At 41.6% G+C, this 243,793-nt stretch overlaps 2 protein-coding genes across 2 annotated transcripts; one reads left to right on the top strand and one right to left on the bottom strand.

Moving 5' to 3' along the window:
• The first annotated feature begins 349 nt into the window (after positions 1-349).
• ADAMTS14 (ADAM metallopeptidase with thrombospondin type 1 motif 14) lies at positions 350-121,129 on the top strand. The gene is made up of 22 exons (XM_075258166.1): positions 350-924; positions 1,846-2,234; positions 19,612-19,768; positions 20,347-20,543; positions 44,239-44,322; positions 45,595-45,751; positions 67,824-67,929; positions 70,480-70,623; positions 71,401-71,533; positions 72,239-72,352; positions 73,003-73,151; positions 80,765-80,940; positions 81,448-81,581; positions 83,755-83,878; positions 84,064-84,147; positions 86,760-86,923; positions 93,186-93,351; positions 95,250-95,382; positions 110,517-110,724; positions 116,910-117,039; positions 118,536-118,646; positions 120,588-121,129. The coding sequence occupies exons 1-22, from the start codon at positions 840-842 to the stop codon at positions 121,127-121,129; spliced, it is 3,687 nt and encodes a 1,228-aa protein (XP_075114267.1). The 5' UTR covers positions 350-839.
• An 80,600-nt stretch (positions 121,130-201,729) lies between these two features.
• LOC142219094 (uncharacterized) lies at positions 201,730-237,558 on the bottom strand. Its single transcript, XM_075288058.1, has 8 exons — positions 237,270-237,558; positions 226,154-226,881; positions 213,458-213,619; positions 211,877-212,063; positions 209,689-209,837; positions 207,585-207,703; positions 204,323-204,433; positions 201,730-203,869 (listed from the first exon to the last, which is right to left on the bottom strand). The coding sequence occupies exons 1-8, from the start codon at positions 237,316-237,318 to the stop codon at positions 203,851-203,853; spliced, it is 1,524 nt and encodes a 507-aa protein (XP_075144159.1). The 5' UTR covers positions 237,319-237,558; the 3' UTR covers positions 201,730-203,850.
• Between the last annotated feature and the right edge of the window lie 6,235 nt (positions 237,559-243,793).

The following is a 243,793-nucleotide window of genomic DNA, read 5'->3' as shown; positions in this document are numbered from 1 at the left end:
CAGGCAAAATGAAGGAAAAGTTTGAAATACTTTGGAATATATTTGCAAAGTTAGGGAAATTGTTGGGGCTGATCAGCATAACATTTCTACAAAGAGAAATAGAAATCAGTCACCTGAAAAGAAAAGTGGGGAATAAAGTAACATTTTTGTTCAAGTGCCGAAGCATTTTCCTACTGGGAACACTGACCCTATTCTTCACAGTCAAGGTAATGCATGCAGGCTGATTCTGTTTTTACTCCCCCCCCCCCCCCTTCCAAGTTTTCCGGCAAAGTACAGTCTCACATGTGACAGATTTGGGAGACCCCCTCTGTCCAGAGGAGGGACAGAGGGAACCCAGGGTGTGTCTGTTCTACAATGTTACAGATGATGTCAGTATTTGCATCCTCTGGCTGCAGTTGCAATGCACACTGACTATCCAGACCTCCCTCCCTTTTCCACTCTCTTTTTCTCCTCCTCCCTTCTTTCTTTTGCCTTCCTAAATGGATGGGGCTTCTCCTGGATAGGCACAGTTTACAAGGGTCCAAAAAGACTGTATCAAAGCTGCTGTAAGTTTCTCCCCCAGCACTCCAGAGTGTGCCTCTCCTGATCTGTCAATCTGCAGGGCTGCAACAGGAGGAGAACAGATTGTTAAACGCCTGGCTGGCTGGAGAAAATCCTGCAGGATCCTTCTCTCTCTCTCTCCTCTCTCTGAATCTGCAAATGTCCTTCTAACTGATCAAAATAGAGAACATCTAAAGAAGAATAAAGGCCAAGCAAGCTGCACATTTACTGGATACTGTCATCTCAGCTGCTTCTTCTTACCTAGGAAACTATACAAACTCCTCTGCAAGCTTTATCCAATGGATTTTCTTTACATCTATGGGATTGTGTCTTGGTTTTTTACATATTTCTGCTGGCTGACTGTGGGTTCATTTATTTCTAAAGGTAGGATTTTACAATTTTTACATTAAAAGTTTTGCCTGTCCTTTACCAGGGTAGCCTCATAGCTGTGTTAATGCAATGAATGAACAGTTCACATAATATATTTTTACAATTTTTAGACTTTTCAAGTACAGATTTATTTAATCCATCAGATATCTTTAGAATGGTTAAATGCCAAATAAGCCCACCTTGTACTATGCTGACAGATGAGAAAAGCAAGCAGAATGGATTAACTGAGCTACTAGATGTGAAATATCTTTGCCAAATATCTCTGGAAAGGTTTACTTCATTATTTTCTATTATTTCTAACGTTATACTTTATATATTTGCTGGTTTCCATTTAATTCTCATGATGTGCCCGTGTGAATGTATCTAATTTATAGAGAAATGAATACTCTGCATTACCCTGCAAGTCATAGGCCCATGCTAAAGCTCGGACTCCTGCATTGGACATCCAATCCATTTTTTCTTTGTGACTTGTAAATGAATATATGTGAGTTTGTTTTGACAGGTGTCAATAAACTTTCTTCATGCAGATGAGGCTGCAAGTCAAGGCTTTGCTCATTCCCCCCTGGCGGGGAAAGTGTAATAAGAGTATGCAGCTGGGAAAGCTGTAAAATGTTTCTTAGAATACAGGCAAGGGTCGATATTTTACAGCGGTGTTCAGTTTTTTGTGAATGTGTTGCAGCATACAACCATGTTCTGTTTTATAAGGGTCAATATGTTGCCAACAAACGAGCAATGTGTTCCTTTAAAGTATGTCAAAGTAAATGTGTTTGGTGCAAAGATTGGGCTAGTGGTAAAAAAAAAAAAAAGTGTGATCCCAATGTCAACGATGTGATCTCAAGAACCAATAGAATTGCTAACACTCATTTAGGCCACGTTATACCTGAAAACCTCTAAAACTCTTATTTATTCCCATAGACCACTTCTCTGGAAAGCTAAATGAATATGGTGTGGTTGTCCCATTCAGTACAGATCATCTAGGACGATATATTTCCCACGTGGTGTCAGCAACAGGAAGTAGGATGACCTTAAAGCACCCTGGGCAGAGGTTTGCCCGAAGTATTCCTGATCCACCAACAACTCAGTCAGATGATAGGTGCCTGTACTTCAATGTCACGATCTTTGGCAAGCAACTGCATCTACGTTTGAAACCCAATAGAAAGCTGGTTTCTCATGAGGCTACTATTCAGTGGCAGGAGGATTTCCAGGAGGTTTCTCATGACTCTATCCATGCTGATTGCGTATATACGGGAGATATCACAGATATGCCTGGAGGCACGGTGGCTATCAGCAACTGTGATGGACTGGTAAGTCAACTATGAGTACAGTCTTGTGTTCCACAACTTTCCGTATATGTTCATGGGATAGGAATATCTACAACCAAAACCAAAGTGTTGAGATGAAAAGCTGAAAAATGCAGGTACAGTGTTCATGTGTGCCTATAAATATTTTTGGACCATGTTTCAAATGAAAACATTGGTTAATGCATTCCCCATTAATCTTGTGATTCTAAAATAGATACATTTTTATATTTTTAACTTTTCACCAGCAAATCTGCTTCATGGAAGACAGAAATAGTAGTAACATTATTTGATGGATAATTCTGAAACCTCATACTACACTAAACAACTCTAGGGACATAATTTCCTATAGCAGCTAACTGAACTTCATCTGCCGCCAGCTCAACTTGTGCCAAAAATACATTGACTTGTTATTTGCATCTCTGGAAGAGTTATGGGGCTTACATGACATGTCCTATGTATATGACATTCTTGTATTTTCCAGTGCAATTCTCAAAATAGAATATAACTACATTCTAGATAGATGACAAAATAAGCACGTGAAAATCTGTATTGTCATTTCACCTGTTTGTCTGGTGGGCAGGGGCATTGTTTAGGGAGCAATTTGGAGAATGTGCCCCGGCTGCTGGTTATGGGTGATGGTGGTGGTCGGGGTCCCAACAAGACACTTTTATGCATTAAAATTCAGAGTAAAGACCATGAAATGAAACTTTGCTCTGGGGGAAGGAAAGCCTAGCTACAAAGCTACTTGTGGTGGTAATGCCTGAATTTCACATATTATTCTTGGCAGACAAATAGTCTATCAGAAGAGAGGTGAGCACTTGGGATCATATTTGCAATATTGTGTTCCCTATTTATTTGTACAGCTAATTCATGGACCAATATTTCAGATGACCTCATGTAAATTAGCCATGTGCTGTGTTCTCTTCCAGCCTTTGGATTTTGGGCAAGGATCTTGAGCTGAGTAAATGTTGACTTATCTATCCACATCATAAGAGGCATATATATTATTCATATATCCATAAACCAACTGCATTGTTCACTCAGCAACCCAGTGTACCAATCTACTGTACCAACCCATGGCCTCGTGACAATTCAGTTTCAATCTGTAGAAGGAAGCAATATTGATAAATAAATATTAATGGATTGATCATTCCACCCACACAGCCTTACACATTTAACACATATTGTCCATTAGTTATTCCAAGTGGCCATACATGGACAAACAATCTTTGTGTGAACGATCTTTCATAGAAACAAAAATCTTTTGTGTAGGTATGAACAGACAGATTGAAACATGGCCAACTTCTTTCCAGACCAGGATTATGTGCCATCCGCTAAAACGGTTGCTTCTTGTATATTTCAACTAGAAAAATGTTCATAATGGATAACATTGTCTATTTTTATTAACTTTTGGCCTAATGGGTATGGGATCTTATGAACTATAAAGTGTATTAAACCAAAATGAAGCTTGAATGTGTTGGCCAAAAAAAAATTCATAGATGTCAATCCCTGACGTGTATTGACTGTAATCTACCTTAACACTTAACCTTCAAGAATGCTGGATCTTATCAGTTGACAATGGCATGGAGGCAGCTGCTTCCTCTATAAGGACTGTGTGGAAAATATTCAGTGTGATGCAGATACAGTATGCCCATAGGTTCCTAAGATGCCATGGATGCCTGTATGACCTAGGGTAAACCCTGAAGTAGAGAACAATTTGGTTTGCCATTACACATCAATGTATGACATTTAAGATTTTTTTTTCTAGAAAATAGACAACCCCTTTAATCGATGTTCTTCATCTTCTCCAATTATGTTACTGGGTATGATATAAGTAACCAGGTTGTTGTCATGCAACATTTTAAGATTGCATAATAAATACCTATTTAACCTTACTACCACTGGGCAGAACAATGGTTCCAGACTTATTTGGGAATGAGTAAGGTACATCTTCCTAATTATCCCTTGGTCTAAGGCACAGTTATTGAGTTTGTGAGTCTATTTACCTGTATTTCTATAAATACTGTATATTCATGCAGATATTAAGCTATGGATATTCCTACAGACTAGCCAAGTCTTTTAGAGGATTGTATGTCGACTTGTATCTAGATTCTTTCTGTTCTTATGGCATTGAGTTTCATTACAACACTTCTGGGGGTAAGCATTAGAGATGAGAACATTTTTCAAAAATTTGATTCGGCCGGTTCGCCAAACTTTCCAAAACAATTCGATTCAAATTAATTTGTGGCGAATCGCGTTAAATAACAAATATTTCCGGGCTACTGAGAGCCTGTATAGTGGTGAAATAACACTGTACCCCAGTTGTTTAAATTACACAGGTATGATCTATTGCAAACTTGCAATGAGGAGCAGTATAATGGCAGGCAGTGCAGCAAGGTGTAGTAGGATTGTTCCTATTAACCAGGCTGTAAACACCCCAAATGAATCCTGTTCTGCTTCAATACTCTGTATAAATTCCTCCCTATCCTTTCCCTACACTTCTAATGTTCTTTCCCTGAACTTTGATTGAGCAAAATATTAGTTTTCAAGTCTTTCTACCACTTTCGCTAGCGCCTGCTGAAGTGTTTCCCTGCACTAAGTACACTGAAAATGACTGAATCCAACATGGCGGACGATATTTATGGGGCTGTGATATCAGAGGGCTGGCTGGCTGCTGATTGGCTGCACACATGTCATTGTGGTTGATTCAGAGTTCCCACAGTTCCTTGCTCCATGTCCTAACATGTGCAGCAGCCATTTTAGAAAAAAATGTGACTCGTTACCATGAAGTGTGAGGAAATCTGGATTTGATGCGAATATTTCCTGAAATTTGGATCAAATTCCATTTTGTCCGCTTTGATTCGCTCGTCTCTAGTAAACATGTAATTTCCAGGAATCTAAAGCATCTTAGGAGGCCAGTATACGGTGACCATTGACCATAGCACTCCTTTAAGGGATGGAAGGCTTTTCAACTAACTCGTTGAATCCCTTGAATTTGACAGAGGAAAGTTTAGCCAAATTCCATTTGTCAGAATGTGGAACAATCAGTCTGTCGTACAATTTCCCACGCTTCACACTGCAAGTTCTATAAACTAGGAAAAATATGACAGAGGCATTGACCATAAGAACAGTAGCTTTATATCATGTCAAAACGACTGCCTCAATCTACACACTAGTGCTCTTTTAACAAGACCCTTCACTAAGTTATTACATAGATAGGTATGCAGAAGTGTTAAAGGGGATCTGCCCCTATAACTAATATGTCTGATTTGGTAAAGAATTATATTTTTCATGTCACTTTGGCTCTTGTTTTTCTCTACATTGTACTGCTCCTCTGCTATTTCTCCTAGAAATGTGTGAGTAATTTGATAAGTGGGTGTTACCATTTTCCTTATCAAAGGGGTGTGTCTCCACTGATTGGAAACAGAATGTGTAGGGACACCCCCACCCACATGGTGACATCCAGGTGTCTGTCTATTCAGAACTTTCTGGAAGGAATAAGAATGGAATGACACAACACAAAGTTATTAGAAAAGAGAATAACTTGCAGAAGCGCAGTTTTTGTTGGCTACCGCAGAAATGCCGTTGAAGAAAAAAAAAAAAAAAACATTGCATTTTACAGTATCAGCAAAGTGAATGTGGTTTTGGTTAATCCTGTTCTCCGGAAGGGAGCTAACATCTCATCCATTTGGTCATATGGCCAGCCCAATTCAATTGATTGTGGGTTGATTCCAGAAGATCAGCTGCTGTCTTATGGTGCTGGTATAAAAGTTCTCACTTGTGGCAATATGTTCCAAAATGATTGCAAATAAAATAGGTGTATAAAACAACAATTATATCATAGTTAGGAAAAAGGGAAAAATGGAAAAGTTATACTCAGCCCTCCTGCAGTAGCCCTTCAATATTTCTTTGAAGTCCGATATCCACCATGTATCTGCGAACTTGCCCGGATGAAAAACTCCCTCGGTACGGAGTTGAATGACAAAAGTAAGTGTGGAGGAATCATCCAGCAACGAAACCAGGATATGACTTTGAGAAAGGATAGACATATCCGAAACGCGTCAGTCTGACGCAAGCTTTTTTATTCCTTGTAGACTGCATGCTTTATTTTTTGATATATTTTTTACGAACATGAAATAAAGAAAGGAATTGATTTCATATCCTGGTTTCGTTGCTGGATGATTCCTCCACACTTACCTTTGTATAAAACAACAATACATTCTCCATCCACAGTGAATTTCAAAATTGCATTCATAAAGATAGAGCTGTAGAGAGCACAGAATTTGTGGCTGTACCCGAGTCTTATGGAGGACTTTTCACCACCTCCACCAATTTAAGCTCTTAGCATTTGGTAATACGCACCGCTCCACTTATTTCAGCACAGTGGAATTTTTGTTCCCCACCATTCCTGAGCAACAACCACAGGTAATGTTGATGTCTGATGTGCTATTTAATCTCTGTAATGTCAAGAGGGTGGTGTCAGGCTGGGGGTGTGATTCAGAGCTCCAATCAGAGGCAGCCAATGTCAGAACTCAGAATCACACCCCTTACCTGCTCCTGCCTGACACTGCCCTCCTACAAGTACAGAGTCTAAATAGCATATCAGGCACCAAAAGTGGGTGTGCTCAAGAGAAAATTCCATCTGAACCAGAATCAATGTAGAAGTAACTAGTAAATGATATCAACAGCCAGACTTTGTTGGAGGTGGTGAAAGGTCCTCTTTAAAGGAGCCCAAATTTTGGGCCCAAGAGTCTCAAGTTATACATCACTTGTAAGAATGCACTAGCAGGATAAAAATATATAAATTCAAGCAAGTATAGAATTTTTATGATGATAGATACTATAAAGGGATTAGGTCATGTTAAACAAGCAGTCTAGCCTGAAGGCAGCTTGTTACACAGCAAGAGAAGCTCAGCAGATTAATATATAATGCTATGGGAAAAAATCAGCATACCTTGTATTTAATTAATAGAAATTTGTATATTGTGGTCTTAAAGGCCTAGTGGGCATTCCTAATATGTAAGGGCAAGTTTGTATGTTTCTAAACATGTTTATGCAGGGCAGACTATCAGTTACTGACTATGAGCATCCACTGGACTCCTAAACCAGAACTCACAGGGACTTCAATCATTCAATTGTTTTGTTCAATCATTTACAAATTGTCTTGAATCTTTTCTCACAAAGCTGCTCAACTTCTCCTGCTCAATATTTTTTTTTTTTTTTTACGCTTAAACGGGTTTTATTAAAGATTTTTCAAAATAATACAGAACAAACAACAAACATGAAGTCGAGCAATAATGAAAGAACATAACAGTCCGCGGACAGGGAGGCCAAAAAGACCCCCCTCCGCACAAGTCAAATACAGCCCAACGAGAAAGGGAAAAAGGGAAAAGGAATAGACAAGAAACAAACAAACAAACACAAGATGAAGACTAAAAGAACCACAACGGAAGCAAAAGAAGAAAAGAAGAAAAGGAGAAGAAAACAGACGGCCATGTCACACTCAAGCAAAGGCAGAAGAGAAGGCAGACGACTCCTGGAACATAACCCAGGGACGCCAACGAAGTTCAAACTTGGAATAGTCAGGGGAATCTTCCGCCACCAAGGTCTCCATCCGCTGAATAAGAAGGAACTCCTGGAGGAACTCAATCAAGGAGGGAGGGGTAGGGCTGCGCCAGTGTCTGGGGATGACGGTCCTGGCGGCCACGAGAAAGTGCCCCAGGAGGTCCCTCTTAATCTCCGACAGCTTACCAGGGATAACCGACAGAAGTGCCAGCTGGGGAGAGACAGTCACCGAGCGCCCACTGACCCTGGAATACAAAGAAAACACCGCGTCCCAAAAGGGGCGCAGAACGTCACAGTCCCACCATATGTGCAACATAGTACCCCTAGCGGAGCCACAGCGCCAACATAAGTCCGGAACAGCGGGAAAAATCCTATGGAGAAGCACTGGACACCTATACCACCGGGACAGAATCTTATAATTCCTCTCCTGAGCACTACAAGGGAGGGCCAGCTTGTGAGAGAGCAAAAAGGACCGGTCCCAATCCGCAGATGACAACTTCTCCTGCTCAATATTTTTTTTTTTTTTTTTACAGAAAGTCAGTGGTCATATTTGCGTGCTCAGTGGATGCTGCTGTTCTATCGCTAAGCTACACAAAACTCACAGACATTCTGCTAAGTAAAGAAGCCCATAGTACAACATTATCTATTGACACCTAATCTACCATTGGAAGCTGTGAGCTCATAATTCACAATCCCACACATTGTCTGGAGTGGTGTAAACTACACTATCCTCAACCTCTGGAAAATAGGAATAGTATCCTAAGGAATGATTAGTGATGTTGCACCATCTGGTCATCAAACAGATGGTTCTGGGATCGGTATATACTAGTGGAATGCTTTATGTCTGAATTTACTAAGATGACGTTTGGTGGAGAAGAAATAATGGCTGGTCCGGTTTTTATAGTTTGTCTGAGCTACTTGCTCCAATAAAGTAAAAGTATATCATAAAGATGAGATTGTATTTAACTTTATGAAAACAGATTTGGAAAACTCTTTGCTCTATAACCATGACAGTACATGAAGCAATTAAGAGGTTAATAATTTGCCAAATCTGGTGTGAAAGAACTTAACTGGCCAGTACAGCCCTGACCTCGAAACCAAAGACTTTTGGGATTCATTGGAATCTTGACTGTGAGCCAAGTTTTATCACATAACCTCAGGCTTGAACCTTCAATAACGCTCTTGTAGGTGAATGAACAGAATTCTGGTAGCCATGTTTGAAAATCTAGTGAAACGTCTGCATAACTCATGGAGGCTGGAATAGCAGTAAAAGGGGCACCAAATCTATATTAAATACTATATTTTTTGCAATATATATTGCAAAGAGATGTTTAATGGGGAATTAATGAATGGAAGGTTTGGTTGTCCAATGTTGTGGTGATTGTGCATACAGTGATCGCTGCTCGAGCCACATACAGTCTAGTGTTAGAAAAGGCACAGTGTAAGAAAAGCAACATTTGTCAGCATCTACTGTATGTGTATGTATTACCAAATGTTTAATTCTGTCCAAATGTTTAATTCTGTACAGATTTTTCAATGCACCCAGCAGGGTGAATACATAGTTTACTACTGTTGCAGTCAGGAAGAAATTGCATAGTGTATGTCCCATAGAGCTTACTATCATGGACTTAACTGATGGTCTATGGCAGGGGTCCTCAAACTGCGGCCTGAGGGCCACATGCAGCCCGCCAAGCACTTTGTCTGGCCCCGCCGACAACGCCGGCAGGCGTGCATTTATAATGAAGCTCCTGGGGAGCTCGGGCCAGGCCATGGAGTGCACTTCACTTTAAATTTGGAGGGCATCGCTCCCGATGTCTGTGCGACCTGCTCTGCCTCTGGCCCACTGTTTAAAAAGTTTGAGGACCCCTGGTCTATGGTATTGTTAAGGCTCTGTAAACATTGGTAGTGATTTACTATTTCCTTTCACCAGAAAACGGACATAGATGGGAATAGTTGTGGCACATCTTTAGCGCACAACCACTATTTGTGGCAAACCCTCCTCCTACTTTGGAAAAGAAAACCACAAGGAGAGCAAAGTGGGCTGGGGTGGAAGCACCTTTGGTTGACAGATTTACTATGCCAAAAAACTGGTTTGCGTTATATAGGAAATCTATGCCAGTTCTTGACTGGTTTAGATTTCAGGGAATGCATCTGAATTATTATCTGACTGGTAGTATACATTGACAGTATTCATGAACTTATAATTCCTACATTTACCACTTTATGGTATATATCAACCATTGACTCCCATTGTTTTAAAAATAAAAAAGTTACACCGCAGAGCAGACTATGCTTTCCCAATGAGAAATATTATGCCTAAGAATAGCGGCCCAATATATAATGACATTCTCATGGCATACTTGTGGTGAAGTATATGCTCAGATGTAGTTAGTATCCTGTATATTTTTAAGTGAGCAATGACTCTAGGAGAATCCTTTTAGTGTCAACAGAGATAGCAAGTGAGTCTGTCAGCATGTGATATTATTTTGACTTGGCACTATTAAATCTATATTCACTATATGAAATGGTAGTTACAGTGACCTGAATCTATATATGTGCTCTACTGGTACAGGTGGGCATACAGGTATATAAAGCAGGGGAAGTGAATACTATTATTTCATAAAAATGGCACTTATTAAGAGAGTAACTATATCAAACATGAATTGTACAGTCAGGTCTTGAAGTGGTTGGAAAAACAGTAAACCTAAGGACAGGGGTGAACCTAGGGTTTCTGCCGCCTGAGGTCAGAAAGCCTCCTCCCCCCTGGAGGAGGGGGTGGGGCCGAGCGGAGGGAGCGGGACGGTGCAGAGCAGGGGGCGGGACCGAGCGGAGGGGGCGGGGCCAAGCGGAGCGAGCGTCGTTAGCAGGCAGAGAGCAGGTCCTCTCCCTGCCTGCGTGAGGGGCGGCCGCTGGAGCAGCGCTGCATCCACAGGGCCGCCCCAATCCACCGCTCGGTGACGCTAAGCCAGTCCAGGACAGCAAAAATGCCGCCCTACCCCGGAGCCCCGGCATAGCGCCGCCTGAAGCGGTCGCTTCAGGTCGCCTCATGGGAGGTGCGGCGCTGCCTAAGGATCAGAGTGAGGGGCGCTCACACTTGTGCCCGTGTTCACCCACCGGGTCTCCATCCTATTTCCCGGGGAGACTGCATGAGGGACGGCTTCCCTGCGGTCAGTTTTAAAACCCATTCATTTGAATGGGTTTTTAAAGCAAACTGCCAGTGTCCGTATGCGGCCACTCCGCGGAGAGGCCACATATGGACACTGTGTACGTCACCTTTCACTGCCACAAAACCACAGCAAGTATTGTAAATACTGTAGTTCGGCTACATCATGTAATAGCATCCTTATGTTCTTATAAAGTCACAGAAATTAAGCAATGGCCTGAAGGATGTATACTACAGCAGTCAGGATCAACAGGAGCAGGCTGGCTCAACCATAACTGATTGGCCATAATAGAAGATGGTGAATCTAATTCCATCTAAGTCAATCAAAGTCCATCTAATATGAAGCTTACATATGCTTTATTAAAGGGAATCTGTCACCAAATTGTCTAGGTTTTAAAGCAAATTTTTATGTTAAACATACTTCATGAATTCAACAAGTTCAAAATGGGGAGGAATTGGAGAAAAATTGCATTTGTGTGACTTTCTTATTGGCTTCATTTTACGGCATTCACTGTGCAGCGAAAATGACATTTCACATGTATTCTATGAGTTGGTTTGATTCTGGGGATACCAAATACTGCATGGACTGAAGAAGTGAGACACAATACAGACAGCGACACAAAACAGAAACTGTAGCAAGGAGGGAATTTGCACACAGGGGAGAGTGGAGAAGGGAACAAGAGCAGGTAGATGAAGCATGGAAAATATGGTTTGTCCACATATTTACAAGGATGAGGAGTGACACAAGGAGCAGCAAGTAAAATAAAGCTAAGCAATGGGTGTACAAGGGAACAGTGAGTATTTAGCACTGCTGAGAATTACATTTTTGGAGGCTGGATAACCCATTTTAATATCTGCTCAGTCTGGGCTTAGGAGTCCAGTGTACAGTCCTATCAGTGACTGGCAGCCTTCCCCTGTATGAGTGTGCATCCAGCAATAGCTGTCAGGACTCCAAAGCTGAGAACAAGCCAAAGATATAAATGAACAAATTATACTTGTACTTTATCACAAAACTATATACAATCCTGCTCAACAAATCCTATTTCAGAACATGTTAAACATTGCCATTTTATGGTGACAACTGAAAATGAAATATTCAAAGATCTAGAGATTAGTAATTGAGTGCCTGGCTGCTTGTGCTAGAGCTATCTCTTAGGTGCCCTTCCACTGATTCCAGTGCCATTGGAATTTTTGTCCCTAACCCAATAGACTCTCACTAGAGTCTCTAATATTAAGTGGGTGGTGTCAGACAGGAACAGTTCTTTACTTTTTGATAGTTAAATACAACAGTACATCAATAATTATTGACAATAGTAGCAAGCAGTTCTCTGGGCCCTCAATGACAGACACTGTGCTTCTGCGGCTGTGCCGGATGTGTCGACTGCCCCCTAGAACCAATGTCACCGCTAAACAGGAGAGCACTGTGAGAGAGCAACACACGTGTTCTCCCGTAAAACAACTCTTAGGTGCAGCTCTGTTCCTCTTATAAAGTGCTAACACATTATCTGGTTTCCAAAAACCTCACAAAATATGACTTTTGCAATGATTTACAACAGCCAAAGTGACACACATTAAACAGTACATCTCACAGAGCCATATATTAAAATAGTATGATATGCAACACAATCTGAGTAAAGAGTAAGCCAAGCTATGTCACACTGTGCTGAGGCCATTCCTTGGACAAACTGCATGTGCAAACAGCAGCTGAATCCCTCTACAGCCTATCCATGGGACTGCTTGTGTGGACCAAATGGAGACAAGGCATGTCTTTAAGGTGTCTATCCTGCAACAACTCTGTTTTCACTAGTATAACTTCCAGAGGCTACACTAAAACCTATACCTCTATCTGCCTGTATATACCTCCATTATTTAACTACATGAACCTTGACCCTGTCAAGGAAATAAAATTAATAGTAGAAATGAATAATAGACATTTATTGTCAGGGAGTCTTAGATCACGTGCATATAAAGTAATAACATGGTATCCTTTGTCTACATTTTTCATGACTCAGGGACATATAGATGTCATCAGAGGTGACATTTCAAACATATATGCCCCAATTTCAAATTTGTAATTGGACCCCCCTACTTACCTTGTGTCATTAAGTACAGTGGTATATTTGATGTGGCAGAGGGACCTTTGGAGTCCCCTCAGGGTCCAGATCACCCACTGTAGCAACAGCTAACACTGCACCTCCTATGGTTACATAGGACATCATACAGATGATTCACATGTATAGGAACCCTTCTATGAACCAAACTGGAACAAAGAGCAACTTTCACTTTAGAGGAGTGGGCCCATCCATATTCATTTTGCTGGAGAACATACAGTAACTGTTAATGTGGCAGAGGTACTTCTCTTACCATTAAGGTGGTCATACAGCTTAGATACATTGATGGTGCTTCCAAGGAACCTTTTCACGGATGCAGCCATACACATTTTATTCCATATTGATTGTTGCAGTCATTTGTACATTTTCACTGACTCTGAGTGCAGGACAAACAATATTTATGAGAGAATTCTGTAAAAAAAAATAAAAAATTAAATTTATATATATATATATATATATATATATATATATATATATATATATATATATATATATATGAATGAAATAAGCAGCCAACCACCAGGTACCAATAGCAGTGGCTTATCTCCAGGGCAAAAAAAAGTATCTTGTCCCCTTTCACCTCACTAGAGTCAGCCACTATCTCTGAATCTGTCATGTTTGACTGATTTTTCTTTGTATGGGAGTCTTAAAGAGTTAGGGTCCCCTGAATCAAACTGTGTTTTCCCCTTGTGAATCAGTGCCTGCAATATTGCTGTTTTTGTCAGTATGCCATTGAGCTCTTTGGAGCAGGAGAGTGTGGCTGCTTACCTCTTTGAAACAATGGCAACACCCTTATTGCGCCAAATTTTTGATTCAGGTGACCCTAACCAATCTACAGGGTTGCATTAATATGCTTGGTTCTGGTGGCAGACTCCCTTTAAGAATGAAAGTATATATGAAGGCCAACTTCTATCCAGACGATGATGGAGTGTCACTGGTAGGCACCAGTCATTTGCTGTGAAATTTCACCCAACATACGTTCATTATGGTTGAAATCATCCACTTTCATCACCTCCATGCTAATATGTATGGGCACCTTAAATGTGAACTTGACCTAAAATAATCATATCCACCAAAGTGTCACATTACAGTACTTGAGAGTTATATGTGCCATTTTTGCCATTTTTTAGTAGTTTTTTTTTTTTTTTTTTACTTATGTACCTTTTATCTGTCTTCTCAGATGGTTTTCTATGCAAAGGAGAGGGGAGAGATAGATTCAGCAGGCATTCTAGTGGTATAAAAAGAAGATGACCCTTGCCACTGTAGTGTTGGGGAAAGTAATAAGGTAACATTTAATTTCTGTTTTTAACATACTGTTAACTAGTCTTTGTAAGTGTCTTTACATGGGAGGAATCACTTCTAAAGTACTCGGGTTTAGGGAAACATTTCAACTCCATTCCATAGTATTTAGGGGAAAGTCAGATTACAATTATTTTTTTTTTTTTTTTAGTTATGATGTAAAATATTTTGTGGTTATTTTGATCCATCACCATTGAAGGTTCTGTAGACATTACATGTCACATTCACAAGCAAAATAGTAAAACTATATATAGGTATTTCCAGAACGTAATAAGACAACCAGATCCAAAAACACTTTTAAAACAAGTAAATAATATTTGCAAGTATTAAAGAAAATAGTACAGAAGGAAATAGCTGTCATTGAAGAGCTCTACATGATCATATTGGTGAAGCCAAGTGTGAATAATTACGTGATTGATGGAGTTTTTCCATGGACAATCCGGATTTCACTTATGTTTATACTTAACTTGCTACTCTTGTAATAGAAATTCATTTTATTCTTTTATAATTACTTCCAGAATATAATATAATTTATTGGCACATAAACATGAAACCAGTTACTTACAATGACTGCTTTACTGACTTACAGTAAAACCCTAACTCTACAGTGATAGTGACAATAGAGAATTGCCATAATATAACAGTATAACACCAGAAAAAAAAATAATGTAATTTTTGTATTGGGACAGTTTTAATTTGCTATATGGATAGCAAACATGGTGTCGTCTGCAGGGAGTTTGTATGCTCTCCCCTTGTTTGCATGGGATCCACATTCTCTGGTTACTACCTACGTTTTGAGGGTAAATTTCAGATGATGTTGGTCTTAATGTATGAGTTTAGGTGGTAAGGAAATACAATTGTAAATGGTGAGGGATATGCCATACAACAGTGTTATATAAGCAACAGGAAAATAATATCTTCAGCTACAAATATGAGCTGCGAAATGCAGTGTTGTGGCCATTTTAATGGACCTGGTATGTCAGAGTAGAAGCTACTCTTACACTGAACCTCCATTGTGGCTCATAGAAAGGGATCCTAAACAAGGAACATATCTCAGTGATCATGTCCATATACCTAATAGGGCAATAGGGCACCTTAACAGACACATTTGGTCTTATCAATTAATCCTTCTCCGGAGGGCTCCGCCTTACTCATGGCATAATTGTTCATTTTTAGATTGTTTTCATCCATCTTGTCGCTTGGTTGCCCTCCTCCTTATTTACCAAATGTAGTCAACTATGCTTATTAATAAAGATACAAAAGAAGGGAATACTGCATATTGCATCAAAACAATTGGACTATAAGGACCATGGGCACAGTGCTGGATAAACAAGGGCAGGTAGAGCCTGCTGTGACTCTTTCTGTGCAGCACCTCCAGGTGATCAGCCCAGTCTAGTTTATTAGGACACCCAGATACTTATATGTCCTTATAGATGACCATTTCCCAAACCTCATGCCTTAAAGTAACTATTAAGAGCACCCCTTTGACTCCTAAAGGGTTATTCCCATTTTATACCGTTTTGGTATGTGACTAGTATATGCAACCACTTTATGATGAGTCACTTGAAAGGACCAAAGCAAACTCAAAGTCTGGATTTTCAAAAATGAGGGACTGCACTCCACCACGGATATTTCCAATATGGGAACTCTATGTACTAACACATAACGCGTTTTAGCGTAACCACCTCTTTCTCAAGTGTACAAGTAGTCAACAGAGCACTGTCTCAGAGTCAGAGCTGTTGACTACTTGTTCACTTGAGAAAGGGGTGGTTACCTTGAAATACGTTGTGTGTTAGTAAATAAAGTTCACATCTTGGAAATAGCTGTGGTGGAGTGCAGTCCCTCGTCTTTCAAAACCCAGGCTGTGGGTTTGCTTTGGTCCTTTCAAGTGCATCATTTTACACCTTGGGGGTGATGGTATCTTGCTGCTGGAATCTGCCCAGAGAGGAACCCTCTGTTAAGTGGTTCCATTGTGATATAAAGTGGTTGTGACTGGCTTTCACAACCTCTTAATGTGAGATTATTTCCTAATTCACTTATTTATGCCTTCTGTATTGACAGTTTTACACTATGTTCCGTCTGGTTCTGTTTCTTTGTTTTATTTCAGCTACTTTATGATTAGTGGGTGTCCAATCTCTGGAACCTTCATTGCTCCTAAAAACAGAAGGGGCTGTAGAGCTAAATCTGTTCTCTGCACCAAGGGTGGACAAGGTGTCGCTGTGCTGGTAGGCACCACAGCACTGAAATGGGAAAGTGTACCTTTCATTCTCAGGACTGGTGATGTACTAGAGGTTGGATCAAAACCAGTTTTATAACATATCCTGGCAACATGTCATAACTTTACCAGACAAGAATATCTGTTTAAAACCAGGTTAAACGTGGCAAAATTTGCAGCTGATTCTAACTCAAAATCATCTCATTCAAGCCAACCATGTCTGGAGCTAAAGTGTGTAAACCCATGTCAGAAAGCTCTGCTTAGGCTTTGCACCATAGGATCCACCAAGCCAAAATTATGAGAGGAATCTGGTGCAGAAGATTGGTGGAATTTGCAAAGAAATATGAGAAATAGTCTAGTATCGTGACCATAATCTTCCTCTGTAACTTTTCTACAAAGTCAAGCTGTTATATAGAGGCGGGGGGGCGGACTGTAGTATTACTTGGCACAAAGCAGAACTGAGAGTAAATAAGCGCGCACACTGTCCCTGTTTGAATCTGTAATGATCCTTGTAATCGTACTTGTGGTGTAAAGACACTTATGCTGTGTTCACACATCAGTATGCCATCAGTCCGTTTGAATTCAGTTTGACACTTCAAAACGGACTGATGCACATACTGATTGTATACTGACACCTTTTTATGCTGATAGCAAACGTTCTCCATCCCCTAGAGGACAGATAAGGGGATTAAAAGTAGCAATTGTAAATAAAGTAAAGATAAGGAGATATAATAAATGTCCTTATGTCCTCCTTATCTCTACTCTGTTTACAATTGCTACTTTTAATCCCTTTATCCCCAAACTCCTATGGCACTCTGTTTGCACCGTTGCCAAAGTCTTAGGCCAGGTTCACATCTGCGTTCGGTACTGCGGTAGGGAAGTCCACTTTAAAGGGGCTCTATCAACAAAATTATGCTGTATGAGCCCCACATATGCGTTAATAGCCTTTAAAAAGGCTGTTCAGGTACCGCTAATGTGATTTTATCCCCCCCCCTGTTTAAACCCCCCCCCCCTAAAAACATATATGTAAATTATACTTATCGTGCACCCTGGGTGGTGATGCACTGTCTGACGTCATCTTCTGGCACGCCTTCCTCTTCTTTCTTCTTCTTTTGGCGATGCCTTCCAGTCCTGGCTCTTCCCCACCTTGATCTTCCTCTTCATCTGGCGGGCTTGGCTCAAATCCGGCGCGTGCGCAGTATCGCTCCCTCCAGAGCACTACTGCGCATACTCCAGCTCCATTTTTCCCAATGGCAGTTCGCGAGCGTAGTTTTAAGGGGAACTGAGCATACTGAGTACCCCTTAGAACTATGCGAGCATCCTGCACAGTACAGTACGCATGCACAGTACACTCGCGAACTGCCATTGGGAAAAATGGCGCCGGAGTGTGTGCGAGAGCGATACTGCGCACGCGCCGTATTTGAACCAATCCCGCTGGAAGAAGAGGACGATGAAGCCGGGGAAGTGCCAGGACCGGAGGGCGTCGTCGAAAGAAGAAGAAAGAAGAGGAAGGTGTGCCAGAAGATGATGTCGAACCGTGCATCACTGCCCAGCGTGCACGATAAGTATAATTTCACATATATGTTTTTATGGTTTTATTTTAAAACCAGGGGGGAGTTAAAATAAGATTAGCATATTCACGCATATGTGGGGCTCATACAGCATCATTTTGCTGATAGAGCCCCTTTAAGTACTTTTCTCTACACATGATTCATGCGGACACCGTGTGGAAAACACACAGACCCCCATTATAGTCTATGAGGTTCCTGTGGTTTCATTGCTCACCGCTTTTTAATGCTTTTGGTATTGCATTCGGGGGTCCCCAAGTGGACTCCCCAAACAGAATACCGAACACAGATGTGAACCAGCCCTGAGTCCATCTTTAACTCAAATCCATTGTCCCTGTTCTTTTTTTTTTTTTTTAACATTTCTTCAGCAGCTGCGGTGTACTTTGTGGTACTTTTGCCCAGCTGCTGCAAAACAAAATAAAACACACCTCAGCCTTATTTTTTAAAAAGGGCATCCTATATCTATCCTCTTGCCCTTCCTCTGGTATCTATATCTTAATCTTACAATGCAGTTATATGTTATTACACAGTTCGTAATGATTTATACTTTGTTGCTCTTTTCAATAGACTACAAACCATCCAGCAAACACATGGTCTGAAATCTGTAACAGCAGACCTAAGACATTGTGCGTCTTGGCTGCATCCTTGTTAGCTAACAGCAGCTATTTAAAGCCCCAGAGCACTTCAGGAGATTTTTGCTTTAATGCAGACCATCTGAAACATGTGCGAGGTTCATATAGGACTGCAGCCTGTGCTTTAAGAAGTTTATAGTTCTGTGGAATATGCCAAATGGAGGAATTTCACAGGTGTGTTATTATCGCTGTGCGTGAGACAAGTTGACAGAGAATTTTAGGCACATTTTTATAGCAAAATTATACAAGTCTTAACGTTTACCAATCTTTTTTTCAGACCATAAAACATTTTCTTTTGCTGTTGTTTTGCGAGTGCAACTCTTTATAAATAAGGAATACGTGGCACTCTTAAAGGGTTTGTCTGAGATTAGAAAAACATGGCTACTTTCTTTCAGAAACACTCTTGTCCATGTGTCACACAGTGGTAAAGAAGGCTCAAAAATAAAATCTTAATCCGTTAAAGTTCATTTCTAGTGAATATAAATGTTTGTAGTTAGTTGTATAGTTGGTGCTGAGGATCCCGGGGCCCTTTGGACTCGGGGCCCCTGGGTATTTGCCCAGTTTGCCCCCCCCCCCCTCTTCCTAACGCTGGCCCTGGCTGTATGGTAATATAATAGTGTTAGTATCATCTTATCGAGGGCAAAATAATACTGTGTGATGTCTTAGTTGTATTATAATAGTATCTTTCCAGCAAGGTAGTCACAGGTTTATAATCAATGCTGAGTACCTGGTAAGGAATCCTACATGTTGTAGTAGAATTTTATGTTTTTCATAGATTTTTGCTAAAGAACTACTTAGAGACATTTTTTTTTTTTTTTTAATTCCAGGCTGGAATGATAAGAACGGACAGCAGTGAGTTCTTTATTGAGCCTTTAGAAAGGGGACGGCAGGAAGATGAAGAGAATGGTCGTGCTCATGTGGTCTACAGGAGATCTGCCATTCAACACAATAAAACTGGAAATCATGGGGAGATGCACAATGAAGGTACCTAAAAAGTAACTATGTACTCCAACTTTATATTAGTCACCCCTGATAGTATTAGAGTGGTCTTTCTTCATTAATTCTCATTTCCACAATTGAATATACTGTACTTTAAAACAGTTTATGTTTGTACAAGGTTAAAGCTTATTACATCCACCCTTAAAATTTAAGATAACTCTTGGTTAATAGGGGAATATACATTGATGGGCTTCTTATTGTTTTCTGTTAATATATAATGATGATGTATCCAATTAATGATCAATGTGGGGTCCAACCCGCCCCCAGTATGCAGCAGATGGCTGAAAAATAGTCTGTGGCACTTTAAATAGAACCCCTTCCCCTGTAATACCCACCCAGACAAAATGTCTCATCTGTACAAATGCTGTTCCTTATATTGAACCTCAGATCCTTTTCTTAGGAGTATAACTACTGACATTTACTAAAATCATATTAAGGCTCTTAGGTGTTAGCAATCAAATTCATCCCTCGGAAATGCACCTTTGAGTTTGCAGTAAAGTACAATATATTTGTGTGACACCTATATGGTACCATGACAGGTAATCATTCCTATTTATTTTTAGTGACAAAGAGTGAAGTTGGCAATCTCCCTTTTGCACTGGATTCAATACAGGATAAGCTGTGGGACAACGAACGCAAAAAGCGCCATGCTAAGAAGGATGACTACAACATAGAGGTGCTCCTTGCAGTGGATGACTCTGTTGTGCGCTTCCATGGAAAAGAGCATGTGCAGAACTACGTCCTCACCCTTATGAACATAGTGAGGTTTTTGAAAAATTCTTTGGTTCTTGGAATTTTTGGTTTAGCTTATCTGTTATGTAGAATGTGTACCAGATTTTTTTCTTTGTAAATGATAGTCAATATCTGTTCAAAGTCAGTTGAGTTGCCGCCTGTTTCCTGTATTATCTGACAGCGGTTCATGAAATTGTAAGCAACTTCATTAAGTACAATATGAACTGCTAACAGCAATGAGGCCAAAGTCACCCAGTGGTCCAGAAAACATGCAAGTAGTGCTTACAATTTATTTCCTCCATAACACATGGCTGTATAGATATACAGAGTATAAAGCCATACTTGATACATACGCTACTTTGGTGGAGTGTTACAGAGCAGAGGAAAGGTATTCCTGTAACAAAAATGTACCCTTATGCCTACACACGATTGGGTGGGGGGGGGGGGTGTCAAAAGTTCATCATGGGGCCCCACCGTTCCTAGTTACACCACTGGTCTGAGTCATTCATCACCAGCAAAAAACTAAAATTTGAGTGGTATCCCCACATTCAACTCACTATAATCAACACCATGAAACCTGTCTGAGACTGGGAACAATGTAGTCACATAAATGTCACCTTCTGGGATCCTCATAACAGAGAGCCTTTACTAGAGCTTTTAAAACAACATGTACATAGTCGTTCTGATGAACTTTGGGCAGAAACAGGCCCTCATGATAGCAATGGACCAAGACAGGTCTCTTGTGTTGTTGCCTGTGGTGAGCTGGATATGGGCACTTAAAGTTTTGTGTTTTCCAGTGAGGAATGACTTAGAGACCAATTCTATGTGCAGAGTGGATGTGGACAAATACCCCAATTGCCAGGGTGCACCTGTACTTCCATTGGAAGCCATAGTAACTGTATAGGTGTAGCCGGGCAATTAGTGGGTGCCTGTGATCCATTGTGCACTAAATGCCAGGTTGCATGTGTACTTGCTATTGTTTCAACTGGACCACTGCATCTGGGCAATTTGCGGATAGGACTGGACTGCCCATGTATTGAGTTGGTATAGTAAAAGATGTATTAATTACTCTCTGTGACTTGTTACGAGCAAAGCACCGCATCCAACAAAAACACAATGACAGGAATAAGTCATAAGTGGCATTCAAACAATCTTTATGTTAACGCAAAACACCAGCAGCCCAGTATGGAGATGGCATTGACCGTAGTGTGTGTCATTAGCTTCAGACCCCAAACCAAAATGGGCATTCTTGGGGAGTTCCCAAGTGGCCTTTAAAGTTCAGATTTTGGGCCATGAAATGAAGCAAGTTTTGTCAAGATTAGCAGTGAAGGCTACAATGGAAATGGTAACCATGTTTGGGTCTAGGAATAAGAGGGGCGCCATGCTGTAGGAAAGAGAGTAGTAGCTATGCTGTGATCCAGGATGGGTACCATGCTGAGGGTGCCAGTGACTAAGAATGAGAGGGGATCCATGTTAAGGGCCACAATTTAAAGGGATAACCAGCTGAGGGTTAGCAATTAAAGAGGAACCAAGCTGATTTGGATATGAAAATCTGAAGGTCACCAGTGGAGTAAAAAAAAAAAAAGAGTTGAAGTGACCTCTGCACAGTAGCTAGAACATAAAAATATATACATACATTTTGGTTCTTTCTTGATGGATTATTCAGGGGTTTTGGGGGGACTGTACATGCTTGCAGTCTCCATTAAACACCTTAACTTGTACTGTATATTGTATTAGTTTTATCTTTGAGAGGATCATTCCTGCAAAAGTCTTTAATTTTTCTTTGCAAATTTGGGTGATCAGCTCAATAAATATCTCTTATAGGCATATAAATGCACACGCTGGTTTTTTGATAGTGGTACTATAGTGTCTGTTTATAATAGATGTATAGAACTCTCATTTACGTATTTTTTTTATCAACTTAAAGTGAATTTAAAATTTTGAAATTAAAAGCAAATTGATATTCTTGTGATACTGCCAGTAACCTTTTCGGATGCCTGCATTGCTCTGCTTCCCACATTTTTTATAGTTTTACTGGATATGTCAGTTGTAGCATTGATGCTTAGTATTCTAGATGTAATACTTATCTGGGCACCAGATGCTGCCTGTAGAAAAATTCTTTCCGTTCCATTGTCCTTCCTGCGTTTATAATTTTTTTCCTTCTTTTCATACATTTTTTTTATTGCTTGTAATCTTAGATCGTGCATGCACTGAGCAAACTTCCATGTCCAGGAGAAAAAGAAAGCTTAGCGTATTTCTTGTGCTCCTTGATATTGCCTCTGAGAGTCTGCACCCTTACCTCTCCATGCTATTATGGTGTGCTACTACATGGATAACATAGTCAAATCTGATGCCTGAACAATTCCAGGAATGTGTTAATAATGGCTTTTTGAAAGCTTTGAAGCAAATCTGAAAGTTATTTTGAACTATCTACAGAAAAATAGAAATTGCCTCCAACACAAGAGAATGAATGATGTGACAAAGCTTACTTACAGGTGCCAAATATTAGCCCTTCAAGATGTAAATCACATCTCCCCTCCAAGTCCCAATGAAAATGTTTCTGCTTTCAGACAGCCAGATGGGAAGGACGTGGATTAGGATTTTAACTTTGTTGGCTTGTGGGCCACAAAACCAGAAACATTGGCGGAGATGCATCAAAAATGGTGCAAAGTAAAAGTGGGCAACTATTCAGATTCTGGATCAGTGCTTAAATTCTCTAGATGATATAAAAGAAAAAATGTATTTATGAAGTATTCCCATAAGTAGATTTGTTGCAGAAACGTACGACTAGGGCTTGAATGAATCTTTGGATATGCTGTAAAAACAACCCATTCAGATGGAAGGATTTAATATTTTAGATGCAGAAATATTCTTATTGGAATGGTTTGTTTAGTAAAACTATTCATAAAGTGTTACAGGTTTTGTCAAATGACATTAAAATTCTGATAGCTGTCACTTTCTCATGTGTTAGTGTAGTAGTCTGTAGTCAGATTCTGAGCTCCAAATGTCATAGATTTGAACATCATGTAGTATATTTGGCTTCATGAGCTAAAGATACAAGTATTAATGGAATAGTCTATTAATACATGTTAGTAATTAAATAAATATAATTTAAAGAAAATCCAACACATTGAAAATCTACTGTGGTCTGTAGGCAGAATATTATAGAGCAGGAGAAGCATGTTGATATGTTTATATTTGAAACCATTTACTAGTTAGCGGTTCATTTAAGCCTTTGTTCATTCTGGGATTAAGGGTCCGCTAGGCAGGCCTACATAGTGTTTAACAATCAATGCCCAGTGAACTCAATTACTACTTCTAAGCATAGAAAAAGCACAGAAATAAATGGATAAATGATATGCTGAATCTTTTCCCACAAAACTATACTTCAGTCTGCTCAGCCTCTCTTGCTTGACAATGTGATAACTGCACATTGGATCACATTTCCAATGATACAGGTTCCCTTTAAAGTTTTTATTTATTGTCTAAGGCCTGGTTTACATCTGCGTTCAGGTTTCCTTTCTGGGAGTCCGCTTGGGGATGCCCCGAATAGAAACCTATTTGCATAAAAAAAGCAAATATGTAAGAAAACCGGTAGACTCCATAGACTATAATGGGGTCCATGTGGTTTCCGCATGAAAAATGCGGAAAGAAAAGTTCAGCTTGCAGGACTTTTGTCTCTGCATATTTCATGCGGCTAGGGGAACGGAATGGCCTGAATGCAGATATGAATCGGGCCTTAGGTTAAAAATAAAAACTGGCTGCTGTGTTTACCTCTCATTTACTAGTGTATGGATAGTTTTATATTTTGGCTGGAAATCCTCTATACAGTTCCATCTTTGGGTTCCATTTGCTATCCTAACTATACCAAGTAGGAAAATCAGTTTACAATGAAAATCAAAAAGCAGATGAACTGCGGTTGGTGGGGCTATTTCTATTGATAGGGTAGGGGATAAGTTCACAATTGGGGAGTCCTACTAATTCTGATAACAGGGCACAGCTTCTCCCGTCCTATAGGGGTGCAGGAAAAACGTGTGTCCTGCCACTCCGTTCACTCTCTATGGCAGCACAGAAGATAGCTGAGGAAATCATTTACCTATCTCTGGCTCATAATAAAAAAAAATTAGATCTGTCAACAGCAGTTTGTTCAATTAAATGCAAAACAGTTCTACAAGTAATATTGAGGTTTAATAAAACTTGTCCTTCAAAAAGTAAAGTGCTCAGTCCTATGACATGCTGCACTTTCAGCATACGTAGCATCATGGCCTTGGACAAGGCTTACAGTTATATAATAGTAGTAGTACAATTACCACAGACACAAGTTACAGACTCCTTTATTGACTTGGTGAACCAAAGTACGCAGGAAGAGAGAATTATACAATAGTGGAAAACTCTAAACTTTTAGATTTGAAATATGCTACCAATTTTGGAAAAACCTCACTAAGGGAACCTGTACTTTGTGGTCTGAGAAACCCAAGGGGAGAAGAGGGCAAGTTAGAGTTCGCATGGAGAAATGCCTGCCAGCTGTGATAAATCAAGCCTTGAACAAGGCCACACACTTATCTCATTCTATTAGCAAAGGCATAGCCGAACTGCTTAAGACAACTGATATTATCATGACGTGATGAAATTGTTAAAAGGATTGTCCAGCCATGCATTTTATTAAAAAAAAAAAAAAAAAAAAAAACTGTGTTATATACTATAGTAGTAAAAGCAGTAAGCCTCACCTTACCAATGTCCTGCTACCCAAAACTCACTGCTACCCAATCTCCTTCCGATCTCTGTATTCTGGCCAATAGTCTCAGTAGAAATCACACATTTGCAAATCATTCCTGTGTCTAGTAAATAGCTGGAGGTCAGATATAGAGACTGACAGGGGACACAGGAAGTGTTGGAACAGGAGCAATTCAAGATTGATAAAGGATTCTAAGTAATTTGGTAATACATGTTATGTGGCTGAACAAGCTCTTTAATAAAAATGACCGGGATAAAGAGTTAGCCAAAAAAGACATTTCCTGTATAAACTTCTCTACTGCAACCTGATGATTAGTTATCACGAATGAGGGGGGAAAAAAACACCAATCCTTTTGAACAAAGCAAGTGAAATGCTATTTTTATAGTCACATTATTTCCACTGGGTTAAGATGATTAGAACTGACCCATTTTTTCAGATTCTATTTCCCGAAATACTTTTAGTTTATACAGGGTTTACAGATTCCGCCTCAAAGTTGCACCTAATTCCACTCTGAATTGAGATAAAATAATCTTACTGTAGACCAAATATAGGCAGAAATATACTGTGACGATTAATACTATTCATCTGAGCCCTATTAGTCGGGGCAATAATTGAAGCTCTACTTCAGCCTTCTGTTGCGGAGAACTGGAGGGATGGAAGAGGGATTTGAAGCAGAAGCTATTGTTCTATATTAGTGCAATGTATACAAAAATACCTTAGAGAAGTAAAAAATAAAATTGCTTCTATGAGGATTATGGCATATATCCTACTAAGTTTATGTGTTTGGATGTTTGTGTGTTTGGATGTTTGTTCCTCAATCACGCAATAATGGCTGAATGGATTTGCCTGAAATTTGCCACATACATAGATAGGAACCCCGATTAAAACATAGGCTACTTTTTATCCCGGTAAATGACATCCCTAAACGATTGCTATAAAGGAATTTAGGTTCACACAACACTAAAGGACCTCTGATGATGTCATCACAGGTCCTTGAGCCGTTCTCCGATAGGATAAAGCTATGTGGTGGGTGGGGGCTACATGCTAATTTGTGGGCGGAGCTATATAGGATGAGGCTGGACAGTGTGAAAGCTGAAGAAAATGGAGTCTCAATCAGGAGACTACAGAACATGCAGCCTTTGTCTGGGCAAGAGGAGTATATCAGGAGTAGAGTTTCAGTGAGTACGACGGGGAATGTGTTATTCTGCCTCAGCCGTTTGTAACACAGAAGCTGCTCAGACACTCTCACACAGAGTGAAAGAACCCCTGTAATCCAAATTGCTAGATGTAGCAGAGCTGAGACAGTGTGGTAGCAGTTTGTGTGCGTAACACTGGGGCATTTGCTGTTCGGGCTCTGCTGGGGGTAAAGGGCGAACTGTGTTAAAGTTCAGCAGCAGCCATTCAGCCGTGTCTAACACAGACGCGGCTAGGACACTCACACAAGACAACCCCTCTGATCCAAATTGCTACATGTAACAGAGCTGAGGCAGCGCGGTAGCACAGCTTTCTCTGCTCTCCATAGGGATGTACATACAGCTGCATCTGCTGCGCACACGCACAGATGTAGCAAAACCGAGATGCGGACGCAGGCGGATCATTGCCAACCTCATTTCTCTAAATATAAGCGTCTCATCGCCAACAACAACCCGCAGACAAAGTCGCGGGCAGAAGCTAGTAGAGTATATATGGTACTCAATGTAACAGTAAACTGAACTGATGCACTAATAGTATAACCTTTATTCGTTATGACCATCTGCTGCAAGGAAAACCCACTTGCAAAATATAGACAGCAGAAGCTCAACACTTTGGAGGGCCTGCACCATGGAGAAATGCAGACCCTCCTATCTGTACGTACACCAGATGTCAGCGTCAGAACATTATCTGTGTTAGTATCTGAGAGTGAGAATGGAGAGAAATTTGTAAAATTTAATAGAGGATTGCCATTTCTTGTGGTGGGCCAAGAGATTTCCCCATTCTGAGAGTCTCTTGAACATTCCTGGTGAGTGAGTGTGGGATAAAGGTGCATTCATGAGAACAAAACTGAAATGTTGTGTGCACAGACCCTGTATAATAGCACACAGTGTCCCTACAATACATTTTATTATGAGCTCCATGGCCACTCCATGAGACACCATGATATACCTGAGAGGTAATGCATTTTAATGGAGGTAAACCCTCTAAATATAGGCTGCAGTGGAAGATGCCCTTTTTTTTTTTTTACTTACAGTTTATTCTGAAGCATGTAAAAAGATAAGACAAGCTAAGATAATCCGTTAATAGTCCCAGTATGGGGAAACTCAGTGTGTTACAGCAGCATGGATAATACAGTAATATATTACAAGAAAGAACACATACAAGCTCAGAATACCAGATGGAGAAGATACTAGGAGTCATAGCAACCAAAAAGAAAAGAAACACTTCAGAATCATTTAGTTCTCTGTGCGGAGGGATCTTTGCTTAGCCTGATGTTGATTATACAGCCTGACCGCGGTTGGGAGGAAGGACCTTCATTAACGTTCCTTCTCACACTTGGGATGAAGCAGTCGGTCACTGACAGTACTGCCCAGTGCTGCCACGATCTCATTCATGGGATAGGAGTTATTCTTCAGCATCAAGCTCACCACGGACAGTATTCTTCTGTCACCCACCACCGGTATTGGGTCCAGGGGCTCCCTAGGACAGAGCTGGCCCTTCTAACCAGCCTGTCAAGTCTATTTCTGTCCCTAGCTGGTATGCTAGCAGGCCACTCAGAAGAAGATGGCTGATGCTACCTCAGAGTTGAAAAAGGCCCTAAGAAGTGCCTCCTGGACTACAAAGGCCCTCAGCCTCCTGAACAGGTAGAGCCTGCTGTGGCTCTTTCTGTGCAGCTCATCCAGGTGATCAGCCCAGTCCAGCTTTTTATTGAGGAGCACGCCCAGATACTTATAGGTCTTGACTATCTCAATGCCCATCCCCTGGATGTCCACCAGGCACTCCTCCGCTTATTAAAGTCCACCATGATCTCCTTGGTCTTCCCAGCATTAATCTTGAGGTGGTTCTGTGTGGAATGGCTGATGCATGAGGTTGCAGTAGAGAATTATATAGACACTGTATGACACATCGGTACCACACAAATATTAGTGTAACAGTAATGTAGCATAAAAAAGGTAAAGTCGGGTAAATGAATGGAAGTAAGCGGCATTGTCACTCAGTGAGAGTACTTATATTCCTCAGCTAGATTTTTTGGATCTTGGCATATGGTTTTAGTTGGTCGCACTTCAATTTAGATGTGCACATTGGCGGAGAAGGAAATTTCTAAGCACGCTCTGACCAATGTAGAGTAATGGTCTACACACATAAAACTTTCACATGCAATAAAGTGTGTCCTGACATCCCCTTAGAGAGCAGACTATAAGCAGCATTATGGAAACTTATATTTTTATGATGGGGTTGCTCAGAAGTGCTATATTATAGCTTTTCAATAGGATTTTAATGCATTTAACGATTTGTTTTCTTGAGGGCTTTTCTATTTTATTGTTAACTAGCATGTGCCCGCAACTTCGTCTGCGGGTCTGTGTCGGCACTGAGGAGCTGTTATGTAGCCAATCGCTGGTGAAGATGATACACCTGCGTGCGTGTCAGCTCTGTTACATATCTCTGTAACTGCGCTGTATACCCAGGTGTGTACCTGAAGCCCCTAAACTCGCCTCGGGCGCAGCCTCCCTTCCCATGCGCTCCCGCTACGGCCCCATTGCCCCAGCCACCTGTACTCACGTGCAAAAGACCACCACCGCCCCCGCGCCTCCCCCTACCCAGGCAACACCAACCCCTGCACCGGCACCCCCCCCCCTCCAAAACCCCAGTGCCCCACCACCACCACGGCCCCCTGTTCCCAGAGCACCGGCCCCCGCGTGTACCTGTGTGCCTATAGTTGTGACAGTGCAGGGGGCTGCAGCTGCACGCACACTGGGGTACATGACTAAATTGGGCCTTTTAACGTTGTGGTCTGCGGGTGATGTGGAGGAACGTATGGTGCTGACCTGCAGCTCTGTCCCCCCTCACCCTCTCGCTTCCTCCCTCCCCCCGCGTGGGTGCTGTAATTACCGTACTCGGGAGTGCCGATCTTCGCCGCGTGCTTCCAAAGCCAGGCTGCATGTGTGTTCTGGTCCATCCTGCACATGAGCCGCCATGTTCCTCACGCTGCTCTGTGCCGGGCTGCATCCTCCCACACCATCGCGCTCCAATCAGCGAGTGCTTAAAGGGCCTGAGATGACGTCATCTCAGGTCCTCAAAGTTGCTCTGAACCGAATGTCGGTGCTTGCGGTCGTGACGCCCGGCCACTCACTGTGACTGCAAGTAGCCTATATTCTTTTCCTGCCTCCAGTCTATGTGTGCGTGCAATTTGGAGACAATCCATGCGGTGTTTTAGGCATGATTAAGGAACAAACATCCAAACACATAAACTTTCACATTTATAATATTAGTAGGATATTTATTTTGCTTATTTATATAGAACATCATATTCCCCAGATATAATTTTTCTAGAAATTATTGTGTGGTTCATAAAAAAAAACAAAAAACATCTAGTTCAATGAATGTGCTATGAATGAACTTGTGATGTACAATATTAAGGCCCATGTATCGAGTCGCAGCCGAAAAATGCGTTTTTCGCAGAGTTTTTCTCTGTGGACTTTCTGCTTCTATTTTACGTACTGTATATGGAAAATGCCAGCGTTTCCGTAGATATATCTGACATGTTGTGATTTACAAAACTGTGATAGTTTTTGAAATTGCAGCATTTCCGCTGCAGGTATTTTTCTGCAATGTGTGGATGGGATTAGCCAGAATCCCATCCACTTTGACGATACTCTAAAATGCAACATTTTCACAGCATAAGATAATTCTTTAATAGTCCAACCAATGGGAAATTCAGTGTGATACAGCAGCAAGGATAATACAGTAATATATTACAAGAAAGAACACATACAAGCTCAGAATAGCAGATAGAAAATATACTAGGAGTCCTAGCAACTAAAAAGAAAAGAAAGACTTCAGGATCATTTAGTTTTCTATGCGGAGTGATCTCCGCTTAGCCTGATGTAGATTGTACAACATGACCGAGGTTTGGAGGAAGGACCTCCGATAACACTCCTTCTCACACTTGGGGTGAAGCAGTCGGTCACTGACAGTACTGCCCAGTACTCTCAAGGTCTCATACATGGGATGGGAGTTGTTCTCCAGCACGGAGCTCACCACGGACAGTATATGACCCAGCCTAAAATGGTCTTTTGCATCTTTTGCGTCTTTACTGTTCTTGCATATATTTTATGTTGCTTTTGGAACCTTTCGTTAAACAGTGGGGCCTGTATTAGTGGCATTTCTTTAAGGATATTATGTTAAATAATAGCATGGGATCACATGGTTTATGATTATAGCGGGTTAGTCACCAAAGTGCAAAAGTTGAAAGCTGCAAGACTTGCAGAGAAGGACTGCAGCAAAAAGTACCTGATTTGGAGTGGTTATTGCCATGGCAGTGTGCAGGAGAACATACTAGAGAATTTCCCTGTGGATATGCAGAGTATTCATACTATGTATGAAGTTAGACTTATTAAGTATTCTGATAAATGTATAAACATGCAGAGATGGAACAGGTGTGTGAACTGCCACTTGTAAATACCTCTCTGCTATGGGGGGGGGGGGGGACGACTTCTTCTATGATGTTCATATAGGCGTCCTAACAATACATAAGTATTGGAGTTGTCTTTATGAAATATCCCCTTTTTATAGTTCAACATAAACGAAGCAGCGGGTCCAGACTCCAACATAAGTTTCAAACAGACAAACAACAGGCCGGGCTATATTCATTAGTTATCCATGAGTCAAAGCTTAAGGGGGACTGGAAAGCTATGCATGAGGTCCATGTTGCATGGAAGGGGTCATGATGCCCATTGTCTCTAGCCTTGATGTGGCTGAGAGCCATGGCCCACATGGATCAGGAGGAAGCCCCTGTAGAGTTCTGCAATTGTGAGATAATTTGTTGGATCATAAAAATGCCATTATAAAATGACAGAGAAAGCCTTTCTTCAAATTGGAAATAGGGCCAAAGAGCAAGGATAAAACCGTCTGTTCTGGGACAGCCAACAAATAGATCTCCTGCTATAGTGAGGACACTGATGGGCATTGTCTACAAATATTCAACATCAACCTCACACTATTGGTACTATTTCTACAAGGGTTTTCACACCCTTTCATTTATCACATCTCTAACTATAGGCATAAAGATTGGGAGTGTGCCATGCGGGTGAGGATGCCATGTAATTGTTGAGAACTGTGGGTTGCCCGTAGTTGACAAATAATAGCCACATAGCAAAGGCAAATCTTGATGTTGTAGTCAGGGTCATCAGGAATGCAGACAAGTCTGGGATGACTTGCTGACCACCAGAACATCCCTCCTATTTGCAGGGGGCCTGGTCCGGTTTTATCTTGAATTTCGATGGGTGGTGGTGGAATGATGTGTCCAAGATGCATTTGCAGATGGTAGGTGTAGTATAACAGTCTAGAAGGCCCATTCCATCATCCAGTTTGACTAGAATGAGGATAGATACTTTCAATATAGGTCTGACATTGTTGTACGTGAAGGATTGTGCTGGTTTATTCAATCAAATGAAGAGATTGGTCAGGTTTAGTGGCATGGTCTTAGGATTGGGTCCCACAGGTTGCTATCATAGCGCACAGCGCCACCTGCGGGTCAGTCTAAGGCTCCATTCACACAGAGTAACGCCAGGCGTCATTTGTGTGTAATTTGTGTGTCTTTTACAGCCGTCATAAAACGTTTACATAGAGTTCTATAGGAAAAGACGGCCGTCATTTACGGCCGTCATTTACGGCCGTCATTGTAATGACAGCCGTAAAAGACGGCCGTAAATGACGCCCGTCTTTTCCTATAGAACTCTATGTAAATGTTTTATGACGGCTGTAAAAGACACACAAATTACACACAAATGACGCCTGGCGTTACTCTGTGTGAATGGAGCCTAACTATCCAGCTTTCACCTTACTGAACATGCTCAGACGTATTGGAGCTGCTCACAAGCTAAGTGCCATTTTCCCCCTACTAAGCATGAGCGGTGAGGTCATGGTCACCGCCCCTATTGGGTGGGGACTTCCCTTTAAATAGTGTGAGCCGACGCCCGCCGGGGGCTCACACTTTGACTAAAATCTCCTCAAAGTCCACGGAGTGAATGGCAGTAGTTTGCAGGGATAGGCTCCAGTACTCAGGCAGGTTTCAGACTAGGCCTCTGTGTGGGGTTCCTCTGCTTCTCCTGAGTGCTGTTAGGTAGGACCTGTAAACCCTGAACTGTTAGGTCTACACCAGGGCTAGGAGCGGTAGACGCCGTTCCAGCTTGTAGATCTGCAGCAGGTATGGTCTCTGAGATAGCCTATGTGTACTGTCTGACTTCATGTATGGCTCCTAGCTGTGTGAGGGAGCATGGGTGTTTGATGGCTCCAAGCTGTGTGCAGGATCATGCAAACTCCCCTGGTAACTCCAAGCTGTGTGCAGGAGAATGTTCTAAACTTCCGTGGTGGCCCCTAGCTGTCACAGGGGTAAGTGTGTGTGTTTGCTGACCTGGGTGGAGTGTTAACCCTAGGCAGCTTTGTTGTGTTTGTTGCACTTTGTTCACATGGAGTGTCACACAGTACCCATTGTTCACATTGAGTTCAGGCTGCAGTGTCTTTGCAGCTGTTCACATTAAGTACCGCACTGCAGTGGGCCTGTGGACCTCGGTGTAGTGTTCTACATCTAAGAGGTTCTGTAGTTTCAAAAAAATATTTATTTATATATATATATATATATATATATATATACACACACACACAGAACCGTAACACATGGTCTTGGATCAGAGAGCAGACAGAGTAAGTATTTCCATTTTTAATACATTTATCCTGATGGGGTGGACCAAAGCTTAAGGTGCATTGTTATGGTCTGAGCTAGAAATGAGCGAATCGATGCTGACGAATTTGATTTCCTCATACTTCGTGGTAATGAATCACATTTTTCCCAAAAATGGCTGCTGCACATGTTAGGACATTGAGCAAGGAACTCTGGGAGTGCGGGATCACCCACAATTCCATGAGTACAGCTAATCAACAGCCAGCCCAGTGATGCCACATCTCTATAAATACCATCTGTCATCAAGTATTTTCCAGTGTACTTACTGCAGGGAGAGACGTCAGCAGACGCTAGGGAAATTGGTAGAAAAGACTTGAAAACTTATATTTTGCTCAAACGAAGTTCAGGGAAAGAGCATTAGAAGTGTAGGGAAAGGATAGGGAGAAATTTATACAGAATATTGAAACAGAACAGGGTTTGTAAGGCTGAGTTCACACTTGAGTTAGTTGGTCAATTTTGGCCCCGTTACTGGCCAAATAAATGAAGTGTGCAGTGGTTCTAAGAGCAACGCTCTGTGCATGTCATACTGACTCACTGTATTGTTTCACTACCACAACAGACTCCCTATGCGTGTTACTGCAAGGAACAGTGTTCTACAATACTATACAGCAGGGGTAGGGAACCTTCGGCTCTCCAGCTGCTGTGAAACTACAACTCCCAGCATGCTCCATTCACTTCCATGGGAGTTCCAAGAACAGCAGAGCAAGTATGCATGCTGGGAGTTGTAGTTTTGCAACAGCTGGAGAGCCGTACGTTCCCTACCCCTGCTATACAGGCTCTCTGCAGCCAGGAAATAGCTGTTTTTTAACAAGATTCGTCGCAAATTAATTTGGATCAAATTATTTGGAAAAATCCCCTCATCTCTAGTCTGAGTTATTAAATGATAATTGAGAGTGAATACCTTACCTGTTCCTGGTTAGCAGGTATATCTACCCCCATAAATATGTTATAAAAAGGGACTATCACTTATAGGGAAATACAATTTTAAAATGGTTAATCTCATGTGTTGGGAGATCTCTAATTTTTGGGCACCCATCTTGAAGTTGCTAAACCTACTGTAGGTGTGAAATGCCTGTAAAAAACGGAAGGGAATAAAATCTAAGGGGAGGACATATAACAACAGATTTTGAGAGAATAACAACATTTAATGGCTTATTTTGCCGGTGGATACTCTAAGGATAGAAGTATTGGCACACAGGGCATTTACCAGGGGCTCCATCAACTACAGATACAGAATGCATGCATGGGGCACCCCTGTTTGGTCTCACTTAATATGTGGAGTAGAAAGGGAGCTGTTGACCCTGACCTTCTCGGTGGTGGCCTAGTAAAGCACCATAATGCAGTGTAACATACAGAAACTAAGGATGATTGCATGAGGGGTCATTGCCAGGAATCCACAGCTTATCAATATCTGCATCCACAGACATGAAGCACACGGGAACCCCGGAGGTGCGTGCCCCCACAATGAGAGATTAGGTTTTAATAGAGTTGGCCCATGCCTTGCATCCTGCACAAGCCGACTTTATCATTTTAAGATGACAAAACATAGAAAAGTAGCATTCTGATGAAATCGGAGGTGATGGGTTGCTTACAGATGATTTACAGATTAGCAGATAATACATTAAAAGACTGGCTCAAAGCAGGAAATGAATAGACTTGGAATAGACTTTGGGATAACTGTTGCAATCTGTCCTGATCCTTTACAAAGAAAAAAAAAAAGAAAGGGAAAGAGACAAGTGTAGTGTGCACATTACCTTATTCTTATCACTGTAATGCAATTTCCTGACCAATCTGTCTAGGTTCAGCTTTTGAAACAGCACAAACATCCCTCTCCTTCATTTCCTAGTAGTTCATTCTGCAGAACTGAAGAACAGGGAACATTTGTTCCCAAAACATTTAGGACCCTGAGGGACTAATGGGGAACAGAGAACTGTGTTTTACATTTTCACTGGCACGTCTCCAGTTACCAATTGTATTCAAGCCTGTGTAAAAGCATGTATTGCGAGCGGATGATTACTCTCGGAGATGTTTTAGGCAAATATTGTTGCTGGTCACTGTTTTTACATCTTGTCTTGCATCTAACTAATATTGTTGCTGTGAGTTTCCATGGCATATCAGAATTTATATAGTGTAGTCTAACAAAGACAGAATTACTCCTGAGTATATTGCGGGATATATTCAGCAGGGAACATTTTCAGCAAACTATAGTGCAATGCAAGTGAATGGTGTTTTAAAAACCTTATTCAAATCATGGAGACGATAAAAATCTGTGCATATTATAAGGTTTGCAGAACTGAGATGCAGTGTGTTTGTATACACTGTCTGCCAATAAGTATTTGGACATCTGTGGTCCGAGCAGCAATTACAGCCTCAGCCCTCCGGGCCATGCTTTCCACAAGTCCTTGTATGACGGCTAGTGGTATTTTATTCCACTTGGCTTGGAGAAGACAGGTAAGTTCTTTCACTGATTTTGGACAGCTACTGGACCCTGTAGTTCAGCGATCCAACTCGTCCCAGAGGTGCTCGATAGGGTTCAAGTCTGGGCTCTGGGCAGGCCAGTCCAGTCAGTTAACCTGGTTGTCACTGGTAGACCAAGCCATGGTAGACCTTGCTACATGACAGCTGACGTTGTCATCCTGGAAGTAACATTGGTCCGACCCATAGAACAGCCATAATGTAGGAAGCACACTGTTATCTATAATAGGGCAATAGGCATTGAGTTTACCAAGAGTCCCAGTCCATACCAGGAGAAACACCCCTAGACCATAATTCCACCTCGGCCTAACTGGGTTTCCAAATACTTATTGGTATAGCAGTATGTTGAATTGCTCTGATCTTGGCCTTTTACCTTGTCAGATGCATCAGTCAGTACCTAAGTGCATATTCTGCTGTAAAAAAAAGTACTAAGTCATATAACAGGGGAGAGGTGGCCTCCTTTGGTAAGCCACCCGATGGGTGTAACAGTAACAGTTATAATATATTAAAAAACAAAACATTACAATTTATTATCAATCTATTCCATTTTTGCATGATTTAGTCCACTATAAACTTGTCCACTTTTTCAGACGAAAAACCCCTTGTGTGAACATAGTCTTAAGGTACATCCAAAGCAAATTCACCACAAACTGTTTTAAAAACTCCACGCCATACCTAATGAAGATTTTACCCTTTGTAAAAATTTACTGTGAAATGCACCGTCTTTCTACAGCAGAATAGAGTATACTGCACCGCCGCAAATCTAAATAAAACACTGAAATAAAATATACAGTAGTATATTATAATTCTCAGTATTTTTACTTCAGCTGCATGACTCTAATATAATGTTGTCTGAAATAATAGTCCCATGGCTTCATCGTCTTATAGGCTTTGGACTTTTGAGCTAGTCTCCTTCTTTCTGTCTTAAGTGCCACCAGTTCCTGCCACCTTAATCAGATTTAAGTATGGAAAATCCCCGTCAGATTTTAACAGCCGGTCAGATTCAATCTGTAACAGTTACGATACGGGATTAGCTTGAGTTAATACTAGTAGATGAGAAGCATAGAACTATTAATATCAACTGGTCATACAACGTCACATACTAGGCTATAAAGTATATTGTACAGTTAGTCCCATATTACTGTGCTTAGTCCAATATTTATCAGTTTACAGAAATGTAGCATCTGTATATGGATCTCATCTTTATATAATGGAAGTGTGATGATGATGTATAAGGACCTACTTCTAATTCCAACTCTTCATTTAGCCAAGCAAGAGGTTTGTAACATAAGAAACATCCTACTGAGCAATATAAAGATTGACTGTCAACTGATATAAAGCTTTTCAAATGTCTATGGTAATTGTTGAAGCAACCTTGTAATTGACCATGGATGACATTGAACGGTTGGTCCATCCAAGAGCATGCGTTTGGAAGGGGCTCAGACTATCAAACTACAGCGTGACTGGGTAGCCGCCATGCTCTTGGAAGGACTAGCTGAGAGCAGGAGGGAGTGTCTTAGACTATCACACAAAGTGTACACAGACTAGTAGGAGAAGCTGGTGACCAATTACAGAAATGAAGAGGGGAATGAGGATTGGTGACATCATACCAGAAGTATTTAAAAGGGAAGAGCACTGAGTATTTAAATTGCTTGTATTTATTGTAAAATTTTTACTGCAAACCAAAGAACCAATTTATAACAACATTTCGAGGCTGGGATTGTCTTGTTGGATCACTCATTTATTGCTTGTGAAATCAATTCAAGATGTTCACTCAGTAAAGTATAAATATTCCTTATAGGAATGGTTACTGATTTTCCTTATGTTGACATTCCACTACGCACAATATCTCATTCTGCAGCTGAGTTCCTAGAGAGATATCCAACATTGTCTATGGAGCCAAGTCTCTCTACCTCTCTATTGACATGTCTGAATATATTAGACTGTGAGTAGTTACGCGTCAAGAGAGTCATTTTTTTGATTTGTGGCGGAATGTCTAAGGATTACTGTCAGGGGACAAGTGCTAGCTACTGAATGATGACTGTGTTTATTAAATGAGGAGAAAGGTTACCATCATTACTATTGGTATATAAGGCTTTGAGATGAGACGTTGACATGTATTGTGTAACCTCTGCTGTTTAGGTAATATGCAGTCTACCAAACCATTTCCTTTATTATGTAAATCATTTTAGAATTACAATGTTTGAAACCTATCATTTATATATTAAGAATAATTTAAAGGGGTTGATTAGAAAAATATGGTGTTGATTGTAGAGAAAAGCAGCTGGGTTTTTCTAATTCCATGTAAACCCTTTAGCTACTCTCTGGTCTAGATTATCTAGAGAACAAAAGTTGGTATTTGTTATAACAAAAGAAATTGAGTAGACATACTTTACTTCTGTGGCATCATCTTAAAGGGGTTTTCCAGTTTCAGCAGATAAATGTTATTCTATTGTTGTTCTATTTTCCAATATACTTTTTGTATAAGTTCCTCAGCTTTGTATTTCTCTGCTTGCTGTCATTCTTTGTTCATTTTCAGTGGCTAAAAACCAGTCCATGGTCATGTGATGGACACACAGGTGCACAGCTTGTTACAGTCACTGCACAGTAATCAGAGTTCCATCTTGTAACAAGCTGTGCATGACCATGGACTGTCATCACATGACTATGGATTCATTTTTATGCACTGGAAGGAAGTAGAATGAACAACAGCAAGCAGAGATCTAGATGACAGTGAGGAAATGATAAATATAGTATACTAGCCTCTGCCCGCGACTTTGTCTGTGGGTTCTTGGTGTCGATGATCCGCCTATATTCAGCAAATTGCCGCCGTCAATGGTTTGGCTGCTCCGGCGTTTCAGCAACTCTCAAGTTGTCCTGCTGCTGAACTTGTTCCTCACACTGTGCCTGTGATTGTTCCAGCATCTCAGCAGCTCGCTGATATAATGAGCTGCCATATAATGAGCGTGTTGTTGGCGTTGATGATTTGTCTGCTCCGGAGTTTCGGCAGCTGTCGAGCTGGCCTGCCGCTGAACTCGTTCTTCGTGATGATGATCCCCCTCAGCTCCTCTTAACCCTTTGGACACTATACATCAGCACTTACGCCTAGCAGTTTATTAGATCCCGTCTGTGCAGCCCAGACTTCCCCCTCCCCCCTCACAGCAGTGTCTGATCGTAGCGTGTGGGGACAGGAAGAAGTCTGCAGCGATGGGATAGTTTCACTCCAGACAAACGTGAGTGTGGATTTTTTTGTAAAATATAATATTTATTACGTATGTGTACATTTGCTTATAATTTGTGTCTTGTATACTGTGTGAATTCTATGTTTGTTATGTTTGAGTATATATGCTGTAATAATGTATATGTGCTAGGATAATGTATATGTGTGAGTATATATGCTATAATGTATATGTGTGAGTATATATGGTATATGGATGACTGTGCAGTTATATATGGTATTATGTATGTGGTATGTGTGAGTATATATGGTATATGGATGACTGTGTAGGTATATATGGTATATGGATGACTGTGTACAGGGTCGGACTGGCCCACCAATGAATCCCCCGGTGGGCCCTGAGCCCCAACTGTTAAGTCCTCATTTTACCAAAGCAGATGTACTGGACAGGGGCCCGATCGGGCTCCTGTCCAATGCATTTGCCTCAACAATCAGCGGCCATTAGCTGATGCTGTATATGGTGTCCTCCCGATATATAGGGAAAGTACATATCGGGAGGATGCCATGTGCTCCTTCAGCATCAGCTAATGGCCGCTTGTAATCCTGCACTTAGCTGCTTTCCTATGAGGACCTGCTGTGCTGCCCAGACTTCCTCCCTCCCCCTCCTCCTCACAGTGAGTCCTCTCACATCGTAGTGTGTGGGGAAGACAGGAAGACATCTGGTTACGATGGTTCACTGCTGGAAAATGTAAGTATATTCTTTTGGTAAAATCTGTATGTTTAATATGTATATATGTGTGCATTTGTGTAAAGTATGTGCCTTGTATATTGTTTGAGTACTGTATGTTTGTATACAGGTAAATGTGAGTATATACAGTATGATATAATAATGTGTATGTGTGAGTGTATGTATATATGTGAGTGTATGTAGTATTCATGTAAGTATATATATGACATATATGGTATGTGAAAGTATATAAATGTATTTGTGTTTATGCTTATAAACACATATGCATTTATATACATTCACATACCATATATGTCATATATATACTTATATGAATGTATGAATACTATATATACTCACATATATACATACACATTATTATAGCATACTGTATATACTCACATATACCTGTATACAAACATACAGGACTCAAACAATAATAATGTATATGTGTGAGTATATATGCTATAATAATCTATATGTGTAATGTGTAATAATCTATATGTGTGAGTATATATGGTATATGTGTAAGACCTGGTTCACATCTGCGTTCGAAAATCCGTTCAGGGAGTCCGAACGCATTCGCAAATGGTGAGCAGGGACAGCATATGGACCCCATAGACTATAATGTGGCCCAACAGTGAGACGCAGCTAAAACAAACACTGTGGGAAAAAAATAGAGGTGAATCACAGTTATTTTTTTTTCTACAGTATTTTTTTTGAGCTTTTGATGCATTTTCCTGCACTTTCTCCCCATATTAATTATATGTGGAAATGCTTGTGATTGCGCAGCTAGAATTCCCCTGCCATAATTTAAGTGCATGTATCTTACAATTTACAGTATCTTCCACATGTTTTTTTTTTGTTCCTGCAATGTGAGGATGCGGTAAATTCATTACATTGTTGTAGATTTTGCTGAGGGTTTCTGAGCCCAAGCCAGTAGATTGAGCAGGAGGTAGAAGTATAAGGGAGCCTTCACACGGAGTTTACGCTCCGTTCCTTTTGAACGTAAACTCATTCAGAGTGAGCGGCGTAAAAAACAGATCCCATTGACTTGAATGGGATGCCAGCATACGCGCGTATCACATTGAAAGCAATAGGTAAAAAAAAGCCCCCCATTGATTTCAATGGGGAGCGCGCGTATGCCGGCACCCAAAGAAATCAATGGGATCTGTCTTAACGCCGCTCAATCTGAATGAGTTTTACATTCAGATTGAGTGGAGCGTTTACTCCGTGTGAAGGCTCCCTAACACAGATCCTTACCTGTATTTTCACAGCCTTAAATATTGATGGCTTATCCGTAGGAAAGATGATCAATAGTAGTGTGACCCCCTGATTGATATTACGCTCATACTGATCAACTGATTGAAGAAAGTGGTGGTTGGACAAACAGTATGAGGACTTCTTTGTGACCAAGATCACACCTATCAGTCACATGGCTTTTCTGCAGCTCAGTCCCATTCAAGGGAATGCAAACAAGCTGCAATACCAAGAGCAGCCTCTTTATAATGCATGGCACTGTTTCTGTTATACAATTAAGAGGCTGCACTGCTGATAAGCTGATCATGTTGCATACCTAATGCTCTGCAATGTATAGTAGTAGCCTGTTCACACCATAGAAACAAACCCACATGACAATTATTGCTGCAAGTTCATCTGAAGGTTTTTAACCTTTGTAAAGAAAGGCAAATAACCAGGGCCAGCTGTCTGAGAATTGCAGCTGTGAGACATGACAAAAAACAGACTTCTTCGGCTGGATTTTGACCTAGGCAGGTCTGTTGCAGGATGTTTGCTGTGGACATGCCACTGTAGACCCAACATGTGGGGCCTTAGCCTTAAAGGTTTATTGCCATCTCATTATATCATGGATTAGATAGAAATAGTCCTGCTTCCATTTCCCTGAGGTGGTCAGAAGTTGTGGAAAAGGCCAGACCCCACTGTTCTACACCATTTCTAGAACTCCCTTAGAGGTGACATTTGCAGTTTAAACAGAGTCAAGTTTCACAACAGTCTGCTCCATCTGTACTTGAATGAGTGCCATTAATTTTCACGAAGCATAACTCTGTTGTGGGAGATTGTTATTTTAGCAGAGATTCTGCAACTATTGGAAGCCCAATCCCATCAATACTATGCTCTGAGCAGAAATAAGAGCATTTTATTATTGCTTATAACTGATATTCTCTCTGGGAAATTGTAACCTGCAGGTGTTTTTCTCATCAAGACACAAAAGGTTGTTTAATTTCAGTTTCTCAAAGGGTAGAGATTCTTGCTGGGAAAGTCTATCAATTCTTATACTAAGCAGATAAGAGGCTGGGCAAATGAACAGTGGTGGGTCTGTTAAAATAATCTGTGTCTTATTTGGCTACATGTTACCATACTTCAGAACTTCAGACCAAATTCTTCACCTTGCATGAGCTAGTTCAAAAAACATTAATAAATGCTACAAAATTCAGTGGATTGTCCTTTTCAGGGTGTATACATATGGCATTTCGCACATATGTATTGTGCAGAGAAAAAACTGATGAGGGGGAAAAAACAGAAACAGTGTTTTCTAGAGGTGGGTATCTTTGGTTAGGTGGATAGCCCAAATTATGTTTCAAGGCTGTATAAAGAGATAGACATTAATATACAAAGAAGACATCCCTAGGTGGCACTAGAAAGACTAGATTAGGGGTCCTCAAACTACAGCCTGCGGGCCACATGCCAAGAACATTCTTCCAGCCCGCCGCATGTGGCCCATGCACCGTCACCCAGATCTCTCACTAACAGGGAATCTGGTACAGGATTCCCCATTAGAGAGCAATCACTACTTTCAGTTGTATGTGCAAATGCAGCCAACACTGACTGCAGAGTGTGACCTCTTCCCCGACGCAGGTGCAAGGTCGTAAGCCATCAGCTCCTGCAGTCAAAAGAAGGACGCCCGGCAGCTCTTCATGGGTAAGTATAAGACTGTGTGTGTGTGTAGGGAGGGCGTATTGAGGAACATATAATACAGTGTGAGGGGTTACTGAGGAGCATATAATACGGGGGGGGGGGGGGGTTGGGGCATACTGAGGAGCATATAATATTGTGTGTTTGTGTGTGGCATACTGAGGAGCATATAATACTGTGGGGGGGTGTACTGAGGAGCACATAATATTGTGTGTTTGTGTGTGGCGTACTGAGGAGCATATAATACTGTGGGGGGAGGTGTACTGAGGAGCACATAATATTGTGTGTGGGGGTGTACTGAGGAGCACATAATATTGTGGGTGGGTGGCGTACTGTGGCGCATATAATACTGTAGGGAACCTGTTGTGGAATGTATAATACTGTGGGGGGAGCTACTGTGGAGTGCATAATCTTACATTTTTTTTAAACTATATTTCGGCCCTCCAATGGTCTGAGGGACAGTGAACTTGGCCCCCTGTTTAAAAAGTTTGAGGTCCCCTGGACTAGGCTATTTTCTTTTTGGAGGAGAGCTAACTGCGCCTATAATTAAAGCTCAGCACTGCAATAGTACAGTGCTGTAATGCCACAGACACATGGGCTGGGACTAGCTGCTAGAGTCAGAAGATACTCAGACTCTGGAAGATTAATCCTCTGGATGTTGTGATCAATAGCGATCACAGCATCCAGGGCATCTGGGGACAAGATCAACAAAATAAAAAAAACAAAAACATCCTGCAATGCACAAAATAGTGTATTTTGATCACCTCACTTTCCACAAAAAATAGTAATAAAAAGGAATCAAAAAGTCATACATACCAAACATTGGTACCAATAAAAAAAAGTGCAACAAATAAATAAATAGCCCTTACTTATGCTAGATTCTCACTAGCGTTCAGGTTTACATACTTTTGGTCTTCTTGGGGACCCAAAAGATATCTATATAACATGCATACATCCTGTGGCTTGCCAAAACCATAATTAGAACACTATGGTATATGGGTTTTCTGGATTTTACATGTATAATAGCAACACCTGTATTATGGACAATCTGAAATAGTCCTTAGGAATATTCCTATTTACAAGCAGATTTATTTGTTACATAATTTTAGACATACACCAGTATAAAGTCTATTCATTTCTTTTTCAGTCCTTTTTATCTTCTAGCTGCTTTCTTCAGGAGCTGGAATAGTTTCTTCCCAACTTCACATGATACTCCACTACATTTTTCCTACTTGCTTCTATTACCCTTCCAGTTAGGCCTCAGCAAAGTTTGCAGAAGTCTGTTAAAACAAGTGGTAAAAAGGGGAAGGACAGAAAGTTTGTATATTTATGTATCTATGGAGACTCTCCAAACAGTCTGTCCTCTGATATATGTTTCTTTATTTGGCGTTAACATCTTTCAAAGCGGCTTCATCCTCCATCCACCAGGAGCACAATTGGAACTATGTTCTAGGAATGAAAAGGCAAAGTCAGTGGGATATGTGATACCTTGATCCAGAAGGAAGGGGATTCCATATTGCTAGCTGTCCTCTGTCTCTTCTTTACAGTTCAGTGGTATTAACACTTTCCATACCAACCCAAAATTCGAGGCTTGATAATATACACAGATTGTATTATATTTAAAACGATAGTAATCCAGGTCAGGTTTACAGGTTCACAATTCAACTTTTTTAGGTTGTATACATTTTTCTATTAATGTATCAGATATGCCCTCCAAGTAATTAAATTGGGTTTTCTGTTTCAGGTAGATGAAATTTACCACGATGAGTCGCTGGGGGTCCATATCAACATAGTATTAGTCCGGATGATCATGGTAGGATACAGGCAGGTAAGCAATCAAGAAATACTGCTTTAATCCAGGTGTTTGTCAGCTAGTCATACAGTACACAAGGAATGTGCACATTACACATTGGAAATCATTTATTGTCTCCAAGTGACAAATGTATGGAATAGTTTTCATCACATGTTAATCTCATTATCAGAGTGTTATTAATCAAATCATTAGCTCAAAGTGGTTCACCAGGACTAGAATACGGAGTTCCACATCCTCTTCTCCTCTTCACATCCATTGGTCACATGGCCTTACTGCAGCTCAGTCCAATTCAAATGAATGGGTCTTAACTTATGATCAAAGTACATGACGTCACTTCCTGAGAAGAGGAAATGGAGCTCAATATTATAGACCTGGACAATCTCTTTAACCCCTGTGCTGTTAAGGAACTTCATTGTAAATGTCAGCACCATAATAACATATACACAATACCTATACCTATTAAAATTGTTACTGTTACACAATAGTATTGTGATAAGTTCTGTATTCATATCTAAAAGGGGTTAACTCTCTTAATATCTGCCATATATGTACAGCAAAAGCTGGAACAGAGTGTATTGGCTGTGTCACACAGCTGACATCTGCCTTTGACAGCCAGCATCAGAGTAAGCTTCAATTCTATCCATGTTACCTTCTACAAGCCTAGTCAATAAAGGCTGACAAGGCAGGTAGCAGCCCAAAATACAATTTGTCCTACCAGCTATATCAACAGAAATGTAAAATAGTGAAAACAGAACAATTAAATGACAGACTGGTAGAGTTGAAAAGGGATTACTGACACATTGAAGGTTATTGTTCCAATTTTGTTTCAAATTAAACTGGGTAACAATATGAAGGTGTTCTGTAAACAACTAGGTACAACCTGGACTGACAACTCCAAATTTTTATAGGACTATAGTACACTGAATGCCTCTGTACAGGGTTTTTCATATTGGATTCAGTATGATTAGTGCAAGAGATGTTGTACTGTTAATATAGTACCATATGGCGCACTATGTGGCAGTACACATGGAGCTACATTGATTCTGTGTAACAATACAGCCTACATGTGCACAAGGCCTAGAACAGCATTGCTTATATACTCTGAAATTCTTGGTTCTAATAAATCTTTTTTTCACTGGTCCTTAAAAAGTAGCCGACTAAAACAGCTGAACAAGCAAACCAAGTACTAACTAATAAAATATAAAGTACTTCCATTCATGAACTATTTATGGTGTTTGCATGGATTCTATAATTTCTGTTGACATTTACTTTTATTTTATTTTTTAGTCTATCAGTCTCATTGAACGTGGAAATCCATCTAGGAGTCTTGAACAAGTGTGTCGCTGGGCCCATTCCCAGCAGCGTTCAGATCCAGATCACGCAGAACACCACGATCATGCTGTGTTTCTCACCAGGCAAGACTTTGGTCCTGCAGGTATGCAAGGTACTGTATATTGTATGATGTTAACCAGGTATGTGCATCAAGCTGGTTGGTACTGACCACAAAAAGGATTTTCTGTCTTCCAGAAGTGAATGCATAGTTTGTAGTACATGATCACTGCCAGTAGTAGTAGTCTTCACATTTTCAACCTAAAGGGGGCTGTATCAGTGGCATAACTAGGAATGGCAGGGCCCCCGTGGCGAACTTTTGACATGGGGCCCCCCTGACTGACGCTGAAGACCCCTACTGAACGCCCCCCCTGCGCATTCCTGCATGCACTATTATGCCCCATAATGGCCCCTGCACACACAATTATTGCCCCATAGTGTCCCCTGCACACACTATTATTACCCCATAGTGGCCCCTGCACACACTATTATTGCCCCATTGTGGACCAACGTGTACAATTATTATACTCTTGAAATCCCTTTAAAGATAAAGGAACATGTAACAAACCACAGCTAAAAAAAACACTGGTCTTCCTCTATGCTTTGCACTCTTGCTTCTCCCATATATAAGTGTATGTAGCATTTTCCCAAGAAAAATTAACATGCTGAATTTTTCCTCAGAATTTTTTATGCAATGTGGGGAGAGAATAAATAAAATTCGATTCACTTTTGCTGGGGCTGTATAACATTTTTTTTTTCTGCTGCATTTCCTAAAAACTCAAATACCCTACATTTCTGTGAACACATTGTGATTCTTCCGGCAGCGGTTTGAACAGAAAGTTCATGGAGTTTTCCTCCGTGGACTTTCTGTGACAATTATATCTATGGGAGGGGCCACACGGTGGCTCAGTGGTTAGCACTGCAGCTTTAGAGCGCTGGAGTCATTGTGAGCTGTATGTGGGGCTCACAATCTTCCAAAAAAAAAAATAAAATATATATGTCTATGGGAAAGCCGATGGCATTCCCGTAGATATAATTGACATGATGCCATTTTCAAAACTGCAACGATTTTGGAAATTGCAGCGTGTCCGCACTGCGATTTTTTCTGCAAAATGGGCATGCGATTTGCATGAATCCTATCCACTTTGCAAGTACTGTACAATGTTGCGATTTTTCCCGCGGCCGCAGCCTAAAAGAGCAGGGAAACTGAATTACATAGGATTTGCCGTCAACTCATTGGTGGCATACAGACATGTGTCTAGTAGTGCATAGTCGTCCTACTGAATATGCTCACATGTTTATAGAAATGTTGAGGATGACAACTGAAGGTCAAAAAGGCATTAAGCTACGTAGTTCAAGAAGTAAATAAGTCATAAGAAACTAAAGCTAAAAAAATAACTTAACATCTTCCCTTCAACAATATATTATTGTAAGCACTTCCCCATCTCACTCTTTTGGTTTGCTTAACCTTTAGCCTTCAAACTGTTGTGTTTGTCTATGGTCAAAAAACATCCCACATTCCAAAAATTGCTTGCTGGGTCAAATGTCATGACTTTATTTGGGCTATTAGGAAAGTTATCACTTGTTTGCCACTTCTGAACACTAACTTCAAAATTGTCTTTGCTTTCAATTTTAATACCATGAACTAGATCAAACACATTGTTTAACCACATAGGATCCACATGGTTTGCACAACAAGCACTGTCCTCTGCAAGGTACTAATGATGACACAGTACCTTATTCAGGGTTAAACAGTTTATAGACAGTACTATATGGTATGAATCTAAAGTCTGAGTTTCTATCAGAGCTAAAAAAAATCAGAATAAAAACATACAGTGTATTTAAATACCATTGCATGTTCGGTTTATAAAGAAGACTTTAAAGATAAGATAAAATAAGATAATCCTTTAATAGTCCCACCTTTGAGAAATTCAGTGTGTTACAGCAGCATGGATAATACAGTAATATATTACAAGAAAGAAGACATATAGCAGATAGAAAAGATACTAGGAGTCATAGCAGCTAAGAAGAAAAGAAGACTGTAGGATCATTAAGTTCTCTTTGCGGAGTGATCTTCGCTTAGCCTGATGTTGATTATACAGCCTGACTGCAGTTGGGAGGAAGGAGTGCTATCACGGTCTCATACATGGGATGGGAGTTGTTCTCCAGCATGAAGCTCACCACGGACAGTATCCTTCTGTCACCCACCCCCTGTACTAGCTCCAGGGAGCCCCCAGGACTGAACTGGCCCGTCTAATCAGCCTATCAAGTCTATTTCTATCCCTGGCTGGTATGCTTCTCCCCCAGCAGGTCACTCTGAAGAATTTGGCTGATACTGCCACAGAGTTGAAAAAGGCCCTAAGAAGTGCCCCTAGACTCCAAAGGCCCTCAGCCTCCTGAGCAGGTAGAGTCTGCTGTGACCTTTTCTGCGCAGCACATCCAGGTGATCAGCCCAGTCCAGCTTATTATGGAGGAGCACTCCCAGGTACTTATAGGTCTTCACTATCTCAATGCCCGTCTTCTGGATGTCCACTGGTTTTGGTGCATATTTCCGCTTACTAAAGTCCACCACAATCTCCTTGCTCTTCCCAGCATTAATCCTGAGGTGGTTCCGCTGACACCATTACACAAAATCCTGGATTAAGTCTCTGTACTCCCTGTCATCTCTGTCTGTGATAAGGCCTACTATTACAGAGTCATCGGAGTACTTTTGCAAGTAACAGCTAGATGAGTTGCACTTAACCCCTTAACGCTAAATCACGTACCTGTACGTCAGGGAATGTGGTTAGTTCCCGCATTCCCACGTACCTGTACGTGATTGAGATTGCACGGGCTCAGAAGCAGAGCGTGTGCGATCTCCACGGGAGGCCGGCTGTATCTGACAGCCAGGCTTCCCCTGTAGCAGCAGGGATGGTGATTGCACCGACCCCTGCTGTTTAACCCTTAAGGTGCCATGATCCATAGTGATCATGGCACCCTAGAGGTTTGGCCGGGCTATAAAGCATGCTGCCGGCAGCATCAGGAGTCTGTGTGAGCTGTAATTTACAGCTACATGCTGCTCCTTAATCCCTCCCCCCCATCGGAGCGAGCTCCGATGGGGGGAGGGTTAACCCCTTGGATGCCAGGACGAGTGCAAACTAGTCTATGCATCTGCATAGCTAGCTACACGTGTATTGCAAGTCTATAGTTCGTATAGAACCAGTGATCCTCTCTGATCACTGGTTCTAGTGTGCTTACAGCACAAATGTAAAAAAGTTTAAAAAATAAAATAAAGTGTGTAAAGCAAACAAACAAAACAAACAGTTACATTTCTTGTAAATCTGGAAAATCGCTGTTACGTTCAAAATAAATTAAAATACAATCAAAAGATGATGCCGATATAAAGCAGAGATATGGGAGATAATATTTATTAATGTATTTGGGTGGTATGACTATCTGCCTGAAAAGCAGAGAATTTCACATTTTGAAAATTGCAATTTTTTCCAAATTTCCATCAAATTTCCTATATTTTTAATAAGTAAATACAAAAATATTGATTAGTGTTTACCACTAACATGAAGTATAATGTGTTACGAGAAAACATTCTCAAAATCACTTGTGTAAGTTAAAGCGTCTCAAAGTTATTGCCATTTCAAGTGACACATGTCAATTTTGAAAAAACAGACCTGGTCCTTAACATACTTTTGAGCTGTGTCCTTAAGGGGTTAAAGTCATCAGTGTACAGTGTGAAAAGGAAAGGGGCAAGAACTGTACCTTGTGATGCCCCCGTACTACAGATCACAGTGCCAGACACACAAACCTGGGCTCTCACCTACTGAGGTAGTTTGTGAGGTAGTCTAGGATCCAGTTGGACAGGTGATGATCAACTCCAGCAAAGCAATGTCCAGCTTGTTTTCTGTAGCCCTGGCTGAATGGTGTTAAAAGCACTGGAGAAATCAAAGAACATTATTCTCACAGTGTTCACTGGTTCCTTCAGGTGAGAAAAAGCTCTGTGTAGAAGGTGGATGATGGCATCATCCATCCCAATGCACGCCCGATAGGCAAACTGGAGGGGGTCCATGGCAGAGCTCACCAGAGGTCGGAGATGTGCCAGGACCAGTCTCTCTAGGAACTTCATCAAGTGGGATGTCAGTGCTACAGGTCTGTAGCCGTTGATATTCATCGGATGAGGAGTCTTTGGAACTGATATCACACAAGATGTTTTCCACAGTTGTGGTACCACTCCCAGCTTCAGGATCATATTGTACATGTGGGTAATAACACCACACAGCTGATCTCTGCACATTTTAAGGACTTTTGCGCAAATGTTATAAGCATTAGAGATGAGCGAACACTGTTCGCTCAAATACATAATCGATCTAATATCAGGCCGTTCGAGGTATTCGATTGGAATCGAACACCACAAGGCAAACGCAGTAAAAATTCGTATCCCCTCCCACCTTTCCTGGTGCTTTTTTTTTTCACCAATAACTGTGCAGGGGAGGTGGGACAGGAACTACAACAACGGAGGCATCGAAAAAAAATCGGAAAAAGTAATTGGCTGGCTAAATCAGGTGACCTCCACTTTAGACGAATGGTGGATTTAACATTCGATTAATTTGAGCTGTGAACTATGTGACTGTGAGATAGGGATAGATCTACAGGCAGAGTTAGCTGGTTCTGCCGGAGGAGGCGGAGTCTAAGATCGGTCCACAGCAGTTTCCATTGTGGTCCGATCTCAGATGTAGCAGCCTATTTCTCCCAGCCTGCCACACTCTTGATCATATCTGATGACAGTCTAAAGGACCGAAACGTTATACTTTTTGATCTTGTGGCCTCTTTATCCATATATGCTTGTCAACCCTATTGTTCATGGCATTATCACTGTTACCATTTGTCCCTAAATAAATTTTCACTCATCACTATACTCAATGTGTGCCGCATTCCAGGGTGTTGGCATCATTTCCTGGGGTGTCATAGTGGACTTGGTGACTCTCCTGAGTCAAATGGTGGGATCCCCTGAAACAAAGTATTTTTCCCCATAGACTATAATGGGGTTTGATATTCGTTCGAATAGTCGAATATTGAGCGGCTATTCGGAACAAATATCGAATATTTTACTGTTCGCTCATCTTTAATAAGCATCTATTAAGAGTAAAAGGTTGTCTTCATCACTGAGCTACAGAATGGCAATGACTACTGTAGAATCCCAATCCTAAATCCCAGTCACAAGGCTGGAGACATAAAGTGGACTTGTTTGTTCTCTTTGCCAATTAACCTTTTAGATTAAAGACCTGTTATATATTTGGCTCTGACAGGAAACTTAGACGCTTCCACAATTAGTAACTTATTTTTGTCTCCTGGCCAAGGGTCTCTCTCTTTTTTTGTAACACTAATGTATTCTTGGCACATGAAGCTGAGATGATCTAACTGTTAAGAATGCCAGTGTTGCACTGGCTCCTGCCCAACTGTGCTACCAGTTTAGTATTTTAGTATTGCATTTGTCTCTTTTTAATCCTCTGACCGCAAGTTAAGAATCATTCACTACAGGTTAACTCCTTGTATACTGATACAAGAAGCAGGAATTCAAGCAGTACTGTTTGCTAGAATACGTTGACCCATAAGCTCTACGGAACATTCTCTAACTTTATTAATTATTTGCATAGTGTAGTCTATACTAGAAGATGTTTTAGTAGAGGTAGAGGAAAAATCCTGTAAATATAAGGATGAATTATCAACCAGAAGCCTATTGCAAATAAAAAAAGGGGAGACTTCTTATTTCGTGAGGAGAAAGATTACATTGCACTTAACCCAGTCAGACATTTTGGAAAAGTGCATTTAGCAAGTTACAAGTGCTATTATTGTTCCTAATAACTTAGTACTACTATGACATTGACAAATATTATTACCTAACATATACTTATTAGTTGATGTAGTGTGTATTACAATTTTATTCTTGAAAATGTATTTAAGGCTCCATACACCTAAGTGAAATCTCAACATAACCTGCCAATTTTGGTGGGCCTAGCCAACTATTTTATATGTATTGGGGTATCCTGACTCTTGGAGGAAGACAGGATCGGGAATATTGGATTCTATCATTCCTGATCTTTTGTTGTCTAAAAGATAAGGTGTCTGGCAGAAGTTTACTTGCTCCTCTACACTGAAAACATATGCATGTTTATCTGTGTGTGACTGTGTATGGGGGAGTTAGAAGGAATAGCTGCTGGCTAAATAAGCATTCATCCAACAGGTATTGAAGGAACACCTTAAGACTTGAGAAAACAGCAGACAGTAGAGAGAGTGGGACATATTTATCAATGCTATTGAACTATACATGATCTAAAACTATGAATCCCATTCGTAGTTTTAGGGCTTGTGCACACGGAATTAACGCAAGCGCATTTTAGCATAATACACATTGTAAGCCGATGGCTGGTCAAGTAATGGAGGGGGTGTACATCTCACCCAGACTACTCAGGTGGGTGAGATGAGAAAACTCTAGGAATGTTTGTTCTCAGCAGACAACTTTCGTCTGCTGACAGTGGGACCTGTCATTCCACCCCCCTCCAGCCCACACTTTGGGGATGTTCCGGCAGCGACTCAGCTGCAGAGAGTCTCCTCGTCAAGGAGGCTTAAGAAGCCAGCTCCAGCAGCAACACTTTGGCAGAGCTTGGCTGGAGAGCTGGCAGAGAGGTCATATTTTTGGAGCTGTGTCCTGAATGATTCTACTGGCTTTTTTTTTTTTTTTTTTTTAGATTTCTGTTATTCTAGGTGAGGTAACCTATTCTATGTTCAGTTAGAGCCTAGCCGGGCAGGGATTTATTTTTGTATTGTTTCCTTTTGTTGCTGCACTACCTTTTTGAGTGAAAATAAAACTCTACCTTTGTTTTGGACTTAAAGAAACTGGACTTGTGTGTCTATGCCACCCCACCTAGAAACCCTAGACCCTGACAACGTGTATAGAATACACGTGTTAAAATAACACTCCCATTGACTTCAATGAAATTCTATACATATGTATTATGCTAAAATGCGCTTGCGTTAACTCCGTGTGCACAAGACCTTAGACACTTATAAATATGTCTAATGGACCTTCATAAGTCTATCTCACTTTTTGAGAAGTCAAAATTCTGGCTCAGTTTTTTTTTTTTTTTGTACCAAAAAAATCTACCCATACACCAAAATTCTCTCTCAATTGAATCTTCAACTGACTTTACAACATATTAAACCTGCTATATCTTGCACAAAAAAATCACTTGAGGCATAATTCACATCTGCGTTCCGTAATCTGTTTGGGGAGTCCGCATGGGGACCCCCCGAACGGACTACCAAATGCATTGGCAAGTGGTGTGTCATGCGGACAGGAAAGTAGATCGTGAAGTACTTTTCTGTCTGCATGTTCCGTGTGGATAACACGTGGAAAGCACACGGACTCCATTATAGTCTATGGGGTCCATGTGTTTTCACTGCACACCGCTTTCCAATGCGTTTGGCAGTCTTTTTGGGGGAGTCCCCATGCGGACTCCCCAAACGGATTACCGAATGCAGATGTAAACCAGGCCTCAGAGCCATATTAGTACTGTTTCGATCTCATAAATGTGTCATAAGATAAGACAATTTTAAATCAAGCCCAATCTGGGGCACATTTGCAAGTGTTGACCCAGTTGTATTTTTATGTTCTTTGTGTTGCACACTGTTCATAAATGTGTTGTAAATGCTGAGCTCCTTACATTCGGGAGTGTATGTAGACAGAAAAGTGTCAGCCCTCTAGTGATATATATGCCCCAATACTATAATTATATAAACATACACACAGATACATACAATAATGTATTAATTTATGACTTAAAACATGGTAATTTCTACAAATCCTTACTAACCACAAAACCTAACAGTACTTTCTTAAACACTTAATTCCATCCTTTGTTCCATCCTCTGTTGCATGCAAGCTACAAGATGAATGATAAGGCCTAACCTGCCTGACCTGAAGAGAATGTGAACTCTAGTACTAGTTATGCCCCTTGATAACTTCTGGTAAATGAAGTGTCTACATACTGCTGAGGGAATTGAGCACAGACACGATAAGCTGCACGCACATGGTAATGTGTCTTGTAAACAATTTACCTCTTCAAAGAGCGACCTCCCTGCTGGATATACTTGAGCTCCAATTTCCAAAAATTAGTGCGTAAGATCTCAGCACTTGTCAGGCACAGACAAAAAGGCACATGAATTTTTCAAAGCACTTTAGTGTACTTTAAGAACAGTATTGGTAAAGACAGCTGCTGGAGGAGAGGTGTCTTGCTAAAATTGGACAGAACAGGCATTTTTGTTTAAAGTTTGATGTTTAGATGTTAATGAGGTCAACGCGGTTTGTACATGTCTCTGCTTGTTAGACTTCAAGGAAATACACTTACTCTAGGACATTACTGAATACTGGGAAAGAGAGGATTTTTTACACTGTGTCATGTTCACTTTTTTCCTTTAATCTTGAATCAAATACTTGGAAATATTACAGAAAGATGGTGTAAAAACTGTGCATATACATACGCACATGGACATAATTGTTGGTACCCCTCGTTTAATGAAAGAAAAACCCACAATGGTAACAGAAATAACTTGAATCTGACAAAAGTAATAATAAATAAAAATTCTATGAAAATGAACAAATGAATGTCAGACATTGCTTTTCAACCATGTTTCAACAGAATACTTTTTAAAAAATAAAAAACTCATGAAACAGTCCTGGACAGAAATTATGGAACCCCTAAAATAATGTGACCAAAGGGAGATGATAAATCTCGGTGTGTCCACTAATTATCATCACAGGTATCTACAGTCTTGTATTCAGTCAGTGGGCCTGTATATAGGGCTACAGATACTGTGCTGTTTGGTGACATGGTGAGTGTGGTGAGTACCACACTCAACATGGACCAGAGGAAGCGAAGGAAAGAGTTGTCTCAGGAGCTTAGAAAGAAAATTACAGACAAGCATGTTAAAGGTAAAGGTTATAGGACCATCTCCAAGCAGCCTGATGTTCCTGACTACAGTTGCACACATTATTCTGAAATTTAAGATCCATGGAATTGTAGCCAACCTCTCTGGACGTGGCCGCAGGAGGAAAACTGATGACAAATCAAAGAGATGGATAATATGAATTGTATCAAAAGAACCCAGAAAAACTTCTAAGGGAGCCTTCACACAGAGTAAACATGCGTGTATTTTTGCAAAATACACATGTAAAAATACACATGTAAAAATAAGACTCCCATTGACTTCAATGGTATTTTTACATGTGTAAAAATACGCCTGTAAAAATACGCCTGTAAAATGTCATTGAAGTCAATGGGAGTCTTATTTTTACATGTGTAGGTCCCCTTCACACTACGGATACGCTGACTGATTCTGAACGTTAAAACACGTTCAGAATCAGCGCTTATAAAGACGGAATGAGCTGAGCGAGCCGTACATGTGAGCGCTTCCCATTCACTTCAATGGGAACGCTTGTAGAGAAAAAAGCAGCCCATTCATTTCAATGGGGAGCGCTCGTATGCCGGTTCCCATTGAGATGAATGGGATCTGCTTGACACGCGCTGATTCTGAACGTGTTTTAACTAGAGATGAGCGAACACTAAAATGTTCGAGGTTCGAAATTCGATTCGAACAGCCGCTCAATGTTCGTGTGTTCGAACGGGTTTCGAACCCCATTATAGTCTATGGGGAACATATACTCGTTAAGGTGGAAACCCAAATCTGTGTCTGGAGGGTCACCAAGTCCACTATGACACCACAGGAAATGATGCCAACACCTCTGGAATGACACTGGAACAGCAGGGGAAGCATGTCTGGGGGCATCTAACACACCAAAGACCCTCTATTACCCCAACATCACAGCCTAACAACTACACACTTTACACACTCAATACCACCTCTCTGACAGTAGGAAAACACCTTGAAACATGTGTATTTGGCACTTGCAGTGAGGAGAGCTTGTCACCAGCAGTGAATTTGGCCCTTGTAGTAAGTTGAGGTTGGCACCAACATTTGTTTTGAAAATCAGGGTGGATTGAGCCTCTAACCAGCAGAGTTTGGGCAAATTCATGGTGGAGGGAGCCTCTAAACACCCCAGTTTCGACAAATTCATGGTGGAGGGAGCCTCTAAAAACCCCAGTTTGGACCAATTCATGGTGGAGGGAGCCTCTAAAACCCCAGTTTGGACCAATTCATGATGGAGGGAGCCTCTAAACAGCCCAGTTTGGGCAAATTCATGGTGGAGGGAGCCTCTAAAAAACCCAGTTTGGACCAATTCATGGTGGAGGGAGCCTCTAAACAGCCCAGTTTGGGCAAATTCATGGTGGAGGGAGCCTCTAAAAACCCCAGTTTGGACCAATTCATGGTGGAGGGAGCCTCTAAAAAACCCAGTTTGGACCAATTCATGGTGGAGAGAGCCTCTAAACAGCCCAGTTTGGGCAAATTCATGGTGGAGGGAGCCTCTAAAAACCCCAGTTTGGACCAATTCATGATGGAGGGAGCCTCTAAACAGCCCAGTTTGGGCAAATTCATGGTGGAGGGAGCCTCTAAAAAACCCAGTTTGGACCAATTCATGGTGGAGGGAGCCTCTAAACAGCCCAGTTTGGGCAAATTCATGGTGGAGGGAGCCTTTAAAAACCCCAGTTTGGACCAATTCATGGTGGAGGGAGCCTCTAAAACCCCAGTTTGGACCAATTCATGATGGAGGGAGCCTCTAAACAGCCCAGTTTGGGCAAATTCATGGTGGAGGGAGCCTCTAAAAAACCCAGTTTGGACCAATTCATGGTGGAGGGAGCCTCTAAACAGCCCAGTTTGGGCAAATTCATGGTGGAGGGAGCCTCTAAAAACCCCAATTTGGACCAATTCATGGTGGAGGGAGCCTCTAAACAGCCCAGTTTGGGCAAATTCATGGTGGAGGGAGCCTCTAAAAACCCCATTTTGGACCAATTCATGGTGGAGGGAGCCTCTAAAAAACCCAGTTTGGACCAATTCATGGTGGAGAGAGCCTCTAAACAGCCCAGTTTGGGCAAATTCATGGTGGAGGGAGCCTCTAAAAACCCCAGTTTGGACCAATTCATGATGGAGGGAGCCTCTAAACAGCCCAGTTTGGGCAAATTCATGGTGGAGGGAGCCTCTAAAAAACCCAGTTTGGACCAATTCATGGTGGAGGGAGCCTCTAAACAGCCCAGTTTGGGCAAATTCATGGTGGAGGGAGCCTCTAAAAAACCCAGTTTGGACCAATTCATGGTGGAGGGAGCCTCTAAACAGCCCAGTTTGGGCAAATTCATGGTGGAGGGAGCCTCTAAAAACCCCAGTTTGGACCAATTCATGGTGGAGGGAGCCTCTAAAACCCCAGTTTGGACCAATTCATGATGGAGGGAGCCTCTAAACAGCCCAGTTTGGGCAAATTCATGGTGGAGGGAGCCTCTAAAAACCCCAGTTTGGACCAATTCATGGTGGAGGGAGCCTCTAAAAAACCCAGTTTGGACCAATTCATGGTGGAGGGAGCCTCTAAACAGCCCAGTTTGGGCAAATTCATGGTGGAGGGAGCCTCTAAAAACCCCAATTTGGACCAATTCATGGTGGAGGGAGCCTCTAAACAGCCCAGTTTGGGCAAAATCATGGTGGAGGGAGCCTCTAAAAACCCCAGTTTGGACCAATTCATGGTGGAGGGAGCCTCTAAAAAACCCAGTTTGGACCAATTCATGGTGGAGAGAGCCTCTAAACAGCCCAGTTTGGGCAAATTCATGGTGGAGGGAGCCTCTAAAAACCCCAGTTTGGACCAATTCATGATGGAGGGAGCCTCTAAACAGCCCAGTTTGGGCAAATTCATGGTGGAGGGAGCCTCTAAAAAACCCAGTTTGGACCAATTCATGGTGGAGGGAGCCTCTAAACAGCCCAGTTTGGGCAAATTCATGGTGGAGGGAGCCTCTAAAAACCCCAGTTTGGACCAATTCATGGTGGAGGGAGCCTCTAAAACCCCAGTTTGGACCAATTCATGATGGAGGGAGCCTCTAAACAGCCCAGTTTGGGCAAATTCATGGTGGAGGGAGCCTCTAAAAAACCCAGTTTGGGCAAATTCATGGTGGAGGGAGCCTCTAAAAAACCCAGTTTGGACCAATTCATGGTGGAGGGAGCCTCTAAACAGCCCAGTTTGGGCAAATTCATGGTGGAGGGAGCCTCTTAAAAACCCAGTTTGGACCAATTCATGGTGGAGGGAGCCTCTAAACAGCCCAGTTTGGGCAAATTCATGGTGGAGGGAGCCTCTAAAAAACCCAGTTTGGACCAATTCATGGTGGAGGGAGCCTCTAAACAGCCCAGTTTGGGCAAATTCATGGTGGAGGGAGCCTCTAAAAACCCCAGTTTGGACCAATTCATGGTGGAGGGAGCCTCTAAAAAACCCAGTTTGGACCAATTCATGGTGGAGAGAGCCTCTAAACAGCCCAGTTTGGGCAAATTCATGGTGGAGGGAGCCTCTAAAAACCCCAGTTTGGACCAATTCATGGTGGAGGGAGCCTCTAAAACCCCAGTTTGGACCAATTCATGATGGAGGGAGCCTCTAAACAGCCCAGTTTGGGCAAATTCATGGTGGAGGGAGCCTCTAAAAAACCCAGTTTGGACCAATTCATGGTGGAGGGAGCCTCTAAAAAACCCAGTTTGGACCAATTCATGGTGGAGGGAGCCTCTAAACAGCCCAGTTTGGGCACATTCATGGTGGAGGGAGCCTCTAACCAGCCCAGTTTGGACCAATTCATGGTGGAGGGAGCCTCTAACCAGCAGAGTTGTGGGAAAGCAGGGTGGAGGGAGCCTCTAACCAGCAGAGTTGGGGGAAATCAGGGTGGAGGGAGCCTCTAACCAGCAGAGTTGGTGGAAATCAGGGTGGAGGGAGCCTCTAACCAGCATAGTTGTGGGAAACCAGGGTGGAGGGAGCCTCTAACCAGCAGAGTTGGGGGAAATCAGGGTGGAGGGAGCCTCTAACCAGCAGAGTTGGTGGAAATCAGGGTGGAGGGAGCCTCTAACCAGCAGAGTTGTGGGAAAGCAGGGTGGAGGGAGCCTCTAACCAGCCAAGTTTTGGGAAATTCATGGTGGAGGGAGCCTCTAAAAAACCCAGTTTGGAACAATTCATGGTGGAGGGAGCCTCTAACCAGCCCAGTTTGGACCAATTAATGGTGGAGGGAGCCTCTAAACAGCCAAGTTTTGGGAAATTCATGGTGGAGGGAGCCTCTAAACAGCCCAGTTTGGGCAAATTCATGGTGGAGGGAGCCTCTAAAACCCCAGTTTGGACCAATTCATGATGGAGGGAGCCTCTAAACAGCCCAGTTTGGACCAATTAATGGTGGAGGGAGCCTCTAAACAGCCAAGTTTTGGGAAATTCATGGTGGAGGGAGCCTCTAACCAGCAGAGTTGGTGGAAATCAGGGTGGAGGGAGCCTCTAACCAGCAGAGTTGTGGGAAAGCAGGGTGGAGGGAGCCTCTAACCAGCAGAGTTGGGGGAAATCAGGGTGGAGGGAGCCTCTAACCAGCAGAGTTGGTGGAAATCAGGGTGGAGGGAGCCTCTAACCAGCAGAGTTGTGGGAAAGCAGGGTGGAGGGAGCCTCTAACCAGCAGAGTTGTGGGAAAGCAGGGTGGAGGGAGCCTCTAACCAGCAGAGTTGTGGGAAAGCAGGGTGGAGGGAGCCTAGTATTAGCAGAATTGTGCAACGCTTATGGTGGATGAGTATGAGGATGCGGAGGAATTGGAGAGGTTGAGTACAGACATGGAGTTTCATGTTGGGGTGCTTTACACAGGTGGGCACAAAAATGAAGGCTCTATCCAGTGGTGGTTCATTTTTATCAATGTGAGCCGGTCGGCACTCTCAGCTGACAGACGGGTGCGCTTGTCAGTGATGATGCCACCGGCTGCACTGAACACCCTCTCAGATAGGATGCTGGCGGCAGGACAGGACAGCACCTCCAAGGCATATAGGGCAAGTTCAAGCCACAGGTCCAACTTCGACACCCAATACGTGTAGGGCGCAGAGGGGTCGGAGAGGACAGGGCTGTGGTCGGAAAGGTATTCCCGCAACATGCGCCTATACTTCTAACGCCTGGTGACACTAGGACCCTCCGTGGCGGCACTTTGGCGAGGGGGTGCCATCAAGGTGTCCCAGACCTTAGACAGTGTGCCCCTCGTTTGTGTGGACCGGTGAGAACTTGGTCGCCTACTGGAGGAACTGCCCTCCCTGCCGCCAACGTCACATGCTGGAAACATCTCCATCATATTCTGCACCAATTGCCTGTGGCAAGCATTGATGCGATTGGCCCTCCCCTCTACCGGAATAAAAGACGAGATGTTGTTTTTATACCGGGGGTCAAGGATAGCAAAGATCCAGTACTGGTTGTCCTCCATGATTTTGACAATACGCTTGTCGGTTGTAAAGCACCCCAACATGAACTCAGCCATGTCTGCCACAGTGTTAGTTGGCATGACTCCTCTGGCCCCACCGGAAAGTTCAATCTCCATTTCCTCCTCATCCTCCATGTCTACCCATCCGCGCTGCAACAATGGGACGATTCGAAGTTGCCCGGAAGCTTCCTGTATCACCATCACATCATCGGACAACTCTTCTTCCTCCTCCTCCTCCTCCTCCTCCTCCTCCTCCATTAAACGCAGTGAAGCGGACAGATGTGTGGACCTACTCTCCAGCTGTGACGGATCGGATGCTATCCCTAACTCCTCTGTGTGATCTGAGTTATCCCTGATGTCAATCAGGGATTCTCTCAGAACACACAAGAGCGGGATTGTAAGGCTCACCATCGCATCCTCAGAGCTCACCCTCCTTGTGGACTCCTCAAAGACCCGTAGGATGTCACAAAGGTCTCTCATCCATGGCCACTCATGGATGTGAAACTGAGGCAGCTGACTTTGTGGCACCCTAGGGTTTTGTAGCTGGTATTCCATCAAAGGTCTCTGCTGCTCAACCACTCTATTCAACATCTGAAACGTTGAGTTCCAGCGTGTGGGGACGTCGCACAAAAGCCGGTGTTGTGGCACATGCAGGCGTTGCTGGAGAGATTTTAAGCTAGCAGCGGCTACTGTCGACTTGCGAAAGTGGGCGCACATGCGCCGCACTTTCACCAGTAGCTCTGGAACATTGGGGTAGCTCTTTAGGAAACGTTGCACCACTAGGTTGAAGACGTGGGCCAGGCATGGAACATGTTGGAGTCCGGCAAGCTCCAGAGCTGCTACCAGGTTCCGGCCGTTATCACAAACGACCATGCCTGGGCCCAGGTGCAGCGGCTCAAACCATATTGCCGTCTCATCGAGGAGGGCATCCCTCACCTTGGAGGCAGTGTGCTGTCTGTCCCCCAAGCTGATCAGCTTCAGCACAGCCTGCTGACGTCTACCAACGCCAGTGCTGCAACGTTTCCAACTCGTAGCTGGGGTCAATCTAACAGCGGAGGAGGAGGCGGTGGCGGAGGAGGAGGCGGTGGCGGAGGAGGAGGAGGTAGAGGAGGAGGAGGAGGGGGGTGTTCTTCTCGTGTCCCTGCCAGGAATGTTAGGCGGGGAGACGAGGTACACCGGGCCAGTTTGGGAAGCAGTCCCAGCCTCAACTACATTCACCCAGTGTGCCGTCAGTGAAATGTAGCGTCCCTGTCCGCATGCACTTGTCCACGCGTCGGTGGTCAAGTGGACCTTTGTGCAAAGCGCAGAACTAAGGGCCCGCCTGATGTTGAGTGACACGTGCTGGTGCAAGGCGGGGACGGCACACCGGGAGAAGTAGTGACGGCTAGGGACGGCATAGCGAGGTGCCGCAGTTGCCATCAGGTCCAGGAAGGCGGGAGTTTCAACAAGCCGGAACGCCAACATCTCCTGGGCCAGCAGTTTAGCGATGTTGGCGTTCAAGGCTTGCGCGTGTGGGTGGTTAGCAGTGTATTTCTGCCGCCGCTCCAATGTCTGAGAGATGGTGGGTTGTTGTAAAGAAGCGCCTGATGGTGCCTTTGATGTGCAGGAGAAGGAGATAAGACAGGAACGGGGAGGATGAGGAAGAAGTCAACAAAGTGGCGGAGGCAGATGAAGTGGTGTCCTGGCTCGTCCTCTGGAGTGCATCGCCAGCACAGGTGGCAGTGGCAGAGGCAGTGGCAGTGGCGTGAACGGCAGGCGGCCTTTGTCCTGCCGTTGCTGCCTGCCACTGATTCCAGTGCTTGGATTCCAAATGACGGCGCATTGAAGTGGTGGGCAGGTTGCTCTTCTCAGAGCCCCTAATCAATTTCGAGAGGCAAATTGTGCAGACAACACTATATCTGTCCTCGGCGCATTCCTTGAAAAAACTCCACACCTTCGAGAAACGTGCCCTCGAGGTGGGAGTTTTTCGGGGCTGGGTACGAACTGGAACATCTTGGGAGATTCCGGGTGTGGCCTGGCTTCGCCTAAGCTGCTGACCTCTGCCTCTGCCTCTAGCTACCCTTTTTGGTGCTGCACCTGCCTCAACATCCACACTACTTTCCCCGCTTGACATCCCCCCTGTCCAGGTCGGGTCAGTGTCCTCATCATCCACCACTTCCTCTTCCAACTCCTGTCTCATCTCCTCCTCCCGCACAATGCGCCGGTCAACTGGATGCCCTGACGGCAACTGCGTCACATCATCGTCGATGAGGGTGGGTTGCTGGTCATCCACCACCAAATCGAACGGAGATGGAGGAGACTCTAGTGTTTGAGCATCTGGACACAGATGCTCCTCTGTTAGGTTCGTGGAATCGTGATGTGGAGGGGCAGGTTGAGGGACAATGAAAGGAGCGGAGAACAGCTCTGGGGAGCAGGGACAGTTGGGGTTATTCTGTGAAGCTTGGGAATTTTGGGAGGAAGGAGGACAAGACTGTTGGGTAATAGGAGGAGAGGAGGCAGAGTCTGACTGGCTGCTGGACAATGTGCTGTAAGCGTTCTCTGACAGCCATTGCAAGACCTGTTCCTGGTTCTCGGGCCTACTAAGGTTTGTACCCTGCAGTTTAGTTAATGTGGCAAGCAACCCTGGCACTGTGAAGTGGCGCAATGCTTGCTGCCCCACAGGAGTAGGCACGGGACGCCCTGTGGCTTCACTGCTACCTTGCTCCCCAGAACCATTCCCCCGACCTCACCCACGGCCTCGTCCACGTCCCTTTCCGGGAGCCTTGCACATTTTGATTTCCCAGTTAGAAACTGGCACTATATACCAGTAGCAAAAATTGTGGGTGCACGTAACCCCAATATATTCTTTGAATTACCAGTCAGAAACTGGCACTATATACCAGTAGCAAGAAATGAGGGTATTTGTAACCCCAATATATTCTTTGAATTCCCAGTCAGACAATGGCACTATATACCAGTAGCAAAAATTGTGGGTGCACGTAACCCCAATATATTCTTTGAATTACCAGTCAGAAACTGGCACTATATGGCAGTAGCAAGAAATGAGGGTATTTATAACGCCAATATATTCTTTGAATTACCAGTCAGAAACTGGCACTATATGGCAGTAGCAAGAAATGAGGGTATTTATAACCCCAATATATTCTTTGAATTACCAGTCAGAAACTGGCACTATATTGCAGTAGCAAGAAATGAGGGTATTTGTAACCCCAATATATTCTTTGAATTCCCAGTCAGACAATGGCACTATATACCAGTAGCAAAAATTGTGGGTGCACGTAACCCCAATATATTCTTTGAATTACCAGTCAGAAACTGGCACTATATGGCAGTAGCAAGAAATGAGGGTATTTATAACCCCAATATATTCTTTAAATTACCAGTCAGAAACTGGCACTATATACCAGTAGCAAGAAATGAGGGTATTTGTAACCCCAATATATTCTTTGAATTCCCAGTCAGACAATGGCACTATATACCAGTAGAAAAAATTGTGGGTGCACGTAACCCCAATATATTCTTTGAATTACCAGTCAGAAACTGGCACTATATGGCAGTAGCAAGAAATGAGGGTATTTATAACCCCAATATATTCTTTGAATTACCAGTCAGAAACTGGCACTATATGGCAGTAGCAAGAAATGAGGGTATTTATAACCCCAATATATTCTTTGAATTACCAGTCAGAAACTGGCACTATATGGCAGTAGCAAAAAATGAGGGTATTTGTAACCCCAATATATTCTTTGAATTACCAGTCAGACAATGGCACTATATACCAGTAGCAAAAATTGTGGGTGCACGTAACCCCAATATATTCTTTGAATTACCAGTCAGAAACTGGCACTATATGGCAGTAGCAAGAAATGAGGGTATTTGTAACCCCAATATATTCTTTGAATTCCCAGTCAGACAATGGCACTATATACCAGTAGCAAAAATTGTGGGTGCACGTAACCCCAATATATTCTTTGAATTACCAGTCAGAAACTGGCACTATATGGCAGTAGCAAGAAATGAGGGTATTTGTAACCCCAATATATTCTTTGAATTCCCAGTCAGACAATGGCACTATATACCAGTAGCAAAAATTGTGGGTGCATGTAACCCCAATATATTCTTTGAATTACCAGTCAGAAACTGGCACTATATGGCAGTAGCAAGAAATGAGGGTATTTGTAACCCCAATATATTCTTTGAATTCCCAGTCAGACAATGGCACTATATACCAGTAGCAAAAATTGTGGGTGCACGTAACCCCAATATATTCTTTGAATTACCAGTCAGAAACTGGCACTATATGGCAGTAGCAAGAAATGAGGGTATTTGTAATTCCAATATATTCTTTGAATTACCAGTCAGAAACTGGCACTATATGGCAGTAGCAAGAAATGAGGGTATTTGTAACCCCAATATATTCTTTGAATTCCCAGTCAGACAATGGCACTATATACCAGTAGCAAAAATTGTGGGCGCACGTAACCCCAATATATTCTTTGAATTACCAGTCAGAAACTGGCACTATATGGCAGTAGCAAGAAATGAGGGTATTTGTAACCCCAATATATTCTTTGAATTCCCAGTCAGACAATGGCACTATATACCAGTAGCAAAAATTGTGGGTGCATGTAACCCCAATATATTCTTTGAATTACCAGTCAGAAACTGGCACTATATGGCAGTAGCAAGAAATGAGGGTATTTGTAACCCCAATATATTCTTTGAATTCCCAGTCAGACAATGGCACTATATACCAGTAGCAAAAATAGTGGGTGTATATAGCCCGAATTCTATTGCTAGGGGACTTGCAGTGTATTTCTGGGGTGAAGGTGGGGGGGCACACCGTTGGAACGGGTATCGGGGGTATATATCGGGTATACGGGAATACACTGTCAGTGTATTCCATTCAGGATCCTGGGAAAGCTGGGTTGCGGCGATTGAGCCCGTCAGTGCCACGTTACACTGACAAGCTTCTCCCTGGAATTTAGCTCTTATAAGAGCTGTTGGTTGTCTTCTCCTTCCTATCCTAGTCTGTCCCTGCCTACCCAGAATCTAAGCCCTAGCTAACTGGACGGAAACCTCCGTCCCCGGTGAATTGCAAGCTCAGAATGACGCGAAGCTGGGCGTCGCTGTTCTTTTAAATTAGAGGTCACATGTTTTCAGCAGCCAATGGGTTTTGCCTACTTTTTTCAACGTCACCGGTGTCGTAGTTCCTGTCCCACCTACCCTGCGCTGTTATTGGAGCAAAAAAGGCGCCAGGGAAGGTGGGAGGGGAATCGAGTAATGGCGCACTTTACCACATGGTGTTCGATTCGAACATGCCGAACAGCCTAATATCCGATCGAACAGGAGTTCGATAGAACACTGTTCGCTCATCTCTAGTTTTAACGTTCAGAATCAGTCAGCGTATCCGTAGTGTGAAGGGGCCCGTATTTTGCAAAAATACACGCGCGTTTACTCCGTGTGAAGCTAAAGGGATTAAAGGTGAACTTCAAGCTCAAGGAACATCAGTGTCAAATCGCACCATGTGTCCTTGTTCGAGCCAAAGTGGACTTCATGGGAGATGACCAAGGAGAACACCATTGTTGAAAACAGATCATAAAAAAGCCAGACTGGAATTTGCCAAACTACATGTTGACAAGGCACAAACCTTCTGGGAGAATGTGTTATCGACAGATGAGACAAAAAACAAACTTTTTGGCAAGGCACATCAGCTCTATGTTCACAGACGGAAAATGAAGCATATCTTGAAAAGAACACTGTCCCTACTGTGAAACATGGAGGAGGCTCTGTTATGTTCTGGTGGCTGCTTTGCTGCATCTGGCACAGGGTGTCTTGAATCTGTGCAGGGTACAATGAAATCTCAAGACTATCAAGAGAGACTAGAGAGAAATGTGCTGCCCAGTGTCAGAAAGCTTGGTCTCAGTTGAAGGTCATGGGTCTTGCAAGAGGACAATGACCCAAAACACACAGCTAAAAACACTCAAGAATGGCTAAGGGGAAAACATTGGACTATTCTGAAGTGGCCTTCTATGAGCCCTGACCTAAATCCTATTGAGCATCTTTAGAAGGAGCTGAAACATGCCGTGTGGAAAAAGCACCCTTTAAACCTGAGACAACTGGAGCAGTATACTCATGAGGATTGGGCCAAAATACCTGCTGAGAGGTGCAGAAGTCTCATTGACAGTTACAGGAATCGTTTGATTGCCTCAAAAGGTTGTGCAACAAAATATTAAGTTAACCATCATTTCTGTCTAGGATTATTTCATGAGTTTTATTTATTTTTAAGCAAAAAGCAATGTCTGACTTTCATTTGTTCATTTTCAAATTATTTTTAATTATTATTACTTTGATCAGATTCAAGTCATTCAGGTTTTTATTTCATTAAACGAGGGGTACCAACAATTTTGTCCATGTTTTTATAGTATCTATATAAAAGCTGGACAATAGATGCTAGATTCCAGTGCTAGATTCCAAGGGAGTCTGTCACCAGACCAGCAAATTCAAATAGTAGGAGTTCAAGGGAATGTATCTTTTTTTTTTTTTTTTTGCTTCCCAATCCATGCCTCTGTTGCTGAGATATTAGCTTTTTTGCCACCAATCTGTTTGCTGCAACAAGGGCATCTAATCAAAGAGCTAAAGTGGGCTTTCCAGTGCACAGCTCCCTTTCCCTCCAATGCAGGGGTGTAATTTGAGGGATGCAGACGGTGCAGTCGCACTGGGGCCCAGGAGCCTTAGGGGGCCCATAAGCACTGGTATCAGTATTGAGATTGCAGCTTCCATCTGGCCAATAAACTAAGGAGACCCACAGATTACCCAAACCACACTAAGAATGATTAATTTTCTTAGCACCCATAACCATCACTATCAAGAATTTGCTGTAGGGATGAGGTAGCCAGACAAAAGATTACACTGGAGCCCACAAGACTTTAGTTACGCCACTGCTCCTATGCCTGACATGTATACTGTTCAGCCTCATCCATCATTGCAGGCAAATATCTCTTTGGTGTAATAAGAGCAGCGATGATGATGCCATCATACCAAAAAGCTCATTAGCATATCAGGAAAAAAAGCTAATAATATTTCAGCAATAAAGGCACGGTAAGCAGAAAAAAATGTTTTTCTATTTTTTGGAACCCCGGCTATCTAATTGTGCTTATAGTTGGATAGGGACTGTTCTGATGACATTCCCTTTATAGGGTTTCTCCAGGAAAGTGTAGGCTGGGGGAGGAGTAAATTTTTTTTAAAAAATAAAGCATACTCACCTTTGGTGTCACACTGATGCCTGGATGCCAGAGGTCATATGATCTCTGAGACCAATCACCAGCTTCAGCAGTTGCTGAAGACAGATTGATGACGTCACTAACATACATCACCGGTTCCTTGCCAGTGACCAATCCACAGCTTTAGTAGTCACATACAGCTGAGGACTTTTGGCATCTAGGCACTGGTGCAGGAGCGGACACCAATGGCTGAAACAGAGCACCAGGAACAGGTGAATATGCTTTATAGTGTTGTGGAAAAGCCGCTTTTTTTGTTGCAGATTTCGTTGCAGTTTTTTTAGCCAAAGCCAGAAGTGGGTTGAACAGAAGGTAGAAGTATAACAACTTCCCATATATTTTTCCCATCACTATTGTAGCCACTCTTGGTTCAAAAAAAAAACTGCAGCAAAATCTGCAGAAAATAAAAAGCAGCTACTCTGCATGATGGGGCCTTATACATAATTTGCTCATTCACTTTAAGGCTATGTGAAAGATGTTGCTTAATATATCATATTCTTTTTATGTACACTAGGTTATGCTCCAGTCACGGGTATGTGCCACCCATTGCGTAGCTGTACCCTTAACCATGAGGATGGCTTTTCTTCTGCATTTGTGGTTGCCCATGAAACGGGTCATGTGTAAGTATACTGGAATCTGCAACGTTTTCTTTATCACATGAAAGAAAGGGAAACAACTACATATATTTCCACAGTTAATACCAACAGCAAAATCTATAGAAATAGAAAGGAGATGTTGTTGGGATGCTGTCCTCCTCAAGACTAAGGAATACTTCTTGATTTCAGTTTTGCACCATGCCGAGTGTCACCGAGTGACAATAGGGAGTCCCGAAGTTGTGATTGCATCTGAGCCCTGGAGCCTGAAGGGGCCGAAAAGGTTATGTCCCATAGTTATTTTGGGTCCCTTACAGCTAATTTTGAGTTGGAACCCACCTCAAAATTTGCTCAAATACTGGATGAAATCAATGGGAGACAATGGCTTCTTTTTTTCTGGACTCTAAGAGGTATCTTGCTCGATCTCGCTGTGGATTCCATAGCTGAATCAACAGCAGAACCCATGGCACAAAACTACAGCTAAATAGCCACATTATTTCTGCACTACTCAGAGAGCAAACTTGGGGCGGAAAGCCAAAGCTCTGTGCCTCTGATTACACAGGGACAAATTTGGACAGGAATCAGAGGTAGAAAATTCCTCTCCAAATTCCGTCTTGTGAATAAAGCCTTAGATGTTTGAATAATGGATGAAAATGGAGTAAGTGCTTCGATCAGTTGTTAATGTTTGGACAATGAACCTTTATAGAATCGCATTATTTTGTCTGTTAACTTTGTGTATTTACCTAGTCCTCCATTTTATAGACATGCCTGTTTACAAGGAATGAACAGAGAACAATGGTTTTTAATGTGAACATATGTGATCAGCGTCAAACCAAAAATGGCTTCATGTTTTTTAAACGATTATATTATTTTTCTCAAGAAATAAGCTGTTTTCAACAATAAGCATCCAAACATCAAAAGCCATTCCTTGTCTTACTTTAACAATGAAAGAATTAAAAGACAAACCAGGCAAACGTGGTTATGACTATGGACAATTCTCTCTTTGTTACTATGGAATTGTATAATTTAAAGCAATTTGACAAAACAGTGGTAAATTATCGGGCACGTTGTAAACCAATGAGGTTATCTGTTATGTCTGTTCATCCTAAGATCAAAGCGTACATGATGACTACATGTGAACAGAATTGCTCTGGCCACCTGGAGCTTATAGTTAGATACATCTTTAGGGAATCAAATTGTTTAATAGTTTGGTAAGCACATTTGTCATAAGCTCGTATTTGTCTCTCTACAAACCACAGTCTATATTACCTTCACGTTGACTTAGACATTAGTTCACTCATAACCACAGAAGATTAGAAGAAAGGTAAAGAACTTCTTGTGTCATTCTCAAAGAACTCTATTTCCTGCGCAACTACCTAAGTTCAGAAGCACTGGTCATAATAAAGATGTGTGATTTTTTTGCACAAAATAGTTTTAAAATAACATCTGAAAAAGTCTGTTATAGGCTAAAGGCCCCACATGGAGAAAAACAGACAAAAAAAAGAAAAAAAATGCTGCGGAAACACAGAGTTTTTTTTAATTGCGTTTTTGCTGAGTTTCCCTCTGCGTACTTTCTGCTCTTATTATACCTATGCAGAAATCAACAGTGTTTCCGCAGGTATAATTGACATGCTGCAATTTTCAAATACACATACGTTTTTCAAAATGCAGCTTTTTCGCTGCAGATTTTTGTCTACAACGTGTGGATGGGATTAGCCAGGATCTGAGCTGCTACTAGACACTTTGGTGGTGGTTTATCTCCACTGACAAATGATTGTCTAACACTGAAATTCAATATACTGATCTTTTTTTCCTCCTGACATCATCTGATGGATAGAGTCTGGAAGTCCCACATAAGGCTGGTCTTACACGACCGTAATGCTTTTACGGTCCGCAAGTTACTGATCAGCAACACTAGTTGCTGATCATCAACTTACACTCCGCAGATGTCCGTGACCTTCCGCACTCGCCCATAGAGTTATATGGGCGAGTCCGTGCAGTGCCGTGAATTGCGGCCATTACGGACATGTTCTAAAAAGTGCGGACCTCGGTTGCGGCCCGACATACCACAGATAAAATATCCGGTGGTGTAAGAGGCCGCATTGAGTATAATGTGTCCGCAATTGAAAACCCTCAATTGCAGACCATTTGCGGACTTAAACTACGGTCGTGTAAGACCAGCCTAAGAGAGACAACTAGCCTCAACAAAAGTTGACAGGTTTCAATGAGTTTGCCTAAAGTGTATGGTGACCTTTACTGTGAACTAAAAGCTATGTGTCCATTCTTATTATTCCTAGTATTTTATTAATACAATGAAACCTGGGCACCAGTCTGTGCAGGGACAATGTCCTTTGACAAAGGGAATGGCATCAACAAGTTCTCAATTTATTAATTCATATTCATGATGAAAAACATAGAAACCCTACAATGCAGAGTTCTAAGAAAAGAAGTTGTAGAATAGTTATTCCATGAAAAATACAAGTATTTAGTTACCAGCACGGGAGGATTGGTGAAAGACCTTCTTCCTGAAATTTATTGAATTGTATCATCATGTTGTTTTTTTCCTTCATTTTATAGGCTAGGTATGGAGCATGATGGTCAGGGGAACCGGTGTGCTGATGAAACCAGTATGGGAAGCATCATGGCTCCATTGGTGCAAGCCGCATTCCATCGTTATCACTGGTCGAGATGCAGTAAGCAAGAACTTAACAGATACATACAGTAAGTTCCTCAAATTCTTTACTAAGAACAAAATCTTCAAAATCTAGTTTTTTTTTTTGTTTATGTAGGAGGAGTGTCTATATTCTTAGAAACGTGATATACCCAAGAGTGTAATCTGAACATCTGTATGTAAAACCTGTGACTAGTGGATGAGTCAGGAGTAACAATGAAGGTCTAGACAGTCTTTTGTAGTGTGGTTGTGCTCTAAATGCAATCGCTGGCTGGAATCTGTCTGTTTCCTTATTGTGTGCTGCACACCTATGCACTTCTATGTGGTCTATATGATCTTTGTTACAGATATTCTAAAGATCAAAATACTTGTGCAAATATCATTAAGTAAAAAAGTAAACGATCATCAACTTTTATGTTCTGTATTTTAGCTTTAATACTATTAACTACAGTAAAGACTACCCACAAGCAACTATCTTGTGCCCCCAAACCCATGAATAAGACAAATGTCAGTTTTTACATTACAACATGCTGATCATTCTTCCCCTGCAATTCAGTTATTGGTGGAGAGTTGAGAGTTCCCCAGCGACAACAAATAGCCGACTTCTTTTGCCAAAAATCAATGGGTGCCCATGACAAATGCCAAGTATTACAACACAACATGCCAATACTTCAAAATCAAATCCATTCAAATGGTTTTAATAGCAAAACATTTCTGAAACCAATCTGCCATGTGTGAACATACTCTTACGTTACCGGCAGGTAACAGACCATGACCAATTTCTGTGCCAATAATTAATGTGCAATCTTCTTCCCTTTCTCTTTTAGTTCCTATGATTGTCTCTTGGATGATCCCTTTGAACATAAGTGGCCAAAGCTCCCAGAATTACCAGGAATCAACTACTCTATGGATGAACAATGCAGATTTGATTTTGGAGTGGGTTATAGGATGTGCACTGCTGTGAGTATCACAAGTTATATATGGAATGCTATAGAAAAAGGACTATGAACTGTAATTCTAGACACTGGTTATGACCAGAAGTGGCACTTTTCGGGGCAAGGGCTTTTCAAGCCATCATGGAGTCTTTTGCATGGAACAGCATACTTAAAAGGACAGTAGTCAGTATGTTCTGGTTATGGGCAAAACTTATATGGGAAAAGATTTAAATCCCTGATCTAAGGATACATGTTCAGATGTTCATGATTTTCCTCCTGGTGAAGAATTTATGCATTTCTTTTTATCATGCCCAACCCATGCTTAATCCAAAAGCCTTTTTCCCTCTTATGGTTTAACCACCACAAATATTGGAATTGAGTCATAAACTGGGAGAGACCAGAAAATGCCATCTCTGAGCAGCAAAGATGACTGTTTTCAGATAGGCAATGGACCACAGTATACACTGGATAACCCTTGACTGTATTTGCTTGACATTGATTTATATATGATTTTGATATCACATAGCCATGTGTCTATAAACTGATTTATTTTCCAAAATAAATTTTTTTTTATGAGAATATGCAATCTTTATTCAATCTTTTTCATAGGACACAATGATACTGAACAGTCTTTTTCTGTTAAATTGAGCTTTTTTTTTGCTGATTAATTGTATAGAAAGACTCTTCCTGTACAGTCAGACTGAAAAGCTGCAAATGTCTGTTCTCACAGTTTAGGACGTTTGACCCTTGCAAGCAGCTGTGGTGCAGTCACCCAGATAATCCTTATTTCTGCAAGACGAAGAAGGGCCCCCCTCTTGACGGAACTGAATGTTCTCCTGGAAAGGTACTTATTCTTAATTATAACATTTGCACAATTTGCTGCTGACCTGAAATATTTTCTGTTTTGTGAGCCTATATCATAAAGAACCTTTCATGCAAAGAGTGGTTATTTCGTTATCTTAAAGGTGTTATCCCAGAATTTTATCATCTATCCATAGGATAGGTCAGAAATGCTTGAAGGTTGGGGGTCTGACAGTTCAAACCCCACTGATAACAGGGTTCTGTAATCCCAAGTGGAGCATGAATGGTTGAGCATGAATATGTCTGTTCCATTCAAAGTCTATAGGACTGACAAGCCTGACAAGGACTGGCTGAGCACTAAGCTATCCCTATAGAATTGTGCAATTAATCCACTGTTCTCCTCAAGAGTTGGAGTACCAAAAGTTGAGACCAACACCTATTATGAATTTATGGCATTAAGATAGGAAAATCCCAATGAGTGTTCTTTGTTCAGTTCCATCATCACATTTAGATCTGTGTACTGTCTGAATAAAGATATGTCATGTGATCACTTATATGAAAAAAATATAACCTTACACATATGTTCTTACTTTTTTGTATGCTGACTATATACTATACATTTTTACATATATACAATAAAGTTATGTTAAAAATGTTCATGAGTAGTTTATTGCATTGTTTTTTGTCTTTTAGTGGTGCTTTAAAGGTCATTGTATCTGGAAAACACCAGAGCAGTCTTACAGTCAGGATGGAGGATGGAGCTCATGGTCGAGATTTGGATCTTGTTCTCGAACATGTGGAGGAGGAGTACGATCCCGTGGTAGACAATGCAACAACCCACCGTAAGAAGCGCATATGTATTTACCTTATAGGTCTTATCCACTTTTAACAACCAATTTTTACACAAAAGTTCCCAGGTGATCTCAAGAACAACCAGTTGTCATTGCAATGGTTTATTTATTTTCCTGCTCATTGCAGATGACTTTTGCTCTGGATAATAAAAGGTATCCCACGTAAATACAGCTCTCTATTACAAGCACATGTCCTGTCTAAAGCATCCAACCCCTTTAATATGAACATGTACATTACTGTACATCAGAAAATTCTTGGAACACGTATGTAATATACATGGAGCATCTCTTTCATCAACATCTCTTTCATGATGTCCATTTTCAAGAGAAATTGAATTGGCAAGAGAGAATAATTTCAATAATATAATAAAACATGTCCCTATGTGCATCTATATGAATCTGGAGGCTTATAAAAGCATAGTAGAGCTTCATAGAGTTCCTTGGATAAGAAGTGTAGCTATAGGGGGTGCAGGAAGAGCAGGATCTACCAAGATCTGGACCCTGAGGATGCCCTAAATTTTCTTCTTGCACATAAAATATACCACTATTCTGAATGACACAAAGTAGGCAGCTTCCATTACAGATGTTTGCACTGGGAACCATCAGCTTCAAGTTACGTCTGGGTGTTTACTATGGGTAGGTACCATATTGACACTTGTAGTGGCCTGTCTTCCGCAATTTTCCAGTTATTACATGTAGTACCTGCTGCAATTGCTGATAAACCAGATTGCTGTCTTGGAAGCTGGAGTCAAGTAGCAGCCTTGTCTAGTTTTCCATAGATCCTGCTAATGTCACCATATACATGAGATGTGTATCAGCCAAGCAGTTCAACATTACAGAATAGGAGAAGAGATAAAGTCACTGACAGACACCTCTGGCTACATCTAATTCGCATGTGAAATCCCACTGCCCAATCCCTATATCCAGCAACATCTGCCATTAGAGTATAGTCAAGAGGACTTTTGGTGAGTTATGCCAACATACATTTAATATGAATAGGCTGCTTTAGTGTAGTGTGCCTCTTTTCCACGCAATTACCGTACTCTAGAGAGCTGTAAAAAAGATAAACTAATTCATTAGAAATGAAATATTTGTCTTATATAAAGCAGTTGTGTGGGTTTCAGAACCAGTTGTAAAATAGCAGATCCCTTTGCAAGAACAGCAGGTCAAAGGGGGTATCCTCTAAAGAAGTGAACCCCTGTGATCTATTTTCAAAGTTGCCCATCTTAAAATTTCTCATTTGACTTTTATTAGCTTTAGGTTTACTGTTAAAGAATACTTTTTGTAGTTATTGGGATTTCGTAGCATAAGAAGATACTAATAGTAGTGAAATATAATGCTTGCACACATATAAATTTCAGGATTTTTACTGAATCCATGTGTCAGATTATGGGAATGAGAGAGAAAAAGCTGCACTAATTGAATGTGGTGAGAGTACCATATTACAATATTCTTCTGGAATGGAAAACCTTGGTAACTTGGAAAGGATGTTCATTTTTCCATATGCACTTTGGAAAAAATTTTGTGCATTTTATATAGTAATGTGTATGGTGAGAAAGTCATATTAATGTCTGGAGTTTAGTGATGTTAAAGTTGAAGTCAGGTAAATATGATTTACAGTTGTGGACACTTTTTCCTTCCTGGAGATAAACTGACTATAGACATGATACATTGATATATAAGAAGGATTAAAGACTAACCCACCTGTCCCAAGTAAAATAAATATGCACACTTGTTTCTTACAATAATTCAGTATACCGTATAGTAAGTGTACAGCAAACGTTGTTACATTTACAATTTTCTTACACTACCAGTTAGTGATGCCCAACTAAGGAAATTCCTCAACTATAAAATTACTTTCGCACATCTGTTTTTCTGATGCTGCAAGGATCAGAACAATGGACATTAAAATTGTCTCAGTGACGGACGCAAACAGAACACTGGGGCTGATTTATCAAGACAAGTGCTTTCCACCCCGGTCTTGACAATCCTGCCCCCTCGTAGTTTGCTCATAATTTATAATGAGGTGCAGGTTTCATCATAAATTATAAAAGTAAAAAAAAAATTTGACCCACAGCAACCGAAGCTCCAGGGGAAAACTTCAATCTGCGTATGGTGTTTGGAGTGACAGATGGATATATGATAGAATCATCCAATGGGATACAATAAATGTATTAGAAAAGGTGGTACAAAGATAACGTGTTTCAAGATGAAAACCTCCTTTTCAAATCAACCATACCTTCTGTCTTTCAGAGACATCTAAGGGTATGTTCACATGGAGTTTTTTGCAGGCGGATTTTGACACGGAATCCGCCTCAAAATCCACCTGCAGAAACGGCTCCCATTCACATCAATGGGAGCCTCTTGCTATTTTTTTGCGCTACCTAGCTAGCAGGAAAAAGAAGCTACATGACCTGTCTTGCCGCTGATTCCACAGCTGAGTCATCTGCAGCATCCGCAGCTGGAGACAAGCTCCTGTTTAGGACCATTCATTCAGGCCTAATCAAGAGTGGGATGTCATGACAGAATACCGATGCGCTGCATCGGCAGCCCGTCCTGGCTAGCTGCGCCAAAAAACCACATGGTGGAAAACTTTTCTGCCATGTGAACGAGCCCTTAGTCACGAAAAAGCAAGCGCAAAAAGCCAAAAAGTACTATTATTATTTATTTTTTTTTAAGAAAACATTTTGAGATTTTGGTTGAATTTCCATAAAATAACTCCTAAATATCACGCGTTTCAAAATGACAAATTCTTTTCTATTTAGTGGCCTGTTCTGTACGGATACACTTTCCCAAACAATGAATGTCATTGTTTTATTGTAGGGTGAATTATTATTTCTACAATGAAAGGTTTGAGCTGTGTATTTCTTTAAGGCATACCAGAATCATTCCAAGGGCATCTGCATAACATATAAACCAACAATTGCTATGCCGCTCTGAGAAGACTTCCAGACAATCCATTGAATTGAAAAATATTTTACTATTTCATTTCTGAAACTGCATTACTCAGCAGGTGCTTACATGCAATTTATGGCTGACAGGCTTATATGTGTAGTTTAGGGACCAGAGCCCTAACTTATAGGCCTAACACTTGTGAGTAATCTTTCAAATTCCAGTTCAGCGAAATGTAAACATATGTTATGCTTCTGGTGGTTCTTTCTTCTCAGCAAAGCCACATCTGTATGCTCTTTTTGTTCTTTCTCCACCGTATTTTCGGATTACATAAACACAGACTTGGCACAAGGCATATAGCAAAACAATAAATTTTCAGAAGTTGTGATTTATTGAAGGCAAATGTTAATATAGCTCAAAGCTATCATTTGCTGTTTCAACTGCTTCTACTTTCTTGCATGTTATTTCTTCTTTTTCTTGTAACCTCTCTCATTTATTCTGCCATACGTCATCACAAGATTTAGCAATCGAGACAACTGAGCCTTGAATATACTTATATTCATAGGTACAGAGAACACAGTATTCTTACTCAAGTTCTTTGTCAAGTTTTATGTTTAGAGGGAGGGGTCGACAATGGATAATAATCATAATCATTTACCTATGTAATAATTTACAGATGTTATCTCAAATAAGTATAAACTAATAGCTGATCTGCAGGAATTGCACTAGCCTATAGATTCTCATGTGTGTAATATGTAATATATAATGTATTTAATATGTAATGTATGTACATATGTAATCCTACTAATATTATAAATGTGAAAATATGGATGTTTGTTAGTCAATCACACAAAAATAGCTGAATTCATTTGAATGAAATTTAGATAGTTTGTAACCTCGATTAAAACAAAGGCTATTTTTTATCTTGGTAAATGACATGGCTTCACGACTTATGAATTTATGTTCACATACTATATTACACTGCTCTTGCAGCATCTTATCTCAGGTTCTGATACAGCCAGGTCTATAAATCTCTCTGTGTAAACACTCAGGTAACCCTCAGTCATTTGTGTACATGCATTTGCATATTATCTGATATGCTCCAGGCAACATGCTGACACGATGGAAACACCTTTAATCCAAATGGTCAGTTTGCCAATTTTAAACATACGAGGTAAAAGAAAATCTAATTTGTCACAAAATTTTAAAACAATGAGAGCTATGAAGGTAGCCAGAGTTCTCTTCAAGCAGAGCTGAGGGGGATTATCGACGCCAACAACACACATTATATGGCGTCCCAGCGAAGAGATTCCGGAACAATCACGGGCACAGTGTGAGGAACAAGTTCAGTGACAGGCCAGCTTGAGAGCTGCGTAAACGCCATAGCATGTGGATCATCAATGCCAGCAACACACTCATTATATGGCGTCCCAGCGAGCTGCTGAGATGCCGGAACAATCACAGGCATGGCATGAGAAACAAGTTCAGCAGCAAGACAGCTTAAGAGCTGCCGAAACGCCAGAGCAGGCAAACTATCGACGGCAGCAATTTGCTGAATATAGGCGCGTCTTCGACGCCAACAATACGCAGATGAAGTCATGGGCAGAGGCTAGTATGTAATATTTCCCATCTACCAATACTTGTCCTTCATACTATAATAAGAGTTGAACATTTTTTCCAATATCAGAATCTGATGTCGTTTGTTCAGAATAAGTTAGGTCGGAATGAAGAGCCCCTGTTGCCCTCAAAAATCTTTCATGACACGCTGGACTGTATATTCAGCACTTTTATTGATAAGACTAAATTAGTAATATCAAAATAATTGACTGTGGGTTTGGATTTTAAACATGACACCCATTGGGACCAGATAGGGTAATATAGCAGATGAATCACCCTTCTTTTTCACAGTGGAGATCTGATGGGTATGCCTGCAATACCTGAGCTACTCCAGATTTGCTCTAGAATGATACAATGTGGGATTGCAGGTTGAATTTCTCCTTTATCTGGTACTAATATATCAGCTCCAGTTACAGGAAAAAAGGAACGTTAATATGCCCCTTCCCAAAAGTTCTATTAAGACCTAAAAAAAAACACGCCACTATCATGCCAATGCCACAGGTTCTAGCTCCACCATTGGTGACACAATAATAATTGTCATCTATGTAAAAAAAAAACAAAAAAAAAAACCTAAAAAAGTGTGAAAAACAGACATGCTTTTTTGTTTATATTTTCTCAGATATTAAAATAAAGAAACATAATAATAAAGCCCCATTTATCTTGAAAAAAAAAAATGCAAAAATTATTTGACTGACCCAAAGGAAAGAAACGCTATAGCCCTTACAACCAAAAAAATAAATAAAAACGTGTCCAGAAAAGTATAAAACTTTATAACAATAACATATTTTTACTTTTCATTTATGTTTGAGTATTTGCACTTGATGCGTGTACTATACAGTAGAAAATGCAGTTAAGGCTAAAGCCCCATGTTGCAAAAACGCAGTGTTTTTTGACACTGTGGAAACGGCGTGGAAAAAAAAAACGCTGCATTTTAAAGTACCTGCAAAGTGAATGAGGTTCTGGCTAATCCCATCCACACATTGCAGAAAAAAATCGGCTGCAGAAAACCTGCGTTTTTGGAAATCTCTGCAGGTCAATTATACTCGTGGAAACATGGGACATTGGCCTAAATTAAAGGGATCTTATCATTAATAAAAAGCACGTAGTTTTTATTATTTGTGCTAATTATGCTCAGGCGTTCCCCCGGTGCTCAGAGCACAGCTTCATCATCACTTCCAGTGCTCATGCTACATTTTATCTGTATCGCCTGCTGTAGGGAAATTTATCAGGCAACGGAAACCTTAGCAGCAGCAGCAGATTATGCAGATGAAACACAGATAAGATCCAAGCAGAAAACAGTGGAGCTAGCAATGCAACTCTGGTTTGAACTAGAATATAATGCCCTGTTCATATCTGCTTTTGTATTTTGTCTGGAAGGAGTTCATATGGAGACCCCCCCCCCCCCCCCAATGTCTTAGGGTTGGTTCACATCTGCCTCTGTATTCCGTCCGGATGGAGTTCGCATGGAGACCCCCCGAACGGAATACAATTGCAAGTGCTGTGCTGTAAAAGCACATGGACCCATTGGACTATAATGGGGTCCTTGTGCTTATCGCATACGTGGCAAGCACACGGACCCCATTACAGACTATGGGGTATGTGCGCTTTTACAGCACAGTGCTTGCAATTGCGTTTGTATTCCATTCGGGGGGGTTTCCATGCGAACTCCATCCGGACGGTATACAGAAGCAGATGCGAACCAACCCTAAGACATGATGTGAACCTATAAAATTAATGCGGTGTTCACACTAGCACCCGCTGTCCGCCCAGGGGTTTCCATCCTAATCCCCGGAGAAACTGCATAGGGGATGGCTTGCCAGCAGTCAGTTTTAAAACCCATTCATTTGAATGGGTTTTTAAAGCAAACCGGTTTTTTTTTGGATGGACACAAAGTTAAAAAAAAAAAAAAAAACGTTTCCAGGTGGAGAGCCTGCATACAGACACTGGCGGTTCGCTTTAAAAACTCATTCAAATGAATGGGTTTTAAAACTGACCGCCGGCAAGCCGTCCCCTATCCAGTTTCTCCAGAGATTAGGATGGAAACAAGGTTTACGGACAAGGGCGCAAATGTAAACGTTCCCTAAAAGTTACAAAGTGACACAAACAATGTTTTTCAAGAAGATATGAGATGTTAAAGGGAGTCTATCACCTTCCTTAACCGCTCCAAGCTGCCACCATAGTGCTGTAGGCACTGTGACATATGAAAAAAAACGTTTTTTTCTTGGCATCCACGGGATTGTGACACATAGTGAAGGAATGATATGGAAGTATGTCACAGCACCTACAGCACTATGGTGGCATCTTGAAGGTGTCAAGGAAGGTGATAGACTCCCTTTAAATGATATTAAGGATGATGTCAAGGGATTATAGAGATTAGGTAAAATAAAGTGAAATGGAAAGTTTTACAAGACTGCTGTTGGGATCACACTGGGATTGATGAATAAATCAAAGTGTAAATTCAGATTGAAGATGTTTAAGATACGATAAATAGGATCAGATTGTTATAATGTATGGTTACTGGTGGAGATATATAGGGATTAATAGAACCTTATATGGTCACATCATAAAGTGATGTGACTGCTGGAGTTACGTTAGTAGTGGATTTATCATATGATTGGTGGGATTAGTTTAGTGGAGGATGTATATTATAGGAATTAGTGAAACCCAATTAGTCATCTCGTTGATGTAATTGCTGGGATTAAGTTTTTAGTAGGATTATCATGTGATTGTTTGGATCGGTGTGAAGGTGGATGTATGGTAAATAGTGGGATAATGTGAAAGTCCAGTTTATAAGGTGGTAGTAAATGAAATAAGATAAAAAGGGGTTAACCAGGCTGAGAAAGCTTATGTATGAGGTATGTGCAGTCCCTTAATTTCAGAATGCAGAAGTGGCACATAGTGTATAGTGTAATATCCGCTTCTATGGAGTCTTTTTTTTTTTTTCTCTAACATTTTTTCCACTATTTATCAAATGTATTAGGAAATTGTTCCTGGATATTTCTAGTGACAAGTAGCTGTGCATGAGAAAGAGATAAGATTCAATACCATCATGACACATAGTAACAAAAAATGTATCTTTATATTGTGTTGTACAGACCAGCATATGGAGGTCGTGAGTGCCCAGGTTCTACCTATGAATATCAGATGTGCAACACTGAAGAATGCCGAGGACCATTTGAGGATTTCAGGGCTCAGCAGTGCTCGCAGCGAAACTCTTACTACACGCACCAGAACACCAAGCACACTTGGCTTCCTTATGAACATAATGATGGTAAGACAACTTTACTATGCTCCACGTAATGAATAATGTATGTTTTCTATTCACATCTGATAATAATTTGATGAAACCAAAGAGAGAAGGAGGACAGAAAGCCAAATGTAAAGCTGGACACAGACATAAGAGAAGGCAGACAGATAAACAATATAATCGTCAGCTCAATCTACTGGGTAAACGTATCTTCATCCTTATGTACAATCTTGACTGCCAGACACTTCTGGAACTGTTCTGGAGGGATGCAATCCAAACTTTATGATCACCATTTACCCCGATGTAAGATCTCAGAGGATAGTCCGGATGTTGTCACAGAAATACAGTTGTTAATTTCTATTATGGAATATAAGGACTATCGGATAATGTAAAAAAAATTGGGAATGTTAAAAAATCAGCCTGTTGCCCATGAGTTCTCCAGAGTATAGTAATAACGGCATGTTATGTTTCCATATTAATCTAATTCTTTGGCTGTTTATATTCTTGACACTGATCTGCTTTCCCCTACAGATGCACAGAAATGTGAGCTTATATGCCAGTCTAAGGAATCAGGAGATGTGGTTTTTATGAATCAGGTGGTTCACGATGGTACCCGCTGTAGCTACAAGGATCCTTATAGTGTTTGTGCCAGAGGAGATTGTGTGGTAAGTGCTCAACCATGCAATCTGCATTAAAGGAGGATGTCTTGTTTAGAAAACCCCATATTCATATACCCTATTAGGGAATCCTGAGCTAATAGAGTGGGTCCAGGATTTAGAACCCATATCTTTCGCCAAGAGCGGAGCATGGTTACATGAAACTATACAGTGTTTCCCATGCTCAGAAGGACCTCGTCTGTCCTGCATTGCACACACAATCCATTGATGCAAAAGGGCACTGGCCCAGATTTACTAATAGTCTAAAGTGTAAACTGAATTATCTCAATTTTACATAGCTTTTTTTTTTTCATTTTGGGGGAATTTAATCCACTGGGCCAATGTGTAATGTTTAAAGTGTTCTGTGCTATTGCTGAGGAGAAACTGAACACTTACTGCCAAGCTTATTCACAGTTTTTTGCAGTGGACGGACACTTTGTGTTCAGTTTATTCTAAAGGACCTTTTCTAACATGTAAGGTTTGTCCTAAGTGAAAAGTTCTTTTAAGTATCAGAAATGCCCATGCCTTTCCCATCTGTGCAACTGCAATGGTTTTTACTTTGGGAACATCTCAGAAGAGGGTTTATTGATCCCCTACAGCTTAATATAAGAACATGATGCATCCAGGAAGTCGAACATCATAGGAGTTGCCTGCACTTATACAGTAGGCTTAAACACTGAAGATCGTTTTATGAATGCCCAGCAACACTGCATGACATTAGACCATCTTTATATGCAAGAATTTCATTAGAGTTACTGATGAATTTCATTAGAGTTACCATTATCTGAGGTAGAAATCTATAATATAAATAGATTTCGTAAGAAATATCCATTTACTGACAATATTATGAGTCATGATGGAGAGATTTTGCCAAGAATACTTGGAGAAGTCCATGGAGAAGTTCCACATTTCCTCTCCCAAACGGGTTGTAGATTTTGAAGCATACTGCATATGTATGTTATATATAGGTATGCACAGTTATATGTTATGCTATGCATATATATATACATATATATATATATATATATATATATATATATATATATATATATATATCTGCATAGTTAAGAAATTTGTCTGCTGTGTTTGTTAAAGCATTATGGAGGATCTGTTTTCTTATGTGACCTCTCTTTGCATACAGAGTTTAAGTTAAAGTGTGTATCTCAAATTAAGGGGACGCCCCCTGAGAAATATTACATTTGTTTTGATAGCTATACTTTATGGTGTTGTTTTAGTCACAGTTGTCATCTTCAGCATGGATGGATAGAAGTGTTACTGTCTCAGGCACTTTTAATTTAATTCATCATTATATCATGCAGATTTTTGTTACACAACCAATTATACAGTTTTTTCTTCTTACCTGAATTTGCTTTATTTTTCAACAATTTTTGATTTTCTGTCAGGATTGGAATATATATATATGCAGCCGGTACCAATCTTGACTGTTTTTTGTCGATTCTGCTGGAAAAAATACAGGTAGAACTGTGATCTTGGTGTCATATCAAAGCTGAAAATCTTAAATACCAGTCAAAAGTTTGGACAAACCTTTTCATTAAGGAAAACAATGACAGAACACAAATTCAAAAGTGATAAACAAAATGTGTTATAATTTATATTCTTCAAAGTAGCACCCTTTTGGTTTGAAGACTCTTCGCATTCTCTCGCTTAGCTTCATGAGGTAGTCACCTAGAGTTACCTGAGGTGCTTGGCACTTAGACTATTTTTCCTTTTTTTTTTTTTTTTTTTTTATCCAACTCATTCCAAAGCACCTTAACTGGATTTAGGTCAGGCAAATATGGAGGCTGCGTCATCTGATGCAGAACTCCATCAAATGGCCTATACATAGCCTGATGGTGTGTTTTGGGTTATTGTCTTGTTGGGAAGGAAAGGATGGTCCTACGAATCAGATGGATGGCATTATGCTGCAGAATGCTGTAGTAGTAGAGATGAGCGAACTGACTCATACCGAGCCAGGTTCGACTCAAATATTCCAAAACTGTTCTTTCATAATTTCTAGGATTTCGGTACCTTTAAATGACTAACAACGGAAAAAATAGAACATTTCTGCAAAATAGAGAAGGCTAAATAAATCAGTCCTTCGAGGACTATTTACACAGGTCCTGCAATAGGTTTCCTTTATCTTTCCGGATTTGCGTTCTTATCTTGTTACTTTATATTACAGCACTTCGGATGTGACAAGGAAATTGGCTCTCTGAAAGAAGATGATAAGTGCGGGGTTTGTGGAGGTGATAATTCTCATTGTCGAACTGTGAAGGGAACTTTAGTGAAATCACCAAAGCAGCCTGGTAGGCAAATTTATTGCAGTTTTTTTTTAATATGTTTGCAATGGCATACAGAAGGTGGTAGGGGTATATGAGCCTAAGGATGACAAGTTTTGTATATTGAAGCGACTTTGTACATTTCCACATTATATACATGTATGGCCATGTTAATCCAGACTGTTAATCTAGTATCTTCATTTATATCGTAGCTGGTGTTTTAAAGATGTTCGAGATTCCAGCAGGAGCCAGGCAAATACAAATAGAAGAGTCAGAAGTGTCTACTAACAATCTTGGTAAGAGGATCCAATGACTTTTCAACTGTCCTTAAATTCTAAATACTTAGGTTAAAAATTGGGGTGATGGATCCGTCTCGATCCCCAAGGATTGTTAACTCAATGGTAACTTCCAAATGGCTCAAGTGGCAGTACTCAGTCACTCTGGTTGTTAAAAAAAAAAAAAAACATACATTGATGGGAGGATAACATGGCTCTTACTACAGTGTTAAATGCTGGTTATATGGCTTTTATTCTATAGTTAAGTTTCAGTTATACTTTAAATGTACCTGATGTCACTAGGACAGTGTTTCTCAACCTTCTCAAACCAAGTGTCTCATATAAAGCAGAACCCAAGAACCCTGAGAAGATGATTACTGTAAGGAATCCCAGCAGACCTCTTTATAAGTTAATGGTATCCATTGGGTGGTATTGGTATCTGTTGCATAATGGATCTCACTCTGTGTCATGGTCATCTACGTATATAGGACACTCCCCCACCTGACAGCATTTGACCCACAATAAGGATGTATTATCTCCAGCAGATCCCAAATTGAATACAGATCGCTCATCAGATCACATAAATAAATATATAGACCCCAAGCCAGTCCCTCCTTTTCTTTTTTGAAGATTCTAGACCAGCGGTTCTCAACCTGTGGGTCGCGACCCCGGCGGGGGTCGAACGACCAAAACACAGGGGTCACCTAAAGCCATCGGAAAATACATATTTCCAATGGCTTTAGCCGCTGAGAAGCTGCGCTGCCTTTGTAGCAGGGTAGATCATAGTGGGGTAAAGGACCTGTGATGACGTCATGACCATGTGATCGGACTCTGTGGGCGGAGCTATTCAGTACAGTGCCGAGTTACACAGAAAGGGAAGGCTGCAGTGAGTGGAGACTGGAAGGTAAGATGGAGGGAGGAGACAGCATGTGTAAGCAAGAGGGGGGAAGGGGATGCAAGCAGTGTGTGAGTATGATAGGAGGGGATGCAGGCTGTGTGTGAGTATGATAGAGGGGTACAGGCTGTGTGTGAGCAAGATGGGGGACATGAATCTGGGGGCAGAGATGGGGGACATGAATCTGGGGGCAGAGATGGGGGACATGAATCTGGGGGCAGAGATGGGGGACATGAATCTGGGGGCAGAGATGGAGGGACATGAATCTGGGGGCAGAGATGGAGGGACATGAAACTGGGGGCAGAGATGGAGGGGACATGAAACTGGGGGCAAAGATGGAGGGGTGACATGAAACTGGGGGCAGAGATGGAGGGGACATGAAACTGGGGGCAGAGATGGAGGGGTGACATGAATCTGGGGGCAGAGATGGAGGGGACATGAATCTGGGGGCAGAGATGGAGGGGACATGAAACTGGGGGCAGAGATGGAGGGGACATGAATCTGGGGCAGAGATGGAGGGGACATGAATCTGGGGCAGAGATGGAGGGGACATGAATCTGGGGCAGAGATGGAGGGGACATGAATCTGGGGCAGAGATGGAGGGGACATGAATTGGGGGCAGAGATGGAGGGGTGACATGAATCTGGGGGCAGAGATGGTGGGGACATGAATCTGGGGGCAGAGATGGAGGGGACATGAAACGGGGCAGATGAAGAGGTTATATGAAACTGGGGGAGAGAGAGGGGGGGACATATAATTTACGGGTGACTGTAGGAGGATTATACTGTGGGAGCATGGGAAAAATTAATGAGAATGGGCGGAGTCAACATAAAAGTGGGCGGAGCCAAACTTGTCACGGCGCGCCGCACAATTTATCCCTCTTTCTACTTTTCAAAAGTTGGGAGGTATGGGTTGTAGAAAAATTAAGGCCCGTTCACACAGGCACAGAGGGGGCAGATTATGGTGCGAAATCCACGTCATAATCCGCCCTCTCACAATGGAGGTCTATTTAGACCGCCAGGCTTGTTTTTTGTGTGATAGGCATGCTGACGCTCACGGGAAAAAAAAGTGGGCTGCCCTTTCTTCAGGTGGATTCCACAGCTTGGTGACCCGTGGCGTCCGCCTGGCGGTAGCAACCTCCCGAGTCATCCCATTAATTTGAGCCGACTCCGGGGGGGGAAGCTGCGACAGTCGTGGCAAGCGTGTTTTTACCCGAGAGTGACGCGGCTCCCCGCGTCACTCTCAGTGCCTAAATCCGCTATAGATCCGATATACCGCCCCCTGTGTGAACTAGCCCTTACAGTTATGAAGTAGCCACCAAAATTATTTTATGGTTTGGGGTCACCGCAACATGAGGAACTGTATTGCGGCGTCAGGGCATTAGAAAGGTTGAGAACCACTGTTCTAGACCAAAATAACTTATTCCATACAGCCCACCTAAACATCATAATGTTTGGAAGGAAGGAATGGAAGGAAGATCACAACACACATTTTTCAAATGAATATTAGGAATCTGGTACATTTTGCACATACTACAGTGCCCACTATGACCATCACCAACTCGCCCGAGAGTGCAGTACCAGTCATACCTTCCCCTAAACACTATAGACACTAGATGACCTTATGGCAGCCCTCATAACAGCTCCCCTTCATCATGAACATGGTACATTTAATGTTACAATCATGGGTGTTATTGTTTATAATTTTCATTTTATCTATTTATGAAATATTTTTACAGCTATTAAAAATCAAGTGAGTGGAAATTTTATTCTGAATATCAAAGGCAAAGATAATAAATCAAGAACTTTTATAGAAATGGGTTTGGAGTGGGAATACACTGCTGAAGATGGAAAGAAAACTGTGAAAACCAGTGGACCATTGCATGAATCCATTGTTGTCTTGGTAAGATACATTTGCTACAATTTGCTGTTAATGTTCAATTTTATGCCCCAGCACAGTACTATTTCTTCACTTTATTACTGATCATGTCCATGTTTACTCTCAATACCTTCTACAAAGTCACACTGGTAAGCATACAGGAGCAGTTTATTAATAAGGTCTTAAAATTAGACATTTTTTCTCATACCACATTGTTGAATATTGCACATAGGTAACTATTAGAAATCCCAAAAAACTTTAACACCTTCCATTCTAGATATCCTACTGTCAGCCTTTGAATGTCAAATATCTAACTCAAACTATTGCCACGCAAAAAGCAGTTAACCCTTTATACATATGACATGTGCGCAAAAATTCTAGTTCAGTTTGAGGGCTCTCAGTCTGATAGGATGCCTCTGTATTATGGTATATTCAAACGTGGCAGAGATTTTGCATATGTCTGAATGAGGTTGTTTCTACAGCATATGCATGGATTTCTACAAGTCCAGATGAATGGGACAATCAATTTTTATTTGTCTTAATGTCAAGTCTTGAGTTATTTCAGTTAGCCACCAACCTAGGGAATGAATTTGCCAAATATATAACTTCAAAAAATCCCGAATTAAAACTCGATTTTATTGATAAATCCTTAAAATTTAAAGGGGTTGTCCCATCACAAGGATCCTATCTATACTGCTTGTTAATGTGGATGTAAGACTTTTCCTAAATACACTGCTTCAGCAAAACTGCTTTGTTTGTCCACTATCTTACTTTATTCAATTCATTGTGGCCACAGCCCTGACTTAGCTGCTCATGAGTCAAGTGATGTATCTGCTGCTCTCAGGGGGAGGGAGGAGGGGCTAAGTGCAGGGAGCGAGCCTGTGTATCTAGCTATTCTATACCATGTGACCTAGCGTCCTGTTATGGCTAACTCAAAAAGTTTTTTGATGACATATTTCGAGCTTTCGGGACTACTATAAAGGTCCCTTCATCAGGATGGTATAACACAATGTCTGAAGGTAGGCATATATATACAGAGAAATGGAGTGTTAGATGCAAAATAGATGGAAAACAGAACATAAACAGTTTTAAAAAAAAACACATATAGGGTGCATGTGCACTACGTAACGCCGGGCGTGTATGAGAGCCGTACACGCCGGCGTTACAGCAGGGCTGCCGAACACTTCCCATTCACTTCAATGGGAGCGCTCGTAAACGCCGCTGTTACGAGCGCTCCCATTGAAGTGAATGGGAAGTGTTCGGCAGTCTGCTGTAATGCCGGCGTGTACGGTTCTCAGACATGCCCGGCGTTACGTAGTGTGCATGCACCCATATATCAGTTCGCAGGAAAGTTCTCTGGGTTTATGGCTTCTTTGATCAGTGACGTGGTGTCTAGTGGTTATAAAAGGCCATAAAACCCTGGGCCCTGTTTAAACCTTGTTGGAGAGTGTTAAAGTTCACCATAAGTTTAAATTCCCATATGAGGCGATCTTTTCTGTCTCTGAAATTCCCCCTTAGTACCAGGATCTTCATATCCTGGGTCATATTATGATTTTGATTACAGAAGTGTTTTGGCACCGGGAGGTCCATTCTTTGCTCTCTAATCGTATGTCTGTGTGAGTTCATCCTCATCCTAAGTGACTGTCCTGTCTCACCTACATACAGGCCCTCAGGACACTTAGTACACAATATCAAATAAACTACATTAGGTGTGCTGCAGGTGAAGTTACCTGGGATCTTGTAGTGTCGATCAGAGTTCAGGATCTTTATTTTGTCCGTAGTCAGTATGTGAGGGCAGGTCTTGCGCCTCTTCTGTCCACATGGAAATGTTCCTTTGTTAGTTGGAGGTGACAGTGAGCTGCTAATAATCATATTCCTGAGGTTTGGTGGCTGTCTGTAACACAGGAGGGGGGGTTCTGGAAATATGGATTTTAGATGGTGGTCTTTTTGCAGTAGTGGATGTAATTTGCGTGTGATTCCTCTCAGCGTCTCCAGGTGGGAGTTATATGTGACAACCAGGGGCACGCGATTGTTCTCCTGTTTGGTATTGTATTTTAATAACTCTGATCTTGGTATTCTGGTGGCCCTGGTGATTTGGTTATCAATTGTTCTTGGATGGTACCCCTGCCTCAAGAATGTGTTTTTGAGGCCCCCAATGTGCTTGTCTCTGTCCACCGGGTCTGAACATACAGCCAAGCCATCAGATACCATCGCATATGTTCAGACCCGGTGGACAGAGACAAGCACATTGGGGGCCTCAAAAACACATTCTTGAGGCAGGGGTACCATCCAAGAACAATTGATAACCAAATCACCAGGGCCACCAGAATACCAAGATCAGAGTTATTAAAATACAATACCAAACAGGAGAACAATCGCGTGCCCCTGGTTGTCACATATAACCCCCACCTGGAGACGCTGAGAGGAATCACACGCAAATTACATCCACTACTGCAAAAAGACCACCATCTAAAATCCATATTTCCAGAACCCCCCCTCCTGTGTTACAGACAGCCACCAAACCTCAGGAATATGATTATTAGCAGCTCACTGTCACCTCCAACTAACAAAGGAACATTTCCATGTGGACAGAAGAGGTGCAAGACCTGCCCTCACATACTGACTACGGACAAAATAAAGATCCCGAACTCTGATCGACACTACAAGATCCCAGGTAACTTCACCTGCAGAACACCTAATGTAGTGTATTTGATATTGTGTACTAAGTGTCCTGAGGGCCTGTATGTAGGTGAGACAGGACAGTCACTTAGGATGAGGATGAACTCACACAGACATACGATTAGAGAGCAAAGAATGGACCTCCCGGTGCCAAAACACTTCTGTAATCAAAATCATAATATGACCCAGGATATGAAGATCCTGGTACTAAGGGGGAATTTCAGAGACAGAAAAGATCGCCTCATATGGGAATTTAAACTTATGGTGAACTTTAACACTCTCCAACAAGGTTTAAACAGGGCCCAGGGTTTTATGGCCTTTTATAACCACTAGACACCACGTCACTGATCAAAGAAGCCATAAACACAGAGAACTTTCCTGCGAACTGATATATATATTTTTTTAAAACAGTTTGTTCTGTTTTCCATCTATTTTGCATCTAACACTCCATTTCTCTGTATATATATGCCTACCTTCAGACATTGTGTTATACCATCCTGATGAAGGGACCTTTATAGTAGTCCCGAAAGCTCGAAATATGTCATCAAAAAACTTTTTGAGTTAGCCATTAAAAAAGGTATCAACTACTGAGGACTTCTCTCAAAAAATTTCTTTCAATAGTTAGTGTGAAAACATTTCTTTTCTATTATTTCAGTTAGCCCACTGAAAACCTCCAGCCATACAGTTGAACAAACAACCAGGACAGTAATAGGTGAAATTTAATAGCCACAGCAAGCATTTGTTAAAGAAAGAAAATATGCCAATGCCAAAAAGGCATTGTAAAAAATATATACATATCAACTATAACTAACTAAATATAATAATATAACATAAATATAAAATATTATAACATCAACGTCAATATCAATATAATTTTTTTTAGTAAATGCTTAGAACATACTAATGCAGATTTGGTTGTAGAATATGATAAAAATAAAATTGAAAATTGTAATATAAGGGCAGAGTAGATGGACCATGGTGGGGGTTTGACCGTCGAGACCATCACCAATCTTGAGACTGGGGGTGTTTTTCCCCCACTATGAGTGCAGCTACATAAAAAATGGCCAAACCCCGATTGACTCAGATGTGCCCCCACTGCCTTTCACTTCAGTTGGAGCTCAGTAAGAAGCTGAGTGCTGCACTTCAGCCATCTCCGGCACTCCTATTGAAGTGAATGGAAGAATGGAGAACATCTGCATTCAAAATGTGTTTGGTTGGTTTTCCCTCGGCTGCATTCACGGCAGGGATAAAAACAATTCCTATACTGACAAACCACATTATTCATAACAAAAATATCACAAGCTACAAAAGCTACAAAATATAGTTGCAATCTGCCCTCAACACCCTACCAACAGGCACATAGTACAAACCAACCATGACTCTAAAAAGGTGACCCCCCTAGGGAGCCCCTCAAACACAGTCAAACCATGTACACTAGACCTTCATGTTCCAGGGGATACATGCTCATGATGTGTTTCCCCTCCCCCACTATACTTCACATCACAAAGTTCAAGGACTTCCCCCACCAGCTGCCGAGATGATCAAGCATAGGGCAAGGCAATCCTATTCAACCAGATTTAAATTTAAACCCTACAGAAAAATGGCAGAAAACAAATGGGACCTCAAACTAAGGGTGGGTGTGCAGAAATGTTACTCCATTGCTAGACCGTGGACAGGGTGGAACATGTGTCAGCCAACTTGACTAAGTCTCCTCTCAACAACCCTCACTTTACTCAAACTATTCCTAACTACATGAGCCATACCCTTCCTTAACCCCATAATGCTTGCCTAATTTTATTGTCCCAGTGGCAGTATGGCTTTCCTTGACTTGGGAAAGTCAAGTTGTCACAGAAATCCTCTTAACTCCACCCAATCACAGTCGCGTTGTTCAATTATTAAAATTACTAAGATAAACCGTCAGACTGGCCAACAGAGGAGCAGGTGAATTTCCCCAATAGACCCCAAACACCAGCAAAAGTGGTGCATGGCACAGTACACTGCACTACATAGAGTTATGTAGCATACTACAGCTCATGCAGTCTATGCTCCCATATAATAAACTAGGTAAACATTTGAAAAACTACCCAGTTTGTTATATATTGATGGATCGGTTAGCTGAGATGACATCTAAGCACAAAGGCAAGGCAACTACTATCCTCCCTCCTGAGTTCCAACTCTTTATTGTCACTATGGGCCCTTTTCACCAACCATCTTGTTAAGAGGGCCCTAGTCTAATGCAAGAGTGAATCAGCATATTCCTGAGGGGGCCAAGGTAAGGGCAACAGGCTAAGGCTGAAAAAAATGTGCGTTTATGCAATTTTAGGAATTCGGGAATAAGAGGCAGGTAATATTTGCAAGTAGCTATATAGTGGGCTCCTAGAATGAATTCTACAGGTTCCTCCCTGGCACCCCGTCTGACATTGATCTGCCCACACCATGATATCCACACCTGTAGCCCAGCTGTTGGTAAAAAACAAAAAAAATATCACTGCAAATGAGTAGCACCCTGGGATCCCAACCTGCCCACGTACATAAACCAAACCTGAATCTTCCAGGAGATGCATACCCACAATACATTACCTATACCACTATTTATCACCAATTTCAAGGACTTTTTCGACAGAGAAAGCAATTGGAAGCCAAATGCAATGGCTTCCACAAAACTATTCACCAAGGAAACTGATCCTTCCACCCTGCCCAAACAGCAAAGAATATAAATTGTCCTAATCTGATCATATTTCCCCAAGGGTGTTCACTCTTTCCTCCTACCTCTGCCAGTTTGTCTGGTATGATACCCATGTTCCAAATGTCCCTCCTAGTCTTTCTCTTCAAAAGCTCACTGTAGCCACAATAGTTAATAGCTCAAGAAGGGTCAGGTTTTTTTTTTTTGTTCCCTGTTTATGCCAGTGAACTGCTAAGTGTAAGTCATCGGAAAGGAGTTATATGTACATGAACATACATGGTATTCTTCAGAAAATTCTCAGAATTTTTCATGGTAATTCTTACATTTTATTTTGATATATGAAGGTTTGCCAAAATGCTGCTCTTAGAAATATACCCAAAGGAACCTGCAAAACACATGAGTTGTTTTCTCTGTATTTGGTTGCAAGTGTATAGACATCTTCCTTCCTAAGTGCCTGAAGCAAATCTGCTTCCATTTATCTGCGGCCTGCTCAATTCTCAAAAATGCCACATTCTTTAACATATGTATAATATGATGTATGTTACATAAGGCATGATCAAAGCAACTCCCTAACATACATGACTTAAAGCAGCTGAATTGATCACTGTATGTTACAAATAAGGGCATTTGTGTATCTATCTCAGACTCTCTAAATTCTACCTGTGGCCCTCCCTGAGGATTTCAAGTAAGTATTTATTTATACAGTAGAAGGGTTGAAGACGGCTGAATGAGACAGTACAGGATGGGTACAGTAGGTTAGTACATGAGAATTCTGCAGCCATCAAGGATTCCTGGAACAGCAACTTTTTGGAAATATGAATTTACAGCTAGTGTCCATTTTTCTTAATCCGCACTTACTCTTTGGTTTCTGTATGCATATTCTTGGAAATTAGCCTATAATGAAGACGTCCTGTTTCCTTCAAGGTTGTGCCCCAGGATGAAGAACTAAAGAGCAGTCTAACATATAAATATATAATTCACGAAGACCTTTTACCAATGATTGGCAACAATAATGTTCTACTGGAGGAGATGGATTCTTATGAATGGGCTTTAAAGAGCTGGTCTCAATGTTCCAAAGCATGTGGCGGAGGTAAGCCAAATACTGTATGTCTATTCTAAGCTTATAGAGAATTACTATTGGAAATTTACATTTCAGTTCTGTTTGATATGGAGGTACTTTTCGATGCACTATATAGAAAGATGAAAAAGGTTACATGGACTGACTTATCTTTTTATATCCATGTGTGGTACTTTTATGGGTGGGGGACACAATTTGGACTATATATATATATATATATATATATATATATATATATATATATATATATATATATATATATATATATGAAACAAAAAGTTATAAAAATGTGATTTTTTTTTTCTTTTTTAAAATCATCTGCATACTTTCTGACACTGAACATGCCATACCACACATAGCATAAAATAATATATTCTATTTTACATACTAATACTTTTCAGATTAAAGAGAATCTATCACTTCCCCAGAGCATATTCACCTGTCACTGTGTTAGAAAACACAATAAACAACATACCTTTTGTGATGTATGTCACTTTTGTAGATTTGGGGAAAAAAAACAACCTTGAAGACTTATGCAAATGAAGCAGTTGGTGCACTGGGGGCCGGCCAGTGCACTGGAGGCCGCTTTTGCAGCTCAACCCAGTACCACCCTTTGCAGTTTGTGCAATCTCATTGCTCCAAAGGCTATAGGCCTGTCCCCAGTGCACCAACTGCCTCATCTACATAAGACTTCAACATTTTTCTCCAAATCTACAAAACCGGTGACAGTTGAATATTCTTGGGAGAGGTAGTAGACTGCCTATAAGGGAAGTGTATTAACAGATCAGATTGGAAAGTCATTCCTTACAGCACTAATAACATGCATGGACAACATCATAGACTACAGACAGAAACAAATACAAACCTTATCAGAACTATAAACCAAATACTCAAATTATATGAAGACAATCTTATTACATTATTCAACCTGATATGGCCAGCATCTTTCATAATCTTATCCTAACTTCTAGAAGGTTGGTGCATTTCCGATCCTGCAATTTCCCATTTTCGAGTGAAATCCACCAGACTCTTCAAGTAAGTAAGGAACTCTCCATGCTCTGCAGAAGTGGGAATCTCAGAGATTGGCCTGGTTCGCATCTGCGTCTGGTATTCCGTTCAGGGAGTCCGCACAGGGACTCCCCGAACAGAATACTGAATGCATTGACAAGCGGTGAGTTTATGAAAGCATATGGCCCCATAGACTATAATGGGGTCCGTATGTTTTCCATGCGGTGTCCGCATGGAACATGCACAGAGAAAAGTACTTAATGAACTACTTTCCTCTACACACGACTCATGCAGACACCACGCGGAAAACACATGGACCCCATTATAGTCTATGGGGTCTGTGTGCTTTCATAAGCTCACCGCTTGTCAATGCATTCGGTATTCCATTCAGGGGGGTCCTCATGTGGATTCCCCAAACGGAATACCGAATGCAGATTTGAACCTGGCCTAACTTTCCTTTACAACTTGTCTGACTGACACGTTATCAAAGTACGGCAAGATGTGGTTGTCATATGACGACCCTTTTAAGTATACATCTAGAGAAAAATTCTGTGTTTATAGTAGCTTAGCTGGAGTTAGCTAAGTTACGTTCTTAAGCTTGGGCTTCCTAACCTTTTGTTCAACAGCAATCTTATGTGTATTGCTACCATTACAGATTGGAAATTCTGTACAATTTTAGATTACAACATTCACTGGCTCTGCTGGATTAATATAGTCTTGAGACTACCAACTCTGGTAAAAGGACAACATGTAGACAATTTTTTAGTTTCCATCAATTCCTCTATATGACTGCATGGACTAGTATCTAAGAAATAAAGGCCAAATAACCTGTAACATGAACAAAATTATATAACATGATAAAAACATTATGCATCCTATAACTTTATTGTTGTAACTTACAGGTATCCAATACACAAAGTATGGATGTCGAAGAAAAAGTGACAGCAGGATGGTTCAACGGACCCTATGCGACAACAACAAAAAGCCAAAGCCTATTCGTAAACGGTGTAACTTGCACGAATGCTCCCAGCCAGGGTATGAACAAGTTAGTAGATTGATACGAAAAGTATTGCTGTCACTGATAGTATCACTTAGCCCATATTGTACACATCGCTTGACAATACTAGAGATTTTTGACATTGATTTGTAAGCAATAGGTGAATCTGGTTATCTAAGAGATCATAAATAGAGATGAGCGAACACTAAAATGTTCGAGGTTCGAAATTCGATTCGAACAGCCGCTCAATGTTCGTGTGTTCGAACGGGTTTCGAACCCCATTATAGTCTATGGGGAACAGATACTCGTTAAGGGGGAAACCCAAATCCGTGTCTGGAGGGTCACCAAGTCCACTATGACACCCCAGGAAATGATGCCAACACCTCTGGAATGACACTGGGACAGCAGGGGAAGCATGTCTGGGGGCATCTAACACACCAAAGACCCTCTATTACCCCAACATCACAGCCTAACAACTACACACTTTACACACTCAATACCACCTCTCTGACAGTAGGAAAACACCTTGAAACATGTGTATTTGGCACTTGCAGTGAGGAGAGCTTGTCACCAGCAGTGAATTTGGCCCTTGTAGTAAGTTGAGGTTGGCACCAACATTTGTTTTGAAAATCAGGGTGGATTGAGCCTCTAACCAGCAGAGTTTGGGCAAATTCATGGTGGAGGGAGCCTCTAAAAACCCCAGTTTGGACCAATTCATGGTGGAGGGAGCCTCTAAAAACCCCAGTTTGGACCAATTCATGATGGAGGGAGCCTCTAAACAGCCCAGTTTGGGCAAATTCATGGTGGAGGGAGCCTCTAAAAACCCCCAGTTTGGACCAATTCATGGTGGAGGGAGCCTCTAAAAACCCCAGTTTGGACCAATTCATGGTGGAGGGAGCCTCTAAACAGCCCAGTTTGGGCAAATTCATGGTGGAGGGAGCCTCTAACCAGCCCAGTTTGGACCAATTAATGGTGGAGGGAGCCTCTAAACAGCCAAGTTTTGGGAAATTCATGGTGGAGGGAGCCCCTAAAAACCCCAGTTTGGACCAATTCATGGTGGAGGGAGCCTCTAAACAGCCCAGTTTGGGCAAATTCATGGTGGAGGGAGCCTCTAACCAGCCCAGTTTGGACCAATTAATGGTGGAGGGAGCCTCTAAACAGCCAAGTTTTGGGAAATTCATGGTGGAGGGAGCCTCTAACCAGCCCAGTTTGGACCAATTCATGGTGGAGGGAGCCTCTAACCAGCCCAGTTTGGGCAAATTCATGGTGGAGGGAGCCTCTAAAAAAACCCAGTTTGGACCAATTAATGGTGGAGGGAGCCTCTAAACAGCCAAGTTTTGGTAAATTCATGGTGGAGGGAGCCTCTAACCAGCCCAGTTTGGACCAATTCATGGTGGAGGGAGCCTCTAAACAGCCCAGTTTGGACCAATTCATGGTGGAGGGAGCCTCTAAACAGCCCAGTTTGGACCAATTAATGGTGGAGGGAGCCTCTAAACAGCCAAGTTTTGGGAAATTCATGGTGGAGGGAGCCTCTAAACAGCCCAGTTTGGGCAAATTCATGGTGGAGGGAGCCTCTAACCAGCCCAGTTTGGACCAATTAATGGTGGAGGGAGCCTCTAAACAGCCAAGTTTTGGGAAATTCATGGTGGAGGGAGCCTCTAACCAGCCCAGTTTGGACCAATTCATGGTGGAGGGAGCCTCTAAAAAACCCAGTTTGGACCAATTCATGGTGGAGGGAGCCTCTAAACAGCCCAGTTTGGGCAAATTCATGGTGGAGGGAGCCTCTAACCAGCCCAGTTTGGACCAATTAATGGTGGAGGGAGCCTCTAAACAGCCAAGTTTGGACCAATTCATGGTGGAGGGAGCCTCTAAAAAACCCAGTTTGGACCAATTCATGGTGGAGGGAGCCTCTAACCAGCCCAGTTTGGGCAAATTCATGGTGGAGGGAGCCTCTAAACAGCCCAGTTTGGGCAAATTCATGGTGGAGGGAGCCTCTAACCAGCCCAGTTTGGACCAATTAATGGTGGAGGGAGCCTCTAAACAGCCAAGTTTTGGGAAATTCATGGTGGAGGGAGCCCCTAAAAACCCCAGTTTGGACCAATTCATGGTGGAGGGAGCCTCTAAACAGCCCAGTTTGGGCAAATTCATGGTGGAGGGAGCCTCTAACCAGCCCAGTTTGGACCAATTAATGGTGGAGGGAGCCTCTAAACAGCCAAGTTTTGGGAAATTCATGGTGGAGGGAGCCTCTAACCAGCCCAGTTTGGACCAATTCATGGTGGAGGGAGCCTCTAAACAGCCAAGTTTTGGGAAATTCATGGTGGAGGGAGCCTCTAACCAGCCCAGTTTGGACCAATTCATGGTGGAGGGAGCCTCTAAAAAACCCAGTTTGGACCAATTCATGGTGGAGGGAGCCTCTAAACAGCCCAGTTTGGGCAAATTCATGGTGGAGGGAGCCTCTAACCAGCCCAGTTTGGACCAATTAATGGTGGAGGGAGCCTCTAAACAGCCAAATTTGGACCAATTCATGGTGGAGGGAGCCTCTAAAAAACCCAGTTTGGACCAATTCATGGTGGAGGGAGCCTCTAACCAGCCCAGTTTGGGCAAATTCATGGTGGAGGGAGCCTCTAACCAGCCCAGTTTGGACCAATTAATGGTGGAGGGAGCCTCTAAACAGCCAAGTTTTGGGAAATTCATGGTGGAGGGAGCCCCTAAAAACCCCAGTTTGGACCAATTCATGGTGGAGGGAGCCTCTAAACAGCCCAGTTTGGGCAAATTCATGGTGGAGGGAGCCTCTAAAAACCCCAGTTTGGACCAATTCATGGTGGAGGGAGCCTCTAAAAAACCCAGTTTGGACCAATTCATGGTGGAGGGAGCCTCTAAACAGCCCAGTTTGGGCAAATTCATGGTGGAGGGAGCCTCTAACCAGCCCAGTTTGGACCAATTAATGGTGGAGGGAGCCTCTAAACAGCCCAGTTTGGGCAAATTCATGGTGGAGGGAGCCTCTAAAAACCCCAGTTTGGACCAATTCATGGTGGAGGGAGCCTCTAAACAGCCCAGTTTGGGCAAATTCATGGTGGAGGGAGCCTCTAACCAGCCCAGTTTGGACCAATTAATGGTGGAGGGAGCCTCTAAACAGCCAAGTTTTGGGAAATTCATGGTGGAGGGAGCCTCTAACCAGCCCAGTTTGGACCAATTCATGGTGGAGGGAGCCTCTAACCAGCCCAGTTTGGGCAAATTCATGGTGGAGGGAGCCTCTAAAAAAACCCAGTTTGGACCAATTAATGGTGGAGGGAGCCTCTAAACAGCCAAGTTTTGGTAAATTCATGGTGGAGGGAGCCTCTAACCAGCCCAGTTTGGACCAATTCATGGTGGAGGGAGCCTCTAAACAGCCCAGTTTGGACCAATTCATGGTGGAGGGAGCCTCTAAACAGCCCAGTTTGGACCAATTAATGGTGGAGGGAGCCTCTAAACAGCCAAGTTTTGGGAAATTCATGGTGGAGGGAGCCTCTAAACAGCCCAGTTTGGGCAAATTCATGGTGGAGGGAGCCTCTAACCAGCCCAGTTTGGACCAATTAATGGTGGAGGGAGCCTCTAAACAGCCAAGTTTTGGGAAATTCATGGTGGAGGGAGCCTCTAACCAGCCCAGTTTGGACCAATTCATGGTGGAGGGAGCCTCTAAAAAACCCAGTTTGGACCAATTCATGGTGGAGGGAGCCTCTAAACAGCCCAGTTTGGGCAAATTCATGGTGGAGGGAGCCTCTAACCAGCCCAGTTTGGACCAATTAATGGTGGAGGGAGCCTCTAAACAGCCAAGTTTGGACCAATTCATGGTGGAGGGAGCCTCTAAAAAACCCAGTTTGGACCAATTCATGGTGGAGGGAGCCTCTAACCAGCCCAGTTTGGGCAAATTCATGGTGGAGGGAGCCTCTAAACAGCCCAGTTTGGGCAAATTCATGGTGGAGGGAGCCTCTAACCAGCCCAGTTTGGACCAATTAATGGTGGAGGGAGCCTCTAAACAGCCAAGTTTTGGGAAATTCATGGTGGAGGGAGCCCCTAAAAACCCCAGTTTGGACCAATTCATGGTGGAGGGAGCCTCTAAACAGCCCAGTTTGGGCAAATTCATGGTGGAGGGAGCCTCTAACCAGCCCAGTTTGGACCAATTAATGGTGGAGGGAGCCTCTAAACAGCCAAGTTTTGGGAAATTCATGGTGGAGGGAGCCTCTAACCAGCCCAGTTTGGACCAATTCATGGTGGAGGGAGCCTCTAAACAGCCAAGTTTTGGGAAATTCATGGTGGAGGGAGCCTCTAACCAGCCCAGTTTGGACCAATTCATGGTGGAGGGAGCCTCTAAAAAACCCAGTTTGGACCAATTCATGGTGGAGGGAGCCTCTAAACAGCCCAGTTTGGGCAAATTCATGGTGGAGGGAGCCTCTAACCAGCCCAGTTTGGACCAATTAATGGTGGAGGGAGCCTCTAAACAGCCAAATTTGGACCAATTCATGGTGGAGGGAGCCTCTAAAAAACCCAGTTTGGACCAATTCATGGTGGAGGGAGCCTCTAACCAGCCCAGTTTGGGCAAATTCATGGTGGAGGGAGCCTCTAACCAGCCCAGTTTGGACCAATTAATGGTGGAGGGAGCCTCTAAACAGCCAAGTTTTGGGAAATTCATGGTGGAGGGAGCCCCTAAAAACCCCAGTTTGGACCAATTCATGGTGGAGGGAGCCTCTAAACAGCCCAGTTTGGGCAAATTCATGGTGGAGGGAGCCTCTAAACAGCCCAGTTTGGGCAAATTCATGGTGGAGGGAGCCTCTAACCAGCCCAGTTTGGACCAATTAATGGTGGAGGGAGCCTCTAAACAGCCAAGTTTTGGGAAATTCATGGTGGAGGGAGCCTCTAACCAGCCCAGTTTGGACCAATTCATGGTGGAGGGAGCCTCTAAAAAACCCAGTTTGGACCAATTAATGGTGGAGGGAGCCTCTAAACAGCCCAGTTTGGGCAAATTCATGGTGGAGGGAGCCTCTAACCAGCCCAGTTTGGACCAATTAATGGTGGAGGGAGCCTCTAAACAGCCAAGTTTGGGCAAATTCATGGTGGAGGGAGTCTCTAACCAGCCCAGTTTGGACCAATTAATGGTGGAGGGAGCCTCTAAACAGCCAAGTTTTGGGAAATTCATGGTGGAGGGAGCCTCTAACCAGCCCAGTTTGGACCAATTCATGGTGGAGGGAGCCTCTAACCAGCCCAGTTTGGGCAAATTCATGGTGGAGGGAGCCTCTAACCAGCAGAGTTGGTGGAAATCAGGGTGGAGGGAGCCTCTAACCAGCAGAGTTGGGGGAAATCAGGGTGGAGGGAGCCTAGTATTAGCAGAATTGTGCAACGCTTATGGTGGATGAGTATGAGGATGCGGAGGAATTGGAGAGGTTGAGTACAGACATGGAGTTTCATGTTGGGGTGCTTTACACAGGTGGGCACAAAAATGACGGCTCTACCCAGTAGTGGTTCATTTTTATCAAAGTGAGCCGGTCGGCACTCTCAGCTGACAGACGGGTGCGCTTGTCAGTGATGATGCCACCGGCTGCACTGAACACCCTCTCAGATAGGACGCTGGCGGCAGGACAGGACAGCACCTCCAAGGCATATAGGGCAAGTTCAAGCCACAGGTCCAACTTCGACACCCAATACGTGTAGGGCGCAGAGGGGTCGGAGAGGACAGGGCTGTGGTCGGAAAGGTATTCCCGCAACATGCGCCTATACTTCTCACGCCTGGTGACACTAGGACCCTCCGTGGCGGCACTTTGGCGAGGGGGTGCCATCAAGGTGTCCCAGACCTTAGACAGTGTGCCCCTCGTTTGTGTGGACCGGTGAGAACTTGGTTGCCTACTGGAGTAACTGCCCTCCCTGCCGCCAACGTCACATGCTGGAAACATCTCCATCATATTCTGCACCAATTGCCTGTGGCAAGCATTGATGCGATTGGCCCTCCCCTCTACCGGAATAAAAGACGAGATGTTGTTTTTATACCGGGGGTCAAGGATAGCAAAGATCCAGTACTGGTTGTCCTCCATGATTTTGACAATACGCTTGTCGGTTGTAAAGCACCCCAACATGAACTCAGCCATGTCTGCCACAGTGTTAGTTGGCATGACTCCTCTGGCCCCACCGGAAAGTTCAATCTCCATTTCCTCCTCATCCTCCATGTCTACCCATCCGCGCTGCAACAATGGGACGATTCGAAGTTGCCCGGAAGCCTCCTGTATCACCATCACATCATCGGACAACTCTTCTTCCTCCTCCTCCTCCTCCTCCTCCATTAAACGCAGTGAAGCGGACAGATGTGTGGACCTACTCTCCAGCTGTGACGGATCGGATGCTATCCCTAACTCCTCTGTGTGATCTGAGTTATCCCTGATGTCAATCAGGGATTCTCTCAGAACACACAAGAGCGGGATTGTAAGGCTCACCATCGCATCCTCAGAGCTCACCCTCCTTGTGGACTCCTCAAAGACCCGTAGGATGTCACAAAGGTCTCTCATCCATGGCCACTCATGGATGTGAAACTGAGGCAGCTGACTTTGTGGCACCCTAGGGTTTTGTAGCTGGTATTCCATCAAAGGTCTCTGCTGCTCAACCACTCTATTCAACATCTGAAACGTTGAGTTCCAGCGTGTGGGGACGTCGCACAAAAGCCGGTGTTGTGGCACATGCAGGCGTTGCTGAAGAGATTTTAAGCTAGCAGCGGCTACTGTCGACTTGCGAAAGTGGGCGCACATGCGCCGCACTTTCACCAGTAGCTCTGGAACATTGGGGTAGCTCTTTAGGAAACGTTGCACCACTAGGTTGAAGACGTGGGCCAGGCATGGAACATGTTGGAGTCCGGCAAGCTCCAGAGCTGCTACCAGGTTCCGGCCGTTATCACAAACGACCATGCCTGGGCCCAGGTGCAGCGGCTCAAACCATATTGCCGTCTCATCGAGGAGGGCATCCCTCACCTCGGAGGCAGTGTGCTGTCTGTCCCCCAAGCTGATCAGCTTCAGCACAGCCTGCTGACGTCTACCAACGCCAGTGCTGCAACGTTTCCAACTCGTAGCTGGGGTCAATCTAACAGCGGAGGAGGAGGCGGTGGCGGAGGAGGAGGCGGTGGCGGAGGAGGAGGCGGTAGAGGAGGAGGAGGAGGGGGGTGTTCTTCTCGTGTCCCTGCCAGGAATGTTAGGCGGGGAGACGAGGTACACCGGGCCAGTTTGGGAAGCAGTCCCAGCCTCAACTACATTCACCCAGTGTGCCGTCAGTGAAATGTAGCGTCCCTGTCCGCATGCACTTGTCCACGCGTCGGTGGTCAAGTGGACCTTTGTGCAAAGCGCGGAACTAAGGGCCCGCCTGATGTTGAGTGACACGTGCTGGTGCAAGGCGGGGACGGCACACCGGGAGAAGTAGTGACGGCTAGGGACGGCATAGCGAGGTGCCGCAGTTGCCATCAGGTCCAGGAAGGCGGGAGTTTCAACAAGCCGGAACGCCAACATCTCCTGGGCCAGCAGTTTAGCGATGTTGGCGTTCAAGGCTTGCGCGTGTGGGTGGTTAGCAGTGTATTTCTGCCGCCGCTCCAATGTCTGAGAGATGGTGGGTTGTTGTAAAGAAGCGCCTGATGGTGCCTTTGATGGTGCAGGAGAAGGAGATAAGACAGGAACAGGGGAGGATGAGGGAGAAGTCAACAAAGTGGCGGAGGCAGATGAAGTGGTGTCCTGGCTCGTCCTCTGGAGTGCATCGCCAGCACAGTCAGCAGTGGCAGAGGCAGTGGCAGAGGCAGTGGCAGTGGCGTGAACGGCAGGCGGCCTTTGTCCTGCCGTTGCTGCCTGCCACTGATTCCAGTGCTTGGATTCCAAATGACGGCGCATTGAAGTGGTGGACAGGTTGCTCTTCTCAGAGCCCCTAATCAATTTCGAGAGGCAAATTGTGCAGACAACACTATATCTGTCCTCGGCGCATTCCTTGAAAAAACTCCACACCTTCGAGAAACGTGCCCTCGAGGTGGGAGTTTTTCGGGGCTGGGTACGAACTGGAACATCTTGGGAGATTCCGGGTGTGGCCTGGCTTCGCCTAAGCTGCTGACCTCTGCCTCTGCCTCTAGCTACCCTTTTTGGTGCTGCACCTGCCTCAACATCCACACTACTTTCCCCGCTTGACATCCCCCCTGTCCAGGTCGGGTCAGTGTCCTCATCATCCACCACTTCCTCTTCCAACTCCTGTCTCATCTCCTCCCGCACAATGCGCCGGTCAACTGGATGCCCTGACGGCAACTGCGTCACATCATCGTCGATGAGGGTGGGTTGCTGGTCATCCACCACCAAATCGAACGGAGATGGAGGAGACTCTAGTGTTTGAGCATCTGGACACAGATGCTCCTCTGTTAGGTTCGTGGAATCGTGACGTGGAGAGGCAGGTTGAGGGACAATGAAAGGAGCGGAGAACAGCTCTGGGGAGCAGGGACAGTTTGGGTTATTGTTCTGTAAAGCTTCGGAATTTTGGGAGGAAGGAAGACAAGACTGTTGGGTAATAGGAGGAGAGGAGGCAGAGTCTGACTGGCTGCTGGACAATGTGCTGTAAGCGTTCTCTGACAGCCATTGCAAGACCTGTTCCTGGTTCTCGGGCCTACTAAGGTTTGTACCCTGCAGTTTAGTTAATGTGGCAAGCAACCCTGGCACTGTGGAGTGGCGCAATGCTTGCTGCCCCACAGGAGTAGGCACGGGACGCCCTGTGGCTTCACTGCTACCTTGCTCCCCAGAACCATTCCCCCGACCTCGCCCACGGCCTCGTCCACGTTCCTTTCCGGGAGCCTTGCGCATTTTGAATTCCTAGTTAGAAATTGGCACTGTATAACAGTAGTAAAAATTGTGGGTGCACGTAACCCCAATATATTCTTTGAATTACCAGTCAGAAACTGGCACTATATGGCAGTAGCAAGAAATGAGGGTATTTGTATTCCCAATATATTCTTTGAATTCCCAGTCAGACAATGGCACTATATACCAGTAGCAAGAAATGAGGGTATTTATAACCCCAATATATTCTTTGAATTCCCAGTCAGACAATGGCACTGTATACCAGTAGTAAAAATTGTGGGTGCACGTAACCCCAATATATTCTTTGAATTACCAGTCAGAAACTGGCACTATATGGCAGTAGCAAGAAATGAGGGTATTTATAACCCCAATATATTCTTTGAATTCCCAGTCAGACAATGGCACTGTATACCAGTAGTAAAAATTGTGGGTGCACGTAACCCCAATATATTCTTTGAATTACCAGTCAGAAACTGGCACTATATGGCAGTAGCAAGAAATGAGGGTATTTGTATTCCCAATATATTCTTTGAATTCCCAGTCAGACAATGGCACTGTATACCAGTAGTAAAAATTGTGGGTGCACGTAACCCCAATATATTCTTTGAATTACCAGTCAGAAACTGGCACTATATGGCAGTAGCAAGAAATGAGGGTATTTATAACCCCAATATATTCTTTGAATTCCCAGTCAGACAATGGCACTGTATACCAGTAGTAAAAATTGTGGGTGCACGTAACCCCAATATATTCTTTGAATTACCAGTCAGAAACTGGCACTATATGGCAGTAGCAAGAAATGAGGGTATTTGTATTCCCAATATATTCTTTGAATTCCCAGTCAGACAATGGCACTGTATACCAGTAGTAAAAATTGTGGGTGCACGTAACCCCAATATATTCTTTGAATTCCCAGTCAGACAATGGCACTATATACCAGTAGCAAGAAATGAGGGTATTTATAACCCCAATATATTCTTTGAATTACCAGTCAGAAACTGGCACTATATGGCAGTAGCAAAAATAGTGGGTGTATATAGCCCCAATTCTATTGCTAGGGGACTTGCAGGGTATTTCTGGGGTGAAGGTGGGGGGGCACACCGTTGGAACGGGTATCGGGGGTATATATCGGGTATACGGGAATACACTGACAGTGTATTCCATTCAGGATCCTGGGAAAGCTGGGTTGCGGCGATTGAGCCCGTCAGTGCCACGTTACACTGACAAGCTTCTCCCTGGAATTGAAGTTATATGTAAGCCCAATATATTCTTTGAATTCCCAGTGAGACAATGGCACCATATGGCAGTAGCAAAAATAGTGGGTGTATATAGCCCCAATCCTATTGCTAGGGGACTTGCAGGGTATTTCTGGGGTGAAGGTGGGGGGGCACACCGTTGGAACGGGTATCGGGGGTATATATCGGGTATACGGGAATACACTGACAGTGTATTCCATTCAGGATCCTGGGAAAGCTGGGTTGCGGCGATTGAGCCCGTCAGTGCCACGTTACACTGACAAGCTTCTCCCTGGAATTTAGCTCTTACAAGAGCTGTTGTGGTTGTCTTCTCCTTCCTATCTAGCCTGTCCCTGCCTACCCAGAATCTAAGCCCTAGCTAACTGGACGGAAACCTCCGTCCCCGGTGAATTGCAAACTCAGAATGACGCGAAGCTGGGCGTCGCTGTTCTTTTAAATTAGAGGTCACATGTTTTCGGCAGCCAATGGGTTTTGCCTACTTTTTTCAACGTCACCGGTGTCGTAGTTCCTGTCCCACCTACCCTGCGCTGTTATTGGAGCAAAAAAGGCGCCAGGGAAGGTGGGAGGGGAATCGAGTAATGGCGCACTTTACCACGCGGTGTTCGATTCGATTCGAACATGCCGAACAGCCTAATATCCGATCGAACATGAGTTCGATAGAACACTGTTCGCTCATCTCTAATCATAAACTTATCCCATCATGTGCATTTTGAAGTAAATCCCTTTCCATTGCTGCTCATCTGTAATCTTTCTAATCTTTGGTTATGTTCAAAAGCATAAAAAGTTATATGTAAATTAAGCTAAGTAGTCAGGAAATGCGGGCAGCAGCATCAGTCTACTCACGCTGTCCACTTATCAATGACATCTCCAGGACATGATTGACATCTCCTTTGTGATATCAGGGAGTGAGGGGACAATGATGGAGATGTCAGTGATGTCCAGGAGGTGTGACGAGACTGAAGCTGCTCACCGCCCACAGCGACAACTTAGGGTAATTTACATAACAGTTAAAAAACAGTTAAAACTTCTCTTTTTGATGAAGTAATGAAATTACTTCATCCTGCACATGATGGGGCCAGTATATGGTTAAAAAAAACAAAACAAAAAAAACATCAGACAGACTCACTTTGCCCCATGTAGACAACCCCCTCTGAGTATGCAGCCACCCTTGTGATTAGCTGTTGACCACAGATCCTGTTGAAATCTTATATCACAAGGGGTAGCTCTGAGTAAAAACCAATTACCCTGCAGTGAAAACAATCATAGGAATGACTGACTATATGATACATGGTGAGGCCTTCTCAGAAGGAGTTATTGTTTTAATGTCTGCTGCATCCATGAAGTTTAAAGGGATTCTACCATTAAAAAACTTTTTTTTCTAGGTAGCACTTCGGAATAGCCTTTAGAAAGGCTATTCGTCTCCTACCTTTGGAAGTGCTCTCCGCCGCGCCGTTCGTTCGAAATACCGGTTTGTACCAGTATGCTAATTATTTCACTCGCAGTGATCCAGCCAAAGAAGGAAGGGGAGGATGCAGAAGAAGACAGAGGCGGCGCTGGAGTCGGTTTTCGAGCAGCAATGGGAAAGCCCCCATCGCATCTCCTGCGCTGGGGGACGCCCCCATCGCTGCGAGAGAACTAATTAGCATACCGGTACAAACCAGTATTTCGAACGAATGGTGCGGCGGAGAGCACTTCCAAAGGTAGGAGACGAATAGCCTTTCTAAAGGCTATTCCGACGTGTTACCTAGAAAAAAAAGTTTTTTTAATGGTAGAATCTCTTTAATGGATTGAAGAGATTGTCCAAAATGAAGCAAAAAAAGAACAAAAAAAACCCAAAACGGAATACCACACCCGCTGTTACTATTGCAGTTCTTCCTTGACTGTCTCTGTACATACTGGTCCCACTCAACACAGAAGTGACACTGCTCAGCCAATTACTGGTCCTACCGAGTCACAGCTATGGCCAGTGATTTGTTCAGGAGTCACATTTCCATAGAAAAAAAAGGGGCAACATGGTGGATCAGTGGCTAGCAATGCAGACTTGCAGCGCTGGAGTCCTGGGTCTGAATCCTGCTAAGGACAAAGCATCTGCAAGGAGTTTGTATGCTTTCCCTGTTTGTGTGGATTTCCTTACATACTCCAAAGATATACTGATAGGGGGAAAATGTACACTGTGAGCCCTATAGAATCAAGAATCAAATAAGCTTTATTGGCACGTCCAAATAGATATTTGGCATTGCCAAAGCTAGTAAAGTGGGTTGGGGGGGAGAGTGGTGGGTATGGGGGAAGGTGCGGTGGGTGATTTGGGGTATAACAGTCCGTGGGGTCTCATCTTCCCCTCAGTTGGTGACAGCTGGACACGTATTGGGCAGCGATCTCCACAGTGGTCTCCTCTTCTCCCAGTAGGATGTAGAGTTTCCTCTTCTCATCCGCAGATGTGAATTCTGGGATGTGGGTAGAGAGTCTTTGGAAGTAGACGGCCCTCACAGCTGAGTATTTGGTGCAGTGTAGCAGGAAATGGGCCTCGTCTTCTAGGGCTTCCTGGTCACAGTGCTGGCACAGTCTGTTCTCCCGTGGCTTGTACGTCTGCCTGTGTCACCCCGTCTCCACCTCCAGGCTGTGGGCACTCAGTCTGTACTGGCTTAGGGTCTGTCTGTGTTTGGGGTGGCGTATTTTCTCCAGGTAGGTGGCCATGGTGTAGTCCCTTTGCAATGACTGGTACATGGTGAGTTTCTTGGAGCTATTTATTGCGCTTCTTCATTCCTCGATGTACCGCTCTTTGTCTCTCTCAATGGCTCCTTTTATTTGCTTGGCAGATGGCTGATGCTAGGTTGGGGGGTGTCGGGTTTGCTCAGGGCTCTGTGGCTCAGCCAGGCTTGGTGGTGGTAAGAGCCAGAGCTGCTGCCCTGTATGTGTGTCCGTGTCCATAATGATAGCACCCTCTTCTGCATGGTGAGCCATAGGGGGAGCCTGCCTAGCTCTGCCCGGCACCCCATGTTGGAGGTGCTGCGATGGATATGAGGAGGTACTTGCATAACTCCAGGTGGAAGGTCTCTGTTGGGCTGGAATCCCACTGCCATAGAGAAGGATTGGAGCGATGACTGCGTGGAATATCTTAAGCCAGACCCTCACCGGTGGTTTGAGGTGGTACAGTTGTCTTCTGATGGCGAAGAAGATTCTGCAGGCTTTTCCTTTCAGGGTTTCTATTGCGGCTTTGAAGCTTCCTGGTTGGTTGAGCTCCAGCCCCAGGTAGGTGTAGTTGTTGGTTTTCTCCAGTGTGGAGCCGTTCAATGTGAATTTTGCGGTGGGGGATTTGTTGTGGCCATTCTTCTGAAATACCATGACTTTGGTCTTCTTCTGGTTGATGGGTAGAGCCCATGTGGTGTTGAATTTTCCCAGCACTGACAGGCTTTCTTGGAGGTCTATCTTGGTTGGGGAGAGGAGTAGGAGGTCATCACCTTACGGTCGCTCAGGGTGAGGCCTGGTGTTGGTGCCATACTGAGTCAAACACCTTCTTAAATTCTACAAAGCAGGCGAATATCTTGCCTCTTCTGGTGTTGTGGACATGGACCCTATAGGGGGCTCACAATCTACATAATAAATAAATAAATATGTAAAAATATTATTATATATATATATATATATATATATATATATATATATATATATATATGTGTGTGTGTGGCGTAACTACCGGGGTAGCAGCTGCTACAGGGCCCGGGACATTACGGGCCTGGCGACAGCTGCTACCGCTGCATTTTTTTTTCTCAATAGGCCTTTACTGGCTAGAGTTACTCCAACTGGTAATGGGCCCTATTTACTTACCGATCCTGGCAGGGACTGGGATCAGTAAGTGACACCACAGGTCCCACAAACACCATTATTATACTCGGGGGTCTTTTCAGACACCTGAGTATAATGATCAGAGGCCCGGGAGAGGTAAGCGAACATAAAAAACTTTACTTACCTTTCCACGCTCTTGGCAGGCTTCGGCCCACTACTGTGAGGGCCCTGATGTCACATGACCGGGGCCTGTGTCCCGGGTCATGTGACGTCTGAACATCAAGAAAGATGACCGACACCACCGAGTACTGCAGTGGAGCCAGGGATAGGTAAGAGTCAGTGGTTTTTTATGTTTGTATGTCCCCCCCCCTTGGGTCTTCAATTACTCTGGGGTCTGAAAAGACCCCAGAGTATAATAATTGTTCATGGGTGGCCCCTGTGTGCAGGGGCCACTATGGGGCATAATACTGTGTGCAGGGGCTACTATGGGGCATAATAGAGTGAGCAGGAATGTGGGCGGGGTCGGTCGTTGGGGTCTTTGGCGTCGGTCAGGGGGGGGCCCATGTCAAAAGTTCGCCACGGGGCCCCGCCATTCCTAGTTATGCCACTGTGTGTGTGTGTATATATATATATATATATATATATATATATATATATATATATATATATATACAGTCCTATGAAAAAAGTTTGGGCACCCCTATTAAACTTAATCATTTTAGTTCTAAATATTTTGGTGTTTGCAACAGCCATTTCAGTTTGATATATCTAATAACTGATGGGCACAGTAATATTTCAGGATTGAAATGAGGTTTATTGTACTAACAGAAAATGTGCAATATGCATTAAACCATGCACCCTTGTTATTATTTTTATAAAAAGTATACATATATTGTAGTTCATTTCATTTATACTTTAGATCATATAGTTAAATTCTTAGAGGGGCTAACACTTTTCTTATTTATTTATTCTGTGACTTGTGGGAAATGCTCATTTACATGCAGTTTTAATGGTCAGCTTTATTTAGGTTACCTCATTGCATCTGGTTATCATCATGGCTTTCTAAAGGTTTGTACAGAAAAGATATTAGACTCACTGACATCTTGTTTTCATCTTACTAAGCTGCTCAAATTAATCACAGAATGACGGGGTCTAAATGCAGAATGATGCATTGCACATTTAGTTATGTCCGGTGGTGCTGTTTTCTAACCTGGTCATATACTGTAAAAGACGGTCCCACAATGATACTCCAAAATTTTAACTGAGTTACAAGAACAAACATTTATTTGTCTTTCCTTGTAGATGGGTAGCAGACGAGTGGGGACCTTGCAGCAAAACATGTGGCAAGCTGGGTGTTCAAACTAGACTAGTCCAATGTATTCAGCATCTGCAAAATGGCACCAATCGCACTGTCCATACAAAATACTGTACTGCTGAACGCCCAGAACCAAGGAGGCCATGCAATCGCATACCATGTCCTGCACAGTGGAGAACAGGGGCCTGGTCACAGGTTAGTACAGTGCCTTGGTCATTGAAAAAGCAGGTTTACTGAGCAAATGAATATTTGGCGAATATAAAAATTACTTTGGTTTCTTTGTTCCTGGAATTATGCATGCTACATTGTGTAGAAGAAAAATAATAGAAATGCAAATATACAATATTCCTTTCAGGTTAACGGAGGCTCCTTCTAAGGCCTGGTTCCCATCTGCGTTCGGGCCATTCCATTTCTCTATCCACATCAAATATGCAGAGACAAAAGTCCTGCAAGCAGCATTTTTCTCTCTTTATTTTTTGTGCGAAAACTGAGCAGAAATCGCACGTATACCATTATAGTCTATGGTGTCTGCTGGTTTCCTAAGGTAACCACTTTTTTATGCGGATAGGTTTCTTTTTTTTTTTTTTTTTTTTAAATGTAGATTGTGAGCCCCACATAGAGCTCACAATGTACATTTTTCCCTATCAGTATGTCTTTGGAATATGGGATAGAAATCCATGCAAACACGGGAAGAACATACAAACTCCTTGCAGATGGTTTTTTGCCCTTGGCGGGATTTGAACACCAGGACTCCAGCGCTGCAAGGCTGCAGTGCTAACCACTGAGCCACCGTGTGGCCCCTTTTTCACGCGGATAGGTTTTTGTTTGGAGTCCCCAAGTGGACTCCCTGAACAGAAACCTGAAAGCAGATGTGAATCGGGCCTAACATTGGTTTACATTACATGAACTATTCTGATGAAAGATGGTAGCAATATGTCCGCCCACATATCTTGGTGGAAAGGAAGGCCAGAGGGAACATCTATCTGGTTCCTGCTTCCCTTCTTTGTGTGTAGGGCTGATCCCGTAGCATGCTTCACTATATAGGATTGTGGCATTTGAAGACAACTCATCATAAACCACATAGGTATGACAGAGGCTGCCCTTTTAAAACTATGACACTATCCAGTTATTGCTGACTCTGTAGGTACACAACCCTGGAACCAGGGGAATAGTAACAACCAGTTCTCACAAGTTTCTAAGAGGAATAATTGAGGAACAGCATAGTTTTGTAAATTCATAGAGAATTGCTATTTCATAGAACACAATTATTTCCTATAACGAACATTTTAGAAGCAATGATCACCCTTCTTAAAGAGGGCCTTTCACCACCCCCAGCAAGTCAAGTTCTTAGTATCTGTTAATAGGTACTGCCCCATGGATTCCATCGCAGTTGGAATTTTTCTCTAGCCCCCACCATTCCTGAGCAATCGTTGCTGTAAATTTTGATGCCTGATATGCTAATTACGCTTTGTACTGTTAGGAGGGCAGTGTCAGGTAACAGTAAGCAACGACGTAATTCAGAACTCATACCTCTTGCCAGCTCCTGCCTGACCCCGACCTCCTGACAGAACAGAGCCTAAATAGCATTATTAGACTATTGGACAGCAATACTACATTGAATGTTCAGGAATGGTGGGAGCTAGAAAAAAAAAATTCTTACTGTGTAAGAATCCGTGGAACAGCAGCTATTAAATGATGAAAAAGAGCTGAACTTAGAGGTGGTGAAAACTAATAATAATAATAATACATTTTATTTATATAGCGCCAACATATTCCGCAGCGCTGTACAATTTATAGGGTTCAGATACAGACATACATAACAAAGAACGTCATTTCACACAATGGGACTGAGGGCCCTGCTCAAAAGAGCTTACAATCTATGAGGTAGAGAGGGTGACACAAGAGGTAGCAGGGGCGGCATTGCTTATACAGTGTTCAGACAATTTTGTGCATTAGGAATTGTGATAGGCTTGTCTGAAAAGATGCGTCTTTAGTTTGCGTTTGAAACTGTAGAAGTTGGGAGTTAATCTGATTGTCCGGGGTAGAGCATTCCAGAGAAGTGGTGCAGCTCGGGAGAAGTCTTGTATACGAGCATGGGAGGTTCTGATAATAGAGGATGTAAGTGTTAGGTCATTGAGTGAGCGGAGAGCACGGGTTGGGCGGTAGACAGAGATGAGGGAAGAAATGTAGGGAGGTGCGGCATTATGGAGAGCCTTGTGGATGAGAGTAATAACTTTATATTTTATTCTATAATGAATAGGCAGCCAATGTAGCGACTGGCACAGACCGGAGGCATCGCTGTAGCGTCTAGCCTGATAGATGAGCCTGGCCGCTGCATTCAGAATAGATTGTAGAGGAGAGAGTTTAGTGAGGGGAAGACCGATTAGTAAGGAATTACAGTAGTCAAGGCGAGAATGAATCAGAGAGACAATAAGTGTCTTTAGTGTATCTCTGGTAAGGAAAGGGCGTATTCTGGAGATGTTTTTGAGGTGGAGGTGACATGAACGTGCGAGTGATTCAATATGAGGGGTGAAGGAAAGGTCTGCGTCAAATATGACCCCAAGGCAGCGGGCATGCTGCCTAGGAGTTATAGTAAGGCCTGAGACTGCAATGGATATATCAGGGACAGATCTGTTAGATGGTGGAAACAGTAGTAGTTCAGTCTTAGAGAGATTTAGTTTCAGATAGAGCGAGGACATGATATTAGAGACAGCAGAGAGACAGTCACTGGTGTTCTGAATGAGTGCAGGGGTGATGTCACGGGAAGATGTGTATAATTGGGTGTCATCAGCATAAAGATGGTACCTGAAGCCAAATCTGGCGATGGTTTGTCCAATGGGGGCTGTGTAGAGAGAAAAGAGCAGGGGGCCGAGGACCGAGCCCTGAGGAACCCCAACAGCAAGGGAAAGAGGGGAGGAAACAGAGCCCGCAAATGATACACTGAAAGTGCGGCCTGAGAGATAAGAGGAGAACCAGGAGAGCGCAGTGTCATTGAGGCCAACTGAGCGGAGCATAGTGAGGAGAAGTTGATGGTCAACAGTGTCAAAAGCTGCAGAGAGGTCCAGAAGAATAAGAAGAGAGAAGTCACCATTGGATTTAGCCTTTAGTAGATCATTAGAGACTTTTGTGAGAGCTGTTTCAGTAGAGTGCAGAGCGCGGAAACCAGATTGTAAGGGGTCAAGCAGAGAGTTAGCAGAGAGATAACGGATTAACCGAGAATAAACCAGGCGTTCCAAAAGTTTAGAGATGAAGGGGAGGTTAGAGACGGGTCGATAGTTAGCAGCACAGGATGGGTCCAGGGAGGGTTTTTTCAGTAGCGGGATTATAACAGCATGCTTGAAGGAGGATGGGAAGATTCCAGAAGAGAGAGAGAGGTTAAATATTTTAGTAAGGTAAGTAGTGACAGCAGGGGACAGAGATTGGAGAAGGTGTGAGGGGAAGGGGTCACTACTGCAGGTTGTGGGGCGAGATGAAGAAAGTAGCTGGGAAACTTCCTCTTCTGTGACAGGTTCAAAAGATGAGAATGGACAGTCATAAGTGCGGCTGGTGAGGGGATCAGTACTATCGTAGGTGTGGGAGTCAATGCCACCTGGGGCTTGGGCAGTAATTTCCTGATGGATCTTATCAATTTTATCATGGAAATACATGGCCAGGTCATCAGCACTAAGGTCTGTGAATGGCGTCTGCACCTTGGGTGTGAGTAAGGAGTGAAAGGTTTCAAAAAGCCTTTTAGGGTTGCTTGAGAGAGAAGAGATGAGGGCGGTGAAATAGTCTTGTTTGGCAAGGTAAAGGGCAGAGCTATATGTTTTAAGCATAAACTTGAAGTGGAGGAAATCTGCAGGTGAGCGTGATTTTCTCCATAGACGTTCGGCACACCTAGAGCAGCGCTGAAGAAATCGTGTCTGTGGCGTGTGCCAGGGCTGATGCCTCCTATGTGGGACTTTACGAGTGGAGGGGGGAGCAACCTCATCCAATGCATTTTTGAGGGTATCATTATAGTGACTGGTGGCCAGATTGGGACAGGAGATTGAAGAGATGGGGGACAGGGAGGACTGTAGAGTATCTGAGAGGTGCTGGGTGTCAATAGCACGCAAGTTCCTATATGTGTGATGGATAGGGGCGTCTTGTGAAGGGGAGAGAGCACTGATGGTGAGAGATAGAAGATTGTGGTCAGAAAGCGGCAGAGAAGAGTTAGAAAATTTAGAGACTGTGAGGAGTCGATGGAAGACTAGATCAATCGTGTTACCGTCTATATGTGTGGCGGAAGAAGAACATTGTGAGAGACCAAGAGAAGTGGTTAATGAGAGAAACTGTGAGGCAGCCGAGGAGTGAGGGGGGGCAATAGGGATGTTAAAGTCACCCATGATGAGGGTAGGAATGTCACTGGATAAAAAGTGGGGAAGCCAAGAAGCAAAGTGGTCCAAAAATTGGTAGGGTGAGCCAGGTGGGCGGTAGATCACAGCTACACGTAAGGAGAGTGGCCGGAAAAGTCTGATAGCATGGACTTCAAATGAGGAGAATGTGAGTGAGGGGACCGGGGGAATGGACTGAAAAATGCACTGTGGGGACAGGAGTAAGCCTACCCCACCACCCTGCCTGTTGTCAGGCCTAGAGGTATGTGAGAATTGTAGGCCACCATGACACAGAGCAGCAGGGGAGGCAGTGTCTGCCTGCTGGATCCAAGTTTCAGTAAAGGCGAGCAGGCCGAGGGATTTACTAAGGAATAAGTCATTAATATATTCTAGTTTGTTACACACTGAGCGGGCGTTCCAGAGAGAGCAGTTAAAGGAGACAGGGGAGAGATGAGGGGAAGGAACACGGTAAATATTCTTTAAGACAGACTCTACTTACCCTGTTTCACCCAAAATAAGTCATCCCCCGAAAGTAAGACATAGCAGAGGTTTCATTGAATTGCCTAATATAAGGCACTCCCGAAAGTAAGACATCCCCCAATAATAATAATCTTTCTGCGTAAAGATTGTATAAAGAAAAACATTGTACCTGGCTGAACACTGTGTGCGATGTTCTGTGTGCACAGGTACGCTGGCTGCGGACGCCGCTACGATATGTTATATCCACTGTTCTTGCTCCTGTAGGATGAGCTGGGAGACGCCTGCTGTGCATACACTAAGCATCGTATGTGGCGGGGAGTCCACTCTTCCAGCTCATCCCACAGCAGCATGAACAATGGATACAACGTACGGTATCACAGCAGCGGCCTTTGCGCAGCAAGCACATCTCAGCGTAGCGCAGTGGTGGCAGCAGCACACAAAAATAAAATAAAACATTCCCTGAAAATAAGACATAGACAAAAATTTAATATAAAGACACTGTCTTATTTTCGGGGAAACACTGTAGGTCTATGGGTGTGGCAAATAGAGATCATCCTATAGTATTTCAGTCCTGGTTGTGCATATAATATATCCTTCCAGTAGATTGTGTTACCCGCTAGTGAAAACTTCCATTTTGAGTACATGTGATATTACTGAATATATTTTTTGTCATTATGGATTCAAACATTTTTTTTTTTTTACATCTATGGAAATGGAAACAAATACAAACCCTAGCTGTACCTATAGAGATGAACAATATGTATTACATGAGCCCCTACCTCTCTCTCATTTGCTCAACCAGAACCCTGCTCTGTATTTACGAGGGGCAAGAACCCTGAAATAGCTCTGTGCAGATCGGTGTTTTATCCTTTTGGAAGAGATTTTCGGGTTTGGATTATATTCCGTCATGTCAAATTTGTGTTGAAATCCAGGCACTGACTTATAGGGAGCTGCCATTCAAAAGGTTGCATTAGAGGGACAATTTTCCTTTTATCATCTAGTTAAACGTATTCGCATATTCTTTTCCACAAGCCTCTCTAGAACTTTCGTACTCCAAGACTAAAGCGGCCATTAATGTTAGTCAAGTCTGCCTATTTTGGTGAAACCAGTCAAAATTCAGCTCCAAGGGGTCATTTGGTTGGCCATTGACTATGTGCCTTGAGTGAGAATACCCCTTCAATGTTTTATCTTACTTTTTATGCAATCGCTGTATGTGAAAGACAGCTACAGATGTGTAATTTCCTCTCTGACGTCAAAGCGGATTTACTACATGTAAGTATATAACAATAAATATTTATTGTAAAAAAAACTATTCTGGCAAAAACAAAGTATACATGTAGCCGTGCTGCTCAACATGTGCTTTTCATTTATAGATGTTTTTTGTATTTATTTATGAGACTCAAGGGAGGTTGTGGTGCATCTGTTGTCTGTTTGTAAGAAACCAGTGACTTGGAAGATACTTCACATCCTGCATTTTCTGAAGGAAATCTCTACACTTCCACAAGCTGTGTTCTTTCTTGATTGATGTTATCTCATTGGCTTTCACAGTGCTCATCAAGTTGCGGCGAGGGCATCCAGCAGCGCCAAGTTGTGTGCAAAGCGAGTGATAACGTTATCGGGCAATGTGATGGCGAAAAGCCTGAAACAATCCAAGTCTGCAAGATGGCACCTTGCCCGGGTACGGTAATAGGATGCTATACTGACATTTGGCACTCATTCACATTGAACCTGTTCAACTTTTTATTTCTAAGTGGAGGTTGTAAAACCACAGTGAAATAGTACATACAGCCTTAATTGCTGAACAACTTTCCTAAATATACATATGGCATATGTATCTAAGAAACAGTGATTTCATAGTTGGAATAATCCCAGACAAAGAGGGTTAAACTGGAGACTTTTAAAGTACTAAAAATTGGCTTGAATTCACAATTCATGTTGAGAGACAATGCAAAGTAGATCAGCAGAGGAAAGACTCTCGGTACTCTCACCACTTTGATGGGGCCATGGTACTCTGCTGAGTACTATATAGCCAGTGCCGAACCTTCAAACTCCTGTAATGGGGTCTGTGCTTAACATTTGCCCTCAAAAACACCAGTGTCCCCTTATATTGTAGAGAACCCTATGAGCCACCTCAGACTTCAGTGCCCCATTGTGACTGCTACATCTGCACCCCTGACTGTAGCCTTTTCAATGGGACTGTCTTTGTAGGTACACACACAATTTACCTGGTAGTCGTGGTGCAGGGCATTGAGGCTTTTTCCTGTTCACTTGATTGCATTGAAGTTGAAATGTTCTGCACCACTGCTACTAAGTAGATCGCATGTAGACCAAATCATATAAACAATGTAGATGCCATAACATTCAGCAGAGTGCTGAAATCCCTTCAAACCATGATCTGTTGGCAAGCTGAGATTCAGACCCCCGGCAATCTGTTATCCTATCAATATTCTGATCCTGGAAGACCACCAATAAAAACAATGCAAAAATGCATTTAATTACCACATCTGAGCAAGCACAAATAACACATTATAACACACATTAAATAATCTGCCGGCCTTCCTTGGAAACTAAACCTAATAAATCTTATTTCCAATTGTTGTACTGTGATTCCAGGCTGTGGAGAAGAGGTCTATAGTGGTTTCCAGTTAGATTATTGGCAGGAAGTGAAGAGAAATGTTTCCAAAATTTACAATGCATGAATATGTACGATTGATATTAGCTTTTTATTTCCTAAACGGCTGATCTCAGATTTATTGGCTCTGTTTTATGCCTATTTGAATAGCCCCACAGTCTGCACATCGGCAGTGGTTCACACCTCTTGCAGTTAGTAGCCGTCTTCCATTTTAATAAGATTATGTACATTTTCATAACATTATTTAGTAGTTAGAGACTGTTCACATGTGCACCATGGCTTACATTACTAACAAAGTTATGGACTGATGGATAACCCCGCTTTCTCCCACAAATACATTTAATTACATATCAGAACCACACAGCAAGACCATTGCTAAACAGGCTGTATCAACATCATGTGAGCTGAGCATTAAGATGTTTAGAAATTGTCTAAAGATACTTGGCCTCTAGCTAAACACTTGTTTGGCATCACTACAGTATTGTGTTCTATGGATGTGCATTCTTCAAAAAAATCTGACATTTATTATTGCTATTTTCCAGGTAAATCTCCAGGACTTACACAACATGCAGAAACCAGCTATTTAAGTACCCCCAAAACACCATGGGCTCCTTCACTAAATTCTCCTAAAAATCCTGTGAATAAAATATCAAGTGAGTATGAAAAAAATCACATGGTATCACATGTGCGTTATGAGAAATACATAGAATTAAATGTTTGCTACGCCACTTCAGACCACTCTCTCCTTGAGCCTGAACTTGACAGTATGCAAGGGACAAGAGGTCACGCACACAATTGCTCTGCCATCAAAGTCTTTTTCTGTTACACCTTGACAGAGAATTTAATGCAATTAAAAATATACAAGTCTACATTCAACAAATCTACAGTCCAGTACATGACAGTACTTCTCCTGAAATAGATGGAGGTTGGAATTTCACACCTACCAAACCACATATCTAAGCCCTGCCCCATCTCACATGTGCTGCCACTAAAGCCCCCCAGAAATGCCCTTTTGAACCTTTTTTTTATTTTATTTTTTATAAGCTGGTGTTTCTTGGTATGTGTTTTGGTTCATTTGGTTTATAACTTTATAAATGGACTCCATTTAAATTCCACTTACTTGGATAGAGTAGCCAAAGTGCTGGTTCATTGACATAATACTTGTACATGTGTTCTAAAAGCAACTTTGCTCCTGGATTTATACAGTTACAGATATGTACTGTATGTGTCTGGGTGTACAGCATATAACAAAGGCAGCCTTTCCAGCTGCTCTGAGGCCCACCAGAATTGGTCAAAGGGAAGTGTAAACTAAACCTATTTCTTTTTCAATGAGATGTGTGAAACCAAAACTCTCTATAGGACTTGGGGACAGGTTGGTGTGAACACAGTATGGGCCCTTTTTCTCACACAAGAAACAGGATAGGGCTGGTGAAAGGTAATAAGTATTAGACTCTCCCGTCCTATAACATATTGGGTCTGACTGTATTAATATGCAAAGGCATATTACTGTACTGTTTTTAGATTTCCTTTAGTTTATGTACTCTCTATCCTGCTTATAGTAAAAGTTGCCACATGAGAGCATAATTAAAATATCCCTGATGTTCCCTGTCGGATATGATTAATACATATATACAAGCTTTACAGCTTGCATATGTGGCATGGTATATCCATTTTAGTTCATTGCAGTCAGAGCTCAGGTTACAATTATGACTACTCAAACACTGCCATCTAGTGTTCATGTTGCTAAATGCATGCACATTTTTTTTTAATGTCATGCAAATGTGAAAAATATGGTGCATCCCTCTCTCTTTACTGATGATATAGTGATCAGAATAAGTAGCATTCAACGTGCAAATCTGAGGCTCACAAAATAGTAATCATATTGTATAAGAATATGTGGCAGCTCCTTACTGAGCAACTGTAACAGGGGAATAGTATCCCACTTCTCTGCAACAGAGATCTCTTTGTGCCAGGTGACTACTTCCTAAGTTGGACCCATTGTTGATAGCAGCTGACCAGGCAGGTGAACTTAAATGACAGAAGAAATAATACATGCACAGAGTAAAAGCATACTCAGGACTTTTCACATTCCAGAACATACAGGTAACAGAGACAAGAGGTAAAATAATTATCTAAAGAAGGCCTTCAGGACAGGTAGAAGTGGTACATATATATAACGGAAGCCCAGGGGCTACAGGCAGCAGATGGACTAACACAAAAGAAGCCTATAACCCAAAAGGTAGTATAGGTATAGAAGCCCAAACATTCATAGCAAAAGCCCAAAGGCCACAGGTAGCAGAAATATATTCGTGACAAAAGCCCAAAGGCCAAACATTCGTACCAGAAGACCCATAGACAACAAATTGCTACCTGTGCCCTAAAGGCTTAACTCTTCTGAGACATACATAAGGCAGACAGAAAAACATGCATCCAAACTAGAGATACTATATACATGGCAGGTAGAAGGACAAATGTGTCCACAGAATTACAGACATAACTCCGGCATCAGACAAATATCAGACAATGCAGAGCGCCAGCGTTTCAACAATATATTCAACATGAAATATTTAACCAAACTATTTTTTCCCCTACAGAAGACTCATGTCAAGGAGACAAATCCATATTCTGTCAGATGGAGGTTTTAGCACGTTACTGCTCTATACCTGGGTACAACAAGCTATGCTGTGAATCCTGCAGTAAGAAGATTCTTCCTACCAGTTTGGCCCCAAGTTCTGAACATGCAGCTCTGGAATTGCGGGCACCTGAAGGTGCCATCCTTCCTAGTCCCATTCCTCCGGTAACCCTTGTTCCAACAGTTGTCTTAACTGAAACCTCAGTAGGTAACAATCCAGTGGATGTGCCATTGCCTGCCCTCGGATCAGAAAAAACACAACAGGACTCAGTGGCCAACAATGTTACCAATGGGTTTTCAATGGTGCAAGACAAAAACAGCTCAGTCACCAATGTAGGAAAGCAACATCCTACAGAAAACAGTGGTGGACTTTCTGAGAACATAGGTATACTGCTCAATAAAACCTCAGTCACTAAACAGAGCAGGGTCGGTACACTGGCAACTTCTGAAGTACTAAGACGAAGAAGGGAAGATACTGAAGAAGAGCACACAGTGGCTACATGATGACCAGGAGGAGCGGGGCAGCCTCATTGGGAACAGACAATTATGTAAAGTAAAAATAGTAAAAAGAGGCCTATTTTACAGCTAGCACTTTTCAGTAATTGAGAAATGACAGCATTTTAATGCTATGATAAAATCCTGGGCCTTTGTTCACATGGGCCTGTATTTTTACCTCACAGTGCAGCGTGAATGCACTTTATGTTGTCATAAGGGTGCTACCAACTGGATTCAGAACACAGAAAGGCTAAGGATTTCTGTCACCTCAGTTCTTCAGGCCAGTGGTCGCTTTTTTTTTTGTTTGTTTTTGTTTGAGCTATGAAGAACTTGAAACCTGGTGCTTTATTTAGTTTCTAATAGGTTTAGAGCCGCCATGGTTGTTTTACGTGTAAGTGGTGCTGTATATTATCCAATCATTTTCTGTACCTCAGCAAAGTTGGGTCAGTTGCAGTGAACTGCAGTGAAACTTGTATTTTAAATGCTCCAGTTTTTTGTGTGATATATATATATATATATATATATATATATATATATATATATATAAATCACACGCTAATATAGTCTGTTGAACTATGTTTACCTGACTCAACAGTGGCTATAGGCATCCACATAACATAATCTATTGCTGCTACTAGATTATTGAAGTAAGAAGACATTGATGGTACCACTGTACTACATAGCCAACAGTCTGAGTATACTCAAGCACACCTTGTATCTTCCCATTTCTATTAGATAGCTCTGTAAAATATAAAGTATAACCTGCCATCAATGAATTTTCAGGTATCTCCATTGGTATTTAGCAGAGAAGTTTCACAATGACGCTGAAGTCAGTGATATTCTGCCGTTTATAGTTCGCTTTGTCAAGGTCTCAGCAATATACGCTATATAGCCTTGATCAAGCCTAACTACTAGTAAAAAGCAAATTCAAGGTGTACATTTCTATGAGGCCATGTAAAGTGAAGCAGCTCTGCGAGACGTATAAACTTGGTTGGGTAAAAATTTAAAGTGGAAATAACCATTTGTGAGTAGATATGGTAGCCCACATATGAAGAACATGTAAGAACTTGTCTTGTACTCTCACATACATGGAGGTTTCCACAGAGGTATAACTTGAAGCTCCTGGTGCCAATGAAGAAGTGTAATATGGCCCCAACCCACCATGTGCCATTTAAAATACTGTTGTCTTCTTACATGACAGAGAATCTATAGGGCCTGCTAAGGCACCAGAGCTAGGTGCAAGCGCTACCTCTTGGTTAGAGCAACCTTACTGTCATCTAATAGCTTTAGGCTAATTTCATGGAACCTATATCTATATCTTTCACACGAATATGGTGAGATAGCCCCCATACAAATGCTTGACCCTTCCATAACTACTACTTCATTCCAGGAAAGAACAATTTCTTAATTTGTTATTATTACAGTAACTTTGTTTGTCCCTGTGGAGGTTCACAACACCCATAAAGAAATGGGCCATCATTCTCCATAGGTCTCCCATTAAAATCTCACAGAATTGTAATGTTTCATGGCAGCTGTGTTTAGATCCTTATCTAACATCAGCTCAACCTGTTAGTTTCTCTAGGACAAGCCAGCTACCTGAAGTGTTTCGGATCCTGTCAGACTCTTCTCCAGAGACAGGAGGTCAGGGAGACAAGAATTGGATTTTAACATACAATTAGGGGAAACAACAATGTTGGAATTTAACACACCCATTCATGTCATTTTCAGGGAGATGACCTGCCATAAAAGGAGTCTGGCAGGGGACTACTGCCTTATTCAGAACATATGCACGATTGACCAAGCCAAACATGCATGTGCGTAGGAGTCAGTAGGGATAGCTATTTCATCAGCGATAGCGTTGAGAAGTTTATAGCCAGATTTCTGTAGATATTCTACAGGTAAACTCTCTCCCTTTGGAATGAGCCAAGTGATGCTTCTATGGGCTGAAATGAGCATCTGTGGAGCTTTAACAGTAACTCTATTCAGGCAAATACATGGCCTCAGAAAAGTCTTCAATGAACTGCTGTTGGTTACTGGTTTATAGGCCTATGGTACGTTGCTCAGTTCAGTGTGTTGCACAGGGTCTTACTTTACTACCTCTGGAACAGAAAGCTTTACAATTTAGAAGGGTGCTATCTATCTAATGGTGTTCCAGACTGAACTTTTAGACAGAAATTTGAATTCTTGAGATATTTTTGGTATACGACTAGACTATTTTGCAATACAAATCCCCAAAATGGTGGGATTTGTTTTTACTGCCTTTGTTCCCTTTTTATTTTTTTTTTGCAAGTATTGAGTGTATCAGTGCATGCGTTAATATATTACCTATTTTAGAGTGCCTTACTCCTTTTTTCTCCCTTTCTTGCCTTTTTATAAGCAACTATTAATTTGCTGAAAAATATATGCACTTCTTAATGGGCAAAGATCAGATTCTCAATCCCTTTCCGCCGATGCTAGAAAACCTCCGCCAGTGGAATGCTTTCTATATCAAACTTTAGTTACAGATTTTCCTGTGTGCGGATTCAGATGTATAATATTTAGAAGTTTAATTGTACAAAGATAAGAAATAATTCTACTGGGCGGGGGTTGCATTAATATGCAAAAATATGTATTAGGATCTCGAGATAGAAAACAAACATTTCCATGACAGATATTCTAGCTGTTTATAGAAAAAAAAATAAAAGCTTTGGGCCTCAGATATAAAACATAGTGTAGACTCCATTCCCATTTAATTTTCCATTTCCAATGCTGTACGGGCAATTTACCATTTTGGATTTATAGTACACAGGAGATGCCTTGGTGAAGAAACTTCTGGCATGTCTGGTATCTAATATACCTAATTTGCTCCTAATGTGCCAAGTACCACTTCTGCAGAACCTGCAAATTGTTGTGTTAAGGTTTCCCTGATGTTCCTTTAAATCTTGTTTGTCAGGTTGATGTAAGCAATATTTGTGCAATTACAGGATTTGCATATTTTTATCTAGTAGCAGTTGTAAATTAATTTAAATTACATCAAACCAAAGCTTAACACTTTTTTTTTTCCCAAAAAACTATTTTCATATCAGTATTATATATTTTTCCTGAGATCTATAATACCTTAGTGTCTGGGTAAATGTAATTTATATAGTAATACAATCACTGTTCTGTGTTGTGTGAACATTGTGTTGACATAAGACATAAGTTTTAATGGTGCTGAGTTTAATACTACATCTTCTACTCATACTCTGGACTTATGAATGAAAACATGTTTAAGGATATTACTGAACAAAATTGGTTGTATTGACAAGAAACAACTACTGTATGTCCTTACAGCTATTTTTTGCCTGACACCTCTATATGCGTCCACATATAGATGTTTCAAGTGTGCATGTTTATTTTAATTGGGACAGGGGGGTGATCTTGGATGGGAACCATCTGCTGTTGAAAGAAAAAAAAAAAAAAAGAGGCTTTATCCAAGATTCGTCTAATGAATAAGGACATTTTTGGTACCCTATGAAATACCGGTACTGATGATGACTTACAATGACATTTTTACACCTTTGATTCAATGTCTGAACAATAGGAGATAACAGTGTTGCTCTCCTATGTCTTGGCAATAGTATTATAATGCTAATATGTAATTATGTAAATCAGATACTTCTACACATCAAACCCAATATTTGCAGCAGACATGTTCACATTTCATCAAAATCTTCCTTGAAAAATCTGGCACTGAGGCTCTGTTCACACTATTGTTGTGAGTTCTGTTTATTAAGGAAGCCTGGATGCAAACACTGACCAAAAATGGACCCAACTGGCTTATAATGGGGTCGCCAAAGTTTTGTTAGCATTAATGTTTATATATATATTGGTCATATATTTTATCCACCAAAGAAGGTATAAAGAACTCTATATTTAGGCCAAACTTGTAATTTAGTCAAGCATGACATTGGAGTTATTTATTGCAATTAAACTGAGTAAAAGACTATTTTATTTTCTATCATCATGCAAGGGCGTGCAGCATTTGGCTGTAACTGCGACACATTGAGTAATCGCTTGGTATTCATGGGTGTATTTGGATGCTTCATATGTATGATGGGTTGCCAAGAAAGAAGTCTTCTCTATATTTGCCCAGTGAAAATTCTTAAAGTCTTAAACTTGTATCCATATATAGAATCTGCCAGATTATAATTTTATGATTTGGGCAGATTTCCTATATTCCTCTACATTGGAATGTGACTCAGTATGACTTATGTAAGTACATGGCTTCCTCCTATAGACTTACCACCATATATGTGTCTTAACCCAAACATGGGCAAGTTCCCCTGCAGTATGCTAAAATGGTGTCCCTGGTAGAAACTCTGAAGGTGCAGCAAAAAAATGTAAACTAAAGAGGAAATAACCGTAGTAATCATGTATGTCCCTGTGGATATTTTCCTTGTTCCCTTTTCTGGAGTGTGTTTTGGTAAATGGAACAAAATAGAGAGATAGAATCTTGGAAAGATCTTCCTAACAGTAGTGTGAGACCGGATTCATGTTGTCATATGCCATAGACTCTCGGGTTGCAAAAACTATTGAAGGAGTTGGCTGGTTATGTATAAATGGCCGCAAAATACACACTGCTATAGATATGGCTGATCTATGTTGCTCTTGGGTGCTCCCTCTGTGACCTCATTCTACAATAGAAGTAAGAAGGCAGTTTTACAACCTTGTATGCAATCGAAGTATGCGCTGCACTAATATGTGTAAACCGTACTGTAAATTACTTAAATGTAAACTGTATGGGCAGGAGCGATCTGATCAACAATGGCTTGTCCATGTACAGTTTACATCGAGCAGTGTGAAAATCCTTTAAACAATATAAACAATATCAGATTGATTTATTATATGAACATTGGTTATAGGCCCAATATTGTCCCAGGGAAAAACAAATGTGACATCCATGGTTGCTATTGGAGGACAAGGCCACAGAGACTGAAGCAGCGAAATAACCTATTAACCTTTGATGCTATTTTTGGCTTTATAAATACTGTGTTTACACATACATTTTCAGCAAACTAACTTTATTGCAAGTTCTCATTCTTTCACATAGTGAAGCAAATGCCATGGTATGTGTACCTGCGTGTATACAAAAATGCTTCCCACTTATCAGCGTATTATTCATTCCTGTGCAGTAGCAATGTCCAGTGTTTTGGATTGTATAGTTTTGTACATACAAGAGTCAGAGTTTTTAATTTGCTATATTTATTGATTTTGATGTTTTTTAAACCTTAACCATGTAAAAAGCTTTTATTTCCCCTCTTTTTTTTTTTTTTTTTTTAAGAAAAGCAAAAAAAATGTCCTATGAATAACTATTGACTGTAATAATATTGATGCTATATAGTTATGTTATGTTTGTATTATTGCTATCAGAATGGATACACCTCATCTCTGGAACAATTCTCAATCACCCCAAATAAAGATCTAGTAACATTTAGTGCACCGGATTCTTTTTTCTCTTCTTTGAACAATAAAGGTGTTACATTGCTCGATCGACTACACGTTACCTGCTTAAATGAGTTTTCTGGCCCCTAGTGAATGTTTAATACTGGTGATGACCTATCTATAGGATAGGTCACAAGTTTCTGATCTGTGGGGGTCTGAAACCCGAATCTTGTACAGATCAACTGTTCTGGCAGCATCCAGGCACAGTAAGCTTCGCTGTAGCTTTGCTTCTTTTTCTTGCTCCCCATCTACTGCAGCTGTCAACTCTATAGCTATGGTATCAGGAACTGCCGTTCCCCTAATTTTACTTTTATAGCAGCAGAGGCTGCCAGAACAGCTGATCTGTTCAGGGTCCCTGTGTCAGACCCACCAGAGACCAGATATTAATGACCTGTGGATAATATTAAACATGCATTAACTAATCTGTTTCCCACCGCAAGAAGGACCATAGTGGAAAAAAGGATTTTATGATCTGGTCTATAAATGTTTATGTGGTTTTTCCTAAATGTGATAAGAAAGGAAAGGGTCAAAAGGACTGTGATCTACTTTACTACTGGAAACAGGAGAGTAGAGAGTTAAAAGTTAGGTACAAGATTATGTCATAGGTTGTATTGACACGACTCAGTTTGTTCAGACTGTATTTCCTAGACTAAACTCAAGTTATGAATATGTCTCACTCCTTCATAGTGAGTTATTATTTAGTCCAGGAGCCATAGACCTTGTTTTTTCCATAACAGTTTTGGAAAAAACCAAACTCTTTAAGGCTAAGGCCCCATGGGCCGTATCCGCAGCACTAAAGTGCTGCGAGAAGAACCGCTGCGTGAACACATTGCGGTTCTTTCTGAAGCGCTTTTAAGAGAAAGTTCACAGTTTTCCCTCTGAGGACTTTCTCTTAACATTATATCTACGGGAAAGCCGCCGGCGTTTCCGTACATATAATTGACATGCTGCGATTTGCAAAGCCGCAATGGCTTTGCAAATCGCACCGTGTCTGCGCTGCAATCTTTTCCACAAAGTGGGGACTTTGCCTGCACTGTACAACGCCGTGATTTTTCCGATTTTACAAATCGCGGTATTTCCGATCCGTGGGCCCCAGCCTAAAGGCTGAGGCCCGACATTGCGGAAATGCAGCTTTTTTTTGTTGCAGATTTTGCTGTGGTTTTTTTTTTCAGCCAAAGCTAGGACTTCCTATATACTTTCCATTCCTTTTGTAGGCATTACTGATTTTTAATTTTTTTTGTTTCATTATAAGAAATTTCAATGAGAATGGATTTGTTATATGACAGGATATCAGTTACAATGTTTGACATTTTGGCAGAATATGATTTGTTTTTTTTGGTGTAATCTGTGGCTTCTATCAGAACCTCTAACACAAATGTAAAACCTGCGTAACGTGCTAATGAAATGAGAGGTGACCCAATATTTCTGCTTGTGAGAGATTCCTTTGTACTGAAGTCACCGTCACCAGTCCAAAGGGTTTGAGCTCTCAACAATGTTCTATGGCCCCTTCAATGTCAGATGAAGCAAGGGTTAAATCTTATATCTTGCAGTCTCTTGTTGTGAGTTAGAACCAGTGTAATGTAATTAGAAAGGTTATATATGCAGGAGTGCAATGGATTTGGCTGGGTAGTCGGTGAGATAGGGTCCCAATCCTTATCATATAATCAAGAAGACCTCACCACGAAACAAAGATTCTTTAGTTTGAATGCTTATTTATTTTTCTTTTTCAAAGGATTCGATAATGCTTGGTGAAAAACTATAAACGTTTTCGGCCTATTTGGCCTTCATCAGACTCTACAAAAGTGAAAAAAATAAAATAAAATGAAACAGTGGAACAAAAGTGAGCTATACACCATTGCATTATGTACAACAATATCATCTAGTGCTGAACAAAGTAGTGTACAAAATATACAAAATATACATCACAATTGCGCTATATCACATAGAGGAAAAACACGATCAGGCCTGATAACACAGGGAGACATATTTCAGCCTGTTGATGGATATAAATGTACATGAAAAAGTAAATCGCCTTTCAGCCGTATGGGTCCTTGGTCACACGAGGTTAAGATATAGATGAGGATAGAGAAAATGTCCCAATTGTACCAAGAGAAAAAAGGTATAACAAAATCCTGATCGTATATACTCCTATGGAGATAAAGAAACAAATTGAGGTGAAGAATGACTAGTAGCACGTACCAATTCAAACTGATGGAGGAGTAGAAGGTGAGTAGAAACAATAAGGTGTTTCAAAGGACCTATAGAAGAATATATATTGTCAAATCAGATAGTACTATGGTGAAATATAGATGATACATGTGTAGAGTGAGGTAATGCCTTACCCTCTGTGGGTTGAGGTAGAGAGTATTGCAGCGCAGTAAAATGTCGTTTAGGTGATACTATAAAGAGATGTATATACATTAATACTGGTATATAATATTTTGAAAAAGAAAGGACCAAATAGGGTTAGCTTACCCTAAAGTGGGGGCTGTAATGCTGAATCCGTAGGGCAAATATTAAATGCTGTAGTAGTTGGAGATAAGCTGTCAATACAATATGGGTAGTGTTAAATATCAGATCCTTTGTAGCTGATGTCAAATGTCACATGCTATATGCTGAGAGCTGTTACCTGTCTCCCTTCCTTCTAGTAGCTGTAGAAGTAGCAGTGTACCCTGGGGATAGAGAGTACAACAATCAGGGTTCCAATATGAATCCCCTGGGGGGTAAGAAGTACCTTGTCATAGTGTCCTGGTGAATGGGAATCCTCCTTACCTCAGGGGGAATGTGAGGTCCGTCCTCATGCATTGGTGGTGTGGTAGCTACTGCGGGCGGTCAGCGCTTTATCTTGCGCTAGACCGGCCCGCAGTGACGTCACGACGCATGTGCGTCATGCGCTGTGACGTCCCGCCCTGCGCACGTATCATTCTATTGAATGACAGTGCAGCCGGACGATGTGTATTGCGGTCACGTGGAGAATCGTTCCCACGTGACCTATCACCATGGAAACCCTCGGCACGCTTGGCAACTTGCAGAGACCTGCGGTCACTCGCTAAATCATTAGCACGTGACCAGTAACCATGGTGCCCGCCCGGCCCATACACAAGAAGTGTTGCTCTGTATGGCCGGGGGAGGAGGAACAGCACCCTGATGAATGAATGAATGTTCTGGGGGAAAGAACAGCTGTTGTACTGTATGAGTGGATGAGAAATGAACAAACTACATGAGGAAGATGATAAATAAGGATAAAAATGGTAAGAGTGCATAGAAGTAAAGCGGGAGAAAAATGAACAGACTACCTGGGGGAAAGAAATAAACCAGGATTGGAAATGGTGAAAGCAAGAGAATCGGGAGTGAAAATGTTAGTACATAAACACAGGAAAAGACCAAGCATTGCAAAGATTCTGCAATGCAAATTGGTGATGGACCAAGGATACCTTACTCTGTGGCGTCACAATAGCTCGTTTATCGGCGATTCTGAAAAAACATATAAAATACGTATTAATGTCAAGAGTCCAAAAATTAGAGAAAAGCAGAGATGTCGTACTCCCTATTCAGTCCCTGGGGTTCCATTGTCTGAAGTGTGTAGATCCAGAACGCTTCTCTGCGTTTTAGGAGGCGTATTCTGTCGCCCCCCCTCCTCGGTGCCTCTACTTGTTCCAAGACTTGGAAGCGTAATTGGGCGATATTGTGGTTTTGACCAATGAAGTGTGCTGGTATGGGAAGATGTAGTAACTGGCAACGAATGTTCGATTTGTGTTGGCGTATGCGGTCTCGCACACGTTGGGTAGTTTCTCCCACGTATGCGAGACCGCATGGGCATTTAATCAGATAGACCACGTACGAGGACTCACATGTATAGTATCCTGACGTCGGAAAAGTGCGTCCTGATAAGGGATGATAAATCTTATCACCTCTGAGTATGTTGGAGCACTGAAGGCAACCTAAACAGGGGAAAGTACCCCTCCTTGGTGTGTCTAGGAAAGTTTGTCTGGATAGTCGCTGGTTGGAACCCAGGTCTGCCTTTACTACGGTGTCACGAATGTTTTTAGGGCGTTTGTAGCATTTTGAAATTCATCTATATTGGGGAATGATCTTTTTAGAGTGTCCCAGTGTTTACGAATTATCCGATGGATTTTATAGTTGAAAGGGTGATACGTATGAATAAAAGGAATCCTTTTGGGTTTTACTCTACTGGTCACTTGTGTACTGCTTGTAGGAAACTCCTCCGGGATGGAAGGAGGATAGCCACGTTCACAAAATTTTAGACGCATCTCTTCCAGTCGGGAAGCGCGTTTTAGTGGGTCCTCTACTATGCAACTAACTCTAGTATATTGTGATTTAGGCAGGGACTTTTTGGTTGCTTCAGGGTGAAAGCTAGAATAATGAAGCAAGCTGTTCCTGTCTGTTTCCTTCACATACAGGTCCGTGGACAGGTTACCTGATCTATCTTTACTCACCAGAGTGTCAAGAAAACTAATGGATTCCTCGCTGTGTGTTAATGTGAACTGAAGTTCAGGGTATATGCTGTTGATATAATCTCTGAAAACCAGTAGGGAATCCAACCCGCCCGTCCATAGACAGAAAATGTCGTCTATAAATCGTCGCCATAGTAGGCAATGTGTTTGAAATTGGGGGAATGGATACACCCACGTCTCCTCGAAGTCTGCCATGTAGGCATTGGCATATGGGGGGGCCACATTGGACCCCATGGCCGTGCCCTGTCTTTGCTTATAGTACGTATCCTGGAAGAGAAAATAATTCTCCTCCAGTACGATCCTAAGGAGGTCCACTGACAACGATACTACCTGTTGGTGTAATGTGGATTTTTCCAATAACCTCCTAGTGGCCTGAATGCCTTTGTTGTGTGTAATTGAGGTATAGAGGCTAACCACATCGAATGTGACTAAGATGGTATCCATAGGTACTGGGCTGTGTGTACGTATGTGGTTAAGGAAATCGGAGGTGTCAAGTAGAAATGATGTTGTACTCTTTGTGAGTGGAGTTAGTATTTTCTCTAAAAAAATGGCCAAGGGTGACAGAATTGAGTCGGTGGAAGCAACTATAGGCCTGCCCGGGGGTTTCTGTAGCCTTTTATGGATTTTTGGAAGAATGTAAAAAACCGGTGTCACAGGGGATGGGTTGAGCAGGAATTGTATGGTTTCATCATCAATTGTACCTAACTGTTTGTGTAACTGTAATGTATTGTCTATTCTTTCCCTGATCTTATTCAGAGGACTCTGCCTCAGGGGCTCATAAACATCCCTGTTGTTTAATTGACTTGAGATTTCTTCCACATAGTCCGTCCTATCCATAATGACTGTGGCGCCCCCCTTATCAGCTGGTTTTATAATGAGGGTTTTATCCTCGGTTATGGATCGTAGAGTTTGTCTCTGGGCTGAAGTTAAATTTGAGACACATGAGAGTCTATTGCCCTCTATTTCTCTACGTAATATGTTCACATCCCTCTGGATCAGAGTGATAGTGGCCTCAACTGCTGGATTGTTCTTAGGTGGTTGAAAAGTACTTTTATTCCTAAGTCCCAGTTATTTAGAAGTGATTAGTCCCGAGTTGTCTGTGACACGTGTCACAGCATTGGTAGGTTGGGTCGAGAAATAGGCCTTCAGACGTAGAGATCTGAAGAACCTGTGAAGGTCCAGATCAGTCTGAAATAAATTGAATTTATATGAGGGGCAAAACGAAAGGCCTTTCTGTAGTAGGTCGATCAGCCCTGGGTCAAGGGTTTTAGAACTGATATTAATCACTAATGACTCTTGACCTACCTGTGAGCGGGTTGGGATGGGCGCTCTGCCTCTGTTCATGCCGCGCTGTCTCGAGTTGCCCCTCCTTGTAGTATTAGCAGACATCGGAGCCCTGTGTTTATGTACTAACATTTTCACTCCCGATTCTCTTGCTTTCACCATTTCCAATCCTGGTTTATTTCTTTCCCCCAGGTAGTCTGTTCATTTTTCTCCCGCTTTACTTCTATGCACTCTTACCATTTTTATCCTTATTTATCATCTTCCTCATGTAGTTTGTTCATTTCTCATCCACTCATACAGTACAACAGCTGTTCTTTCCCCCAGAACATTCATTCATTCATCAGGGTGCTGTTCCTCCTCCCCCGGCCATACAGAGCAACACTTCTTGTGTATGGGCCGGGCGGGCACCATGGTTACTGGTCACGTGCTAATGATTTAGCGAGTGACCGCAGGTCTCTGCAAGTTGCCAAGCGTGCCGAGGGTTTCCATGGTGATAGGTCACGTGGGAACGATTCTCCACGTGACCGCAATACACATCGTCCGGCTGCACTGTCATTCAATAGAATGATACGTGCGCAGGGCGGGACGTCACAGCGCATGACGCACATGCGTCGTGACGTCACTGCGGGCCGGTCTAGCGCAAGATAAAGCGCTGACCGCCCGCAGTAGCTACCACACCACCAATGCATGAGGACGGACCTCACATTCCCCCTGAGGTAAGGAGGATTCCCATTCACCAGGACACTATGACAAGGTACTTCTTACCCCCCAGGGGATTCATATTGGAACCCTGATTGTTGTACTCTCTATCCCCAGGGTACACTGCTACTTCTACAGCTACTAGAAGGAAGGGAGACAGGTAACAGCTCTCAGCATATAGCATGTGACATTTGACATCAGCTACAAAGGATCTGATATTTAACACTACCCATATTGTATTGACAGCTTATCTCCAACTACTACAGCATTTAATATTTGCCCTACGGATTCAGCATTACAGCCCCCACTTTAGGGTAAGCTAACCCTATTTGGTCCTTTCTTTTTCAAAATATTATATACCAGTATTAATGTATATACATCTCTTTATAGTATCACCTAAACGACATTTTACTGCGCTGCAATACTCTCTACCTCAACCCACAGAGGGTAAGGCATTACCTCACTCTACACATGTATCATCTATATTTCACCATAGTACTATCTGATTTGACAATATATATTCTTCTATAGGTCCTTTGAAACACCTTATTGTTTCTACTCACCTTCTACTCCTCCATCAGTTTGAATTGGTACGTGCTACTAGTCATTCTTCACCTCAATTTGTTTCTTTATCTCCATAGGAGTATATACGATCAGGATTTTGTTATACCTTTTTTCTCTTGGTACAATTGGGACATTTTCTCTATCCTCATCTATATCTTAACCTCGTGTGACCAAGGACCCATACGGCTGAAAGGCGATTTACTTTTTCATGTACATCTATATCCATCAACAGGCTGAAATATGTCTCCCTGTGTTATCAGGCCTGATCGTGTTTTTCCTCTATGTGATATAGCGCAATTGTGATGTATATTTTGTATATTTTGTACACTACTTTGTTCAGCACTAGATGATATTGTTGTACATAATGCAATGGTGTATAGCTCACTTTTGTTCCACTGTTTCATTTTATTTTATTTTTTTCACTTTTGTAGAGTCTGATGAAGGCCAAATAGGCCGAAAACGTTTATAGTTTTTCACCAAGCATTATCGAATCCTTTGAAAAAGAAAAATAAATAAGCATTCAAACTAAAGAATCTTTGTTTCGTGGTGAGGTCTTCTTGATTATATTGTAATTAGAAAGGTATTCACCTATTACTTAAGATATTGACAAGATGGACAAATATACATAGTATAAAACCGTGGTGTGCGTGTAGTTGAACTTACTGTCCATATTATGATTTCTATGGTAATTCAGCGAAGTTCAAAATTGACAAGGAGAGTGAGAGAGTCCTAATCTGTGAAATAAACAGAGATATATTTACTAAAAAGGTGGGCAGAGCGGAACAAATTTTTGTTAATCTAAACACTTGTATTACATCCAGATATGAATCACCTTTATTAATAATAATAATCAGCATAATTAAAAAGAAACACATAAAAACACCAAAAAGTAAGAATGTGAAAAGCAAAGGTGTGCTGCATTTGTCTAATTTTTAATGTTTTAACCTAGACAGTTGTCCAGCAGGTGGCAGACTCCTCATTATACTTCAGTAACTTTAAGTAAAGGTTATTTCCAGAACTGCAACATTACAACACAGTTACAGATTTTTACAGATAATCTGCATCTGTATGGAATACACAAGCCCCATCATCTGAAATAAAAACTGCAAACCCAATTATTTCTTCATGTTCATAATGGCTGAGTTTTTTTAGTTTAATAAGACCCACAATGATAGATTATGGAAGGTTATTTAAACATTGCTAGTCAGAGTTATTTTCCAGGCAGATGGCTGCATACGTAGTATTGTAACTACAGGGCTTACACAGAAGATGCAGCAATTTTGATATTGCCAATGCAGTGCATAAATAGCTATTTGACTGTAAAACATTATTACCATAATGATTTTTTCAGTTTCCAAACACAGAATATTACATTGTGAAAAATCTAAATGTGTTAAGCAATGTGCACACAGTTCCGCTTATACAGAGGTACAAAGAATCCCAGCAGCTCCATACTACTAAACCATAGACACTCCACGTACTGCATTTTTTGCATTAGGAGAGGACTTCTCTGTTGTAGGAACATGGCATCTGATGAAACATAATACATAGGCTTAAGATGATATAGTATAGCCAGAGGTATAACTAGTAAAGTCTGAGCCCCATAGCCCCCTTTCCTGCCCCCGCACGGTATACTTTCCCATTTATGCACACTATAATGTCCCAAAGTGGCCTCTAGACAGTATAATATCCCATAGTGGTCCTTTCACAAGTTTAATATCCCATAACAAGCCCTGCACACAGTATATTTTCCACATCGTAGCCTTTCCACACAGTATAATGTCCCATAGTGGCCCCTATGTGTTTGTTGCAAATATTGAAATTTTTTTGGATTCAGCCAAACCCAAAATCTTTGTGGTACAACACTCACAAACTATTAGTATACACTGGGATATTTTCAGATAAAGATAAAAGCCTATGTTACTCACCTCTTCTGGACTCCAGAGCCACTCCCTGCTCTCTTCAATGATGTGCCAGTCTGACCAATGTGAAGTCTGTAACATCACTAAAAAATGGGTGATTTCAGCATCCCCGTTAAAACAACCCCCCCCCCTCTCCTTTGGTCTCTCTTTGGGTCCTCCTCTTCCACCCACATAAAGAGGCACATGCGGGACCTCATATTCACCCGCCTCTGCACTCTATGCAGCCTCTCTAACTCTCCATTCACACTCTCTGACCACAAACTGCTGACATTCTCTGCCCTCTCCTCTGTAATAGAACCCCAGACCCTTAAGTGTACATGCCCCAGCAGAAACCTTAACGTCCGCACACTCCCAGACTTTCTCCTACCATTCACTGACATATCCTCACTCCAGGACTTAGATGCCGCTGCTGCCTTCTATAACACCACCATTACGTCAGCCCTTGACTCTGTGGCTCCCATCACAAATATCAGAGCCTGACCGATTAATAGGCAGCCCTGGCATACCAACCTGACTAAAAAACAGACGTTCCTTGCGGGTTGCAGAATGCTTCTGGAAGAAAAGCCACTCCCAGAAGGACTTCATCAGGTAGAAGAGGCAGTTCTCGCATTCAGGAATGCACTCACCTCTGCAAAGCAGGTCTACTTAACCACAATCATATCTGCCCTATTCCGCATCCCATCCCCAAACATCTCTTCACTACCTTCAACTCCCTCCTCCGTCCTCCTGTGCCCCCTCCGACATCACTTATCTCAGCTGATGACTTTTCCTCTTATTTTAAAAGTAAAATTGACACCATCAGAGACAGTCTCACCCTACACCCCCGGCAACCACTCTAGCCAACTGCTCGATGCTCTTTATCTTTATCCTGTTTCTCCACCGTCACTAAATCCCACCTTACCATATGCACGCTTGACCCGATCCAGTCACATCTCATCCCGAAACTCACTGAAGTCATTACTCCAGCCCTAACCCATCTCTTCAACCTATCCGTAACCAATGGATTCTTCCCGTCTTCCTTCAAACATGTCACCATCACACATATACTTAAGAAACTGCCCCTCAACCCGTCCTCTCCAGCCAACTATTGCCCCATCTCACTGCTCCCATACACCTCAAAACTGCTTGTGCAACACATCCACTCCGAACTATCATTTTATCTCTCACCCAATCTGCTCTTTGGCAGGCTACAGTCAGGCTTCAGACCCTGTAACTCCACAGAAACTGCCCTAACCAAAGTCACTAATGACCTTCTAACTGCCAAAGCCAAGTGTCATTACTCTGTCCTCCTCCTCCTTGACCTCTCCTCTGCCTTTGACACAGTTGACCACTCCCTCTTTTTAGAAACACTCATTCCTTGGCATCTCAGACCTGGCCCTTTCCAGGATCTCCTCATACCTCACCAATCACACATTCAGCGTCTTCCACTCACATTCCACCTCCTCGCCCTGCCCTCTTTCATGTATTTGTCCTCCAAGGCCATGTCCACTCATCTCCATCCGTTCTTCATCTACACCCTCAGCCTGGGCCAACTCATAGAATCTCATGGTTTTTATTAACCTTGGATTCTGACCTATCCTTCACCATCTCCATCAGCCACCTCCATCTCAAGAACATTCATCAAATCCGCTCCTTCCTCACCCCTGAAAGTACAAAGATGCTAGTCCATGCCCTCCCGCTTAATTACTGTAACACCCTTCTCCATAGACTCCCAGTGAATACTCTCGCCCCCTCCAGTCCACCTTAAACAGTGCTACTCTGTTAATACACCTCTCCCTCCTTCTTCATTGGCCACTCCTCTCTGCCAAACTCTTCACTGGCTACTCGTTGCCCAGCGAATAGAGTCCAAGTTACTAATGCTGATATACAAAGCCATCCACAACCTGTCCCCTCCATATATCTCCAACCTAATCTCCCACTACCTGCCTATATGTAACCTCAGATCCTCCAAAGACCTCCTACTCCGCTCTGCTCTCATCCGCTCCTCACACAACCGTCTCCAAGATTTCTCCCGTGCATCCCCCATACTCTGGAACTCCTTACCAAGACACATAAGACTGACCCCCCACAATCACAAGCTTCAAAGGGCCCTGAAGTCTCACCTATTCAGGAAGGCCTACAACATCCAATAACACTATCACCACACCGCCATCTGTACAGCCCAGGGTCGGACTGGGGTGTCTAGGGCCCACCAGTGGAATTGTTTTTAGGGGCCCACCACCACAGGGAAGCTGTCTGTATACCACAAGGGGGCATTACTGCTCAGCGGGGATAACCACAATGCTGGGGTTATTACAGTATATTAGTAAATACGCAGTGATGCTTCCAGCACATTTGTTACAATTAGGCTAAAATTGCCGACATATTTGTGTTCACACTCTGTTTTTTGCTCCAATTTTCCATGTGTCTGGGATATTAATTAGTTACAATGAAGAGGTCATGTGATTGGTATGTGATGGGCATGTACTAGGCACTACCTGGCACATCTATGGTACTGGCAAATTCTAATGTCAAATGGATCTTAAAGAGGTTTTCCCACAATTACCCCTTATTCCCCATCCACAGGGGTTTTTTTTGTATGTGCGGTTTTGAGGGCTGTAACATTTTTCTCGTATGTCTCATTCAACTAATTTTTGCGTCTTTTCTCGGGGACACAGGGCTTTATTTTTATGTTGTTTTTATTTTCAAATGTGTTTTAATTTATTTTTTTTTATATCCGGGAAAATATAAACATAATAGGAGGGAAATTGTGTCTGGTTTTCACTTTATTTATTTATTTATTTTTATTTAATTACACAAAGCGCTACTAAAAAACTTTATAAAATAGTTTTTCCTCTCCGTTACGGTAATATTTATTTTGTATGGTGTTGTCGGGGGTGGGGCTATAACCTTTAATAACGGCATTTTATTAGCGTATTATTTTATTTATTTTTTTTAATTATTTTATTTTCATTTTTTTTTACTTTTTCATTATATTTTATTTTATGTTTTCAGATTGTGTCCCCATAAGGTCATAAGAGACCTTTGGGGACATCTGATCACTTTTTTTTTTTGTTAGGGAGGCTGATTTTCCCTATAACTGAGGCTGCTACATTTAGCCTCAGTTGCAGGAGGAATCCAGCCTCCTGCACACTGTATACACAGCTTAGTGAGCTGATCTGGGTCCTGTAGGATCCAGCAGCTCTTGTAAGACACTGCTCCCAGCGGATCACGTGACCGCCGGGTCAGAGGGCGGCCGCATCATGGTGGCGCCCATAGCCATGTATACAGCGTTCATTGAGCACTGTATACACAGCGATCAAGAAGGCAGGGAAGGGAATAAACCTTCCCTGTCTTCTCTCTGGGAGCTCCAGCTGAAGTTACAGCCGGCTCCCAGCTTCAGCAGCTGTACAATCTCTGTGCAGCTGCTGTGTTCTGACTGGATGTACCTGTCAGAACTAGGCAACCACTTCCCGGACGTTTATACTCTATGGGCGGTCCGGAAGTGGTTAAATAAAATAGTTATTTTTTTTGTGTCGCCGCATTACCAGAGAAATAACATCTTTATTTCCTAGCGCAGCTGCAGGTCGGCTTGTTGTGGTGGAATAAGTCACATAAATAGAACCACTTGGGTGACACTATCCTCCTACTCTTATAGGGAGTCTGTCACCAGGGCATATCATATTAAACCAGCAACACAGTTAGGTAGATCCGGCTCACCTGTCATATTTTGCCTTGGAAATTTCTGCCTCCATTGCTAAGATACTCATTTATTTTATAATATGTAATTGACCAAACTGGAGCACTGAGAGCGGCTCTATTGTTCCAAACTGCTGCCCCCCACATTGCTCTAATACGCTCCCACCTCTCTATGAGTGACAGGGATAGTGATGCTGAAATTTCACCTGGCCCTGTGTGCTCACATTCACACTGGTGGATTAGAGCAGGAGAGGGCCTAGCAGTATACATATATGTATATATATATATGGCTTATATATGGTATAGAAATGTATATATGCTATAATAATGTATATGAGTGAGTGTATGGCTATATATATGAGTATATATAGTATTCATACAGTCATAAGTATATATTTGACATACTGTATATATGGTATATGAATGTATATAAATGTATATATGCTAATATATATATATATATATATATATATATATATATACATACATACATACACACACACACACACACACACACACACACATGCAGTGGCGTAACTAGGAATGGCGGGGCCCCATGGCGAACTTTTGCATGGGGCCCCCCCCCCCATCCCAACTGACGCCGAAGACCTCGAACGACCCCCTCCTCCGCACTCTATTATGTCCCTTAGTAAGCCCAGCACACAGTATTATGTCCCTTACTGGCCCCTGCACACAGTATTATCCCCCATAGTGGCCCCTGCACACAGTATTATCCCCAATAGTGGCCCCTGCACACAGTATTAACCCCAATAGTGGCCCCTGCACACAGTATTATACCCCATAGTGGCCCCTCCACACAGTATTAACCCCAATAGTGGCCCCTGCACACAGTAATAATCCCAATAGTTTCCCCTGCACACAATATTATGTCCCTCTGTAGACACCCATAAACAATTATTATACTCTGGGGTCTTTTCAGACCCCAGAGTATAATAATCGGAGACCCGGGGAATAAGAACATTAAAATAAAACACAGTTGCTTACCTGTTTCCCGGCTCCTATGCTGTCGCCCGCGCTCACGTCCGTCTTTAACAATGTCGGATGTCACATGACCCGGGAAGCATGCTGGGTTCATGTGACGTCAGAAAAAGTAGGACGGAGGCCTGGCAGGATCGCGGAGAGGTAAGTAACAGTTTTTTTTATGTTCCCTTACCTCTCCGGTCCGCCGATCATTATACTCGGGGGTCTGCAAAGACCCCCGAGTATAATGATAGCCTTTGTTGGGCCCGCGGTGTCACTTGCCGATCCCGGCCCAGCCAGGATCGGCAAGTGAATAGGGCCTGTAACAGCCTATTGAAAAAAAAAATGCAGCGGTAGCGGCTGTCACCGGGCCCCCTAATGGCCCGGGCCCTGTGGCAGCCGCCTCCGCTGCCTCTGCGGTAGTTACGCCACTGCACACATGTGTGAGTATATATGAATACATATGTATGAGTGTGTAGGTAACTGTTGCAGTTTTTGGAAATCGCAGCATGTCACTTATACCTACAGAATCACTTACAGTGTCCTTATAGGTTATAATGGAAGCAAAGTCCACAGAGGAAACCTCTGTGGAGTTTCTGCAAAAAGCGCTGCAGGAAAAACTGATGTGTTGCCGTCAGAGTTTTCCCGCAGCGCTTTTTTGCTAAATGGACACTGGTGGCGGACAACGGAGCAACGGGGAAAGGTGAATGCACTTTTTAATTTTTATTTACACCTCCCTCCCAACACATGGGTTGCTCCCATTCCTGGACAAATGCTTAAAGGATTTATCCATCTTGTAATATTGATGGTCTATCCTAAGGACAGACCATCAATATTACATCTGTGATGATACAATAGCCAAGACCTCTGCAGATCAGCTCTTCCAAGACTGCATGGCTACAGGTAATGGTAACATTTCTAGGAGCCGCACTGTTCACTTTCCATACAGTGTTTAGCAGTAGGTTTAGGTAGTGTGTTGTTGCACATCGTATGGCAGGTGAGCAGCATGGCTCCTGACATGTTATTACCTTTATTCGCCCTGTCTCAGTATCGCTGGACTACAGGGGTCCTGGTGGTGGGCCCCTAGAAACAATTCCACTGGTGGGCTCTAGACATTCCAGTCCGACCGTGCTCACCTGGATGTAACACTATCTAACCATTTTGCTGATTTAATATGCTTCACCCTGGTGACAGACTTGAAACCCTATAGGTGCTGCAGTCTCTGTATAAAGAAAACCTGTCAGGTGTATTTTGGACAATAAACCACCTACAGGTCCTTATGGACTGGTATTCATATTGTAACCCTGTCTATATTGAAATATTCAGCTCATAGATGTTGTGTAACCATACCAAATGTCTCAGGTGAAAGGTTTGCACATTAATCCTATAAAATGTAATTATAAGGTATGTTATGAGTCCAATGGCGCACAAGGAGACTGTATAGGGGAGTCCAGGTGTTCTGTATAAGGGACAGTGACAGGAGTGTTTATCCTAGTGAATCTAATGCACAGCTTTCTGTTCAGATGGTTTGGCAGGTGCAGATATTTATGGCAGTAGATTGATATTACATGTTAGTGAATAGGATTTCATGTATTCACACTCACAGCTTCCAAGTGCAGCACAAATATATATGACACTACATGAACACGACATATCTTGTATCACATCTTCTATCCCTTATATATCCTTACACAATATCTTTCTGTTCAAGAGCCAGCCAAGCCAAGAAGACATGGAGCGCCTTCTAGAGGACGAGGAGATCTACGAAGTTCCCCCCATGATGGCAATGACACTGCTGGCCGGATTTACCTACAATGTCACTGTCTTTTATCTGTAGTTGTTACTTAGTCTATATTGTAATATTGAACACATACAACATGCCTTCACTACACGGAATTCAGAAATACAAGAAAACCTCTTTCAGACGACAACACAAAGTGCACTGAAAAGTCGTCTTCTACATTAGGAGATGACCTCAAGAAGTCTGGTTTGAGTAAGGCAGTGGTCTTCTCTAAGAGGTGGTCTTTGAGTACATTTAAAAGGGGTTTCTGGGCAGATTTTTTTTTTTTAAAGAAAGGTCTGTTAGTGCTAGTAATAGGTTAACAAGTACACCCATATACCCTTAGCAGCGTTTGGAGTGATTTCTGGGTGTCTCTGGCAGCTGCTGGCATCCACTGCCTTTGTTTACCGGTGATAGCTTCCTATAGAGCAGCTCCCTGTGTAGCTTCTACACTGGTTCCCTCTCCCTCTCCCCCCCCCCCAACTCTCTCACTCTGTTACACTACAGCTCCCTGTCTCCATAGCTTAGCGATCCCGACTATTACTAGCCCCTTCCACTCTCCCCTGCCTCCCTAACCTAAGATCTCGACCATAACTAGCCCCTCCCCATCTCCCTAGCTTACCTATTCTGCCCACTACATACATTTTTTTTAATTGAAGTAAATTAGAAGTTAGGCAGGGGGAGGGGGTTTAGTTTAGGGGTTAATTCTTAGTTTATCCTGCACAATCCCTTTAATAACCAATAAAACATTATATAATATTATTAGGTTTTGACGACCAGAACTTTATGTGATTGCGGCCATTTTTGCAAATGTAACTCAGGACAAATAAATATAAGAAGTTTTCTTGCAGCATTACCAAGTTTTCATCGCGGTGCACATTGTGAGGAGAGGAATATGTAAGTGACACCAGCGGACACGACACTACACTAGAGACACGTGACCACATTATCATCACAAATAGACAATCTGAGAAGAGGAGTGAAAAAACTATGTAAAACACCACTTTATACATCATATTATACAATCCTACTCTCTAACATATTGTGATGTCATTTACTTCCAATGTGAAAAGCAAAGGGAAATGATGGGTTAAGACTCTGTTTACATTGGAAGTAAATCAACTCGCCAGTGTTTCATGTTATTTTCATGTCTATATTTTTCCAGGCAATGCTCATCAGAATCCAGATCATCGAGAGCTACGCAAGTGATATCATCAAATCAAATCATCACAAGCTGACAGGGATCCCGATGTAATACAGTGACTTGGGCATGTTAGATGCCCCCAGACATGCTTCCCCTGCTGTTCCAGTTGCATTCTAGGGTGTTGGCATCATTTCCTGGGGTGTCATAGTGGACTTGGTGAGACTCCTGAGTCAAAGAGTGGGATCCCCTGAAATGAGCATTTTTTCCCCATAGACTATAATGGGGTTCAATATTCGTTCGAATAGTCGAATATTGAGGGGCTATTCGAAATGAATATTGAATATTTTACTGTTTGTTCATCTCTAATTATAACATATGACATAATATGATATAATATTCATTTTTATTTTCAATATCTGATATTACAGAAAATCTGCTTCCTCCCCACATAAGACAATATCATATAATTGTGTTAGCTATTGTGCTGCATTGTAGCGCTCTATAGAGATTGTTATCCTACACATCCATCACTGCCCACAATGGGGCTCACTATATAATGTCCCTATTCCACACACATGTACAATAGGTTAAGTTTTATAGGAATATCAGTATATTATGGAGTGTAGAGGAAACTCATGTAAAGACCAGGAGAACAGACAAACTCTATGCACATGTTTTACTTGATTGGATTCAGATCCAGAATTCTCTATATTTAATAAGATATTTTATCTCTTTACTTCTCCAAGGATGAAGATGATGAAGATGAAGACTCTGAGGATGGGGTAAGAGCCTTGTAAAGAATAAACTGTAATACATACATATATGACCACAGCCCAGAAGATCTCAGAGTCTATAATTCTTCAGATTCTTCTTATTCTGTGATTCCACATGTTACTGACTGATCACATCCAGATCCTGACACATAACATGTCATTCCATTACACCAGCGATCCTCTATAGAGCAGGATTTTCTCACCATTTCTTATAGATCCACTAGATTACTACACATGGTAATAATATTACATGACACGGAAAACTAACCATTACCTGATCTATTGCAGTGGATCTACGTGAATCCGGACGACGGCCTCAAGACCCCCGAGCAGGACGATGTAAGTGATGTCTCCACATAGTCATATTATATCATAGAGATCCATATTTTATCCTTACACTCATCTGAAATAAAAGGATTTATATTAATTTGTGACTTCAGATGATTTCATCGCTGGTTCCTATAAATAAGATGAAGAGGCTCCTGAAGAAGAGACATCAGAAGAAGAGGCCTCAGAGTCAACTGAAGATGCGGAGGAAGAAGAGACAACAGAAGAAGAGGAGGAGGAAACACCTTGCTGTGCCTTGTCCTGCATCCCAGTGAGACGGATCCTCTGCAGCGTCAGGGCCAGGATCGCCTCCTTCATACGCAGAATTTAGGTAAGTATAGTCACAAAGTCAGATACAGCATAATAATAAGAGTGATAGCGATCATATATGATATAAATTAGACAAGATAGGAATAATTATAAATATAAAATTATAGTAAAAAAAAATCTGAAACACCCCCCACACATAACTAGAATATAGAATATTATTTCAAAATGTGAGTTAAAGGGGTTGTCCAGGAATTGGGACAATGTGTATGGAGGCAGGGCCGCCATCAGGAATTTTGGGGCCCCATACAGCCTAAGTGTCTGGGCCCCCCCCGCCATTTTAATACTACTTTATTTTGCGACATACCAATTCTGTATTACATTTACCTTTATTTAGCAGCTTTACAAGGCCCCAGTTCCCTCTCCGCAGTGCTGCACACCCGATGCCCCAACAATCCCCCTTCCCCCCCGTCCACCTTCTAACATCTTTCCACTGCCCCCTGTACCCATACCTCCCAACTTTTGAAGAACCAAAAGAGGGACAAAATGTGCGGCGCGCTTTGCGCGCCGCGGCAAATTTAGCCCCACCCACCGTTATGTTGACTCCACCCATTATCATTAATTTTTCATGTGCCCGCACACAGTATAATCCTCCTACAGTCACCCGTACATTATATGTCCCCCCTCTATCTCTCCCCCAGCTTCATATACACCCTTCATCTGCCCCCAGTTTCATGTTTCCCACCCAATCTCTGCCCCCAGATTCATGTCCGCCCATCCATTTCTGCCCCCAGTTTCATGTCCCCCCCTCCATCTCTGCCCCCAGTTTCATGTTCCCCCCCACCATCTCTGCCCCCAGTTTCATGTCCCCTCCATCTCTGCCCCCAGATTCATGTCCCCTCCATCTCTGCCCCCATTGTCATGCCGTCCTCTCCATCTCTGCCCCCATATTCATGTCCCCTCCATCTCTGCCCCCATATTCATGTCCCCTCCATCTCTGCCCCCATATTCATGTCCCCTCCATCTCTGCCCCCATATTCATGTCCCTCCATCTCTGCCCCCATTGTCATGCCGTCCTCTCCATCTCTGCCCCCATATTCATGTCCCCTCCATCTCTGCCCCCATTGTCATGCCGTCCTCTCCATCTCTGCCCCCAGTGTCATGCCGTCCTCTCTCTGCCCCCAGTTTCACGTTCCACATTACACTGACTGACTTACCTTCTCCTTCGCTCCCTCGCAGCTCTCTGCGCTCCTCTCTCTCACTGGCGCACAGTTATAGACGAGATGTGACGTCATCACATCGCGTCTACAAGCCAGTAGTGGAGGCGGCGAAGCGAGGAGCTGACACAGGTCAGCTCCTTGCTGCAGCCGCATATGTGTCAGGGAGAGAGGCGCGCAGTGGCGAAGCGAGGAGCTGACCTGTGTCAGCTCCTCGCTTCGCTGCCGCCGCTGCTACTGGCTTGTAGACGCGATGGCTGAAGCGATGAGCTGACCTGTGTCAGCTCCTCGCTTCGCCGGCTACTGGCTTGTAGACGCGATGTGATCACATCGTGTCTACAAGCCAGTAGCAGCGGCGGCGGCGAAGCGAGGAGCTGACACATGTCAGCTCCTCGCTTCAGCTGCATATGTGTCAGGGAGAGAGGCGCGCAGCAGCGAAGCGAGGAGCTGACCTGTGTCAGCTCCTTGCTTCAGCCGCGTATGTCTTCAACTCAGATCTGCGTCCTCTGGATGCAGATCTGAGTTGAAATAGGACATACACAATGACTGCTACGGGCGCCAGGGGGCCGGCACACGGTGGCGGGCCAAAACCGCCCCCCCCCCCCATTTTTCAATTTGGCCGGGCCCCTGACGCCAGTACCAGTAGTACTGCCCTATCGGCGGCCCTGTATGGAGGCCAGAGGAGGTATAACATAAAAATACCCATTCTCCCTATGCCCAGCGATCTGTTATCCACTGCCTGTGTCTGTTCAGTCTTTGCTGGTACCTGGATGCTGTAAGTCCTGTCTCCCATGTGACTGCTGAGATCAATCAGTGGCTTCAGCGGCCTCTGGAGAGGGAACTGGTGACATCACTTACACCATCACCAGTTACTTATCAGCGACTGCTGTGGCTACTGATTGATCTCAGCGGTCACGTGGGAAGCAAGACTTACAGCATCCAGAAAACCAGCAAAGACTGAACAGACACGGGTGGCCGGTGACTGTGTGCCATGGATAGGCGAGGGTGAGGCTTTTCTTTTTTATTTTCCCCCGGCCTTTACAAGAGTTGGTCCAATTCCTAGACAATAGAGTCACTGTAATTTAGATAAACTGATTCCTATTATCAAGTGTCACTGAATGGGGATTGACTTATCCACCAAAGGAATGTAATGTATAAAACTTTACTTTTATTAGATAATCTTAAAACATGTAAACAAGTATTAAAAACATGTCCTACACCATTGCCCGCTGTGCAACGACTAATTAATGAATAAGGAGGAGAAATAGTAGCGCTATGTCCAGTACGCCCTACACAAACACTTTCTCTACCTCCCTAATCCACTATACGATGTGCACCAATTGACCTCACAGATTGAAATAAGAACATGACCAAATATATTGGTACCTTTCCTCCTCTGTTGGTGTGGCGCTAGGCCAGTAGCCTCGGAGGGGTGGGGGAGCATCCCATTGAGCTTTTGCAATATATTTGGTCATGTTCTTATTTCAATCTGTGAGGTCAATTGGTGCACATCGTATATTGGATTAGGGAGGTAGAGAAAGTGTTTGTGTAGGGCGTACTGGACATAGCGCTACTATTTCTCCTCCTTATTCATTAATTAGTCGTTGCACAGCGGGCAATGGTGTAGGACATGTTTTTAATACTTGTTTACATTTATTAGATAATCTTAAAACATGTAAAGTTTTATACATTACATTCCTTTGGTGGATAAGTCAATCCCCTTTCAGTGACACTCAATTCCTAGACAACACCTTTAAGATAACAATAAGTTATAAGTAAAATAATAAAAATAAAAGTTGTAAAAAACTAAAATAGAAATAGACGTAAAATATAAGTATGTGATAAAATTATATCAGCTAGAAATTTTAGGCTAAGACAGAAATAAGGTAATATTATAGGTAGAAAATAGTAAAAAAAAATTAAAAAAAATTGGATATATAGATTAGAATAACAGACATTATATATTAGATAAAATATATACTATAAGAATAAGTGAAATAATACAATATAGTATAAAAATAAAAAAAATATATATAAAAAAATACCGTAAGTGTTTGACAAGTAAGATGATATAAAGATTGATAGTTTAGTGTAAGTGTAGTATCCTATTAATATTATAAATGTGAAATGTTTGTGAGTTTGTGACTTTGGATGTTCGGATGTTTGGCGGTCAATCACGCAAAAACCGCTCCACCGATTTGGCTGAAATTTTCCACAAACATAGTCACTACACTCGATTGCGCAATAGGCTACTTTTTGTCACAATAGCACACATACGTTTTTCCCAGGACCCCCACAAAATCCAAACTCACATCACTATCTCTGCAATCTCACACACTTTGGACCCCGATTTGGCTGAAATTTTCCACAAACATAGTCCCTACACTTAATTGCGCAATAGGCTACTTTTCGTCACAATAGCGCACATAAGTTTTTCCCAGGACCCTTTGGATGTTCGGATGTTTGGCGGTCAATCACGCAAAAACCGCTCCACCGATTTGGCTGAAATTTTCAACAAACATAGTCCCTACACTCGATTGCGCAATAGGCTACTTTTCGTCACAATAGCGCACATACGTTTTTCCCAGGACCCCCACAAAACCCAAACTCACATCACTATCTCTGCAATCTCACACACTTTGGACCATAGCAAGCCACAAAATTCATATTACCCTCTACAGCAGAGGTCAGAAACCCCTGGCACATGTGCCAAGAGTGGCACTCCTGCCATATTTCACTGGCATGCCAGCAGCACAGGACCTGCAAGAGTTAAATGAAGTCTCTGCTAGAGCTGAGGCATAAGGACACTCCCCTTTGAGAGGGGTGCAGGAAACCCAGGGGGTGGAGCTTAATCCCTCAAGTCTCTGCCTGCTATAGTGATAGCTCCTGCCGAAGCTGCTAGCAAACTGAAAGTAAGAAACACACAGCTCCCTTCCTTTACTTCCTATTCTCATTAATGTCAGGCATGGGGTTATTAGTTTAGTGTTAGTAACTCCATGTGCCTCACATTAATAGGAATAAACCCCATCATGTCCCTCATATTAACCCCTGTGTGCCTCATATAAAGATTACTAATATGTGAGACATATGGAAGTGCTAATAAAAGACCTCAGTAATGAAGATACTTAATTATTACCTCCAAGTCTCTCACATATCAGTAACTAGAGATGAGTGAGTACTGTTGGAATCAGCCGATCCGAACAGCACGTTCCATAGAAATGAATGGATGCACCTGGTACTTCCGCTTGGACGTAGCCAGCGCGCTTAACCCCCCGCGTGCCATCTACGTCCATTCATTTCTATGCGAGCGTGCTGTTCGGATCGGCTGATCCCAACAGTACTCGCTCATCTCTATCAGTAACTCTTACACTGGGGTTAATGTGAAGGACATGATGGGGTTAATTGCTATTAATAAGAGGCGCATGGAGTTACTAAACTGTCATGCACAGGGCCAGACTTTATGTTGCTTGCTCAAGAGTATCCTGTGCCCAAAACTTACATGTACTGGCGCAAAATAACAACTCATACAATGTTGTATATCAAAGTATATTAACCTGAAATACTTCTGTCCCAAAGACACTATGTACAGTTTATACCAACACCGTATAGAGGCTGAAATACAAATTACATTCAACACAAAAGTCTCATGTGCTCTCAGAATTACAACAAAAACAAGATACACAGTTACATTTTATATCCCATACCTTATACACAGTACGAAAACCTTACCCGCGCCTGTATATACCCACTTCTACAATCACCGCAGACGAAGTCGCGGGTACCAGATAGTAATAAGATAAGTGTAAAAATACATGTATGGTGGGCCAAGAAAAAGGCGGTTGTATATTGTGTGGGGGCCAAATAAAGGGGGTGTTATATTATATGGGGACCAAATAAGGGCATTTGTCGATCTGCCTATGGGGGGCCTAATTAGGGGGGCCCCATCACAAAACTAAAGATAGCTGGTGGCTATTTTTTTTTGGGGGGAGGGGGTATGACTTTCTATAGTTTGACTCAGGCAGTAAAGAGGCTAGGGTCACCCCTCTCTTTGGATCACACCACTTGGGGCAGGGTTGAAATATGGCATTTATACCAGAGGCAGTTTACGACCCAGCTGGATCCCAACTCCTGTGGGGGGCAACTGGAGGAGGACTGTATACCGTGCGGGCAACTGGAGGTGGACTGTATACTGTGCGGCAACTGGAAAAGGACTGTATACTGGGGGGCAACTGGAGGAGAACTGTATACTGGGGGCAACTGGAAAAGGCACTGTATACTGTGAGGGTAACTGGAGGAGTACTGTATACTGTGGGGAAAACTGGGGGGGGGGGGCTTTGTACTGTGAGAGCAGCTAGAGGGGGCCACTGTACAGGCATTACACTGCGTGGGGGCACAAAGTGACATTGATGGGAATGGGCGGAGCCAAAGTGGAAGTGAGCAGGTCTTACTACACATAAATTGGCTGCTTAGGCCTGGTTCACACCTGCATTCGGTATTCCGTTCGGGGAGTCCACATGAGGACCCCCCAAAGGAATACTGAATGCATTGACAAGCGGTGAGCTTATGGAAGCACACGGATCCCACAGACTATAATGGGGTTCATGTGTTTTCCATCTGGTGTCCGCACGAGTCATGCGGAGAGGAAAGTAGTTCATGAAGTACTTTTCTCTCTGCATGACTTCTGCGGAGACCGCACGGAAAATACACGTATCCCATTATAGTCTATGGGGTCCATGTGCTTCCATAAGCTCAACGCTTGTCAATGTGTTCGGTATTCTGTTCGGTGGTTCGCCATGAGGACTCCCCGAACGGAATACCAAATGCAGGTGTGAACCAGGCCTAAGCAACCAATTTATGTGTAGTAAGACCTGCTCACTTCCACTTTGGATCCGCCCATTCCCATCAATGGACCAAAATTTAATATAAGACACTGTCTTATTTTCGGGGAAACACGGTATGATTGAGACTACCTGTTAATATTACCATATAGTGTGAATTTCACACTCTATTCATTATGTGGATGTATTAGGAACATCACTGTATTTTTCTATCAATTGGTACATTCCTTATTTGTGCAATTATATTGAGACATACGTACAGTGTCATATATATATATATTTTGTGACAATGATACACCACCCGCCCATTTATTAACCTATTGTCTGTCTATTGGTATTTATTCTTCCATTTTTGTATTTTGAATATTTAATAAACTTTGTATTTTTACATCATTTATTGTTATCTTTTCCTGGTTTTGAATCATTTTATTGTTGTGCATAGTTTGGTTTTGGGGCATGCCCTGTACTGAACCGTAGTTGAGGGAGTACACTACAACATGGGTATGATATGATGCCTCCCTAATGATACCATGTTTGTGTTGTTTAGTCTATGGGGAAATAGATCTTGTTGCAGTTCGAGAAAAGTCTTGGAGACGTGAGAAGGATGTTCAGATAACAGAGGATGCAAGTCTAAGGTCATTGGCAGAACAGAGAAGACGTTTAGGTCAGTAAACAGTGACAAGGGAGGAGATATAGGGGGGCAGGGACACAGAGACTGGGTTACACTCAAGTTCAGCGTTTATTTCACTTGAGGTGCATAAACTGCCTTTGCAAAGGCACAAACAAAGAAAACAAAAGCCTTGTCGGCTGAGAAAGTTCACTATACATAAGAAACTGTTCCCTGGCTGCCAGACTCTCGCTCTGGTAACAACCACGGGTGGTACAGTACCTGCTTTGGAGGTCCGGTCTGGACAGGTCAGCTCTGTCAGTGTGCTGCCACACTTCTAGTCTTCACACACAGACTATGATCAGGCCTTAATTACACAGCTGACCTCCCTGGTGTGGGCCCTTACCATACACCCTCTAGCTGGAACTAACGCTGGGTTCACACCTGCGTTCATGTCATGTGCATGGCAGAAGACGGAAACCATAGACCGGGTCCGGCCGTGCGCGGCGGTGAGTGTTTTAGGCTCTCCGCTGCGAAACCGGATTTTTTAATCCGGACACAGAGTACTGCATGTCCGACTCTGTGTCCGGATTATAAAACCCGGTTTCGCGGCGGAGAGCGCAAAACGCTCACTGCCGCTCACGGCCGGACAGCTTTCTCACCCATTCAAATGAATGGGTGAGAAAGTCTCCTGCAGGCTTCCGTCCCCTGCATCTGTTTTATGCAGGAAACGGAAACCTGCAATAAGGACCGATGAACGCAGATGTGAACGAGCCCTTACCTGTGTGTATATATATATATATATATATATATATATATATATATATACACACACACAGAACCAGGATAATGGAAGAATGTACTTGACCCACTACAAGACATGTTGAAAGTGTTTTCCGCTGGTATCTATGTAAAGTGTTATCATAACCAGGACATGAATTTCAATTTGCTTTTTCAGTTTCAGAAATACATGGGAATTAGATTCATATAGTTTGCCCTTCATGTAACCCCACAGATAAAAGTCACACACCATTAGATCTGATGACCGTGGGGGCCACAACCTTTTGCTCGCCATAGGTTCTTCTGCCGTATGAACTCCGCTCAGGAACAGATGTTGTGTATGGAAAGTCACCATGTCTTGGTGAAAGTGACAACACTCCCTTGTGATGTGGTAACCGTGCAGATAATTGCTCAATGTCCATCTATAGGACCCTATTCACATTATCTAAGTCTTTTAGAGCCACAATGGGCATTACCTTGCCATGCACAATGTATGGATCATGAAGTGGCTGCTGGGGTAGATGGTGAGAAGTTTTTCTGTGCCAGTCAAAAGGTGCCACAATTTCTCATACTCCTTTCCTGGAGAGGATTCAGTCACAGGTCCTGTTTTATGCCACTTCCTCACCAAACCTTGTGTACTGCTTACTGCTGGAATGGGAAGGGTCAGAAACTGACCAGCAAAACCAGTCCTGTGTTTCTCTGTATGAGCTTGTGTACAGTATATAATATAAGCCTCCAATATCACACTACAATATTGAATGAAATATGACATGTTGTACTATAGACAACACTACTGTCCTCCACAGTGTGGTAAAACTAGACTGGCAGGGAAGGACAGGACAGGCCTTATCCATCACTGCTGAGGTAAAATGAAAGCTCAGCTCTGATTGGTTGCAAAAAAGGCAAGTCTGATAAGCATCGTCCTGCCCAGAGCACACAAGGGCAACTGGGCTCTGTGTGTCCTGCTGCACCCTGCACTTATATACAATACATAGAGAGATAGATAGATAGATAGATAGATAGATAGATAGATAGATAGATAGATAGATAGATAATATATCATAGATAATGATAGATAATATGTCATAGATAGATTATACACTCACCGGCCACTTTATTAGGTACACCATGCTAGTAACGGGTTGGACCCCCTTTTGCCTTCAGAACTGCCTCAATTCTTCGTGGCATAGATTCAACAAGGTGCTGGAAGCATTCCTCAGAGATTTTGGTCCATATTGACATGATGGCATCACACAGTTGCCGCAGATTTGTCGGCTGCACATCCATGATGCGAATCTCCCGTTCCACCACATCCCAAAGATGCTCTATTGGATTGAGATCTGGTGACTGTGGAGGCCATTGGAGTACAGTGAACTCATTGTCATGTTCAAGAAACCAGTCTGAGATGATTCCAGCTTTATGACATGGCGCATTATCCTGCTGAAAGTAGCCATCAGATGTTGGGTACATTGTGGTCATAAAGGGATGGACATGGTCAGCAACAATACTCAGGTAGGCTTTGGCATTGCAACGATGCTCAATTGGTACCAAGGGGCCCAAAGAGTGCCAAGAAAATATTCCCCACACCATGACACCACCACCACCAGCCTGAACCGTTGATACAAGGCAGGATGGATCCATGCTTTCATGTTGTTGACGCCAAATTCTGACCCTACCATCCGAATGTCGCAGCAGAAATCGAGACTCATCAGACCAGGCAACGTTTTTCCAATCTTCAATTGTCCAATTTCGACGAGCTTGTGCAAATTGTAGCCTCAGTTTCCTGTTCTTAGCTGAAAGGAGTGGCACCCGGTGTGGTCTTCTGCTGCTGTAGCCCATCTGCCTCAAAGTTCGACGTACTGTGCGTTCAGAGATGCTCTTCTGGCTACCTTGGTTGTAACGGGTGGCTATTTGAGTCACTGTTGCCTTTCTATCAGCTCGAACCAGTCTGGCCATTCTCCTCTGACCTCTGGCATCAACAACGCATTTCCGCCCACAGAACTGCCGCTCACTGGATGTTTTTCTTTTTCGGACCATTCTCTGTAAACCCTAGAGATGGTTGTGCGTGAAAATCCCAGTAGATCAGCAGTTTCTGAAATACTCAGACCAGCCCTTCTGGCACCAACAACCATGCCACGTTCAAAGGCACTCAAATCACCTTTCTTCCCCATACTGATGCTTGGTTTGAACTGCAGGAGATTGTCTTGACCATGTCTACATGCCTAAATGCACTGAGTTGCCGCCATGTGATTGGCTGATTAGAAATTAAGTGTTAACGAGCAGTTGGACAGGTGTACCTAATAAAGTGGCCGGTGAGTATATATAATAGATAGATAGATAGATAGATAGATAGATAGATAGATAGATAGATACATTATATATAATAGATAGATAGATTATAGTCATGTTCATGTAAGTGTACAGTTAGGAGCAGCTCTATAGATCTGAGTCTATACAGAAATTAATTTTCCACAGCCATTTTGCATCCCTCTGGAAGCCATTTTCATGAATTCCTCATAGACTTGAGACTATTGAGGGATCTGTGAAAACGGACAAAAGTAGGACATGTTCTGATTTCCAATGGTCCTTCAAATCAAACTGTCAAAAATATGGATTTGTGAATAGCCATATTGAAGTCAATAGTGGAGAACTATTGAACATCGGCGTTTTCAACGCCAGCCTTCATATCTCCGGCTCCGGTGGACGGCGTGCCTCATTTATCACAAAGCGCATGCCTCCTTATATATCAGGCACACCGTGTACAGGGCCGTACACCTGCTCATAGCTGGCAAGGATTTTAGGCATAATTTACACCAGTGGGAAATTGGAGAGCGTGACATAAAAGATTAAAAAGTCCCAAATTTTTGCACAAAAGTCTGACTTGAAATGGATATGCAAGTCATAATAAATTTCCCCCGTGTTCCAAAAACATCTGTGTGACATGGCCATTTTTGACCCTCATGAGAATAAGGCCTAAGGGTTCATTTACATTGGGCTTCAAATTGCACTTTTTGTTTTCTGTGATTTGCAAGCAATTTTTCACTGAAGCTAAAAGGCAAAAACATGGCACAAAAATCCCTGAAACAAGTAAATTCCCATGACAGTAACTATCATCCCCATGATGGACATTTTTTTATTTTTATTTTTTAACAGCGTCTGCATTAATTTCACTGTCGCAAAATGGAGGATATTCAAATGACCAATATTTTGATGGTCCATTATAGTAATATAATAAGATGTTCTATTTTTGTACATTTTCACGGATTCCTCTATACACTGCAATGTATGATGGATTGGTGAAAATGGATGAAAAACAGCCATAAAAAATGGTTGGTTTTTCTGGCCATTTTCACCCTCGGTAGTCTGAACATAGGCTTATGCTGTGATTTGAGTAAGAAGTCTACAGAGGCTTCATCAAACTGAATGTGAAGCTCCCAAGTATCACTTTAAAAAAAAAAAAAAAAGCATCATATTTAAGAAACAAACAAAAAAATGCTCTTCATTTTTCAAACTAAAAAATTGTCAGCCGATATTTCAACATGAAATTAAAAACTAAAGACAGCTAATTCATTGTCGGCTTGGGACATTCATTCTAGGGGCCCACTATACAGCTACATACGGATATTACCTGACACTTTACATATTCCTAAAACGTCACTTAGCCCTTGCTAGATTTTTTCTGCCCTGGGGTCCTGTCAGTAGCCTGCTGTCTGGCTGAAATGCCATACAATGACTATACTGAGATGCTGTACAATGAGTGTCCTGTACCATGACAGCGTTAGGTAATAGGCCAACCTGGCTCAGGGGCCTGTCTGGGAATCAGGGGTGAACCTACCCCTTTTGCCGCCCGAGGCGAACTAGAGAAAGCCGCCCCCCCCAGGGAGGAGCGAAGGGGCGTGGTCGATCGAAGGGGGCGTGGCGGAGCGAAGGGGGCGGGTCTTAGCGTCGTTCGCAGGCAGAGAGCAGGCACGGAGATGACCTGCTCTCTGTTTGAGCGTGAGGGGAGGCTGCTGGAGCAGTGCTGCTCCAGTGGCCTCCCCAAACCACCGCTCGGTGCTAAGCTAGTCCAGGACAGCTTGTCCTGGACTGGCTTAGGTAATCAAAAATGCCGCCCTCCCTGGGGCCCTGACATAGCGCCGCCTGAAGCGCTCACTTCAGGTTGCCTCATGGGAGGTGCGGCGCTGCTGGGAATTCACCTGTTCACCTGTGGAACAGTTCGAGACAAAGCTAATTTCAGACTCAGAACCCATACATAGTCTGGAGCCACATAGGAAACAATCACAGCTAATTAGTTACAATCTTTCTAGTGGCTAACCTGCTGCAATCTACAGTAGCAACATTGCGGATAAGATTTAAACCCACAGCCAGTGGCATAACTAGTAAAGACAGGGCCCCATAGCAAACTTTAGACTGGAGGCTCCCCTGTCCCCCACATGGTATAATATCCCCTTATCTGATTCCACCATACAGTATACTGCCACTTTATTAGCCCCCGATACAATATGTTGCCTTCTTTATTGGCCCAAATACAGCATAATGTCCCCATTACAGACCCCCATACAGTATATTGTTCCCTTACAGGTAACCACACAGTAACGGCCCATGTTACAGGCTCCCATACAGTAAGCTTGAACTGTGGGGGCCCAAAGAGAAACTTGCACTTGAGTCAAAGCAAAAACAAATCGATTTTGGATGTTTTTATTTCGCAGTGGTTTGCAGATGAACACACACATGACAAACAACTTAGAGAATTTCCAGCAGACACATGAATATAATTATTTTAATGTCTCATTGTATCAATCTCCATACACACAAAATCTAAGATTTATCAACACAGATATGTTAGTCATCCTATAGTTTGACTAATTGCAACCTGTTTAACATGGTAGGTAAAAGAAGGAAAAGAGAATTGCATTTAAATTTCTCTTGGTGCCTCAGTTCTTAGGGCCCATTCACACAGCGTAAACGCGCATGTATTTTAGCAAAATACACATGTAAAAAATACGTGTAAAAATAAGACTCCCATTGACATCAATGACATTCTACACGTGTATTTTAACGTGTATTTTTACACGTGTAAAAAAATGTCATTGAAGTCAATGAGAGTCTTATTTTTACATGTGTATTTTGCCAAAATACACTCGCGTTTACTCCGTGTGAATGGGCATAGAATTACTATTACACACAGTAGGAAATTCAAATAAGGACATGTCATGTCAAATGATTTCTTACATTTCTAAATGTATATTGCAGTGCCACAGTAAATGGATCATAAAGAGATATAGGATTTACTAGCCTCTGCCCGTGACTTCGTCTGCATGTTGTTGGACCGCTGCAGTGCACCAGCATCCAGTCGCGAACTCCGCTCCGGATTAGGCCCAAATGAATGGGCCCAGTCCTTTATGAGCATGTTGCTTCTTTTTTTCCGGGAGCCGGAACAAACAACTCCAGGGAAAAAGAACTGATTTCAATGGGAGCCGTCTTTTTGGTCAGGATTTTGAGGTGGATACGGCCTCAAAATCCTGACCCAAAAACCCTGTGTGAACTTACCCTAAGTAGAGGCAAATAGTATGCATGTGTGCCAATGCTGCTAGGTGTGAATAATAATTAGACACATAGTAATCATAGAACAAAATCCCATAGGAGCATAGGACAACATGACCAAATATGTTAAATTACCATACCAAGAAGAAGAGGAACAGCACAACACCCATTTTGGATTTTTGCTTCTAGTCTGGTTGCTACAAGATATACAAGTTAGCCTTAGGGTGCAGGCACACTACGTAACGCCGGGCGTGTATGAGAGCCGTACACGCCGGCGTTACAGCAGGGCTGCCGAACACTTCCCATTCACTTCAATGGGAGCGCTCGTAAACGCCGCTGTTACGAGCGCTCCCATTGAAGTGAATGGGAAGTGTTCGGCAGCCCTGCTGTAACGCCGGCGTGTACGGCTCTCATACACGCCCGGCGTTACGTAGTGTGCATGCACCCTTACTTTGGATTTAACTTGGATTTCTGCTGCCAATTTTCTCTTATCCTAAACTTGCTTCCTTTTGCAGCCCACAAGAGGGAGACAACAGCATACAAAAGTGAGAAGAGGCGTCTGCCAGCTCATGTTTGCACACGCTGTGTGTTTCTGTACTCTTATTGCACAATTTTTCATCTGTAAACTAGCCTAATTTTTGTTTATTTATACTGTGTGTTTGTGTCTATGTGCATGTCCTAGCACCTTTTATGCAATAATTTTGTGTATGTATTATTCATCTTGTCTATGCCATTGTCGTCGACCAATTTTTCTGTCTAGTTGTTCTCTTTGTGTTATGACATTAATAAATTTTGAAATTTTATAAGAATTTTTGTCTATAGTGAGGACTTCCTTTTCTCTTTTCTGTGGTTTATTTATTGTTTGAAGTTTGGGGTACGAACTACAATGGAGCCTATCATTTTGGGTGGACACTTGTCTGTAAAGGACGTGATTTCTACATCACCCATTTGTACCATGTTATCCTCCAGTATGTATATAAATTCTATACTTCTATCTATATACAAGCAATGATATTATATAAGAACATAAACATATTCTTAAAACAAAGCTCAAGATTTATAATTCACCTAGAAATATTAACTACAATAAACTACAAATACAGAAAGCAGGCGGGAACAAACTTAAAGCCTATATTCTCTTTCACCACTAGTGGTCCTCAGAGTCCATTAGCATATACCTGTGTTAGGAATGCTTGTTGTAACACTGAAAGGCCACAAGATGTCCTCAGTCCTTTATTCTTGAGACTCCAATGATTTCCTTCTCCGTTCCAGGTAGAACTGAGAAAAATATGCAAATCTGTTTCCCAAGATGTAAATAGGGAAACAGTGCCTCTGTTTGCTGCCCTCTTGGGGTAGCTCCCTTGAACATCATGCCCGACTTTCCAACAAGCCTTTACTGCAATGATGTGGGATTTTGCCAAGTCAGTATCCCAGAGGGCAGCAAACAGAGTCACTGTTTCCCTATTTACAGCTTGGGGAACCGATTTGCATATTTTTCCCATAATCCACCCAGTGGAGCTAAAATGTCTTTTTGTAAGACTCCACACGTCTGAGAAGGTGGTCTCTCCTTAGGGAGTGACATTATTCCAGTGGCGTAACTAGGAATGGCGGGGCCCCGTGGCGAGCTTTTGACATGGGCCCCACACACAGTATTATGTCCCTTAGTGGCCCCTGCACACAGTATTATGTCCTTTAGAGGCCCCTGCACACAGTATTATGTCCCTTAGTGTCCCCTGCACACAGAATTATGTCCCTTAGAGGCCCCTGCACACAGTATTATACCCCATAGTGGCCCCTACAGGACTAAATACTGTCACGTCACCGCTGACCGCTATACCAGGACAATTGTGGATAAAAAATCTGGTCATGTGCATTACAATTTAGTAACTCCATGTGCCTCATATTAATAGCAGTTAACCCCATCATGTCCCTCACATTAACCCTTGTGTACCTCAAATAAGAGTTACTGATATGTGAGAGACATGGAGGTAATAATAAAGTATCTTCATTACTATTACCCCCATATGTCTCACATATCAGTAACTCTTATGGTGAGGCACACAGGGGTTAATGTGATAGGGTTAATGTGATAGGGTTAACTGCTATTAATATGAGGCACATGGAGTTACTAAAACAAAAGTAATCACCCCAAATGCCTGATATTAATAAGTATAGTAAACCCAGTGTGTACCTGTGTATCTTTAGTTTCGTTTTCATGGAGCAGCTTCGGGGCCCCATGTTGGTGGAAAGTATTCCACCAACAGGGGGCCCCGATCATTATACTCGGGGGTCCGAAAAGACCTCTGAGAATAATGATAGCAGCGGTAGCAGCTGTCACCGGGCCCCTGATGTCCCAGGCCCTGTGGCAGCTGCCTCTGCTGCTATGGTGGTAGTTACGCCACTGCATTATTCCTATAACCTAGTAGAACTGAACCGCTCGCCATTCTCCACAAGAAATACAATGTAATGAGAAACAGCAAAGAGAAGTCAGCAGGAATGTTGAGGAGGGGAATTCACTTTCCATAATAATTTCACTAACTGTATTCAAGCCTTTTGGCTCCCCACAGTCTGTATAATAGTCTGTAGTCTGAATAATAGTCTGTACAATAGTCTGTATATTAGTCTGTACAATACTCTGTAATCTGTAACATAATATATTAAATTATACACACACACTACACATACTTCTTTTCCATCATGTTAGCTTGAATAGAAATAACCGACATTTGTGAGAATTCTGTATCTGGGGGTCCGGCAGGAGAACTAACATCCTTACTACCCTGCAGAGACACAGAGGAGGAGGAAGGAAGAGGGGATAAGGATGCACAAGCAGACAGCGGCAGTGTTAAGTGCAGGGACCTTTACATGCAGATATTAGCTGCTATAATGTAGCGGGGCAAGCCTTCTATATGAGCATTAGATGTCGGGGTCCTGATATTGAACAGTTTCATATTGAGTCCACAATATGAGGTGAAAGCAAGTAGAAGGCTTAGCTGTATAGCTAGAGGTATAACCAGCGGGAAGAGAGCTTGTGATACCCTTGTAAATGTGGGACCTTCAGGGTAGGCTGGTTGCTAGATCAATCAGATGGAGGCAAAGATATGAGCTTTCTGTTGTAGCTTTATTGGTAGCAGTTCACACAATCCAGCAGTATATAAATAAAAATAGCTTTCTTCAGCAAGAAGGTACAAAAATCAAACAACATAAATAGTCCTTACTTCAGGATACAAAGAAGGTAAGTCCCCAAGGTTTTCTCACCAACACTCAAGGTGATTTTTGGGCTTTCTCCTCCAGACACACATGGCAATGTGTACAACAGGTTTCTCCTGCAAGAGACGACTACACCCCCTTCCCTTGCGTAGCCGCAATTCTTTTACAGCTGATCCCTTGGGTCACCTACCAATCCAGGACTGGAGTATAGGCCTGGGTCTACAACAACTCCTATATCCTGGAGCCATACTCCAGCCAATCACCATGTAGATACCAGCAACCTCAGTAGAAGGTACCGGTCATCTACAACTTTTCCATCTGCCTGTCTACACCCTGTATGGACAAAAGAGAACGGGTGCAAAAAAAAAGGTGGACTACAAAAATTATCAAGGGCACTAGAGCAGGAATAGCATATAACATGAAGAACTTAAGGAGGGCCTGTCATATCCTCTGACATTAGTCTTGTTAGATATCTTTGGAAAGCTGCTTTGCCAGTATGTGCCCCGGTGCCAGAGATATCAATGCTATTAGGTACCTATATCCCTGCACTGTCAGAGGGGCAGGTCTTACAGCTCAATGTCATCGCTAGTTCTTCTCCTGGTTATCGGGGGCCCCACTTATGAAATCTTTCCACAGGGCCCACCAATGTGTTAAAACAGCCCTGGTATAAGATCGTAAAAAACTAGGCATGAAAAAAAAACTTGAACTGTTTTTGGGTGGAAACCTATGTAAAGATCCACAAATGATGACAGAGCTTGCAACTCCCCAATTCTTTTGTCAGACGGTATAACCAGCAAAAAAAAGTTTGAAAGTAAGAAATCTGACTTCGAGCTCCTCAAGGGACTCAAAAGGGGCATCAGACATCCCCTTTATAATGGTTGATAAATCCCACTGAGGGAATGGATGAAAAATTGAAGGTCTTACCCTAGAAGCCCCTCTAAGAAACCTTTTTACAAGAGGATCTTGAGATAGTTGTTTTCTCAGGCATGAGGGCAAGGCCAGTATCCAGGGTTCATGAACTAAGGGCTCTAGGCCGTCCTAAATTAAATCTAATATATTTGGAATTGTGGGATTGGAGATAACAATTCCCTTTGCTGCAATCTAGGAAATAAAGATGGTGTGTATCCTGGCATAGATCTGATTGGTAGACTCCGCTCTGGAGAGAGAAATTGTGTTCAGGAAGGCTCCAGAAAGTTCTTTAGACCATAGTAGGCTGTCAGGTTCCAATCATTTTCCAGTCCCCCTTAAGGTTTTTTTTTCAAGTGGAAGACTGGAGAATAGACACCAGACCCCCGATGAGGACTTGGAACCTCCTCCAATACATGATTCTGCAGATATTCCACTACTGATTTTTGAAGATCTTCTTCCGAACTCAGATGAGTTGACTCCAGGACATGCTTCCCACCAACCGGGACTGCAAGACACAACCCACAACCCGGGACTGTCCCTCAGATATGGAATGGTTGGGAGTTATGCACTATGTTGGAGACAACTAGAAGAAGACTCTAGGAGTAGACAGAATAGAAGATACCATGAGATCTCATGTGACACGGCATCATGGCAGCCGGCTATGGAAGAATTCCAGCTATGTGATTAAACCAACCATTCTAAAAACGAGATATTACATAGTGTCCATATAGGTGATAGAATCTAGTATCTACATGTACATCATATAAAAGTCATACAATGTCCATGTAAATAACATCATATAGTCAGGATTATGCGTCATACAGCACAGCGCCAGAAATGATGTCATACAGTGCTCATAATAATATAAAGTGCCCATATACATAGTCATAACCATAAAGTACCATACTAATACTGCCACACTAATAACGCCATACAGTACCATACTAACATTGCCATACAGTAACATACTAATACTCCCATAGAAATACTGCCATACAGTGCCATACTAATACTGCCATATTAATACTGCCATAAAATGACATACTAATACTACATTACACTTCTATACTAATACTTCCATACAGTGCCATAATAATACTGCCAAACAGTACCATACATTACCATACTAATACTGCCATACAGTGCCATAATAAAACTATCATAATAATACTGCCATTCAGTACTATACTTACACTGCCATACAGTACCGTACAAATTCTTCCATACAGTGCCATACTAATACTGCCATACAGACAGTGCCATACTAAAGCTGCCATACAGTACTACTGTATACTAATAATGCCATACAGTGCCATACTAATATTACCATACAGTACCATACTAACACGGCCATATGGTACCATACTAATACTCCCATAGTAATATTGCCATATAGTGCCATGATAATACTGCCATATTATTACTGCCATACAATGACATATTAATACTACCATACACTTCCATACTAATACTGCCATAGAGTGCCATAATAATACTGCCATAAAGTACCATACTAATATTGCCATACCAATAATGCCATACAGTACCATACTAATACTGCCATACCAATATTACCATACAGTGCAACACTAATACTGCCATACAGTACCATAGTAACACTGCGAATACAGTAGCATACTAATACTACCCATAGTAATACTACCATACAGTGCAATACTAATAATGCCATATTAATACTGCCATACTAATACTGCCATACACTTCCATACTAATACTGCCATACAGTGCCATAATACTGCCATAAAATGCCATAATACTGAAATACAGTACCATATTAACACTGTCATACAGTACCATACTAATACTGCCATACAGTTTAATACTAATACTGCCATACAGTGCCATAGTAATACTGTCATATTAATAATGCCATGCTAATATTGACATACACCGTCATACAGTGCCATACTAATCAAGCCATACAGTACCATACTAAAACTGCAATACAGTGCCTTAATAATGCCATACATTACCATAATAATACTGTTATACAGTACCATACTAATACTGCCATTCAGTGCTATACTATTACTGTCATACATTACCATGCATATACTGCCGTACAGTGCCAAACTAACACTGCCATACAGAACCATACTAATACTCCCATAGTAATACTGCCATACTAATAATGACATATTAATACTGCCATACTAATAAATACTACCATACAGTACCATGCTAATACTGCCATACATTGCAATACTAATACTGCCATACAGTGCCATACTAAACCTGATATACAGTACCATACTAATATTGCCATACTAATACAGCCATATAGTGCCATACTAATACTGCCATACAGTGCCATACTAATACTGCCATACAGTGCCATACTAATACTGCCATACAGAGCCATACTAATATTACCATACAGTACCATACTAATACTGCCATACAGTGCCATAGTAATACTGCCTTACAGTACCATACTAATACTGCCATACTGTGCCATAATAAGATTGTCACACAGTACCATACTAATACTCCCATAGTAATACTGCCATACTAATACTACTATACACTTCTATACTAATACAACCATACAGTGCCATAAAATACTGCCAGTGACATACTAATACTGCCATACAGTGCCATGCTAATGCTGCCATACTAATTCTGCCATTCACTACTGTTAAATATTATATATTTACAATATTCTCTAGCAGACATGGGGTTAACACTCTACTGACATCATAGTCTTATATTTTGGGTGCATGGGTGCGGTTAGAGTAGACCATTTTAGAAATCTCCTTACATAGCTACAAGATGGAAGGTAACACCCACTCTCATGAATATAAATGAGTAAGAAATACACATGTCTGGGTCTGTCTTTGGGAAGACCAGGGGAAGACCAGGAGGTCTGTCTTTGGGAACACCAGGGTGGGTGGTCCAGGCAGATGGACATCCATGGACGTCGTAACCAGCCCAAGTCCACCAACCAGATGACAAGCATGAACCAAGCTGTAACTACAAGATATCCAGATGATTTAACTTCTCTGAAGATGTAAGCTATTGACAATTGACTGATATTTGTGTTATTTTGGACATTTTCCCTGTTCCTGTGTTTTCCTTCAAGATATTAATAAACCTCTACACTGATTTATAACAAGCTGACTTCTTCCTATCGTGGATAAGGCCAGGTACGGATATTTAACAGTGGACACAAGTCTCACCGGCAAATACAAGATATTTAACAGTGGCGAGCCAGCACGGTTGGTTTTTTCCTGTTTTTCTTGTTCCGTTCACTTGCAATTAAGGGGGAAGAGAGGAGTATTTTGCAAGTTGTATGAATTGCAAGCTTCAGGAAAACTTTGAAAAAGAACCTATATTGGTGAGATACAGATGACTGTTGCACGTGTTATATGATACGGAAGCCTGTGTGAGGAAAGCCTGTGAGGAAATACAGAAGGACCACAAGTGCCAGACGTACTGAGACGTTCTGATGACAGGGACCAGCTGTTCCAAGGACAAGCTAAAGGTGAAGCTTTCTACAGTGGTGAGTAAAGATTTTACTTTTAAAGTATGGAAAAATTAGAGTCATTGTCTAAGAAATGTAACGTTGAGTTTAAAATTGTGTCTAGTGACAATTTAGCGAGTATATGGCAAGATTTATATACACAATGTGAACAGGCAAATTCTAAGATTGAAAATAGAATTTGTTCTACAAAAGAGAAGCAGGTATTTAGGAATATTGCTTCTTTGGTAAAGATTTTTAATGATGTGGTAACAGAGAAGAAATTACGTAATAGTATGCATAAATCTGTTCAGACAGATAATGAGAAATCTCAATATGTTGACAAAGAGCACCATGTGGCACTAATGGCCATAGATGGTGAGGAACAAATGATACAAGAAACTAAATTGAAATTAAAATCTCAAGAATATTTGATGAGTCTGAGTAAAGCCATTCCCACATATGATGTAAAGATCCATGTGTGTAGAAACTCAGAAATTTTTGAAAGCCATGCAGAGAAATTTGATCTAAATACTGAACAGAGAAATAAACTGTTTAAATTATGGCTTCCTATTGATTTTACAGAACGTTTATCTGCAAAAATGTCTTATGATAATGAGTCAGATGAATGGTTAAAAGACAGTGATGTGGAGAGATTAAAGAAACTAATCTGGTGCACTAGAGGTGACAGCATGCCAACATCTGACATACTGAATGAGATAAAGATTGGCAGAAAAGAATGTACATATGCGTTCATGTCTAAATTTGAAAGGACATACAAAACTGTCATTCAAAAAGTGAACTCTTCATCTATGGTGAAAAGTTTTGTTAAAAAGTTCAAATTCTTGGATGCAGTCACCCTTGCCAGTGCCTCAGATAAGAAGACTTTATTTGAAGCTGCTAGTTTATTGGACATGGCCAGAAGACATCAGAAACATATGTCAAATGTAAACCGAGTATGTCCAAAGCAAAAAGCAAAGCCTATTAAGAGACATCTGTCAAATCAGGTTAAAGTGTCCCCTATTTATAGGAGGGAAAGTGACAAAATCTATGAGAAACGTAGGAAATTACATGTTGCATATAAACCATATGCCATGCAAGAAAATCCACAAATTGAAATTCCATTATTAACTGAAATTAAAGAATTGCAGCCAGCCAAATCTATTGAGTATCTGCAAAAGAATGTATCTGGGAATGTACCAGTTGTCTCCAAAATGTCAGATCTTCCCAGTAACCAAGAGGAATTTGAGCTACCTAATATTTTTAGGAAAAGGGCAAGCTTGGCATTCTCTAATGACCTGGTGGAGTTATTGTGGGATGTGATTGACAGGAAGGTCAGGGGTCGAGTTTAAAAGTATCTCTGATGTAATGACTGTCTATTGAGATTTACTTACGTACTATTTGGCTATGTAAAGAGAAATCCCTTTTATATGAGGAGAAGTCCAATGATCAGGTATAATCCACATTATTATGTGATGATGTTCATAAATAATCCTAATTATGCTATTGTGAATAATACTATGGATCATATCATTATATATATATTTACACACAGGAGGAGAGCCTGATGTGTGGTGAAGACTTTTTGTCATAGCCCACTCTCTGGAAGCAGGGAGAGGAGGAACATGTTATGTACAATATATGAATATATGACATGTATATGAATATATGTACAATATATGAATATGATCAAATAGTATTAGGAATCCATAAAGTTATTAAACTGTCCATTGGTTAAAATCATTATTGTATTAATTAGTTTTTTTGCTAAAGTTTATCTATTTTTTTCTCTTCAGATATAGATATATGGAAAAATGGATCAGTTCAATCAGTGATGTCCATTCATTCATCATTCATTCCTTCTAGCCAAAAGAATGCATGGAGTGTCTAACTATTAATGAGTAAACAAATTAACATGATGTGACTGATAATGCATGATAAAGTGATATAAGTCCTAACTTACCTTAAGCATGTTTGTCAATAGTTTCATGTAAAGTCCATGTTTTTAGGATTTTCAAGTTATAATCCATTTTGTTTAAAGGCATGCAACTAGGCATGGAGTTCTTACAGTGAATCAATGTCCGTTCATGTGGTCAGTTGATTGACAGCAACACATTGTGACCTGTGACCCTGATGGGCTGGTCAGTATAAGTGTTAAGTGTTATGTGTCGAGTCGACTGGTGTATACAACAGATCTGTGACATCACAAATAGGCCTAAGAAAATCAGGATGCATCCAACAAGGAAAAAAGGAAAATATATCCAACAAAGAGACGTCTATTTTCTTTCTACTGTCTATTTTCTTTTTCTACTATTTTCTATTTCTTTCTATTTTTTATCTTATATGATCCTCTATATTAAATTGGGAAATTAGCAAATATATGTGAAATCCATTGAAAGGAACCTCATATGTTTATACCAAGTGTTTAAGTCACATGAGCTGAGGAAAAGGTGACAGCTGCACTAGGGTGAAGGTTATTTTAGTTTGTGAATATTTTGTAGCAAAAGAAGAAGCTTTTGACTAAGATATAGATAGCTTTTCAATATATTTGTTCAAACCTGACAAATAATAAAGGCTTATTGGGGTAATTGGATCATGGGATAATAAATATATTAGGTATGGTGGAAGAATCTAGTTAGCTATAGCCAGTATTGTATTATTGTTTTATTGTATTATTATTGATTATGTATTCTTACATGTACGCACACACTTGCATACACTTATACACATCAACATCTACAAACATTGGGAAAACAAAGATTGGGAAAACAAAGATTGGGAAAAATATGTCTTATATGCAAATAAGATAAGCTAATCATCTTCATGAAAGGAGAAGTATAATATCATCAAAGGATATGGGATATCAAGAGAGATAGTCTCTGGTTTATTCTTTACACTTCTGATTATAGGATGTGACATATTTTGAAAAGTTTATGTTTATATACTTATTTCATATATATGGTATTCACATACAGCCAGTACACAAGAATATATACAGTTAAGTTAAAGACAGTCAAGTATGTTAAGTCTTGTCTCTATTCTTGGTATTGGAGGTATCTGAAAGGTTAAAAAGGTCACAGGAGTCTGTGAAGAGACGAGGTGTTAAGAGGAAACTTTAGGCACATACGTTTTTACGAATAAAGGTTAATATTGTGTCTCAGATAAAGAACACAATGATATTTAATAAATGAATGTTTAAAATAAAATTATTTCTTATTAAAAAGGAAAATAAAGTGACTAAAATGTATGATTAAGTATGATAACACATTCATATAGGAACATATGTTTAGTATAATTGGTGATAAGTTCTAACTAAAGAATAAATATTGTGATTGTCTATAGAATGGTAATTAATAATGAGATCACATTATATTTCAAAGTCATGTTGCAATTTGTCATCACAAGTAAAGTACACATATATATTCATACATATAGATATAAAGATATATGTTGATATATGATGTTTATATAGATTATTGTATCCAAAGTACTATTATCTGATAGTTTGATAAATGTATTGAATATCAATATTTTATAAGTCAAATATAAATACTGATACAATATAAAGAGAAGTATGATATATAAATGAGTGGTATGGTACACTGTGATATTATAGTTTAGTTAATTGCCTAGTTTGGCTTAGCTATTAGGGAAAGAAAACTTTTCTTCAATCAAGTCCAAGATTATGAGAAAGTTTGATATCAAATGTTAATAAAAAGACTTTAACAGTTACAAGAAGAAGATGTGCGGGAAAAGATAACCTGAAGGTATGATGCTATATGCTTAAGCTTATGCCAAGGACTGTGTTTAAAAACTATTACTGGAGTTTGGAACCTTTGATCAGCGGATGATTGGACAGATATAAAGACGTCCTCATCAATGTTTGGTGGAATCCTCTCTATTTCAAGACTTCAAGTTGTTTGGTGAGCAAAAGGGTTGTGAATGATAAAACCCGAATACAGATATTGTGTATCCAAGAGACTGAGATTCCAGGACTGAACCTTACTGACAAGCAGCAGGGATGATGTCAGAATTCACACTTGCCTTGCTTTTGCAGTATTGCTCCAGAAGTGTCACATGATTCTACAGTGACAGGTGGTCAAGGTGATTAGCAAAGGAAACTCCTCTACAGTCTATGTCTTGGTAAAGTGAAACATAACATATGGACTTTGCTGTTATATCAATATCTTCACAATATGAACTTTAATGGACAATGTTATAATATCTGCACAACACGGAGGAAATCTAAAGGACTTTAAGTCAAGAACTACATTTGTGGTAATAAGCCTTCTATTATGACGGAAGAAGAGATGACCAGAAGACCAGACGATGAAAGAAGAGCCTTCATCAGGTGTAGGTTAGATAGTGGATCAAATTGTTTCCATCTTTGATCACAGTTTACCATAACATAACATAACATTTATTAATGTCAAAATGTATTGCAAATTGATGAAATTATTGTTACATGGACAATCAATGAAAATTAAGTTCCAGCAAAGAAGAAAGAAGATATAATCTAATTGTATGAATATTGTCGTATGGTATATCTTGAGAGTTCAAACAGATATTTCACTCTCAAAAGGGGGAAATGTTAAATATTATATATTTACAATATTCTCTAGCAGACATGGGGTTAACACTCTACTGACATCATAGTCTTATATTTTGGGTGCATGGGTGCGGTTAGAGTAGACCATTTTAGAAATCTCCTTACATAGCTACAAGATGGAAGGTAACACCCACTCTCATGAATATAAATGAGTAAGAAATACACATGTCTGGGTCTGTCTTTGGGAAGACCAGGGGAAGACCAGGAGGTCTGTCTTTGGGAACACCAGGGTGGGTGGTCCAGGCAGATGGACATCCATGGACGTCGTAACCAGCCCAAGTCCACCAACCAGATGACAAGCATGAACCAAGCTGTAACTACAAGATATCCAGATGATTTAACTTCTCTGAAGATGTAAGCTATTGACAATTGACTGATATTTGTGTTATTTTGGACATTTTCCCTGTTCCTGTGTTTTCCTTCAAGATATTAATAAACCTCTACACTGATTTATAACAAGCTGACTTCTTCCTATCGTGGATAAGGCCAGGTACGGATATTTAACAGTGGACACAAGTCTCACCGGCAAATACAAGATATTTAACAACTACCATACTAATACTGCCATACAGTACCTTACTAATATTGCCATACTAATACTTCCATGTCGTATTATACTAATACTGCCATACAGTACCATACTAATCCTGCCATACAAAAGCATACTAATATTGCCATACTGGGCCATACTAATACTGCCAAACAGTACCATACGAATACTACCATACAAATACTGCCAAGCAGTACCATATTAATCTTGCCATACTAATATTACATATAGTGCCATACTAATACTGCCAAACAATACCATACGAATATTGCTATTCAGTGCCATACTACCATACAGAACCATACTAATACTGCCATATTAACATTGCCATACAGTGCCATACTAAAACTGACATACAGTGCCATACAAATACTGACATACAGTACCATACTATTATTGCCATAAAGTACCATATTAATACTCCCATAGTAATACTACCATACAGTGCCATACTAATACTGACATATTATTAGTGCCATACTAATACTACCATACAGGACCATAATAATCCTGCCATACAGTACCATGCTAATATTACCATACAGTGCCATACTAATACTGCCATATAGTGCAACACTAATACTGCCATACTAATACTGCCATACATTACCATACTAATACTGCCATAAAGCACCATGCTAACACTGCCTTGCAGTGCCATACTAATACTTCCATAGTAATACTGCCACCTAGTGCCATACTAATTCTGACATACAGTACCATGCTAATATTGCCATACGGTGCCATACTAATATTACAATACAGTGCCATAATAATACTGCCATACAGTACCACACTAATATTCTCATACAGTACCATACTAATACTGCCATAGAGTACCATACTAATAATGCCATACAGTACCACACTAATACTCCCATACAATACTAATACTGCCATACTAATATTGCCATACAGTACCATAATAATACTGCCTTTCAGTACCATACTAATACTACCATACAGTGCCATACTAATACTGCCATACAGAACCACACTAAAACTGCCATACTAATACTGCCCTAAATTGCAATACTAATACGGCCATACAGTACCATACTCACACTGCCATACAGTACCATACTAATACTTCCATAGTAATACTGCCAGACAGTGCCATACTAATACTACTATTCACTTCTATACTAATACTACCATACAGTGCCATAATAATACTGCCATACAGTGACATACTAATGCTGCCATACAGTGACATACTAATGCTGCCATACAGTGCCATGCTAATGCCGCAATACTAATACTGCCGTTCACTACCATACTAATACTGCCATAGAGTACTGTACTAATATTGCCATACAGTGCCATACTAATACTGCCATGTAGTATTAAACTAATACTGCCATACAATACCATACTAATACTGCTATTCAGTGCCATACTAATACTACCATTCAGAACCATACTAATACTGCCATATTAACATTGCCATACAGTGCCATTCTAAAACTGACATACAGTACCATACTATTATTGCCATAAAGTACCATACTAATACTCCCATAGTAATACTACCATACAGTGCCATACTAATACTGACATATTATTAGTGCCATACTAATACTACCATACAGGACCATGCTAATATTACCATACAGTGCAATACTAATACTGCCATATATTACAACACTAATACTGCCATACATTACCATACTAATGCTGCCATACAGCACCATACTAACACTGCCATACTAATACTTCCATAATACTGCCACCCAGTGCCATACTAATACTGATATACAGTACCATACTAATATTGCCATACGGTGCTATACTAATATTGCTATACAGTGCCATACTAATACTGCCGTACAGTGCCATAATAATACTGCCATACAGCACCACACTAATTTTCTCATACAGTACCATACTAATACTGCCATAGAGTACCGTACTAATATTGCCATACAGTGCCATACTAATACTGCCATGTAGTATTAAACTAATACTGCATACAATACCATACTAATACTACCATACAAATACTGCCATGCAGTACCATATTAATACTGCCATACATTGCCATACTAATATTACATATAGTGCCATAATAATACTGCCATACAATACCATACGAATACTGCTATTCAGTGCCATACTAATACTACCATACAGAACCATACTAACACTGCCATACTAATACTTCCATAGTAATACTGCCACCCAGTGCCATACTAATACTGATATACAGTACCATACTAATATTGCCATACGGTGCTATACTAATATTGCTATACAGTGCCATACTAATAATGCCGTACAGTGCCATAATAATACTGCCATACAGCACCACACTAATATTCTCATACAGTACCATACTAATACTGCCATACTAATACTGCCCTAAATTGCGATACTAATACGGCCATACAGTGCCATACTAATACTGCCATACAGTACCATACTAACACTGCCATACAGTACCATACTAATACTGCCATATTAATATTGCCATACTACTACTACTATACACTGCTATACTAATACTACCATACAGTGCCATAATAATACTGCCATACAGTGCCATGCTAATGCTGCCATACTAAAACTGCTATTCACTACCATACTAATACTGCCATAGAGTACCGTACTAATATTGCCATACAGTGCCATACTAATACTGCCATGTAGTATTAAACTAATACTGCATACAATACCATACTAATACTACCATACAAATACTGCCATGCAGTACCATATTGATACTGCCATACATTGCCATACTAATATTACATATAGTGCCATAATAATACTGCCATACAATACCATACGAATACTGCTATTCAGTGCTATACTAATACTACCATACAGAACCATACTAATACTGCCATATTAACATTGCCATACAGTGCCATTCTAAAACTGACATACAGTGCCATACTATTATTGCCATAAAGTACCATACTAATACTCCCATAGTAATACTACCATACAGTGCCATACTAATATTGACATATTATTAATGCCATACAAATACTACCATACAGGACCATAATAATCCTGCCATACAGTACCATGCTAATATTACCATACAGTGCCATACTAATACTGCCATATAGTACAACACTAATACTGCCATACATTTCCATACTAATACTGCCATAAAGCACCATGCTAACACTGCCATACTTACATAGTAATACTGCCATACAGTGCCATACTAATACTGCCATATAGTACAACACTAATACTGCCATACATTTCCATACTAATACTGCCATAAAGCACCATGCTAACACCATACTAATACTTACATAGTAATACTGCCACCCAGTGCCATACTAATACTGACATACAGTACCATGCTAATATTACCATACGGTGCCATACTAATATTACCATACAGTGCCATAATAATACTGCCATACAGTACCACACTAATATTTTCATACAGTACCATGCTAATACTGCCATAGAGTACCATACTAATACTGCCATACAGTACCACACTAATACTCCCATACAATACTAATACTGCCATACTAATACTGCCATACAGTACCATAATAATACTGCCATACAGTACCATACTAATACTTCCATAGTAATACTGCCATACAGTGCCATACTAATACTACTATATACTTCTATACTAATACTACCATACAGTGCCATAATAATACTGCCATACAGTGACATGCTAATGCTGCCATACAGTGCCATGCTAATGCTGCCATACTAATACTGCCATTCACTACCATACTAATACTGCCATAGAATACCGTACTAATATTGCCATACAGTGCCATACTAATACTGCCATGTACTATTAAACTAATACTGCCGTACAATACCATACGAATACTGCCATACAAAATCATACTAATAATGCCAAACAGTACCATACAAATACTGCCATACAAATACTGCCATACAAATACTGCCATACAGTACCATATTAATACTGCCATACATTGCCATACTAATATTACATATAGTGCCATACTAATACTGCCATAGAATACCATACGAATTCTGTCATTCAGTGCCATAATAATACTGCCATACAATACCATACGAATACTGCTATTCAGTGCCATACTAATACTACCATACAGAACCATACTAATACTGCCATATTAACATTGCCATACAGTGCCATTCTAAAACTGACATATAGTGCCATACAAATACCGACATACAGTACCATACTAATACTTCCATAGTAATACAACCATACAGTGCCATACTAATACTGACATATTATTAGTGCCATACTAATACTACCATACAGGACCATAATAATCCTGCCATACAGTACCATGCTAATATTACCATACAGTGCAATACTAATACTGCCATATAGTACAACACTAATACTGACATACTAATACTGCCATAGATTACCATACTAACACTGCCATACTAATACTGCCGTACAGTGCCATAATAGTACTGCCATACAGTACCACACTAATATTCTCATACAGTACCATACTAATACTCCCATAGTTATACTGCCATACAGTACCACACTAATACTCCCATACAATACAATACTAATACTGCCATACTAATTTTGCCATATAGTACCATAATAATACTGCCATACAGTACCATACTAATATTGCCATACAGTACCATACTAATGCTAACATACAGTGCCATACTAATACTGCCATACAGTACCACACTAAAACTGCCATATTAATACTGCCACACTAATACTGACATACACTGTCATACAGTGCCATACTAATACTGCCATACTATTAATGCCATACAGTACCATTCTAAAACTGCAATACAGTGCTATACTATTACTGTCATACAGTACCATACTAAAACTGCCATACAGTATTATACTGCCATTCATTACCATGCTTATACTGCCGTACAGTGCCAAACTAATACTGCCATGCAGTACCATACTAACAATACCATACTAACACTGCCATACAGTACTAATACTCCCATAGTAATACTGCCATACAGTGCCATACTAATAATGACATATTAATACTGCCATACTAATAAATACTACCATACAGTACCATGCTAATACTGCCATACATTGCAATACTAATACTGCCATAATAATACTGCTATACAGTGCCATACTAAACCTAACATACAGTACCATACAAATATTGCCATACTAATACAGCCATACAGTGCCAAACTATTACTGCCATACAGTGTCATACTAATACTGCCATACAGTACTATACTAATACTGCCATACAGAGCCATACTAATATTACCATACAGTGCCATATAGTACCATACTAATACTGACATACAGTGCCATAATACCACTGCCATACGGTACCATATTAATAATGCCATACAGTACCATTCTAATACTGCCATACTGTGCCATAATACTATTGTCACACAGTACCATACTAATTCTCCCATAGTAATACTACCATACAGTGCCATACTAATACTGACATATTATTAGTGCCATAGTAATCCTGCCATACAGTACCATGCTAATATTACCATGCAGTGCAATACTAATACTGCCATATAGTACAACACTAATACTGCCATACTAATACTGCCATACAGTAACATACTAATACTGCCATACAGCACCATACTAACACTGCCATACAGTGCCATACTAATATTTCCATAGTAATACTGCCACCCAGTGCCATAATACTACCATACAGTACCACACTAATATTGTCATACAGTACCATACTAATACTGCCATAGAGTACCATACTAATACTGCCATACAGTACCATACCAATACTCCCATAGTTATACTGCCATACAGTACCACAGTAATACTCCCATACAATACAATACTTATACTGCCATACTAATATTGCCATACAGTACCATAATAATACTGCCATACAGTACCATACTAATATTGCCATACAATACCACACTAAAACTGCCATATTAATACTGCCATAATAATAATACCATACTAAAACTGCAATACAGTGCCTTAATACTGCAATACAGTACCATAATAATACTGTTATACAGTACCATACTAATACTGCCATTCAGTGCTATACTATTACTGTCATACAGTACCATACTAAAACTGCCATACAGTATTATACGAATACTGCAATACATTACCATGCTTATACTGCCGTACAGTGCCAAACTAATACTGCCATACAGTACCATACTTAGGGTGAATTCACACTGAGTAAACGCTAGCTTATTCTGAACGTAAAACACGTTCAGAATAAGCGGCGTCTAAAGCAGCTCCATTCATTTCTATGGGAGCGGGGATACGAGCGCTCCCCATAGAAATGAATGGGCTGCTTCTTTCACTCCGTGCAGTCCCATTGAAGTGAATGGGGAGTGCCGGCGTGTACGCTCCGGCATGAGCAGAGCTTGCCGTATACGCCGGCACTCCCCATTCACTTCAATGGGACTGCACGGAGTGAAAGAAGCAGCCCATTCATTTCTATGGGGAGCGCTCGTATCCCCGCTCCCATAGAAATGAATGGAGCTGCTTTAGACGCCGCTTATTCTGAACATGTTTTACATTCAGAATAAGCTAGCGTTTACTCAGTGTGAATGCACCCTAACACTGCCATACAGTACCATACTAATACTTCCATAGTAATACTGCCATACAGTACCACAGTAATACTCCCATACAATACAATACTTATACTGCCATACTAATACTGCCATACAGTACCATACCAATACTCCCATAGTTATACTGCCATACAGTACCACAGTAATACTCCCATACAATACAATACTTATACTGCCATACTAATATTGCCATACAATACCACACTAAAACTGCCATATTAATACTGCCATAATAATAATACCATACTAAAACTGCAATACAGTGCCTTAATACTGCAATACAGTACCATAATAATACTGTTATACAGTACCATACTAATACTGCCATTCAGTGCTATACTATTACTGTCATACAGTACCATACTAAAACTGCCATACAGTATTATACGAATACTGCAATACATTACCATGCTTATACTGCCGTACAGTGCCAAACTAATACTGCCATACAGTACCATACTAACACTGCCATACAGTACCATACTAATACTTCCATAGTAATACTGCCATACAGTGCCATACTAATAATGACATATTAATACTGCCATACTAATAAATACTACCATACAGTACCATGCTAATACTGCCATACATTGCAATACTAATACTGCCATAATAATACTGCCATACAGTGCCATACTAAGCCTGACATACAGTACCATACGAATATTGCCATACTAATACAGCCATACAGTGCCATGCTAATACTGCCATACAGTACTATACTAATACTGCCATACAGTGCCATATAGTACCATACTAATACTGCCATACAGTGCCATAATACTACTGCCATATGGTACCATACTAATACTGCATACAGTACCATACTAATACTGTCACACAGTACCAGACTAAGTCTCACATAGTAATATTGCCATACAGTGCCATACTATTACTACTATACACTTCTATACTAATACTACCATACAGTGCCATAATACTGCCATACAGTGACATACAGTGCCATGCTAATGCTGCCATGCACTACCATACTAATACAGCCTGACAGTACCATACTAATATTGCCATACAGTACTATACTAATACTGCCATACAAATTCTGCCATACAGTACCATATTAATCATGCCATACATTGCCATACTAATATTACATATAGTGCCATATGAAATTAAAGAAATTTTTTGAGAGAAGTCCTCAGTACTGCGATACAATACCATACAAATACTGTCATTCAGTGCCATACTAATGCTGTCATACAGTAACATTCTAATACTACTATTCAGTGCCATACTAATACTACTATACACTTCTATTCTAATACTACCATACACTGCCATAATAATACTGCCATACAGTGAAATACTAATACTCCCTACAGTGCCATGCTAATGCTGCCATACTAAAACTGCCATTGACTACCATACTAATACTGCCATACAGTACCATGCTAATATTGCCATACAGTGCCATACTATTACTACTATACACTTCTATACTAATACTACCATACAGTACCATACTAATTACTACCATACAGTACCATACTAATACTTACATACAGTGCCATACTAATACTTACATATAGTGCCATACTAATACTTACATAGTCATATTGCCATACAGTGCTATACTAATACTACTATACACTTCCATACTAATACTACTATACACTTCTATACTAATACTACCATACAGTGCCATAATAATACATCCATACAGTGACATACTAATACCGCCATACAGTGCCATGCTAATGCTGCCATTCGCTACTATACTAATACTGCCATACAGTGCCATACTAATACTTCCATGTCGTATTAAACTAATTCTGCCATACAGTACCATACTAATACTGCCATACAAATTCTGCCATACAGTACTATATTAATCATGCCATACATTGCCATACTAATATTACATATAGTGCCATACTAAGGGCTCGTTCACACGGAGTAAACGCATTTACTCCGTGTGAATGAGCCCTTATACTGCAATACAATACCATACGAATACTGTCATTCAGTGCCATACTAATGCTGTCATACAGTATCTTTCTAATACTGCTATTCAGTGCCATACTAATACTACTATACACTTCTATTCTAATAGTACCATACAGTGCCATAATAATACTCCCATACTAATACTCCCTACAGTGCCATATTAATACTGCCATACAGTACCATACTAATACTGGCATAATAATACTGCCATACTAATACAGCTATAATAATACCTGTCATACTAAAACTCACATACACTGCCATACTAATACTGACATACAGTGCCATATTAATACTGCCATACAGTACCATACTAATACTGCCATAATAATACTGCCATACTAATACAGCTATAATAATACCTGTCATACTAAAACTGACATACACTGCCATACTAATACTGACATACAGTGCCATGCTAATGCTGCCATTCGCTACTATACTAATACTGCCATACAGTGCCATACTAATACTTCCATGTCGTATTAAACTAATTCTGCCATACAGTACCATACTAATACTGCCATACAAATTCTGCCATACAGTACTATATTAATCATGCCATACATTGCCATAATAATACTGCCATACAGTACCATACTAAAACTGTTATTCAGTGCCATATTAATACTACCATACAGACCCATACTAATACTGCCATATTAACATTGCCATACAGTGCCATACTAAAACTGACATACATTGCCATACTAATACTGACATACAGTACCATACTAATACTCCCATAGTAATACTACCATACAGTGCCATACTGATACTGACATATTATTACTGCCATACAGTGCCATACTAACACTACCATACAGGACCATAATAATACTGCCATACAGTATTATGCTAATATTACCATACAGTACCATACTAATACTACCATACAGTGCCATACTAATACTGCCATACTGTACTATACAAATATTGCCATACAGTGCCATACTAATACTACCGTACAGTGCCATAATAATACTGCCATACAGTACCACACTAATATTCTCATACAGTACCATACTAATACTGCCATACAGTACCATACCAATACTCCCATAGTTATACTGCCATACAGTACCACACTATAACTCCCATACAATACAATACTAATACTGTCATACTAATCTTGCCATACAGTACCATAATATTAAAACCATACAGTACCATACTAATATTGCCATACAGTACCATACTAATATTACCATACAGTGCCATACTAATACTGCTATACAGTACCATACTAATACTTCTATAGTAATACTGCCATACAGTGCCATAATACTGCCATATTAATACTGCCATACAGTACCACACTAATATTCTCATACAGTACCATACTAATTGCCATACAATACCATACTAATACTATAATACAGTACCACACTAATACTGCCATACTAATACTGCCCTACATTACGATACTAACACTGCCATACAGTACCATACTAATACTTCCATAGTAAACTGCCATACGGTGCCATACTAGTATTACCATACAGTGTTTCAGGGTCTGGGGTTGCTAGGTGGGGTGGCATAGACACACAAGTCCAGTTTCTTTTATTCCAAAACAAAGGTAGAGTTTTATTTTCACTCAAAAAGATGCAGCAACAAAAGGAAACAATACAAAAATAAATCCCTGCCCATCTAGGCTCTAACTAAACATAGAATAGGTTACCTCACCTAGAATAACAGAAATCCAAAAAATGCCAGTAGAATCATTCAGGACACAGTGTTGCTGCTGGAGCTGGCTTCTTAAGCCTCCTTGAGGAGGAGACTCTCAACAGCTGAGTCGCTGCCGGAACATCCCCAAAGTGTGGACTGGAGGGAGGTGGAATGACAGTTCCCACTACCAATCCTACCTGTCATTCCAAAAAATCCAGCCCAATACTGATCATTTACCAAAATGCTCAGTAGACGAAAGTTGTCTGCTGAGAGCAAACATTCCAGGAGTTTTCTCATCTCACCCACCTGAGTAGTCTGGGTGAAATGTACACCCCCTCCATTACCTGACCAACCATTGGCTTACAAGTGCCATACTAATACTGCCGTACAGTGCCATAATAATACTGCCATACAGTACCACACTAATATTCTCATACAGTACCATACTAATACTGCCATACAGTACCATACCAATACTCCCATAGTTATACTGCCATACAGTACCACACTAATACTCCCATACAATACTAATACTGCCATACTAATATTGCCATACACTACCATACTAATATTTCCATACAGTACCATACTAATACTACCATACAGTGCCATACTAATACTGCAATACAGTACCACACTAATACTGCCATACAGTACCATACCAATACTCCCATAGTTATACTGCCATACAGTACCACACTAATACTCCCATACAATACTAATACTGCCATACTAATATTGCCATACACTACCATACTAATATTTCCATACAGTACCATACTAATTCAGCCATACAGTGCCATACTAACACTGCCATACAGTACCATACTAATATTGCCATATTAATACTGCCATACAATGTCATACTAATACTGCCATTCAGTGCTATAATAATTCTGTCATACAGTACTATACTGATACTCCCATACTAATACTGCCATACATACAGTGCCATACTAATACTGCCATACAGTACCATACTAATACTGCCATACAATGCCATACCAATATTACCATACAGTGTATTACTAACACTGCCATACAGTACCATACTAATACTCCCATAGTAATACTGCCGTACAGTGCCATACTAAGGCTACTATATTAATACTGCAATAGAGTGCCATACTAATACTACCATACACTTCCATACTAATACTGCCTTACAGTACCATACTATCACTGCCATACTGCAACATACTAATACTCCCATAGTAATATTGCCATATAGTGCCATACTAATACTGCCATAGTAATACTGCCATACAATGACATATTAATACTACCATACAGTGCCATACTAACTCTGCCATATGGTAACATACTAATTCTAACATAGTAATGTTGCCATACAGTGCCATACTAATACTGCCATACAATGACATATTAATACTACCATACTAATACTGCCACAGAGTGCCATAATAATAATACTGCCATAAATACTATACTAATATTGCCATAGTAATATTGTCAAACTAATATTTACATACAGTACCATACTAATACTGTCATACAGTGCCATAACAGTATTACCATACAGCACCATAGTAACACTGTAAATACAGTACCATACTAATACTACTCATAGTAATACTACCATACAGTGCCATGCTAATAATGCCATACTAATACTGCCATACAGTGTCATACTACCATACACTTCCATACTAATATTGCCATACAGTGTCATAATACTGCCATAAAATGCCATAATAATACTGACATACAGTACCATACTAATACTGTCATACAGTACTATACTAATACTACCATATTAATACTGACATACACTGTCATATAGTATGATAATAATACTGACATATTGCCATACAGTACCATACTAAAACTTCCATACAGTGCAATAATACTGCCATACAGTACCATAATAATACTGCCATAAAGTACCATACTAATACTGCCATTCAATACCATACTAATACTGCCATTCAGTACAATACTAAAACTGTCATACAGTACCTTACTAAAACTGCCGTACAGTATCATACTGCTACTGCCATACAGTACCATAATAACACTGCCATGTAGTATCATACTAATACTGCCATATAGAATCTTAATAATCCTGCCATACTGAGCCATACAGTAACATACTAATACTGCCATACATTACCATACTTATACTGCCGTATAGTATGATATGAATACTGCCATACATTACCATGCTTATACTGCCATACTAATACTGCCATATAGTACCATAGTAAAACTACCATACAGTACCATACTAACACTGCCATATAGTACGATACTAATGCTCCCATAATAATACTGCCATACAGTGCCATACTAATAATGATATATTAATACTGCCATACAGTGCCATACTAATACTACCATGCAGTACCATACTAATACTGCCATACAGTACCATACTAATACTCCCATAGTAATACTGTCATACACTTCCATACTAATACTACTATACACTTCCATACTAATACTACCATACAGTGACGTACTAATACTGCCATATAGTGCCATACTAATAATGACATATTAATACTGCCATACAGTGCCATACTAATACTGCCATACATTGCCATAATAATACTGCCATAATAATACTGCCATACTTTGCCATACTAATACAGCTATAATAATACTGTCATACTAAAACTGACATACACTGCCATACTAATACTGACATACAGTGCCATATTAATACTACCATACAGAACCATACTAATATTGCCATAATAATACAGCCATAGAGTGCCATAATAAAACTTCCATTTATAGCCATACTAATACTGCCATACAGTGCCATACTAATATTACCATACAGTGCCATTCTAACTCTGCCATACAGTACCATACTAATACTGATATACAGTAGTATACTAATACTCCCATAGTAATACTGCCATACAGTGCTATACTTATACTACTATACACTTCCATACTAATATTACCATACAGCTACCATACAGTGACGTACTAATACTGCCATACTAATAATGACATATTAATACTACCATACAGTACCATACTAATACTACCATACATTTCCATACTAATACTGCCATAATAATACTGCCATACATACCCATACTAATACAGCCATAATAATACTGTCATACTAAACTGACATACATTGCCATACTAATACATACATACAGTGCCATATTAATACTGCCATACAGTACCATACTAATACTGCCATAATAATACTGCCATACTAATACAGCTATAATAATACCTGTCATACTAAAACTGACATACACTGCCATACTAATACTGACATACAGTGCCATATTAATACTACCATACAGTACGATACTAATATTTCCATACTAATACAGCCATACAGTGCCATAATAAATCTTCCATTTAGTGCCATACTAATACTGCCATAGTAATATTGCCCTACAGTGCCATTCTAATTCTGCCATACAATACCCTACTAATATTCCAATTGTAATACTGCCATACAGTGCTATACTAATACTACTATACACTTCCATACTAATACTACCATACAGCGCTATAATAATAATGGCATATTAATACTGCTTACAGTTCCATACTAATACTACCATACAGTGACATACTAATACTGCCATACAGTGCCATACTAATGATATATTAATACTGCCATACAGTGCCATATTAATACTACCATACTAATACTGCCATACATACCCATACTAATACAGCCATAATAATACTGTCATATTAAAACTGACATACATTGCCATACTAATTCTTACATACAGTGCCATATTAATACTGCCATACAGTACCATACTAATATTGCCATACTAATACAGCCATACAGTGCCATACTAATATTACCATACAGTGCCATTCTAATTTTGCCATACAGTACCATACTAATACTGCCATACAGTACCATACTAATACTCCCATAGTAATACTGCCATACAGTCCTATACTAATACTACTATATACTTCCATACTAATACTTTCATACAGTGCTATAAAAATAATGACATATTAATACTGCTATGCAGTGCTATACTAATACTACCATACAGTGATGTACTAATACTGCCATACAGTGCCATACTAATAATAACATATTAATTCTGCCATGCAGTGCCATACTAATACTACCATACAATACCATATTAATACTGCCATACTAATATTGCCATACTAATACAGCCATAAAGTGCCATAATAAAACTTCCATTTAGTGTCATACTAATACTGCCATACAGTGCCATACTAATACTACCATACAGTACCATACTAATGCTGCCATACATTGCCATACTAATACAGCCATAATAATACTGTCAACCTAAAACTGACATACAGTGCCATACTAATACTGACATACAGTGCCATATTAATACTGCCATACAGTACCATACTAATATTGCCATACTAATACAGCCATAAAGTGCCATAATAAATCTTCCATTTAGTGCCATACTAATACTGCCATACAGTGCCATACTAATATTACCATACAGTGCCATTCTAATTCTGCCATACAGTACCATTCTAATACTCCCATAGTAATACTGCCATACAGTGCTATACTAATACTACTATACACTTCCATACTTATACTACCATCCAGTGCTATAATAATACTACTACCATACAGTGACATACTAATACTGCCATGCAGTGCCATGCTAATGCTGCCATACTAATACTGCCATTCAGTACCATACTAATACTGCCATACAGTATCATACTAATACCTCCATACAGTATCAAACTAATACTGCCATACAGTACCATACTAATAATGCCATACAAAATCATACTAATACTGCCGGACTGTGCCATACTAATACTGCCAAACAGTACCATAATAATACTGCCATACAGTACCATACTAATACTGCCATACATTTCCATATTAATACTCCTATACATTACCATACTAAAACTGCCATTCAGTGCCATACTAATACTGCCATACAGTACCATAGTAATACTGCCATTCATGGCCATACTAATACTGCCATACAGAACTATACTAATACTGCCATACTAATATTACTATGCAGTGCCATACTAAAACTGACATAAAGTTCCATACTAATACTGCCATACAGTGCCATATTAATATTGCCATAAAGTACCATACTAATACTCCCATAGTAATACTGCCATACTAATCCTGACATATTAATACTGCCATACAGTGCCTTACTAATACTACCATACAGTACCATACTAATCCTGCCATACAGTGCCATAATAATACTGTCATACAGTACCATACTAATACTCCCATAGTAATACTGCCATACAGTACCACACTAATACTCCCATACAATACTAATAATGCCATACTAATATTGCCATACTGTACCATAATACTGCCATACAGTACCATACAAATATTGCCATACAGTACCATACTAATTACTACCATACAGTGCCATACTAATACTGACATACAGTGCCATACTAAAACTGCAATACAGTACCATACTAATACTTCCATAGTCATATTGCCATACAGTGCTATACTAATACTACTATACACTTCCATACTAATACTACCAAACACTTCTATAACAATAATGACATATTAATACTGATATACAGTGCCATACTAATACTGCCATACAGTACCATACTAATACTACCATACACTTCCAGACTATACTGCCATACAGTGCCATAGTAATACTGCCTTACAGTGCCATACTAATACTGCCATATTAATAGTACCATACATTGTATAGCAGTATTAATATGGAAGTGTATGGTAGCACTAGTATGAAACTGCATGGCAGTATTAGTATGACACTATACTACAGAATTAGTATGGTACTGTATGGCAGTATTATTATGGAACTGTATGGCATTATTAGCTTGGAAGTGTTGATAGTTGGTAGTTACTATGGCAGTATTATTATGTAACTGTATGGCAGTATTAGTATGGTACTGTATGGCAGTATTAGTATGGCACAGTATGGCAGTATTAGTATGGTACTGTATGACAGTATTAGTATGGTACTGTATGGCAGTATTACTATGGGAGTATTAGTATGGCACTGTATGACAGTATATTATGGCACTGCATGGCAATATTAGTATGGTCCTGCATGGCAATATTAGTATGGCACAGTTTGGCAGTTTTAATATGAGACTGGCGCCCAGCTCCGTCTTAGCGGCTCCAAATTGTCTGAGCATGCTCAGTGGTCCGAAAGCTGGACTTAGACTCCAGACACCTCACTGCATGACGCCGAGGGTGAGGTTTGGATCGGCTATGCGCTGGACAGGAAGCCTGCGGGACCCCATCCTAACACTCAGCTTACTCACCCCCAGGCCCAAGGGGTAGGACAGAAGGGCTGGAGGCTGGCACCTGGCTGAGATTTGCTACCCCTATCCCCGAGCCTAAGGGGTAGGGCGAAGGGCCTGGAGGCTGGCGCCTGGCTCAATCTCGCCACAATTCCCCCCTCCCAGGGACCCAAGAGGGGTAGGCTGAGAAGGCTGGAGGCGGGTAACTGACTCTGTCTCGCCCTTCCTCCCGGGCCCAAGGGAGGTAGGGTAAACCCCCCCTCCCAGGCCCAATGAGAGCAGGGCGAGGTGGCTGGAGGCTGGTGCCTGGCTCCATCTCGACCCAATCCCAACACCCACAATCCCGAGGGCAGCCCAAGGGGGGGGTAGGGTGAGGGGACTGGAGGCTGGTGTCCGGCTCCATCTCGACCCAATTCCAACACCAGCCCCTCCCAGGGGCGGCACAAGGGGGGGGGTAGGGCGAGGAGGCTGGAGGCTGGCGCCTGGCTCCGTCTCAACCCAATTTCAACACCCGCCTTCCCAGGGGCAACCCAAGGGGGAAAGTACGGCATGGAGGCTGACACCTGGCTCTGTCTCGACCGAATTCCAATTCCCCCCCCCCCCCCCGCTCCCTGGGTTGGCCCAAGAAGGGGGGGTAGGGCGAGGGTGCTGAAGGCTGGCACCTGACTATGTCTCAAGGGCAGCCCAAGGGGGGGGTAGGGCGAGGGGGCTGAAGGCTGGTCTCCGGCTCCCTCTTGACCCAATTTCAACATCTCCCTTCCCAAGGGCGGCCTAAGGGGGGGTAGGGCAAGGGGGCTGGAGGCTGGCACCCAGCTCCCTCTTGACCGAAGTCCAAAACCCCCGCTCCCAGGGGTGGCCCAAGAAGGGGGCGTAGGGCGAGGGTGCTGAAGGCTGGCACCTGACTATGTCTCAACCCAATTCCAACACACACCCCTTTCCCCCTGGGCTGCCCAAGGAAGGGGTAGGGTGAGGGAACTGGAGGCTGGCGCCCGTCTCCGTCTTGACCTAATTCCACCCCACCTCCTGGGGGCGGCCCACGTGGGGGGGTAGAGTGAAGGTGCTGGAGGATGGCGCCCTGCTCCATCTTGACCCAATTCCAACACCTCCCTCTCCTGGTGGTGGCCCAAGTGAGGGGGGGTAGGGCGAGGGGACTGGAGGTTGGCGCCCGACTTCATCTCGACCCAATTCCACCCCCGCCTCCAGGGGCGGCCCAAGGCGGGGGTAGGACAAGGGGGCTGGAGGCTGGCACCTGGCTCAGTTTCGACCCATTTCCAACACCCCTCCCTCCTCCTAGGGATGGCCCAATACTTGAGTAGGAGCAGACTGCGCATGCTCCCTATCCACTGCACAAGCCAGAACAGCTGATTTGTAGAGAATTTAGATGTGAAACCCCCCCAGAGGTCACATACTGTGACCTATCCTGTGGTAGGCCATTGGTATGAAAACTCCATTTGGGGCTGGAAAAACCATAGACCAAAAACATATTATGAATATAGTTTCATGGAAAGAAACATGATTTTCTCCACTAGATGGCAGTAAATATTTGCACAGTTTTCATGCAATTCTGTGGAAAAAATAGTTTGTATAAAATAATCTAGGTTTTAATAAGGCTATATTCACATGTCAGTGTTTTATTTAGTGTTTTGTATCATTGTATGTAAACCAAAATCAGGAGTGAGGTGTATACAGAATATGGTAACAAAGGTGTTCCCATGTTCCATTCTGTTCAGATGTTTGGGAACCTGTGATCTAGAGCGAATGTTGTTTGCTTATTTCCATAGGAATGGAAAGCATGACCAAACTAGGTATGGGGCTCTCTCCTTGAAGGGGTATTCCCATGTACATCATTATTTTTAAATCTGTAAAAGTTGAACATTTTTGCAAATATAAGTAATTAAACATTTTGCAGAGTTTGCAGAGTCCCAGATTGCTTAGCAGCTGTAGCCTCCTTCCTCTCCTCCCGCTTTCTCAAACTGAACATGGAGAAAACGGAGTTCATCAAAGTTAACGGAACCCCACTTTCCCCTGTCCCAACAGGCACGATTACCCGGGACTCCGACCTATTCTTCAAGTCACACGTTCAAACCCTCAACACCTCCTGCCGCCTCCAGCTCAAGAACATCCATCGAATTCGCTCCTTCCTCACCCCTGAAACTACCAAGATGCTCGTCCATGCCCTCATAATCTCCCGCTTAGACTACTGCAACACCCTTCTCCATTAACTCCCAGCAAACACCCACGCCCCCCTCCAGTCCACCTTAAACGGCGTTGCCCGCTTAATTCACCTCACCCCCCGATCTTCATCGGCTGCTCCCCTCTGCCAGTCCCTCCACTGGTTACCCATAGCCCAGCGAATTGAGTTGAAGCTATTAACGTTAACATTCAAAGCAATCCACAACCTGTCCCCTCCATATATCTGAACTAATCTCCTGCTACCTGCCCACACGTAACCTCAGCTCCTCCTACTCCACTCTGCTCTCATCTGCTCCTCACACAACCGCCTCCAAGATTTCTCCCGTGCATCCCCCATACTCTGGAACTCCAAGACACATAAGACTGACCCCCACAATCACAGGATTCAAGAAGGACCTGAAGACTCACCTATTCAGGAAGGCCTACAACCTCCAATAACACTATCACCACACCACCATCTGAACTGTTTCACACCTCTCCTTCTGTCTCTACCCCCTTCCCCCATAGATTGTAAGCCCTCACAGGCAGGGCCCTCTACCCCACCGTGCCAGCAGTGGCAGATCCAGGGTTTACGGGGCCCTGGGCAATTGACTTTGGCGGGGCCCTACTTACCAGGGTGTACTATTAGCTGCATCAGGAGCGCGCATGCAAGGCCAGTGGCATAGAAGTGACATCATCTCGCCGCTGTCTTTGCATATGAAACCCCGCCCACCAATTGACGCAAGAAAACCAGGAAGAAAGAAGAGTTTACAGCAGTGAAGACTAGTGAGTAAGGGACATGGGAATATCCCTTTAAGGGCCTCGCGCTTCTAACCCATACCTCCCAACTTTTAAGACTAGAAACAGGGAATAAAATGTGTGGCAAATTTGGCTCTGCCCACTTTTATGTCGACTCCACCCCTTTCTCATTCATTTTTCATGTGCTCCCATACAGTATAATCCTCCTACAGTCACCCGTAAATTATATGTCCCCCCTCCATCTCTCCTCCAGTTTCATATACACCCTTCATCTGCCCCTAGTTTCATTTCCCCAGTTTCTTGGTACACGAGCAGTAGCTCATATGTTGGGGTTCTATATTCCCCCCCCCCCCCCCCCCTTATGCCGGCAGGACATATTGTTCACACTCTTACATATTATGGCACCATTCTGTGTTTGCTTTTCACATGGTACTTGTGGTTCTCCAGGAAGTGATGTTTTCCCTTCAGCCGAGGCTGAATAAGGGCAGAAGTGACATCACCATGTGCACCAATGCTCCCAGCATCTCATAACACTGACCGCTTCCTTGGCTTTTCGAACTCAGCCGACTACTCTGCCCTCTGCTTGCTACTGTAAGTATGGCACATGCCTGCAGCCATTCCCATCTGTGTATCTGCCAGAAGAGTTTGGAGGTTTTTGTCCTGCGTCTTATAGCCTTTGTTTATCATGCTATATTTACTGTTTTGTCTCATGTATGTTTGCATGTGTATACCTAATGCTTTCTACTTGCTGTGCAGTTACTAAGCATGTGTTTTCTGTGTCTTAGATGTCATCTTCACAAGAAAGCTCCAGGAAAAGGTTCCGTAAAGCAAGACACAGAGTTTGTAATACGTGTGACAGCCATTACCTGATGACTTGCTCTCTGACACATGAGGCCTGTGTATGTCCTGCAGCTCCATTATCCATGGAGGATCCAGGTGGTTTCTTAAAATGGTTAAACAGCAAATATCAGAGGCAGGGCAGGGGTTAAATCTGCATGAGGAACTACAAGAGCCAGAGAGTCCTCCTCTCCTGATGAGAGTATACAGGAGTCAGCTGCACCTATATTCCTCCTCTTTGGCCTCTAATTCAATTCAGTCTGAAGAATATTACTTGATGTCTATAGACAGCCTTAATAAATTACTTACAAGTGTTAAAGTCAAGGTGGAGCCAGATAAAAATGTGCAGTATAAGCCTAAAAGGCAAAGTGTGTTTTATTTTCTGGCCTCCAAGTACAGGTCATTCCCAAGTCACCCAGTGGTGGAGGAATGGATGAGGAGAGACTGGGATAAACCAGATAAGAAAAATGACTCAGAGTCCAGATCAAAACTATTTATAAACTAGATGATTCTGTGACAAAAAGCTGGGACTCAGTCCTCAAGTGGCCATGTTAATCAGAAAGGTTGTATTTCAGCGCTCCAGAAAGAACCAATGGACCATAAAGCTCATTCTCTTATTTATAAAAAAAAAAAAATTCTACTTCTGCAATGGGGGCCTGTAAAACGGCATTAGCCTGTGGCCAGGGCTCTCAGAGTCTGGCTTGTAATACCCCCATTACCCTCTGTCCCAGTGGCCAGGGCTCTCAGAGTTTGGTTCAACCACCTATCATTGTTCCGGTTGGCAGAATCTGTTTGCTTTGGTTTCTGGGTCCCAACAAAAGGCAAAAATGCCAACAGAGCCACATTGGCCAGGTGGATTAGATCAACCATTCAAAAATGTCATCAACTATCGGGCCGACAATACCCTCTTCAGATCACGACTCACTCAACCCATGCCAGGTCTACTTCATGGGCTGAACAAACTTGTAGAGCAGCCACGTGGTCTTCCATCTCAACTTTCATCCAGCATTATATAATTGATGCGTTGGCAGCAGAGGAGGTATCATTTGGCAAAAGAGTGCTGGAGTTGGCACCGTATAACCCTCCCATTTAAAAAGTACTGCTACACAGGTCCATGTGTATTGTGCTGCTGAGGATGACCAGGAAAATGAAATTTAACTCTCCGAAATTTTTATTTCCTGTAGTCCGAGGCAGCACAAGTATCCCTCCCTTTAATAATTTTTTTTTCGCACTATTGCTTGCATCAGAATACACTGTGTCCTACTCTCTGTGCCCTATTTATGCCTGGGGTCTGATAACCCATGTTTATTGTGCTGCCTCGGACTACAGGAAACAAAAATTTTGGTGAGTTAAATTTTCATTTTAATCTAGTTTTATTAGGTGGGAGTCTCAATGTATTAATGTTTTAACAGCAAAATCAATAAAAATTATTTTGAAATTCTCTGACTATAGATTTTGTTGATCTTACACTGACAATCCCTCCTTATATACTGTAGCATTATAAACTGCAACTGCTTTTCTCTACCTGTAGGGGGAGCAACTTGCTTGTCTGTCTGTGTCTAACTCAGGGTAACTTACAGAACAATGGGAGGAGGTTAGATGGGTCTTGTGGATACTAAATAGAGTTTCAAAACCATAACCAAGTAAAATGTTATGTTAATGTCAGAGATCTATCAATGAAGATTAAGTGCTATGAACCATAATTGGAAAATCCATTGTTAGACTACTGTACATCCGCGCAGGACTGAAACACTGGAATTTCTGTGCAGGTAATCCTCAGTATTTTATAGTAGTGGATGAAGTTTTAGAGGGGTTACATAATGAAGATAAAGCTTAATAATGCATTCCCCACACGGAATAAGCTTTATTAATATGTGCAGGTACTCTGCAGCTCCAATGATTAGATTTGCAGAGCACAGCAGTAAAGACTGGAAGTTTGTCTTTCGGAGTTGATTACATTATAGAGAGCCAAAAGCGGCAGGAAAGTTGGGTAAAGACAAGGACTCCTGCTCTTCTGCTGCACACTGCATGGATGTTCATTGGGGTTCCATTTAAGAAAACGTATCCAGTGCAGGGAATGCATTGGTAAACTTTATTTTTCTTTGCATAACCGCTATAGGCCGGGGCCCCACAGGCTGTAAATGTCGCGATTTGCCTGCAGCGGAAACAATGTGTGGCTATAATACAGAATGTCACCTATACCAAAGGGACTAATTCAACTGGAATCCCAGTACTATGTATCAAAATTGCATCACCTACATAACAATGAAGAGTCACCTCTGCTGCGGAGGATAAGTTCATCCGAGTCACTAGCCTCAGAAATCACAGGTTAACAGCAGCTCAGATTAGAGAGCAGGTCAATGCCACACAGAGTTCTAGCAGCAGACACATCTCTACAACAACTGTTAAGAGGAGACTTTGTGTTGCAGGCCTTCATGGTAAAATAGCTGCTAGAAAACCACTACTAAGGACAGGCAACAAGCAGATTCCATCCAGTTTGCGTTTAATTGGACCATCATTTATTTTTCAACAGGACAATGACCCCAAACACCTCCAGGCTGTGTAAGGGCTATTTGACTAAGAAGGAGAGTCATGGGGTGCTACGCCAAATGACCTGGCCTCCACAGTCACCAGACCTGAACCCAATCGAGATGGTATGGGGTGAGCTGGACCGCAGAGTGAAGGCAAAAGGGCTCTGGGAACTCCTTCAAGACTGTTGGAAGACCATTTCAGGTGACTACCTCTTGAAGCTCATCAAGAGAATGCCAAGAGTGAGCAAGGTAGTAATCAAAGCCAAAGGTGGTTACTTTGAAGAACCTAGAATATAAGACATATTTTCAGTTGTTTCACACTTTTTTGTTAAGTATATAATTCCACATGTGTAAATTCATAGTTTTGATGCCTCCAGTGTGAATCTACAATTTTCATCGTCATGAAAATACAGAGAACTCTTTGAATGAGAAGCTGGGTCCAAACTTTTGGTCTGTACTGTGTGTGTATGTATATATATATATACAGTTAGGGCCAGAAATATTTGGACAGTGACACAAGTTTGTTATTTTAGCTGTTTACTAAAACATGTTCAGAAATACAATTATATATATAATATGGGCTGAAAGTGCACACTCCCAGCTGCAATATGAGAGTTTCCACATCCAAATCGGAGAAAGGGTTTAGGAATCATAGCTCTGTAATGCATACCCTCCTCTTTTTCAAGGGACCAAAAGTAATTGGACAATGGACTCTAAGGGCTGCAATTAACTCTGAAGGCGTCTCCCTCGTAAATCTGTAATCAATGAAGTAGTTAAAAGGTCTGGGGTTGATTCCAGGTGTGTGGTTTTGCATTTGGAAGCTGTTGCTGTGACCAGACAACATGCGGTCAAAGGAACTCTCAATTGAGGTGAAGCAGAACATCCTGAGACTGAAAAAAAAGAAAAAATCCATCAGAGAGATAGCAGACATGCTTGGAGTAGCAAAATCAACAGTCGGGTACATTCTAAGAAAAAAGGAATTGACTGGTGAGCTTGGGAACTCGAAAAGGTCTGGGCGTCCACGGATGACAACAGTGGTGGATGATCGCCGCATACTTTCTTTGGTCAAGAAGAACCCGTTCACAACATCAACTGAAGTCCAGAACACTCTCAGTGAAGTAGGTGTATCTGTCTCTAAGTCAACAGTAAAGAGAAGACTCCATGAAAGTAAATACAAAGGGTTCACATCTAGATGCAAACCATTCATCAATTCCAAAAATAGACAGGCCAGAGTTAAATTTGCTGAAAAACACCTCAAGAAGCCAGCTCAGTTCTGGAAAAGTATTCTATGGACAGATGAGACAAAGATCAACCTGTGCCAGAATGATGGGAAGAAAAAAGTTTGGAGAAGAAAGGGAACGGCACATGATCCAAGGCACACCACATCCTCTGTAAAACATGGTGGAGGCAACGTGATGGCATGGGCATGCATGGCTTTCAATGGCACTGGGTCACTTGTGTTTATTGATGACATAACAGCAGACAAGAGTAGCCGGATGAATTCTGAAGTGTACCGGGATATACTTTCAGCCCAGATTCAGCCAAATGCTGCCAAGTTGATCGGACGGCGCTTCATAGTACAGATGGACAATGACCCCAAGCATACAGCCAAAGCTACCCAGGAGTTCATGAGTGCAAAAAAGTGGAACAATCTGCAATGGCCAAGTCAATCACCAGATCTTAACCCAATTGAGCATGCATTTCACTTGCTCAAATCCAGACTTAAGGCGGAAAGACCCACAAACAAGCAAGACCTGAAGGCTGCGGCTGTAAAGGCCTGGCAAAGCATTAAGAAGGAGGAAACCCAGCGTTTGGTGATGTCCATGGGTTCCAGACTTAAGGCAGTGATTGCCTCCAAAGGATTCGCAACAAAATATTGAAAATAAAAATATTTTGTTTGGGTTATGTTTATTTGTCCAATTACTTTTGAGCTCCTAAAATGTGGAGTGTTTGTAAAGAAATGTGTACAATTCCTACATTTTCTATCAGATATTTTTGTTCAACCCTTCAAATTAAACGTTACAATCTGCACTTGAATTCTGTTGTAGAGGTTTCATTTCAAAACCAATGTGGTGGCATGCAGAGCCCAACTCACGAAAATTGTGTCACTGTCCAAATATTTCTGGCCCTAACTGTGTATATATATATATATATATATATATATATATATATATATATATATATATATCCATAGCCGCAGGAATTTGTATCTCGGGGATGCTGCTAGTTCAATCATCAGTCTGACAGTTGGAGCAGACTTTACAGCTGTAATCTACAGGTATAAACTGTATGATATGAATAAAGCCACATTACATTCCATATATGCTTATTTTGTTATTGGGTGTGTATTGCAGGCATTTACGCAACAGAGAATACTGCTGAAAAAAAACAGCACAGAAACTAATGAGTAACAGGACTGGGAGCTTTCACAAGGTTCCCGGAGATCATACTAATGGGACACCGGCCCCGGAGCTTCCTCCAGGTGCCGGTGCTCCACAGCAAAATGGTGGAGCGCCTGTGCTGCTGGTACAATTGTACCTCAAACAGCTTTGACCGATTCGCTAGAGGGGTTAATGCCCCCGATCCAGTGGCCATGCCGATTGCTCGGCTTCCAAGTGGCCGCCATATTTGAACACCATACATCCGACGTATATTTACAGCTGATGTTGGAAAAGGGTTAAGATGCATTTGCTTTTAATTTTGCTCATTACATTTCTATCTTGTCCTGACCTCTGTCTTTTGAAGATTTCCTGGTAAATTTACCCTTTAGGGCCCAGCAGACATTCCCTTCCAGTGATCTTTATAAGACACAGATTTACAAAAATAGCCATCTGTAAACTGAAAACCATTTTACACTTATCTATAACCCATCGGCTCCTGATAGTTTTGTTCTACACTGGAAGTCCATTTAGCTATAGTCCAGTGTACAACCTAAACTTATTTGGCACAGAATAATCTGGGTTTCAGTCAATGTTGTTGTAGTCTTCTGGGAAATCTGACAAAAACAATATTTTGCTGAATTCAATATAACTGAGTAAAGCCTCATGGGAAAAGCTATTTGTTTAGCGCATTTTATTATCTGTGTATCTGGGGCTTAGTTAAAGGGGTGTCTGTTTTGGATAACCCTGCTCCAAATTGTGAGTCTCCCAGAGGGTTCCTGATGCTGGGCTTACTAGATCAGAAGCTGTCATTGGGACAAGATGCATTTTAGCCTGTGTATAACATCAGATTTAGTATTTGGGGAACCAAATCAAGCAAAGGCAAAAGGTCTAAATCGGTGGCATGCGTTCAATAAAGGCAGACTAAACAGATCTCTTAAAGGGGTTGTCCCGATAAGTAAAGTGATAGGGACCTTTCGTGCACTCCATATTCAATCAGACTCCACTCTGAATATAGCCAAACTGTTCTTGCACAGGGGCCCTCACCTATCTCTGCGCACTGCTGACTGCAGCTCTATCAACCCGATAGACATTGGAGAGAATTCAGTCCTAATCGTTTCTGATGACCCCTGAATTGTAACATAAATACTACATTAAAGGGTTAGCATCTGGATTGGTCCTTTATGTTTGCTACACTTACAAAGTTTGGCTTTTCAGGGGCCTTCTTTATGGCAGTTACAGCGCTCTACTGCTCCCCCCTGCTGTGGTCAAGCTTCCCTACATCACCTCTTCCTCTTTCCCCATTTGCAACGGAACACGGCAGGGATGTCCTCTATCCCCCCCCCTCATCTTCACACTCTGTATTGAGCCCCTAGCTTCTAAAATGTACTTTAATTCTGATATTAAGACGGATTTCTGTGCTTGAACGGGACTTTAAAATTAGTCTTTTTGCTGACGACATCCTATCGACTCTCACTAATCCCCACACGTTCACCCCCAATCTCATGTTAACATTGCAAGATTATGGCCACTTCTCTGGGCATAAGGTTAATCCTTCCAAAACAGAAGCTCTACCTTTAAAGATCCCGGACCCAGCCCTCCAGCTTGTGTGTTACAATTATGACTTCCAGTGGAAGACCTATTCCCTCCATTACCTGACTATCCAACTGTCCTCATCCTACACTACCTTATACTCCATCAACTATCCCTTAACTATTCTGTGACCTCTGCTCCCTCCTGGAAAAGGGGTGTACTTTACATATTTCCCCAATAGGGCGGATCACTGCCTCCCTAAACTGCTCTACTTCTTTGACACCTTGACAGTGGCGATTTCCCCTTGTTGTGCCCCTGCCATATACCTGTTTTTTGTCTAAATTCAATAAAAATTACAGTTTATAAAAAAGGGCTTAGGATAGGTCATGAGGGACATTTTACTTAGAACTAGGTATCTATGGGGTACCTATGTAACACTAACATACTAACAACTACGAAGAAGAGCCCTTGCCCTGTAGTCACAATGCTTCCCATGAATGTTTTCTTAGAAAATGCCAAGTGATGTAGGTAAATATAGCCATATGTTGTCACGCATTCTGCACATTAAGGGAATGTAGGTAAGAAGCAATTCCCTAAGACATGCTATATGCTCTCATGTTTTATTAATGTAGCCAGTTAATGTCTAACCTTATTGCTTTGTGGTCCGGTTTACCTATTTTTGCACCTTGCTGGTATATTATTAGCTGATCAAGGTGGTAAAGGCAATTCTGTCTGTCTAATCTTATCAGCTATCTGGATTTTATTGCTGTGGCTACAGACGAGATGAGAAGTTGTGCAGATTCAAGTTATCGATTGAATTTTTAATCTACTGAATCTTTTTTTTCCTTAGACGTTTAGAAGGTTTTACCCAATATTCTCCTCAACTTGGACTTTAGTCAATTACCTTAATATATAGTGTAGTTTCCCGTCAAAGACTGCAGACAGCACTTATGTAATGTGTAGCTGGTAAGCAATAGCAAGGATACATTAAATTAGTGGCAGGATCAGAGCCTTGCCGAGACTCATTTATCTACAAGGGACATTCTTTTTTTATGACTTTTGAAACTGACAAAACCAACAAGCAAATGACCCCTGACCACATACATGCACATATACATATACATTTTTATGGCACCCATTCAGATGAATGGCTGTTCATGTAATACAAGGACAGCTCAAGTTTCGCAGAACTTCTTTTTTGGCTCAGCAGATGAATCCTTAGCAGGGTTCCCAGAAGTTCCTTTCATAAGATCATAACTGGAGAGAGTTTTGTGCTGCTGATGAATTTATATCACAGAGGTTTGTCTAGACTGGATACAATGGACCCCCAGCTGTAGAAATTTTAGGGCAAGATCACACAGTGGATTTTGCATTTACTGCAATGAGGGGCTCCGATGATATGGCCAGATGCTTCTTTTGTCTGTTAGATTATTTTCTCAGCTAGTGGAAAATAAAACGCCTGCCTCCCAATGAAATGATTGGAAGGTGCAATTTTTTGGTGGATTCTGGCACAAAAATTCTGCTATGTGAACTATACATTTATTGTACATTTACTGTACATTTCAAGCTCTCTCATTTTTACGTGTGTGTTTATCATATATACACACAGGTCTCCCCTCCTACTTTACTTGCTTTGGCAATGCCAAATATCTACTCGGACGTGCCAAAAAAGCTTATTTGATCCATCCTCCTGGCCTGCTGTCTGCCTGCTGGACTGAACACCCTGCTTCATCACCTGCATGTTTCTGCCACCTGAACCCATCATCTAAGGGCTCTCCTGCTACAATCAGCTCTGCTTCTTCCATCTCACTGATGCTTCCAACATAACTCAGCTCTGCTCCATCTCTGCTTGCTGCTATTATCATTCATATTGTTGGCATTCACTTCCTCCCTCCTGCCCCTGAACCCTGTTTGCTTCTTCAGCTGCACACCAAACCATCAGCAGCAGCACAGGAGGCTCTCAACCTGTCAGCTGAGTGACCATGGTCAAGATTGGCCGGGGTAAGGCTGGTGACTCTCCGGAACCAATGGACAGGCCACTCCAGTCAGTGGGAATGCAAAAATTCCTTAAAAAACAGCAGACTTCGGGATCTTCTTCTTCTCCAGGGAAGTTGGCACCTGAGGAATCGAGCAGACAGCGTGCAGTGCCACTTGACTCCGACGGGGATGGCTCCTTGCAGGATAATTCCTCGTCATCTATCTCTAAGGGGTATTTAAAAAAGACTTTGTCTCAATCTCTCTCAAATGCTATGGCCCCTGTGCTGAAAGAGCTCACTGCTCTTCGCGAGGACTTTGCTAATGTGACCCACCGGGTGGATAGGCTGGAGACCTGTCAAGGAGAATTGCAGCATGTGGCTTCCTCCGTGTCTGAACGCTTAGATACCCATGCCGCTCACTTTAACTACACTTATTTGGCGCTGGAGGACTTGGATAATCTCTCCCGCTGCAGAAATCTGCGTATACGGGGTCTCCCAGAAACCTACATGCAAGAACAGCTTCCCTCTATTGCAGCCAGTGTCTTCTCCTCATTGGTGAGTGTGGATGTCGCTTCAAAAATGAAGTTGGAAAGGATCCAGAGAGCTGCTCGCCCCAAACCTAGTGCAGAGGCCCCGCCACGGGACGTGGTGTGTGCCCTTTTTTCCCATATGCATACTGTGGATATTCTTTGTGCAGCCAGGGATGCAGCTGATTTATCCTATGAGGGACACTTGCTGAAGCTGTATCAGGACTTGGCACCTTCTACCCTTCAGAAGCGCCGGGTGCTGAAGCCACTTTTGGATTACCTGCGAGCTAAGGGGTTTAACTATGCCTGGTTATTTCCCTTCGGCTTTTCGGTTCCTCACAATGGCAAGAGATTGGTGGTCCGTATGCCTCAGGACTTGGAGCGCCTATGGGGAGCTCTGAACATCCCTCCTATCACTGTTCCCTCTTGGATGCCGGTGCAGGAAGAGGCGCTACAGTTACCGGCGACTTGGCAACTTCCACAGAGTTGCTCTGAATCCCTGGATGCTGCGTCGGCCTCTGCTGAAAGTTGATAGCTCCGTTTGCCATGTTCTTTCCAGATGGTTGCGCGGACTTTACTTGTTTTCATATTGGAGTTTTTTCTGGTTTGCGACTCATTTCATTTTGCTCTTTTCACTCATCCCCCCCCCTCCTCCCCCCTCACTCTTTTTTTACCTTTTCCTTCCTACCCTCCCGTCTGCCTCACCCCCCTCCTTTACCTTTCTCTATTTTCAAATTTTATATTGATATTGTTATTTCTGGCCTCTTTATGCTGAAGCGCATCTTTGCGCTTGGGCCTGGTCCTGACTGTTTTTTGTATACCATGGACAGCTTCTATGGATGGTCATGGTCTTTGGTCTTATGCTCATTTTCTCTGCTGTTCTTTTATTTTGCCTATGGTACTGTTGTTGTTCTCTGTACTTTGAAAAAATTAATAAAGTTTGAATTAAAAAAAAAAAAAAGCTTATTTGATTCTTGATAAAAGATAATTGAATTTACTGCCTCCCCTGCTGATGCCCCAACTATTGATCACATGACCAACTCTGTTGTACCTGCAATAGGAGTACGGTGGAGTCGGCGACATCACCAAGAGCCGAAGCGACAACAGTGGAGGCTGAACACAGCGAATTCCGGCCTCCGGCACTCTGCAAATCTAGTCATCACGGGCCTTGATGACCTAGATGTATTAGGGTGAATTCACACTGAGTAAACGCTAGCTTATTCTGAACGTAAAACACGTTCAGAATAAGCGGCGTCTAAAGCAGCTCCATTCATTTCTATGGGAGCGGGGATACGAGCGCTCCCCATAGAAATGAATGGGCTGCTTCTTTCACTCCGTGCAGTCCCATTGAAGTGAATGGGGAGTGCCGGCGTGTACGCTCCGGCATGAGCAGAGCTTGCCGTACACGCCGGCACTCCCCATTCACTTCAATGGGACTGCACGGAGTGAAAGAAGCAGCCCATTCATTTCTATGGGGAGCGCTCGTATCCCCGCTCCCATAGAAATGAATGGAGCTGCTTTAGACGCCGCTTATTCTGAACGTGTTTTACGTTCAGAATAAGCTAGCGTTTACTCAGTGTGAATGCACCCTTAGTGATCAAGCTTATCTAGTACAGGGAATGCACTGACAACCTTTATTTTCCCTCTGTAAAACCTTTAAAGAGTACCGTTCACTACCTCCAACATGTCCAGCTTTTAACATCAATTAATAGGTTCTTTTCCACAGATTCAACCAGTTGGAATGTCATCTATAGTCCCCACCATTCCTGAGCTGTGCTGTTTGTTTTGGTGCCTGATATGCTATTTAGTCTCTGTACTGTCAAGAGGGCGGTGTTAGGAGGAGCAGACAAGGGGGATGACTCTGAACTCTGACATTGTCTGCCTCTGATTGGAGCTCTGAATAACCCCCCCCCCGCCTGACATTACAGAGCTTACATAGCACATCAGGCACCAAAACTAACTGCGCTGGTTACTTGGGAATGGTGGGGCTAGAGAGAAAATTCCAACTGTGCTGGAATCAGTGGAGCAGCACCTATTGACAGATGCTAAAAACTAGAATTGGTGGAGGTGGTGAAAGGTCCTCTTTGAGCCTGTTTCAGTTGTCAGTCACTGGCTATAAGTAGACATGTTCACTGAGGGTTGCTGAAAGTAGTGACTTGGAATACAAGTATATTATAGTTGCAGAATTTTTCTTTATGCAGCTATTGTTTAGTTACATAATCATATCAGCCATGAAGCTCAGTATAAAATACTATAAACTACAACTCATATGTTTTATATGTAGAGGTTTATTAAACATTTTACATATTTTACAATTTGTAAAAATATAAGTCGATACATTTATAAATATAAAATACTCATAGGATATGCTTGTAGAAATGTAGACACGGAGTAAGAGTTAATTTTATAAAAATTATATGAAATGGAATGTGAGTATGTAACAATGGTATATAAAATACTTCCGAACCAACGAAGTGAGACTATTCACAGAATAATCAGGTTAAACAATCTTTTTGGCCACATAAATAGCCAAAAAGATTAGAAAAGATAAGAAATAGGAATATAGCACTTACATTTTACACTTCAAACAATTGCACTTGTATAACATGCACCTAACTCCCCCAGAGAGATGAATCTGCTACCCAGGACAGTCAGTGGTTTCGTCCATCTACATGTATACCCTCTGTATACTCTGCCCAGCTCATGTCATAGTATAGATCGGAATGACTGGAAAGAAGGAACATCTGTGTCTATCATATGTAAATATTCACCCATATACCTGAGTATGATGCCACAGCAATGCTAGGAGAATATGGATGAACAAGAATATTTATGGTGAAAATAGCAGCTACCATGTAGATAGATTTTTATTAATTTATGCAAGATATCTGGCGGAAAGGATCTGGCTTGATGAAATCCAACATGGTCAAATATTTGTTTTCCTGAAATCTGCTGATGGGGAAGAGTTAGGACATGCCATAGAAACAAGGTTGTATGGGCATCTATGTCCTAACAGATACCTTTAAATGTTTTATATAAAGGAGTCGGCTACCTTATATCAGAATGAGAGAGAGCTGAATAAAGATAGAAGTAACTTACTAATATTTAGTCTTCAGAAGTTCTGCGCCATTTACCTTCTTTCTAAACCGACACCCACATATCATCCCCAGTCATCCCCGCCGCTCCCATCTGCTGATAGATTGGCACGAGACACAAGCCCATCTGTCAGCAACCCTGTCCCATGAACTGCACCTGTGCCAGTTTCCTTCCCGGATGCAGGTCCTGCACGACCAGGAAACTGGCGCAGGCACAACGGATTTCAAAGGTAAGTGCTGACTGATAGGGTTGTGTCATCTCTCCTTACATTGGCAGTATTTTGCAACAAGAGCACTGGGGCTATCTGGGGACAAGATGTAGATGCGTAGGGAAGAAATATATGGTGCGCATGATGTGTATGTTACTTATATCCCCATTACCTGTACTGACTATATTTAACGTAGCCTTCACTTTAATATGTTTGGATAGGTACAGCGTCTATGTTGGCCCTAGAACTCAGTCTGGAAAAGAAAAAGTTAATATGTAAAATAGCTGATATGTTTCATTTAAGTATACAAAAGTATAATGGTAGGAGAACACATCTAATAAATTCCTATATATAACACGTATCAGGGTCAACCTGTATAGAACACTGCCACCTATGTACATGTAATATTTACATCATAAACAATGTACAGTGACATCAATATATAATATATACTAACATTATCAGTGGTTCCAGTCTCTGAAGTTCAATGGTTACATGGTAGGAAGTGTAAAGTGCAGGATTATATTTGAGAAACTCCCTAATATATTATTATTGGATTATGAGCAGTAACTAACCTATATTAAAGCAGAGATATCAGACTGACATGTGAGTCAGCAATGGGCACAAAGATTGCTGTTTATGTCTGCCTGTTGTCTATCTTTGGCTCAGCAGACACACCGCGTCTGTCGGAGAAGCTGTAGGGAATATGAGATGTTTGCGGCCTTGCTGCTCTACTATCTGACTGCACCAGCTCATAAAAGAAGTCATCCTAATAACAAATATATTAGGCAAGAGCTGTATATGAAATGTTACGATGTGCAAATTTACACCGTAAATCTTAATTCTTACCCTTATGAAATACAGTAGGACCACAATACCATCTGGGATTGCTTTTAGTAAAAATAAGATATTATGGACCAAACCAAATGTGATCATAAGGGTTATAGGTAATAAATAGAAAGAGCACTTCAAAGGATCACATATGCAGAATACAGAGCGGGTTGGTTTCATTCACACATAACCATGCTTCCAAAATATCTATAGAACAGGAACTCAGCCTTATAAACTACATAACATACATTTTCAGAACACATTTCCCACATTTCAAAGTCAAACATGCCGATACATTCTATACATCTGTCTTCTATATATTCTTTCTGTGTATTCACATATCATCTTCTTTCCTGCAAAGAGACAAATACATTGAGATTATAATATGCTTATTGCAATCAGATTTACTACTGCAAACAGTGGCATAGCTATAGGGGTACAGACAAAACAATTGCTAGTGGGCCATGCGGCCTCAGGGGGGCCCAAAGGCTTCTTTACAATATAAGAAGATAAAAGTATTATATATAGCAAATGGGGCCATGTTACAGATTTTGCAATGGGGCTCAGTCGTTTCTAGCTATGCCTCTGCCTGCAAATATTTTATTATATTGCCTATAGATCATATACTGCCTTCTATGAGCTCAGCAAACAATTTAGATATCTCTGGTGTCTGTAGCCAGTAATAAACGCACAAAGATCTGAAGGTAGATCTTAAGTAGTAAATAGCTTAAATGAAATTGTATTAGAAATTTGCATAAAAAGTTCATCACTTGTTATTTCCCTAAACCCATGAAGATGGTATTTACCTGTTTAAGACAAATAGACTGGACCAGGCGTTTTCTCGGTTTACATTCTGATCAAACACAATCATGGAGTTTCTGTCTCTTCTCTTTATCTCACCGTGCACAATATCAGGCCTAGGGGGAGAAAGATCATTGTAGGGTAGTACTGTATTTTTTAAGCGTAAAACAACAAGGTGAATGTGAAATGTTATAACAGTAATAATGATAAGTGAATCCACTTGTGTATCAGGACGTGTCAGGGTATCTGGAGGTGCCGGAGACCCAGTGGAAAATATATCTACAGTCATCATTTGTGATTCACATGTACACACATTCCAGTCTTAACCGCACGAACGTAGTCATCCTCTTTTTATATGAATATGAAACTTTGTTTTTAGTTGTACAACATATGAATTTTTAGAGAAATGCTTAAGGTGTCCACAATACACCACACAACTATGGGGTGTCCCACAGACAATGATGGGGTCTTTGTGCTTGTTTGTCCTATGGTGTCTACAGTCTTGTAGTAAATCCAGAAGAGAACAAAGATGTCAATCTCTTTCTCATCTGCTTCATCTTGTGCTAGACACCTGCTAAGGAGAGGGCTAAGACAAGTGTCGGGGATTAATGATTTACAGGACATAGAGAGTAGACTCCTGCTCCAGTCAGTTGTCTTACAACCTGTCACAAGGCAGTGAAGGAGGAGGAAGGGGCATGGCTGAGCTCCTGAGATGCACAAAGAAAAATTCTTTATATATTTCTCAGTAAGGCCCAGTTCACATCTGAGCTAAAAAATGACCCTGTATCTGGTTGTAATACAGGTGTCATTCACAGCTTGGGTAGGACAAACATGTAAATTTGTGAACAGATAAAACACAATATTTTATTTTGGGTACGTAACCGTAAGCAAAATAAGTGTTAAAAACGCTTGTGTGGTGTAGTCATTATAGTTCTGCTATAACGCAGGGTAGTGGTGATGGCTACTGTTGGCCACTTCTTTCCCTGCCAAGCCTGTCTACAAAACAGATATAGAACCCGAGACACGTAGAGGAGAGTAGCCTGATAAATAGGTCAGCTCTAATGCCTCCCCCCTAGTGTCTCAGAACCCTGTTAAAAATGTGCTGCCTAGGAATAAAAATCAGCAGGAACCAAAAAAATATATAAACGGGGAATTAAATATTGCGACTAGGAGACAATCAAAAGGGTAGCCTAAAAACAGGTAAATCTCAGGAGGATATTGTGCAGAGCAGTATAAGTATATGAGTGGTAGGGTCTTGGGCTAGGTGGCACCCCCAATGACAAGGAAAACGCTATCAATACTGTGGGAACACAATTCCTTTCTGCCCCTATGTTAATTCCCTGACACTAAAAACTGCCCAGCTATGACAGCAGCTATTCATCCCTAACCTGAAGGCTCGCTGTCCCTGCGCAGCGCCGTAATGAAACTCAATCTAGTGCCTACTCATAAATAGTTAATTAACCCCTTCCCTACGCATTTCGCCGATCTGCATTTCGGCTAGTCAGGGGTATCGTAGGGTACGTTATGTAGATAAAGAGGTCTAGGTATGCTCCCTAAAGCAGAGGCATCAGGCGGCCACCAGCTAGTGCCACCGCTCTGATGCCCCATGTGGTGCTGAGATGGCGGTCAATATGTTTTATCTGTTCACAAATTTACATGTTTGCCCCAGTTCACATCTGTATTCATTATTCCGTCTGGAGACCCCCGAATGGAATACCAAATTCATTAAAATGCAGTGAGCAATGAAAGCACATGGACCCTATAGACTGTAAGCATTACTTTTCTCTCCGCATGATTCGTGCAAACACCGTGCGGAAAACACACAGACCCCATTAGAGTCAATGGGGTCCGTGTGCTTTCATTGCTCACCGCTTTTTAATGCGTTTGGTAGTCCATTCCCCAAGCGGACTTCCCAAACCGAATAACAAACGCAGATGTTAACCAGGCCTTAACTGTAAAATGAGACATAATAAAACCAAACGAAAAAAGAGGAAGAAAAGATTTATTTTGAAACATTCTCTAATGTGCTTTGAAACATTTTTGAGCATTCTCTATGTTAAGCGTTCTATTAATAATCTGATGAGTTTGCAATAATTACGTTAAAATAATTCCAATGAATTAATATAAACTCAAAAGGGTCAAAAAGTAACTGTTAAAAATGTTTCAACACAAATCTGCGGAAACGCATGGAATATGCTGCCGTCTGGGTTTTCTTTATCTTCAAACAATAGAAGGAAATTCAGAGGTTGACTACAGATGTTAGTGTGACAGTATGGGGTTGTTTGAAGAATATGTATATATAGGTTATTTCCTTTCAGCTCTTGGACAAAAACATCACTTCTTTCTGTTATATGAATTATGGGCACAAAAGGATATCACACACCCAAGAAACACTGAACTGCTAGAAATGTGGAGCTCCATATGTATACTTAGAGTACAATGGTTAGGAGTAAAAAAACAAAAACAAGGAGCTGGAAAACCAATCACAAGGAAGAAGGATCTGTGAGAGCCAACAAGACCAAATACACTGGACGTCAACAGGAATCACGTGAGCAGAGGGATTTTTAGGGTCATTTTTTTCTAATTGAAATCCTACGTATTAGGCTATTCGTGACATGACTATATGCAGAAAATCTTAGCACATCTTTGGAGCGGAGCAGTAATACATGGTACAGTCAGCGCCGCACCTCCCATGAGGCGACCTGAAGCAACCGTTTCAGGCGGCACTACGCCAGGGCCCCGGGGAGGGCGGCATTTTTGCTTACCTAAGCCAGTCCAGAACAAGCTGTCCTGGACTGGCTTAGCGTCACTGTCACCGAGCGGTGGATTGGGGAGGCCCTGTGGACGTAGCGCTGCTCCAGCGGCCTCCCCTCACGCTCAGGCAGAGAGCAGGTCCTCTCCCTGCCTGCTAACGCTGCTCCGCCATGCCCCCCTCTGCTCCGGGAAGGGGGGGGGGGGCAGCTTTCTGTCGTTCGCCTCGGGCGGTGAAAAAGGTAGGTTCACCCCTGGGTACAGTACAAGGACAGGTTTCTGGCACGTTATATAGGAAATCTACACTGGCAAAGAATTCTATTCTGGTGCATGGGCATACATTTCATCTATTAAGAGGCTTCTTGATTCATCTGGAATGCCTGGAAGTACCGTAGTTTACACACCCCACAGGTGTGAAGTGTGACAACCCTTGAACATTTTTTGCGCAATATGTTGGTGGTACATAAACCACAGGCTACAGATAAAGAGATGAGCACAACATGGTATTCAGTTTACCTGTACAGTTGAGGGCAGGATCTCTTTAGTGATGCTGAGGATAATCCCAGTCTATTCTGATTCTTATTTTTGGTTTTCTTAAGAAGATCTCTGACTCTTCCCCATGGATGGAGATCAAGCTAAAAGACAAGAATAGGAACATGACAATATGTACAAATACTGAAGAGAACCCTGATATGTGGCTACTATTCAATAGCGTCCCTATAACTCCTTAAACTAATAATATAATGGTTGAGTAATATTTATACAGAATGTAAGGCCATGAGATCAGACCACACACTTAGAATCAGATTTGATCCAGTTCAATCTTTCCGATGGATAATAAGATGTTAATAAAAACATGCTTTGTTATTTTTGCGTCACACATTCTGATAAAACGTATTTCACCCAGTGCGTAATAATATATTTCGCGCTCTGGAGTAATGTTCTTACTGGAAGCTATTTTCATTTGCTGTATTGGATTTATCCAGTGCTAACAATCGAATCCTGCCAGAGAGGTCATGCAGTGTAGAAAAGCAAATAATGAAGTGCAGGTTTAGGCTTGTAGAGAAATACTGGAGGAATGTCTGAGCATGCAGAAGGGAAGCAGACGCTTTACATTGTCTCAGAAGCATGGCTCCTTTGTGATCACACTTCTAAGAGACAGACTAACACCTGGTACTATCTTCATAGTAATATCCTTACATTCATTATTCTGGCTTCCGACTGCTTGAGGCCAAGGCCCTACTTAGCGAGCAGCAGAAACCTATTGCAGTTTTTCCTGCAGCGATTTTCACAGAGAGTCCATAGAGTTTTTACTCTGCGGACTCTCTTCTTTAGTTATACCTATATTGAAAACACCAGTGTTTCGGTGAGTATAATGGACATGCTACGATTTACAAAAACGCAATGGGTTTGAAATTGCAGCATTTCCGCTGCGCGTAATTCTGCAATATGTGGATGGGATTAGCCAGAATAACATTCACTTTGCAGGGACTGTAAAATGATGCAGTTTTTGCCGTAGCGTTTTAGCTACAGCAAAATCACGGCATTTGTGTTTTTCAGACACAGGGATACCTAATGTGTTTCAGGTGTTTCAGTAATTTCCTCCTTTTATATGTATTCTAGGGAAAGGGGAGAGATTTGAATTTTTTAAATAAATATATATATAACATTTATTTTAATACTATATTTATTAGTCCCCCCATGGGGTCTGATCAATAATGCACTGTATTACAATGCTAATGCATTGCAAAATATCGGCACTTTTATTACAAGCTTAATAGAGCAGCCTATAGTAGAGACAAGCCTGAGAGCTTTCAATGACAATGGATCTTGTTTTGGGTGCTTGCGATCCTCCCCAAAATGGCGGCTGGGAAAAAACTTTGACCGAGGCTTGGGGGCATTAATTCCTGCAATCAGTGCAAGCACTGATTGTGAGTATTAGTGCAGGGTCTTTGCTGTATAATACATATAATATATTTCAATGGACTCTGTACATATGGAGGTATTTTACTCCTGAAGCCTTGCAAAATATATCAACATGCATACAAATTAATAAGACAAAGCACGTACTGCAGTCCACGTAGACTGTGAGGCTCCAAAGAAGCAATGTAAGCTGCAAAGCCTGTACAGATTATATTACTATGTAATATTCTTTAAACAGACAACATAATATAAGCATCCTGGTTCAAGAAATGTATTAAAACCATTTGGGAAAGTCACTTCAAAGTCTATTTATTCAGCTGCATGTTGTTTTATGCAGATGTTTAGTTCGAGCACCAAATGACATTTTATGTATGCACTTAATATAGCTTTCCTTGTTATCATCTGCCAAGTAATGTAAAGGTATTCCAAAACGTAAAATACTGATTTTATTAGCAAGTAGTAGCAAGCCGATAGAAACATCGTAGATATTGTTATATACTTCTAGATCTTCAGCAGTTACACCCTGTTACCTAACTGAGATCTATGGTTGGCAAAACATATTCTTATCAATGTCTTTTATGAGAGTACATGTAGGTGATGAACCTGTATATTAGGTAATATTTTAATAATAAAGGAACAGTAAAGACATATGAGCCAAATACATTACTAATACAAATCAATACAAGAAATAAGATACCTTTTTCATATCTTGCTCGGCTAAGGGGTCATTGTAATTCCTGTCCCACATTGACTTAATGTCTTTGTCGTCACATTTCAATTTAGTAAAGGGTTTCCTTACTCCCAGTATTGATGGACTTCTCCAGCCATCTGTCTGTGCCAGATTTCCTAAAACAAACCATAATGGTAATAGATTACATTTTTGACAATACATGAACATAACTTAAGCAATTTAATTGTATTTATTTTAATTGCATTAGATAGCTGTTTATAGTGGTAAAACTAAAGGAGCAAAGCAGAACATTTGTATTGCACAAGAGACTCAAAGCACAGGGAGTATTGAGGTGTAGGGGAGGTAATGGCTGCCGTACAGGTGCTCATCCCCAACATCCACAAGGGCCAGTTATTTCACAAGAAGCCAATTTACCTATCAGTATATTTTTGCATGTGGGAGGAAACTGGAGTGCCTGGAGGAAACCTACACAAACATGAGGAAAACATTCAAACTCCATGCAGAAGTTGCCCTTGATCTGATTAAAACCCAGGACCCCAGTGCAGTAAGGTAACAGCGCTAACCACTGATGTATGTATCAGTGTACTGCAGTATTAATGTAACAAATGGCAAGTTACAGGCAGGGTTGTATGTACCAAAAAAGTACTGTAGTCTCTGCATGTTTTATGGGACCTGCAGAGTTACTTAGTCTTATATACATATAGCAAAAGCAACATACTAGTGCCTGTCACACATATTTTCATTCGCTCAGTTACAGGGGTATTCCTATCTTATAAATTGTTGGCAAATCCCTTTAAGAACAGTGAAACCCAAGAGTTGGCATTTATCATTCTCTTCATCAGGGAAGAAAACTGTCGGTCAGTTGCATATCTTTGGCATATAGCCCTGATTTGCATCTAAGATGTACCATATCAGTGATTTTTTTTCCCTGCTCACCATTCTTGAAGACTGTGGTCAGAGCGGGACGAGAATCTAGGTGGGCCAGGTCAGGGATGCCTAAACCCATCAGATTTACTATAATTTCGAGTTATACCATAAATCTACGCCAGCCTGTCAGTCACAGGATTTAAGTTTAGGAACCTCCTGAAGTGCATCAGAAATAGGTTGGTGCCATCTAATGATTCAGTTGCAGTTAGTGCCAGTTGGCCAGTGGGAGAATGGATCAAGACTGGTGTAGGAAATTCCAGTTTTAGTAAATTCCCTTTAGTGTTTTTCCCTTGCACAGTGGCAACAGTCCACCTGGCTGTGCAGGAAACTACAGCATAGACTTGTTCAAGTGTATGGGGCCTTGCTACAGTTCCCTGAACAGCTGGGTGACATGAGTGCTGCTGTGCAAGGGAAAAACAATGAAGAGGTGGATGGAGTGTTAAACCTTCACTGTGGCCCATCATTCTTAGGATCAGTGAGGTTCCTAGAGTTTGGAGCCCCAATGATTATAAAGACTAAAGGCCAAACTTTGTAGAAAATATATGTGTTTTTTTTTTTTCTTCTTCCAGATTTTGCTGTTTTTTGGGGGGGGTTTTAAGCCAAAGCTAAGATTGTTTTTAGCAGAAGGGGGATCTATAAGTACTTCTTACATAAATTCTCATTCCTTTTGAAGTTGGCTTTTGCACAAAAAACAGCAAATTCTGCATCAAAACCTTTTTTTTGCCACATGTGGCCTCTGCCTTAGGGCTCATGCACATGACCAATTTATCATGGAATGTAATTGGATGACACTTGGAGTGACATCCGTGTGCTATCCAAGTGCAATCTGTGATGCATTCACGGCTACAGGGCTTTCAGGCTCATTCTGTCCCAAAAACAAGGAGTAGAATAAGGCCTGCTCTATAATTATCTGTGTTATCAGAAAGGAATGGATCTGGAAACCCCATAGACATGAATGCATCATGGAATGTACTCAGATGTCATCCAATTGCTTTCCATGATCAACTCGGCCCCCAACTTGGTCATATTCATGGGCCCTAAATGTGGATGATGATTTGATGAATGTTAGGTTTTCCAAATTATAATCAGGAAGCCTAATGGAGGTGTTGTGTCATATTATATTCTGCACAGGTACCAGCATAACTAACGTATACATCAAGCAACATTCTGCTGTGTTCCGACAATATAAAACTCATCCTCCATACTATTGTTCTCTTGAACTTTATCAGGGTGTGTTAAAACAGACACATTCAGATAAGAAACCAACCTTTGTAGCCAAACTTTTCAGAGTTAACGCCAATTTCTGGGATCATGGAGAGGTCAGATTGGTTTCCACTTAGCACAAACATACTATGCGGCCGGTTCCTCCTTACAGGAAAATGCTTCTTAGATTCCTGGTACGAACTGAGAAAAATATTTGCAGCTCCACAGGAGCAGTGCTGTCCAACGTACTCCTACACAGAGAAGAGAAAGGAGTCATGCAAATGTTACATGTCAAGCCTTCCAGTTAGTGTGGTGATATCATATGCCTACATTGCTGACATTCCAAAACTAAGCCCCATCTAATGGAATTCCTGGATCTCTGACTTACCATTTTCATTATATGTTCTCAGGGTTAAACAGTCTTTGTGATTGATTATTTGATAAATTGACTACTTCACTATGACTTAAAGGCACATTTATGAGGATCACCTGAAGGATGTTTGCATTTCAGGTTCTCTCACTTGTGTGTAACATTATCTGCTTTTTACTTCTAGTAAGTGGCATAATGAAAAACATAGATATATATATATATATATATATATATATATATATATATATATATATATATCTCACACACAGTATTTGTACAAGGGTGTGGAAAAATGCTGCTCGGTAACACTAGGGTTCACTCAGTCTCAGATTTCACTTAATACTAGTGATATAAGAAATCGCTGAAAACCAGCGGACCCCATTATGGTCTATGGGGTCCGCAGGTTTCTGCGTGTAACTGCTTTTTAAGCGGACAGGGTCTTGGTCTTTTGGCCCCCATGCAGGCCTGAAGGACGGAAACCCAAACGATAGAGTGAACTTAGCATATGAATGCTTTCAAAAACAGAGGTGTTGATAGTTTATCCTCATTAAATAAAAAATGAAGTTAATAAAGAAAGGAAAACTGTAAATCCCATCAATATTTGGTGTCACCCTTTGTCTTCTAGGTACGCTTGCGGACAGTTTTTGAAGGAACTCTGTAGGGAAGTTGTTCCAAACATCTTGAAGAACTAAGCGTAGATCTTTTATAGATGTAGGCTTGCCCCAATCCTTCTGTCTCTGAATGATGTTGTGATCAGGGCTCTTTGGGGGCCGTATCATCACTTCTAAAACTCCGCCTTCACTTCACTTCAAATATTGATAAAATTGGAGTTCTCTTTTGTTCAGTCACTTTGCATTTTACACATTAACACTTCTAGTTTTGAAAGCATTCTTACCGTGCAGCATTTATTCTACTTCTGCCTAAAATTTTTACAATTTTACAATGTTGGGTAATATCTTTGTTGAACCCTGATGGCTTTAGATGTCTGGCAATAACCCCAGGGGTAAAAAAAAAACCCAGAGATAAATAAAAAATAAACCTCTTTATTAGGATTTGTAATAGAAATGGTGACAATGCATTATTTCAGCAGAGGGATGTTTGGCTCCTTCCATGGCACCGTAATATAAAAAGCAACATTTTCCATAAGCCCCTATATTGTATAGTTGTACATTGGCTGCATTAATAGTCCCATGCCAATACAAGACAGGACAACACTTTATTCCTCATCTCATTACATTGTACAGGAAGTTATCTAGAGATCTTGATACTTCTTACCTCTTTCATCTGTTTCACTCTATCCTCTTTCTGTAACGTGAATACTTGCTTTTGCAGTTTTAGGTTATGTTCCTGAAGTTGTCCAATTTTTTCTATTAGCTGACAGATATGCTCCAAATATCCAAGACCTGATCCAAGTGCTTTACTTGCTCCCTGGTTGACCTGTAAATGATTTCAGTAACTTGTTACTGAAGACTATATAGAATAGAGGCAGTATCAGAATGTATTCTGTGGCATTATGTTCATCTTGGCTCCTATAGATTTGTTGCAGGTGCTGTTACTTTCTTAAAGGGGTTGGCACATAAATAAGTACTCATAGATCAGACAGAACTTAAGTTTACAAGAAACCATTTAAGAAAAATGAAATGCTGTTTGCTATTTCCATACATACTAGCGTTCTTTTGAGTCCCTCTGAGAATGTCTACCTAATGTGTCCATGTCCGGTGGTCACACATGCTCAGTGCTCACATGCTGGTTTTCTTCCCACACTCCAAAAAGACATACTTAGGGAATTTAGATTGTTAGCCCTACTTGTTATAAATCCAAGAGGACTAATAATAATTTTCTTGTACACAACCAAGAAATTCCATCTAAGATGCAAGTCAGACAATGAGAATTAGCACACAAAAAGAGGCTGAAACCGAACAGATTAGGTCAAGATTCAGAGAGAAAATCTAGATAAGAGCTATGCGCACTAAAATAAGCATGATCTAGGACAGTAAATATTTAAAGGGGTTTTAGGAAGAAAAAAAATATTATTGTTTGTACAATTAGAAGTTTTACAATATTCCAATATACTTTGTATAAATTTCTCACAGTTTTCTAGATCTATTTTCCTCTGTCATTCTAGATTTACATCCAGTGAGTAAAAATCAGTCCCTGGTCATGTGATGTACAGTCCATGGTCATGTGATGGACACACAGGTACACAGTTCGTTACAAGGCAGATGTCTTATTACTGTAACAAGCTGGGCACCTGTGTGTCCATCACAACTTTGGACTGATTTTTATCCATTGGCAGAATGAATGACGAAGTCAAGATCTAAAAAATTGTGAGGAATTGGTATAGAAAGTATATTGGAAAATTGTACAAGTTTTCATTATACACTTGCTGAAGCTGGACAACCCCTTTCAAGTGTGGGTCATTCCCTTCAAGTAATGGCTATTACTTTCCAAAATGAAAAACTCGAACTAACAGCCATTACTGCTCCTATAGAGGTTAACATCACTGAAAGGAAAATCTAAAGAGGAAACCAAAGCATTAATACTTAGCCAAGCAGATTTATCCTTCCACAAATCTCGAACAATTGGAGATAACCCCTATAGGTGCTAAACTGGTTGCTCTCTTGGAAAGTTTTGAAGAATCAGCTGTCACTAAGAAGAGGCCGAAAGGACTCAATAGAAGGAAAACATCAAACCTGGGGGCTTATACATTAATTTTATAGGCTTCTTTTATTCCCAGGTGGAAGTCTACTTTAAGTACGGTCTCTTGTATAATATTACTATTAGCTACCTGTGCTACAACTGATTGACACAAAGGAAGGGACAACCATTCCAGGCCCTTGAGGAATCCAAAAATGTCCTTTTCTGCCCGTCACACTCAACTGAGATTTACAACCAAGGTGGTTCGGAGAGTTACAAGGAAATGAAGGATCTCTGCTTTTAACTAGATAAAGAGTGTTAGAAGGTTACATCAACAAAAGATGTGTAATGATGCATGGCATGACTGACCTCAGGACAGAATTCTGGGAAGAAGTAGATTTACTTCTGTGGGGTGTGCAGCACCTTTAACCTTTCTGATGCTAACAGCTAATAACTCCTAGCCCAAGGGATGTTCCCGATGAAGGTCTAGGAATTGTATATCATATCTTGTTCTATCATGTCTTCATATATGGTTCCATAGCAAAAGGGAAGTCCCAGTGTGCAGGTATCTTGTAGGCTAAATAACTTGGTAAATGTCAATAAAAGTGTGTTTAAGTAAGAAATTTATGGTGGTTCTGCTCATAGCTCTGGAGACTGGAGCCATGTATTCAATCCCATTCACGTATGGATTTTATCCAATAGCTAAAAAAAGAAAACCATACGATTAAAAAGGACCTGTCACCAATTGCAAAGTTTTGGTTGGTTCACATGACCATGTCTGTTTGGAACACATCAGGATGAAAAAAAAAAAAAAAGTGTGGGATGAATTGGAATTTCAATATGCCCTATCATTTGTCTTCAAGTGAGGAAACTCCACATCCTACTGGGAAAAGAGGAGTCCACTGTGGAGATAGCCACCCAATATGTGTCCACCTGCACCAAATGAGGGGAAGATGAGACCCCAAGAACTATTATACCTCAAATCACTAACCCACCCACTACCCCCCCCCCAAAAAAAAATAAAAATAAAAATAAAAATAAATAAAATCGATGGGATCAAATTAAGTCCCGACACTATCACACTACATAAAGTACTTTGATAGAAGGATACAGTGCATGTTGTGAATGGCCACCATCATCTCTGTGACCTACATTAGATTTCAAAGCATTTCTCATTTACGGAGCACACATTCGCTTTTCCTTGCTGCCAATGTCATCACCTTGTAAAAATATCGGGCTGATTTGTGGAAACAAGCTGTGCTCATTTCTTTTACACTCTTCATCTCCCTCTACAAAAGCAGGAAGTCAACTCAAAGCTTTCCCATAACAAACGCAATATTAGGGAAATGCCAAACCAATGACTTTCCGTTCACTTCATTATGTGCGGACCAGTGCGGAGATCAAATGTTCAACAATAATACCACGCAGAGCACATGATGAATGCAGAAGATTTCCAATGAAGTTCCGTTCTGTGTGTGGAAGTATATTGTAATGTTCCTAATTAGAGATGAGCGAACAGTGAAATATTCGAGATTCGACATTCGTTTCGAATAGCCCCTCAATATTCGACTATTCGAATGAATATCGAACCCCATTATAGTCTACGGGGAAAAATGCTTCTTTCAGGGGAAGCCATACTTCGACTTGGCCAGCTCCGGTGTAGCAGAGCTGTGTGCTCAACACTGCTATATCTGAGATCGGACCAGAATGGAGACTGCTGTGGACCGATCTTAGACTCCACCTCCTCTGGCAGAACCAGCGTTGATTGGCCAAATGCTGTACTCTGTATGGCATTCGGCCAATCAACGCTGGTCAATGCAATCCTATGGGAAAAAGTCAGCTCCCGCGTATCGCAAGCTGACAGGGATTCCGACGAGGTAGAGCCCCAAAGAGCTGGGTGAGTAACATTCCCACCTAAATAAAGGTAATCCCTAACTAACCCAGCCTGTACATCTATCCCTGTCTCACAGCCACATAGTTCAGTGTCTCATATGAACCAAATCTGAAATCCACTATTCGTTTAAAGTGGAGGTCACCTGATTTAGCCAGCCAATTACTTATTCTGATTTTTTTTCGATGCCTCCATTGTCGTAGTTCCTGTCCCACTTCCCCTGCACAGTTATTGTTGCAAAAAAAGCACAAGGGAAGGTGGGAGGGGATACAAATTTTTAGTGCGTTTTCCTCGTGGTATTCGATTGTAATCGAATACCTCGAACGGCCTGATATTCGATCCAATAGCAATTCAATCGAACGCCGTTTGCTCATCTCTATTCCTAATTTATCTATCCCACAATTAAGTATCTTCCCTCTTACCTTTATACTGGATACATGTAAAGCAAAGTCCACACCTAAGAAATTTTCCCTGAAATGGTGACTCCCTGAGTTTGTGGCACTAAAGTCATATATTGTTATTTTACAGGTGTCCAACATGGATTTACCGACTGGTTAGATCAAGAAGGCATGCTAGAATCGTGAAGTACAAGGAATCTCCTGGTAGCAGTTTTATGGTCATTCATGTAATGCAAATACAAGTCCACCAGGGCAGATGCCTCTCCTACCAAATGCATCTCCATTCTAGATCAAAGAGTTGGATCCCCATAAAGGGACACCTCTATGTGTTGTTTACAAGTCCTAATAAGACAATCGTTTTAAGGCTAAGGTAGTGAGCTGCAGCCAAAAAGCGTTGTGGGAAAAACCGTGGTCGAAACGCATCATGGCTTTACCCATAGTGTTTTTCACAGAAAATCTGCAGCGTGCTCCTTTCAATTGTATCTATATGGAAAATGCCAGGTATAACTGACATACTGCGATTTACAAAAACACAACCGGTTTTGACATCACAGCCTGTCCACTGTGATTATTTTTCTGCAATGTGTGGATGAGATTAGCCAGAACGCCATCCATTTTTCTGGATTTTACGCTACAGGGGGCTCTGACCTAAAGAAGTATTCAGATAAATAGAAGTTAAAAAACCACACATGCATGTTCAACCTGAAGCTCCATTTATATGGGGTACTCAGACCTAGTGTTTGTGATTGGTGGGGGTCCAAGCAGTCAGCTTCCCAACAGTTGTATAGTTATCCCCTAGAATATGAACATATATCATGGGGATCCACTTCTACATTTAGTAAAGTGGATGTTACACAGGTTATCTTGAAATGAGTTTCATTTAGGTAGTCTACCAGAATATGACCTGACCATTGTCCATATATCCTATAAAGCATTGGGTGTTACTACTCACAGGTCACCAATATATCTTATCTGCTTGTTCCCACATGCCTGACTTCCACCAGGAAAACTGCCTATTGCTACTCTCATCTCCTGAGGACGAGCAGCTGGCAGAACAGATGTACATTTCTGCCTTAGGATAATAAATAGAGATTTCTTTGAAGTGAAATACTACATAGAAAAACAAGACTGGAATTAAAGGATATTATCGTACCCTAGCAAAATAGGCATCACTTTATTACATGAGCGTCATTAAACTGCCCGGTCCATTATCCAGATTACCGACTACTAGGTATCTCCATGGTCCACCTTACGCTTATCTAAGCAGAACACTACAAGGGGAGATGAGGCCAATCCTGTGGTTACTTTCCATCGTGTTATATTGCTGAACCTGCTAAAGTATCTGATAAATTATTAGCCAAAGGTTCGTAGATGTAGATGGATGCTCAGAAGTAAATCATACACAGCTAAGAAAAGTGCCATGAAAATTTCTGGTGGGATATGAAACAATCACATCTCCTGTTGAATGTAAAACGATCATAAGGGTTAAAGGGGTTACCTATGTCAGACATTTATGGCATATCCACAGTCATGCACGGCCACCTCGCCATTTACAGCAGCCTCAAGACAAGGGGAGATCTAAACACCATTCTTGAGATAACTGTGGGACCTGCATATAGAAACCATTTATAGCACACCCTTTGGATAGGCCATAAATATCTAAGATGCAAATAACCTTTTAACCTAAAGACCTGAATCTTGAGTTATGTGTCTAGCCAAATAGAACGTCCTAGTTATATCCTGTTGTCTAGTTTGTGTAAAATCAAACTTCCGTTAATGGTAACAACATTTCCTCAGATTTCTAACTTCCTAAAAGATCATTTGTACAGGACAGTTCAAGTAGATATAGGTAAAGATGTGACTTTATATATAGGACAGTGGGCACATTGATGAAAAGTATTAAAGACAATGTGAAAATATTGCATCTGGCTATATACCGTATATACTCGAGTACAAGCCGACCCAAATATAAGCCGAGGCCAATAATTGTAGCACAAAAAACTGGGAAAACTTATTGACTCGACTATAAGCAGAAGGGGGGGGGGAAGAATTAATGCAGCAGCTACTGGAAAATTTCAAAAATTAAAACGGTCGGAGTTTTTGGGTGCAGTAGTTGCTGGGGAAGGGGAGGGGGTGTTTTGGTTGCCTGTCTGCCCCTTCCCTGAGCTTGAGGACTGTTTCCCCCCCCCACACACACACTTGGAATTCAGCCTGGCTGAATATAGGGTATCTGCAGTGCTCCTATTAACCCCTTCCCGACGGAACAGGAGCACTGCAGACCCTATATTCAGTAGACCAGACACTTTCAGACACAGGGATAATTAATATGTATGTGTTTCACAGTCATTTTCTACTTCTATATGTATTCTAGGGAAAGGAGGGATCTAGAACTTTTTTTTAAAGCTTCTCCCCCCCCCCCCCCCCCACTATTTTATGGGAGATTCTATACATTAATATTGCGGCTGGTCATAGACCCCCCCCACCACCACCACCACCACAAAAAAAAAATAAAAAAAATATGCCGACTCGAGTATATTGCCGAGTGGGGCTTTTTCAGCACAAAAACTGTGCTGAAAAATTTGGCTTATACTCGAGTATAATCATTTTATTTTCCAGCATGTCACTCAGAGTTTAGCTTCAAGGTTTATGACAAATGCTGGTTCTAGACCAAGCAATACCAGATATTGGACAAGAGTGACACTATATTTTGGTATCCTATGATTTCTGGTTGGATATACCAACAATAATTCCCCTTCCAGTGGGATAGTCAGCCAACAACTAGTCATCTCTCCTACCAAGTAATTCCAAATAATCTGGGCTGATGCTGATCAAGGACATAACACATTGAACATCACTTATTTGTATTGGCATTTTACAGAGTCAGATGCAACCTACATGGGAGAGGATTGTCTACAGTTTGAGGTTTTCAGCGACACATCCCTGTTCATACAAGACAATGTGATACTGCGTATGCCACAAAGTATAAACTCAACAAATGAAGAAACGTTAGTGCCAGCCACCACGTTTGTTGATCAATGAGAAACACATTGATCTTACTCGGCATCGGTCTTATTACATAGAATGAGGGAGGAACAATCTTTGCGCCGATCGTGTCTCTTCCATTTGGCTTCATGGACAAAGAGGAGATCAGCCAACCAGTGACCATCGCCTCACTAGTCAGCAGATTGGTAGCTCTATTATACAGGGCAGTGTCAGCAATAACAGTTCCAAGGAGCCATCTTTGCCAATAATTGCCCTGAATATTGACCCATCTAATAGGACAGCAAGATACAGAAACTACATGAACAAGTCCTATTCTTAAAAAGGAGCCTAAAGTAAATGGTGACAATGTCTGTACACTGCAGCAGAATATGTAGGCGCCATAAAAGCAACAGAAAATATTGTATTCAATACATCATATACAGCTCAATGAATGAAGTTCTGACTCTCAGTAAAGCCCATTCAGTAACAGCTGCTATAGAGGTAAAAGCGGCACAAATCCTTTTCTCCTCTGTTATATGTTTTCTCTGACCAGATCAGCAGGTTCTATGGAATTTGAGTTATGGTCTTTTGTGTATATTATTTTTTCAGCATCACTGAACCACAAAGACAAGGAAGCAAATATAGAACAGATTTCTTTACCATTGTACTAAAACGTCTAGAAATGTCAAGTGGTTTCTATCTTAACAGTTAGATTACTTCCTAAATCTTTCTATGAGAAATGACCTGGACCTGTGAAAAAAAAAAATAATGTTCTTCCAATTTTATTCAAGGCATTCCGAACAACTGTGTAATGTCACCTGAAGTGCTGCCAATTTCCTTCAAATAACAAAGGTGACGTAAAAATGATGAGAGGAGAAAAATTCCCCTTGAAATTGACAGACCTGCGTAGTATCCAAGTCCCCTAGGAATTGGCAAAGCATTGTCTACTCGATGGATTTCTTTTAATAACATCCTAGTGATCAGAAATAGAGCCCGCTGCTGGGAACAACATCACAGCATGGTTTTCCTTTTCTTGATCTCAGCTTCCTCTACTATGACTCTCAGGATGTGCTAGAAAATCCCGATCTCTTTACTGCCTTTTAGCTGGAATCATCTGAGCAGATGAGAAAGATTTCAACACAGATGTAACAAAGTAACGTTGTCGTACTGATACACTTTTGTTTTGCAATATAAGATAAAATAATCCTTTAATAGTCCCACCTTAGGGAAATTCAGTGTCCTTATACTATATCAAGGAACTGAGGCTTGGAGGATTATTTCAAATAGCTGTCTCTTTGGTTTTATATCACCTAGAACTGTGGTTCTGGTGCCATATAAAAGATATATCCGATCACAATATCACAGTTTCTAGATAGGAGAAAACCAGAGATATCACCAATTGAAGACTATAAGCTCATCAATTCACGTGTTCTACCCCAAAGTGTGTCAACTGCTAATTTTTTATACTTTAATGCTGCAGTTGCCTCTACGTTCAGCTCATGCGCCACACCAGTCCATTGGTGCCACTCCAGAATTTGAGCCTCGACTATCTGCCATACTAAGCTTAAAGGGGTTGGCCACTTTCAGACCAATATTGACAACCAAATGTACAATAGAAAGATATACAATTTTCCAATATACTTTCTGTATCAAATCCTCACGGTTTTCTAGATTTCGGCTTGCTGTCATTCATTCTGTTACTTCTAGTGGATAGAAGTCTGACCATGGTCATGTGATTTACGGTCCATGGTCATGTGATTTACGGTCCATGGTCATGTGATTTACGGTCCATGGTCATGTGATTTACGGTCCATGGTCATGTGATGAGCACACAGGTGCACAGCTGATTGCCAGGCAGATGTCTGATTATTGTGCTGTGACTAACGAGCGGCACCTGTGTGCTCATCACATGACCATGGACCGTAAATCACATGTCTATGGTCAGACTTTTATACACTAGAAGTAACAGAATGAATGACAGCCAGCCGAGATCTAGAAAACCGTGAGGAATTGATACAGAAAGTATATTGGAAAATTGTATATCTTTCTATTGTACATTTGGTTGTCAATATTGGTCTGAAAGTGGCCAACCCCTTTAAGATTTCTGCTATGTAGTTATAGCATATTGTCCTTCTACTCATATAGCTCCTCCATTTTAAGGTTACCAAACATAAAAAAGCTTGTTCTAATAAATCTGCCCCAAGTGTTTTAATATGCTGTGGTAAGAGGTCAACTTTCAAAAGAAATTCACTTTGTTCTCTATATAGTCATTTTCCATCATTCAGGGACCTTTCACCACCTCCACCAACTCCAGTTCTAAGCATTTGTTAATAGTTTCTGCTCCACTGATTCCAGCACAGTTGGAATTTTCTCTCTCTAGTTTCCCGATTCCTCAGCCATTAGTACTGTTAGTCTACAGTCAAGAGGGTGGTCTCAGGGAGGGGCAGACAAGCTCCTTATTTCTCTTTTACTGTATCCTAAAGTGTACATTAGATACATTGTACAACATTGCTACATACAATAGACTGAACTGCTTTTCGAGTTGACATACTGCTGTAACATTGTGTTAGTCTTCTTGAAATAACACTGCGCTGACCGTTTCCTCCACAGGAAATGATGATATTTAGCGAATAAGAGTTCCAGCAGATAAAGATGGAAAAATAAAAACAGGGTGTTGAGTAAGTCTTACAATATTCCCAAAGCTTTTTCTTTTTCTAAACCAGACGATAGCCTAAGGCGGGGGCCAATACGTGTATTGAATTTCCAATTAAAGAGGAGTTATTACATCCTAGGGAATTCTCTAGAATATGTTTTCTTTAAGATGTCATTATTTGTATAAAAGATAATAAAGCAAGGTATATTTATTCACCCTCACAGCTCTCACAGAGAGAAAAGCTTCACCATCTTGTTAGAAATATTATATTTTGCTGGAATGACATAAAAGGGTATAAAGATTACATTTTATTTTAAAGTATCTAAAATAAAGAAAATTCCCCTTCTCTCAGTCTACACAGTATTGGATTTCAGGAAATATTTGTAATACTAGACTTACTGTTATTGGGAACAGGAAAATGGCACTATGATCGGCCATATTGAAGAATATAGGAGGATGTCCTTGGTCATCTGTCTACATATAAGAACCTGCAATTCTGGTGGGACCAGTGGCCTATTTCATATGTATGGGCGCCTCTTGGCTCTTCCTCAACAATTAGTGTTGGTGGAAAGTAGGATCAGACTTGTGGAATATCAACATTCAATCCTTTAGTTTTAAGGGGAGATAAGGAGCTGACAAACAGAGATGTCTGCCAGTAGCTTATTCTCCTCTCCACATTGAAAACACGTGCACACTTGGCTTAATCTAGCATGCATGTGTATATGGAGGTCAGGAGAATTCAGATGACAGCTATTAAAGATGTATGGGCATATACAAACTGATAGTTATGTTCACCATTATACCGCCAACGTCCACAATTCCCTGTCCATGTGTATACTGTAAAAGAGAAAGAACACAATTACTCCCCCTTCCCTTTTGGGGATAGGTTTTGCTACCCTGTGTAACTACTATCCTCTAGTTCCATGATCTTTTCAATAATTAAATCCCCACAGATCTTTTGGAAATAGAATTAAGCAAGTATCAAAAGGAGAAGAGACCAACCAGAGCTGGGCCCCCTCTCCATCAGAGCCCCATGGCAGAAACATGGGTCCTGAAAGTCCACTAAGGCATTGGAAGATGACCTGAGAGAAGCCGGACAAGTGAAACCCAAATTTTATAGATATGGTATCTTTCTAGCAGATAAATATATCTTGATATTTATCTGCCACATGATAAAGATGTCATCTAGCACTACACATATTTTGTTCTTTACAATAAGTACCGTAACTTAGATCTGACGTGCAATATAAGACTATAAGATCTGTAAAACGGTGGCCGATTCGTTCCTATTAAAGGTTAATGTGCCTGCTACGCGTAATCTCTAGTGTAGCAGAATAAACATATCATCCAATCCTTTAATACTGTTTAATTTTCATTTCACTGTTTACAATGTTCTCGCAAGATTGATGTCATTTTCAATGAATGTTTAACAAAGCGCAATATCTCTGATCACAATTTTCTTTTTCTTCTGAAGATAAATTACATGATTGCTTTTAAAGCCCAGCGATGATACAGGTTGAATAGAAAACAACAATCTGTCAGCATAGCGGATAAACCTGAGCTTCTGAAGTATAGAAGCAGCGGGAGCTGGAGCGGGGCCAGGCTGCTTATAAAGCCTCATTCAACAAAGATGCCTTTATTGGCCTGGAACATAAATAATTTAATCAATGTCCAACCTGTGTTGAAAAATGTAGCTTGTTGTACCATGCAAAAGTTACAAAGCAGGACAAAAGAAATGCATTCTTCATGAGCCGCGAGGACTTTTAAGTCATCTTTAAATATGATATAATGGGTGTTCTGTGTCCTATGTCCAGCTTGTCTGTCATGTGTGGCCTCCAATGACGGCTAATTACTGGATGTGAAGGGGCCACGTAGAGCGAAGGAATGCCGCAAGAACACATGGGCCTAAGGAACAATGATGTGTGCAGCCTTAAGATTACAAGTCAATGCCCTTACAAGCAATGTACAAAGAACCAAGAAACCCTTCTTGCTGCTTAATCCTTTTGGTTTTACCATGGAATCAGCTAAAGCAGACAAATATCCATTCTCATATGTTATGTGTGAGTCAATATTTGTTAAGCGGATTCTTGACCATATGATCAAATACGGTTCATGTCCATTGGTATTTTAATGTAGATTTGACAATGTCAGGTTCCTGAGTAATATTGACATTATGACGTGTGTAGATAGCGATTCAGGTAGAAAGAAGGAAACTGAAAGCCTCCTTATATATACACACACAAGAGAAGTCTTTCAAACATTTAAATTTTTGGTGGGAATTGAAATATATGACAGTCAGGGACTGGCATAGATTTCAGATGTAGCTCACATAGCCCAATGATGGTGGGACCAATGGTGTATTGATGTGTTTAGGGGCTCCTTAATTCTTGAGATATCACGTCGGCAGAAGGAAGGAATGGGTATGATAAAGGTTTATGTCCTATCATTTGTTCCAGCAGAAGATATGTCACCATTTGAAGATTTTGGCAAAGACCTAGTCTCCTGCTCCGGATGAAAATAACTCAGGCTCCCAATGAGAATGCACATGCTTGACTTAACCGAGCACACACTGTATAACCGAGTAGCATTTGTATGGTGAAATTAGCTGTCAGCTATTGGAAGGGCATAGGCTTTACGCAGACTGTATGTGAGCCCTAGGTTTGTCACAAATACCAGGAAAAGCTCCTAGTGTAAAAATGTATCTATAGGCCTTTATTCACATAACAAAGGCCAAAAGTTTGGGGTCTTGTAGAAAGCGGACTCAGGCTTGGTTATTCCCAGTTTTAAGATAGTGAATTGTCTTGCACTTGCTTTTTTAGTATGTTATATTTAAACACTGGTCTTTTGTAGTATAATACAGCTTTGGCTTTGCTACAACAAACAGGCATTGAGTAACAGGTTTAGTTGGGCAGTGAAATAAGCTCCATTAACCGCAAAGTTCCGCCACATTTTAGTGGTTTAGGTACGACACTTACTTGGGCGGCTCAAATATTTTCCTTTGTCAAAGTGACATTATTTGTCAGATGTCCAGGACACATGCCTCCAATAGTATTACCTGTCAATGTGTAACTACTATCAGCTACTATATTGTTGGCCAAACCCTCCCTGCTACCAGAAGTGTCAGGGAAAAGATTCTTCACTTCTTTGTGAATAAAACATAGGATGTGGTTCTGGAGGAACATTACCCCATTGCACAATGCTGATCTATTTTGTCCAGTAAAATTTTGGACACCATGACAGAACCCCAAAGGCCCCAATTGCAGACAATGGGGTCCAGTAGCCACAGTTGGTGTCTGTCACGTGAAAAAACACATTCATAGAATGGAATTGCTTAGCACAATTGTGAACAAAACCTAACATCATTGAGAACACGGCACATAATATTCTACATATTGAAGAAATGGCCTTACCTCACTAAGCCGGCAGCATTCATCCATATATTCGTCCAGGCTGTCACTTGTATTGCATCTTTTTAATTGATGCAGATTCTGGATATCATCAAAAGTGTCTTTGTAGAAGTCATCCATGGATTTGGTTTCCTCCTCCATTGTAGACAAAAGCTCAGTATTGAACAAAGTAATGGCTGACGGTTCGTTTTCCTCACTACATGGAGGTAAGTCTAGCTCTTCCTCTTGACAGTCAATAAAATCTTCAACACTATTTTCATTATCATCACCATCTTCTTTACCATGGTCTGTGTGGTCTACATCTGATAGAAATGTATGATTCGCGTCTACAGTTGTGCCTGCACTTATTTCCATGTGACCTACAGTGGGTGAGGAGGATGCGCTAAGGACACCAGAGTCACAGGACGGGTCTCTGCTATGCATCACAAAACTCTTTGCAGAACCTTTGGGAGAAGAAGGAGAGTTTGCTCCACTTGGCATCTCAACCCCAGAATCTTCTGACTCAAACTTGAATAACCTCTTGAATTGCTGAAGAGGGTCACACACGGTCAGTTCACAAATATTATTTTCTTTAGCTGGAACTTCAGATGGACAATCTGAAGATGCATCTGTGTGATCGAATCGTTCCCCATTCAGACTGTGAGCACTCACAGAGTCATTCTCGTAATCATTTATTAGTCTCTTCATGTGGGTCAGCACGACCTCCCCTTCAGATGAGATACTTTTCTTCCCTGTGGGGAAAAAAAAAAAAAAAAAAAAAAAGAGCTTTAAAAAACACTGAAGAAGATACAGTACCCTAAAAAAATAAAAAGAATTGTGTGTGGCTTCTCCAGCGATTTAACTGGAATTATTTAGGAAATCAACTTATTTATTTGTTGAATGCTTTAGGGTAAGACCACACCAAACCTTGCCCAGCTGTGGTGGTAAAAGTCCATATCACTTTGCAGGTGAAAATCACATAGCCAATAGTCACCACCAGTGAGTGGTGTTTCAGCCACACGTGGCACCAGCTCTTAAGTTCTTACTCTCAAACCATTATCTAAACACCTTTTTCTTACCAGTCAGTCCACATTTACCTATATTTTAGTAGTTTGGTGTTTTGTTTTGTTTTTTAATTTCTGCAATATCATTTTTGCCCTCCCATATTATGACGATTATAGTCATAGCTTATTTTTGCTTTAAGATTGCTTTAGGATTAATATGAATTACCCAGTGTATAGTTAAAGGGGTTTATCCAGTTTCTAGTATTGATGGCCTATCTCTGTAGCAGCGAATGTAGGTATTGTAGCAATATCCCATAGACTCCAGTGCAATCCTGTCTGGTTTAGCAATACAATTCCACCAATTACTGTGCTAAAGCCGCCACAAGTGCTTGTAAAACAACTTCTATCAAAAGTATTATGGGATGTAGAATGTGCAAATGTATCAGTGACGTAAAAACACCTGAAAATATCACACCTAGAGCTTGCTACAATAAAAATGTTTGCTGCTTAATTTTTACAATATTAGAAGAACACCTTCAAGTATACAAGGTAACTATTTCTTCAACAGTAAAGTTCAATCCCCACCTTTTCTTCTCTGGAATTCAGCAGAGTCCATGGAAACAATGTGATAAATCAAGTTGAAAAAGCTGAAAAGTGCCAGACATTCATTTGCTTGCACCACAATGTTAAATTTCCTAATACACCCAAAGAAAATCCAACACCTACCTGCTGATCTTAAGAAATAATTGAGAAGTAGTATTCACAAGTCACACAAGCATCTGACCTTGCTCACTCCTGAACTGGTAATGTGTATGGAGGTTGGCAGGAAGTATTTAGTAATTAAAACTGTACGTTTCATTTATTATTTTGCTGCTACTGGCAATAGTAACTAGCTTAGGGCTCATGCACACTGGCACAGAGCCTGTACAGCTCCTCAGCACAGAACACTGCAGCACAGGCTCTGTCATAGTCCGGTTTTGTGGAGATAATACTTCTGGGGCACAATACTTTTATACATATGAAGTCAAATGGAACATGCTACTCTTTTTTTTTTTTGCTATAGTCATTTATATGAAATTTAACAGAAAAAAAAAAATCTGCATGCCTGAGACATAAGGAGATTATAGGAAACATTAAATGGTGCCATGAAAAAATGTAATGCACAACACAAAAATAGTGACTGAATAATAAAAAAAGTTATGGCTCTTAAAAGTAGGGTTGAACAAAAATGAAAACTGGTTGTAGTGCTAAGATTCCACTATGCCACATCAAGGCTAGATTCATAGCAACCTTGCACTGGACTCTTGTATTATGTTTTCCATGCGGCATCTAAGTGTATGTGTATGGAAGGCATCATACTAGTCAGACTTGGCCACTAATGGAGCTCAGCTTAAGGCCACCCAGTACCATCTCTTTGACCTTTCTGCAGTTCTTGACTGGAACAACCATATGGTAGATGACAAAAGACCTTAGAGATAGGACTTGCATAGGGATAAAACTGCTGACATGTACCTTTTTATTGTTATAAATGATGCTGCTCATGCTGGACTCTGAGAAGGAAAGCTATGTCCAAACTAAATGATCTCCCTGCTTGTTTACTGAGGTTTCTGCAGAAGCTGTGCTGTATTTTACTGGACGTTCAAGACTAACAGAACAGTGGGGGTCGGCAATGACACAGTTCACACAGGCAATGGATTTCAAACTCCAATCGTGATTTATTTAGGAGCTTCAGCACAGAAAAACACTGTATAAACAAAATAAAAGCCTAACTAAACAGCAGCATGCCCCACTAACCTAGTGCAGGTCCAAAAATGTGTCACCAAACTCAGTAGCAAACTATGTAAATGTCCAGTCTAAGGGTGCTCTCTCTCACAGGCTGCAAAACTTGTCAGCCCTCCTTTTTACCAGGCTTCCTTCCCCAGTAATGACCATCAGGAAGCCTGAGAACACCTGGGACTAGGTAAAAAAAAAAACCTGTAGTGGACTATGGATGTGGACTGGAAGGCTCCCATTACCAACCTGACCTCCATTCCAGAAAATCCAGCCCATGTCACTTAAATAAGGAGCCCTAGCAGACTGCGTTCTGCTAAAGCAACATGTATCCTTCTGGATTTCCGCCACCATGCCTGGCTGAGGAAACCAAGTGAGCTATACACCCTTCCACCACTTTACCACTATACATATATTATGGATATCACTGTAATAAATACTTGATATCAGTGCAAAGTAAAAACAACGGTGGTTACTTACGGCTTGGCATGAGCACAATGCTATATAATAACTGTGTAAGGTAAGGGAAAGGGCTGTTTTCTACTTTTACTGGCTTCTTACCCCATCATTGTTGGAACTGGATAAACAGGACGCAAACATTTTGTGCATGTGAATAGTGCTCTGTACAGAATAACGTAATTGTGTACTGCAGTGGATGTACTCTAAAAATGGCACTCTCATCTTCAGGGGATAGAAGAACAATGCTTATTTTATTCATCTGAGCCAAAGATGTTCCTGTTCATTAAGGAACTTCCTTTTATTTATTTATTATCCACACAACCTATTAAATCAATTATTTATCATAAAACCTGTAGTTATATTGGCACATAGAGCAGCACGTGTCACATGCCCACTGTTGTGATACCTGCAGTGGTGACCTGCACCGGTGATCACCCAGGAATCGGCTGCAGTGGTCACATGTCCATGACCAAATGTCATCATTTGAGGCCAGAATGCAGAAACTAATAGGGAATAGCAGCGTTTATTATATTAAAAAATAGACATACTGATATAAACTTCACATGGCGAGGGGAGAAGTAAGTACCATGTTTCTCTGAAAAGACAGTCTTATACTATATTTGGCTCAGAAAGATAGGTTAGGGCTTATTTTCAGGGGGTGTCTTATTTTTCTCCCTGAACAACAATCCACTCACCAGACCCCCTTAGATCCAAAGGAATTTAGAGTTGGTCGGTGCTAATGGTGGATGGGCTCTCACACATAGATCTGCCACTCCTGTCTCAGGCCACTTCCATTGAAGTAATGTTTCACTGCAGCCAAATGTGTCGCTGGTGACCGGAGGCAGCCACAATGTAGTCATGCCAGCGGGACTACCCGATCTGTGTGTGAGAAACCAGCACAACCGGTATATTGTGCATTTAGTTCCCTTAAAGAGAAATTGTCTTGGGGGTGCAATACTTTTGGGGTGTCTGCTTTCCTTGATGAAGGGTCTGCTGTATTTGTTCTGCTATATCCTATTTAATTTTTACATGTATGGCAGTTTGGAATTATTTTTTTTTAATGAACTGCAGCTAGGGTATATTTTCAAGGTAGGGCTTATATTTCAAGCATACTCCAAAAATCCTGAAAAATCATGCTAGGGCTTATTTTTGGGGTAGGTCTTATTTTCAGAGAAACATGATAGATAAACACTTCACCATGCTGTGCTACTCTTCTACTTATCAGGTACAGAGATATAGGTATATGACCTTCAGGGCAGAGCAGTATGGAGTAATGAGATGCTTATCTTGTGGCTATACCTTAGTGCCTGGAGTCTGTTTCAGGAGGTCTACCTATTAATGTTATAAATGCTGCTGTCTATGCTGAACTTTCTCTCTGAAAAGAAAGCCTATGTTCAGCCTAAATGATACCTCTACATATTTCACTGCAGATCAAGCAGAAGCTGTACTGTATTCTACCTGGGCCTGCATAACTAAAAGACTTCACTAGAATTCCGTGCACTTACCTATCTTCTTCACTCCCCAAGGAGTGACAATATCCCCTTAACCCTGTCTAAGCCTCTCACCTCTATCAGGTTATAGTCCTCTCTACATCGAGCTGATGAGATGCAAGTACATCGAAACGGCTGTCCTCGATTGAGAGACTATACTTGGTAATAATCCCAGCGTCATTGCAAAACAAAGGCCTCTTGGAAGGTCGAGCATGATGCGAAAGGGAGCAGCCTTTATTGGGTTATTTCACTGGAATTCTGTCTTCCTAACTACATCAGGGAAGACAGGCTTGCACATTCCAGTGAGCGCTCTCTATTGGTTTGCAACACTGAGGCAGCAGCTGACTTCCTTATTACATCATGGAAGACAGATTTGCATATTCTTCCCATGGTCCTTTGCGAAGTGGAGTGCTAAAGGCTTAATAAGTCTCCACACACCTATATGGTGGTCTCTCCCCAAGAAGTGACAATATCCCCTTAACCGTGCACTTACCTATACATTTTGAACACCAGGACGTGCTATTACAGGCAGATAATACTGATTTTTACAAAGTTTTACAACAGTATAAGTTATAAAATGCATTTTCAGTTTACATATTGCCATTGGTATTACTTGCTCAACTCATTTAGAGTCAATCTGAAGCCAAAAACTGAAGCAACTTAGATTTGCTTGGAAATGTTCCCATATCCTCTTTATAATGTTAGGAAACAGAGCTGCTGAACTTGTTTATGCTCCGTGCACGCCATTATATTAGAGTCTAAGTTTAAAGTATTAAAGTGAGGTTCTTTAGAGCCGAATGTACTTGCTCTATTGTGTTTTTATCCCCCTAGAACTCTAGGTAGCTGCCACAACTCTATACCACTCATCCTTAGTAGATGGCCATGGTCAATCAGAAGCTGTAAAGATCCTCTAATTCTTTAAAAAAAAAAACCCAAAAAACTAGTGATGGAATTTCTGTGAAAGGAAATATGCAACTAACTAATAATCCAAAAAATTAAATAACTAGCACACACAGATGATATTGTAGTACAATTAAGAATAATTCATAAGTTTCTTTTCAAACCAGAAGCAAAGTCAGTAAAATGTACCACTCCACCCAAAATTGGTCCCGGTTCTATGAATTCAGCTACACAGCCCTGGTGCTACTACACCTACGCATCTAATATGTCCTCCAATGATAAAGAAGTTCACCAAATCATAGCTATGACCTATTGCTGAGGTCCTGCCTGACAGATGTTGAGCAGTAAAGTGGTAAACAAACACAACTGGACATGGACAACTCGGGCAACATTGTGTTTGTGAAGCCTCCTACAACAGAAGAAGCCACAGAAGTCCATGCAGACAGAAGGGTTCAGAATGTCCAACGCGTTTCAAGGAATTTACTCTTAAGCAAATGGTAGTAGAATTCCTGTCAGTAGGAGAAAGATGAGGCGGTGAAAGAAAAAAGGAAAGGTCAGACATAGAAAGACAAGGACAAGCAGAGAGTGTGAGACAAGAGGTGAAATGCAACACTGTTTACTATTCTTTCACAATATTGTCACTTTTATTGCCCAAAGATTTGACTTTCAGGTATTATAAATCACATCATCCTTATCTACTTAAGTGACTATTACTCAGGCACACATATCCTGTGTAGGATTATACATCGTGACTGATGACTGTATCTACACTAGGCTGTAATTATTTTGATCCATGAATCAGTAGTACATGTGAATATATGATGTTTTATAACATATTTTATTAGGTGCAAGTGACATGGTTCCCGCCTACCTGTATTTTCCCCCTTATAGGATCACTACACCTACATTTCTTCTGACACTAAATCAATTGTATTCTGTGAAGTATCTCAATAGCAAGCGCTCGATTTCCCTGCAGCGCCACCATAGTGAAAAATGAAGCATTACACAGTACTTGTCATCAGGTCTGAAGATTATTCCCAAGATTCTTTTCCAGTAAAAATGCTTCTGTTTTCTTAACACTTATTAAAAGGGGTTGTCCAGGCAAAACTTTTAAAAGTTGAAATCTGCTGGGGGCTGTGAAAATTAAAAAATAGCATAACCCCCTGTCCCCACACTGGTGTCGTCCCGCGCCTCCCAGTTCGTCAGCTTTCCCGCATCTCTTCCGGAGATGTGTTGAGGCCTCTGATTGGCCTCAGTGCTTATGTGACCGCTGAGGCTAATCAGTGGCCTCATGAAGAGGACCCATGATGTCACAGGTAGTGACATTCAAGTCCTTCGCTGATAGGCCTCAGTGGTCACTTGACCACTGAGGCCAATTAGCGGCTTCAGCACATCTCTAGAAGACTCTACCAGAGCAGAGGAAGCGGGAGGCGCAGGAAGACACTGGAGCAACGGGGACAGGTAAGCATGCATTTTTTTTTTTTTTTACTGCCCCCATCTTATTTAAACCTTAAAAGTGTTGTCCATTTCTGCCTGGACAACCATTTGACTGCATGAAATATTCCTTTAAAAGGGTTAACCTCAGATTGAGCATCTGTACAGAGCCACTTCCGGCGCCTGTTCAGTACACAATATGGAGTAGTCTGTGGGAGCCATTGAAGTCCATGGGAGCTAAGCTGCAGTGAAGGAGTCGTACTGCTAGACAACAAATGGAGCTTTCTGTGTCCGTCTTGTTTACAGGACAGGCGCCAGAAGTGGCTCCATACAAATGAGAATAGGCCATAATAAAATGTAATAATACTGGAAACCAATTTATCTATGACATTTATTTCATCCATCACATTGATAGCAGCACATGTTAAGAAACATTATAAAGAGGAGCTTAGAAAAATTTTGTTGAAAAAACATAGAAGAGCCTCTTATTAGGAAATTCAGACTCAAAAGGCTGGGGTCCTGCATTCTGGATTTCCATCAATTAGCCAGATTGGAGAGTAGCTACAAAGAGCAACTCCAACTCCAGAGGACCCAGGACGCCCAAGCCATACAGGGACATCCCATTGATTTTAAACATGACCTGTCACTAGGTCTGAAATGCCCAATGACATACATCATCTGCTCGGGGCTGACATTTTTCTTTTCTTAATATTTCTTAACTAGAGGTATCATTGTGATAGGTTAAATCAATTCTATGGCAAAATGAATATTTTCTGCTGATCAGTGCTAAGAAAATAGAAACATACAGGGAAAGAATCTTGGGGATAACTTTGTTTCTTGTGATCATGAACAATAAGTGATTATGCCAATTTCGAGTCAGGTTAACAACAATGTTTAAGTACCTTGAAATTACGAAGTCTTTTTGTCCTTCACAATATTCCAACAATGGGAAGCAAGCCGGATGTGACACAAGTGTCAGTGCATTTAGCCAATGAACCACTTATTTCTTTTAGGTTTAGGTCAGTGCATTACAATACCACATTCATGCTACATGACAATTACATGAAACGGGCACTTGGCTATGGTGACGTGGTGATGTGTCGGCGCTGCTTTAGTATAGGGTTCACTAGTTAACATGACATATCGTCACCCATTGTCCTGTCACACTTGCACACCTTTGCAGTGTCCTGTGTAGATCATCCTGTGTGGAATTTAGTGGGAAGCCCCTTGCACATCTTAAAGTGTCTAGCCTGATAAGATGCGGGCATGTTAAGACCAAAGACTAAAGAAGATTAAAGGATAACATGTCAACAGTGCTTAGAATTTTAAAGGAAATGAGGCAGCTTTAAAAGTCATGTTTTAGGAATAAACATCTCTGTGTTGTCTTGTGGGAAGTCCATTATATACTGTGAAGAGGGCTCTGATCTGTAACATGATTTTAGCCAGTTGAAAGGATTTCATCAGATTATTTTCCTAATTTGAAGCTTCAGACAAAAGGTTATTTTTAGAATTTATGGGTTATGGCGGAGATAAGATAGTTTATGGACGCAGGGCAGTATTTCGGCAAGGAGTGAGGTCACTGTCATTACAGTTTCCAGTCCTGTTTAGACAGATGTTATAGGGTGTAGGATGAAGATCATTTGCACAATGGCACCTTGCTGTTTCCACAATCCCTTTGATCACAATTGCTGCTGAAATCTTGCAATTATAGTTATATAAACTAACCTGGCTCTGTTTATTTTAATGTTGATTTTCATCTATTTCATATAGTTACATATTTTACAGGATGTCATAGGGGCAGATATTATGTAAAGGGATTTTCTGCTTTAAACAGACTCATTGCATATACTCAGGAAGACCCAATGAAGTCCACTTGTAACTGGCTAGACTTCTATAACTTTATAATACGTGGCAGATGGCTAGAGTTCCCCGAGATCGGGCAAGCAGCGATTCATAGAATGAAGGTCTCCTATATAAATTAAGCAGTAGTTCACATTTTACCACCATATCATGCACTTCTATGGGGCCGATAGAGCACCACATCTGTCTAGAGGCTTCATAAGGTATTGCAGCTCAGCACCATTCACTCGACTAGGAACAATACCAGACACTAACTGCAATACCAGACACAGCTCGTGGACAAACATGGCACTCTTTCTAGAAAAAAAAAAAACAACCAAATCCTCTTTCCTAATACTAGACAGCCCCTAACTGTAGTCATATATGAAACAACAGATCTAAGATCACAAAGAATTGTGCACAGACATAGGTGCTAATATATCGGTATACTTTGCTCTTCTAACAACTTGCTGACTATATCCTAAAACAATCATGACAATATAGCTTAACTATTACAGGATAGGACTCCTGTAATGAAATGTATAAAAAATGATTTATATAAATGAATATCTGGAGATGGACTAATGCTTTAAAGAGGTTTTCCACTTTTACAATATTGATGGTTTATGTTTAAGATAGACTATCAACATTAGATTGTGGAGTCTATCTCTTGGTAACCCTGCTGATCAGCTGTTTGAAGAGGCCCAGGCACTTGGACTAGGGCAGCACGGTGGCTCAGTGGTTAGCACTGCAGCCTTGCAGCCCTGATGTCCTAGGTTCAAATCCTGCCAAGGTGCAAGGTGCATCTGCAAGGTGTTTGTATGTTCTCCCCGTGTTTGCGTGGGTTTCCTCCGGGTACTCCAGTTTCCTCCCACACACCAAAGACATACTGATAGGGAATGTAGATTGTGAGTCCTATATGGGACAGTGACTGACAATAGCCGTAAAGCGCTGCGGAATATGATGGCGTTATATAAGCAAGCATAATAAATAAATAATAAATAGTGCTGCAAACCTGTCATTATATATATGGGTCTGTCAACTTGGATGATATCTACATGGCATTGAAAATGAAACAGGATTCACAGATTCGTAAGGTTGTAACCAATGATAAGGGTTAATAGCAACAAGTGAAAATAAAGCATAGCAGATAGCATAGCTGATGTTATATCTGCGGTCACTGCCGAATAGCTGAACCAGCTAGTGTGAGATGAATTACAAGTTGTACATTAGAGAGATACAGATGTTGATACAGTAGCTAGCTAAATGAAGGCAAGTGACATTGATGCATAGAAGTGAATGACCAGTAGTCAAAACCATCTAAAATAGACAGATGTCCCATAGATACATTACAATCAATGGTAACAAAAATAGTAAAATTCCCAAAACCTTGCAAACGTTTCTGCTCATTCATAATTAAGATGAGACATGACTGCTCACAATAAATCTGGACAAGCTTTATAGTCCTGTTCTCATTCTTAACTACCTGTATAATGGCAAGCAATAAAATCAGTGAAATTTTCTATATTTTAACCTCTGTCATTTCCATGAATTCATTGCATATGAGATTAACTACCGTAAAAGTGTGATGATAGCAAAGTTCATTTTTTCAGGATATGCACTTATGTGGACTATTTAGTGGCATGTTAGGGAGTCAGTAGGGTCTCATGTTAGGATGTTGGGGAGTCAGTAGGGTCTCATGTTAGGATATTGGGCAGTCAGTAGGGTCTCATCATTTGTAAAAGACACTATGCTTTGGGTGCTATTACGTATAGAAGTAGAACAAGACCAGCACCCTGGTTCAGTGGTTAGCAATGGGGATCTGGGTTTGAATCTGATAAAGTGTAACATCTGTATGGAGCTTGTATGATCTCACCACATTAGTGTGGTTTTCCTCTAGGTATTCTGGTTTCCCATTTGGAATATAGATTGTGAACCTCAACAGTGATGAGTCCAGTGTGAGTGATGCCAGTCTATGTACAGCGCCAAGGAATACGTTGGCGCTAATAACTACATTTTTTCCTTTTCCCTATGGTAATAGCTGATTATGAAGCTTCAAGTAGCAGCCCCTATATTCAGCTTTATTGTTTTAAACCCACAATTTGTACGGCACAGGTAGATATATGCTATTGGACATAATAATGGTCTCATATTACATAATTCTAATATTTCTTAACATTTATTTTGTATGACATTTGTACAGATATTAAATAAAATGTTATGTAATGTAAGTATAATTCTTACCTCTCTTCCAATGTGGCAAAATCGAAAAGCTTTTGTGCCAGTTAAACATTGTCTTCTTGTGACAAGTGAATTGTTGCAGCTTGCTGTGCACTTGCTGTGTGTCTTTCCAGAATATAGTGACTTGGATCTTATTATTTGCTTAATTTGAGGTTTTAGAATAATCAGCTTCTCGGTCAGTATCCATGATTGTCAGCGTTGCCCAGGTCCCTGTATGTGATATGTGCAGCTATCTAAGGAGAGCCAGCCTTCCAGCTGGAGAAGGAACTGGAGACTGGATTCTTGTCTCTGCCACAGAGGAAACTGAGCTAAAAGCTCAATCAGTGCTGGCTCTTACAGAGGCTGCTCTGAACTGTAGGTGGCTCCCAGCCAGGAAGGACTGAAAAAAAGGGAGCAGCCCTTAGGAATGTATCTCCCTTGGTTGATAAGCCCAGATGACTGGATGAGTTGAAACTACCTCTGTTAGGAGAGCACCCCTGAAAATACCAGAGATATTACACAACTTCAGCACGTACTCTGCGGCCAGTATAAAAGAATAAAAATATGCAGAGAGAAGTAACGGGGGCAACGAAGGGTAAAATCTTCTGCAAACACAGATTCAAGCTATCGGCTCACAAGAAAATATTATTTTATTGTTCTTCTATGCTCACAGTGGCGGAAAATGTGTTTGCTTTATTTTTATTGCCATCATTTTACGATTTTGCGTAAATGATTTTACAGCGGTGCTACTTATTTTGTTCCATTACCTCACCGGCATTAAATTGTTGAAATTATTTTACATCCAAACCAAAGAAAACGAAAATTTTATTTTACATGGATTACTATTAGAGATGAGCGAGTACTGTTCGGATCAGCCGATCCGAACAGCACGCTCCATAGAAATGAATGGATGCATCTGGTACTTCCGCTTTGACGGCGGCCGGCCGCTTAACCCCCCGCATGTCGGCTACGTCCATTCATTTCTATGCGAGCGTGCTGTTCGGATCAGCTGATCCGAACAGTACTCGCTCATCTCTAATTACTATATTTGCTCATAAAGGGGTCAATTTTTGGGGTCAATTTTACACCAAAAAAATTTATGGGAAATTACACTCATGTTAATGCTGATGAGAAAATGAAAACGAAATAGAACATCTCAATTTGTTCAATATTAAGTATGAGCATACACACAGAAATACACACCTTGGCAGGTTATTAACTGTGGGTTTCCTCCATGTACTCCAGTTTCCTCCCACACTTCAAAGACATACTGATAGAGAATGTAGATTATGAGCCCTATATAGGACAGTGACTGAAAATGTCTGTAAAGTGCTGTGGAATATGATGAAGCTATACAAATATATAAAAAATAGAGATGAGTGAGTAGTATTCGATTGAATACCTCCCCATGCATAGTTAATGGTGTAAAAAAAAAAGTGCCAGGGAAGGTGGGAGGGGAATCAAATTTTTCCTGTGTTTACCGTGTGGTATTCGACAGAGTACACCAATAACTATGCCGGGGAAGTATTCGATCGAACACTACTATTCGATCAAATACTATTATTTGATCAAATACTATTATTCGATCGAATACTACTCGCTCATCTCTAATAAAAAATTAAAATATAAAATAATGGTTGCCTGAGGGATGTTATGCTACGCTAAATGCACTTGGGCATGAAAATCATCATGACTTGCTGCTGGCAGCTCCCTTTCCAATTGCCAACCAATGACGTTCCTTATGTGTGTAACCCCCTCACAGGAGTTACTAATGGTTATTTGGCCATATAAGTGCCTTACATGTTATGATAGATTGTATGTGTTGCCATGTTTATTCTGTATTCATTTGTGTAATGTTGTTAAGCTATTGTTCTCTGGTTTCACTTGTCCTAGTGAGCTGTGGTCTCCATAGCAACACACACTACAGTGAGTGGATCTGTAGCTGGAACAGGAAATAGTCATAGCAGAGACAGGAAGTAGTATTCTGTAAGAGCCAGGGAAGGAGAAGTGTGGCAGTGGCCATCTTGTGTTTCAGACACTGTGTTGTGAGGATTGCCATAGCAGCAGCAGGACAGAGAAGCTGTGTGACAGCGCCCCCATCACTATCAGTAAGAGGACAGGATTACATCAGGCTGAGCAGAGCTATAACCCTGGCAGCCTGCACCGACCTCTACAAGGTAAATGAGCCCCTGCAGTAAACCAGAAGCTGTATCTGCAGACATCTTAGACTCTCTGCTAATACATTGGAAGGTGTCATCCAGCTACAAGCCCCTGTGCCACAGCTCACTGCTACAGGACAAGTGACCAGCAGATGCCTGTTACAATAAAGCAGTGAGCACTTCTACTGATCCTGGCCTGGACATTGCCTTCCTTGCAGCTAAGCCCTGGGCAAATGCTCTTTGTTGGAGTAGAGCACTGGCACCCACATCACCATCTCAGCCCAGGGACCAGCGGGTGTCTCAATACTCCAACTGGCGTCACATCTAACTGACTCTGCCTATTATCCTGTGCACCTCTCCTGGGAGTTCTGGTGCCTATAAGGTCACCGTGACAGTCCAGCCTCCTGCACGGTTCTCCCGGGGTGGTCGCATGTGCTCAATGGGGGACACAGACACTACAGGCCATGGTAACACACTCAGGCCACGCAGACTACTCTTAGTAGTACGAGCAACATATGGCATGTCGTTGGCCTGGCTTCACAAGCAAATAAATGTAATACTAGTGTACCTGAAATGAAGACTAAAGAGGTCTGGCTGCCATACATTATGCCACACAAAATCATAGTCTCGGGAGTAGGATTGGTATAATGTTGCCTTGTGAAGGCCTATTTATGGCATTGCTCACATGGCCTCCAGACCAAACTCCAGCTACAGTATCATTGTGTCCAAAATAAAATAGGGACTCATCGACAAAGAGGATAAACCTCCATTCCACCTTCCATTGCAGTCTTGTGCATCATCATAGCCTTTGAGATCTGTGGGTTGAGGTCAATGGAACACCTGTAGCTAGACATGTGGCTCGTAGGCCAATGTCTTGCGAATGACTTGTGATGGTTTGTGTTGACACCGTTTACCACCCTAGTAGTGTATATAAAATATACAGACCTATTCATATTCTGAGAAAAAAAATAATCTATTAGATGTACAGGGAACAGCTAAGGAACCATCTGAATGACACCTGAAGCCTCCTTTCGGCACCTGTAAAAAATATGCTCCATGAAATTTGCCATGCTGTAAGCCCTTTTAGCTAGGTGGCAACAAGTGACTGCATCAATGACTCCTTTGACACAAGACAGCTGTAGATGTGGTCACATGGTCTGGCCAGGTAGTGCACATGTTTTATGCAAGTGCCCTTGACTGTGGCTTGCAATTCCAATCAGTAAGTATAAGAGAGAGTTTAATAGATGCTCTTACATAAAAATGTCTGGCCAAGACTCAGATTCTCTGAAAGATGCGGTGTGATTTTATCTGATTAGACCAAAAATGAATAAAAGAAACATATTTCAATATACATTTTGAAATCTATTCCATTGCTGTAACACTATTTATTAATATTGTAAGTCACTGGTCAATATAATGACAATGATTAAAAGGGGTTGTCCACTTTGGCAACCCCTTTCCAAATAACTCAGAGGCGTTCTGGCACTATAAATCGGGGTGCATTCCGTGTTGAAAAACCCATCTATTATACAGAGGAATAACTGTGCCATTCCCATACAAAGGACACACATTGTTGATGTTCATTGTTTGATGAGTTTGTTTCTGCATAACACAAGCAGAGCTGATAATAAATAGGAACCTTCCAAGACTTTAGATCTTGAGGATGATGATACCAAAGGTGCTGGAAGCTGCACTAACTGCTACTGTTTATATTACGAGTTGTAAAGGGGGCAGAGTGACCGGACTGTGAGAGAAGGGAGTAACTATGGGAAGTATGTGAAAGAGGGGGCTATAGGAAGTAAATTATGTAAGAGCCATAGGAGGCACACACAGGGAGGCATTTTCACAGAAGAGGTAGAGCAGAAGAACAATGGGCAAGACTTGATGAATCTGAGGTCACATGGTAGCTCCATGGACTCCCAGCAAACACCCTCACCCCCCTCCAGTCCACCTTAAACTGCGCTGCTCGCTTAATCCACCTCACGCCCCGATCTTCATCGGCTGCTCCCCTCTGCCAGTCCCTCCACTGGCTACCTATAGCCCAGCGAATTGAGTTCAAGCTACTAACACTAACATACAAAGCCATCCACAACCTGTCCCCTCCATATCTCTGACCTAATCTCCCGCTACCTGCCCACACGTAACCTCAGATCCTGCAATGACCTCCTACTCCGCTCTGCTCTCATCCGCTCCTCACACAACCGTCTCCAAGATTTCTCTCGTGCATCCCCCATACTCTGGAACTCCTTACCAAGACACAAGACTGACCCCCACAATCACAGGCTTCAAGAAGGCCCTGAAGACTCACCTATTCAGGAAGGCCTACACCCCCAATAACACTATCACCGCACCACCATCTGTACAGTCTCCCCCTCTCCTTCTGTCTCTACCCCCCTTCCCTCATAGATTGTAAGCCCTCGCGGGCAGGGCCCTCTACCCCACTGTGCCAATCGGTCACTGTTAGTATTATATCTACCTGTATATTCTGTGTATTGTATGTAACCCCCAAATGTAAAGCACCATGGAATTAATGGTGCTATATAAATAATAATAATAATAATAATAATATTGGCAGGCACCAGATAGATACCTCCTGTTTGCACAGCAACCATGATAGAAAGAAAAACAGGTCACACTTGATTATGTGTATTTAGGAAAGCAAAAACAGGATAGTGTGAGTTGACAACTACAATTACTAAACAGTGGTCTTTCAGACAATATAATGTGTAAAATAACACTGGGGTGTCCCTTTAAGTTGGAAGCAGCAGATACAGTAAAAGGGGGGAGTAATAAGAGACAGACGGCTCAGAAAATGGGGCAGTAGATAAACAAGATGGCTGCATGCACAGTATTAGGAGGTCCCTTTGGCCGCAAAGCAGGTGCGACTTGATGCATCGCAGCACGCTTAGTATCAAGGTCATAACATATCTAGAAGAGGCTTGGATAATGGTCTGGGACTACAATCCCAGATGTCAACCATATGTCTCTTACTGTGCTTTATTTTAGCTCTTGTTCTGCCCATATTCTTAGTATATTCCCGCATCATGGAAATTTTTCCTGTAATTGTATGTTACTTGAACAGTTTTTTTTTTACTTTGTGACTTAAGATGACACTAAATCTCACCTTATCAAAAGGTACAGTTCTATATACTAGCCCATACAATCTGTACTAGCCCAAACGATCTGTATATAATCTGGTATCATAGAAAGTAAACGTGAGAATGGGAAATATATCATATCTAATGCTGTTAAAACAAACGCAGAACTTATGTGATGCCAAACTGTAGCGAAACATTCTCATTTCAGTTACCTTTCTGTCTTCCTACATTATCTTTTCAGGGACATGTTGTGTTCTCCAAATACTGTACAGTAGTTTGCTGACTCATCCAGAACTGAATCTAAGGAGATAAAGTAGAGAGGAATCTGCAGTGTGATGGAAGCCTTGCTTGGAATGTAAAAAGTTAACAGGGATGTCCAAAAAGAAAGAATTTATGTGACCTGTTTTCTAACCAACAAATATTGATCACCATTAGTTAGGTGCCTCAAAGCACTTTATACAGAGCATGCGGTGAGCAGACGCTGCAGGTGATGTCACTGCTAAATGCTCTCTAATAGTAAAGCCCCACATAGTGGGCCACAGCAAAAAAAGTGCAAAAATGTTGCAATTCCCAAATCCCCAACAGTTTTAGAAATCGCAGCCTGAGCGCTGCACATATGTTTTTCCGCAATGTGTGCATGGATTCACTAAGACTCGGTTTATATCTGCAGCAGAATCTCCTCGGAGACTCCATCACAGAGATGGCTGAAAATTGACAGAGGACTTTGTGCTCTGTCACTTTATGTTTGGAAACAGCGTAACCCATTATAGTCAAAGGGCTCCGCCAGTTTCCATGTGTAACCGCTGTTAGGGGGCATTCACACTACGTAAATCGCCAGCTTATTCTGAACGTAAAACACGTTCAGAATAAGCGGCGTATAAAGCAGTTCCATTCATTTCTATGGGAGCCGGCATACGAGCGCTCCCCATAGAAATGAATGGGCTGCTTTTTTCACTACAAGCAGTCCCATTGAAGTGAATGGGAAGTGCCGGCGTATACGGCTTGCCATGAGCAGAGCTAGCCGTACACGCCGGCACTTCCCATTCACTTCAATGGGACTGCTCGTAGTGAAAAAAGCAGCCCATTCATTTCTATGGGGAGCGCTCGTATGCCGGCTCCCATAGAATGAATGGAACTGCTTTATACGCCGCTTATTCTGAACGTGTTTTACGTTCAGAATAAGCTGGCGATTACGTAGTGCGAATGCACCCTTATAGTGGTCAAGCTCTCCGACATTTGGGTTTCCACAAATGACTTGAACGACGCAGAGCCTGGCACTAGTGTGAACCTA

This window comes from Leptodactylus fuscus, chromosome 10, assembly GCF_031893055.1.
Source record: "Leptodactylus fuscus isolate aLepFus1 chromosome 10, aLepFus1.hap2, whole genome shotgun sequence".
NCBI lineage: Eukaryota > Metazoa > Chordata > Amphibia > Anura > Leptodactylidae > Leptodactylus > Leptodactylus fuscus.
Note: the sequence above shows the minus strand (reverse complement) of the source record. Positions and strands in the feature narration are given on the sequence as shown.

What these genes read in the sequence shown, in the direction of transcription:
- ADAMTS14 (XM_075258166.1), top strand. Translation starts at nt 840, where the DNA reads ATGGATTTTCTTTACATCTATGGGATTGTGTCTTGGTTTTTTACATAT. An exon ending in GCCCATGAAACGGGTCATGT is followed by an intron (nt 67,930 to 70,479) that starts GTAAGTATACTG and finishes TTCATTTTATAG; the next exon opens with GCTAGGTATGGAGCATGATG. An exon ending in GTTATAGGATGTGCACTGCT is followed by an intron (nt 71,534 to 72,238) that starts GTGAGTATCACA and finishes CTGTTCTCACAG; the next exon opens with TTTAGGACGTTTGACCCTTG.
- LOC142219094 (XM_075288058.1), bottom strand. Translation starts at nt 237,318, where the DNA reads ATGTTTAACTGGCACAAAAGCTTTTCGATTTTGCCACATTGGAAGAGA. An exon ending in AATGCTGCCGGCTTAGTGAG is followed by an intron (nt 213,620 to 226,153) that starts GTAAGGCCATTT and finishes AATCATTTACAG; the next exon opens with GTCAACCAGGGAGCAAGTAA. An exon ending in TCCTGCCCTCAACTGTACAG is followed by an intron (nt 204,434 to 207,584) that starts GTAAACTGAATA and finishes TTCTCCCCCTAG; the next exon opens with GCCTGATATTGTGCACGGTG.